The sequence below is a fragment of the Neoarius graeffei genome, chromosome 13 (assembly GCF_027579695.1).
Source record: "Neoarius graeffei isolate fNeoGra1 chromosome 13, fNeoGra1.pri, whole genome shotgun sequence".
Taxonomy (NCBI): domain Eukaryota; kingdom Metazoa; phylum Chordata; class Actinopteri; order Siluriformes; family Ariidae; genus Neoarius; species Neoarius graeffei.
Window position 1 is genome coordinate 10,145,737 of NC_083581.1, and position 288,358 is coordinate 10,434,094.

Genomic DNA, 288,358 nt, shown 5'->3' on the forward strand with positions numbered 1-288,358 from the left:
ATGAGCTACTGTCGCATTTATCTTCAAGTTCCGTGTGTGTGTTTGTGTTCGCTCCTATCTGCGTCACAGCTGAACCTTGTCGCTGGTCGGAGGGTGAAGAAGAGACGCGGTGTTTCTTGTGTTTGATCTTTTCCAGAGAAATCCTCTATCATGGTGAAAGTGACCTTTAACTCAGCTCTCGCCCAAAAGGAGGTGAAGAAGGACAGCGAGACTCTTATTCCTGATGACAAGGTAATGATTTGTTTCCACAACAAACCTTTTCATCAGCATACATCAGAGAGAGCCGGAGACTGAAGAAACACATGGTGTTTTCATCTATTTTCTGTGCCGCACTTTGATCGCTGGAGGAGGATGATGGAGAGGATCTACTTTACTTTTACGCTGTACTTTGATCCTGCCTCATGCCATGTCTCTGAGCTCACACGGCTCTCTGTAGGGTGCAAAATGTTTTCATTTCACAGCCCATGTAGTGCACTTGTGCAGGGAGTAGGGAGTGATTTGGGATGCTGCCTGTCAGGCTTCTCTTGGTCACTAATTGTAGGCTGAATTGTTGTACAGTTAAAATGGAAACGAGGAACACTGATGGAGGCCGGATTTTCTTCTCAAAGCACACTCACACACATACTCTGAGGAATAAAAGGTATTAAACGGAACCATTCTCCGTTGCTCAGGTGGGGCCTTCAAGTGTATATCTTTGCTGCCATATATTAGTGTTTGTTTGTTAGATAGATATATAGATGAATAGACAAACAGACAAAGGTTCCACCTAAACAAGAAGGAATGGTTCGTTCTAGTACGTTTTCTCCTTATAGTGTCCAGAAAAATCCAGAACTCTTTGTTTGTCCCTATGGGACATGTTTAAAAATGCTGTAGACGGTAAATATGTGAATATGAAACCCTTTCAGGCAGGTAGAACCCTTGGGCAATTCCATGTAAATGTCAACCTCACCATGCAAAAATAAAGCAACATGTAATACATCAAAACCACTCCCAGAGATATCACCTAGGCCTGTATTTTACAGATGTGAATAAGTTGAACCAATTTGTAACCAACCTAATATGTCACTGTCAGTCTTTCTTTCTTATAATGTAAAACCCAAGCTAAAATCAACTTTGATCATGTACAATTCTATATTATTGCCACAAGCCACAGAAATGTATGCTAAAATCCGCAAAACAATAGCCATCCTAAATATTATTTAAGAACTTTGATAGTTTTAGCTGATATTTAGAGAGTTTTTCAAAGGGTTATGGTGGTTAAATTGCTGATTTTCTAAACATATGCCATGTCTATTTCAGACGCGTCACATCCATAACGGAATTTCGTCACATCCATAACGCTGACTTTTCCTTCCGAAACTCTGCATGAAATACAAAATATTTTAAACAAAGATTTTTTTTAATATTCACCTTGGACCCCTCTATCAAATGGATATCTCCATTTCGACATTAGGTTTACAATTTCACAGAGTTTGATAAAAATGTACAGTCACCCAAGAAAAGTGATACTTTTTCTGTCACATCCATAACGCATCTTTTATTGGCATTTTCTGGCATGCCCTAGATGTACTATGGGAATTGTTCTTGTTCTATCACTTCTCCAATATGGTACAGCCTTAAAATATGCAACACCTGTTTAAATACTGGGAGACAATAAAACATGCACTGGGTCGTTTGTTGCCATTTTGAGTTCAAGTGTCACGTCCATAACGCTGGAATTGCTCCCTTCAGGAAGCTAAGAACCCTGAATTATCCAGAGAACCCTTGGGAACCATCTAAGAGTGAACATTAATGAAAGATTAATACAGAGCTAATCTTTTTTTACTGAACTCTTTGTGTGTACGCAGGGTGTGGGAGTCATTATAATGTAATTATATCATAAAAAATGAGATTCACAAGGGTTCTAGCTTTCTGAAGGTTACTTTACTGAAAACTCTGCTTTCTGGTTCTATGTAGAACCTTGACTTTTAAAGCTAATCTTAAATTTAAAGAGCCCTTAAATTTTACCTTTTAAAATAATGTTTTTAGACTTAAATATTTGAATGAGCTTTAAACATAGGTATGTATAGGTTTTCTAAAAGTGTGTGTGTGCGCTAGATTATGAGAAAAAAGGTTCTAGAACTAAGCAGAACCCATGTGGACATTAGTTTGACTAGACACGGTATAGCTGCTGTTATTGTATTGTTGCATTGTTTATATAGTAGATTGTTAATTAAGCAAAAAAAAAAATCGGAGGAGGTTGATCAGTCAGTCACTTGCTATGAGGTGAAAGAACACACCCATGCAGTTCTTGAGAAAGGTTGACTGTCTGATTTGACTTTCTCTTATCTGGGTGTTAATGTTTAACAAATTCCAGCAGGGAGTTTTTGGATTGAGTCCTTTTATAAATTAGGAACTTTTTTTCTTCCTCTTCCATCTTTTTTTAGTACTGTATGTATAAGAACATACAGTACAAGCAAAGTTTATATTTAGTTCTAATTGAACTCATGAAATGTTTGTTCGTGAAACCGCCATGTAGTGGTGTGTCTGTGAGAGCTGTTCACATACACAGCAGTTTCAGTTACTTGCAAAGTAGCTTTCCTGACACTATTGAAACGCAAAACCTGTTAGGGCATGTTTTTTCATGTCTCTCTCTCTCTCTCTCTCTCTCTCTCTCTCTCTCACTCACACACACACACACACACACACACACACACACGGTCTCTTAGACACGTAGTCGAAAATTATGATTTATCTTTGTGTGTGTGTGTATATAATATAAAAATTTGTTAAAGTGTAATTCATCATGTAAGTAAATACTCTGGTAAGAAGCTGAATAATGGCTTCAAATGCTTCAAGTATTAAAGTCTACAATTTGCTAAAAGTAGCCTCTGAAAATAAAATTATAAGAGAGATTCATGAAATAAAAAGCTGTCTCCTTTTCTTCCCTTACTGACTTTAGTAACCGATCTTTAATTACTTCTTTCTTCACCAGGGAACCAAGGAACATGGGAGAGCATTAACGAAGTAATAACTAACAACAGCTTTATTGCTCATCACTCAAGTGCTAGTTTGCATAATATCATAGTACCTTACAGAATAGTTCATGTCTCACTGCCTTGATAAATATGAAGTGTGTAGCAGCAGATAGATTGTGTTTGGTCGCATTCATGTTGTCACATCTGTTAAAGTTTAGATTTATGAGATGTTTATATCTACTTGAAGCCGCATAATGATTAAAAGGCACTTTAAATTTTTTATAAAGTCACTTCCACCTCTGGTGCACTGCAGATGACAGAAAAACACCATAGGTGTATAGTTCAGGTGATGAGAGCAGTGAATTATTATTCTACTGTGTTTTGTTACATTTTTCAGTGTTACACAAATGTGACTAAGCTGCTAACACTGATGTGGTGAGGAGGGTTTAATCTTTTACTACTGTTTTTAATGCTCAATCAAATCCAGTGTAGCTTATTTATAAATGGCTGTTAAGTAAGAAAAATATTAAACCAGTCTGGAAGAAGAAATCAGGAGTTGAAATACAGACCCTATAAATAAAGTAATAAATAAATATTAATATAATTAATAATACATTTGACTTGATATGTTTTTTTTGTCATGATGAAAAATGTACTTCCTTAAAATTCTCAAAACCCAAAGACTGAACCCAAGAGAATGGTTTAGAGCCAACCTTGTTTATTTATTTAAAATATAATTATTTAAAACAATATGAGGTTTTGAAATTTGCCTTTTCTATGATTGATATTGAATATGTAATTAATGTTAGATATGAAATACTTAGTTACAGTGTTATTGGGTTTAGATTGCTTTTGGATTATTTTATTGTCAAGTTTAACATTTTTAATGTTTATATAATGAATAAAACGGGTGGCACGGTGGTGTAGTGGTTAGCGCTGTCGCCTCACAGCAAGAAGGTCCGGGTTCGAGCCCCGTGGCCGGCGAGGGCCTTTCTGTGCGGAGTTTGCATGTTCTTCCCGTGTCCGCGTGGGTTTCCTCCGAGTGCTCCGGTTTCCCCCACAGTCCAAAGACATGCAGGTTAGGTTAACTGGTGACTCTAAATTGACCGTAGGTGTGAATGTGAGTATGAATGGTTGTCTGTGTTTGTGTCAGCCCTGTGATGACCTGGCGACTTGTCCAGGGTGTACCCCGCCTTTCGCCCGTAGTCAGCTGGGATAGGCTCCAGCTTGCCTGCGACCCTGTAGAACAGGATAAAGCGGCTAGAGATGATGAGATGAAATGAGATAATGAATAAAACACAAGTTGGCATACAGTTTAGAAAAGTAATCAAAAAGAAGAACAACAACTTTATTCATCACACATACACTTGTGAAATTCCTCTCTGCATTTAACCGATCTGAAGCAGTGAATACACACACATGAGAAATGAGCACACACACATACCCAGACCAGTGGGCAGCCATGCTAACAGTGCCCAGGGAGCAGTTGGGGGGTAAGTGCCTTGCTCAAGGGCACTTTAGCCTATGGCTGCCCCATGTTAACCTGACCACATGTCTTTGAACTGCGGGGGAAGTCAGAGCACCCAGAAGAAACCCGCACAGACACGGGGAGAACATGCAAACTCCACACAGAAAGGCCCCTGTCAGCTGCTGGGCTCAAACCCAGAACTTTCTTGCTGTGAGGCGACAGTGCTAACCACTACACCACTGTGCCACCCAGGTTAATCAACAAGGGGCTGTGTGAAGTGTTTTATTTTTCTTCTAGCACATTTGCCACTATTACAATTTTTAATTAAGTGCATTGCACTTTTAGCCATTTATAGTCGTTATGTAGAGAGAGCCCACACAGACACAGGGAGAATATGCAAACTCCATGCAAAAAAGCCCCCGCTGGCTGTAAGGTTCAAACCCTTCTCATTGTGAGGTGACACTAATAACCACCATGTCGACCAGACAATGACTGGATCATGAATTTAACCATTTTTTTTTATGTCAAAAAGAAGTACATAGATGTATCGTGATGCACACATGATTACCAAATATCAAGACATTTTTGAAAAAATGCATATAAGTTTAATAGTAAAGTGCTCACAGATACCTCAGGCAGTGGATGGAAATATATTTTTCTAAAGATATCTTAAAAACTCTCTGGGATTTAGATAGATGGGGGGGTGAGAGAGAGAGAGAATGAAAAACTGGAAGACTGGGTTGGGTTTTGTAAAGGCAGGGCTCAATCATCATTCCCATGTCCAGGCATGCTTTATGAACAGATTATTGCAGAATGATCAGGAACATGTACTTGAAGGCTTTAATGCAGATTCCACATGTTCACATAATTAGTCATTGTTTTTAATCGCATCCGTTTCCATATGGGCGTGTCACCCTGTTCTGCCAAACAAAGCTTCCATTTTTCAGCCTCCAGTCATGAACCAGGAGCAGACAGACACTCAGTCACTGTGTTTTATATAAGCGGTGGAATATTTATAATGTTCTGTTGGATGAATGGAACAATTTCACAACTTCACACTGATGTTTTGGGGTGAATGTGTCCCACAGAGTGAGACCTGATGTATAGGAACATGTGATGTTTTTGTCTCTAGGACCCTGAGGCATCACAAGTTGTAGGCCGGCCTTCAAGGGCTTGGTGCTGGTGCTTTTACCTGGGATTGGCCCTCATACTGTCGGGTGTGGTTGTGGGTGGAGCTTACCTGTACAGGTACTACGTGCTGGAGGTGAGGTCACTGCGTGAAACTTTTCTCCTGTGTTTGATATCCTCAGAGAAGAGAGTCTGATGATGATGATGATGATCTTGTTCGGTCACAAATTTGTAAATAAGTGAAAGGAAGGAAAGAAAGATCCTGGCTCAGATAAGCAGATGAGATCTCTACTGCACATGTGGTATTAAAGTGCTAGCTAGCATAAATTGCCTACTTATCTGTCTCTGCTACCAGAATTAAACATTTTAAACAGGATTGGCATCTTTGTATCAAATGAGCAACTGTGAATAAAAATATCACAAACACAATCCTTAACATGATGAAATGCTAGGCAGCTTTTTCTTATGTCCTGATTTAATCATGAAGAAGCTTTAGGTTGGTGTGGGAAAAGAAAAAAACAACAACACCACCTCAAAGCACACTCGAGCTTGAAAGTCAGCTGCTTTAGTCACTAATATGAAGCTCCACCACTCCTAATGCTCTTTATTTACAACCAAGACAAACTGTTTTTCTTTTAGCTATTAGAGGACATTGTTGTATAAAATTGAAATATGTTTAAATGTCCTGCTGACGCATTGTTTATTTTGCTTTGTATTAAGTTCACATGGGAGCCGCTCCTAACGCACTGGGTCAGGAATGTACAGTCTTAGGCACATGTAAAGAAATGCTGTCGACCAAAAATGGCTTAAAATAAATGTTTCAACAATAAAAAAAAAAAATACTATAAACAGAAGTAAGCCATAATAAATGAAACAAAGTCAATATTTGGTGTGAGATGACCCTTTGCTTAAAAAAAAAAATAGTAGTCTCAGGTACCGAGAGTGCAGTTTTATAAGGAAATGAGCTGTAGGTTTTACTGAGCATCTTGCAGAACCAGCCACAGTTCTTCTGGACACTTTGACTGTTACACTTGCTTCTCAGTTTTGCAGGAAAACCCAGTAGCCTTCATTATGTTTTCTTTTTTAATCTGAAACATGCTCTCTTATATGCTGCTCAGATACAATTTTTTTTCCTGTAACATTTAATTTTATACTGGAAAACGAACATCTGGATCTCTAAAATGTTTTTGTACTGACTTGATAATGTCGAAGTCATAAAATAAGTTGCATTAATATAGCGCCTTTCTCAAACTCAAGGTCGCTTCACATAGGTCAGAGAAAGCGCCACAAAAAAAGAGGAGTAAAATAGAAAATCTATAGCAAAGTTTGCATTAAAAAAAAATCAAAGTGCCTAAGACTTTTGCACAGTACTGTAGATGAAGTTAATTGTTGTTGACCTCAGCAGGTATTATATATTAAGTGATTTGTTACACATTATACCACAGTGTTGTTGAATTGTCGATCTGAAATATTGATGAATTTTCTATAACAGCAGCTCTGACTGTAGTTCAAGTTCATTTTATTGCCAGAATGTTTCCAGAATACAGAGTAAATGAGAAACAGTGAAATTCTTGTGCTATAGTGGCATCTGTATGGTTAACGTGACATGCATATAATAAACAAACAGAGACAGAATACAAGGGAGCGACATCGTGACACAGAACACACGTGAGTGTGCATGTGGAACGAATAGTGCAAGTTGAATAGAATGAAAAGAAAAGAAACATGTAGTGCAAGTAATGATGCAAAACAACACTGAAGTGTGCAGAAAAGATTCATAAAGAGAAGTGCACAATTCACACAAAAATATTAATGCACTCATTTGAATATCTTATTGTTTCTATTGTAATAACTTATACAGTCACCTTTATGGGAGATGTGGCACATTGTGTGTGTGTGTGTGTGTGTGTGTAGGAAGGGCAGGTGTTTGTGTGTGGTGTGAAGTACCGTGAGGAGAACTTCAGGATCCAGGAGGAGAATGATTACCTCATGGAGGAACCTGCAGTGGGCTTGCGTAGGATCGATGAGATTGTGCGAGTGCTGCAAGATGAGGAGGTTGAGCTTATCAATGTCCCAGTGCCCAACTTCAGTGACAGCGACCCTGCCATCATCGTGCATGACTTCAAACGGGTGAGGAACATCCACACGCATGTATATCACACACGCACACAAAACACAACATACTATTCAAATTGTTTAATTGCTTATTAATTATTATTATTATTATTATTATTATTATTATTATTGCATACCCTGTCTTTGGGTGCCATGAAAGGTGATTTACAAATAAAAGTTAAAATTCGTAGCATTCAATCAGACAATCCTTTTAAATAAATACAGATCTTTAAAATGAAAATTTAAAAAAGTACGTCACCTGTTCTGTAACACGAGAGAATTATAACGTAATGTAATAGAAAACAAATTTTGACATTAATTTGAGCTACCAGAGTTTTTTTTCTCTCTTGTTATTTGTTGCCCCTGTTATAATTTATTTCAAACATGTATTGTCAGGACTGATAGAGAAATGTAATATATTATAAAACATCAGCCTAATTAGCATACATATGACATAATACAGTACACACTAATATAATATGATAATTTCTGATAATAAATAGGTTGTGTGTGTGTGTGTGTGTGTGTGTGTGTGTGTGCATGCGGTGTGATCCTCAGAGGCTGACTGCGTATTTAGATCTGAGTCTGGATAAATGCTATGTGATTCCCCTGAACATGTCTGTGGTCATGCCTCCTCACGACTTAATGGATCTGCTGGCCAAGCTCAAGGTGAAAGAATAATTACTGTTTATTTACTTTCATTTTTTTGTTACTGGACTTGTAATAGCTCAATCACATCTGAGAAATAAGCTACTAAATATACTGTAGGTTCTGGTTTACTAAACAGGTGGATGTGTACCAGTGCAAAAGATTGACAGGATTCTGCTTGTGTATCATAATGGATATACAGCTTGGGGTGATTTCATCTAAAAGTGCAAATCACGTCAGGGCAAATTGATGGACTTGGGGACCTGCAGTGTGGGTTAATGCAGCAAGAATGTGATTTTAAGAATGAATATAGTGTGTGTAAATTAATATACCACCAGAGGGCAGGTACTAAATTTATATTCCATTATATTTACATCATAATTATAAAGTATGCAGTTGTGAATCTGGGCTTGAAAACTCTTGTGTGTGTGTTTTTCCAGGCTGGCACCTACCTGCCACAGACGTATCTGGTACATGAGGAGATGATTGTGACAGAGAAGCTGGATGACATCGAGCCCCTGGGTTCCTACATCTACAAAGTGTGCAGAAACAAGGACACATACAGACTGCATCGCCGAGACACCATACTGGGTAGGAACACACACACACCCCATGACTGGGCCATTCCAAATTGTTGGTCTTCTTCTGAAGCCATTCTTTTGTTGACGTTGATATTGTGCTTTGGGGTGTTATCATGTTAAAGTAAAATTAGCATGAAAGTAAAGGTTTTCTTTGTCTTCAGCTCTCTAACAGAGGCCTGCAGGTTTTATAGATTGATTTTTCAAACTAGCAGTAATTCCCTCTATCTTGACTGAGGCATAGTCCCAGCTAAAGTGAAGCAGCCCCATAGAATGATGCTGCAACCACCGTGCTTCACAATGGGTATGGTGTTCTTCAGGTGATAAGCTGTCTTGTTTTTGCACCAAACATGAACTGTAGAATTATTATAACTTAGAAAAATAATAATTTTATTTATATTTATAGAAAAAAAATTAGAATTTAGAAAGTTCTAAATAAAATTTTTACAAGATCTGTCTAGATCTTATTATTATAAACCATGTTATTAAGAGAGAATCATCTCATTGTCATTAGATAAATGTTATGAAAGCATGTTTGATGTCATTATTTACAGCGTAGTCCACACAGTTACCAGGGGGTTGGTTCTGATAAATGAAGCAGTTGACAGCATTAGTCAAATTTGACTTCATGCAAACAACCTGTGGATTCCTGCACTGTGTAACAGTCTTTAAACATCAAATAAATTGTAATTTGTAACCATGAGCTTTCTCTTGTCATTCAGGTTGATCAGCTAGAAATAATGCTGTGTTTCAGGGCTGGGTCTGATCCCAAATTTGGGATTAGACATTTCTTTATAATGTGTGCGCATTAATGATGACACCATCTAATTCTGTCAACTCTGCCATATGTCAGAATCTAATTGGTAATCATGTATTAAAAATTGGATCAGTTACAGTGGTGCTTGGGTGGCACAGTGGTGCTTGGGTGGCACGGTGGTGTAGTGGTTAGCGCTGTCGCCTCACAGCAAGAAGGTCCGGGTTCGAGCCCCGTGGCCGGGAAAGGGCCTTTCTGTGCGGAGTTTGCACGTTCTCCCCGTGTCCGCGTGGGTTTCCTCTGGGTGCTCCGGTTTCCCCCACAGTCCAAAAGCATGCAGGTTAGGTTAACTGGTGACTCTCTAAATTGACCGTAGGTGTGAATGTGAGTGTGAATGGTTGTCTGTGTCTATGTGTCAGCCCTGTGATGACCTGGCGACTTGTCCAGGGTGTACTCCGCCTTTCGCCTGCAGTCAGCTGGGATAGGCTCCAGCTCGCCTGCGACCCTGTAGAACAGGATAAAGCGGCTAGAGATAATGAGATGAGCTGAGTCAGTGGTGCTTGAAAGTTTGTGAACGCTTTAGAATTTTCTATATTTCTGCATAAATATGACCTAAAACATCAGATTTTCCCACAAGTCCTAAATGTAGATAAAGAGAACCCAGTTAAACAAATGAGACAAAAATATTATACTTGGTCATTTATTTATTGAGGAAAATGATCCAATATTACATTTCTGTGAGTGGCAAAAGTATGTGAACCTCTAGGATTAGCATTTAATTTGAAGGTGAAATTAGTCAGGTGTTTTCAATCAATGGGATGACAATCAGGTGTGAATGTAAACCCTGTTTTATTTAAAGAACAGGGATCTATCAAAGTCTGAACTTCATAACACATGTTTGTGGAAGTGTGTCATGGCACGAACAAAGGACATTTCTGAGGACCTCAGAAAAAGCGTTGTTGATTCTCATCAGGCTGGAAAAGGTTACAAAACCACATCTAAAGAGTTTGGACTCCACCAATCCAGTCAGACAGATTATGTACAAATAGAGGTAAATCAAGACCATTGTTACCCTCCCCAGGAGTGGTCGACCAACAAAGATCATGCCAAGAGCAAGGCGTGTCATAGTCAGCGAGGTCACAAATGACCCCAGGGTAACTTCTAAGCAACTGAAGGCCTCTTTCACATTGGCTAATGTTCATGAGTCCACCATCAGGAGAACACTGAACAACAAATGGTGTGCATGGCAGGGTTGCAAGGAGAAAGCCACTGCTCTCCAAAAAAAACATTGCTGCTTGTCTGCAGTTTGCTAAAGATCACGTGGACAAGCCAGAAGGCTATTGGAAAAATGTTTTGTGGAGGGATGAGACCAAAATAGAACTTTTTGGTTTAAATGAGAAGCGTTATATTTGGAGAAAGGAAAACACTGCATTCCAGCACAAGAACCTTATCCCATCTGTGAAACATGGTGGTGGTAGTATCATGGTTTGGGCCTGTTTTGCTGCATCTGGGCCAGGACGGCTTGCCATCATTGATGGAACAATGAATTCTGAATAGTACCAGCGAGTTCTAAAGGAAAATGTCAGGACATCTGTCCATGAACTGAATCTCAAGAGACGGTGGGTCATGCAGCAAGACAATGACCCTAAGCACACAAGTCGTTCTACCAAAGAATGGTAAAAGAAGAATAAAGTTGACGTTTTAGAATGGCCAAGTCCTGACCTTAATCCAATCGAAATGTTGTGGAAGGACCTGAAGCGAGCAGTTCATGTGAGGAAACCCACCAACATCCCAGAGTTGAGGCTGTTCTGTACGGAGGAATGGGCTAAAATTTCTCCAGGCCGGTGTGCAGGACTGATCAACAGTTAGCGAAAATGTTTAGTTGCAGTTATTGCTGCACAAGGGGGTCACACCAGATACTGAAAGCAAAGGTTTCATAGTTTTGCCACTCATAGATATATAATATTGGATCATTTTCCTCAAGAAATATATGAGCAAGTATAATATTTTTGTCTCATTTGTTTAACTGGGTTCTCTTTATCTACTTTTAGGACTTGTGTGAAAATCTGATGATGTTTTAGGTCATATTTATGCAGAAATGTAGAAAATTCTAAAGGGTTAACAAACTTTTTCAAGCACCACTGTATCGCATATTCACAAGATGTTTGTCTCATAATAGAGATAGTTTCTTTAATGACAGTAGTAATAAAGATGTTTTCTTGTAGTAATTATTTTTATAACAAGATTTTTTGCATTAGCAGTTTTTTTTTTTTGGTAACAAGATGGTTGTCTCATAGTAATGACGTTTCTTGTCTTGTTGGAGTAAGATGTTTTCTCATAATTACATGATATTTTTCTTGTACTAATGACGTTTTTTTTGTAACAGGATGTATTTCCATTGTGTTTTGCAGTCATGAGATGATTTTGTCTCATAGAAACGATGTTTGCTTGTAATAATGAGATTTCCTTTTCTTACATTGCATCTCTGTATTAATTCAAGTTTCTGTCTGTATCATGTGTTTTTTTCTTTTCAAGCAGTTCAAGCCTCTTCATTCATTCATTCATTCATTCATACGACATAGTTTATTTTCACATTTCCTTCCTAACAGTAATCATAATGACGTAAGTTGACCAGCCAAAACTCCACACTGTAAAGAATTTCTTATTTCAACCTTGGGCTCAAATTACAGAGAGAGGAGAATGTGAAACTACTCATAAAAGAAACTCACCTGGTTTTACTACACTGCATTTGTCAGCTGTAGTGAGCAAAACTTTGTGTTACTAAAACACCCCAGTGATATCAGTAGACAGTGAGCTGAATTTGTGTCTCTTGCTGTAAACACTGATTCATTCCTTGATAATATGATAGTCAAATAGTTATTTACATTTTTTTCTGGCAGAAAAAAACATATACATGATATCCTGTTTCTGATGAACAGGTATGCAGAAACGTGAAGCTCTGAACTGTCGCAAGATCCGGCATTTTGAGAACCTCTTCGTGATGGAGACCCTGATCTGTGAGCTGTGAAGCGAAACAGAAAGAAAAGAAGATAAATTGAAAAGAGAGAGAGAGAAAGTGTGAAAAAAAAAAGAGAAAGAAAGGGATTTTAGTTTCATTTTTAGTTTCGTCACTTTTCTGTTGCACATAAAATCATGTTGTGGGTCATTTAATGATTTGCTTTCATTTCCATTAGGCTTTAAACTTCTCTAATTCTTGTTCATGTGTAATGTGTTCTAAAATTTTGTGTGTGTGGAGAGAGTGCATGTTTCGTCAGGATCATATTCTTTTTTTTATTGATTTGTTCTCTTGGGATGATACTAAGTAACACATTTAATATTTTAGATATGAATTAGAAAAAAATAAACAATGTAGAAATCTATATTCAAATAAGTTCAATGTATATTTTCAAATTCACAGACATATTCTGGCATGAAGGTAAAAATAAAAGTAATTTTTATACCACTGAACCATGTGGTGCCTGTGGATTTAACAGCAGAAAATATTAAATTTGAAGTAAAATTGCTTCTATATTTCTTACATCCTACTAAAGCATTCATAACTAGAGAAAAGAAAAAAATGTGTGTAGAAGAAACACAGTAAGTGTAATTTATATAATGGCCTTTGTGTAAAAATAATAAAGTCTTAAACTGTCTTAATGGTTTGCTGTTCTTTTCTGATGCTCTCAACTGCTGATTTGGTGTGTGTGTGTGAGAGAGAGATAAAAGTGAGAGATGTCTTCCTTCTCTTTATCATACAGTGTGTACATGTTAACAAATGTACGCAGTAAAATCTTCAAAACACACACACAGTCATGTATGTCACGAGACTGGTGTGTATAGCCTATACTAGTGCATCTCAAAAAATTAGAATACCATGAAAAAGTTCCTTTTTTTCATAATTTAATTCAAAAAGGTAAACTTTCATATATTCTATATTCATTACATGTAAAGTGAAATATTTAAAGCCTTTTTTGTTTTAATTTTGATGATTATGGCTTACAGCTCATGAAAATCAGAAATCCAGTATCTCAAATTATTAGAATATTCCCTAAGATCAATCAAAAAAAGGATTTACAATACAGAAATGTCCAACTTTTGAAAAGTATATTCATTTATACACTCAATACTTGGTTGGGGCTCCTTTACCATGAATTACTGTATCAATGCGGTGTGGCATGGAGGTGATCAATCTGTGGCATTGCTGAGGTGTTATTGAAGCCCAGGTTGCTTTGATAGTGGCCTTCAGCATATCTGTATTTTTGGGTCGGGTGTTTCTCATCTTCCTCTTGACAATACCCCATAGATTCTCTATGGGGTTCAGGTCAGGCAAGTTGGCTGGCCAATCAAACACAGTAATATCATGGTCAGCAAACCATTTGGTAGTAGTTTTGGCACTGTGGGTAGGTGCTAAGTCCTGCTGGAAAAGGAAATCAACATCTCCAAAAAGCTCGTCAGCAGATGGAAGCATGAAGTGCTCTAAAATCTCCTGGTAGATGGCTGTGTTGACTTTGGACTTGATGAAATACAGTGGACCAACACCAGCAGATGACATGGCACCCCAAATCATCACAGACTGTGGAAACTTCATACTGGGCTTCAAACACCTTGGATTCTGTGCCTCTCCACTCTTCCTCCAGACTCTAGAACCGTGATTTCCAAATTAAATGCAAAATGTACTTTCATCGGAAAAGAGGACTTTGGACCACTGAGCAACAGTCCATTTCTTTCTCTCCTTAGCCCAGATAAGACACTTCTGACATTGTCTCTGGCTCAGGAGTAGCTTGATATTAGGAATGCGAAAGTTGTATCCCCTTTCTTGAAGATGTCTGTTCGTGATGGGTCTTGATACACTGACACCAGCCTCAGTCCACTCCTTGTGAAGCTCTCCCAAGTTCTTGAATCAACTTTTCTTGACAATCCTTTCAAGACTGCAGCCATCCCTGTTGCTTGTGCACCTTTTCCAGCCACCCTTTTCAGCAATGACCTTTTGTGGCTTACCTTCCTTATGGAGGGCATCAGTGATCATCTTCTGGACAGCAGTCAAGTCAGCAGGCTTCCCCATGATTGTGGTTGTGCGTACTGAACTAGACCGAGAGATACACTGTGTTCATACTGTTTTACTCAAACTCGAAATGAAATATTCTAATATTTTGATATTTTTTTTTATGTTTTTGTACTGTATGCCATACTGATTAAAATTAAAATAGAAAAATGCTTGAAACATTTTAGTTTATGTGTAATGAGTCTATAATATATAACATTTTCACTTTCTTAAATAACTGATGGAAAATATTGAACTTTTTCACAGTATTCTAATTTTTTGAGATGCACTAGTATACACACTCTCATTCATGCAGTTGTCCAACCAGCACAATATATAAACTCAGGCAGCTGCAGGTCAAGAGCTTCAGCTAATGTTCATATCCAACATCAGAATGGGGAAAATGTGATCATGGTGACTTTAAAACTGTGGCATGGCTGTTGAGTATTTTACAAACTACTGATCTGGAGTGTTCAACCCAATGCCTCGTTGAGGAGAGAGATCAGAGGAGAATGGCCATAGGAAGGACACTGTAACACCAATAATCCCTCTTTCCAACTGTGGTGAACAGAAAAGCATCTCAAAATACACAACAGGTCAAAACTTGAGGTGGATGAGTGACACCAGCAGAAGACCACATGGGGTTCCACTCCTGTCAGCCAAGAACAGGAAACTCACCATTTTTCTCACCATAAGCAAAAATGAATGTATGAAAACTGCAGGACTGTTTATTCTCAGCTTTGAGTTTCAAAATTAACAGATATTAACCACCACAAAGTGCAAGAAAGAAGTCCTACCTGAGATCATCCTACAACTTCATCGTATCATTAAAACTGCAGTTTCACCGTGTGTTCTGGTACTCAAACATTTTTGGCCACGCAAACCATCAACATGTTTGACAGCTAAATGCTACTGAGTTTAAGGAAAGGCACCTGATGTGTAAAATCAGTGTACAGTTGCTGGGTTTCAGTGACATGACTTTTCTTAGTGGTTTTACCAGAAGTGAAATAGCTGGTGGTCTAAACGGCTGCCATAGTGCAAACAACTAGCGAAAACTTATCAGAGTATGTTCGTAATCTAGAAGCCACTGCTCACTTTAGATATATTCAGAAAATTGCTATGTGCAATGGAATAGACCCCTACAGTCTGAGAAAGAAGGGTTTGTCATATGATCTCGAAAACTACCCTTCAGTCGAGTTCCCCGACATCTCGAACTATCTGGTGTTGCAGACGTCCTTCTACACCGCAAAACAGATGAAAGCGTGGAAGAGTATGGAGGCTTACAACTTTTTTGTACGTGGCTGGGTAAAGGATCTCGGTATCAAGTTGCTGCCAAATGAATCCTGTATTGTTTTTGCCTGTGTCAGTATGTTTTTTTTAAGCTTTTCATTCACGTCTTTACAACAAAGCGCTGCAAGTTGAAGTGTAAACAAGCAACATTTTGCTTGATTCTCACTTGTGTTGGCTCTTATCTCTCAGGTAAATCATTCACAAAGATCATCAGAAATCCCTTTAAAGACCTGGATCTTAGTTAAACAAAACGGAGAAGTGATCATGGCACATTCTAGTTGTATGGCTGGGTAAGAATTTTGTTACGACCTTCATGCATATGGACTTTGTGAGGAGTAAACAAAGAAACACCTGGGGACTTTAGCGCTTTGTGACTAAAAAAAGTACCATCAAATAACGACACATAGCAAGAAAAGTACTTGGAAAACACTAACATAGCTGAGAGGGATATACAAACCTTTCACGAAGTGATCACTGCAAACTCGAGCATGCTTCGACTCGGCTCCCTTCAATTTCAGTGAGGTTCAAAAGCCACCTTTCTCGACATCTTTTTGTGAAATCCTATGTTCGTTCACCCTTTTTTATTAGTTCACAGGGAACCCTGAAGAAACTTTTATCAGTTTCACGGTTTGATTGATTCAAACAACCTAAAACAATATAAGTGTAAGGAATTTTTCATGCGAGCAATGCACCTTCTCCATACAAGCGCTTTGCCAACTAAGCTTTGGTAGACCACCAGCTAAAGTTTTGAATAACTAATGAGGTGGATGTGACGTCACGTGAAAGGCAGCAATACGGAGGTGGACCAGTGATGCTTTGGGGATGTTTAGTGCCTCTTGTGAAGACTAATAGCATCATGAATTATTCTCAGCACCAGGATATTTCATACCAAAACCTGACTATGTCTACCAGGAGTTTAACACTTTACCACATGGTCATAAAAAATGAATACTTAATTTATTGTTTTGTTAAAAAGAGGAAAAAGACAACATAAGCTGAAAGAATAGGAAATTTATTAGCAGTATAGTTTATTCAGTGTTTCTCAACCACTGGGTCGCAGCCCATTAGTGGGCCTTGAAGCGCCGTCTAGTGGGCTGTGAACTTTTTTCAAGTTTGAAGCCAAATACTAAATAGTTCAGGATGTCGTTGTGTCCCAAATCCGGTAGCTGGTTTGCCAAACACTTTTCAAGTGGAATAAATAAATTTATGGGTAAATTAAGATGAACAAGCCTTTATTTTGTCATATTCCTCCTCTATGTTTAACCCACGCGCACTCTCTCTCTCGCGCGCGCGCGTACACACAGAGTGCACATGCTCATGTGTACACACACAGAAATAAATATGTTTGTGGGTAAATTCTATGGATCTGTGATTCCTGCTGGAAGAGAAGAGCAAGGAGGATTGAGAATTGAGTGGCTGTGGTTTGTTTACACCCGATACCAAAACTTGTAGCATCCTACCAACCATCGCAAAGACGTGGACAAAAAGCCCAGAAACTCCTATTTACCTGGGCAAAAATGATACAGGATTTATTTTGTAGTGTCCTGATCCCCAGATCTTTAACCCAGCCACATATAAAAGTTGTACGCCTCCATGCTCTTCCAGGTTTTCATCTGTGTGTCTGTGTAGAATGATGTCTGCAGCACCAGGTAGTTTGAGATGTTGGAGAATTCAACAGATGGATAATTTTCCAACTTGTAATGAATGAATGAATAACTTTATTTAAATATGATAAGTTGATCAGCAGAGCTAGTGGGGTTGTGCATGTACAGATACAAATAATTACAAATACAAAAGACTAAAAAGAAACACAAGCTTAAAAAAAACTTAAAATCTGTTGATTATCTGTTAATTATTTTCACATTAAGTTAATTAATAGTATGCATAACTATTGTCCTTGTATTTAGTTCCGGCTACAATATGATCAAATTTTATTCTACTAATGTCAAATTTAGCTAGTAAATGTTTCTTCCATAGGAAAAAAAACAACAACTTTGTTAGCATGTAAGGCTGCTGGGCCATAGAAGGTTCACGCTGCACGCTGCATGCTGCACGCTACACGCGTGTAAAGAAAAGTGGACAAACGTAGCATGACTTGCTCTGGGCCATAGAACGGCGTTCACGTTGCACGCTGCACACTTCACGCGTGAAGCGTGAAATGAACATGCACACTTTTTTCTAGGCGTGAAGACGGAAATTCCAGTCAATGCATGCGGTCACCGCCGCGCCAGCCAATCAGAACGGGTCTAGGGAGATAACTCTATGCTTTCAGGGGAAAACTTCAGAAAAAATATAATTGAATGGTATAATTGAAAAATAGTTCTTCATCGGGATTGTCAAGCAGATTATAGAATGTTCGGTGAAATTCACCACGGGTTTCTATCAGAAGGAAGTGTTCTCGGCTCCAAATTCTGTTCCTTTTTCTCTTCCTCTGTCTCAGTAAAAGCAGAATGAGGCAATCGTCGTCATCCGAAGAGTCCATATTGTTGGTTACTCGGTCAAAGTAGAACAGACGCAACACGTGAACATCCAAGCATGAAGTTTAATGGCCCAGGGTCCGGTTCTTCACGTGAACGTGTAGCGTGCAGCGTGCAGCATGCAGCGTGCAGCGTGAACCTTCTATGGCCCAGCAGCCTAAGGATCTATCCCATTGAGTGGTTTTTATATCCACTTCTTTTGAGTGAACCTCTTGGTTTTAATAACTTGCTTTTTTGCTGTAAACAAACATGGCAATAAGTTCTTTTGTTAATGGACCAGAATCCACTTTTGGATCATTAATCCCTTTTGACTGAGAATGCCCTGCATGCATGATTTGGCTTCTGGCACATCCATACACAATGCCTGCAATCTAAAAATTTGTTTTTATTGCATTTATTTAATTCCCATCTGTAACAGGGGGTGATATTGCATCCCATTAATACACTTTACAATAGATTATTAGATTCTAATCGAATAGATGAGCCAAAATAATTGGGGATCTTTTTTAATGGGCCCCGACTCGGTACAAGTATGAATAGGTGGGCCTCAAAGCAGGAAAGGTTGAGAACCCCTGGTTTATATGGTATGATAGATTCATGTTCAATACACACACCTCCAGCCAGTGTTACTATCTCAGATGTCCAGAAAATTGCTCAACGTAACTATTCGTGTTTGAAAAAATATTGTGTCAAGATGAAACTGAATATGTCTGAAACTCATCTCATTATCTCTAGCCGCTTTATCCTTCTACAGGGTTGCAGGCAAGCTGGAGCCTATCCCAGCTGACTACAGGCGAAAGGCGGGGTACACCCTGGACAAGTCGCCAGGTCATCACAGGGCTGACACATAGACACAGACAACCATTCACACTCACATTCACACCTACGGTCAATTTAGAGTCACCAGTTAACCTAACCTGCATGTCTTTGGACTGTGGGGGAAACCGGAGCACCCGGAGGAAACCCACGCGGACACGTGGAGAACATGCAAACTCCGCACAGAAAGGCCCTCGCCGGCCACGGGCTCGAACCCGGACCTTCTTGCTGTGAGGCGACAGCGCTAACCACTACACCACCGTGCTACCTGTCTGAAACTCATCTCATCTCTTCTCATTATCTCTAGCCGCTTTATCCTTCTACAGGGTCGCAGGCAAGCTGGAGCCTATCCCAGCTGACTACGGGCGAAAGGCGGGGTACACCCTGGACAAGTCGCCAGGTCATCACAGGGCTGACACATAGACACAGACAACCATTCACACTCACATTCACACCTACGGTCAATTTAGAGTCACCAGTCAACCTAACCTGCATGTCTTTGGACTGTGGGGGAAACCGGAGCACCCGGAGGAAACCCACGCGGACATGGGGAGAACATGCAAACTCCACACAGAAAGGCCCTCGCCGGCCCCGGGGCTCGAACCCAGGACCTTCTTGCTGTGAGGCGACAGCGCTAACCACTACACCACCGTGCTACCTGTCTGAAACTGTTTAAGCTTAAAATGTTTTTATCCACTGCATGTTTTATCCTGAAATCACTGTGTGTGCAGCCCTTATACACCAGAATGCTTCAGTTTAACGAGAAAACGCACGGACAAGTCAACAACAGTAGGCGTGGAACTGGAACTCATTAAAATGGAACCCATCAGTTCTGTAGACCAACCTTTATTTAGTTTATATAGGCCTATTATATTAAAAGTCTTAAAATAATTAATAATAATAATAATAATAACAACAACTGTAAACTTTACAAGGATAAAGCGGCTAGAGATGATGAGATGAGATATAAACTTTACAGATACACAATTCAGCACTTTGCGAGCTGTTTCCGGGTGAAACTGCAAGTCCCACAGAGCGGGTGAGTCACGTGGGCCTGTACGCCGTGTTCACGCGCTCGTATACGTCATCACGCAGCGAGCTACTGTGTGGGTGTCCTTATCCTGGCAAGTTTATGTCTCTAATTTGACATGAATTTCACGACATTTCTCGTATTTCACAGTGAAAATGGATCAGGAGTGTGATTTACCCGTCTGCTCGGTGAGTAACCGCGTGTATTCCGCTCAGTTAATCATTCAGCTTGTTCAATTTTGAGCTACATCAACGAAACTGTTGCCCCGTTGCTATGGTTACCTGCCTGCCACACTCCACTATTTTTCGTCTTTTTTTTCTTTTTTTGTTTGTTTTATAATTTCCTGCTTTTTTCCATAATTATTTGCAGCAAATACAACGAAGTAAATTATTATTATTATTTAGTTTTTTGCTGAAAGTGACAATGTTGTTCATTATCTCATTATCTGTAGCTGCTTTATCCTGTTCTACAGGGTCGCAGGCAAGCTGGAGCCTATCCCAGCTGACTATGGGCGAAAGGCGGGGTACACCCTGGACAAGTCGCCAGGTCATCACAGGGCTGACACATAGACACAGACAACCATTCACACTCACACCTACGGTCAATTTAGAGTCACCAGTTAACCTAACCTGCATGTCTCTGGACTGTGGGGGAAACCGGAGCACCCGGAGGAAACCCACGCGGACACGGGGAGAACATGCAAACTCCGCACAGAAAGGCCCTCGCCGGCCACGGGGCTCGAACCCGGACCTTCTTGCTGCGAGGCGACAGCGCTAAGCACTACACCACCGTGCCGCCGTTGTTCATTATATTATATTATATTTGATATCAAAATTAGTATTTTAAGATTCTTATGAGTATTTTTAATTATTGCTCTGTCTATTATTATTATTATTGTTGTTGTTGTTGTTGCTGTTGTTGTTGTCAGGGCGATGGAGGAGTACATGGTTTTGGGTCAGGTGGGAGAGGGTGCGTTTGGGAAAGCACTGCTGGTCAGAGAGAAGACGGGTTCAGGGCGCCAGTGTGTGGTGAAGCAGGTCAGCCTGGCCCGGGTGAGAACTTTTGTGTCACACTTCTCCATTTCTTCATTAACCTCATTAACTTTAAAAACTTCATTAACTTTAATAATTTAATTAACATTTACATTAGTTATAGTTTGTAATATTGATACACGTGTCTGTACATTTCTATTTTTGTTTTTTTGTTGCCGACCTAAATACACTGCTTTTTACTGTCTCTTATAGTCTACAGCCAAAGTGTTTTTTTTTTTTTTTTTACTTATTCGAGGTAATGTAAATATCCCTTCCGGTGGATGCACCTTGCCGTGGTGGAAGAGCTTGAGTGTTCCAATGATTCCGAGAGCGATGCCATCGGGAATTTCAAACTCCTGGTAGGATCACCCAAAGCGGTAAGGTCGAGGATGAGGTTCCAGACTAAAGGCATCCAACAGCAAGACTCCAACAGTGGACCAAGCAGAGCGCTTGTCTCCGGCGGAAGAGGGCAGCGCCCAGCAGGCAGGCACGACAAAGGCGGGCCTTGATGGATCAAGAACCTGGCAGTCTGACGCAACCAGCCTCGCCGAAACTGCATGTCTCAACCCTCTGAGCCGCAGTGGAAGCGTTGCTGGCCAAGTGTGTGCGCGTGGCCGTCATGCAGTCACGATCACCTAAAACAAGCTCTTCAGCGAATGGCATTAGTCACCTGTTTCTTCCGACCTCTATATCTCAAAGCCCAATGGCGATGGCACTGTGGGCGTTGGGGGCAGGCCTGGATAGCTGGAAGCCTCTAGTCCGTGACCACATGTTGGCAGTGAGTCTTTGATGGTCACTCTCCATTGACCTTGCCTTGACAATGGAGCTCGGCAGCTAGACTCGCAACTGGGCTGGCCTTTTTAGGATTCCCGCAGCCCACCCCGCATGGGGAGGTCCCTAGAAAAGGTGGGGTAAACATCGGACACGGCAGACTCATCTGGCCAGCATACCACGGCTGGCAGAATTCCCATTCAGCGGTCAGAACACGACAAATGTTATTGCTACCCAACCATTGACTACCCACTCTTCTGTCTCAAAACCCTTCATTCTTGGGGCTTGGAACATCCACACCCTCCAGGACAAGAGTGACATCGACCGTCCTGAACAATGTACATTTGCAAAGAGCTTGCCCACTTCAACATCAATGTGGCAGCCCTGAGTGAGAGCAGGCTTCCAGGTGAAGGCAACATCAGGGAAGCTGGTTCCAGATATACCATCTTCTGGAAGGGAAAGGACCCCGACGAACCACGCATCCATGGCATCAGCTTTGCTATCCGATCCCAGCTTGTGCACCAGCATAACCTTGTCCCAACTACCATCAGTAAGCGTGTGATGTCCGTCCAGATACCGCTCACTCGGGACAGATTCCTTACCGTAATTTCTGTGTACGCCTCTACTCTCACCTCTGAAGATGAAGTCAAAGCCTCCTTCTACAACCTGCTTGACCGTACCATTCAGGTAGTCCCTGTACATGACGAACTCATCATGCTGGGAGACTTTGACGCCAGAGTTGGCAGTGATTATCGCTCGTGGGAAAGCATCCTTGGTCACCACGGCATTGGGAATAGCAATGCTAACGGCCATCTTCTCTTGGGCCTCTATGCTGAGCATAACCTCGTCGTTACCAACACCCTATAAGGGCTCAACATTAACACTTGTCCGCTTGTCCGGGACAAGTGATACTTTATGTCGGACAAGTTCATCGTCTCAGTTACTTGTCCAATCGGACAAGTGCCAAAATATGCCGATATTCGGGTTACATATCAAATTTATCAGTTTATTCACATGATTTCCGAAGCATCTCACTTGACCTATTGTTTTGATGAATCGCTGGATGTTTCTATTCGGAAAGAGTGATGTGTGCATGCGCAATATTCAGACCCTCCAGGATTTTGCGATGTTGCGATTTGCAACATCAACGCAAATTCAACCAATCTCTGCGAATTCAGGGCGGTGTTGCAATTATATCCAATCACCGCAACTTTCCCGCAAATTTGACCAATCGTTGGCGTCGTCTTGAGGTGATGTCGACAAACTACCTTCCGCCTTACTTCCGTGTATACGTTCAAGAGAAGCAGCATGTGCGAATCAGTGTTTATATAAGCTTAAATTCTGTTACTGAAAGTGTGCTATGTTTACAGTGAAGGACTGTGTGCACTTTACATTATTTTTTACTTAATACAAGAAATTAATGGATGCCAACATTTTTGCCAAAATGGTATTTTATTTTCCATTGTTTAGGCAGCTTCATCATCATACTGTGAGATTCTGTTCAAATAGTTTTTTTTTTCTTCTATGAAGCCTGAGCCATTTATTTTATTAGTTTATAATTATTGTTTAATTTAGTCTTCCGGAGAGACTGCCTGCACACAGTACTAGTATTAATAGTTTTTTTTTCTTACATGAAAGCTTAAAATATTATATTTTAAGGTAACTTCATGTTGTGCTGTGAGGTTCTATGCACTTTAACTTTTGAACCAACAGGTGCATTTAGATAAGTAAAGCCTATTTTTCTGCATTTTTGTAGTCCTGGTAATCTTTTATATTGATAAAGTTGTTTATAGGACCATTTATCAGTGTCTTTTGTTTTTTTAATCAATAGTTTTTCAGTAATAACTTAATATTTAACATATCACTCAATTTTAATCACAAAAAGAGAAAATCGCAACAATTTTTTGCAACTTTCACTTCCTCCCGCAATGTAATCACAACAAAAACCTAAAAAACACCGCAACTTTCATCGCAATTTTTTGGAACCCCCCCCCCCCCGCAACATCAGACATTTTAGCCCGCAAACAATCACAAAAAAGGCCTGCGAAATCCTGGGGGTACTGAATATTCCACTTGCGAAACCGGCCAATACCGCTTCGTGTATTTGAGCTGAAAAGTAAACGGTCGTTTATGATTGGTTTTAATCATGTCATACACGTGGATTTGTTGACATTTCTGTTGGCGGGATCATTATTCAACTGTATATTTACGTTGAGTATGTGGTAATTTCTAGGGCTGGGTATCGATTCAAATTTCAAGAATCGATTTGATTCCGATTCTGAAGCTTCAGAATCGATTATCATGACTCTATACGATTTGATGCGATCCGATCCGATCTCGATTCGATTCGATCCAATATCGATTCGGGTTAGTGTTATTAGAACCATTTTTGACTGTGTAGTTAAGCAACATATTAATACTTGTATTATATTGACATTCAACAGCAAATTAATCAAGTATTGGTAGTTAATGATGGCTGTAAGACTGGTGAAAATGATAATGATCAAACCCCCTCACAGAAAGGTGAATCAAGACAGCAAACAGAGGACGCCAGAGGTCTCTGTACCTGCAACAATAGTGTTCAAATGGGACACTAACCTGGTGCATTATTAAGATTAAGAATTCACCCAAAAGCTGTTCTGTTGCACACAAATGCATTTTTATTTTATAATGTGAAAAAAGAGATTCTTAGCCAGTGTAAATGTAACCAGATTGCTGGTTACTGGCTTCAAAGTAACCTAACGGTCATTATACCGTTTGTAAATAAGAACCAAAGATACAGCACCTTAGGAAACATAAGTGTCTCACAGTTTTGTGTAAAATCTTCAAAATATAAAAAGTATAAAACATTCAATTGCCTTTAAAGTGCGAACATGTAAACAGGACATTTAAACTTAAACTTTAAATTTACCTTAAATTTTAAACTTACAGTGGTGCTTGAAAGTTTGTGAACCCTTTAGAATGTTCTATATTTCTGCATAAATATGACCTAAAACATCATCAGATTTTCACACAAGTCCTAAAAGTAGATAAAGAGGACCCAGTTAAACAAATGAGACAAAAATATTATACTTGGTCATTTATTTATTGAGGAAAATGATCCAATATTACATATCTGTTAGTGGCAAAAGTATGTGAACCTTTGCTTTCAGTATCTGGTGTGACCCCCTTATGCAGCAATAACTACAACTAAATGTTTCCGGTAACTGTTGATCAGTCCTGCACACCGGCTTGGAGGAATTTTAGCCCATTCCACCATACAGAACAGCTTCAACTCTGGGAACTGCTCGCTTCAGGTCCTTCCACAACATTTCGATTTGATTAAGGTCAGGACTTTAACTTGGCCATTCCAAAACATTAACTTTATTCTTCTTTAACCATTCTTTGGTAGAACAGCTTTTATGCTTAGGGTCATTGTCTTGCTGCATGACCCACCTTCTCGTGAGATTCAGTTCATGGACAAATGTCCTGACATTTTCCTTTAGAATTCACTGGTATAATTCAGAATTCATTGTTCCATCAATGATGGCAAGCCGTCCTGGCCCAGATGCAGCAAAACAGGCCCAAACCATGATACTACCACCACCATGTTTCACAGATGGGATAAGGTTCTTATGCTGGAATGCAGTGTTTTCCTTTCTCCAAACATAATGCTTCTCATTTAAACCAAGAAGTTCTATTTTGGTCTCATCCATCCACAAAAATTTTTCCAATAGCCTTCTGGCTTGTCCATGTGATCTTTAGCAAGCTGCAGATGAGCAGCAATGTTCTTTTTGGAGAGCAGTGGCTTTCTCCTTGCAACCCTGCCATGCACACCATTGTTGTTCAGTGCTCTCCTGATGGTGGACTCATGAACATTAACATTAGCCAATGTGAGAGAGGCCTTCAGTTGCTTAGGAGTTACCCTGGGGTCCTTTGTGATCTCGCCAACTATTACATGCCTTGCTCTTGGAGTGATCTTTGTTGGTCGACCACTCCTGGGGAGGGTAACAATGGTCTTGAATTTCTTCCATTTGTACACAATCTGTCTGACTGTGGATTGGTGGAGTCCAAACTCTTTAGAGATAGTTTTATAACCTTTTCCAGCCTGATGAGCATCAACAATGCTTTTTCTGAGGTCCTCAGAAATCTCCTTTGTTTGTGCCATGATACACTTCCACAAACATGGGTTGTGAAGATCAGACTTTGATAGATCCCTGTTCTTTAAATAAAACAGGGTGCCCACTCACACCTGATTGTCATCCCATTGATTGAAAACACCTGACTCGAATTTCACCTTCAAATTTACTGCTAATCCTAGAGGTTCACATACTTTTGTCACTCACAGACATGTAATATTGGATCATTTTCCTCAATAAATAAATGACCAAGTATAATATTTTTGTCTCATTTGTTTAACTGGATTCTTTTTATCTACTTTTAGGACTTGTGTGAAAATCTGATGATATTTTAGGTCATATTTATGCAGAAATATAGAAAATTCTAAAGGGTTCACAAACTTTCAAGCACCACTGTAAATAAATAATAAACCTTAAATTTCAACTTCAGACTGTAAATAAAAACGCTGTTTCCTGTTAAAGTGCACACAAAAATAAATTCTGACTGGACCTTAAACTTGACCTGAGACAGACTGGGTAAACTGTCCATCAACTGCCATCACTTGGGTACAAAAAGATTCTTCTGCAGAAAAAGGAGCTCATTTACATGCCCAGGAGTAAGGCAGCTTCTTGCAGAAATACAAACGCTGCGCCTTTTGGAGGATGCCGCCTTTTTCACGGCTGAATCGTGCAGATCTGATTTTTTTTTTTTGGGGGGGGGGCGTTGGAGTGTCTGATTATAATTTCATCAAAGTAAATTCTGTATTAAAATTACTAAATAAGCAAATGCCGTTACAGTCCATGAAACATAGGAAGTATAAGTATGAGAAGAAAACAGTAAATCAGAAAGCTGCTCACGTTTGCGCGAAAGCTGCGCAAACGTGCGCAGCTTTCTGATTTACTGTTTTCTTCTGACACTCCAACGCCCCCCCCCCCCCCCCCCCCAAAAAAAAAAATCGGATCTGCACGATTCAGCCGTGAAAAAGGCGGCATCCACCAAAAGGCGCACCGTTTGCATCCAGACCGCCTGCGCGAATTCAGTGACGCGATGAGTGGGGTTAAACTTCACCGGGAAAAATGTAATTAAAAAATCGATCTTTGGACGTAGGAATCCATCTTCAGGAAATAATATGCAAATCGATTCAGAATCGGAAAATCGATTTTTTCAACACAGCCCTGGTAATTTCCAAATCTTTGAATTGTTGTTGATGGTGTTCATTATAAAAATTTAGACATTTAGAAAATGTCCCTCCTGAAGTTTGGCTTCACAAAGAAGTCTAGTGAATCCGAGGCATCTGGTGCTGAAAAGAAGAGGAAACAATCACAGCAGAACTATGAAAGCAAGAGAGAGAGGAAATTTCTCAATTCTTGGAAGGATGAATTTGAATGGGTCCAAGACACCGGAGATGGAATGGAATGTTTTCTGTACATATCGCATCCTACTTATGCTGATGTCTCGAGCAGCATGTTTAAAGGTACAGCTTCATATAGGCGAGACATTCTAGTGTCTTATGGCAAGAGTACAAGCCACAAGCGGTGTGATGCAAATGCAAAAAATACAATAAAGGTTGTTGGGTTACAAATAGTTTATTTGTGGTTTTTTTTTTTTTTCTCAAATATTTCTTCGGACAAGTCAACTTCACATTCAGACAAGTACATTTCCTTTCAACTTGCCCGACAGGACAAGTGGTTTCAAAAGTTAATGTAGAGCCCTGCCTATTCAGACTCCCCAACCAACAGACGACGACCTGGAAACATCCTTGGTCCAAGCATTGGCACATACTTGACTATGTCCTGATTAGAGCTAGGGACAGAAAAGATGTCTGTATTACTTGCTCTATGCTCAGAGCGGATGACTGCTGGATGGATCACCGTCTCCTGATCTCTCGTCTTAACATCAAGATCCGCCGACTACCAAAGTGGGTCCCAGCAAACACACCCCGTCGCCGCTTTGACTGCACCAAGCTCCGCGACCCTCAGACATCTCAAGACTTCAGGGAAGCTGTTGAAAGAAACCTCATGGACATCCCAGAGCCAATCTCAATAGAGGACCGTTGGACCACCCTCCGCGATGCTATGACCAATGCCGCAGAGGAACCAATTGGTTATGTCTGGAAGAAGACCCAGGATTGGTTCGACGAGAACAATGAAGACATCACTCGTCTCATCGAAGCCAAACGGCGGACACGCCTCGCCCTCGAGAATCATCCTACTGTGGATAATAAGCGGAAACACCAACAAGCATTAGCAGAATGCCAAAGAGGGATCTGCGAAGCTCAGAACATCTGGTGGCAGAGGAAATCGGAGGAGATCCAAAACTATGCTGGCCAACGCTTTTACGCAGCAACCAAGGAGATCTTCGGCCCCACAAGGTCATCAGTGGGTGGCCTAAAAGTTATAGACGGCTCCACTGTCATCACCGATAGCAAGGAAATCCTTGATTGCTGGAAGTCTCATTTCGTGATCATGCAATGATCATTTGTGATCATTCAATCACTCAATGATCATTCGCGCACCCCGGACGATCTTCTCCATATGACCCCTCAGTACCCCATTCGCCACTGGATGTCCCTGCCACCCTCGATGCAAGATTTTAACAAGGCTATCAAGCACATGAAACCGGGCAAAGCTCCAGGGCCAGATAACGTCCTGCTTGAGTTTTTCACTCACGGTGGCCCGGAGCTGAATAATCACCTGATGCTCCTCATCCTCAAGATCTGGGAAACCAAAACTCTCCCAAGTAACTTCCGTGACGCAAATATCATTATTATCTTTAAGAAGGGGGACAGAGAGAACTGCAGCAATTACTGTGGTATCTCGCTATTAAGTATTGTGAGCAAGATCTTTGCCTGCATTCTTCTCGATTGCCTCCTTGTCCTCACAGAAGATGCTCTTCCGGAGTCCCAATGTGGCTTCAGACCTTCTTGAGGGACAATAGACACGATCTTTTGTGCCTGTCAACTCCAGGAGAAGAGTCAAGAACAACAACAGCCAGCTATGTTTATCTTCTGGGATCTCAAAAAGGCCTCCGATAAAGTCCCTCGCCTTGCAAAGTGGGCAGTCCTTGCCAGGTTCGGCTGTCCACCTGACTTCATCACCCTAGTCCGTTCCCTTCATGAAGGCATGGTTGGCAGAGTATGCCATCAAAACGTCCTCTCAGACCCATTTCCCATCACTGGAGGTCTTAAACAAGGGTGTGTTTTAGCACCGACTTGCTTTTCGCTGTACATTGCAGCTATGTTCAACGAAATTTCATCGGGGACCCCCTCTATTGATGTGCAGTACCACATGGATGACAGGTTCTTCAATCTAGCCCGTCTTCGCGCAAAGAGTAAGACATCTACCATCTCAGTCCACGAAATGCAGTATGCTGACGACAACGCCACCCCAAGTCGGACTGCTGATGGCCTTCAGAGGATTGCCAATCTTTACAACGCTGCCTACGAGCGTTTTGGGATGCAGGTAAACACTGACAAGACCAAGGCCCTCATCCAACCACCGCCAGGTCAAATGCTTCCAAATACTAATATCATTATTAACAGCCAGCCCCTGGAAGAAGTGGATCACTTCTCATATCTGGGAAGCATTCTCTCAAAGATCCCCACATGTGAAAAAGACGTGGAAAACCGGATCAAGGCAGCCCATTCCGCCTTCGGTCGCCTTAGCTGCTGCATATTTAACAACCATGCGCTGACCATCTGAACCAAGATCATGGTCTTCCAGGCTGTAGTCCTTTCTACCCTTCTATATGCCTGTGAGACTTGGACACTGTACTGCTGTGACATCAAATGCCTTGAGCAATTCCAACAGTACAAGCTGAGGCAGATTCTCAAAATTTGGTGGGAAGACCTCATTACCAACACTGAGGTCCTGAACCGAGCCTCGCTGCCCAGTGTTGAAGCCACCGTCATCCACCATCGTCTCCACTGGGCAGGCCATATCCTATGAATGAACCCCTCCCGACTCCCAAGGATCATGCTCTATGGGGAACTCGTCACTGGAACACGACCCCGAGGAGGACCAAAGCGCCGCTACGGTACACAGATCAGCTCAAGTGCACCCTGGCCCAAACCAACATTGAACCTTCCTCGTGGGAGCAAATTGCCAGGGACAGAAGTGCCTGGAGGTTAGCTGTTCATGATGGCACCTCGGCTTTCGAGGAGAACAGAAGACAGCGTGAGGAGGATAAACAAAGAAGAAGAAAGGAGCGACTGGAACAATCTTGTCCTCCCCCTGCCCTCCCATGCAACTTCTGCCCGCAGCTCTTCCACCACCAATTGGGTCTCGTAAGTCATATCCAGCATGAACATCAGCTAAGGAGACCAGATAATTAAATAATATATTATGCAAAAAAGGGAAGCCGGAAGGAGATGACGAAACCGATGCTTGGACACGAGCTGTAAATATGAACATATTCTACTATTGAATGAAATCTCTCTCTCTCTTTCTCTCCCTCCTGTAGATGTCCAGTCGAGAAAGGGAAGCAGCCAAAAAGGAGGTGACTTTACTGTCCAAAATGAATCATCCCAACATTGTGGCTTTCTTCCAGTCATTTCATGGTTAGTGCAGTGTCATGTCACTGACCTGTAATTAAACCCAGAGAGCTGTTTAACTTGCTGAAACAGGTGCACACCTTAATCTCTGTGTATTTATTTTGCCAAACGTGAATCATTTGTACAATCAGAAGAAGAATATGAATACTTTTGACTGATTTGACTCATTTGACTGAATCTTAGCAGAAAGTACAGAATTATACTACACACGTCAGAATTCATCCTGCTACTTCTGTCAGCAGTCACATCATCAGTAAATGCCAGTGACCCAGTTCCACTGGCAGCCGTACACGCCCATGTCCAACATGACTGACAGCAGAATTGGTTCATTTAACTGATTCATATCATTTGATCCATATTTGCACTGGAAATTGAGTGTGAATTTGTTTTTTAATTGTGTAGAATACCCTGTGTGCTAGGGTGGCACAGTGGTGTGGTGGTTAGCGCTGTCGCCTCACGGCAAGAAGGTCCGGGTTCGAGCCCCGTGGCCGGCGAGGGCCTTTCTGTGCGGAGTTTGCATGTTCTCCCCGTGTCCGTGTGGGTTTCCTCCAGGTGCTCCGGTTTCCCCCACAGTCCAAAGACATGCAGGTTAAGTTAACTGGTGACTCTAAATTGACTGTATGTGTGAATGGTTGTCTATGTGTTAGCCCTGTGATGACCTAGCGACTTGTCCAGGGTGTACCCTGCCTTTTGCCCGTAGTCAGCTGGGATAGGCTCCAGCTTGCCTGTGACCCTGTAGAACAGGATAAAGCGGCTAGAGATAATGAGATGAGACCCTGTGTGCTTTCTTTGACAGCATATTAGAGCCATTGTAGGGAAAAAAAAACAGTGCTGAGATCTTACATTTACGAGAAAAAACTCAGAAATTCTGAGATTAAAAAGTCACAAATTTATGAGAAAAAAAAATGCTAATGCTTCCCAGATTCCAGGCTGCAGTGCATTCTGGGCAATGCAGTTAAAAATCTCTTTGCACATTATTCTTTTATTGGACGATTGAGAAGATTGAGGACGATTGAGACTGTATTTCCTATAACTCTTGACTCAGGCGTTTCAGCATAACAGAGATTTGGGCAGAAGAGAAGAATCCATGAACTGAAAGTAACAGGAAACTGCTTTTGCACAATAATTACACATTTATAAACAGCTAAGACAAAAACGGACATAAATAAACATAGCTGTACGTTTTATACAAGCTTCTCACATTGCATCCAGCAAGCACAACAATCAATCACATGCTTCCTGCCTGCAGTGCATTCTGGGAAATGCAGTTAAAAATCTCTTAGCAATTTATTCTTTTATATTGTTTGATCAGGGAGGAAAGACTGGATTTCCTGTAAATGCAGTTCATTTTCTATTTTGTGTGTCTTTAAAGTGGAGTGATGTGGTTCCTTAACATCTACATCTGTTTTGAACAATAATAGTTTTGGTCTTGAAGTTGACTGTCAGGTCTCAGGTCTGACAGCACTGCAGCAGGTCCAAGTCCAGATCAGGGCCCCTGCTGGCTACTTGTCCCTCTAAATGTAACTGCTTTGTGGTGAAGAGTGTAGAGTGAGACCGTTTGCTGATTGAGCTAAAATGGAGGCCAGTTAGTTAATATGTACAGTACTGTGCAAAAGTCTTAGGCACCTTATTTTTTCATACAAGCTTTGTTATGGATTTCTATTTTATGACTTCTACATAAAATTATCAAGTCAGTACAAAAACGTTTTGGAGTTCCAAACGTTCATTTTCCAGCACAAAATTAAATGTTACAGAAAAAAAAAAGTTTGTATCTGAGCAGAATATTTCATAAGAAAGCACTTTTCAGATTAAAAAAGAAAACCTAATGAAGGCTACTGGGTTTTGCTGCAAAATTAAGAAGCAAGTGTGACAGTCAAAGTGTCCAGAAGAACTGTGGATGGTTCTGCAATATACTCAGTAAAACCTACAGCTCATTTCCTGAGTGTCAGTAAACCTGCTGAGAGTGAGCAAACTACAAACATGGACAACCCGGACTACAACTCCCAAAACACACAGCGCCTTCTATCTCCCGCCTACTGAATCACAGCTGGCTCGCATTTCCGCAATTACCTGTCCCTCCATATAAACCCCAGTCATACTCACACCATTGCGAAGTATCGTCCTGAGTTTACCAGTTCATACCAAGCATTGCATCTTTCTGATCGCTTTTCCGACTATTGACCCTCGCTAGTTCTTCCTCGTTTCCTTGCTCTTTGTCTTGTCCTTGTTACACTGTTTGCCGATCGCCTGACCCACGCTAGCCTACTGACTACGATTCCTGTGTCTTGTTTTGGCTTGGTTTACTCTTCAAAAGCTGTCTTCTGCCGCACATACATCTGTAAGTGCCTGCATCCTCACAGGATACTTTGCGAGCATAGATGTAGCAGAGGATTTAAAAACAGATGGCTCTTAATGCTCAGGGGCGTTTGCTAGGAGAACATGAACAGATGCTTGCCGATTTGAACACCAGAATGACACAGCTTGCAAATGTGAGGTCGCAGGCCCTCCAAGTGTGCCCCAAGCCTCCTCCTTGTCCAGCATTACAACTCCCCACTCCTGAGAAGTTCGCTGGAGACACCACCGCATGTGAAGGATTTTTACTGCAATGCTCTTTGTATTTCGCCACCATGCCAGATTTACCCGATGAGTAAAAAAATTGCTAAGTTTCTGTCTCTTCTCACGGGCAAAGCGCTCCACTGGGCTACAGCTGTCTGGAACAGGGGAGGAGAACAAATGAAATCCTACGAGCAGTTTCTCTGCCTATTTAAGAGTGTTTGATCATGAACCAGAAGGGTGAAAGCCTACTTGCCAGTTTGCAGGGCACTAGAAGTATCGCAGAGTATGCCCTGGACTTCAGGATGCTAGCAGCCGCCAGCAGGTGGAATGACCCTGCCCTGAAGGCGGTTTTTCGTCAAGGTCTACATCCCGAGATAATCAGTGAACTGGTGTGTAGGAATGAGAATCTCTCACTGGATGCCCTCATTGACCTGGCAATTCGATTAGACCAACTCTTAAAGCACCGGCCCTCTCTCCACGATGGCACCAAGGCTGCTTCACCACCAGAGGACAACTCACCTATAGAGGTTTCACGCACAAGGTTGACCCATGTGGAGCACGCCAGATGATGCAAGGAGGGACTGTGCTTCTACTGTGGGAGCTCAGATCACAGCATTCAGCATTGCCCAGTCCGACCTGCCTGGGGAGCCCCAATAGATAAACCTGTCCAAGCTACGAGTGCGGTGAGGGAGCGCAACTCAAAATCCCTTCAAATTTTAGTGTTACTAAAGATGGCATCCTCCACTCATGTCCTGTCCGCTTTCATTGATTCAGGAGCAGAGGGCAACTTTATCAATAAAACCCTCGTGCAAAAGCTCAGCCTGCCAATCACCCCTTTGCACAGCGCTCTTAGCATTAGGGCAATCAATGGAGGACCCATAGGTGACGGACTGGTCACATCACGAACTCAACCCATACAGATACAGGCGGGTGCATTGCATAAGGAGCTCATCTCACTCTACATCATGACAACTGTTCGTCATGACATCATCTTAGGATATCCCTGGCTACAACTCCATGATCCTCTCATCTCATGACAAAACAAGAAAATTCTCCAGTGGTCACCCATGTTTTCAGAGCTGCCTTTCTCATCCTCAATTCCTAGTGTCCTCCACTTCTGTAGAGAGTCCTCTACCAGACTTCATGGACAACGTTCCCAAGTGCTACTGGGATCTTTCTGAAGCCTTCAGTAAGGGGAAGGCCTGCAGGTTACCGCCACACCGGCTGTATGACTGTACCATAGATCTACTGCCAGGCATGACTCCGCTCCGAGGTCACATCTATCCCCTGTCCCAAAAGGAACATGCTGTCATGGAGGAATACATTCAGGAGGCTGTCAAGCAGGGTTACATCCCCCCGTCGAAATCTCCTGCGTCTGCTGGCTTCTTCTTTGTGGAGAAATGAGGGTGCGGACAGCGGCCCTGCATTGATTACAGAGGACTCAATGAAGTAACAGTCAAGTACCTGTATCCTCTCCCTCTGGTTCCGGCAGCTCTGGCACAACTCCATTCCGCCAAGGTTTTTTCCAAGCTTGATTTACGCAGCGTGTATAACCTGATCTAGATTAAATGGGGCAATGAATGGAAAGCCGCCTTCAGCACAGCCACAGGTCACTTCAAATACTGGGTCATGCTGTATGGCCTTTCTTCGGCACCCAGTGTGTTCCAAAGTTTCATGAATGACATGCTGTGGGACATGCTGGGCAAATATGTCATTGCCTACATTGATGACATTTTGGTATATTCTTCAGACTTCCACAATCACCAGAAGCACATCAGAGCTGTTCTCAAGTGTTTATTGGAAAACCACCTCTACATAAAGGCCAAGAAATGTGAGTTCCATTGAAACAAGATCTCCTTCCTGGGCTACATAATCAGTGCGGAAGGAATGAGTATGGACTCAACCAAAGTCTTTGCAGTGACCTCCTGGCCAACCCCCAAGTCAGTCATAGATCTCCAGAGATTTCTAGGCTTTGCAAACTTTTATTGCCGTTTCATTAGGAACTTCAGCACCTTGGCCGCTCCTTTAACCACGTTACTGAAGAAGGGTCTCAAGTGTCTTCGGTGGAATCTGATGGGAGAGGAGGTCTTCAACCAGCTAAAGTTAGCTTTCACTTCAGCACCGATACAAGTTCGATACATGTTCCAAGATGGAGCTGCGGACGGTTGCCTCGGTACTTCGCTCTCTCGTACTATCTACGTTTTTGTGTATTTGTTGTGTTTCTTGCGCTTCTTCTCTGGTCACATACTCCAGAGAAGAACTCAAACATTGGAATAACCACCAGTAAAGTTTTTTCATCGGTTTTCATCGATCCGGAAAGTTTTCCAGAGCTACTTGTTGGAGGAGCAGCAGCTCTCTATGGTCTCCACCGAGGACGCCGGAGACACTGGGGGAAGCAAGCTGGCTTGCTCATCAGGCTGAGGCAGCGGGGATTTCGCACTGTGCTCCCGTCTATTCACCTGGCTAACATCTGCTCTCTGGCCAACAAGATAGACAAACTGCTGCTCCTCAACACAATCAACACGGATTTTAACAGATCTGCTGCCTTGTGCTTCACCGAAACCTGGCTCAGTGAGCACATCCCGGACACTTCTCTCCACCTGCCTGGATTTCACCTGCACCGAGCGGACCGTGAAATGGAGCTCACAGGGAAAACGAGGGGAGGCGGAGTCTGCTTTTACATTAACAAAGGTTGGTGTACTGATGTCACGGTTCTAAACAAATCATGCAGTCCTCATCTGGAGACATTATTCATAAACTGCAAACCGTTTTATGCTCCGTGAGAGTTTTCCTCATTTATTCTGGTTGGAGTCTACATCCCTCCTCAGGCTTGTGTTACTGAGGCATTACAACACCTGGCTGACCAGATAAACAACATGGAGAAAAAAAACCCTGGACTCTTTGCTCATTGTTTTGGGGGACTTTAACAGAGCAAACCTCAGCCATGAACTGCCAAAATATAAACAGCACATTAAGTGTCCCACCAGGGACACTAACACTCTGGACCATTGTTACACTGTTTTAAAGGACTCATACCACTCTGTCCCCCGTGCAGCCTTGGGACTATCTGATCACTGCATTGTTCATCTTATCCCGACCTACAGGCAGAAGCTGAAATCTGCTAAGCCTGTAGTCAAGACCGTGAGGAGATGGTCCAATGAGGCCAAAGTGGAACCTAAGTGGAGCCTGCTTTGACTGCACTGATTGGAGTGTTTTTGAGGCTGGAGCTTCAGACCTGCATGAACTGACTGATACCGTGACATCTTACATCAGTTTTTGTGAGGATATGTGTGTGCTCACCAAGACCTTCCGCACATACAACAACAACAAACCCTGGTTCACTGCAAAACTCAGGCAGCTTCGCTAGGCCAAGGAGAAGGCCTACAGAAGTGGGGACAGAGTCCTGTACAAACAGGCCAGAAACACACTGACGAAAGAGGTGAAAGCAGCTAAGAGGAGCTACGCTGAAAGGATCAAAAACAGCCTTTCAGCCAATGATCCGGCATCAGTGTGGATAGGCCTGAAGAATATCACCAGCTACAGGAGACCATCCCCCAACACTGCAATGAACCATCAACTGGCTGACGAGTTGAATGTGTTCTACTGCAGATTTGACACATTCACACCTCTCCCCCCCTCAGACATTAAAGACCCATTTACACTGTAGGTACAGTCCCTTTAAGAAACTACATTTCCCATCAGCCAACTTCCGCGTTGACCTACGTCACGCCTGGGCGGGATCACCAACGTCACATCCTCCAGGAAGGCATAAGTAACGGAACAACGCTTCCGTCTCTCTCGTGGATGTCAAGCCATCTGGACACAAAGAGATACCCTGCACCAGAAAACCAGATAAAGACGTCTTTTCTTTTCCTCAAGAATCAGAGTTTCGCGCTTTTCTTTCACCTTTGGCCACGGTTGATTCTAGGATCGCGCGATTTTTAAACTCAGCTTGAGTTACAACCGGTTTTCGGTTATTCATTATACGTATGTACGGACTGCAGCCCAAGCAGTTAATTAATGTTAGAAGCGACCGACTCCTTCTAATAAAGCACTGTGCACATTATTTTAAAAAGAGATTTTCTTCCCACGAGCTACGAAGCGTCGGACCAAGAATTCTGTTTCCTACAGAAGTCTCCATGGGCTCCTGTGAAACTCAGCCTCTCCAAGAATTCTCTGCTTTCTACAAAAGGGCGAGATACTGAAGTAAGACTTGGCATTTTGGGCAGAAAAACTAGTCTTAGGAATTAGTTTTATGAAGCAGTGTGAATTTAAACTCAGGAACGGTTTAATTGTGTACACTGTAACACTTAGGATGTTGAATTGATTGTTCTATTTTGTTTTAATCTCTCAATTGTTTAATAGATAGGCTGTGCATGCTTCTCTTTATTCCTTACTAACATCCTCAATTTCCTTATTACACATTTTGACCTCATCAAGATTTCAGTGGATTTAGGCAAGGCAAGGCAAGGCAAGTTTATTTATATAGCACATTTCATACACAATGGCAGTTCAATGTGCTTTACAGAAGTAAAAACAAAAACAGTAAACAATAGAGAAATAAAATTACATAAAATAATTTTATCTTTATTCTAAAATAATTAATTAAAAGAAAATAATAAGAATTAAACAATAGTAGAAATAAAATATTAAAATGCCAAAAAGAAAAAGGAGAAAGAGAAAGAGAAAAAAAAAACCTAGCAAAATAAAATAGAATAAAGTTAAAATAAATTTAAAACATGCAGAGAAAAAGATTATAAAAAATGTAAAATATTAATTATTTAACAGAAAGCATCTGAAAACAGCTTGGTCTTTAACCTAGATTTGAAGCTGCCAACAGCAGGAGCATTTTTAATGTCCTCTGGCAGTTGGTTCCATAGCTGTACTGCATAGTAGCTAAAAGCTGCTTCACCACACTTTGTTTTAACAACTGGTTTTAATAGTAAATTTTTCTGTTGCGATCTGGTAGATCTGATTGGGTTAGGCCGCTGCAACATATCAGAGAGGTAATTGGGCCCTGTACCATTTAGAGATTTGTACACCAGCAGCAATGCTTTAAAGTCAATTCTGTAGCTTACTGGAAGCCAGTGAAGTGTTATGAGTGTTAGTAGTGTTATGAGCTAGTGGGTTAGCTACCGGCTAGTCTTTTGTTACTTAGAAACACGTGGCCACAGGCCTCGCAACACACCTTAGCTAAACACACAGCTAATTCCTTTGTCTTGTTAGCAAGCTAGGCTAACCTTTTGCTTAGGCCACAGGCCACACACAAACACACCTTAGCTAGCAATCCATGCTAACTTTTTGTTCAGGCCACACACAGGCTAACTCTTTGTCAGGCCACGTGGACATACACAAACACACCTTAGCTAGCATTCCTTTGTCTTAGCTAGTGACACAAGGCTAATCTGTGTCTCCACACGTGGCCAACACATCTTAATTAGCAACCAAAGCTAACTCTCTCGCTGTACTTAGAAACACGTGGTCATAAGGCCTCACACACACACACACACACACACACACACACACACACCATATCATATTTGTATATAATGATTCCAACTGCTATTATCCATTTTTATCTTTGTTATAATAAATTCATTAATTATTGAAACTGTGTGTGTTTATTTGTTGTTCCAATACTTTTGAAGTCACCCAAATCTCAAAAGAATTCCAAGGTGCATATGAGTTATGTAATACGGTAAGTGATCATAATAATTTGGAATATACTATAATTTAGCTGTTTGGTAATTTATTATTAAGCATCAAAATTAAAGGTATTGTTTAATGAGACTGATTTATTAATTAATGAGATTGATCACTCAATTACCAATTGCACCTACAACACCCCCTGCTATTATGTCTATTCTCGCCTCTGACCCCACACCAGCACTCAAGATCTGTGAAGAGGATGTTTGTCAGCTTTTTCGCAGACAGAAGATCAGGAAGGCACCTGGCCCAGACGGTGTGTCACCCTCCTGTCTGAAGGTCTGTGCTGATCAGCTGGCCCCCATCTTCACCCAGATCTTCAATAGATCCCTGGAGCTGTGTTGAAGTCCCCTCATGCTTCAAACACTCCACAATAATCCCGGTTCCCAAGAAAACCACCATCACAGGACTGAATGACTACAGGCCTGTAGCCCTCACATCTGTAGTCATGAAGTCCTTCGAGAGACTGGTGTTGTCACACCTGAAGGACATCACAGACCCCCTGCTGGACCAACTGCAGTTTGCCTACCAGGCAAACAGGTCAGCAGATGATGCAATCTATATGGGACTGCACTACATCCTGCAACACCTTGACTCTGCAGGGACGTATGCCAGGATCCTGTTCGTGGACTTCAGTTCGGCGTTCAACACCATCATTCCAGACATCCTCCACACCAAGCTCACCCAGCTCACTGTGCCCTCCTCCACCTGTCAGTGGATTATAAACTTCCTGACTGACAGGAAGCAGCAGGTGAGGCTGGGGAGCATCATATCCAGCACCCGGACTATCAGCACTGGCACCCCCCAGGGATGTATGCTCTCCCCACTGCTATTCTCCCTTTACACCAACGACTGCACCTCAAGAGACCCGTCTGTGAAACTCCTGAAACTTGCAGACGACACAGTGGTCATCGGCCTCATCCGAGATGGTGATGAGTCTGCATACAGATGGGAGATTGAACGGCTGGTCTGTTGGTGTGGTCAGAACAATCTGGAGCTGAACACGCTCAAAACTGTGGAGATGACAGTGGACTTTAGGAGGAACCCCCCTACCTTGCTGCCCATCACCAAGAACACTGTGACTGCTGTTGAAACCTTCAGGTTTCTGGGCTCCACAATCTCCCGGGACCTGAAGTGGGAGACCAACACAGTCACCATCATCAAAAAGGCCCAGCAGAGGTTGTACTTTCTGCGCCAGCTCAGGAAGCTCAACCTGTCTAAGTAGCTGCTGACACAATTCTACTTTGCCATCATTCAGTCTGTTCTCTGCTCTTCCATCACTGTTTGGTTTGGATCGGTCACCAAGCAGGACAAGAACAGACTGCAACGGACAATAAGGTCTGCAGAGAAAATTATTGGTGTCAGCCTGCCCTCCATTCAAGACCTGCACCTGTCCAGAGTCAGAAAATGGGCAGGTAACATCTCTGCAGATCCATCACACCCTGGGCACAAATTGTTTAAACTTCTCCCCTCGGGGAGACGCTACAGATCACTGTACGCAAAAACAACCAGACACAAGAACAGTTTTTTCCCTCAGGCTGTCTGTGATGAACAGCTAAAACTGGACTCAAATATCGTTAACATCAACTGTGAAATATCTGCACACTCATACTGTCATTCTGTGCACACTGTATATTTATATTTATTAAGTCATTCTTGCACTATGCACCATTTTGCACCAAAAGATATATATATATATATATATATATATATATATATATATATATATATATATATATATACACACACAGTGGTGCTTGAAAGTTTGTGAACCCTTTAGAATTTTCTATATTTCTGTGTAAATATGACCTAAAACATCAGATTTTCACACAAGTCCGAAAAGTAGATAAAGAGAACCCAGTTAAACAAATGAGACAAAAATATTATACTTGGTCATTTATTTATTGAGGAAAATGATCCAGTATTACATATCTGTGAGTGGCAAAAGTATGTGAACCTTTGCTTTCAGTATCTGGTGTGACCCCCTTGTGCAGCAATAACTGCAACTAAACGTTTCCGGTAACTGTTGATCAGTCCTGCATACCGGCTTGGAGGAGTTTTAGCCCATTCCTCCATACAGAACAGCTTCAACTCTGGGATGTTGGTGGGTTTCCTCACATGAACTGCTCGCTTCAGGTCCTTCCACAACATTTCCATTGGATTAAGGTCAGGACTTTGACTTGGCCATTCCAAAACATTCACTTTATTCTTCTGTAACCATTCTTTGGTAGAACGACTTGTGTGCTTAGGGTCGTTGTCTTGTTGCATGACCCACCTTCTTTTGAGATTCCGTTCAAGGACAGATGTCCTGACCTTTTCCTTTAGAATTCGTTGGTATAATTCAGAATTCATTGTTCCATCAATGATGGCAAGCTGTCCTGGCCCAGATGCAGCAAAACAGACCCAAACCATGATACTACCACCACCATGTTTCACAGATGGGATAAGGTTCTTATGCTGGAATGCAGTGTTTTCCTTTCTCCATACATAACGCTTCTCATTTAAACCAAAAAGTTCGATTTTGGTCTCATCCGTCCACAAAACATTTTTCCAATAGCCTTCTGGCTTGCCCATGTGATCTTTAGCAAACTGTAGATAAGCAGCAATGTTCTTTTTGGAGAGCAGTGGCTTTCTCCTTGCAACCCTGCCATGCACACCATTGTTGTTCAGTGTTCTCCTGATGGTGGACTCATGAACATTAACATTAGCCAATGTGAGAGAGGCCTTCGGTTGCTTAGAAGTTACCCTGGGGTCCTTTGTGACCTTGCTGACTATTACACGCTTTGCTCTTGGAGTGATCTTTGTTGGTCGAGCACTCCTGGGGAGGGTAACAATGGTCTTGAATTTCTTCCATTTGTACACAATCTGTCTGACTGTGGATTGGTGGAGTCCAAACTCTTTAGGGATGGTTTTGTAACCTTTTCCAGCCTGATGAGCATCAACAACACTTTTTCTGAGGTCCTCAGAAATCTCCTTTGTTCGTGCCATGATACACTTCCACAAACGTGTTGTGAAGATCAGACTTTGATAGATCCCTGTTCTTTAAATAAAACAGGGTGCCCACTCACACCTGATTGTCATCCCATTGATTGAAAACACGTGACTCTAATTTCACCTTCAAATTAACTGCTAATCCTAGAGGTTCACATACTTTTGCCACTCACAAATATGTAATATTGGATCATTTTCTTCAATAAATAAATGACCAAGTATAATATTTTTGTCTCATTTCTTTAACTGGGTTCTCTTTATCTACTTTTAGGACTTGTGTGAAAATCTGATGGTGTTTTAGGTCATATTTATGCAGAAATATAGAAAATTCTAAAGGGTTCACAAACTTTTTCAAGCACCACTGTAAAAAAGTAAAAAAAGTGGAAAAAAAGAGGTTTAGAGAGCTAAAAACTACAGAGCTACTGGAGAGGCAGCCGTCTCACACAGCGCCCATATATCATATTTATTATGGCTTACTGCTGTTTATAGTGTTTTTTTATGTTGAAATATTTAATTTCATTATTTTTAAGCCATTTTGTGCTACAGCATTTCTTTACATGTGCCTAAGACTTTTGCACAGTACTATTAATTAAATAGTGTTGGGCTCAGGCAGCAACCCTGTCTCACTCCATCCTACTGAGGGATGAAGTTAGGTCTTTTGTGCCAATTTTAATTCTGCACCTGCTGTTTGTGTACATGGATTTAGATCTTTGTGCCAAATAGAATCAAATGCTTTTTGGAAATCTATAAAACGTGCAAAGGTTTTTGTTTTGGTTAATGTGAAGATCAATTAGTGTGTGTTAGGTGTAAATATGATCACTGAGGCGGTGATTTGGTATGAATCCAACTTGACTTTTACTCAGGACATTGTGTTTCATAAGGAAGTCTGTAAGTCTCAAATTAATGATACTTACAAATAATATGGATAATGCAAAAAGAACTGTTAATGTACACTGCAGCCACTTTAATAGGATCTTGTTGTTGATTCTAAGATTCTTGTTCCTGGCTGCAGGAGTGGAACCTAATGTGATCTTTGGCTGCTGCATGTATGCATGGTTGCATGGTTGTAAAGAGTATGAGTTACTATATCCTTCCTGGAAGCTCGAACCAATCTGGCCATTTTTCTCTGACCTCTCTTATCAACAAGGCCTTTGTTTCCACCCACAGAACTGTTACTCACTCAATGTTTTTTTTGTTTTTCACACCATTCTGTGTAAACTCTAGCCCTTGTGTTGTACTCATATTCTGTATACACTCCTTGTCCTCCAGGTCAAAATGACCTGCCTTCACTAAACTCCCAAAATAAAGCAGCTTAATTGAATTGTAAACACCAAATAATTTTTGCCTGAAGAAAAATGTCATTCACCATAAATTGTGTGAATACCTGAGTTTTCCCTCTTCACATGGCAGAAAGATTTAATTTATTCAGGAGACACCACTCGTGACACTGTCAAATGTATTATTTTTTGCTGTATAGGTGGCAAGCAATATTTGTATAGTATTTCTGTAGCCTAAGAAAGTAGCAAACGTGTAAAAAGTTGCATTGAATGCATTTTATTCATCCCAATAAGTCAGTTGTTTTTTTTTTGCCAGTGAATAGTGTAATGAAATGTACAAAACAAAAATGTGAACATGTGAACTAAAACAACATAACTCAGTCAATTACAGTAGCACATGTAGGGCAGTATGCAAGTGCACAGCCATTGCAGATATTTCTTACACCTGCAGCACACAGTACAGTCCTTCTTTGGCAGGCAGAACTGACATCTCTTACTTGCCCCAGCTGGGGCAGTGGCTGGTGCAGCTGGATCCTCCGGTTGACCACAAGATCCAGCATCTGCTTTCACAACTGCTGCAGAGGCTTTAGCGCAGGAGAGATGCTCCCTTCTTTCGATGAATGGAGTTACAAGTGCCTTTCCCAGCTGCTCCAGGAACACCCTCATCTTCTTGTGCTTACGAGGCATCCAAGTATGATGCCTCAGTAAGCACAACGAGGCATTCAGATGAGCTACAGTGAATCAGATGATTGGCCAAGTGGAATTATATTCTATCTTGCTATTGCTCACAATTGTACACAATTTAAAAAAAAAAAAGTAGGGTTGATTTTCTCTCCATATCACAAAGGCATTGTAGGAGGAAACATCAATGATGTTGTGGAAGATGACCAGAGGCCAGCGGGCAGTCTTCCTGCTGCAGCTGTATGTTCCAATTACAGTGCTGCTTGAAAGTTTGTGAACCCTTTAGAATTTTTTATATTTCTGCATAAATATGACCTAAAACATCATCAGATTTTCACACAAGTCCTAAAAGTAGATAAAGAGAACCCAGTTAAACAAAATACAAAAATATTATACTTGGTCATTTATTTATTGCGGAAAATGATCCAATATTATGTATCTGTGAGTGGCAAAAGTATGTGAACCTCTAGGATTAGCAGTTAATTTGAAGGTGAAATTAGAGTCAGGTGTTTTCAATCAATGGGATGACAATCAGGTGTGAGTGGGCACCCTGTTTTATTTAAAGAACGGGATCTATCAAAGTCTGATCTTCACAACACGTTTGTGGAAGTGTATCATGGCACAAACAAAGGAGATTTCTGAGGACCTCAGAAAAAGCATTGTTGATGCTCATCAGGCTGGAAAAGGTTACAAAACCATCTCTAAAGAGTTTGGACTCCACCAATCCACAGTCAGACAGATTGTGTACAAATGGAGGAAATTCAAGATCATTGTTATCCTCCCCAGGAGTAGTTGACCAACAAAGATCACTCCAAGAGCAAGACGTGTAATAGTCGGCGAGGTCACAAAGGACCCCATGGTAACTTCTAAGCAACTGAAGGCCTCTCTCACATTGGCTAATGTTAATGTTCATGAGTCCACCTTCAGGAGAACACTGAACAACAATGGTGTGCATGGCAGGGTTGCAAGGAGAAAGCCACTGCTCTCCAAAAAGAACACTGCTGCTCATCTGCAGTTTGCTAAAGATCATGTTGACAAGCCAGAAGGCTATTGGAAAAATGTTTTGTGGACGGATGAGACCAAAATAGAACTTTTTAGTTTAAATGAGAAGCGTTATGTTTGGAGAAAGGAAAACACTGTATTCCAGCATAATAACCTTATCCCATCTGTGAAACATGGTGGTGGTAGTATCATGGTTTGGGCCTGTTTTGCTGCATCTGGGCCAAGACAGCTTGCCGTCATTGATGGAACAATGAATTCTGAATTATACTAGCGAGTTCTAAAGGAAAATGTCAGGACATCTGCCCACGAACTGAATCTTAAGAGAAGGTGGGTCATGGAGCAAGACAACGACCCTAAGCACACAAGTCGTTCTACCAAAGAATGGTTAAAGAAGAATAAAGTTAATGTTTTGTAATGGCCAAATCAAAGTCCTGACCTTAATCCGATTGAAATGTTGTGGAAGGACCTGAAGCGAGCAGTTTATGTGAGGAAACCCACCAACATCCCAGAGTTGAAGCTGTTCTGTATGGAGGAATGGGCTAAAATTCCTCCAAGTTGGTGTGCAGGACTGATCAACAGTTACCGGAAACATTTGGTTGCAGTTATTGCTGCACAAGGAAGTCACACCAGACACTGAAAGCAAAGGTTCACATACTTTTGCCACTCACAGATATGTAATATTGGATCATTTTTCTCAATAAATAAATGACCAAGTATATTTTTGTCTCATTTGTTCTCTTTATCTGAGTTCTCTTTATCTACTTATCTACTTTATCTACTGAGTTCTCTTTATCTACTTTTAGGACTTGTGTGAAAATCTGATGATGTTTTAGGTCATATTTATGCAGAAATATAGAAAATTCTAAAGGGTTCACAAACTTTCAAGCAGCACTGTACCTTATCTAGGTTGTCCACACCTCCTTTGTTGCAGCTGTAGTCTAGGATGATGGCTGGCTTCCTGTCCTCATCATCGCTAATGTCAGCCTTTGTGTGCAGTGTACTCAAAAGTACCACATTCTTATTTTACTTTGAGAGGTAGGAAACCAGATTGGTGGTGGGTGTGAAGGCAAACTTTGATGAGAATACCTCTCTCTCCTTTGATGCAAGCAGTGCAGGTGCTAGCTCAGGCTTGTTCTTTCGAACTGTGCCAACCATGGTGATCTTTCTCTTCAGGAGCTGCTGTCCCAGTTCATAAGAGGTGAAGAAATTGTCACATGTGACATTGTGACCCCTCAGTCCCTGTGTCACATCAAGCACAACCTGTATCCCCTGGTTCTTCTCTGGGCCTCCACTGGTTGGCTTCCCGGTGTAGACTGCATCTCCCAAGTGTAGCTGGATTTGGCGTTGCAGGCCACCCATATCTTGATCCCATATTTTGCTGGCTTGCTGCGCATATACTGCCGGAAAGCACAATGACCTTTGGACAGAAGAGATTAGCATCTGTAATTAGTTTCAATGTCACAGAAAACAGTCACAGTAATCAATAGGGAAAATCACTTTTATTACAGATATGAAAATAAACATTTACCTCTGAATGGAACCAGTTGCTCATCCACCATTATGTCAGGCCCAGGGTTGTAGAGGTATGGCAGCTGCTCCACCCACTTGTCTCAGACCTCTCTTATGGCTGCCAGTTTGTCTGTCACATGTCTTGCAGGCCTTGACTCATGGTTATCAAATCATAGCAGTCTTGAGTAAATGTGAAAAAGTTTGAGTGGCAATGTGGCATGGAAAATTGCCCTTCCACTCTCTGCATCCCATAGACTAGCTGCAGCCTCACCTTGGGACCTGTAAACACCTGGTAAGATTAGCAGCCCTGTATAGGTATGCAGGTCAGTCTCATCCATCCTTTTCCAGCTGTCTCCGTATTTTTGAAAACCCTCCAGATTTGCCATCTCCAGGATTATTTTTTCCATTGCTGGTGTGATGAACAGGAAAAATGTTGAGGTAATGTCATGGGCGTGGGAAATGGCATACCTTGTGGGTCCTGGGGTCATCTTCAAGACATTTTGTGCTGCCATCCTGCCCTGTTTGTCATATGCTGCTGAGGACCATGCTATTTTGCTGTTTTTTGACAGGAAAGTCTCTCAGCTTGAGGGATTTCTTCTTCTTCTTCTGAAGATGATGAATCGTGCTCTGGGTTGTATTCCTCCCCATCTTCTTCTTCTTATACCTCCTCCACTTCCTCTTCTGAATCAGAGTTGTCTTGCTGGACATCTGAAAAAATCAGTTCTTGAGCCTGTTCGGCAGTATAACAGGCACTCGTGGCTTCAGCACAGAGAGAATTTGTGGTACTGTCATCTGCAGCACCTTTATAGCCTCTGAGAGGCCACACAAACCATAATGAATCATGGTCATCAGTTCATCAGATTTTCACACAAGTCCTAAAAGTTGTAGGCAATATTGTTACCTTTTGATCATGAGAGCCTGTCTGTTCCTGCACCTGCTTTCCTACACTTTTTACCCTGTGTAGGGTTTGAAACTGCACACATACAGACAAGGTGTCAATATTGTTACATTTCAATCATGAGACTCTGTTTGTTCCCGCACGTCAAGACACTGATCTATAGTCCCACCCCCTTGGGTCAGATCTGGTCACAGGCAGTGCACTCTGCTGGAGAAGACTTTGGTCTTTGATCTTAGACAGAACTAAAGCATTCTCACATTTTTGGGGTGTGTACCTGACTCTGTGACTGTGATCAACTCAGTTTGACTGTCGGGTCATTTTGACCCGAAGACAATATTATTAACTTTTTTTGTACAGCTTACATGGAAATGTGAATAAAGGCAACATTTCACTTTTTCTAATGTTGGGATCAATCTAGGAAAAGTCATCAAATTTCAAGTTGAAAAAGTATTATTTAGGGGATTTTTTACTGCTGTTAAACACAGTAGCGGGTCATTTTGACCCAAGGACAACACAAGGGCTAGAGACTGTTGTGTGTGAAAACCCCAGGAGATCATCAGTTTCTGAAATACTCAAACCAGTCCATCTGGCACCAACACCCATGCCACAGTGAAAGTCACACTTTGAGATTGCAATTTTTCCCATTCTGATGTTTGTTTGTTATGCTCTAGATGCTTGCTGGTGTGTTTATATTCCCCATGTTCCTCTGTCAGAGGTTTAGCGCGGTATGTTATAAAGCTTTGCTGTGTGTCATCCTGATGTCATTCATGCACATTGTAAAGTTTGTGTGCTGTTTATTGAGTATGTTTTGCTTGTGTTTGGTGCACTGGTTGAACTGTGGTTTACAATGAGACTTTGAGCGCAGAGGCTAATGGTGCACGTTTGGCGAACTTGTAGAGGCTTGCACCCTTGATTGTGCGGCGCGAAGTGTGTAACCTTCAGAGCAGAGTCTGTAAACATTACGAAATTGTGTATTTGTTTACCACCATGTTACGTTAATTATTTTTGTTTGGTTTTTTTTAGCTTTCACAGTGCTTGGTGTATGGTGTATGGTGTTTGATGTCAAGTCAAGTTTATTTTTATAGCGCTTTTAACAATAGACATTGTTGCAAAGCAGCTTTACAGAATTTGGATGACTAAACATGAGCTAATTTTATCCCTAATCTATCCCCAATGAGCAAGCCTGTGGCGACGGTGGCAAGGAAAAACTCCCTCAGACAACATGAGGAAGAAACCTTGAGAGGAACCAGACTCAAAAGGGAACCTGTCCTCATTTGGGTGATAATAGACAACGTGATTATAACATTTTTAACAGTTTTAACATGAAGTCAATTTTGTTGATGTTATAACTCTTCATTGATGGAAACTTGAGTGCAAAACTGTTCATGACAACTGCAGTCCTAAAGTTAGCAAGTCAACTGTGGTCCTCAGCCATAAAAGCATGACTGTAAGTGTCTAGAGCATCTTCCAAGTGTGACTTTCAGCTGTCCATATGGGGCCGTCCTCCACAGGAGTGATGTGATGAGACTCCAACCAGACGTAGGGCATCAGAATGGATCAGGCAGGTCTGAGGAGCAGAAGAGGTCAGCATCTCGATCTAAGGATTGACATGTAACTCAGAGGAACAGACGGGGGGGGAGACACAGGTTGTTAGGTATGCCCAATGTCACCTGATAAGTAAGAACAGTATACATTTTGCACTGAGTGCAAGCAGGGACTCCAGCAAAACTATGACAGCATACCTTTTTTTTTTTTTTTGTTATTCACATATTTTTTTATTTTCAAACACAATGCAACATAACACACCACAGCATTTTACACACAAAATAAACAACAAAAATTCACAAAACAAAAACATAACATAACACAATTGCACAGCACTACAGATTACAGTCCCCCAGGGGTGGAGCGGCCCTTTGACATTCAGGCCCTCCCAATAAATGTGCCTTACGCGATTTCATTGGAAATTCCTTGAAACCTACAAGTTTTCACATGATTACAGACTAGTTGACCTATATATCTTTCATTTTTGCTACACATTCTTATCATGGTTAAAAAAAATAAAAAAAAAAAAAAACGTGAAATCCCTAAACAAACTTAAAATATAATAAATTGTAATGTTTTCAAGCTAAACTAAGCTGTTCCTTTTATATTTAATTGTTTTTCATTTGAGGAATTTGCAAAAAAACTGCAATGCATGATGGGTAGGATCTAAAGGCTGCCTAACGTCCTCATCCATCTGATGACATACAACAAGACTAGGAAGGTGCATGCCTGGTTGCGGTTGTTGGTTGTCTACTAGAAACGAATTCAGCATGTTTAAAAATAAAAGTGGGGCACAAAAGAGGAAGGAAAAGAAAAATAAAGAGGAAGCAAACTCTAAACTTTCAAAGTTGGATTCATTTTTTACTTTGCCTTCTCCTGTCCCTGAATTTGCTAGTAGTGAACATGCATTGCCCTGTGTTAGCACTAGCAGCAGTAGCGTGGTGGTGCTTAACAGTAGCTCCGGCCAAAGTCATATAGAGGAGGGTGGGGAACGTGGAGAGGGGTTAGCTGAGATGAGCAACCAGAATCAGGAGGGTAGGGAACATGGAGAGTTAGCTGAGTTAGCTGAAGTGAGCAGCATGATTCCCAGCATGGAATCATCAAACCCAGCTAATTTTCCAACAGACCATGGTAATTTCCCTGAAAATATTGCAGATGCTAATGTGAAGTATATCCTTCAAACTGGCCCATGTAAGCCAAATGGTCCCTTTCCCGTCACTGGCAACTGCAGTTTTTCAACCCATTACTACACGTCTGTCACTAAAGCTGGTATTAAACTTCCACGAAGCTGGTTATGCTACTCCCCCAAGCTTGACTGTGCATATTGCAAGCCTCACTGGCTTTTTGCCAATCGTCAAGCCCCTTCCTACAATAATGCCTGGGTAAACGGAGTTAGAGATTGGAAACATATCTCCTCCAAAATTGCAGTGCATGAATCTACCCAGATCCATCTTGGTGCGTGTGTAGTCTATGAGCAGTGGAAACTCCATGGTACAATAGATGCTGATATGGAAAGGGATGTTTGTAATGCGGCTGACTTTTGGAGGCAAGTGTTAGAGCGCATTGTGAATGTCACACTGACCTTAGCGTCATGTAACATGGCATTTAGGGGACACCGAGAGTCCATTGGGCAGGGGAACGCAGGAAACTTTTTGTCCATCATTGAACTGTTGGCCTGCTACGACCCTGTCCTGAAAGAACTGATCAGCCAGCCCGAGGGATCAGTTAAATATCTGAGCCATGCTATTCAGGATGAGATCATTTATATATTATCACGGAGACTCAAGAGCAACATAGTCCATTAAATAAATGCATCTCCATTTTATTCCATCATTATGGACACCACTCAAGACGTAGCAAAGCGCGATCATCTGAGCCAGGTCTTCAGGTATGTTTTAATTGATTAGGACGAAATGGGTGTTGCTACAGATATCAGGATAGTTGAGGCTTTTCTTGGATTCGAGATAACTGTGAATGCATCCGCTTCTGAACTGGAGGGCCGAATTATTAGCTGCATTGAAGGGAATGGCTTAGATCTCTCCAGATACCGTGGACAGGGTTATGACGGCGCAGCGAACATGAGCGGAATTTATTCTGGTGTTCAAGCGAGAATAGTGGAGCGGGAGCCCCTTGCTTTGTACGTGCACTGTGTGGCTCATTGTCTGAATTTGGTACTGAACGATTCTGTCAAAACTATCCCAGAGATTAGACAGTTTTATGATGTGGTTGAACAACTGTACAACTTTTTTGCCAACAGTGTTAAGAGATGGGCATTGGCGACTTATTGAGCCCAGAAAGCAGGGACATAACCTTGAAACGCCTCTGCCCAACCCGTTGGTCCTCCCGCTACGATGCGCTTGTTGCGTTAAAGTACAGATATGGAGACGTCATTAAAGCTCTCAACAAGCTCTCACTTACAAGTGAGAAAACGAATGAATGAGATGAGGCAGGGGGCGGCACGGTGGTGTAGTGGTTAGCGCTGTCGCCTCACAGCAAGAAGGTCCGGGTTCGAGCCCCGTGGCCGGCGAGGGCCTTTCTGTGCGGAGTTTGCATGTTCTCCCCGTGTCTGTGGGGGTTTCCTCCAGGTGCTCCGGTTTCCCCCACAGTCCAAAGACATGCAGGTTAGGTTAACTGGTGACTCTAAATTGACCGTAGGTGTGAATGGTTGTCTGTGTCTATGTGTCAGCCCTGCGATGACCTGGCGACTTGTCCAGGGTGTACCCTGCCTTTCGCCCATAGTCAGCTGGGATAGACTCCAGCTTGCCTGCGACCCTGTAGAACAGGATAAAGCAGCTACAGATAATGAGATGAGATGAGGCAGATGCACTTAAAAAGGCCATTACTAAATTTCAGTTCATATTTTTAATCAGCCTTCAGACAAAGATTTTGGAATGCACTAATGCCATCTCAAAGTTACTGTAGAAGAAGACCATTGATCTCAAAACGTCTGCATTATTGCAGAATGCTGTACGAACTCTACAGGAGTACAGGGAGCAGTCTGATGAGGCAAAGGCTTCCACTCTGGCACTGGCTGTGAAATGGGGCAGTCAAACGCAATTTGTAGCCATCAGGTTGAAAAAAGTGAAGCGCCACTTTGATCACCTTAGCAAAGACAGTCGACTTTCCGATGCAGAACATTATTCTCGCGTGAATGCGTTCTATGCATGCCTTGATGTAATCATTCAGCAGCTGTCACAAAGGTTTGTCAGTTTAAATCGGACTGCTCATTTGTTTGAGGCTATTCATCCAAATACGCTCCAGCATACCAAGGACGAGGAGCTGTACGAAGTGGCCCGTCGACTGTGTGATCACTATAGTCGGGATATTGACTCCAACTTTCCTGGTCAACTAGTGTCATTTAGGGCTTGTTTCAAGGAGCAGATAGTGAGACACACATCTGTGCTTAGCCTGGCCAGGTTGCTGGTAGTAGGTCATCCAGCAGTAACTTCTACATTTAGTGAGATGTGCATGGCCTTCTTGCTTTTTCTCACTCTCCCCGTCTCAGTTGCGACAGCAGAGTGCTCTTTCTCCAAATTAAAATTGATAAAAAATTATCTCAGGAGCACAATGGGTCAAGAGAGACTCTGTGGATTGGCCATTTTATCAATTGAGAATGAGCGAGCAAGAGCGCTTAACATCCCTCAAATAGTCGACGACTTTGCGGAGCGCAAGGCACGCCGAATGCCTTTTTAATGACGAACGCAGGTTTCCGTGTCGGCTTTGTAGTTGAAGACGTGCTTACACAATGAGGGTGTATCATTCATGATTGCTGGATTTTTTTGTTGTTGTTGTTTAGTGTCTATTTGGAACATAATAAAAAATGAATAGAAAATACAGGCTATGTAGGCCTATAAAAAAAATAAAAATAAAATAATAATCATAAAAAAACCCTTTGAGCAAGTTCTGTTCTAATATAGCCTCATCATATGCCGCAGGCCTTTTGTTTGTTTGCAATTTCGCCATGGCTAGGTCCAAAGGCTATGTTCTTAAAAACTGCTTTTTGTTAGATATAGCCTGAGTAGGCCTATATGTCGCAAGCCTTCTAATTTGTTTGTTTGCAATTTCGCCGTGTGTGTGTGGGGGGGGCGCTGATTGGTGTTTTGCGCCGGGGCCTTGTGTGCAGTTGTTCCGCCACTGAGTCCCCCCTCCCCCGACACACATCCTGATATGCCTTGAATCATTACCTTTATCACTGATCCCCACCTTCTATATATGTTAGGAAGCTTCCCCACATATCACTGAATTTTGACACCGAGTCTCTTACTTTGGCTAGCATTAATTCATAAGAGGCTGTACTTGTCATGAGTTCAATCTAGTCCTTGTGACAGGGCATAATTGTACTTTTCCACTGCCCTAGAATGATCTTGGCTGCATTAAGAAAGCCTGCCAAAACCAGCCCAAACTGCCCCTTCGTAAGTCCAACCATTAACACAGTTTTATCACCAAGTAGGCAAAAATGGGGTGAGCTTGGCAAAGGTTGCTCCAACCACTCCTCCATACGTAGTCGTAATTACTTGATCCTAAAAAGGGGAGACCAGTGGACATTCCCACATGAGATGTAGAAAATTACCCAAAGAACCCTTACATTTCCAGCACTCATCACTCTGAATTAAACCAAGCCTTTTAAGTCTAACAGGGGTCCAGTAATATCCATGAATTATTTTATAATGAATAAATTTGCTCTTGATATCCCTCACTGGCCAACCCATATTATTAACAATATTCTCCCAAACTTCTTGTCCCATATCAATACCCAGATCCCTTTGCCATAATATCCTCAGATTGTCACTTTTACCATATAAGGCATTAGCAGCCATTTTATAGAAAACGGAGAAAGTTTGTGCCATGCTGGGAAGCTTCAAATAGTTATGCAATACATTTTCTGCTTGTTCTGCATTGTGGCCAATAGACAATATACAACTGCGTAACTGAAGGTATTTCCAAAAGTCCCCCTTGTCATTTAGATTATATCTGTTCCTAAGTCCTTCAAATGAACAGAAGATCCCTTCCTCAAATAAATCCTTAATGGTAACAACTCCTTTGCTATACCATGTTTTCCAAAAGATAGTTTTCTTTCCTACCTTAAAGTCAGGATTTTCCCATAAAGATGAATAACTCTGTACTGAGACATGCCAAACAGTTTATGGACCTTGATCCAAACATCCCTTGAGTGTTGTAAAATAGGGTTACTGTAACTACCTGAGCATTAGCTAGTTTTTGAGACAGAGCATCCATTTATCCAAATGGAAAGGTCAGTGACCTCTCAATCAAAATCCATCCCAAATTTCCAAATTTGACTCCCTTTTTGACCAGTGTTTACACAGTCTGACCATTTCAAAGGCTATATTATACAGTTCTATATTTGGCAAAGCCAGCCCACCCCTTTCTCTGGTAGTAAACAGCTTATTCATACTGATCTGAGGCTTCTTCCCATTCCACAAATAGTCTCTGACTATAACATTATACTGCTTAATCAGTGCTCCAGGAATTGTCAAAGGGATCATCATTGAAATATAGTTAATCTTTGAAGAAACCATCATTTTAACTGTATTTATTTTCGCCCATAAAGATACAGTGGTGCTTGAAAGTTTGTGAACCCTTTAGAATTTTCTATATTTCTGCATAAATATGATCGAAAACATCATCAGATTTTCACACAAGTCCTAAAAGTAGATAAAGAGAACCCAGTTAAACAAATGAGACAAAAATATTATACTTGGTCATTTATTTATTGAGGAAAATGATCCAATATTACATATCTGTGAGTGGCAAAAGTATGTGAACCTTTGCTTTCAGTATCTGGTGTGACCCCCTTGTGCAGCAATAACTGCAACTAAACGTTTCCAGTAACTGTTGATCAGTTCTGCACACCAGCTTGGAGGAATTTTAGCCCATTCCTCCATACAGAACAGCTTCAACTCTGGGATGTTGGTGGGTTTCCTCATATGAACTGCTCGCTTCAGGTCCTTCTACAAGATTTCCAATGGATTAAGGTCAGGACTTTGACTTGGCCATTCCAAAACATTAACTTTATTCTTCTTTAACTATTCTTTGGTAGAACAACTTGTGTGTTTAGGGTCATTGTCTTGCTGCATGACCCACCTTCTCTTGAGATTCAGTTCATGGACAGATGTTCTGACATTTTCCTTTAGAATTTGCTGATATAATTCAGAATTAATTGTTCCATCAATGCTGGCAAGCCATCCTGGCCCAGATGCAGCAAAACAGGCCCAAACCATGATACTACCACCACCATGTTTTACAGATGGGATAAGGTTCTTATGCTGGAATGCAGTGTTTTCCTTTCTCCAAACATAACACTTCTCATTTAAACCAAAAAGTTCTATTTTGTTCTCATCCATCCACAAAACATTTTTCCAATAGCCTTCTGGCTTGTCCACGTGATCTTTAGCCAACTGCAGACGAGCAGCAATGTTCTTTTTGGAGAGCAGTGGCTTTCTCCTTGCAACCCTGCCATGCACACCATTTGTTGTTCAGTGTTCTCCTGATGGTGGACTCATGAATATTAATATTAGCCAATGTGAGAGAGGCCTTCAGTTGCTTAGAAGTTAACCTGGGGTCCTTTGTGACCTCGCCGACTATTACACGCCTCGCTCTTGGAGTGATCTTTGTTGGTCGACCACTCCTGTGGAGGGTAATAAGGGTAATAATGGTCTTGAATTTCCTCCATTTGTACACAATCTGTCTGACTATGGATTGGTGGAGTCCAAACTCTTTAGAGATGGTTTTGTAACCTTTTCCAGCCTGATGAGCATCAACAATGCTTTTTCTGAGGTCCTCAGAAATCTCCTTTGTTTGTGCCATGATACACTTCCACAAACATGTGTTGTGAAGTTCAGACTTTGATAGATCCCTATTCTTTAAATAAAACAGGGTGCCCACTCACACCTGATTGTCATCCCATTGATTGAAAACACTTGACTCTAATTTCACTTTCAAATTAACTGCTAATCTTAGAGGTTCGCATACTTTTGCCACTCACAGATATGTAATATTGGATCATTTTTGTCAATAAATAAATGACCAAGTGTAATATTTTTGTCTCATTTGTTTAACTGGGTTCTCTTTATCTACTTTTAGAACTTGTGTCAAAATCTGATGATGTTTTAGGTCATATTTATGGGCAATTCCATGTAAATGTCAACCTCACCATGCAAAAATAAAGCAACATGTAATACATCAAAACCACTCCCAGAGATATCACCTTGGCCTGTATTTTACAGATGTGAATAAGTTGAACCAGTTTGTAACCAACCTAATATGTCACTGTCAGTCTTTCTTTCTTATAATGTAAAACCCAAGCTAAAATCAACTTTGATCATGTACAATTCTATATTATTGCCACAAGCCACAGAAATGTATGCTAAAATCCACAAAACAGCAAAACAATAGCCATCCTAAATATTATTTAAGAACTTTTGATAGTTTTAGCTGATATTTAGAGAGTTTTTCAAAGGGTTATGGTGGTTAAATTGCTGATTTTTCTAAACATATGCCATGTCTATTTCAGACGCGTCACATCCATAACGGAATTTCGTCACATCCATAACGCTGACTTTTCCTTCCGAAACTCTGCATGAAATACAAAATATTTTAAACAAAGATTTTTTAATATTCACCTTGGACCCCTCTATCAAATGGATATCTCCATTTCGACATTAGGTTTACAATTTCACAGAGTTTGATAAAAATGTACAGTCACCTAAGAAAAGTGATACTTTTTCTGTCACATCCATAACGCATCTTTTATTGGCATTTTCTGGCATGCCCTAGATGTACTATGGGAATTGTTCTTGTTCTATCACTTCTCCAGTATGGTACAGCCTTAAAATGTGCAACACCTGTTTAAATATTGGGAGACAATAAAACATGCACTGGGTCATTTGTTGCCATTTTGAGTTCAAGTGTCACGTCCATAACGCTGGAATTGCTCGTATGCAGAAATATAGAAAATTCTAAAGGGTTCACAAATTTTCAAGCATCACTGTATAAAGATGCGACATACTGTTAGTGATATACATGTAAGTGCTACCCCAGTTTATATTGCAGCTTATATATAACTGGGTTCTCTTTATCTACTTTTAGGACTTATGTGAAAATCTGATGATGTTTTAGGTCATATTTATGCAGAAATATAGAAAATTCTAAAGAGTTCACAAACTTTCAAACACCACTGTAAATTGATCAGTTTCCACTTAGCAAAGTTGGTCTTAATAGATTGAAGAACTGGATTCATATAAATTTGGACAAGTTCCTTAAAGTCTGTGGTTAACCTTATGCCCAAATACTTCATTCCTGAAGGTATCCAGGTAAATGGGAATGTTCCAATATCTGCATGTGAACAACCAGCAGAAATGGGCGTTACTTCAGATTTCTGCCAATTAATTTTGTAACCTGATATTTCTGAGAAATTCTCAATAATATCCATGACCCCTGGAATGGAAGAGGCCAGATCTGACAATATCAGCAGTATGTCATCTGCATACAAAAATAATTTGTGTATCTGTCCTCCTGCCAGCACACCCTTGATTTTTGAATCGTCTCTTATAGAGACTACCAATGGCTCCACAAATGTAGTAAAAAGCAACGGAGACAAAGGGTCCCCCTGCCTAGTCCCTCGACCTAAATGAAAGAGCGGAGACACAATGCTGTTAGTGAGAACAGCTGCCCACGGTGCAGAATACAGAACCTTTACCCAATTTATAAATCCTTCACCAAATCCAAAGGCCTGTAAAGTACAACCCCGATTCCAAAAAAGTTGGGACAAAGTACAAATTGTAAATAAAAATGGAATGCAATGATGTGGAAGTTTCAAAATTCCATATTTTATTCAGAATAGAACATAGATGACATATCAAATGTTTAAACTGAGAAAATGTATCATTTAAAGAGAAAACTTAGGTGATTTTAAATTTCATGACAACACATCTCAAAAAAGTTGGGACAAGGCCATGTTTACCACTATGAGACATCCCCTTTTCTCTTTACAACAGTCTGTAAACATCTGGGGACTGAGGAGACAAGTTGCTCAAGTTTAGGGATAGGAATGTTAACCCATTCTTGTCTAATGTAGGATTCTAGTTGCTCAACTGTCTTAGGTCCTTTTTGTCATATCTTCCGTTTTATGATGCGCCAAATGTTTTCTGTGGGTGAAAGATCTGGACTGCAGGCTGGACAGTTCAGTACCCGGACCCTTCTTCTACGCAGCCATGATGCTGTAATTGATGCAGTATGTGGTTTGGCATTGTCATGTTGGAAAATGCAAGGTCTTCCCTGAAAAAGACGTCGTCTGGACGGGAGCATATGTTGCTCTAGAACCTGGATATACCTTTCAGCATTGATGGTGTCTTTCCAGATGTGTAAGCTGCCCATTCCACACGCACTAATGCAACCCCATACCATCAGAGATGCAGGCTTCTGAACTGAGCGCTGATAACAACTTGGGTCGTCCTTCTCCTCTTTAGTCTGAATGACACGGCATCCCTGATTTCTATAAAGAACTTCAAATTTTGATTCGTCTGACCACAGAACAGTTTTCCACTCTGCCACAGTCCATTTTAAATGAGCCTTGGCCCAGAGAAGACGTCTGCGCTTCTGGATCATGTTTAGATACGGCTTCTTCTTTGAGCTATAGAGTTTTAGCTGGCAACGGCGGATGGCACGGTGAATTGTGTTCACAGATAATGTTCTCTGGAAATATTCCTGAGCCCATTTTGTGATTTCCAATACAGAAGCATGCCTGTATGTGATGCAGTGCCGTCTAAGGGCCCGAAGATCACAGGCACCCAGTATGGTTTTCCAGCCTTGACCCTTACACACAGAGATTCTTCCAGATTCTCTGAATCTTTTGATGATATTAAGCACTGTAGATGATGATATGTTCAAACTCTTTGCAATTTTACACTGTCGAACTCCTTTCTGATATTGCTCCACTATTTGTCGGCGCAGAATTAGGGGGATTGGTGATCCTCTTCCCATCTTTACTTCTGAGAGCCACTGCCACTCCAAGATGCTTTTTTTATACCCAGTCATGTTAATGACCTATTGCCAATTGACCTAATGAGTTGCAATTTGGTCCTCCAGCTGTTCCTTTTTTGTACCTTTAACTTTTCCAGCCTCTTATTGCCCCTGTGCCAACTTTTTTGAGATGTGTTGCTGTCATGAAATTTCAAATGAGCTAATATTTGGCATGAAATTTCAAAATGTCTCACTTTCGACATTTGATATGTTGTATATTTTCTATTGTGAATACAATATCAGTTTTTGAGATTTGTAAATTATTGCATTCCGTTTTTATTTACAATTTGTACTTTGTCCCAACTTTTTTGAAATCGGGGTTGTATATATCAAATACCCCCACTCTACCCTATCAAATGCTTTTATAGCATCAAGGGAAAAGGCAGTTATGGGAGCATCTTCCTTACAGTTTAACCATATAAGATGTAAAAGGTGCCTAAGGTTATCAGCCGACGATCTACCTTTAATAAATCCAATCTGGTCCTCATTGATAATTTTTGGCAGAACTTTCTCCAATCTCATTGCTAATACCTTTGATAGTATCTTGCAATCCACATTTTCCAAACTAATCAGCCTGTAGCTACTTGGCTCATGTGGGTCTTTATCCTTTTTGGATAATACAGATATCACTGCATCATTAAAAGTAGGAGGCAGTTGCCCCACCTCCAGTGCTTCTGCATAAACCTTGGTCAAGGTAGGTGCTAGTAGGTCAATATTAGTCTTGTAATATTCAGCTGGAAAGCCATCTAAACCAGGCAATTTTCCAGCTTTCATTGACACAATAGCTGACCTAACCTCAGATTCATCTATGGGTGCATCGATATTCACTTGTGCTGAAGACACCCTGGGAATCTCTATTTTCAAAAAAAATCTTCATACTTAGCCTCATCTACAGATATTTCTGAACTATATACAGTGGGGCAAAAAAGTATTTAGTCAGTCACCAATTGTGCAAGTTCTCCCACTTAAAAAGATGAGAGAGGCCTGTAATTTTTATCATAGGTATACCTCAACTATGAGAGACAAAATGAGAAAAAAAAATCCAGAAAATCACATTGTCTGATTTTTAAAGAATTTATTTGCAAATTATGGTGGAAAATAAGTATTTGGTCAATAACAAAAGTTCATCTCAATACATTGTTATATACCCTTTGTTGGCAATGACAGAGATCAAACGTTTTCTGTAAGTCTTCACAAGGTTTTCACACACTGTTGCTGGTATTTTGGCCCATTCCTCCATGCAGATCTCCTCTAGAGCAGTGATGTTTTGGGGCTGTCGCTGGGCAACACAGACTTTCAACTCCCTCCAAAGATTTTCTATGGGGTTGAGATCTGGAGACTGGCTAGGCCACTCCAGGACCTTGAAATGCTTCTTACGAAGCCACTCCTTCGTTGCCTGGGCGGTGTGTTTGGGATCATTGTCATGCTGAAAGACCCAGCCACGTTTCATCTTCAATGCCCTTGCTGATGGAAGGAGGTTTTCACTCAAAATCTCACGATACATGGCCCCATTCATTCTTTCCTTTACACAGATCAGTCGTCCTGGTCCCTTTGCAGAAAAACAGCCCCAAAGCATGATTTTTCCACCCCCATGCTTCACAGTAGGTATGGTGTTCTTTGGATGCAACTCAGCATTCTTTCTCCTCCAAACATGACAAGTTGAGTTTTTACCAAAAAGTTCTATTTTGGTTTCATCTAACCATATGACATTCTCCCAATCCTCTTCTGGATCATCCAAATGCTCTCTAGCAAACTTCAGACGGGCCTGGACATGTACTGGCTTAAGCAGAGGGACACGTCTGGCACTGCAGGATTTGAGTCCCTGGCGGCGTAGTGTGTTACTGATGGTAGCCTTTGTTGCTTTGGTCCCAGCTCTCTGCAGGTCATTCACTAGGTCCCCCCGTGTGGTTCTGGGATTTTTGCTTACTGTTCTTGTGATCATTTTGACCCCACGGGGTGAGATCTTGCATGGAGCCCCAGATCGAGGGAGATTATCAGTGGTCTTGTAATGTCTTCCATTTTCTAATAATTGCTCCCACAGTTGATTTCTTCACACCAAGCTGCTTACCTATTGCAGATTCAGTCTTCCCAGCCTGGTGCAGGTCTACAATTTTGTTTCTGGTGTCCTTTGACAGCTCTTTGGTCTTGGCCATAGTGGAGTTTGGAGTGTGACTGTTTGAGGTTGTGGACAGGTGTCTTTTATACTGATAACGAGTTCAAACAGGTGCCATTAATACAGGTAATGAGTGGAGGACAGAGGACCCTCTTAAAGAAGAAGTTACAGGTCTGTGAGAGCCAGAAATCTTGCTTGTTTGTAGGTGACCAAATACTTATTTTACTGAGGAATTTACCAATTAATTCATTAAAAATCCTACAATGTGATTTCCTGGATTCTTTCGCCCCATTCTGTCTCTCATAGTTGAAGTGTACCTATAATGAAAATTACAGGCCTCTCTCATTTTTTTAAGTGGGAGAACTTGCACAATTGGTGGCTGACTAAATACTTTTTTGCCCCACTGTAAATTCTCATAGAAACTCTTGAATATACCATTAATTTCCCTTTTATCCGTTAATATCTCCCCCTCGTCATTACTGATAGCAGGAATTAAAAGGCTTGCATCTTTCCATTTCAACTGTGTGGCCAACAGCTTGCCCGCCTTCTCTCTACTTTCATAAAAAGTAGTCTTCATCCTAAAGATGGCATATTCCACCCTTTTATTATATATCTCATTGAGCTGATATTTCAAATTACAGATTTCTTTAAACTTGCGCTCACTATAACATTGTGATAATTCAGTTTCCTTATTCTTAATCTGAGATTCTCAATCGTTAATCTTCTTTTTGGAAATTTTTTTCAAATAACTTGACTGTGAAATAAGATGACCCCTTATATACGCCTTTGATGCTTCCCACACAGTTCTCAATCTCTCTGTTGAGCCCACATTCTGATAAAAAAAAAATCCTTAAGGACAGCATCCAAAGCTGTCTTGTGTGTGGGGTCCTGGAGCAATGAGACATTAATGCCGCTTTTCCACTACAAACGCGGCTGAGCCGTGCCGTGCTGAGTCGGGCTGAGCGGGGCTGTTGGAGTTGCATTTCGACTACAACCGCGCTGAACCGTGCTGGCTGGAAGTAGGTGGACACATTGGGTGGAGTTAGCGAAAGTGGGTGGACGTCAGGCGATGTCGTTAAGCAGCGCAAACAGTGACATCAGTGATCTTTTAAGCGGTAGTCTCACGACCCGGAGAGTAAACAATAAACATGGAGGACATGGAGTCGTTAGTGTGGCTGGTCTTGGTGCTGTGGCTTGTTGTCACCGACAACGTGGACAGATACTGGCAAGAGCGTATAGATGAGGCGAGGCGCATAAGGCTTCAGAAATTCTCGTAATTCGTAATTATTCTCCTTCCGGGTTTGCGGTGTTTACAGATCCCAGCGCGCTCGCGGGGCGTGTGTGGGCATGTGAGGACACTCCTCCTCACCAATCAGTGCACAGGGGAGTGTCTGCTCACGCCCCCAACCTCACTCGGCACGGCTTGGCTCGCTTCAGCCCCACTCCAAAACGGTGCGAGTTTTAGGGGCTAAGCAGGGCTGAAACGAGCTGAGTCGTGCTGGTTTTTGGTAGTCGAAACGCGAGCCGTGTCGGGCTGAAGTGAGCTGAAGCGAGCTGAAGTGAGCTGAAAAAGGGTAGTGGAAAAGGGCCATAAGTCTCCATCTATTCACACTTGAACTACTTGACCCCAACATCACTGTTAGCTCTACTGGTGCATGATCAGACAGAGCTATAACTCCAATACTACAATCAGCCACCATCTCAGTCAATTTACCGGAAACTAAAAAGTAATCAATCCTTGAGTATGATTTATGCACGTGTGAAAAAAAGCGTACTCTTTTTTTTTTTTTCTCTGAGATTGACCACCCTCCAAATGTCAATTAGCTCATGGTCTTTCATCATTAACTGTATAGCTAATCTATCTCTTGGCACTGCTTTATGGTATGTTGTACGGTCTAAAAGAGCATCTTGAACCTGGTTGAAGTCCCCTGCCATCACTGTCTGACCTTCCCAAGCTCACCCACCACCTTGTTAACTATGTGAAAAAATCACTATCTTTATTTGGAGCATACAGATTACATGTATTAAATTTTACCCCATCAATGGCAATGTGTATACAAATCAGTCTTCCCTCATCATCTTTTTTCTGGTTAAGCATTACTAAATTTAATCTCTTATGTACCAATATTGCCACTCTGTTCTTCTTACTACTGTATGAGTTGTGAAAAACCTGCCCTACCCAGGCTCGCTTAAGTTTGTCTGCTTCTTTACCCTCCATATGAGTCTTCTGTATTAAAGCAATATCAGTTTGATGAGACTTCAGATAACTTAACCATTTGTTCCTTTTAATAGGGTTCTGGGAACCATTGATATTCCATGTAATGACCTTTATGAATTTAGCCATTAGGCAATACCAAGTAGGCTATCATTCAGCTGTACGTGTAACAAGAGAAGAGGTAAACACTCATTTACCCAATCTGTCAGCTGTGCTGTGCATACTACATTAAACCTAATCCTAAACAAAACATAATATTCATGAACAATGAAAAAGAACCCCTTAAACCCTCCTCCCAAGCCCTCAAAATGTCTTTCTTCAGGGGAATATCCCAACCCACACATGGTCCGTGGGGCGCAACAGCCAAAAACCTCTGATCCCGCCACACTCTCCATGAAACTAAACTACGTCACTCCAGTGTTGCAAATTTGCGAGTGCAAAGCCTATACAACCTGCTGATATGTAAGTCCATATTTTCTAGATTGTTTTTTTCCAAATAAACATTAAGAGCAGAGAAATAAATGAAGACAAAATAGTAGCCTAATAGGCCTCAAAATACTCACATTGGATTGCTATCTATAGCCAGAGGCTACTGTCCTGTCTGCACATCTTGTGCGCTCACTTTTCAAAAAATAGATACAATCCAAGTCCGCGTTAGAATCAAAATCTTCCTTAGTTAGTAGGTCCATGTACCATGTAGCAAATCCAGCTCCAGAAAAACAAAATGAATAAATAAATAAGAAGAGAAACTAATCAGAAGGTAAAACATATCAAAAGCATTCAGTCCCGAGACCATTCCAACTTTAACTGGGGTCAGCCTTGGCTGATCCCGTTCCAGACAGCAGCTCCATTGCTCTTTGAGGATCCACAAAGCTCACCTTTTCCCCCTTCCATGTAAAACAAAGGACAGCAGGGTATGCCAAAGTGAAACGGACATTCAGCTTGTGCAATTTCTTCCTGACTTCGGTAAACTGCTTTCTTTTATCGACAACCTCCTTGGTCATATCAGGGAGCGCAGACATTTTGGAGTTGTTCCAATGAATCCCTTCACCAATGTGAACCTTAGCCCTCGTCGCTGCCAAGACACTTTCTTTTACCAAAAAACTCTGGAAGCGGACGATAACTGGATGAGGAGTCATATTTCCTGATGGCATTTCTTACAAAGCTCTGTGTATCATTTGCAAATCAGAGTCGGCTACATCCACTCCCAAGGCTTCAGAAAAAAAGTCCCTCATGTGCTCACGAAGTTTGATCTGGCTTTCTTTTTTTTTCTTTTAAACAAAAGATTCGCACATTGAGGCGCCTCTCCGTATTAGCCATGTCAATTGCTCCCCTATTGCTTCAGGACAAACTGAACAAGATGCAAGTGGACCCCTTCCTGGTCACCTGGATCTCCAGCTACCTCACTGACAGGCCGCAGTACGTCAGGCTGAAGGACATCACGTCTGACACTGTGATTAGTAGCACTGGAGCACCCCAGGGCACGGTGATGGCCCCTCTTCTCTTCACTCTGTACACCGCGGACTTCTGCTACAACTCGGAGCTGTGTCACATTCAGAAGTTTGCCGATGACACAGCCATTGTTGGGTGTATCAGTGACGACAGAGAGGAGGAGTATAGGAGCCTGGTGAGGGACTTTGCTGTGTGGTGCAACAGGAACCATCTGCAGCTCAACACCTCAAAGACCAAGGAGCTGGTCATTGACTTTGGGAGGTCCAGACCAAGGTCACAACCAGTTCTGATCAAGGGAGTCGAGGTGGAGGCTGTGGATTCCTACAAGTACCTCGGGCTGTGGCTGGACAGCAAGCTGGACTGGACTTGCAACACCAAACACTTATACAGGAAGGGACAGAGCAGGCTATACTTCCTTAGGAGGCTGCGGTCCTTTAACATCTGCAGGAAACTCCTGTGGATGTTCTGTCAGTCTGTGGTCGCCAGTGTCCTGTTTTACACTGTGGTGTGCTGGGGGGGGCAGCACATCCAAGAAGGACACATCCAGGCTGGACAAACTGATCAGGCAGGTCGGCTCTGTGGTCGGCATGAAGCTGAACTCTCTGGTGACAGTGGCAGAGAAGAGGTCTATGGACAAACTATTGAACATCATGGACGATGCCAGTCACCCTCTGCACACCATCATCAGCAACCAGAGGAGCCTGTTCAGTGACAGAATGCTCCTTCCCAAGTGCAGGATGAACAGACTCAAAAACTCCTTTGTCCCTCATGCCATCAGACTATACAACTCCTCTCGGGGGGGGGAAGAGGGGTAACAGGAGGACAGAGGATGGGAAGAAGCAGTAGCCTAGCCTAACAATAAGCAATACAGGACAATGTGCAATATAATGTGCAATATAAAGTGCAATATCTCTCCTGCGGCCCCCCTCCCCTTTTTTCCTTCTTCCCCCCTCTCTTCCCCCTTCCTCTCTTCCCCATATCTTATTCTTTTTATATTTGTATATGTAAATACTTAATTTATTTTAATTTATCTAGAAGTTTTCCTCTATTTCTTTTCTCTGTTTATCTGTAATGATGCTGCTAGAATCTTAATTTCCCTGAGGGAACCCTCCCAAAGGGATCAACAAAGTTTTATCTAATCTAATCTAATCTAATCTAATCTAATCTAATCTAATCTAATCTAATCTAATCTAATCTAATCTAATCTAATCTAATCTAATCTAATTACCTTCTCATGGAGCTCCGAATGCTCTTGAGCACTTGTTTGAACTAATTTCTTCAAGCGTTCGTTCTCATCTTCCAATTCAGATATCTGACCCTCGGCCTCATTCAGTCATTGAAAGATAGATACAACATACGTCTTCATTTTACCTTGAGTAGTTTTGACACTGGTCACATCTGCCTGCCAGTTTGACAAAGTTCCACTAAATCGGGACATCTCCTCCATCGCCCTCTGAAGAGCTGCCTGCAGTTCAGCAAACCCTGGCGGTGCCATAGCAGTTTCGGTTTGCGGCTCCTTCTTGGATGTTACACTTGCTACGTTAGCATAGCTAACACCTTGCTTAGCAGTCCTTGGTTTCAAACTTGAATGCGCCGTTGACATGCTTATAGTTCAGCAAACTACCACCTACTCACTTGTAACAATATTCCTGCACCTACAGATAACAAACAATATTAAGGAGTCATTGGACACATAATTATCGATTAATTTCGGGAAGTTGTGAAGAGCAACTTTCTCACGCGTCCATCCTGTATCACGGTCCCACGTGACTCTCTATCATAGCATAACTAAAAGGGGAGAGCCAGAAGGTAACACAGGCATGAGAGTGCCCCGGGACATAAAGCAGCAGCCACTACACCATCAACAAACTCGAGTGAGCAAGCGAGTGGGGGACTGACAGCATCCATACATCCCAGTTTACCAAAACACTCTATGTCTGAGGACCCTCCAGATCTACTCCTTTCTCTCATAAACATTATTAACAAAAGACTTGACTAAACAGACATGTTTTCAGCCTAGACTTAAATGCTGAAACTGTGTCTGAGTCCCAAACACTACTTGGAAGACTGTTTCATAACTGTGGGGCTTTGTAAGAAAAGGCTCTGCCCCCTGATGTATCCTTCACTATACGAGGTACCAGCAGATAGCCTGCAACTTTTGATCTAAGTAGGTGTGGTGGGTCATAAAGGACCAGAAGTTCACTCAGGTACTGTGGCCTGAGACCATTCAGTGCTTTAAAGGTCAATAGTAGTATTTTATAAACAATGCAAAATTTGATTGGGTGTCAATGCAGTGTGGATAAGACAGGGGTGATGCGGTCATATTTTCTAGTTCTAGTAAGGACTCTTGCTGAGCTAACTGGAGCTTATTTATGCACTTATTGGAATATCCAGACAGTAAGGCATTACAATAATCCAACCTGGAGGTAACAAAAGCATGAACTAGTTTTTATGTGTCGTGTAGTGACATTATATTTCTTCTCTTAGCAATATTTCTGAGGTGAAAGAAAGCTATCAGGGTAATGTTATCGATGTAAGTTTCAAATGAAAGTCTGGGGTCAATAATCACCCCTAGGTCTTTTACTGCTGCACATGAAGAAACAGAAAGGCCATCCAGAGTTACTATGTAATCAGAAAACTTACTTCTAGCTGCATGTGGTCCTAGTACAAGTACTTCAGTCTTCAGTACTGATGTCTGGTGTTCAATTCTATACTAATGTTCAAGAAGAAAAAATGAATCTGCACTGTTAATGCCAAGGACTACTACAGTGTAAGAAATAATCCCACATTATTTTTTTAAAAGCAAATTAAAAATAAGTGCTGGATAAAACCCCGTCTATGTTCTGTAAATAAAGATACAAATTTCACTGTCTGGTGGTCAAGAGTTTATGAAATACGTTGCAATTGGGTTGATGCATTACAATATTCTGTTAAATATGGAGCTCTGTTCTGCACACTTTGCATGCGGAAAGCTCCGCTATAACCTCTGTGTGTGTGTGTGTGTGTGTGTGTGTACGCGCGCGCATTTCAGAGAGAAATACTCTCTACATTGTGATGGAGTACTGTGATGGTGGGGATCTCATGAAGAAAATCACTTTGCAAAGAGGACAGCCATTCACAGAGGAACAGGTATATGTCCTACACACACACTTACATACTTAAGATACTTTTTTCAGCAACACACCTACAAAACACAATTAGCAAAATAATTAATTTTCTGCTCAAAACCACATTTGTTCATTAAATATCAACTCTACATTTCAAAGTGCTGTCTATCAAAGAGGATATAATTTCTATCCAAGAGGAACATATAGTCAATCACAGCACAATTACTTTTAAAATACTAACACCTGATAGTATTACATCTCATGTTTTAGTTCTACCTGCAGACAATAGACAATGTGAAATCAACTGTTTTTTATAATTCAGTTTCCTTTTACTGTAAACCACTCTACATTTTTTTTTGGCTGCTGCTTGCATATCGACACTGTGGTGCAATGGTTAGCACTGTTGTCTCACAGTGAGAAGGTTCTGGGTTCAAACCTCATGGTCGATGGGGCCTTTCTGTGTGGAGTTTGTATCTTCTCCCCATGTGGGTATGTGGGTTTCCTCTGGGTGCTCCAGTTTCCTACCACAGTTTGAAGACATGCAGATTAGGTAAAATACCCAGCTACTGGGGTTGCACAAGCCAGTACATACTTGGTGCCCAAGCCCAGATAGGCTGGGGACAGTTGTGTCAGGAAGGACATCCTGTGTAAAACCTATGCCAAATCAAGTATGTGGAACAGAGCTGCTGTGGTGACCCCTAATGGGAGCAGCTGGAATAATAATAATAATAAGACTACCTAAACGTGAACAAGTCTTGATCTTTACTTTATGGAATCTTCCAGCTGCTCCTGTTAGAAGTCACCACAGTGGATCTGTTCCACATATTTGATTTGCCATAGGTTTTATACCAGATGCCCTTCCTGAAGCAACCCTTCCCAATTTATCTAGGCTTGGGACCAGCACTCTTTTAGAAAAAATAGTAAGTGACAGAACTGCTGCACTACCAGCCTTTAGAGATATGAACTTGCAGCCAGTGATCAACAAATAATCAAATATACATGGCCTTTGGTTCCAAATGTGTAAAAATAAAATACAAAAATACAGTTAAAAAGGCAGAGAAGGGAAAAAACACAAAAATACACGTCCATCCATAGCCGCTTATCCTGTGCAGGGTTTCAGCCTATCCCAGCTGACTATGGGCAAGAGGCGGGGTACACCCTAGACAAGTCGCCAGGTCATCGCAGGGCTGACACGTAGATACAAACAACCATTCACACCTACAGTCAATTTAGAGCCACCAATTAGCCTAACCTGTATGTCTTTGGACTGTGGGGGAAACCGGAGCACCCAGAGGAAACCCACGCAGACATGGGGAGAACATGCAAACTCCACACAGAAAGGCCCCTGTCGACCACTGGGCTCAAACCCAGAACCTTCTTGCTGGGAGGTGACAGTGCTAACCACTGCACCACGGTGCCACCCCAAAAATGCACAGTCCTGTTCTAATCTGTATGATCTTCATCATTTGGCCACATGTTCTTGTTCACATCATATCATACAGTATGTTGTCTCTCACTGTGCCCCTTGGATATAAATGCTTGGCATGCTTTATCCCCCCTGACAGTCTTCAGCTGAGATGCCAGAATCCACTGCATCCAGGAGGGACATTTGGTCATGTGACCGATTATCATACACTTTCCACCTCCAGGCAGAAAAGGGGGCAGGGGAAGAAAGGGAAATCATTCTTGTATGAGGTGCAAACCAGTTTGTGATTGCATGTGAATGGTGGAATGCTGTATTGTCCCATTCAATCACAAATGTCCTTGTGTTTCCTCTTCCCTGTTCCCTTTCTGCCTGAGGTTATCTAAATACAAAAGAAGTGCCTCAGTGTTGTAGAGATCAAGCTGGCTCATTTGTAGGATCAAACCAGCACTCAAGATTACAGCACACATTGTGATATTTGCTCCTCTCTGACATGGGACAACAGTGGTCATTTTCCCAATGACATTTCTTCCCCATGATATGTTTTTGCCAGGTTAAACCATACCTCATCAAACCCTGACTCAATTTCATGTGGGGATTGATCAGACTCCAACTCCATGACTCAGAAAGAAGTCAAACACAGCATGTGTAAATGCTTTTCAGCATGTCTTACTGTATGTACTATGACCCATGTTTACATGTAGAGTAGCATAGTGTAAAACTCACTATGGAACATGACATATAGTGGTGCTTGGAAGTTTGTGAACCCTTTAGAATTTTCTATATTTCTGCATAAATATGACCTAAAACATCATCAGATTTTCACACAAGTCCTAAAAGTAGATAAAGAAAACCCAGTTAAACAAATGAGACAAAAATATTATACTTGGTCATTTATTTATTGAGGAAAATGATCCAATATTACATATCTGTGAGTGGCAAAAGTATGTGAACCTTTGCTTTCAGTATCTGTTGTGACTCCCTTGTACAGCAATAACTGCAACTAAATCTTTCCGGTAACTGTTGATCAGTTCTGCACACCAGTTTGGAGGAATTTTAGCCCATTCCTTTGTACAGAACAGCTTCAACTCTGGGATGTTGGTAGGTTTCCTCACATGAACTGCTTGCTTCAGGTCTTTCCACAACATTTCAATTGGATTAAGGTCAGGACTTTGACTTGGCCATTCCAAAACATTAACTTTATTCTTCTTTAACCATTGTTTGGTAGAACGACTTGTGTGCTTAGGGTCGTTGTCTTGCTGCATGACCCACCTTCTCTTGAGATTCAGTTCATGGACAAATGTCCTGACATTTTCCTTTAGAATTTGCTGGTATAATTCAGAATTCATTGTTCCATCAATGATGGCAAGTCGTCCTGGCCCAGATGCAGCAAAAAAACATGATACTATCACCACCATGTATCACAGATGGGATAAGGTTCTTATGCTGCAATGCAGTGTTTTCCTTTCTCCAAACACAACGCTTCTCATTTAAACCAAAAAGTTCTATTTTGGTCTCATCCATCCACAAAACATTTTTCCAATAGCCTTCTGGCTTGTCCACGTGATCTTTAGCAAACTGCAGAGGAGCAGCAATGTTCTTTTTGGAGATCAGTGGCTTTCTCCTTGCAACCCTGCCATGCACACCATTTGTTGTTCAGTGTTCTTCCGATGGTGGACTCATGAACATTAACATTAGCCAATGTGAGAGAGGCCTTTAGGCTACATCCACACGACAACGGCAACGAGATTTTATTAAAAAAATATCGCGTCCACATGGGCAACGGATCAGTAAAATATCATGTACATATGGCAACGCAACGCTTGCTGAAAACGATGCAATACACATGCCACACCTCTAGGGGTGCTGTAAGACGGTCCCATCTGAGACACCAGAACAATAGAAGTAGACGCATGCGCATAAACCCCTTCTTCTACCCGGTGTGAACACTGTCAGGAACAAACACACAACAAGAAGAAGATGGCTGCGACTACGCGAGGAAATCGTGCCTTTTGTGTGTACAAATTAGTTTTATTAGTGTGCATAGTTTTATATAACTTAATTTTCTTATTGTGTGTGAACATTTTGAAAAGCATTTTTATATAATTTATATAACATTTTATATTGTGTGTGAACATTTTGAAAAGCAGTCTTATCCAATAAAAAAAAGAAATTCAAGAAATGGTACAGTTACTTGTTTATTTAAAAGAAAAGCTGTATACAAAAGTGAATGCAATGCAGTGGTTCATACAAAACAGCGAGAGTGCTGCTTGTTCTAGTCATGTGGTTGTGACGTCATCGTAAACAAATCCGTTCTACTCATCCAGATGACTTCGCAACGGCGCCTTTGCCAGATTTTTCCACTCTGGAACCTGTTCTCAAAAAATATCGTTGTGGGGCACCCAAAACGCCGGTGCCATATGGACGCCAGGCCGAAACGATAAACAATTTTATCAGAGTCACCTGAATCCGTTGCCGTGTGGACAGGGCCTTAGTTGCTAAGAAGTTACCCTGGGGCCCTTTGTGACCTTGCCGACTATTACACGCCTTGCTCTTGGAGTGATCTTTGTTGGTCAACTACTCCTGGGGAGGGTAACAATGGTCTTGAATTTCCTCCATTTGTACACAATCTGTCTGATTGTGGATTGATGGAGTCCAAACTCTAGAGATGGTTTTGTAACCTTTTCCAGCCTGATGAGCATCAACAACGCTTTTTCTGAGGTCCTCAGAAATCTCTTTTATTCGTGCCATGATACACTTCCACAAACGTGTTGTGAAGATCAGACTTTGATAGAGCCCTGTTCTTTAAATAAAACAGGGTGCCCACTCCCACCTGATTGTCATCCCATTGATTGAAAACATCAGACTCTAATTTCACCTTCAAATTAACTGATAATCCTAGAGGTTCACATACTTTTGCCACTCACAGATATGTAATATTGGATCATTTTCCGCAATAAATAAATGACCAAGTATAGTATTTTTGTCTCATTTATTTAACTGGGTTCTCTTTATCTACTTTTAGGACTTGTATGAAAATCTGCTGATGTTTTAGGTCATATTTATGCAGAAATATAGAAAATTCTAAAGGGTTCACAAACTTTCAAGCGCCACTGTAGTGAAGCTTGAGGTATTTTACACAACTTAAATCAGCTATTTTTCAATGTTTCAGTGATCTGCTCATTCAAACATGTTGTTTCAGTATAGCTTTTAAGCTAATGTTGTTACAAAAATAGAGGCTTTACTCTATATTTAAGGGTTTTTTTACATTAATTTTTCATTTCTGGCATGCTGTGTGCCAACATTTGTAAATAAGGCAAGAAGAATCCATAATTTTGGCATTTTAGAAACATGTTAATTGACTGCATCTTCTGTTATGGTCCAAATTGTGATTACAGATTGGATAAAAGGATGTTAGCAATCTTCCAGAACTGTAATAATTATTTGTAATTAGCATGAATGAATTATTTTTAAATAATTAGACCTGTCTCCTCTGTACAGATAATAGACTGGTTTGTTCAGATCTGTTTGGGTCTGAAGCACATTCATGATAGAAAGGTTCTGCACAGAGACATCAAAGCTCAGGTACACACTTCTTACACTTCTCATTTAAAATGAGCAAAATATCACAATAATAAGGATCACAGTATATTTTATGATACATGGGATATGGTCTTCAAATAGGCAGCAAAACCATAGAGTGACATTTAAAACACATGGGGTTATGTAGTATTAGGACAGTAATCAGTGATGGGGTGTTATGATGGAGCCTGACACAAAGCAGAGTTACTGTTACCACCATGATGTTGATCATTTTCCTGTTACAGGATGTCCTGACGTGATTTATTTCATACAAAATAACTGTTGCAGTAATATAGAAATGATTGTTTATTAATATTTAGATTTTTTTTTCTTGTATCACTTTTATGAAACCTGCTAGAACATCTTCCTCACTCAAGGAGGGACAAAAATCAAACTCGGAGACTTTGGCATCGCAAGAATGTTAAACAAGTCAGTGGGTGTAGTATGTTGCTCTGTGTGTGTGTGTGTAATGGGTATTAGAGGCATGTTTTAATCTCATAATTGAAGCATGATGAATAAATGATAGGACTATAAACAGTGCTGCATTAATACTAATACTACTAGTAATAATAATAATAACAATAATAACAATAATAAACAATGCTGATAAATGTTATTCATTATGTTAGTATTGCACTATTAACCACTGTAACGAATCCTGATGTAGGTGGAGCACAGAAGCACGACAGGCGGGAGTTGGTGTTCACACAGATTCTTTATTTCACTTATTTTCTATAGCTTTTCAGCTTTTTCTCACTCACACAGTCACACACGCCACACACATGTGTTCTGGTTGGGAGAGACTCTTCTCTGCTCTCCCCCTCCTTTTATGCTCCATCCCTGCAACAAAACACACACACACACACACACACACACACACACACACACACACATTAATTGACACCAGGTGTAATGACTTAGCCACTTACCTTCCCTGACCCCGCCCTCCATTCACAAACTGCTGCTTGGCCACACCCCCACTGCCACAACCACATTGAAATGAATCCTATTTGAATTATGATTAAAGTTGTGGGCTTCCGTCTGTCAGGGTGCAGGCACATATGGATGTATGTGCAGGGGAGAGCGGGGAAAGCAAACTGGAAACAAAGCTAAAACATAAGACAAGAATCAAGGTCGTGGAACAGGTGAGGGTCAATCGATCGGTAGATGGGACAATGCGGACAGAGCTAGAAAATAATGAGAAAGATAGGAGAGCGAGGGTCGAGAACATAATAAAGCAGGCTGTAGAATAAAGGCTCGGTATGACAGGAATGAACACTGAATGATACTTCACATTGAGTGAGAGTGGGAGAGGTGTTTATATAGCAGGGGCTGATGAACCAGGAAACAAGTGACAGGTGTATTTAATAAACAGGTGATAGAGGGTGCTGTGGTTTGTGGGTGTTGTAGTTCTGAGCGGCTATGTTTGTAGTTTGGTTCAGACTGGCGCTCTCGACAGCATTACTGACAAACCACACACCCCCGAGGAGCTCCCTCCAGGAGATATACTCTTCCTAGGATGCCCTCTCCCTCTGGGTGCAGGCTTGTTGGGGTGTTGGCTGTGGAACTCCTGAGTCAGGAGAGGGTCCAGAATGTCCCTTGCTCCTACCCAGCTTTGCTCTTCAGGTCCATAGCCCTCCCAATCTACCAGGTACTCAAGCTGACCTCTTCTGTGCCTAGAGTCTAGGATTCTCTTTACCTGGTAGATGGGATCCACTTCTGGACAAGGTGACCAGTGGTCTGGGGTGAGCGTGTTTATGGACAGAGGACCTTAGATAGCAGGTTTTAGGCAGGAGACAGGATATATGGGTGACAAGTGACTGTGCGGTGGGAGCTCAAGCCTGTAGGAGACTTCATTGATGCGTCGGAGCACCTTGTAAGGTCCGATGTAGCGTGCCTGTAGCTTCCTACAAGTATTGGGTGCCTTGAGGTCCTTAGTTGATACCCATACCTGGTCACCTGGAGAAAACTCAGGGTTGCCACTCCTGTGCTTGTCAGCGTATTCCTTATACTTGGCAATTGACAGACTCGATGCATTGATGAACCTCCTCCCAAACTGATTGGCTGTGCAAGAACCACTCCTCCACTGCCTGTACCCGTGCCAGTGAGTCATCCCATGGGAACGGGGGGGTTGGTAGTCGAGCATGCACTGAAAGGATGTTAGTTGTGTAGCAGAGTGCTTCAGAGAGTTCTGTATATACTTGGCCCATGGGATGAAACAGGCCCAGTCCCCCTGGTTCTGCATGCAGAAGATTCTGAGGAAACATCCTGTCTCCTGGTTAGCCCTCTCTACCTGGGCGTTGGACTGGGGTGATATCCGGACGTGAAGCTCACCGAGACACCTAACTGCTCCATGAAACTGGCCCATAGACGTGAGATGAACTGAGGGCCACAGTCGCTGACAATGTCTTCTGGGATGCCAAAGTATCTGAATACATACTTGAATAACAGTTTGACGGTCTGGAAAGCTGTGGGAATGCCGGGTAATGGGACAAGTTTCAGTGCCTTAGAGAACCTGTTGATGATGACCAGGATGGTAGTTGATGATGACCCAATGTCATAGTTCCCCTCTGCTGAGGTGAGTTTCTTTGAGAAGAATGCGATTGGGTGGAGCTTGGGCTTCTCGCCGAAGCGCTGTGAGAGGACCCCTCCTACACCTGTCTTGGAGGTGTCCACCTCGACTGTGAAAGGTTGGGTAGGGTCAGGGTGTTGGAGGATCGGGGCTGTGGTGAAGGCGGTTTTGAGCTTGTTGAAGACCTTTTCGGCTGCAGGGGTCCAGTGGTGGTGCTTTGGTCCCTGCTTTAACAGGGAGATCAAGGGTGCCACATGAGTACTAAAATTTCTAATGAAATGGCAATAGAAATTTGCAAAACCTAGGAAGCATTAGAGCTCCTTGACTGAAGTGGGTACCAGCCAGGAAGTCACCACAGAGACCTTGGAGGGGTCCATACTGACCCCCTCTGCACTGATGATGTACCCCAGAAAGGAGATCTGATGCATGTGGAACTCGCACTTCTCAGCTTTGACATAAAGGTGGTTTTCTAACAGGTGGTTGAGCGCTGATTGGACATATTGGAGAGGGCTCTCTTCATCTGGGGAGTAGATCAGGATGTCATTGATGTACGCCACCACATATCTCCCTAACATGTCCCAAAGTACATCATTTATGCTTAGAAAACTTAGAAAACACCTTGGGGCTACAAAGCTGTTCTAAAGCTGAGGTCACCAAAGGAAGAAGATATGGGTACTTCACTGAGATCTGATTGAGTCCTCGAAAGTCTATACATGGGCGGTGGCCGCCCCCTCTCTTCTCCGTGAAGATGCAGGTGATGTAGATGGGCATATGTACCCCTGCTTGAGGGCCTCTTGTATGTACTCCTCCATCACTGCTTGTTCCGTCTGGGACAGAGGGTAGATGCGACTGTGTGGTGGATAAGTCCCCAGTAGGAGGTGAGTGGCACAGTCGTAGGGGTGGTGTGGTGGTAGGCCACACATTTTGCCCTTACTGAAGACCTCCCTTAGGTCCAGGTAACACTCTGGGACCCCTTCTAGGGAGTCAGGATGGGGACTCTCTACAGAGGTGGAGGAGAGACTTAACTGAGGATGCTGAAGACAGTTCTGGAAACAGGTAGGGGACCATTGGAGAATCTCCTTATTCTGCCAGGAGATGAGTGGGTTGTGAAGCTGCAGCCAAGGATAATCCAAAATGATGTCATGATGTACAGTAGTGGTAACTAGGAGTGAGATTAGCTCTGAATGGAGGGCTCCCACCTGAATGTGCACAGGAGTGGTCCGGGTGGTGATGAGGCCATCCCCTATCAGGCCTCCGTCAATTGTCCAGATGCTGATTGGGCTCTGCAGAGAGTTTGTCTGCAAACTGAACTTCTGGACGACTGAGCTGTTGATGAAGTTCCCCTCCACCCCTGAGTCAACAAATGCAGAAAGTATGTGGGTTGAGGAAGGCAATTTCAGCAGTACAGTCTTTCAGTAACCTTGAAAGATTGAGCTCTAAATGATCTCACTGGACTCACTGGGTCAGCCTTGGTCTCTGCAGAGCTGGTGCACAGTGGGTGGACTGGACACTGAATAATCTGATGGTTGGCACAACCACAGTAGAAACACAAGCTCTCTCTCCTTCTCTGATCTCGTTCGGAGCGTTTCAGATGAGTTTGTGAGACCTCCATGGGTGTGGAAGCATTGGTGGTAGAAGTAGGTGCAGCTTCCTTCTTGAGTGATGGGGGACTGGATAGTAGATGGTCCAGCCGAATTGTGAGATCAATCAGGGCGGCTAAGGTGAGATGTTCATCACGGCACTCCAGCTCACCCAATACAGCAGGGCAGAGCCCCTGGCAAAAAACAGCTTTTAGAGCCAGCTCGTTCCATCTGCTGGCTGTTGCAAGAATTCGGAAATCTAGGGTATAGTCAGCAACTCTCCTAAAGCCCTGTGTGACGGTCAATAGGCTCTCGCTGACCTCAATTCCCTCAGGTTCATGATCAAACACATGCTTGAATAGTGCAAGGAAATGATCATATGAGGTTGTGTGCTCACCTCCACTCCTCCACACCATGCTGGCCCACTGCATTGCCTTGCCGGTCAAGAACGAAAGAAACCTTGCGATCTTATGTTTATCAGAGATGTGTTGGATCATAGAGAAATACATGGAGTACTGAAGCAAAAATCCCTTACAGCTGCGCGCATCCGCGGCATATTTCTGCGGGCATGGAAGCAAACGCGCGGAACTTGGGGGGATTTTGGGGTGCGTTGGGAGGGCCTGTGACATCACGGCAGCTAGCTGAACCATCTTGTTGAGATGGTTGGTGTTGAGATCAGGGAGCATCTGCTGATGTTCCCCCAAGAGGCGCCCCTGAGTGCTCAGAGCAGTTTGCCTTGCCTTCTCTTCTGTATCCATTGTGTCAAAGTATTTCTGTCAGGGTGCAGGCACTTACGGATGTACAGTTGTGGTCAGAAGTTTACATACAGTGACATGAATGTCATCTTGGATATGAATGTCATGGCAATATTTGCGCTTTCAGTAATTTCTTTGAACTGTTCTTTTTCTGTGGCAGAATGATTGTACAGCATACATCTATAATTAAAAAAACACTAGAATTTGGTGCACAAGTTTTAATTTTCTTTGGGTTTTCTGAAATCAACACAGTGTCAAAATTATACATACAGGGTCAAAAATGTACATATGCTCACTTAGATTATTCATTCAGAGGTGCTGAAACTTCCAAAATGTCTCTTATCTTGCCAAGGCCAAGGTCTCTTAACTTCCCGTTAGTGATCATGATTGACTACAGCTGGTAGCTTCTCTGTGCCTTCATAAAAAGGGTTTGTTTACAGCACTCGTTGGATTGACCAACACACAGTAAAATGGGAAAGTCCAAGGCGCTCAGTGCAGATCTGAGAAAAAGGATTGCAGATATACACAACTCCGGAATGTCTCTTGGAGCCATTTCTAAACAACTGCAAATTCCAAGATCAGTTCAAACAGTTGTATCCAAGTTATTGTGAGATGTAGTCCCTTTGCCAAGCCACTTTGCTTCAAGAAAACCCAAAGTGTCAGCCTCAGCTGAAAGGAAGTTGGTTTGGATGGTCAGGAACAACCTGGGAACCACCATGGCATAGCCCTGCCATGAACTGGAAGCTGATGGATCACTGTCTACAGTTCAGATCACCATGGACTAAGAGGCTGCTATCCAAGAAATAACCCCCTGCTCTAAAATTGACATCTTCAAGCTTAACTAAAGTTTGAAGCTGACCACACGGACAAAGAAAAAGCTTTCTGGAGGATAGCTGTGTGGTCAGGTGAGACAAAGATTGAGTTGTTTGGCCAAAATGACCACCATGTACAGAAGGACACTGTACCAGCTGGTGGTGGTGGTAGGATCATCATGCTCTGGGGTTGTTTTGCTGCCAGTAGAACTGGTTCATTACACAAAGTGGATGGAATAATGAAGAAGGAGGACTACTTCAGGATTCTTCACCATAAACCATCAGAAACTTGAACATGACTTGGGACTTGGGAGTTACAACAGGAACCCAAACACACATCAGAGCTGGTTGTGGAGGATAAAGCCGGCTAATGTTAAGCTTAAAACAAATCCTGACTTCAGTCCTGTTGAAAATATATGGACCGTGCTTATAAGTCAAGTCCATGTCAAGAAAAAAAAAAACAAAAAAAACAAATTTAATTGAACTCTACCAATTCTACCATGAAGATTTGTGAAATATCCAACCAGAATTCTGCCAGAAGCTTGTTCATGGTAAACAAAAATGTTTGGTCAAAGTGAATCTTGCAAAGAGACATTTTACCCAAATATTAGGTGTGCTGTATGCATATTTTTGACCCTGTATGTATAATTTTGACCCTGTGTTGATTTCAGAAAACCCAAAGAAAATTTAAACTTGTGTACCAAATTCTAGTGGGTTTTATTTATTTATTTTTTTAAATAAAAATTAAAGATGTATGCTGTAGGTGGCATGGTGGTGTAGTGGTTAACACTGTCGCCTCACAGCAAGAAAGTCCTGGGTTTGAGCCCAGCGGCCGGTGAGGGCCTTTCTGTGTGGAGTTTGCATGTTCTCTCCATGTCTGTGTGGGTTTCCTCCGGGTGCTCTGGTTTCCCCCACAGTCCAAAGACATGCAGGTTAGGTTAATGGCCTCGGTGCATGCATCACTTCCTCGTTTGGTGTAAGGATGGTATGATATTTCCGGACGGTATGCGGAAGTGCTGATGTTATGGCTGAGTAGATGAAGTTCACAAGGTGCCTCTTGGAGTTACTGAAGTATACTGTTAACGATGTGTGTCGTATCATCAGAGTATCAAGTACAACACCGCAAAGTAAACTTGAAAAGGGTGCCAAGTCGTACGTTTTGATCTACCTCTGCAATTTTGAAGGTAAGTCCCTGACATTAACGTTAATTCTAGCTAGCCTGAGATGGCAGCCTAGTGATGTGACTGTTGTCTTTTGGTCACGAACCAAACCGTCCTGGTTCAGTTTAACCATGTTACTAGAAATGCCTATTTTTTAATGTGTTTGTATTTCTGATGGAAGTGTCAGGCACTAATGCACTGTCTCCTGCCACTGTCCCGTGCCACTCATACTGTCTCACTGTCCTGTGCTTCTCATCTACTGTATTGCACTACTTGATTACTGCCACTGGGCTGTACTGCACACCACTTGCATTGTCAGACAGATGACATGAGCTGCCTCAGCCTTTTCTAGCTTGCCTGGTTGAAATTACTGTCCCTTGCCAGTCATCACTCAGATCATCTCTGATAACCAAAACAAGCTTTACATAATTGTCAGCAATACTCAGCATTGAGTTGCAAATATGTAGTCCATTGATCTTAACTGTCATCTCTATAATACAACTCTGGGACATTTAAGAACTATGGTTAGTACCTGGACCACACACAAATACCACCCAGATAGTATTGTTATTTTTACTGCTTTTAATGTTATAGGCCTACTGCTCTATGGTTCTAACTCATACACAGTGGATATTTTTGTTTATCTGGTATAGAATCGTATGTCCTCATCAGAGGCAGAAAACTGCTCCAAACCGAACTTGCTGCTGACGGTTAACTCCTTGATTTGTTTTCGGAGCCTTGATATCTCCTTGATATCTCTTCAGGTGAGAATTGGACCTAGTTGATGCTGTGCAGAATGGCACACAGCAGTAGTGGTTAGACCTGCTGTTTGCACGTTGTTAAAAGGATAATTTTGTCCATTTACATGTCATGTTTAGTACACGTAGAGATGGGTCTGAAATACGGGAGAAACCTGGAAAAAAACGGGAGTGTTGGCAGCTATGGACAGCACAGTGTGCGCTTTCAATGGCTACTGGATGTTTACAACCATCCTGACTTTTAGCAGAAATTACGTCACGTTCCGGCGTGCACATAGGGTATAGGCGGCTCTAAATTGACAGTAGGTGTGAATGTGAATGGTTGTTTATCTCTGTGTCAGCCCTGTGATAACCTGGCGACTTGTCCAGGGTGTACCCTGTCTCTTGCACATAGCTGGGATAGGCTCCAGCTTGCCTGCGACCCTGTAGAACAGGATAAGTAGCTACAGATAATGGATGGATGCATGCTGTACATTCTGCAACAGAAAAAGAACAGTTCAAAGGAATTACTGAAAGCCCAAATATTGCCATGACATTCATATCCAAGATGACATTTATGTCACTGTATGTAAACTTCTGACCACACTATATGTGTAGGGGAGAGCGGGGAAAGCAAACTGGAGACAAAGCCAAAATGCTAGACAAGAATCAAGGTTGTGGGACAGGTGAGGGTTGATTGATCGGTAGACGGGGCAATGCGGACAGGGCTAGAGAATAAAAAGAAAGATATGAGAGCGAGGGTCGAGAACACAATAAAGCAGCCAGTAGAATAAAGGCTTGGTATGACAGGAATGAGCACTGAATGATACTTTGCATCGAGTGGGAGAGGTGTTTATATAGCAGGGGCTGATGAACCAGGAAACGAGTAACAGGTGTATTTAATAAATAGGTGATAGAGGGCGCCATGGTTCATGGGTGTTGTAGTTCTGAGCGGCCATGTTTGTAGTTGAGTTCAGACTGGTGCTCTCGACAGCTGACACCGTCATTAATTTCATATAATGGACTGTCATACTGGTGATCGTTCCTGAAGTCCGACTAAGGAACAGGCAACACATTCTGGTCATCACACAAACATTAAGAATGTTCAACATTACAATAAGGTTTTCGATGTCCCTCAGCCACAGTCTTATTGTAACACATTCCCATTATTTAGGACTATGAGGAAATATAGGGGTGTACTTTGGAGACACCTTATTGGCTACTTACAAATTCACTGTAATGGATTTATTATTAATTAATTTTCCTATTTTTCCTGCTTGACTCTGAGTACCATGTATTTCATTTGCGAAGCCCCCAGTGAGCTTCTACATTGTTCTGAACTTTTCTGACTAAATATTGTACATATGTAATTATTTCTATAAGTATTTATGGTGCCTCATGTCTTTTGTTGGTACAGCACAACAGAGCTGGCAAGAACATGCGTCGGTACACCACACTATATTTCTCCTGAGATCTGTGAGAACAGGCCTTATAACAACAAAACGTATGTACTGTGGCACATTGCATTGTGTGTGTGTGTGTGTGTGTGTGTGTGTGTGTGTCCATATCAGAGTAGATCTAAAATTATCCTTAAAAGAAATGTGCCTGATCCTTTATTTATTCCTTTACAGAACACTGTGCAATAAATAAGGAATAAAACACTCAGGGGCACATTGTTATAGGAAACTACGCAATGATGGATGAGTATGAAGTAGTTTGAATGTCCCAAAGTGTTTTATTCCTCTTTCACCACAGGAATTTTTCAACCATTATAATTGTTTATTTATTAAAGAGCAGCACATCTTGCTTTTTTATCTGTTTATGGTTATGTTTATTGTTGTAGTTATTGTTATATTGATATTGTCATGTCAACACCGGAATTGGCGCCGAAGTCGAACTCCCAGAGTACAGCATGGCCTACAAACACGGCTGCCATACACTATGCTTTACCATCATCAGATACTCTCACGTTCATGTTCACTCAACTTCATGCACACCTGGACTCAATCAGGAACCACACCTATCTCAGCACACTCCACACACGCACACACTGTGAAGCATATGCTCAGTGTTTCTTGCCTGTTGTTAGCCAGCCTTATAGTTCATTGACTGTTATTCTGATTTTGATCTAATTTTTGGTTTCCCTGTCTTGTCCTTGTCTGCCCTACTCTGTTGTTTGCTGATCACTTGACTCTTGCCTGCATCCTGACTTTGAATGTTGATTACGGCTTTGTCTTGTTTGCCAAGATCAATAAAGCTCTGTATACCTGCCCATGCATCTGTACCTGCCTGTCTGACAGTTATATTATTATACTGTTACATGTGTAATATTTACATTACAGTTGTTCTTGTGCTTGCCATTTTTTGGTCTTTTGATGTTAATAAGAAAATAATGATAAATTTAGATAAAAATATAATTAATTAGAAGGAGCACATTAATATAAACATTTTATATGAATCATATACTGCAAGAGCTGCTGTTATAGAAAATTAATCAACACCTTCTGACCAATCAGATTCAGTGTAGGACTTGATAAACAAACTGTAAAAGATTAAACATACACTGTTTGTGTCTGTACTGTTTCACTTACGAAGATGCCACGTGGCACTTAGGAAGGAAGTTGGCAAAGATGAAACCACAGACATTTGCAGCAGTTAAGATGAAAGACTAACTCTCTCTCTCTCTCTCTCTCTCTCCTCTGTATTTATATCTGTGTCTTTGCTCTGCAGAGATATCTGGTCTCTCGGCTGTGTCCTGTATGAGCTCTGTACACTCAGACATCCAGTGAGTACTATAGGACAAACCACTATTCACACCCAGAGTACAATAATTCAGAGTAATAAAAAAGAAATAACGTGAGCAATTCAAAACAGACTTTTAAAAAATTTTTATTTTTATCATTATTGGATCAGTGTGTTTACATTTACACATCTGTGATTCTGTGTCCATGTGCATTAACAGTTTGAAGGCAGCAGTTTGAGGCAGTTGATTGTGAGGATCTGTAGGGGGCACTACACTCCAATATCACAGAGTTACAGTGCTGAACTCAGGCTGCTGCTCTCACAGCTGTTTAAGGTCAGTCCACGAGACCGGCCCTCGGTCAACTCGCTGCTGAAACGGCCACTTCTGCACAAACACATCAGCAAGCACTTGGACCCACAGGTAACACACGCTAATAAACAGTGCTGTTGTGTTATATGAAGGGTTAATGTTCAATTACTGATGTTTTGGTGACCTATGGCCTGTTTCGGGATTCCTGTGGATTCTGCAAAAGTCTTAAAAGTTATTAAATTCACTGATCTAAAATTAAGGCCTTAATTGGTACACTGCAACCCCACTATAACGAACTCTTTTAATAAAACTTCACATATAATGAGCTAAGTTCATGTCTCCACCTTTAGTGATAATGAGTTGGAGTCTTCATTAAAAACATCACTGAGCCATGCATTCCTCTTCCCCCCCAGCGACAAACAACAAGACTGTCAGTGACGGTGTAGCTCACTCCAGCCCCGTCTAGTTCAGAAGGAATGATCTAAAGTGGGCCACCTTGTAAATGTTCCAAGCTATATACACTATCTCATCTCATCTCATTATCTCTAGCCGCTTTATCATGTACTACAGGGTCGCAGGCAAGCTGGAGCCTATCCCAGCTGACTACGGGTGAAAGGCGGGGTACACCCTGGACAAGTTGCCAGGTTATATACACTATATATAAGCTATATATAGAAGCTATATACACCTTAGCAATACACTGCAAAAAATGATATCTTAGCAAGTGAAAATATCTTGAAAATAGTTGAAACGATCTAGAATTTCCTATTAGAAGAATACAAGACACCAATTCTGAGATTATTAAACCTAGTTCTAGATTGCAACCAACTTATTCTAAGATGTCTTATCAAGTAAAAATATCTGTCCATGTAGCAAGATAATTTCACTTGTATTAAGTAATTTTCTCCTCAAATTTAGTTTTCAATTTTTTGCAGTGTACCTACCTACAGTGGCATGCAAAAGTTTGGGCACCTTTACTGAAAATAACTGTTACTGTGAATAGTTAAGTGAACAGAAGATGAACTGATCACCAAAAAGCATAAAGGTAAAGACGACACATTTCTTTTCAGCGTTTTCTGTAAGATTTGTGTATTATTTTTGTTTTGTACAACTGGAGAGTGAAAAAAGAAAAGGAACACCATGCGAAAGTTTGGGCACCCCAATACATTTGAGTCCCCAGGTAACTTTTACCAAGGTTCCAGACCTTAATAGCTTATTGAGCTGTGGCTTGTTCAAATTCTTCCTTAGGAAAGGTCAGATGATGCAGATTTCAAAGCTATATAAATTCTCTGACTCCTCAAACTTGTCCCTAAAATCAACAGCCATGGGCTCCTCTAAGCAACTCCCTTGCATTCTGAATAATAAAATAATTGATGCTCACAAAGCAGGAGAAGGCTACAAGAATGTTGCAAAGTGTTTTCATGTAGCTGTTTCGTCAGATTGTAATGTTATTAAGAAATGGCAGTTAACAGAAACAGTGGAGATCAAGGTGAGGTCTGGAAGATGAAGAAAACTTTCTGAAAGAACTGCTCGTTGGATTACTAGAAAGGCAAATAAAATCCCCTGTTTGACTGCAAAAGACCTTCAGAAAGATTTAGCAGACCCTGGAGTGGTGGTGCACCGTTCTACTATGCAGTGACACCTGAACAAATATGACCTTCATGGGAGAGTCGTCAGAAGAAAACCTTTCCTGCGTCCTAGCCACAAAATTCAGTGTCTGAAGTTTGCAAATGAACATCTAAATAAGCCTGATGCATTTTGGAAACAAGTCCTGTGGACTGATGAAATCAAAATAGAACTTTTTGGCCACAATGTGCAAAGGTATGTTTGGAGAAAAAAGGGTGCCAAATTCCAGGAAAAGAACACCTCTCCAACTCTGAAGCATGGATGTGGATTGATCATGCTTTGGGATTGTGTTGCAGCCAGTGGCACAGGGCACATTTCATTGGTCGAGGGAAACATGGATTCGAATAAATATCAGCAAATTCTGGAAGCAAACACCACACCATCTGTAAAAAAGTTGAAGTTAAAAAGAGGATGGGTCCTACAATAAGATGATGATCCAAAACACACCTCAAAATCTACAATGGAATACCCCAAGAGGCACAAGCTGAAGGTTTTGCCATGGCCCTCACAGTCCCCTGACCTAAACATCATTGAAAATCTGTGGATAGATCTCAAAAGAGCAGTGCATACAAGACAGCCCAAGAAACTTGTAGAACTGGAAGCCTTTTGCAAGGACAAGTGTGCGAAATCCCCCAGGTAAGAACTGAAAGATTATTAGCTGGCTACAAAAAGTGTTTACAACCTGTGATACTTGCCAAAGGGGGTGTTACTAGGTACTAACCATGCAGGGTACCCAAACGTTTGCTTCAGGACCTTTTCCTTTTTTGTCATTTTGAAAATGTAAAAGATGAAAATAAAAAATTGTTTTTGCTTAAAATATAAAGGGAGTGAGTCATCTTTAACTTTATGCCTTTTGGAGATCATTTAATCTTCAACTTGCTTAACTGTTCATAGTAACAGCAATTTTGACCAGGGGTGCTCAAACTTCTGCATACCACTGTATTTGCCAGAAGGAATCCAAAACAGCGAGGAATTGACCAAGAAGAAGCAATTTTTGTTGAACTGCTCAGTAAGGCTTAATTAGTCCATAACTTTATTAATAATTGTAATTAAGCAAATCTGGGTAGAAGTTATATGCACCCTAGGTACCCCTGCCTTCATGCCGGAAAGGATCAAAATCGGTGAAGAATTGAGGGAGAAGAAGCAATTTGTTTGGAAACTGCTTGTTAGGGCTTAATGACTCCATATCTTCATTATTAATTGCAATTATGCAAATTTGGGTAGAAGTTGTATGCACCCCAGGCAGACCCACCTTCCTGCCAAAAAGAATAAAAATTGGTGAAGAATTGAGAGAGAAAATACGATTTTCATGAAACGTGGATGACGCCGGACGGATGCTCGACAACAGAGGACGGACAATACATGATGGCATAAGCTCATTGCCTGTTGGCTGGATAAGCTAATAAGTAATCAAGTCTGCAGTCAAGTTAACAATATGTTTTAACACCATAAAACAAAGGCTTAACAAGCCTCACTTATGTGTCCATCACTAACAATTATTGAGAACGGTGATCATTGACTTCAAAAAAATCCCTAAAAAGATTTTATTTTATAAGCTAAAAGCATTTTTACTCAAGTCTTTACACTGTCAGCATTATTGTCAAGGCTACTTGTGAATGTAAGATACTCTCCATCTGTCAGAAAATGCAGGCCATAGATTCTTTCTGAGTGGCATTAAAAAGTCTTAGGAAGTCTTAAATCTAACCTCCCTTGTGTTAATTTAAAGCTGCAATTTTAATAAATAAAGTTGTTTGTATTCATTAAAATAGGTATAAATAACCTCAAAGACATGTAGGGCATGATAAAAAGCCTTAGCATAAGTGTATTAAGTTGCTGATAAATCCCATTTAGAAAACTGATTTCCAGTCTTCAAAGTTTGTGTTTGGATCCACTTTCTGTCAGTCATTTTATAGATACTCCACTCTATGGGCCACTGTAGATCCTGGGAATGGAGCTATATGAACATGGATGGCAATCATGTAAAGAGTAGCTAAATGGTGAAAACACAGAAATTGTCCACCATTAAAAACATGTCCCAACTCAAGAGAATGGCAAGACTTCACTAATATAAACTGAAGAGCAGGTGTTTCTATATTGCAACCCAGGACAGCTCATTATTGACCTCTGCTGGCAGGGAGAGACAATGTCCCAATGTCAGGGTGTGTGTGTGTGTGTGTGTGTGTGTGTGGTTGGGTTTCTGTCTCTGGTTGTGTTACAGTTCATGGAGGAGGAATTTAGTCACACAGTTCTGCACAGAGTCAAACCTGTAGCACGGCATGTGAACAAACACAGTGCAGGTATAAAACACTGTCCTATACACACACAGCACACATCCTCTACCCCAGTGGTGTCTAACCTACTCAATCCTTGTTCTAAATTAAAATCGGCTTCTGGACTGGAATTAATTTAAATCTAAAAATGAGCGAGTCTGTTACTCCATTAGGAGGGAAAATAGAGCAATGATCTCCGAGCCATAAACTTGGTTACTAACAAAGTTTGCTAATGATTGATACAGTAATTGTTTCTGGGCAAGTTTTTTTTTTTTTAAATTGCTTCTAAAGTGTAACCCTACAAAAGGTGTAAAAGCAGCTATATGTGGATATATAAAATATACTAGTGCATCTCAAACAATTAGAATATTGTGAAAAAGTTCAATATTTTCCATCAGTTATTTAAGAAAGTGAAAATATAATATATTCTAGACTCATTACACATGAGCTAAAATATTTCAAACATTTTTCTTTTTTAATTTTGATCATTATGACTTACAGCGCAAAAAAAAAATCTCAAAATATTAGAGCATTTCATTTCGAGTTTGAGTAAAGCAGTATAAATACTGCGTATCTCTTGGTCTAGTTCAGTACATGCACCCACAATCATGGAGAAGACTGCTGACTTGACAGTTGTCCAGAAGATGATCATCGACACCCTCCACAAGGAGGGTAAGCCAAAGAAGGTAATTGCTGAAAAGGCTGGCTGAAAAAGGTGCACAAGCAACAGGGATGACCGCAGCCTTGAGATGATTGTCAAGAAACATTGATTCAAGAAATTGGGAGAGCTTCACAAGGAGTAGACTGAGGCTGGTATCAGTGTATCAAGAGCCACCACGCACAGACGTCTCCAGGAAAGGGCCTATAGCTGTCGCATTCCTAATATCAAGCCAGTCCTGAACCAGAGAAAACATCAGAAGTGTCTTACCTGGGCTAAGGAGATAAAGAACTGGACTGTTGCTCAGTGGTCCAAAGTCCTCTTTTCAGATGAAAATAAATGTTGCATTTCATTTGGAAATCAAAGTCCTAGAGTCTGGAGGAAGAGTAGAGAGGCCCAGAATCCAGGGTGTTTGAAGTCCAGTGTGAGGTTTCTGCAGACTATGATGATTTGGGGTGCCGTGTCAACTGCTGGTGTTGGTCCACTGTGTTTTATCAAGTCCAAAGTCAACACAGCCATCTACCAGGAAATTTTAGAGCACTTCATGCTTCCATCTCTTGACAAGCTTTATGGACATGCTGATTTCCTTTTCCAGCAGGACTTAGCACCTGCTCACAGTGCCAACACTGTGAATGGTGTTTTCAGGGTGATGGGAAGTGTTGGGTTTGTGCCAAATGTTGGCGTTTCCTATGATGGCCAAAAAGTTCAATTCTGATCTCATCTGGACAGAGCATCTTCTTCCATGTGTTTGGGGAGTCTGTCACACACTGTTGGGCAAACTCCAAATGGTTTTCTTATTTTTTCTTTAAGCAGTGGCTTTTTTCTGGCTACTGTTCCTCTTTCTTGGAGTGTACACCTTACAGCGGTCCTATGGACAGATATTCCCATCTCCATTGTGGATCTTTACAGCTCTTTCGGTGCTATCTTTGGTGGCTTTGTTGCATCTCTGACTAATGCCCTCCTTGCCTAATCTGTGAATTTTGGTGGGTGGCCTTCTCTTGTAAGGTTTATAGTGGTGCCATTTTCTTTCCATTTTGCTGTTGGTGCTCTGTGGGATATTCATAGTTTGGGATATTTTTTTTATGACGCAACTCTGATCTATACTTCTCCACAACTTTGTCTCTGACCTGTTTGGAGTGCTTCTTGGTTTTTATGTTTCTTGCTTAGTAGTGTAGCAGAGTCAGGGTCCTTCCAGGACAGGTTGATTTATACAGACATCATGTGACAGGTCATGTGACACTTTGATTGCACACAGGTGGATTTTAATCAACTAATTAAGTGACTTATGAAGTGAATTGATTGGACCAGCTCTTATTTAGGGGTTTCATATGAAAGGCTGACTGGAAAAGGTGCACAAGCAACAGGGATGACCACAGTCTTGAGAGGATTATCAAGAAAAGTCAATTCAAGAACTTGGAAGAGCTTCACAAGGAGTGGACTGAGGCTGGTGTAAGTGCATCAAGAGCCACTATGCACAGACATCTTCAAGAAAGGGGCTACAACTGTCACATTCCTAATATCAAGCCACTCCTAAACCAGAGGCAATGTCAGAAGTGTCTTACCTGGGCTAAAGAGAAAAAGCACTGGACTGTTGCTCAGTGGTCCAAAATCCTCTTTTCAGATGAAAGTAAATTTTGCATTTCATTTGGAAATCAAGGTCCTAGAGTCTGGAGGAAGAGTGGAGAGGCACAGTTTTTGAAGTCCAGTGTGACGTTTCCACAGTCTGTGATGATTTGGGGTGCCATGCCATCTTCTGGTGTTGGTCCACTGTGTTTTATCAAGCCCAAAGTCAACTCAGCTATCTACCAGAAGATTTTAGAGCACTTCATACTTCCATCTGCTGACAGGCTTTATGGGGATGTCAGTTTCCTTTTCCAGCAGGATGTAGCACCTGCCCACAACACCAAAACTGTTACCAAATGGTTTACTGACCATGATATTACTGAGCTTGATTGGCCAGCCAACTCCTCTGACCTGAACCAGCCCTGAATCAGAGAATCTATGGGCTATTGTCAAGAGAAAAATAAAAAACACCCGACCCAAAAATACAGATGAGCTGAAGGCCACTATCAAAGCAACCTGGGCTTCCATAACACCTCTGCAGTGCCATATGCTGATTGCCTCCATGCCACGCCCCATTGATGCAGTAATTCATGGTAAAGGAGCCCCAACCAAGTACTGAGTGTATAAATGAACATACTTTTCAGAAGTTGGACATTTCTGTACTGTAAATACTTTTTTGATTGATCGTAGGAAAACTCTAATAATTTTGAGAGACTGGATTTCTGATTCTTATGGGTTACAAGCCATAATCATCAAAATTAAAACAAAAAAAGGCTTGAAATATTTCACTTTATATTTAATGAATAGGGCGGCACGGTGGTGTAGTGGTTAGCGCTGTCGCCTCACAGCAAGAAGGTCCTGGGTTCGAGCCCCGGGGCCGGCGAGGGCCTTTCTGTGTGGAGTTTGCATGTTCTCCGCGTGGGTTTCCTCCGGGTGCTCTGTTTTCCCCCACAGTCCAAAGACATGCAGGTTAGGTTAACTGGTGACTCTAAATTGACCGTAGGTGTGAGTGTGAATGGTTGTCTGTGTCTATGTGTCAGCCCTGTGATGACCTGGCGACTTGTCCAGGGTGTACCCCGCCTTTCGCCCGTAGTCAGCTGGGATAGGCTCCAGCTTGCCTGCGACCCTGTAGAAGGATAAAGCGGCTAGAGATGATGAGATTTAATGAATATAGAAGATATAAAAGTTTACCTTTTTAAATTAAATTACAAAAAAAGAGAACTTTTACACAATATTCTTATTGCTTGAGCTGCACTAGTATGGACCTAATCTGTTAAATGGATATTTGGTCCAACCTACTATACTTGGAAGTGTACTGTGGCCCAATAACTAAAATTAGTTTGACACCTCTATTCTACACTTCAAAACCAGTATTTTTGTTATAATCCAGGTTTATTTGTACTATTTCATGTCAGCACTCAGTTCCCCATGAGTACAGTGGTGCTTGAAAGTTTGTGAACCCTTTAGAATTTTCTATATTTCTGCATAAATATGACCTAAAACATCATCAGTTTTTCACACAAGTCCTAAAAGTAGATAAAGAGAACCCAGTTAAACAAATGAGACAAAAATATGATACTTGGTCATTTATTTATTGAGGAAAATGATCCAATATTACATGTCTGTGAGTGGCAAAAGTATGTGAACCGCTAGGATTATCAGTTAATTTGAAGATGAAATTAGAGTCAGGTGTTTTCAATCAATGGGATGACAATCAGGTGTGAATGGGCACCCTGTTTTATTTACAGAACATGGATCTATCAAAGTCTGATCTTCACAACATATGTTTGTGGAACAACAATGGTGTGCATGGCAGGGTTGCAAGGAGAAAGCCACTGCTCTACAAAAAGAACATTGCTGCTCGTCTGCAGTTTGCTAAAGATCATGTGGACAAGCCAGAAGGCTATTGGAAAAATGTTTTGTGGACGGATGAGACCAAAATAGAACTTTTTGGTTTAAATGAGAAGTGTTATGTTTGGAGAAAGGAAAACACTGCATTTCAGCATAAGAACCTTATCCCGTCTGTGAAACATGGTGGTGGTAGTATCATGGTTTGGGCCTGTTTTGCTGCATCTGGGCCAGGACGGCTTGCCATCATTGATGGAACAATGAATTCTGAATTATACCAGCGAATTCTAAAGGAAAATGTCAGGACATTTGTCCATGAACTGAATCTCAAGAGAAGGTGGGTCATGCATCAAGACAACAACCCTAAGCGCACAAGTCATTCTACCAAAGAATGGTTAAAGAAGAATAAAGTTAATGTTTTGGAATGGCCAAGTCAAAGTCCTGACCTTAATCCAATCAAAATGTTGTGGAAGGACCTGAAGCGAGCAGTTCATATGAGGAAACCCACCAACATCCCAGAGTTGAAGCTGTTGTGTATGGAGGAATGGGCTAAAATTCCTCCAAGCTGGTGTGCAAGACTGATGAACAGTTACCGAAAACGTTTAGTTGCAGTTATTGCTGTACAAGGGAGTCACACCAGATTCCGGTACTTAAAGCAAAGGTTCACATACTTATGCCACTCACAGATATGTAATATTGGATCATTGTCCTCAATAAATTGTACCGGCTTTCCTGTCAAAAGGATGACTTTAATGAAGTAAAATGTAAAGTGGAATAACTGTTATGAACACAAAGTTGATTTTCCAATAATTATATATCCTGGAATGTTTTATGTACCTTATATGGATTATAATTTTTAATTTAGCACAGAACATCCCTCCAACCTTTTTTGTTCATAGTTATATATAGTGTGGCTAAGTTAGTTCCTGTTCTTCCTGCCATTATAACAACTATAAACAGGCATTCCCTCACCATATCTCTCTCTCTGTCTGTCTGTCTGTCTGTCTCTCTCTCTCTCTGTCGGTGTCAAAAAGAAGTATCCAAAGTTACACCAAAGCCTGGTCCAGCAGTAAACCCTGAACATCCACTGAGCAAGTTACCTCCGAGACCAGAGCGCAGATGTACAGTAGTCAAGCCTTGGGGCACACGGAGTAAAGTATGGTTCTTCTTCTTCCTCCATGTTTTCACTTTGTGGTTAAAATCCAGTCTAATATCAGGGAATTGTGTGTGGATATGAGCAGTGTGTCAATTTTAACTTCACACTGTCCAGGATGTAGGCATTAAAAAATCCAAATAGTGTTCTGTATTATTCACAAAACCCCTCAAACTGAGTCAGGTTTTTTTTTTTTTGGTCATACATATTTAACTTATGTGTTTGAACACTTTGGCCAGGTCCCAGTTGACTTTAATGAGAGATTACTCTAGGGAGCAGGTAGACATCTTGTCTGGTGACCATATGCAGTATTTTCTGAACAATTTGTACAAACTAGACCAGTCTCTTGCATTTAGTATAATACTTTAGCAACATTGTTTATTATAGTGGTCATGTTCATATCCGAGTTTGGTCCAAATCTAACTTTTTGGGAATGGTGGAATCTCAGTGATGGACTTCTACTAGGGATGCCTCGATACCGAAAATTGTATTGGGTATTCATCCAATACTCCAATGCTTATTTACTCATACTCAGAAAAATGTTCTGATACCAACATACGATACCATGTGATACTATGCAACATAAGGTTAGTTCATGTTTTGGCAATAATGAGCACATGTCAGAAAATGACAGTGAGCTCGACGAATTCCATGATTAATGACATCATGGAAAAAGCTATCTCATACATCTCATTTGAACCATTTGTTTTCCTCCATCTAGTGTAGAAACACAATATCAGGCTTATTGACATGAAACAAAAGCAGATCCATCACAGTTTGTTTAATTTTATCTTCACATGTCTGTTTTCACACAGATATAATCTTTTTTGTCAATTATTTATGCCAGGTAGTTTTGTATTATTATCTCATCTCATCATCTCTAGCTGCTTTATCCTGTTCTACAGGGTCGCAGGCAAGCTGGAGCCTATACCAGATGACTACGGGCAAAAGGCGGGGTACACCCTGGACAAGTCTCCAGGTCATCACAGGGCTAGTTTTGTATTATTTAACAGTTCAATTGGGCATCTAATTATATATTTAATAGGGGCATTTTTGACACTGTCCAAATGAAATTCTACATTTTAATGTACTCTTTGCATTATTTGTAGTGATGAGGCATTCTGTTTCATCTGCACACATCATGCCTTTTCTTGCCATTATGAAACTTGAATAACAAATAACGAGCCAAGTAGAAGCAATCGCGTTATTGCTACCTGAATAAGAGTAGGAAGTAGGGATGAAACATAACACAAATATATTATTCAGTTTTTGGCCAGGCTCCCACCTGAACTGATAATCACATAATCAGTTTTTCTTTGGCTAATCAGACACAAGGTACACCACCCCTCTTGCCAGAGCAGTTGGGGGTTAGGTGCCTTGCTGAAGGGCACTTCAGCCAGTTCTGTTGGTCCAGGGAATCAAACCAGCAACCTTTTGGTTCCAATGCTGTTTCTCTAACCATTAGGCCATGTCTTTCCAACATTCAGACTGAACTGATAATGTGTTCTAAAAGGGTACAAATACAGCCATGCATATACAAAGACGTAAGTAGGAGCTGGACTATTAGGGTATTTTTCCAGTTTCACAGGGAATGTGGTTAGAACTTGAGGTGTGCATTGGGTCTGAGATCGTTTAGAGCACAATTTTTACTTTTGAAGAGTATGACGCACACGGTATTAAGACCTTGTTCTTTAAAGTGTTAGTCTGATGAAAATGACATTGTAAAATCTGAGCAGGAGGGTGGAGCACAGAAGCACGGCAGGCCAGAACTGAGTTTTTATAAGTCTTTATTTTCTCACTTTTCAACGTTCAACATTCACTCTCCCAGCTACACACACACGCACACCAGTGTTCGGGTTGGGGGAGAGCTCCCTTTCTCTGCTCTCCCTCTCCTCTTATAGGGCGTGGTCACTGGGGAAGACACACAAACACAGGTTAATTTCCATCAAGTGCAGTGATTCTACCACTTACCTTCCCTGACTCCGCCCTCCATTCACAGACCGACGCTTGACCACGCCCCCGCTGCCACAGACATAATCCCTGAAAATTATACCTTCTAAAACTAGACATGTTAAATAGTTTACTTTCTAAATTGTATTTTAATATGAGACCGGGATCATGTTCTATATAGCTGGTAAAGTTTGGCTCTTTGAGTCTGCCATTACACAAATGCATTCCTGGTAAGTTATTGTTGATTCAAAGGAAGTAATGGCATATGTGCAATGCTTAAAAGTTCACAGCATTTCTGACTTTGTCTGCTTTGCAAAGTGTAGCACATTTTTTTTTTTAATTTCAAAACAAAATTAAAACCAAAGCATGCCTCCTAAGAGGTGTGTTGTTCAAGGCTGTTCAAGTGTAGCTGATAAAAAAAAAAGAGGAATTTTGATCCATTAGCCCAAAGTCGGCAGGACACTTATGGAATGAATGGGTTTGATTTGTATGGACAGGACATTTTGGTGTCTGCGCCACACATTTTGAAAAAGATAAATTTGTGAGGCAGATTCACACAGAAGAATTTGAGCGACATCTGGTACACGAAGCAGTGCCTACGATCTGGAATCAAAAGTCAGAAGCGCCATCCCAAAGAGCTCACCGGACAGTAAGTGTCAAGCTTGTGTTAGGCACTTTCAGTGCTGGAGCCAGCAGAAGCGGGTGACGCGTTGCGCCATATGCAATGTGTGCAGCGAGCGCACAGCAGCTAGGAATTTGTTTGGGTTAACCTCTAAAACTAAGTTGCTCATAAATCTACAACCTTTTCTGGTTCTAACAGTACCAATTAGGACCATGTAGACCATTTCTATTTTGTGCTACATTAGGTAGGTGGGGGGGTCAGCATGCAGTTAGCGTTATTGATTTTTACTAAAATCACGTATCTCTGCAACCTTAAAAGATTTTTACAATGACACTCTCTCATTCAAGTACTTTTGCAACTGTCACTCCAGACTTTACTAGACAGCCATTGTCATCAAGTACACCTCTAATTTAGTCAGTGCGTTTACATGCACATACCTGTAGAGAGAATCGAATTTCTGCCGTTGCTCGACTGAAATCGAAGTTCAAAATGCCATGTTGACTGTCAGTGCGTTTACATGCACATCCAAATCGAGCTGCTGTTGGTAATCGAGCAAAGGGTCCCAGCAGGGGTGCCAGAGAAATCCAATCCTACATGCACACAAGGAAATCGAGCTATTGTGAGGTACATTGTGCACCCGAGCCACAGGTGGCGCTACATGCCCCATCGTGTTGGTACACTTCCGGTTGTCGTCATGAAGAAGAGCTATTCAAGAGTATAAACAAAGTTATCAGTTCCGTGTTCACAAGTTCCATGCTCAAGCTGTTAGGCTTGCTCTAACAGACTGTATGGCTACAAACTGTCCTGCGCAGACCACTGTTTTGTAAGACAACTTATTTTGCACAATTGTATATTTTTCTAAAGTCCATTTTTTGCTTAAAAAAAAAAATTTTTTTTTTTGCTTACAATTTAACTTATGTCTTAATAAACACAAAAAGTTCAATTGTTTTGTTTTTATTGACATTCTTCAGATGTTGGACATATATATATATATATATATATATATATATATATATATATATATATATATACACACACACACAAATACAATGACTTGTTTATGTACACAATTCACAGCTATGCAACAGCTGTACAGATGTATTTGATGATACAGTAAGTGAGCTAAATTTTAACAGTGCAAACAATGCCACAAAAAGAAAAGATTCATAATTCGTTGTCATGCCGACCAAGGCTGTTGTATTTCCCGCTTGTGGTCTCGTCACTCGTCACTTCCGGAAGGGGCAGTGCTGAATTAAGTAGCTCGAATACGTAGCTCAATAGGGTATACATGCACTAAGTAGCTCGGCAGAAATTGCATAATCTAGGTCGTGTAGCTCGATTCCGAGAAATCAAGTTCGGTTCAATTTCAGCCGAATTAAGGTGTATACATGGCATTTTGAACTTCGATTTCAGTCGAGCAACGGCAGAAATTCGATTCTCTCTATGTGCATGTAAACGCACTGTGTGATAACTGCCCAACTCTGAAATCAGACAAGAAAGTTCTGCGGTCCAAAATTAAAAGGCTTGAATGTAAAGTAAAAGAAAAGGAAACACAAATCTAAGTCAATCTAAGCAACTGGGTGAATACATTTAAAACTATGGCTGATTCTCCAATAACTGTTTTAGCAGGCACATATACAAGTTTTATTTCTTTATTTGTGCTATTTTTTATTTCGTTTATTTAATCTGACTTCAAATCCATTGCATTCCTAAGAATGGTGTGCCTAAGGGCCTGGTCCCACAACACCGATAACTATACTGATAACTATAAGTACAACTATAATGATAGTGTAGCAGCAGGGGCGTGGCCAAGTGTCAGTTTGTGAATGGAGGGCAGGGTAGGGGGAAGGTGAGTGGCAAAGTGAAGTCAGTATACCTGTTGTCGATTAATTTTGTGTTTGTGTGTTTTGCAGTGAAGACGGAAGGTAGAAAAGGAGAGAGAGAGTGATGAGAGGGGAGCTCTCCCAGTGAGAACACGTGTGTGTGTGTGTGTGTGTGTGTGTGTGTGTGCGCCAAGTAAAGCTGAAAAGCAAAATTAAAAAAATAAAGTTGTGTGTGAACATCATCTCCCGTCTGCCATGCTTCAGTATTCCACCCACGTCAGGGAAATACTACAGTGGTGCCGAAACCCTGCATACTGAAGAGAACCACCAATTGAGTCCTCCCCATTTAAGGACTTGATCCATGCCCTCGCTACCGTCCAACAGAACCAGCATCAAGCGCTGATCACCCTTCGGAAGGAGCAGGAACAATAGTTTGAAACCTTGACACTGGCTCAGCAGGAAGACTGCCAGGTGTTGCGGCACCTGCTTGTGTCGGCGGGGTCCTCGACTGCCACCACAATAGAACCCCCCCACGTCATCCTTACCAAGATGGGGCTGCATGACAATCCGGAAGACTTAATCACGCTTTTTGAGCAAGCGGCCGAAGTGTGGGGGTGGCCGGTTGAGCAGCGCGCGGCGCACCTACTACCACTACTGACTGTGGAGGCGCAGCTTGCCACGTGGCAGCTCCCCGCCGACAGCTGACTCATCTATGAGAACCTGAAGTGAGCCATCCTGCAGCATGTCAGCCACTCTCCAGAACAACACTGCCAGCGCTTCCGGACGCTCACTTTGGAGGAGGTTGGCCAGCCGTTTGCGTTCGGCCAACAGCTCCGGGATGCCTGCCGACGGTGGCTGAGGGTGGATGACCATGACGCCGAGGGGATCATTGACCTGGTGACAGTGGAGCAGTTCATCGAATGGCTTCCAGAAGGAACAGCGGAGTGGGTCCAGTGTCACTGCCCAGCATTGCTGGATCAAGCCATCGAGCTGGCGAAGGACCATCTGGTGGCTGTTCCGGTGGCAGGTGGACACATCACCTCTTCTTGTCCCCGTCCCGTTCCCCCACCGCAGAGGTGGGAGCCAGCTCCCCCCAGCCGGCCTGCTGCATCTGCGGTGTCCTCCCGTCTGTCCCTTCTGTGTCTGCCCTCCCCAGGTGAGTGACATCCATAACGCCGGTGCAGAGGTGAAGCCTGGGCTGGTGTGCTGGCGTTGCGTGGAACCTGGGCATCTCCAGGGTTAGTGTTCCGCGATGGAGGTGGGAGCTGTGGTCCGGATCCCCGACACACCAGAGACTGCCCCCGATTGGGCCAGAGCGTATCGTATACTGGTGAGTGTTCAAGGGGATACATATGACATGTTGCTGGATTCTGGCTGTAATCAGACCTCAATCCACCACAACCTGGTGCAAAGTGAGGCATTGGGGAGAGCACAAGTGGTGAAAGTTCTGTGTGTGCACGGGGATGTTCAAAATTATCCACTAGTGTTCCTCCAAATTCTATTTCGGGGAGAAAAACATAGAATAAAGATGGCAGTTAACCCGCATCTTATCCACCCGCTGATCCTGGGGACTGATTGGTTAGGGTTCAGGGAATTAATGGAGCATATAGTAGGGGGTGGGTCCTATGATAATACGTCACTGGTGGATCCTGGTGTGGCATTGACTGGGGAAATTGTCACAGAGCTGTCTATGTCAGCACAGCGTCAGTGCGATGTGAGGAGTGAGGAGCAGCTTACCCCTCCTCCCTCTCTCGGGGATTCCCTTGAGGATTTCCCATTAGAGCAGTCGCGAGATGAGACTCTGCATCATGCGTTTGATCAAGTGGGAGTAATCGTTGGTCAAACTCTCCAACCAGATGTGACACCCTCCTTCCCGTACTTTGCTATTATTAAGGATAGGCTGTATCAAGTGACGCAGGACACTCAAACTGGTGAACAGATAACCCAGTTGTTAATCCCAAACAGCCGTAGGGAACTCGTATTCCATGCAGCTGACTTTAATCCAATGGCTGGACACTTAGGACAAGATAAGACACTAGCCCGAATAATGGTCCGGTTCTGTTGGCCAGGGATTCATAGGGATGTTCGTTGGTGGTGTGTGGCATGCCGTGAATGCCAACTAGTAAATCCCGCAGCCACTCCAAAGGCATCTTTGCGCCCTCTCCCTCTAATTGAGACCCCCTTCAAGACAACTGGTATGGATCTCGTCGGGCCATTAGATCGGTCAGCACAAGGATATCGCTTTATTTTAGTTCTGGTGGACTATGCAACATGATACCCGGAAGTGGTGCCTCTCCGCAAAATATTTTGGCACGTAGTATTGCGGAGGCGCTCTTCTGCGTTATCTCCAGAGTCGGGATTCCGACTCAAAATAATTCGTTTTTTCTTTTGTTTCAGACATGTAAAAAATTTTACATTTTACAATTTTACATGTCTGAAACAAAAGAAAAAACTAATTATTTTGATTTAAGAAGAAGATATAATGAACGTAATATATTTATTAAACGGGATTCCGACTGTTACCAGCAACAAGTCCAGAAGCCAGGGTATGGGGTTGTGTCAGTGCCCTTGGCAAAAGTAACTTACACTTCTATGATGGAGCATTAATGCAGAAATTACACAGATTTTTGGAGCAACATATGCTGCCTTCAAGATGGCATCTTTTCCAGGGAGATTTCAACAAGATATAAAACCACATTCTGCACACATTACAAAGGTGTGGCTGTGGAAGAAGAGGGTGCCTGTCTCCTCTGTCCACAATAGAGAATGTGTGGAGAATTTAGAAATGAAAAATATGACAACGACAACCCCGTAATGTTGCACACCTTAAGACCTGTTTGCAGGAAGAATGGGACAAAATAACATGTGAATAACAGGCACCTCACCCCCAGCTGCTCTGGGTATGTGTGTGTGTTCACTGCTTCATATGGGTTGAATGCAGAGAGGAAAGTATATATGTGACAAATAAAGTTGTTCTTCTTCTTTACTACCTAGACAAGGCCATCCCACAAAATGAGACAGAGAATTAAAGATCTGCTGATATAATAATGACTTTTATATCTGGCCTGAAAGAGACAAATGTCTGGCCCGCACCGACCCACTGGCACTAACACACCTGTCATAACATGAGAAATAAAGTGCGCACTGCTTTACATTATTTTGACCTTACCCCGCACCGTACACTTGACCTTTGACCTACACTGGCATAGAGCGCATGTAGATATAAAAGACATAAATCAAGGCCTACTGCGTGCACACCACCTAAGCCGCCTGCCATCTAAGTGAAATATTGTAAGTAAGGCACATTTATAATAACGTTAATGGTCCTAAACAAAGAACGACATGGCCTGCACAAAAAAGCACAAAGTGGACCAGGAAAACCGTCAGTTCAAGTCTGACCGGAATGACCAATTTTGTTTAATTTTACCAGACTATGCCAATGCTAAACCAACATGCGTGATGTGCATGCAGGCCGTAGCTGTCTGCAAAGCAGAAAATCTAAAATGGCACTTTAACACTATGCATTCTGCCAGTTTCAATGCCAACTACCCTGCAAAATCAGATCAGTGCAAACAAAAAAATAGCAAACATGATAGCGTCATACAAGCACTCCATTTCTATTATGTGAAAATCAACATCGGCATGAGAGAGCACACCAGCTGCATCAGGCATGTTTCATGGAAGCAAGCTAAAGCTAAGAAACCATTCGCCGATGCTGAGTTGATTAAAAAATGTGCAATTGATATGGTTGAAGAAGTTTTAAGTCATAATGAGAAAAACAAGAAAATGGTTGTGGAACTACTAAAGCAGGTGCCATTGTTGGCTAACATGGTGACAAGAAGGGTAGAAGTTTTAGTGGAGGAGTGTTTTTCCAGTCTACTTACCGATTTGAAGAAAGCAGAAACCATATCACTAGCCATAGACTTGTCCTGTGACTGAACTGATATGGAACAATTATCTGTGTTTGGAAGATTTTTTTGATGAGCATGTTTTCTGGGTAGAGCTCCTTTTGTTTCCTTCTTCTGTCTGGGCACATAACTGGGAAAATCATCTTTAAAGAGTTGACACAGTTCTTCGAAAAGAATGGCAAAATCATGTCCGTTGTCACTGACAGGGCTCTGTCGATGATGGGACCACACAAGAGCTTGGTAAGCAAGCTTGCCACCATTAACCCAGCACTCTTGACATTTCACTGCATTATTCACAAATCAGTGTTGTGTGCTAAACTGTGTGGAGAAATGAAAAAGGCAATGGATACTGTGATGAGACTGGTTAATTTTTTTCAGGAGAGCTCAAGTCTACAACATCACCTATTCAGAACATTGCTGGAGGAAATGTCAGTGGAGCACAAGGATCTTTTGCTACATAATGATGTTTGCTGGATGAGTAAAGGCCATGTGTTGGAAAGGGTGTGCAACCTGCATGATGAGCTTGTATAATTTCTATTCAGCCTGCAGAGCCAAAAAGCCCATGAATTTCAGAGGTTTTTAAGTGACAACAAAGTGATGGCACATGTTCTCTTTTTGTGTGACATCATGTCTCATCTGAATCAGCTTAATCTGCAATTATAAGCCAGGAACCACACTATCTCAGACATGTAAGAAGTGTTTCAGTCAAAGTTGAAACTTCTGGAGAGAGACATTCAAGTGAGAAAGTTTCACTTTCCACATCTGCAAGAGCACTGTGAGAAGAAAAAAAATGCGGGAGGATCACGTAATGAAGGATTTAATGACCAGGCTGGCAAAAAAATTCAAAGAAAGATTTGAAAGCTCCCATAAACTCTCAGGCGACATCCTCCTCTTCCTGAGACAGCTGTTCTCCATTTCGGCTGACCACCAGTGGACTGCAGAGGCCAAAAGGCTGGTGCCTTCTATAGATGTGGCATCTCTTCAGATGGAGGTCTTGGAGATGGGAATATCTGACCTGCTCCAAGCACAACACAAGGACGTTGGAGTGAGTGACTTTTGGATCAGTGTGGTTACCCAGGCTTGATTCCGAAACATGAGCGCTATTGCAGTGCACCTACTCACAATGTTCCCCTCCACACACATTTGTGAGTCATCATTTTCTTCAATGAACTCTATCAAGAACCAGGACAGAAACAAACTCTCCAGTGCACATCTTGGCCAGTGCCTCAGGATTGCCACAACAGAATACAGAAGGATTGCCTCATTCCATCGCTCGCACTTCTCTCACTGACTGGTGAGTGAACAACATCCATTTATTTATTTATTTTTCAAAATAATAATAATAATAATAATGAGTTGTGTTTTTGTGATATACCTTTTATTTTAAAAGTGAGAAACTGACAGTCTCTCTCTCTCTCTCTGTGTCTGTCTCACACAGTCTCACTTGAGGTGAATGGTTTTAGAGATGCTGCTGAAAGCTGTTTTTGTGGAAAGCTGTTTGGACATATTGGAGATGGGTACATTAAAATGCTTTTGACTTGAGTCAGATACAAAATGTGTTTAAATGCCAGGGTGTTTATTGTTCAGTGTTGGTGGCTGTGGAAATGTATAAAAGGACATTTAAATAATTAAATGGTTGTCTTTGGACTTATTTTGTTTTCAAGAATGCTTTTTTTCTTATATTCTTGTCTGACCCTTTGAGAAGCCCAGGCCTAAATTATTACTTTTACAAACTACTACTACTACTAATAATAATAATAACAGGAGCAGCAACAACATCATCTGCACATAAAGCAACTTTTACTGTCACAATGGAAAAAAATCCCAAACATTTTGGCCCTTGGCTTGGCACACTTCACATACTTTTGTCCTTGGGGAAAACTAATTGGGGGACCCTGGTCTAAACCTTGAGTTTTGTACCTTAGACCACTTGGCCACCTGGAAACTTTAGAGTAGCTATTTTTTTTAATTTTTCACTTAATTTCAAACACAATAATCATATGGGCGGCACGGTGGTGTAGTGGTTAGCGCTGTCGCCTCACAGCAAGAAGGTCCTGGGTTCGAGCCCCGGGGCCGGCGAGGGCCTTTCTGTGTGGAGTTTGCATGTTCTCCCCGTGTCCGCGTGGGTTTCCTCCGGGTGCTCCGGTTTCCCCCACAGTCCAAAGACATGCAGGTTAGGTTAACTGGCGACTCTAAATTGACCGTAGGTGTGAATGTGAGTGTGAATGGTTGTCTGTGTCTATGTGTCAGCCCTGTGATGACCTGGCGACTTGTCCAGGGTGTACCCCGCCTTTCGCCCGTAGTCAGCTGGGATAGGCTCCAGCTTGCCTGCGACCCTGTAGAAGGATAAAGCGGCTAGAGATAATGAGATGAGATGAATAATCATATGCTCTGACATGAAACAGTCAAAAAAAGTCACAATTTGGATTTAAATAAGCAAATGCTTAAGAGCCTATGATTGTGTGTGTGTGTGTATATATATATATATATATATATATTTGTGTGTGTGTGTGTGTGTGTATGTGTGTGTTAGTAAAAAAATCCACAGTATTTTTTAAAAAGCAAATTAAAAAATAAGTGCTGGATAAAAACCCATCAATCTTATGTAAATAAAATACAAATTTCATTGTCCTGTGGTCAAGTGTTTATGAGATACATTGCCTTGCACTTATGATCAGAATGCCTGTGGAGGTACATGTTCGTCATTTGTACATACGGACATCATACGGTCGCAAAAGCCATCAAAAATCAGGTCGATGCATTACCATATTCTCTTAAGTATGGCGCTTCGCTCCGCATGCTTTGCATGCAAGGAGCTCCACTAAAACTGCTGTGATTAGTATGTTTCAGCTAGCAACAATTCTTATACAATTAACCATAACTGATGCAGTGAGTATGCATAAGTAGGGCATCAAGATGATCAGGCAGGTCTGGAGAGCAGGAATATCTCAGGCATGACATGTAGCTCGACAGAGAGAGAGAAAGAAGTGCTCTTGAGAACAGAGAGTTGGTCGACTCCTCATACATCAACAACTTCTTTCAAATGTATTGATTTACTTAAAGGTTCACACTATCAGTCCCAATCTAATTTTTTTGCAAATCTGATCTTCCTGCTTGCCTGTCCATATTATATATTGCAAGTGATCAGATTTGATCTGTGTCTATGTGGCAGTCCTCATTTTTCAGTCTTATTCACACTGGTTGCTATAGTAATGACATTTCCCCTGGCAGTTGTAATGACTTTGTATACAAAAGTAGAAGTTGACATGAACAAACCAAAATGGAGAGGAATAAAATGGACTTGCTTATTTACTGCTTGGCAATGTGGAGTTCATGTGATTTTTGTCTGTTCAGACTTGCGACAGTACATATCATCAGATTCCAATTGGATATGGATATAAATCACATTTTGACAGGCTTAAACCACACTCACAACCTGCCGTATGTGCTACTACGGGCAGTCTATGGTAAAAATTTGGCAAAACTGTGCTTGAGACCTGCGCAACACTTGCATGTGTTCAGCGCCGTGGAAGGTCGCAGACTGGCCGTGGAGACTTTTGGTCCTGCACATGCAAATTCTACGGGTCTTGTGAAAAATCAAGAACGCATACATTACGTACGGGACCCATACTTCTTTTGTATGCCTGAACCAAGCCAGCAGCATGGCTAATAGGGGCTTTTTGCAATGACAGTAAGACGCATGAGTGACACACAGTCATTGTACGAGTGATGTGCCTCAGAAATACTACACAAGTATTCCACACTTGCTATTTGTGCAGCCCCCAAGACAGAAGTATATCTCACTTTCTACCCCATGTGTGGCGTGCACGTAGCACACGCGACCCGCACGCGACACGAGGGGCAAGACTCTGGATATATATATATATTGGGAAAGGAACCGATTATGTAGTGTGTAGCATTGTAGAAGGGAAGAAGACCACCTCATTTGCTGTTTTTATTTGCGTATATGTTAATTTACCATGCAAACGTCAAATAATAAAACATAAGTATAAGGGAATAACACATTTTATTACATTGTAAAAAATCCCAACTAAAAAGCCCAACAGTTTGAGCACTGAAACACACTTTCAAATTTTTCCCACAAAATATCCAATGTTCTTCAGTCAAAAGACAGATGCAGAATGCTGCAGACATGCTTTTATACGCACTCCTGGCTTGCGTTACGTGCAAGTCTTGAGTGATTGTCACGTGCTAATCACGTGCGTCACACATGCTTCACAAGTGTGGCCCGGACTCCTAGCGCAAGAAACTGGTAAAATGCAAGTCACACGCACTGAATACATGCGTCAGACATATGCTTTCCATGGGCTAACAGCCAGTGGCGGAACAACTGCACACAAGGCCCCGGGGCAACGGTTGGACTTACGAAGGGGCAGTTTGGGCTGGTTTTGGCAGGCTTTCTTAATGCAGCCAGGATCATTCTAAGGCAGTGGAAAAGTACAATTATGCCCTGTCACAAGGACTGGATTGAACTCATGACAAGTACAGCCTCTTATGAATTAATGCTAGCCAAAGTAAGAGACTCGGTGTCAAAATTCAGTGATATGTGGGGAAGCTTCCTAACATATATAGAAGGTGGGGATCAGTGATAAAGGTAATGATTCAAGGCATATCAGGATGTGTGTCAGGGGCAGGGGGGACTCAGTGGCAGAACAACTGCACACAAGGCCCCGGGGCAAAACACCAATCAGCCCCCCCCACATGGCGAAATTGCAAACAAACAAATTAGAAGGCTTGCGGCATATAGGCCTACTCAGGCAACAAAAAGCAGTTTTTAAGAACGTAGCCTTTGGACCTCCTAGCCATGGCGAAATTGCAAACAAACAGAAGGCCTGCGGCATATAATCAGGCTATATTAGAACAGAACTTGCTCAAAGTCATCTCATCTCATTATCTCTAGCCGCTTTATCCTGTTCTACAGGGTCGCAGGCAAGCTGGAGCTTATCCCAGCTGACTATGGGCGAAAGGCAGGGTACACCCTGGACAAGTCGCCAGGTCATCACAGAGCTGACACATAGACACAGACAACCATTCACACTCACACCTACAGTCAATTTAGAGTCACCAGTTAACCTAACCTGCATGTCTTTGGACTGTGGGGGAAACCGGAGCACCCGGAGGAAACCCACGCGGACAACATGCAAACTCCGCACAGAAAGGCCCTTGCCGGCCACGGGGCTCGAATCCGGACCTTCTTGCTGTGAGGCGACAGCGCTAACCACTACACCACCGTGCCGCCAACTTGCTCAAAGTTTTTTTTATTATTATTATTTTATTTATCATTTTTTATAGGCCTACATAGCCTGTATTTTCCATTCATTTTTTATTATGTTCCAAATAGACACTAAACAACAACAAAAAAAAATCCAGCAATCATGAATGATACACCCTCATTGTGTAAGCACATCTTCAACTACAAAGCCGACACGGAAACCTGCGTTCGTCATTAAAAAGGCATTCGACGCGCCTTGCGCTCCGCAAAGTCGTTGACTATTTGAGGGATGTTAAGCGCTCTTGCTCGCTCATTCTCAATTGATAAAATGGCCAATCCACAGAGTCTCTCTTGACCCATTGTGCTCCTGAGATAATTTTTTATCAATTTTAATTTGGAGAAAGAGCGCTCTGCTGTCGCAACTGAGACGGAGAGAGTGAGAAAAAGCAAGAAGGCCATGCACACCTCACTAAATGTAGAAGTTACTGCTGGATGATCTACTACCAGCAACCTGGCCAGGCTAAGCACAGATGTGTGTCTCGCTATCTGCTCCTTGAAACAAGCCCTAAATGACATTAGTTGACCAGGAAAGCTGGAGTCAATATCCCGACTATAGTGATCACACAGTCGACGGGCCACTTCGTACAGCTCCTCGTCCTTGGTATGCTGGAGCGTATTTGGATGAATAGCCTCAAACAAATGAGCAGTCTAATTTAAACTGACAAACCTTTGTGACAGCTGCTGAATGATTACATCAAGGCATGCATAGAATGCATTCACCCAAAAATAATGTTCTGCATCGGAAAGCCGACTGTCTTCGCTAAGGTGATCAAAGTGGCGCTTCACTTTTTTCAACCTGATGGCTACGAATTGTGTTTGACTGCCCCATTTCACAGCCAATGCCAGAGTGGAAGCCTTTGCCTCATCAAACTGCTCCCTGTACTCCTGTAGAGTTTGTACAGCATTCTGTAATAATGCAGACGTTTTGAGGAGATCAATGGTCTTCTCCGACAGTAACTTTGAGATGGCATTAGTGCACTCCAAAATCTTTGTATGAAGGCTGATTAAAAATATGAACTGAAATTTAGTAATGGCCTGTTAGGGTTTTGCTGGGATGATAATCCAGCAACCCCCCACTAGGCCACCAGGGGGATGACGCAAATGTAGAGGCGTGAGGCAGAAGTAGAAAAGTATCAAAAAGTTTATTTACAATATATACAGTCCAAAAAGAAATAATCCAAAACACTCAGAAGGTGAAGGGAAAAATAAAAAAAATATCCAAAAGTTCAAAGTCAAAACAAAAGCCAAAAAACCAGAAAAGAAAAGGCAAAAATACCAACGCTCAGAAGATCCAAAAAACAGTAAATGCTAAGTCCAAAAAGTCCAAAAAGCAAAGCAAAGTGCAAAACCAAAAAGACAAAGGCAAGGAACACGGTACAGAGGTAACTGGAGCTAAACATAACAGCACAAAGACTCCGTGGCAAGAGGACTGAACTCAGGGGTATAAATACACAAACTAATTAAGGACAGGGCAGGGCAGGAAACAGGCAATAAGACAAACACAGAACACAGTGGCGACCTCTAGAGGCCAAAACAAACATGACCAAACAAAGGAAATAACAGCGGCCTCTAGAGGCCAAAACAGTCCCAGTCCTAACATGGCCTTTTTAAGTGCATCTGCCTCATCTCGTTCATTCGTTTTCTCGCTTGTAAGTGAGAGCTTGTCGAGAGCTTTAATGACATCTCCATATCTGTACTTTAATGCAACAAGCGCATTGTAGTGGGAGGACCAGCGGGTTGGGCAGAGGCATTTCAAGGTTATGTCCCTGCTCTCTGGGCTCAGTTAGTCACCAATGCCCATCTCTTAACACTGTTGGCAAAAAAGTTTTACAGTTGTTCAACCACATCATAAAACTGTCTAATCTCTGGGATAGTTTTGACAGAATCGTTCAGTACCAAATTCAGACAATGAGCCGCACAGTGCACATACAAAGCAAGGGGCTCCCGCTCCGCTATTCTCGCTTGAACACCAGAATAAATTCCGCTCATGTTCACTGCGCCGTCATAACCCTGTCCACGGCATCTGGAGAGATCTAAGCCATTCCCTTCAATGCAGCTAATAATTCGGCCCTCCAGTTCAGAAGCGGATGCGCTCACAGTTATCTTGAATCCAAGACTATCCTGATATCTGTAGCAACACCCATTTCGTCTCAATCAATTAAAACATACCTGAAGACCTGGCTCAGATGATCGCGCTTTGCTACGTCTTGAGTGGTGTCCATAATGATGGAATAAAATGGAGATGCATTTATTTCATGGACTATGTTGCTCTTTTTTTTGTCATTAAAATTTTTATTTTGTTTTTTATAATTCAATTACAAAAAAGAACAAACACACATTTAAGAACAAAAACACACACATCGGCAGCAACACAGAACATGACAACTCTCCTCAATAACCTATTCACAGACATATTAATGCACATACAGTGGGGCAAAAAAGTATTTAGTCAGTCACCAATTGTGCAAGTTCTCCCACTTAAAAAGATGAGAGAGGCCTGTAATTTTCATCATAGGTATACCTCAACTATGAGAGACAAAATGAGAAAAAAAAATCCAGAAAAATCACAGTCTGATTTTTAAAGAATTTATTTGCAAATTATGGTGGAAAATAAGTATTTGGTCAATAACAAAAGTTCATCTCAATACTTTGTTATATACCCTTTGTTGGCAATGACAGAGGTCAAACGTTTTCTGTAAGTCTTCACGAGGTTTTCACACACTGTTGCTGGTATTTTGGCCCATTCCTCCATGCAGATCTCCTCCAGAGCAGTGATGTTTTGGGGCTGTCGCTGGGCAACATGGACTTTCAACTCCCTCCAAAGATTTTCTATGGGGTTGAGATCTGGAGACTGGCTAGGCCACTCCAGGACCTTGAAATGCTTCTTACGAAGCCACTCCTTCGTTGCCTGGGCAGTGTGTTTGGGATCATTGTCATGCTGAAAGACCCAGCCACGTTTCATCTTCAATGCCCTTGCTGATGGAAGGAGGTTTTCACTCAAAATCTCACGATACATGGCCCCATTCATTCTTTCCTTTACACGGATCAGTCATCCTGGTCCCTTTGCAGAAAAACAGCCCCAAAGCATGATGTTTCCACCCCCATGCTTCACAGTAGGTATGGTGTTCTTTGGATGCAACTCAGCATTCTTTCTCCTCCAAACACGACAAGTTGAGTTTTTACCAAAAAGTTCTATTTTGGTTTCATCTAACCATATGACATTCTCCCAATCCTCTTCTGGATCATCCAAATGCTCTCTAGCAAACTTCAGACGGGCCTGGACATGTACTGGCTTAAGCAGGGGGACACGTCTGGCACTGCAGGATTTGAGTCCCTGGCGGCGTAGTGTGTTACTGATGGTAGCCTTTGTTACTTTGGTCCCAGCTCTCTGCAGGTCATTCACTAGGTCCCCCCGTGTGGTTCTGGGATTTTTGCTCACCGTTCTTGTGATCATCTTGACCCCACGAGGTGAGATCTTGCGTGGAGCCCCAGATCGAGGGAGATTATCAGTGGTCTTGTATGTCTTCCATTTTCTAATAATTGCTCCCACAGTTGATTTCTTCACACCAAGCTGCTTACCTATTGCAGATTCAGTCTTCCCAGCCTGGTGCAGGTCTACAATTTTGTTTCTGGTGTCCTTTGACAGCTCTTTGGTCTTGGCCATAGCGGAGTTTGGAGTGTGACTGTTTGAAGTTGTGGACAGGTGTCTTTTATACTGATAACGAGTTCAAACAGGTCCCATTAATACAGGTAACGAGTGGAGGACAGAGGAGCCTCTTAAAGAAGTAGTTACAGGTTTGTGAGAGCCAGAAATCTTGTTTGTTTGTAGGTGACCAAATACTTATTTTACAGAGAATTTACCAATTAATTCATTAAAAATCCTACAATGTGATTTCCTGGATTCTTTCCCCCCATTCTGTCTCTCATAGTTGAAGTGTACCTATGATGAAAATTCTTAAATGGAAGAATAATTATTCCAATAATTCTAGCTGCTACCAGAAAACCTGTCATCATTAGTCTACCTTCAGCTTTTGAAAGACCCTCTGGCATAAATGACTTATCTCCTAACAGGCAAAATTGTGCAGACTCTGGTGGTAAAGGTTGACTAAGCCAGTCCTCAAATTTTTCAAAACTGCCTTCCAAAAGGGCATTATCAAGGGGCAGTTCCATAGTGCATGAAGAAGTGTGCCCACCTCTTTATTACACTTCCAACATTTATTATCCTTCATTAAACCCATTCAAAATAGCTTACTTGGTGTAAAATAATACCTATGCACAATTTTGTAGTGAATAAATTTATTTCTAGCATCCCTTGTAGCCCTTCCCACATTTGAAATAATATTTTCCCACGTAACCTCATCAGTGTCCGTATCAAGATCTTTCTGCCACATAATCCTTAAGTTTTCACACAGTTTTGTTTGGATTTTTGACATTTTGTTATAAAATACAGAGGCAGAGTGTGCATGTGAGATACTGTAGGTGGAGCGTTAAAAAACTCCTGCACCACATTGTCTTCTTTATTCTCTCTTTTCAAACCAAGAACAGACCCCACAGAACTTCTCAACTGTAGATACCTCCAAAAATCCCCTTTGTCAGTTAAGTTATACTTTTGTTTAAGATCCTCAAAAGACATAAATGTCTGATCTCTATACAGATCTTGAACAATACGTATGCCCTTCCCCATCCAAGTTGGCCATAAGAATACCTTTTTACCTATGCAAATGAAAGGGTTATTCCATATAGAAGAGTAGCTTTGCTTATATTGTGAAATCCCCAACATTTTATGCACCCTTGCCCATGCCCATCGTGAATGATTCAGAATTAAATTAGCCTCTCCTGCCTGAGTTTTCTGTGACATAAATTCTACCACACCAGATAGGCACACAAGCCCTTCTTCAATTTTGACCCACCCAGGCTTGGAATCACCTATACCCCAATGCCTTGCCAACTTATTCATCTCAAAGGCAATATTATATAATTCCACGTTTGGAAGGGCCAATCCACCAATATCCCGTGAGACAAATATTTTTTGAAGCTTAATTCTGGGCTTTTTCCCATTCCACAAAAACTCAGTGATTAATTTGTTATATTGCTTGAAAATGGCATTAGAAATCTGTACTGGTATCATCATAGAGATGTAATTAAATTGTGTGGACACTATCATTTTAATTACATTAATTTTCCTCCATAATGTGAGGTTAATCATCCTCCACTTTTCCAAATTCAACTTAATCATCTTAAGTAGAGGGGACATATTCATGTCAATTATACTTGCCAAATCTGGGCACAGTCTAACACCTAAATATTTCATTCCAGTTTGGACCCACTTAAACTTGAATGTTGTCATTATGATTTGACTGCATCCTTTAGATATATCGGCATACACTCAGACTTTTCCCAATTTATTTTGTAGCCTGATAATGCTGAGAAAGACTCTATTGTGGACAAAACATTAGGAACTGACAACAAAGGGTCCTCCAGAAGTAACAAAATATTATCTGCATAAAGAAACATTTTATGCTCTTCTCCGCCATGCATAATCCCTACTACTCTCACTCCTTATTGCAGTAGTCAAAGGTTCCAAAAATAGTGTGAAGAGCAGGGGACTGAGGGGATCTCCTTGCTTTGTTCCCCGTGATAAATTGAAGAAAGATGATATTATTCCATTTGTTATCACTGCAGCTCTTGGATCTGAATAAATAATATTTACCCATTTGATAAAGCCCTCTCCACACCCAAATTTTCTAAGAGTGTAATGTAGAAAGCCCCATTCCACCCTATCGAATGCCTTCTGGGCATCTAACGATATAGTGGCTATTGCATTGCTATTGTTATGATTAAGTTGCATCAGGTGCAATAGGCGTCTAACATTATCAGAGGATGCTCTCCCTTTAATAAAGCCTACCTGATCAAAATGTATTAAATGTGGCAAAAGATTCTCTAATCTGGTTGCCAGTACTTTTGTCAAGATTTTACAATCCACATTAATAAGACTGACTGGTCTATAACTAGCTGGATCAGCAGGGTCTTTATCTTTTTTAACAATTAAGGAGATTAAAGCTTCATTAAATGTATTTGGTAATTTGCCCACTAAAAAAGACTCTTCATAGGCCTCTGTCAGAATAGGCGCAAGAATGCCACTAAATCTCTTATAATACTCAGAAGGAAAACCATCCAAACCAGGTGATTTTCCAGCCCTCATTGATTTAATTGCATTTTTAACTTCCTCCACTGATATAGGACAGTCTAGTAATTCCTTTTCATCATCCAATATTTGTGGTAGATTAATCCTAGAGAAAAAGGCATCATATTTCTTTAATTCAGGGTTAATCTCCGATGTATATAACTGGCTATAGAAACTCGCAAAAACTTTATTGATATCACTTGTATTAGTCATCAATTCCCCTTTCTTGTTTTTAACCGCTGATATAGCATAACTTGCTTCTTTTTGCCGCAGCTGTCTAGCTAACAACTTGCCAGCTTTTTCTCCACTTTCATAGTAAGTAGTTTTAAGCTTGAATAGAGCATATTCTACCTTTCTATTGTAAATATCATTTATTTGAAATTTGAGGTCACAGATTTCCTTTAGCAGTACATCATTATATTTCTCAGCCAGTTTCTTCTCTAAATCTTTAAGTTGAGTTTCTAAGTCCTGAAGTCTTCTTATTTGCTCTCTTTTCTTCGCACTACACTGAGCTATAATCTTTCCCCTAATATAAGCTTTAGAAGCTTCCCACACTGTACCTATTCTATCTGTTGAGCCTATATTTTCCAAGAAAAAAAAATACTAATATCCTTTTCAAGCTGGCTACAGAACACTGGGTCCTGAAACACAGAAACATTCAATCTCCACCTACCTCCTCTATTGCTCTCTAATCCAATCAATACTCCCAAATGTACTGCTGCATGGTCAGTCAGTGCTATTGGACCTATTGAGCAATCTGTGACATTATTCACAAGTTCTTTGCTAATTAAAAAATAATCTATCCTGGACTGTGATTTATGTTTATGGGAATAAAATGTATATTCTTTATCCCTGGGATTAACAAGCCTCCATATATCTGTCAGACCCATATCCTCCATCAGCAGACCAATAGCCATTCTGTCTTTTGGAACAATATTAGAGAAGGTAGTTTTGTCCAAAACCCCATCCAAAACCTGGTTGAAATCCCCACCTACTATCATAGGCCCCCCCACCATCATTACCCATTAATTTATTAATTTTATGAAAGAAACCTGGATTTTCTTCATTTGGAGCATATATATTGCATAGAGTAACCTGTACCCCATTGATTTTAGCTTGTAAGTATATAACCCTCTCCTCATCATCCTTTTGCTGTTTTATAACAATAAAATTTAGATTTCAGTGTTTCCCCTAGAAAATGTTTGAAGGTACGGTGGCAAGACCTGCGCTCAGACGTCCCACCCCAGTATGAGGATACGGGAGTATTCTGAGAAATTTTTTGACAAAACACACTCTAAAATGGTGACCCTTTGTAAGGGAATAAATGAATAAACCTAGTCTTGAAAGAACAAGCATAACCTGCAGAGCAAGGCAGTTTAGAAAACAGTCAGGGAGACTAAATTCCCCCCACACCTAACCCCAGAGCGACCCCTTACCCCCACCCCCTGAACATAAATCTCACAACACATGATTACTACAAGTACACATTTATTGGAAATCACACATAAACATGTCAGTGGCAAAGTTTGCAGGCTGGCTCAGAGCACTTAATTTTTCTGTTTTTTTTTTTAAAATAGCTCTAAGGCTTGCTCATAGGGGAACTTGCTGACTGGAGGTCCATTGATGCTGCGGCGCATGCATGCAGCCAGATGGTCCCCCTGCAGTCTGTTTCTGATGTCTGTTTTCACCTGGCATCAAACAGAACAGACTATATGAGTGAAATGAGGAATATTTATTGTGTGCCCATATTGTTTTTATATAGCAAAGTGTTATACTTACCCTGTTCATTGTGGAGAAATCTCTCACAATTCACGCTTGACACTGGCACGGTCAGGGCTATTGCTGCCAGCTTGCTTAAGGATGGGTACAGTTGGCACCACTCATCATGCTGACATGCCAGTGTTTTCAAAATGTTAAGCTAATCCATTTTCTGAATTAGATCCACAAAGAGACAGACGGATGCAGAGTGAGAGAGTGAGTCATTACTCAATCCTTAAATTGTAAGAAGAATTTTGTCAAGTAGGGCAATTTGACATCTTTCTTCTCCTCAACCTACCTTAAAAGCTCCAAGGTTTGTATCCAAGGACGGCTCGCAAACCGCAAGATCTATAGTAAAACTAAAATATCTAAAAATAATTGATTACAAAGATGTGTTTTTATTATGAAAATAAATCGAAGAGGGTCTGAAATATTGATCTTAAGAGTATTTAGGCTTATCTGTAAATGGGATGATGGCGTCGTCAGTTCACCTATATAGCCTATTAAAACACTGACGCCGGCCGCTATGGGATGCAATACGGCCGACACCGGCCGCCATGGAATCTAATGGGATAAATTATAGCAATAATTATGATTACTTTAATATAAAGATGTTAATTATTATTCGATTATTCATCGTTAATTCTCCCGACAATCGGCGAAGAAAACGTAATCGAATGCCCATCCCTAGCTCGAATTACTTTTATTTTGCACGAATGAATCTTACCTGCCCAATTTCTTCATCTGTCGCCTTTCTTTTTTTGGCGAAATACTTCAACAAGCTCATCTGCAATTGAAAGATATCGCGTTGACGTTATCAGTCGACTTAATTAAGCTCAAATAAAAACTAGCGCTCTGGCGATAGGCTGTAATGAAATCGAAAAAACTGCCCTTACATTTCTCACGAACTATATATGGAAAATGCCAAACGATAATCTATCTAGAAGATCTATGTAGTTGTTTACATGTGGATATTCATCCCCTCAGTTTGTGAACGGACTAATCTACCACAGAAGACCGGGAGGCCAAACAAGACATCTCAGTAGTAGTCAGTACTCAGTATGTAACATAACGTGGCTTAACATAGTTTTACATAACGTAATTATGTGACATAACGAAACATAATGTCAAGTAACACTGGAAATATAAGGTAACATAACATCTGCTGTCTACTTTTCAAGAATTGTTGCCAACACTTACCTTTCCCAATTTGACAGCTGAAGTGACAGCCGCGTAGCAGTTAGTTTACCTCAGGTTGGCTTGGCTACGCTGCTCCAGGCGGAACGTTGTCCAATCAGAGCCCACGCCGACCCGTGGAAACCAATCAAGTAACTGCTAGCTCATCCAGTGGAACTGCGCTTCGCCCCAAATGCAAAGACTGGGCAAGCAACGGATAATGTAGTCGAATACATATAGCTCCTAGGGGTATTCCTGAAGGTGCGGCAGCAAAAATCAAGGTGCGGCAGCCCGCCGCAGCCAATTGTACATAGCGGAAACACAGGATTTTTATGTATCAAAATGGCAACTCCATGTTTTTTACTACTATATGAGCTATGGAATATTTGGCCCACCCAATCTCTCTTCAATTTAACCGCCTCTGACTCAATCATATGTGTTTCCTGAATAAAGGCTATGTGAGCTTGCTGTGACTTCAGGTATGATAAACACCTCTTTCTTTTTATAGGGCTATGTAACCCGTTCACATTCCAAGATACTATCCTAACACAGTTATTCATTAGTATTCTTATTTAACAAATAAACTTGCCACAATAGGCTTTGTTGAGGTGCATGCAAGCTGCATGTGCCATAAGAAGTAATACAAACCAAAAAATGGGGAAAAAAAGGGGGAGCGCTGCCCAGCTGCCGATCCACACAAACAAACAAACATTCTTTCAAAAACCCTTCAAAACAGGGAACATAAAATATAAACCCCAGACCACCCTTTCCTTTCCCTTTCTCTATCTTGAGATACCCCCCACAAAACAGGCCCATGAGGCACACTAAGATGGTCATCATTAATCCCCTCCCCTCCCATCACCCTCCAAAACCATCATTTATAACATTGTTAACACTCTAAATATATCCCTTGGTGGCAGTCTTCTTGGATGTGGAGAAGGCGTATGATATGCTGTGGGTTGATGGCCTTTTAATTAAAATGCACTTACTTGGGATTGGCGGGAACATGTTTAACTGGGTGTTAGATTTTTTGAATAACAGAAGCATTCAGGTTAAGATAGGGAATGATGTATCAAGAAAATGCTTGGTTGAAAATGGAACTCCTCAAGGAAGTGTGATAAGCCCACTTTTGTTCAATATTATGATTAATGATGTCTTTAATAATGTTCAGCCAGGAATTGGAAAGTCGCTGTTTGCAGATGATGGTAGTCTGTGGAAGAGGGGAAAAAATGTAAAGTATGCTCTGAAGAAGGTCCAGGAATCTCTCAGTACAATGGAGGACTGGGGTAGGAAATGGGGGTTTAGATTTTCAGTGGAAAAGACTAAAGTGGTGTTTTTTACAAAAAAGAAAATTGATGAGTGTTTGCGATTGCATTTGTATGGAAGTCCCCTAGAAAGGCAGAAAAGTTTTAAATTCCTTGGTGTTGTCTTTGATGAAAGGCTGACATGGAGGGAACATATATCAAAAGTCATAGATAAAAGTAAAAAGGTCCTCAACTTAATGAGATGTCTTTCTGGATTGGAATGGGGGGCTGATGTAGCCTCTCTGAAGCAAATTTATAGTTACTTAATCAGGGCAAGGATTGAGTATGGATGCATAGTCTATGGGTCTGCAGCCAAATCAGTGTTAGCTGGATTGGATGTTATCCAAGCTAAGGCTTTGAGGATTTGTACAGGAGCGGTGCGATCATCCCCAGTCTGTTCCTTGCAAGTGGAGACAGGTGAAATGCCATTTGAGTTGAGAAGGAAGCAGCTTCAAGCAAACTATTGGGTGAATTTGATGGGTCAGAGACCTGACCACCCAGTAAAAAGTGTAATTCAGCCAAGCTGGGAGAGAGAGGGGGCAAGATTATTAAGCTTTGGGTGGACTGGGGAAGCTGTAGCACAGGAGTTGAAGGTCCTTGATAAGTCTTTTAGTTTAGGAGTAGTGTGGCCTTCTATACCTTTGTGGCAATTGGAGGCTCCAGAGACTGATCTAGGATTGCTTAGAATCAAGTGTGATAATCCTGAAGTGGATTTAGTACATGAGTTTCATTGTCATGTGGGTGAAAGATATAGGGATCATATTTTAGTATTCACTGATGGATCAAGACCAAGACACAGGTGTTACAGGTGCAGCTTTCATTGTTCAAAGGTTTAATATTCATGCTTGTAAGCGAACCTCAGACTTTTTAAGTGTTTTTACAGTAGAATTATATGCCATCCTGATGGCTGTGCAGTGGGCCAAACAACTCCAGAATAAGAAAGTGCTGATTTGTAGTGATAGTGTGTCAGCTATCAGTAGTCTTGGTAAGGGGTTGTCAAAGAGCCGGCAAGATTTGATCTATGAAGTCCTGATGGAAATTAGGGATGCCAAGAGGAGGGGCGTGGAGGTGTCATTTTTATGGGTCCCGGCACATGTGGGCATTTCATTAAATGAAAAGGCTGATAAGTTGGCCAAGAAGGCAGCCAAAAAAGACACAATTGATGTCCACATGCACCTATCTAAGTCAGAGGGTAAAAGCATTGTATGGCAAGAGATAATTTTGAGTTGGCAGTCACGTTGGGAGCAAGAACAGAAGGGCAGACACCTTTTTTCACTTGCTAGTAGAGTAACAGACTCAGTTCAGGTTTACAAAAGAGGAGGAGGCAAATGGAAGGAGAATGTTATTATTTCTAGATTGAGAATTGGACACACATTTCTGAACAGTACCTTATTTATTTTGGGAAAACATCAGACTGGATTATGCACCAATTGTTCCTGCCAGGAAATAGAGACTGTACGTCATGTGTTACTCTCTTGTGGGAAATACGATTGCCAAAGGCAAGAACTGGTCAGACAGCTGATGGAGATTGGTCTGGAAGAGGTTTCTCTGAAAAGTGTGTTGGACATGGGGTCAAGTGGGAAGGGAAGAATATCTTTTTTCCAGTTTTTAATGGACACTGGCCTATATGGTAGAATTTAGTGCGCTGCGTTTTTAGTTCAGTAGGTGGCAGCAATGCAACTTTTTAGGATGCCGGCTGCCTTAAAACCCCAAAGAAGAAGCAGAAGAAGAAATATATCCCTTTGATGTTGACCTTGTCACCGGTAATTTGCCTACTGAGAACACGTTTTCAGACCAATATAATGATATACGATAGAAATAGGCATCTCAATTGTCCAGTATCGGGTACTACTCACACTCGACAGTCTTTTATGCCTTTAAATGCCCAGCGGCGAGAGCACAAAAAGTATAGAACACTATCCTTACGGTGTTGTCGGAATTTCAAAGTTATTCATCTGCTGACTCACGAACATGAGACCCCTCCTCTGCACTCTGTTATTCCGTCTGGCTGTCGAGAAAGTCCATCGCCTTTTTGTCGTCCGTGAACTTCATTCTTTTCCCTCGCCAAGTAAAGCGCAGCTCCGCTGGAAAGCCCAGTGTAAACCGCACGTCCATTGTGTGTAGCCGACTTTTAACATCCTTAAACTTTCTCCTCTTTACCACCGTTTCCTTTGTCATGTCAGGGAAAAAAGACAACTTGCAGCCTTTCCAGGTTACGCCCTCCTTATTTTTATATTTCTGTTTTGCAGCCATCAACACTCTCTCCCTCTCCAAGTAACTCAAAAAGTGAATGATTATTGGTCTTGGTGGGAGATCTTCGGCGTCCTCGGGCAACGTATTCGGGGCTCGATGCACTCGTTGCAGCTGGGATCTGTCCAATTCAATCCCCAGAGCCTCGGAGATAATAGTTCTCACGCATTCGGACGGCCTGTTACCTTCCAGCTTTTCTTTCAAACCAATAAGTCGTAGATTTTGGCGTCTGTCTCGATTGGCTGCATCTTCCACAGCATAACGCAATTCCTCGCACTTTTTAGAGTTCTTACTTGCTTCTTGGCGTAACTGAACATTCTCATCCTCAAGTTGAGAGATACGGCTCTCTGCTTCGTTCAGTCGCTGCATAACACTGTCCATATCTGTATGAAGCCCGACGTTGGTTTCTTTTATATCCGATATTTCAGCTTGAAGGGTCGTCAGAAGTTTCCCAACTCTTCCCATTTCTTTCATAGCTTTCTCCAGTGACTGCTGCATGGAAGCTAACACACTTTCACCATCTCCCTTACTAGTTCCAGACATTGCTGTTAGCTTACTAGCCGCCGGTGTAGTAGGATTTTGTTTGGCTGTTCTCGTCGTCATTATACACTAAATCCCGAATTTAAACAGTCTATAACTGGTCAGAGTTACTTTATCAGTAACTGTACAACGATGAAGCGCACTAAAATAGCGAATTTAAGGGTAACTTTGGTGGTTTGGTGGGTCTATGGGAGAGCTCCTACTATGCGACCATCTTGCTCAGTGATCCCACGTGACTCCAGACTATGTTGCTCTTGACTCTCTGTGATAATATATAAATGATCTCATCCTGAATAGCATGGCTCAGATATTTAACTGATCCCTCGGGCTGGCTGATCATTTCTTTCAGGACAGGGCCGTAGCAGGCCAACAGTTCAATGATGGACAAAAAGTTTCCTGCATTCCCCTGCCCAATGGACTCTCGTTGTCCCCTAAATGCCATGTTACATGACGCTAAGGTCAGTGTGACATTCACAATGCGCTCTAACACTTGCCTCCAAAAGTTAGCCTCATTATGAATATCCCTCTCCATATCAGCATCTATTGTACCATGGAGTTTCCACTGCTCATAGACTACACATGCACCGAGATGGATCTGGGTAGATTCATGCACTGCGATTTTGGAGGAGATATGTTTCCAATCTCTAACTCCGTTTACCCAGGCATTATTGTAGGAAGGGGCTTGACGATTGGCAAAAAGCCAGTGAGGCTCGCAATATGCACAGTCAAGCTTGGGGGAGTAGCATAACCAGCTTCGTGAAAGTTTAATACCAGCTTTAGTGATAGATGTGTAGTAATGGGTTGAAAAACTGGGATTGCCAGTGACGGGAAAGGGACCATTTGGCTTACATGGGCCAGTTTGAAGGATATACCTCTTCACATTAGCATCTGCAATGTTTTCAGGGAAATTACCACGGTCTGTTGGAAAATTAGCTGGGTTTGATGATTCCATGCTGGGAATCATGCTGCTCACTTCAGCTAACTCTCCACGTTCCCTACCCTCCTGATTCTGGTTGCTCATCTCAGCTAACCCCTCTCCACGTTCCCCACCCTCCTCTATATGACTTTGGCCGGAGCTACTGCTAAGCACCACCACACTACTGCTGCTAGTGCTAACACAGGGCAATGCATGTTCATTACTAGCAAATTCAGGGACAGGAGAAGGCAAAGTAAAAAATGAATCCAACTTTGGAAGTTTAGAGTTTGCCTCCTCTTTATTTTTCTTTTCCTTCCTCTTTTGTGCCCTACTTTTACTTTTAAACATGCTGAATTCGTTTCTAGTAGACAACCAACAACCACATCCAGGCATGCACCTTCCTAGTCTTGTTGTATGTTGTCAGACGGATGAGGATGTTAGGCAGCCTTTAGATCCTACCCATCATGCATTGCAGTTTTTTTTGCAAATTCCTCAAATGAAAAACAATTAAATACAAAAGGAACAGCTTAGTTTAGCTTGAAAACATTACAATTTATTATATTTTAAGTTTGTTTAGGGATTTCACAGGTTTTTTTTTATTTTTTAACCATGATAAGAATGTGTAGCAAAAATGAGAGATATATAGGTCAACTAGTCTGTAATCATGTGAAAACTTATAGGTTTCAAGGAATTTTTAATGAAATTGCATAAGGCACATTTATTGGGAGGGCCTGAATGTCAAAGGGTGGGGCCCTGTACGGCTAGGGGGAGGGCCCAAGGCCCAGGGACAATGGCCCTGCCCACCCCCCCTTTAGCTCCGCCCCTGCTAACAGCACAGTTTTTACCATGCCTCGAAGAAGTCAGGCATGCGACCTGTACTTGATAAGTACTTTGCCCGTACTCCTCCCCCAAACTTTCCCCTGGGTTCACTGCGACCTTGTGACATGGCTGCAAGCTACCAAACCCTGCGACCATACTCACATGCACTTATGGTGGGTTGTGAGTATGGCATTAGACTACTTAGCAATTCTGATACTGCAGAGGAATGTAATAGTGCTGGGATTTGAACTCGCAACCTTCCAATCATATGATACAAATATGAATATCAGGAGCACTAAACAGATCCAGATATTCTGTAGATAGTGGCAGTCAAGAGGTAGATACATCACAATTTACAATACTCTGACCTCTAGAGAAAATGATTTAACCCCAGTTTACTCTGCCAGTTCTTTAATGACCATAATGTCAGCTTTTTAGTGCATTTTCACAGTTGGTTGAAAAACCCAAGGCCGATATTGGGCTTGTTTGGAGGAGGGGTTATAGCACTGACAGTGTAAAGAGGGGCTTAGTCAGAGTAGGAAAAAAAAAAGAAAAAAGTTATATGACATTAAATCCCAAATTTAGTCTATTTCCACTTTGCACTATTACAAAAATGCGGAATGTTCAAGGGTTGTGAAACACTATAAACACTTCAACTTTTAGCTAAACCAGTTTCCTCAAACTCAGTAATCTCAGTAAAACATAATAAACTAACAAATTACTGGCCTAGCCTTGACATTCCCACAATATGAGTGTACATACCCTTCAAACTGAATGTGAAGACCTGCAATTTAATCTTACATTTGAACTCTCACTGTCCAGTAATATACAAACCACTGGGTATGTATGATTTCAAAACACAGTGGAAAATGTGTGTGTGTGTGTGTGATATGAACAGAATATGTTTTATGTAAAACTCATAAAGTAACATGAAATTCAAAACCCTATTTTGTCTCATTCCAAGAAACTGACAGGCCAAGCAGCAGTGGTTGAAGTGAGAAAGGCAGGAGCAGGAACGCCCACTCAATTTGAGACCAAGCCAAATGTACATCTGCAGCACGACAGGCAGCAGCGTGACCATTGGGTCCAACTGCAGCACCAACCACTTCATCAACCTCCTCTTCCACCTCTTCTTGCAGCTCAAAAACCCATAGAGCTGGAGAGGCTGGCCAACAGACCAAATGCTTTGGAGCCATACCAACTGTGTGTGAGAGAGTGTGTGTGTGTGTGTGTGAGTGAGTGAGAGAGAGAGCTAAAAATTAGGCATTTTATTATTTTATTGAACAGCAGATGCATTTGGATGGAGATGGGAGTATTAGAGACAAAGTCTGTCTCTAGGTTAAGGTAGAAGATGAATGATAATGGATGGACAGATGGATGGAGAGATAGCAGTTGGTTTTCTTTTTCTTGATGTCTCCTTTTCCTAGTGTGGCAGCAGCAAGGGTGGAATATCTGCAGAGAAGACAAGAAGCCAACCAGTACAAACTCAGAGCGGAAAAACAGCTGGTGAGGTGCACACACACACTCTCACTCTCTCTCCTTAAACACCTTCCTTAGCCTTATTTTGTATGCAGGGTCTGAGGCCAAGTACAGCAGATGCTGAACGGTACAGATGCCTTGATGAGAGAGCCATTCCACCTCAGCAAGCAGCACAAGACAAAATACAGGGACAGCAGGTCTCAAGGAATACCATTTGATTGTCATTTGTAATTAGAGAGTAGTGAATAAAAAACAGGGTTGGTTCATGCAAACATGAGTATATTTATATGCAGGGTGCGATTTGTCAAAAAACCAGAAGGGGGGATGTTTTTTTTTTAATCATGAAACGTCACAAAATTAAGGTAACAATAGGCTAACAGCTCAATAACATCCGATGATATCAAATGAATAACACTAAATGAAAACGAACACTAAACCAGAGATAGTAAATTCATCATCCTATCTCTCTGACTAAGTACACGAACACTAACACAACAAAGTTCGCATTGCTTGTCGCGTTGCTGTGATGTTTCTCCCCCTCCGGATTAAATGAACAGTGACTCAAAAATCACTGAAATACATGAATACTAAATGAACAGTTTGCTCTGATGGCGCAGTTCATGTGGCCTTTTCTGCTTTCCCGTCGATGCGCTATCCGCTGCGTTTCGCCCTTCTTTAATCCACATTTCTGCGAATTTCTCAGCAGGGAAGGAACGCACGTCTGGCCCATTGACAGCGAGGAAAAGAAGGCTGTTCAGTGTGGATACATTCATTCTGTTGCGCTCATCAGTAAGGATGTGATTCATGGCGCTAAATCCACGTTCACACTCTGATTATCTACAATGTATCTATTTGCTGGGGATGTTCGTAGGGTTGCCAACTTTCTCATATCCAAATGAGGGACACTTTGTTCCGGGTGCGGACAAGTATCGGTACAGGCCCTGTACACGCACCCCCGCGCCCCAAAATAGTTACAGTACCGAATCGCCTTTAGGTGAGTGTTTCAAATGTAGGCCACTACAAATTCATTTCTAAAATAGAGCTTTTAAAAATTAATAGACCAATTAATGGATATTTTTAAGTAACTTAATGCAAAATAACAAACAATTCTAATATTATTGTCTCATTTTTCTCTTTTAAACTTTGGCCAAATAATTCAATCAGGCCATATTTATGAAGGCAATGTCATAAACTGAAAAATGATTTGCTGTAGCTGTAAAACCCTGATATTTGCTTAATTGTCCATTTGAAAACCCTAAGAACCTTCTGCAATGCTTCATAGAAGAAGAAGAGAGAAAGACATCACAAAGGCAGGAGTGAGGCAGAAAAGCTCCCCTACTATAGGCTGAGGTCTATCCTGTTTCGGAAGGTTTTTTTAAGCTATCTGCTATCCTTATCGAACAGTTAGGCTGTATCCACTGGCTGCACCATCTGCTCTAGTTTAATTTGATGCCTATTTTGTCAGTATAGCTTAAAAATTCAGGATATGGCAACAGTGAATGGTTTTAAATCGCAGATGACCGCGACTCGCGGTAATAGCGCTTCTCACGGCAATTACGCGATTTACACCACAGCATTGGAGTGAGGGGCAGGATCTGTCCCTGACGGGACAAATTAAAATTACCCAAAAAACGGGATGTCCCGCCCAATACGGGACGGTTGGCAACGCTAGACGTTCGTGAACATCAAAGCTGCCACTTCGGGTCATTTTGAAAGTGAGTGCAATGTAGACCATAGAAAACTGTGTCAGAACATGCCTGTCATGTCAACTTTTTTTTTGGTTTGTTTGTTTTATTGACGGGGTTGTCCCCGAGGATTTTTTTTCAGCAGAGATAAAAACCAGAGGGGGGGATGATCCCCACCATCCCCCCCAGCAAATCGCACCCAGTTTATATGTATATAATGGCACTTAACATTAAAAGTGATCTTTTAATTTGTTTCATTGGTGTGAATATGGATATCCTCATGTCTGCATGAGCCAACCCTGTTTTTTATTCATATATTTTCTCTCTCTCTCTCTCTCTCTCTCTGTCTAGGAATATCTCAGGCAGTTGCAGCAAATCAGGCAACGTTATCAGGATGAGATCAGGGAGATGAGGCAGAGAGCCAATGCTGAGGTGACACATACTTAGACACATTACAGAGCATGAAGGCCACAAGAAAGGGTTGGAAGCCCATGCCAATAGAAAACATACTAGAAAGTAGTGCTATCTTCTACCTAAGAAAAAAAAGATACATTTTAAATATTTATATTTTAATTAAATACTAAATATTAAAGGGGGAGTCACTGATTCTGAAGAAGGATTATTGATATTCAAACTCAACAGCTAAACAAAGCCACACCTCCCTTCAGTGCTCCTTCAGAAGCCCCCCCCCCATTAATTGCTGTGCATTGTCAAGGCAATGACAACAACTACCCTCATACCCTCACTGACCAAAAGAGAAATGTTTCTTTCTCACAGCTGAAACAAAACAATGATTATAATCTAAAACATCAAATGAATGACATGCAAGCACACAAACACATTATCCAAACCACAAGGAATTAAAAACTAGTGAGAGTTAGACCCCGTCCACACGTAGCCGGGTATCTGCTAAATCGAAGATATTTTTCTACGTTTTGGCCTGTCATCCACATGAAAACACATCAAAAACGAATATTTAAAAAAACTCCGGGCAAAGTGAAGATTTTTGAAAACTCCGTGTATGCCTTTTCGTGTAGACAGAGATAACCGGAGGTTTGCGTTTTAGAATGTCACAATCTGCGCCAAAAAAATGACAACAAATCTGCCCTGACGTCAAACGTGCGACCTTTGTTTACTGCAGAAGCCAGATTAAGCATGGACTTAAGCTAGCCGCACACTACGGCGATCCACGCGGTACCGAACCGACCCATTTCAGAGCCGACTCCCGACAGGGCACGCACATATCCCCCGACTGTTGACGAGTGCAGTCGCGATTGAAGCGACACGTGACAACTTAATAGCTTTGTGATTGGCTATTGGATATAGTTACTGTTAAATCCAACACTTGAAGATGCTACAGGCTGAATTACAAATGACACAACATGGAATATGTAGCGCACTATCTAGGCTGCATGAGCTATTATTCCCAACCTTAAATAGTGCACTTATATAGGGGAGTTAAAGCGATTTGGAATTCAGCCACACAACTTGAGCAGAGTGGCTTTCCAGCCCACTGTGTCTATGGATAAAGCTTCAGTCTATGGAATTACAGTATATACCTGCATTAGGTGCTACCAACACGTATTTCTCGCGCTAGAAATTGTGTTTAATGATGTCACGTGTTATATGCGAAAGATATGATTGGCTATTGCTAGCGACTCTCGCCGATCAGTCTGGCTCCCGATTAGTTTTTCGAATCGGCTGTGAGATGAGTCGGTACCATCGAAAACTAGTCTTTACGCCTGACTCGCGACTTCAGTTGGCTCGGTATGCTGAAAATCGGCGTAATGTGCGGCTAGCTAAAGAGTAATGGATCGGAGTAGTGCCTTGAAAGCGTTAATTATTGTGCAGGTGCTATTTACATGTTTAATTTTAGAAGCCCAACTACTGCTCCAAAAGCACAGGCGATGTGATTAGGGGGTAGGATTTGGGGAAATAACCATCTACAGGTTTGGAATGCTTATGAATGTGATTGAAAACGCAGATGTTCGGTTATGTGTGGAAGGGATTTTTTTCGAAGACGAGGTGGTGTGGATAAAACATTTTTATAAACGGAGGGGGGGAAAATGTTCGGTTTTAAAAATACCCGGCTACGTGTGTACAAGACGTTAGTTATTGAAAGTCACACCTGGAGGATGCTCTGGACTCTTACAGTAATGCTTTTATGGCTGAGGACTACAGTTGACTTGCTAACTTTAGGACTGCAGTTGTCATGAACAGTTTTGCACTCAAGTTTCCATCAATGAAGAGTTATAACATCAACGAAACTGTCTTCATGTTAAAACTGTTAATGTTATAGTCATGCTGTCTGTTGTTGCCCAAATGAGGATGGATTCCCTTTTGAGTCTGGTTCCTCTCGAGGTTTCTTCCTCATGTCGTCTGAGGGAGTTTTTCCTTGCCACCGTCGCCACAGGCTTGCTCATTGGGGATAGATTAGGGACAAAATTAGCTCATGTTTTAAGTCGTTCAAATTCTGTAAAGCTGCTTTGCGACAATGTTTATTGTTAAAAGCGCTATACAAATAAACTTGACTTATTTACATTGTTTTTACACTCTCAGAAATAGGGCTACAGTAGGAGTCCGTTTCTGTCCCCCAAGGTACAAGCTACACTAATGTACCCCCCTAAGGCTCATTATTGGACCTCAAGGGAACTAGGTGTACCTTTTTAGCGCCAAAAAGGTCCATACATGTTACTAAGCAGTATATAAAGTGTACAAATGAGTACCTTCGAGGGTACTGCTCCAGTGACAAGCCGTTGTACCGCTAAAGGTACTTTGCTGTACTTTATTTTCTGAGAGTGTACAAAACTGCAGTGACTGAAGACACAACTGTAGGTTTGTAGGTAAGTGAGCAAGGAAAATAATATTACGTAGTATAGCATTTCAAATTATGCATTTATATACAGCTGGTATCGTACACATGAAATGAAACAACATTCCTCCAGAACCATAGTGTAACATAAAACAACACACAACTACAGTGGTGCTTGAAAGTTTGTGAACCCTTTAGAATTTTCTATATTTCTGCATAAATATGACCTAAAACATCATCAGATTTTCACACAAGTCCTAAAAGTAGGTAAAGAGAACCCAGTTAAACAAATGAGACAAAAATATTGTACAACCCCGATTCCAAAAAAGTTGGGACAAAGTACAAATTGTAAATAAAAATGGAATGCAATGATGTGGAAGTTTCAAAATTCCATATTTTATTCAAAATAGAACATAGATGACATATCAAATGTTTAAACTGAAAAAATGTATCATTTAAAGAGAAAAATTAGGTCATTTTAAATTTCATGACAACACCACATCTCAAAAAAGTTAGGACAAGGCCATGTTTACCACTGTGAGACATCCCCTTTTCTCTTTACAACAGTCTGTAAACGTCTGGGGACTGAGGACACAAGTTGCTCAAGTTTAGGGATAGGAATGTTAACCCATTCTTGTCTAATGTAAGATTCTAGTTGCTCAGCTGTCTTGGGTCTTTTTTGTCATATCTTCCGTTTTATGATGCACCAAATGTTTTCTATGGGTGAAAGATCTGGACTGCAGGCTGGCCAGTTCAGTACCTGGACCCTTCTTCTACGCAGCCATGATGCTGTAATTGATGCAGTATGTGGTTTGGCATTGTCATGTTGGAAAATGCAAGGTCTTCCCTGAAAGAGACGTTGTCTGGATGGGAGCATATGTTGCTCTAGAACCTGGATATACCTTTCAGCATTGATGGTGTCTTTCCAGATGTGCAAGCTGCCCATGCCACACGCACTAATGCAACCCCATACCATCAGAGATGCAGGCTTCTGAACTGAGCGCTGATAACAACTTGGGTCGTCCTTCTCCTCTTTAGTCCGAATGACACGGCGTCCCTGATTTCCATAAAGAACTTCAAATTTTGATTCGTCTGACCACAGAACAGTTTTCCACTTTGCCACAGTCCATTTTAAATGAGCCTTGGCCCAGAGAAGACGTCTGCGCTTCTGGATCATGTTTAGATACGGCTTCTTCTTTGAACTATAGTGTTTTAGCTGGCAACGGCGGCTGGCACGGTGAATTGTGTTCACAGATAATGTTCTCTGGAAATATTCCTGAGCCCATTTTGTGATTTCCAATACATAAGCATGCCTGTATGTGATGCAGTGCCGTCTAAGGGCCCGAAGCTCACGGGCACCCAGTATGGTTTTCCGGCCTTGACCCTTATGCACAGAGATTCTTCCAGATTCTCTGAATCTTTTGATGATATTATGCACTGTAGATGATATGTTCCAACTCTTTGCAATTTAACACTGTCGAACTCCTTTCTGATATTGCTCCACTATTTGTCGGCGCAGAATTAGGGGGATTGGTGATCCTCTTCCCAGCTTTACTTCTGAGAGCCACTGCCACTCCAAGATGCTCTTTTTATACCCAGTCATGTTAATGACCTATTGCCAATTGACCTAATGAGTTGCAATTTGGTCCTCCAGCTGTTCCTTTTTTGTACCTGTAACTTTTCCAGCCTCTTATTGCCCCTGTCCCAACTTTTTTGAGATGTGTTGCTGTCATGAAATTTCAAATGAGCCAATATTTGGCATGAAATTTCAAAATGTCTCACTTTCGACATTTGATATGTTGTCTATGTTCTATTGTGAATACAATATTTTTTGAGATTTGTAAATTATTGCATTCCGTTTTTATTTACAATTTGTACTTTGTCCCAACTTTTTTGGAATCGGGGTTGTACTTGGTCATTTATTTATTGAGGAAAATGATCCAATATTACATATCTGTGAGTGGCAAAAGTATGTGAACCTTTGCTTTCAGTATCTGGTGTGACCCCCTTATGCAGCAATAACTGCAACTAAGCATTTCTGGTAACTGTTGATCAGTCCTGCACACCGGCTTGGAGGAATTTTAGCCCATTCCTCCATACAGAACAGCTTCGACTCTGGGATGTTGGTGGGTTTCCTCACATGATCTGCTCGCTTCAGGTCCTTCCACAACATTTCAATTGGATTAAGGTCAGGACTTTGACTTGGCCATTCCAAAACATTACCGTTATTCTTTTTTAATCATTCTTTGGTAGAACGACTTGTGTGTCAGAGTTGTTGTCTTGCTGCATGACCCACCTTCTCTTGAGATTCAGTTCATGGACAGATGTCCTGACATTTTCCTTTAGAATTTGCTGGTATAATTCAGAATTCATTGTTCCATCAATGATGGTAAGCCATCCTAGCCCAGATGCACCAAAACAGGCCCAATCCATGATACTACCACAACCATGTTTCACAGATGGTCTAAGGTTCTTATGCTGCAATGCAATGTTTTCCTTTCTCCGAACATAACTGTGGCAGTGGGGGCGTGGTCAAGCGCCAGTCTGTGACTGGAGGGCGGAGTCAGGGAAGGTAAGTGGCAGAATCACTACACCTGATGTCAATTAACCTGTGTTTGTGTGTCTTCCCAGTGACTGTGCCCTATATAAAGAGAGAGAGAGAGCAGAGGAAGAGAGCTCTCTCCTGAACCAGACGACTTGTGTGTGTGTGTGCGTGCGCATGGAAGAGAGTGAATTTTGCATCTGAAAAGAACAAAATAAAAGAATTATTGAACTTTATTCTGGCCTGCCGTCTTTCTGTGCTCCTCCCCCTCCTACGAACTGCTACAGTGGTGCTGAAACCCGGGACCGAGAACAGGAAAAGAACAGCCCCATGGAGTCCTCCCTCTTTGCAGACCTGGTCCATGCCCTCGCCACGGCCCAGCAGAGCCAGCACCAGGCACTAGTCACCCTCCGGAAGGAGCAAGAGCACCGGTTCGAGGCCCTGGTGCTGGCGCAGCAGGATGATCGACAGGCGTTCCGGCACCTCCTCGTGTCGGCAGGGTCCACCATCTCCACCGCCGCGGGCCCTTCTTCCCTCACCCTAACTAAGATGGGCCCACATGACGACCCCGAGGCCTTCCTCACGCTCTTCAAGCAGGCAGCAGAGGCCTCGGGCTGGCCGGTGGAACAGCGCACGGCGCGCCTCCTCCCCCTGCTAACGGGCGAGGTGCAGCTGGCCGCGCTACAGCTCCCTGCCGACCGCCGGCTGGCCTACAAGGACCTTTGCTGGGCCGTCCTCCAGCGGGTGGGGCGCACCCCCGAACAGCAGCAACAGCGCTTCTGCGCTCTGCGTCTGGAGGAAGTTGGCCGGCCGTTCACGTTTGGCCAGCAGCTCCGCGATGCCTGCTGGCGGTAGTTGAGGGCCGACAACCGCGACGCTGAAGGAATCATTGATCAGATGGTGCTGGAGCAGTTCATCGCCCGCCTACCAGAGGGAACCACGGAGTGGGTCCAGTGCCACCACCCGGCGTTGCTGGATCAGGCCATCGAGTTGGCGGAGGACCATTTGGCGGCTGTTCCGACGGCAGGACAGCAGACATCCTCTTCTTTCCTCTCCTCTCTCTCTCTCCCCCTCTCTCCTCCTGTGTCTTGTCCTCGCCCTGTTCCCCCACCCCAGCCGGCCCATCACACCCGCGGTGCCCTCCTGTTTTTCCCTTCTGTGTCTGTCTCTTCCCCCCCAGGTGAGTGAGCCCCAGAGCGCTGGTGCAGAGAGGAAGCCCGGGCCGGTTTGCTGGTGCTGCGGGGGCCGGGCCACCTCCAACAGCAGTGCTCGGCCATGGAAGTGTGCACGATGGTTCGGATCCCCGATGCGCCAGGAGCCGCCCTTGATCGGGCCAGAGCGTATCGCATACCGGTGAGTATCCAAAGGGATACATATCAGGCGTTGGTGGACTCTGGCTGTAATCAGACCTCAATTCACCAAAGCCTGGTGCAAGACGAGGCATTGGGGGGAGCACAGGGGGTGAAGGTGTTGTGTGTGTGTGCACGGGGATGTTCACAGCTTCCCTTTAGTGTCGGTCCACATTTTTTTCCAAGGGGAAAAATTTAGAGTAAAGGTGGCGGTTAATCCTCACCTCACTCACTCGATAATTTTGGGGACTGATTGGCCAGGATTCGGGGAGTTAATGAGTCATTTAGTGAAGAGTGGGTCCTGCCGTAGTTCAGCAGGGGGAGGTCCCGGTGTCACATTGGCGGGAGCAGCTGTCACAGAGCCATCTACGTCATCTCTGCATCAGAGTGAGGAGCCGCAGGCTCCTCCTCCCTCTCTCGGGGCATCCCTTGCAGATTTTCCGTTAGAGCAATCGCGAGACGAGACTCTGCGACATGCGTTTGACCAAGTGAGAGTAATCGATGGTCAAACGCTCCAGCCAAACGCCACCCCGTCCTTCCCCTATTTTTCTATTATGTAGGATAGATTATACCGAGTGACGCAGGACACTCAGACTAAAGAGCAAGTCACACAGCTTTGATTCCAAAGAGCCGCCGGGAATTGGTATTCCAGGCGGCTCACTTTAATCCCATGGCTGGACACTTAGGGCAGGATAAAACACTAGCCCGACTAATGGCCCGGTTCTATTGGCCAGGGATTCGTGGCGATGTCCGTAGGTGGTGTACGGCGTGCCGCGAATGCCAGTTAATAAATCCAGCGGCCATTCCAAAAGCGCCTTTGCGCCCTCTCCCATTCATCGAAACCCCGTTCGAAAGAATTGGGATGGATCTCGTCGGGCCATTAGATCGGTCAACACGAGCATATCGCTTTATTTTAGTTCTGGTGGACTATGCAATGCGATACCCGGAAGCAGTGCCTCTTCGCAATATCTCAGCACGCAGTATTGTGGAAGCGCTCTTCCGCATCATCTCCCGAGTTGGAATCCTGAAAGAGATTCTGACTGACCAAGGCACCTCGTTTATGTCACGTACACTGAACGAACTGTATGGGTTATTAGGTATTAAGCCGATCCCCACCAGCGTGTATCATCCACAAATGGATGGTTTAGTTGAACGGTTCAATCACACCCTCAAGAATATAATTAAAAAATTCGTAAGTGAGGACGCACGTAATTGGAATAAATGGCTCGAACCCATGTTATTTGCAGTGTGAGAGGTCCCCCAAGCCTCCACGGGGTTCTCCTCGTTCGAATTGTTATATGGGTGTAAGCCGCGCGGCATTCTAGATGTGCTGCGAGAAAATTGGGAGGAGGGACCTTCACCAAGTAAAAACGAAATTCAATATGTTATTGACCTGCGCGCAAAACTCCACACACTCACACACCTAACCCAGGAGAATTTGCGGCAGGCCCAAGAACGGCAAACCCGCCTGTACGACCGGGGTACGCGCCTTAGGGGGTTCACACCGGGAGATAAAGTACTCGTACTGTTGCCCACATTGAGCTCCAAATTGATCGCCAAGTGGCAAGGACCCTTTGAGGTCACATGGCGAGTCGGGGACGTCGACTACGAGGTGAGGCGGACAGACAGGGGTGGGGCGCTACAGATTTACCACCTCAATCTACTCAAACTCTGGAAAGAGGAGGTCCCCGTGGCGTTGGTGTCAGTGGTTCCGGAGAAGGCGGAGCTGGGGCTGGAGGTTCAAAAGGGAGCATTGGCATCGCGTACCTCTCTGGTCCCCTGTGGAGACCACCTCTCCCCGACCCAACTCGCGGAGGTTGCCCAGTTGCAGACTGAGTTTTCGGACGTGTTCTCGCCCCTGCCCGGCCGCACCGACCTCATAGAGCACCACATTGAGATGCCCCCGGGGGTGGTAGTGCGTAGCCGCCCTTACAGGCTACCCGAACACAAGAAAAAAGTGGTGCGGGAAGAACTCGAGGCCATGCTCGAAATGGGCATCGTCGAGGAGTCCCACAGTGACTGGAGCAGCCCGGTGGTCTTGGTACCCAAGGCCGACGGGTCAGTCCGGTTCTGTGTAGACTATAGAAAAGTCAATGCGGTGTCTAAATTCGACACGTACCCACGGTCTCGTATTGATGAGTTGCTCGATCGACTAGGCACGGCTCGCTTTTACTCGACACTGGATTTGACAAAGGGTGATCCCCTTGACTCCATTGTCCCGAGAAAAAATGGCTTTTTCCACACCGTTCGGCTTACACCAGTTTGTCACACTTCCTTTTGGGCTGTTTGGGGCGCCCACTACGTTCCAGCGGCTGATGGATAGGGTCCTCCGCCCCCACGCCTCCTATGCGGCCATGTACCTCGACGACATCATTATTTATAGTAATGACTGGCCATGGCACCTACAACACCTGAGGGCCGTCCTCAGGTCGCTGAGGCGAGCGGGTCTCACAGCCAACCCGAAGAAGTGTGCGATTGGGTGGGTGGAAGTACGGTATCTGGGCTTCCACTTGGGCAACAGGCAGGTGCGTCCCCAAATTAACAAGACAGCAGCAATTGCGGCCTGCCCGAGGCCCAAGACCAAAAAGGGGGTGAGACAGTTCCTAGGGCTGGCTGGCTACTATCGTAGGTTTATACCTAATTATTCGGACGTCACCAGCCCACTGACTGATCTCATTAAAAAGGGGGTACCAGATCCGGTCCAGTGGACGGAGCCATGCCAGCGGGCTTTCTCTGAGGTGAAGGCTGCACTGTGCGGGGGGCCACTGTTACACTCCCCTGACTTTTCTCTCCCTTTTATGTTCCAGATGGATGCATCGGACAGAGGGCTGGGGGCCGTTTTGTCCCAGGAGGTGGAGGGGGATGACCGTCCAGTGCTGTACATCAGCAGAAAGCTGTCGGTACGCGAGGGGTGCTACAGCACCATCGAAAAGGAGTGCCTCGTGATCAAGTGGGCGGTCCTCGCCCTCCACTACTACCTGATGGGATGCCCTTTCACCCTCTGTTCAGACCACGCACCCCTCCAGTGGCTCCACCGCATGAAGGATGCCAACGCGCGGATCACCCGTTGGTATCTGGCACTCCAACCCTTTAACTTCAAGGTGATCCACAAGTCAGGGGCGCAGATGGTTGTGGTGGACTTTTTCTCCCGTCAAGGGAGGGGGGAGTCGGCTGCAGGCCGGACGGCTGCCTGGCCTGAGTTGGGCGGTGGGGGTATGTGGCAGCAGGGGCATGGTCAAGCGCCGGTCTGTGACGGGAGGGCGGAGTCAGGGAAGGTAAGTGGCAGAGTCACTACACCTGATGTCAATTAACCTGTGTTTGTGTGTCTTCCCATTGACCGCACCCTATATAAAGAGAGAGCGAGCAGAGGAAGAGAGCTCTCTCCTGAACCAGACGACTTGTGTGTGTGTGCGTGCGCATGGAAGAGAGTGAATTTTGCATCTGAAAAGAGCAAAATAAACGAATTATTGAACTTTATTCTGGCCTGCGGTCTTTCTGTGCTCCTCCCCCTCCTACGAACTGCTACAATAACACTTCTCATTTAAACCAAAAAGTTCTATTTTGGTCTCATCTGTCCACAAAACATTTTTCCAATAGCCTTCTAGCTTGTCCACATGATCTTTAGCAAACTGCAGAGGAGCAGCAATGTTCTTTTTGGAGAGCAGTGGCTTTCTCCTTGCAACCTTGCCATGCACACCATTGTTGTTCAGTGTTCTTCTGATGGTGGACTCATGCACATTAACATTGGCTAATGTGAGAGAGGCCTTCAGTTGCTTAGAAGATACCCTAGGGTCCTTTGTGACCTTGCTGACTATTACGTGCCTTGCTCTTGGAGTGATCTTTGTTGGTCGACCACTCCTGGGGAGGGTAACAATGGTCTTGATTTTCCTCCATTTGTACACAATCTGTCTGACTGTGGATTGGTGGAGTCCAAACTCTTTAGAGATGGTTTTGTAACCTTTTCCAGCCTGATGAGCATCAACAATGCTTTTTCTGAGGTCCTCAGAAATGTCCTTTGTTCATGCCATGATACACTTCCACAAACGTGTTGTGAAGATCAGACTTTAATAGATCCATCCATTATCTGTAACCGCTTATCCTGTGCAGGGTCGCAGGCAAGCTGGAGCCTATCCCAACTAACCATGAGCGAGAGGCGGGGTACACCCTGGACAAGTCGCCAGGTCATCGCAGGGCTGACACAGAGAGACAAACAGCCATTCACACTCACACCTATGGTCAATTTAGAGCCACCAATTAATCTAACCTGCATGTCTTTGGACTGTGGGGGAGACTGGAGCACTCGGAGGAAACCCATGCAGACACAGGGAGAACATGCAAACTCCACACAGAAAGGCCCTCGCCGGCTGCTGGGCTCGAACCCAGGACCTCCTTGCTGTGAGGTGACAGTGCTAGTCACTACACCACCATGCCACCCCCTTTGATAGATCCCTGTTCTTTAAATAAAACAGGATACACACACCTGATTGTCATTCCATTGATTGAAAACCTCGGACTCTAATTTCACCTTCAAATTAACTGCTAATCCTAGAGGTTCACATACTTTTCCCACTCACAGATATGTAATATTGGGTCATTTTACTCAATAAATAAATGACCAAATATAATATTTTTGTCTCATTTGTTTAACTGGGTTCTCTTTATCTACTTTTAGGACTTGTGTGAAAATCTGATGATGTTTTCGGTCATATTTATACAGAAATATAGAAAATTCAAAAGGATTCACAAACTTTCAAGCACCACTGTAATTGTGTGTTGTTTTATGTTGCACCATGGTCCTGGAGGAATGTTGTTTCATTTCATGTGTACTATACCAGCTGTATATAAATGCATAATTTGAAATGCTATACTAGGTAATATTATTTTCCTTGCTTACTTACCTACAAACCTACAGTTGCCTCTTCACTCACATGGGTGGCACAGTGGTGTAGTGGTTAGCACGGTTACCTCACAGCAAGAAGGTTCTGGGTTCAAACCCAGCGGCCGGCAAGGGCCTTTCTGTATGGAGTTTGCATGTTCTCCCCGTGTCTGTGTGGGTTTCCTCTGGGTGCTCCAGTTTCCCCCACAATCCAAAGACATGCAGGTTAGGTTAATATGAGACGGCCTTGTGCTGAGGTGCCCTTGAGTGAGGCACCTAACTCTCAACTGCTCCCCAGGCACTGTGAGCATGCCTGCCCACTGCTCTGGGTCTATATGTATGTGTGCTCATTGCTTGTGTGCATGTTTGTGTTCACTGCTTCAGATGGGTTAAATGCAGAGAGGAAATTTCACAAGTGTGTGATGAATAAAGTTTTGCTTTCTTTCTTTCTGTTTTAGGTCATATTTATGTAGAAATATAGACAATTCTAAAGGGTTCACAAACTTTCAAGCACCACTGTACATGAGACTACACAGGACTACATAAAGTACACATATGTAGACATTGCAATACTAAAATGACAATAGTAAAAGAGAAAAAAAAAACCCAGAGCCATCTCGCTATCTCTGGCTAAAGATTTTTTTTTTGCACTTCCTCACACATCCACCATTTACCATGCTCCCTCTCCTGGCCACTGGCCCTCTTTTCTTTCTTCATCTTTGAGGATTATTGCCTGTTGCCAAAGAACAAATTGGTGCTCCTAACTGCTCTGGAATGTGGATCACCTCCCTCTCGCTCCCAGCACCCCCTTTCCCCTATCTCCCCACCTCTCCTTTCCCCTGTCCTGTGCATGAGCATGAACACCCCGGCTCTGTTGCTGATTGGCTGGAGTAGTGTTGTGTGGCTCATACCAAGCAACTTTGTTTGTTTCCCATTTAAAGAGACAGCGTTGTGTGTGAACACACCTGATTTTTTTCAGCGCGCACACAGAACAAACAGCTGGCAGATTGTTACAAGATATTCACTGAATCTGACAGTGTATTGGATTATAATCAATGATGACACCTTTAAGTAGCAATCATAAGTTTCCGACTCAACCTGAACAAAGTTCCTGGTCTCTTTGTACATCTCTTCAAATTTAGCCAAATGAAGCAGGTGCAAAACTGATGGAGCATCCTACAGAAAAACACACATATCCACCCAATGAACATCAAAAGGTAAGCGTGCGCGCACACACACACACACACACTTTATGGAATGAAGCTTACTGTTGTCTATAGCCTACAGATATGGAAAAAGCTCTGAAGCAGATTTTTGAGCAGAACCAGAAAGAGAGGAGAGAGCTGCAGAAAAAATATACTGTCAAGGTAGCTACATTTTTCAACCTGTAGATGTACACATAGGAACCTTCACTGTTCATCAGCACTGAAAGTTCCCATTTTGTTACACAGAAAGGAGTCATGTTTGAAATCAAGCTGGAAGATGACAGAATACAGGGTGAAGGAGACAAAGAACCACAGGAAATGGATGAAAAGAATGAGGTAAAATACCACTGTCAATATAAAAAAAAAGAATGGGTCAAACAAAAACTCTGTAATGTAATGTATTCCAGTATTGTGTGTGTGTGTGTGTGTACACACACACACACACACACACACACACACACACGTGCGCGCATATACACATATACATATATATGTCAAATTAAAAAGTTTGGGAACCCCTTGGACCAATTCCCATATAAAACATGGTCATATCTTCATGCAAGTCACAATAATGAACAAAGACAGTCTCCTATAACTAAAGATACACATATTTTCAAAGAATGTTTGACCATATTGAATAAACCATTCAAACTGTGAAACTGAAGGTTGGAAAAAGTAAGTGAACCCTAAGCTAATGATTTTTTAAAAAGCTCATTGCAGTCAGAATTTAGCACACCTGGGTTCCATTTAATGAAATAAGTTCAAAGGTGTGGCCTAGAATTACTTTGATTGATAAAAACCCCTGAAATGTTTGCGTTTGAACTTTTGACAAGAAGTATATCCAGATAGGAATCATGCCTCGCACAAAAGAGCTATCTGAAGACCTAAGATCAAGAATTGTTAACTTACATAAGGCTGGAAAGGGTTACAAAGTAATCTCAAAGATTTTAGGTATTCATCAGTCTACTGTCAGGCAAGTTGTCTATAAATGGAGACGATTAGGTATTGTGGCTACTCTGCCTAAAAGTGGGCTCCCCACCAAGATAACCCCAAGAGCACAACGCAAAATCATTAATGAGGTAAAGAAGAACCTTAGAGTGACAGCGAAAGACTTGAAGATGTCATTAGAACTGGCTAACATCTCTGTTCATGATTCAACAATACGCAAAACATTGAACAAGTAAGGAGTCCATGGCAGGACACCAACAAGGAAGCCACTGCTGTCAAAAAAAGAACATTGCTGCATGCCTGAATTTTGCAAAAGAGCACTTGGACACTCCACAATGGTACTGGGAAAATGTTTTGTGGAGTGATGAAATCAAAAGTGAATTATTTGGGAGGAACAAGCAGAACTCCATTTGGTGCATATCAACATCAAAACATCATCCCTACAGTAAAGTATGGTGGAGGGAACATCATGATTTGGGCCCACTTTGCTGCGTCAGGGCCTGGACAGCTTGCCGTCACTGAGGGGAAAATGAATTCCCAAATTTATCAACAAATTCTCCAGGATAATGTGAGGGTGTCTGTCTGTCAACTGAAGCTCAGAAGAGGCTGGGTGATGCAACAGGACAATGACCCAAAACATCGCAGCAAATCCACAGCACAATGATTTTAGAAGAACAAAATCCACCTTTTGGAGTGGCCTAGTCAGAGCCCAGATCTTAATCCTGTTGAGATGCTGTGGAATGACTTGAAGACAGCCATACACAGAAGACAACCCAAGAATATGGAAGAGATAAGGCAGTTCTGCAGGGAAGAATGGGCTAAAATTCCCCCTACACGATGTGCAGGTCTGATCTGCAGTTACAGGAAGCACCTGGTTGAGGTCATTGCTGCCAAAGGAGGGTCAACCAGTTATTAAATCCAATGTTCACTTACTTTTTCCACCACTACTGTGAATGTTGAATGCATTTGTATAATAAAGTCATGAAAAAGTAGAATGTGTGTGTGTTATTGACTTAAGCTCATTGTGTATATCAGTACCTGTAACTTGGATGAAGATCAGGTCACTTTTTATTACCAATTCATGCAGAAAACCAGATAATTCCACTTTTTACTTTGACACACACACACACATATTAGTTTGGTAGGAACAAAACATCAGCTACTGATAGACAGTGCAGTAGCTCAAGACTGCAGAGCCAGACATACAGTGGCATGCAAAGGTTTGGGCACCCTTACTGAAAATGTCTGTTACTGTGAATAGTTAAGTGAGCAGAAGATGAACTGATCACCAAAAGGCATAAAGGTAAGGATGATACATTTGTTTTCAGTGTTTTCTACAAGATTTGTGTATTATTTTTGTTTTGTACAATTGGAGAGTGAAAAAAAGAAAAGGAACAAAAATTTACGACACCCTAATGCATTTGAGTTCTCATGTAACTTTTACCAAGGTTTCAGACCTTAATTAGCTTATTGAACTGTGGCTTGTTCAAATTGCAGATAATGCAGATTTCAAAGCTGTATAAATTCTCTGACTCCTCAAACTTGTCCCTAAAATCAACAGCCGTGGGCTCCTCTAAGCAACTCACTCACATTCTGAATAATCAAATAATTGATGCTCACAAAACAGGAGAAGGATAGAAGAACGTAGCAAAGTGTTTTCAGGTAGTTGTTTCATCAGATTGTAATGTTATTAAGAAATGGCAGTTAACAGAAACAGTGGAGATCAAGGTGAGGTCTGGAAGATGAAGAAAACTTTCTGAAAGAACTGCTTGTTGGATTGCTAGAAAGGCAAATAAAAACCCATTTGACTGCAAAAGACCTTCAGAAAGATTTAGCAGACCCTGGAGTGGTGGTGCACTGTTCTACTATGCAGCAACACCTGAACAAATATGACCTTCATGGGAGAGTCATCAGAAGAAAACCTTTCCTGCATCCTAGCCACAAAATTCAGTGTCTGAAGTTTGCAAATGAACATCTTAATAAGCCTGATGCATTTTGGAAACAAGTCCTGTGGACTGATGAAATCAAAATAGAACTTTTTGGCCACAGTGTGCAATGGTATGTTTGGAGAAAAAAGGGTGCCAAATTCCAGGAAAAGAATACCTTTCCAGCTCTGAAGCATGGGTGTGGATCGATCATGCTTTGGGATTGTGTTGCAGCCAGTGGCACAGGGCATATTTTATTGGTTGAGGGAAGCATGAATTCGAATAAATACCAGCAAATTCTGGAAGCAAACATCACACCATCTGTAAAAAAGTTGAAGTTAAAAAGAGGATGGGTCCTACAATCAGACGATGATCCAAAACACACCTCAAAATCTACAATGGAATACCTCAAGAGCCACAAGCTGAAGGTTTTGCCATGGCCCTCACAGTCCCCTGACCTAAACATCATTGAAAATCTGTGGATAGATCTCAAAAGAGCAGTGCATGCAAGACAGCCCAAGAAACTTGTAGAACTGGAAGGCTTTTGCAAGGACGAATGTGTGAAAATCCCCCAGGTAAGAACAGAAAGATTATTAGCTGGCTACAAAAAGTTTTTATAAGCTGTGATACTTACCAAAGGGGGTGTTACTAGATACTAACCATGCAGGGTGCTCAAACTTTTGCTTCGGGACCTTTTCCTTTTTTGTCATTTAGAAAATGTAAAAGATGAAAATAAAAAATTGTTTTTGCTTAAAATATAAAGGGAATGAGTCATCTTTAACTTTATGCCTTTTAGAGATCATTTCATCTTCAACTTGCTTAACTGTTCACAGTAACGGCAATTTTGACCAGGGGTGCCCAAACTTTTGCATACCACTGTACCAATCTGTGCACCACCTGGATTGACTACAAGAAAGCCTCTGACTCGATGCCCCACACATGGATCCTGGAATGCTTGAAACTGTACAACATCAACAAGACTCTCAGAACCTTCATCAAGAACTCAATGAGGCTGTGGAAGACAACCCTAGAGGCCAACTTCAAACCAATAACACAGGTCACTATCAAGTGCAGCATATACCAAGGAGATGCCCTGAACCTGCTGCTGGTCTGCATAGGTCTGAACCCCCTCAGCCTGCTCATCACAAAGAGTGGCAATGGATACAGACTGTGAAATGGAGCAATGATCAGCCACCTCCTCTACATGGCATTAAGCTGTATGCAGGTCTGAGCGAGACATTAACTCACTGATCATCGACTCACTCCACTAGGATCTACAGCATCGACACGGACTAGATAAGTGTGCCCGGATAATAACAAGGAGAGGGAAGACTGTCAGAATTGAACCAGATGGCATAATAGGAGATGTGAAAGACAAATACAAGTACCTTGGCATCCCACAGGCAAATGGCAACCATGAAGAGGCTGCTAGGAAAGCAGCAACAGCCAAATACCTACAAAGGTGGTTGAGAATGACCAAGCTAAAATCCAGTGGGACTTCTAAATACAGAAGGACAAACTGGTAATGGCTAACCAGCCAGACATGGTAGTGGTGGACAAACGGGAGAACAAGGCTGTGGTGATAGATGTAGCAATACCAAATGATAATAACATCAGGAAAAAGGAACTTGAGAAGTTTGAGAAGTATCAAGGGATGAAAGAAGAGCTAAAAAAGATGTGGAAGATGAAGACAACATTGGTGCCCATGGTGATAGGAGCCTTTGGTGCAGTGACCCCCAAACTGGGACAGTGGCTCCAACAGATCCCAGGAACATCTGAGATCTCTGTTCAGAAAAGTGCAGTCCGAGGAACAGCTAAGATACTGCACAAGACCCTCAAACTCCCAGGCCTCTGGTAGGACCCAAGCTTGAGGGGAAAAAAAGACCGCCTGAAGCAAGGGGCGAGTGGGGAATTTATTATTATTTTTTTTTATACACACACACACACACACACACACACACACACACACACGTGCATATCAAACAATTAGAATATCGTGAAAAGGTTAATTTTTTTCATAATTATTTCAAAAAGGTAAACTTTCATATATTATGTATTCATTACACCTAAAGTAAAATATTTATATCCTTTTTTTGTTTTTAATTTTGATGATTATGGCATACAGCTCATAAAAATTAGAAATCCAGAAACCTCAAATTATTAGAATATTTCCTAAAATCAATCAAAAAAGGATTTACAATATAGAAATGTCCAACTTCTGAAAATAAGGTTAATTTACACACTCAATACTTGGTTGGAGCACCTTTACCATGAATTACTGCATCAATGCAGTGTGGCATGGAGGCGATCAGCCTTTGGCATAGCTGAGGTGTTATTCAAGCCCAGGTTGCTTGCATAGTGGCCTTCAGCTCATCTGTATTTTTGGGTCAGGTGTTTCTCATCTTCCTCTTGACAATACCTCATAGATTCTCTGTGGGATTCTGGTCAGGCAAGTTGGCTGGTCAATCAAGCACAGCAATGTCATGGTCAGCAAACCATTTGGTAACAGTTTTGGCACTGTGGACAGGTGCTACATCCTGCTGGAAAAGGAAATTGACATCTCCATGAAGCCTGTCAGCAGATGGAAGCATGAAGTGCTCTAAAATCTTCTGGTAGATAGCTGAGTTGACTTTGGGCTTGATAAAACACAGTGAACCAACACCAGCAGATGACATGGCACCCCAAATCATCACAGACTGTGAAAACATCACACTGGACTTCAAAAACTGTGCCTCTTCACTCTTCCTCCAGACTCTAGGACCTGATTTCCAAATGAAATACAAAATTTACTTTCATCTGAAAGAGGACTATGGACCACTGAGCAACAGTCCAGTGCTTTTTCTCTTTAGCCCAGGTCCACTTCTGACATTGCCTCTGGTTTAGGAGTGGCTTGATATTAGGAATGTGACAGCTGTAGCCCCTTTCCTGAAGATGTCTGTGCATGGTGGCTCTTGATGCACTTACACCAGCCTCAGTCCACTCCTTGTGAAGCTCTTCCAAGTTCTTGAATCAACTTTTCTTGATAATCCTCTCAAGACTGTGGTCATCCCTGTTGCTTGTGCACCTTTTCCAGTCAGCCTTCTTCTTCTTCTTCTTTCGGTTAATGGCGGGTTACACCTTCAGGCGCATACTGCCACCTACAGTTCCCTACATTTAAATGCATTTAAATTCTCACGTATAGCCCTGCACTCTTAAGGAACCTGATCAGTTCCCCTGGCCTTATTCCATATCCCAGAATTGAAGTTAGACTAAAGTCTGAGCATCCAGCTCTTTGCAATTTATCTTTCCATTTCTCCCTGTGCCACTGGTACCTAGGGCATAAAAACAATACATGTTGCACCGTCTCCTCTTGATCTGGGCACCACATGCAATTTCTTGTCTCTGCCCTACCAACCCTGCACTGGGTGCTGTTCAGCAGTGTATGACCAATTCTAAGCCTGGCAATGACGACTTCATCCCTCCTGCATCCTCCTACTATGGCTTCTCTCCCAACCTCTCTGTGGATATTATACAGGTGCCTGCCTTTGGAACTTGTGTTCCACTGGGTCTGCCATTGCCTTGTCAGGGCCTTCCTAATAAAAACTTTTACCTCCCCCCTCCCAAGCTTAATATCGACCTGTGGATCTGGTCTCTCTAGGGCTTTTTTTTTTTGCAAGGCCATCTGCTTTTTCATTGCCCCATATCCCCACATGAGCTGGGATCCATAAGAAACATACAGAGGCACCTCTCTGCTCCAGCCTATACAGGCATAAATACACTTCATATAGTAAATCCAATCTACAGGATCTATGTGACTGTATGCTACCCAACACTGCTGCAGAGTCAGAGCATATTAACACCTTCATTTGCCCAGTCTCTTCAACCCACTCTAGTGCTTTAAAGGATATGGGACATGAAACATAAAAGCACGCTATATCAGTTTCTTTCCATTAAAATATGAATTAATTGCATCAACAAATACAAAATCATCTATTAAATTCAGCAAAATTGTTATATTCGTGATGATTATATGGCATTTCTGCTCGACTTCCGATATGCATTTTTTGCAACCGGAAGAGCCGCTGTCACGGGATCATACATAACAAAAACTTTCGGGCGCAGCACAAGCGGGTAGATGAATGGAGAAGTGGATGACAAGAAAATTGTTTTATAGTCTTTAAAGTACATTGGACATCATACATTGGAGATCATGGTGTATTGTGCTGCTTATGGTTGCAATAATTCCAATGGGAAATGCCCTGGAGTAAGTTTTTTTGCATTCCCCAAGGACCCGAAGCTGAGGAAAGTGTGGGCTCACCTGCGCATGCGCAGTAGGCTTGGTAGGACAAATCCAAGAGGTAGGATAACTTTACAGAACACCTGTTGAAAAAACTTTGCACCTACTGTTTCCCACAAACTGTGTTCGGACCATTTCACTGAGGATTCTTTCAACATTAATACTCAGGTACTGAGTGATATTAATTCATGAAACATGAAACAGGAAGTATAAGGATGAGAAAAAAAAAACAGTTTAAATCGGGAAGCTGCGCACATTTGCGCCAGGCTGCACAAATGTGCGCAGCTTCCCGATTTAAACTGTTTTTTTCCTCATCCTTATACTTCATGTTTCATGAATTAATATCGCTATTTTTTTTTTTTTAAATCGGATCTGCGCGATTCAGCCGTGAAAAAGGCGGCATCCGCCGAAAGGCGTGCTGTTTGCATCCCTGCACGGAGGCCAGGGGACAGGGCAGGAATATTTTTGTTGATATGAGTGATCCGGTGCGATTTCGCGACCCCCCCTGTTGAAGACCTCTGCGCTAAGCGACTGAAAGCCGAGGTAAGGATTAGTATTATAATTTTGGGTGTATCAATTATTGATTATCATAATTCTGACTCGTTTCGCCATTTTTAATGTTTTAATCTCGGACTCTGGAAGCATTGTATCTCAATCAATCTCGAAAAATATCAGCAAAAAAAAAAACTAGCTTGCAACGGACTTTAGCTAGATCTATGATGAACTTTCAATGTATGATACAAAAATAATACTTCTTTCAACAGATCATTAGCCTTTGAGCAGAATTGTTTTTAACTTACCAGGAAGTGTTATCGAGCCGACCACTTTCAGTTTCATGAGGGCTGAATGAACTCTCACTCTCAGAATCATCTGAACCGTCAGAGTAAAGACAAGATCTATGTTCATGTGAATTTCCAGCTATCGGTTCGAATTGATAGGGTCTAACTTCACATCTCTGTGAAACATCGGGAATATCACTGTCGATGGTGTCCATTTCGGTAACCTGTTTACATTAGATTCCCAAGCGCTGGCTCCTTGGAAAGTTTTTGTTGCGTCACGGGTCACGTGACCACCTAGCTCATTAATGAATCCTTGTTTTACGCTGATGTATAAAAAAACTTGAATAATGTGATGATTTTCACATTTTTGACGCCCTGCAGTGATTTAGATGGCATTTCTTATGTCCTTTATACATAATTATACCCAGCTAAAAATCCATGTCCCATATCCTTTAATGATGGCAATGATCTCAGTGGTGTACACAGACACCTCATCTGTCAGCCTCCAGGAGGCACTAACACCCATCCCCTTCACAACCATGGCAGCTGCAGTTTTCCCAGATGCAGGATCCTTCAATCCATCTGTATAAACCTGGACATGACTTGCATATGCACCCAAAATATGGTCTAATACAAAACCAGCCACATATTGCTTCTCTTGTTCTTCCTTTGCATACTCCAATATATTCATGTCCACTAAAGGTAGGGAGAATAACCAAGGTGGCACTGGTGATATAGCTATTGTCGGGCTAACCATTCCCTCTTTCAATCCCGCTTCCTGTACCCATTCCCTCACCCTCCACCCAAATCCCTTGCCCTTTCTGGCCTCATACTCCCAGCATGGCTCTATCACTTTTTTAGCAGGATTCCCTTGGTTGTGGCCTTCCAGGTTTGACCAGTAAGCTAAGGACAACTTCTTCCTCCTTAATGCTAAAGGCATCTCTCCCAGCTCCACATGTGTAGACTCCCTATTGGGGAAGACTTAAGCGCTCCACAACAAAGCCTCAGTGCTCGTGACTGTATTCTCTCCAGCTTCATGAGTTGAGAATCAGATGCAGATCCATAGATAAAGCTACCATAATCCATTGCTGAACGCAAGAGAGCATAATATAGTGTCATTAATGAGGATCGGCTTGCCCCCCATTCCATCTCTGCCAGACATCTCATCACATTTAATACTCTCTTGCACTTTGTCTCCAATTTATCAATATGAACTTTCCATGTGAGCCTTCTGTCAAACCAAAGCCCTAGATACCTGCCAACCTCCACCCTTTCCAATGGTTCCCCATACAGGTATAATTTAACATTATCAGCGACTGTCCTATTTGTAAAAAATTCACAATAGGTTTTTGCTACTGAGAATCTAAATCCCCAGTCACCAGCCCATCCTACAACTGCCTCAATCGCTTGCTGGATCTTACTGACCACAAAGTTAATGTTCCTTCCCCTCCTCCACAAGGCCCCATCATCTGCATATAATGAAACCTCTATGTCTGGGCTTACACTCCTATATACATCATTTATCATGACGTTAAATAACACAGGGCTGATAACGCTGCCCTGGGGTGTGCCATTTTCCACCTCGATCACAGTAGATATATCTGCCCCCACCCTCACCTGGATTGTACACCCAAATAGGAAGCTCAATATCCAGTTAAAAAGCTTCCCTCCCACCCCAAGCTTTTTCAGCTGCATCATGAGGCCCTCCATGTCATACAGCATGTCATAAGCCTTCTCTATGTTAAAGAAGACAGCCACAAGAACCTCTTTCATGGCTAAGGCTTTCCTAATGTCAGTCTCAAGTCTGATCATGGCATCCAGAGTAGACCTTCCCTTCCTAAACCCACTCTGGTATCCTGCAAACAGCCCCTTGCTTTCCATAAAATATTATGTTAACCTGTTAACCAGAATTCTCTCCATCAGTTTACACAAATTAGACGTAAGTGCAACAGGCCTGTAGCTAGTTACCTTTGAAGGGTCTTTCCCTGGCTTGGCTATTGGAATGACTAGGGAATGCTTCCACATAGCTGGCACCTTTCCTTCTGACCATATTCTATTGAATGCTTCCACTACCTTATTAAGCACTACATTTGATACATGCTTCAACATTATGTAGTACACTTCATCCTGACCTGGTGCAGTATTGGAGGTGTTAATGAGGGCACTTTTAAGCTCAAATAGCGTAATATCACTATCCATAGCACTGCTGCAGTCTGCTGTTTTTCACACACATTGCCCCACTCTCTCAGGGTTGTTTGTCTCCGCTCCACCCACTGTTCACCCAAATTACTTGAGCTATGAGCTTTGGCAAATGTAGTTCTCAACAGCTCTGCTTTATCCTTTGCTGAGCTTGCCTCACTATTTCCCTCAACCAAAACAGGAATATTGCTTCCTCTAAATACCCCCATCATCTTCTTGACCATACCCCACACCTGTTCTATCTGGACATATGTTCCAAGTTGACTACAATACTCCCTCCAACATTTCTTTTTTGCATCTTTAATAACCTTTCTTGCCTTTGCCCTTGCACTCTGATATTGCACCACTTTGTCAGGGGTGAGTGTCATTCGCAGCACCCTAAATGCCTTATTACGTGCTTGGATTGCCTCAGTGTACTCCTTAGTCCACCATGGCACTATCTTTCTCCTCCCTCTCCCTTGGGATCTGGGGACTGCAGCTGCAGTTGCAGCTAGAAACATATCAGCCAGGCTCCTTACCATATCATTGATCTCTCCTGTGATCTGTACCTGGTTTACTCTGGTTTCACAAACTTCATTAAACAACTCCCAGTTTGCTTCTTTCCAATGCCACCTCCCCGGAGACCAATCCACCTCTCTGCTTACATCTATAGCTATTTTGCAGATTAAAGGGAAATGATCACTTCCTATAGTGGAATGCTCCCATATATCCCACTCACTTAACCCTGCTAATGTACTGGATACACATATAAGATCAAGTGCTGATAGTGCTCCAGTTCTAACATTCACTCTGGTGCCTCGCCCATCATTTAAGCATATAAGTGATTCAATATCCATGAACTCCTCCTCTACAACTTCCCTATTCCTATTAGTGGTATCACTACCCCACAGAGAATTATGTGTGTTAAAATCCCCACACCACACCACCCTTTTACCCTCTCTCTGTATCACTCTTTTCAAATACTCCACTGTTAAATAATCACAGGGATTATAAAAATGAACTATTATGATGCTATCCCCTCTTGTCCACCACATTTCCACAGCCACACACTCACTATCCTCACTCACTGTTAATTCCCTGTATGATAAACCATCTTTCACAAAAGTGCAACATCCACCCCCTTGCCCTTCCCTCCTATCTTTTCATACTGAAGTGTACCCAGGAACTAACTACAAACTGCAAGTGAGGAACTAATCATGTCTCCTGTATACATAAAATGTCAGGTAAAATTGGGAGCTCATACACAAATTTCTTAAATTCCTGCCCATTCGCCACTAGGCTTCTAGCATTCCACTGCAATATGATTAATGGGATTCCTGTCATCCTTCAAACTGTGATGGTTCACCCTGTCCTTCTGATAGCTTTTTTATCACCTCTTCCACAGGCACACTAGCCATGTCCAAATGTTCCTTTGCAGCTTGCAGTATTATCTTAATGCGATCTGTATGCGTAGTTGCTTGAGCAGAGCAGTTAATAACCTTAATTATAAAAGCTAGAAAATCTATCTTATTCACCTTCATTGTAAACCTATCCCCTCTCACTATGGAATCATCCCTGCCTTGTCCATCACCCTGCATTGATGCCTCGTTCTGATTTACCCTCTGATTAGTTGCAGGCCCTCTTGCTTTGACCTGTTTAACAGCCTCTGCATATGACACCAGGTTAACTGCTCTATATCTTTGCACCTCCTTTTCCTCCTGCTGTTTTACACAACCTTGATATGTGCCCCACCACAATTGCAACATCTGAGCTGCACTCCCTCCTCACACTGCCCATAGTCATGATCTCCTCCACATCTACAACATCTCCTTGCCTCTTTACAGACTGCCGCAACATGCCCCAACCTCTGGCACTTAAAGCACCTCAAAGGTGCTGGCACATATGGCCTGACTGGATAGCAAACATATCCAATCATTACTCGTTTAGGAAGCTGCAGTTCACTGAGATGCAGCAAGATGGTCATGCTTGGAACCTTTCCCCCCCTTGTTAGTGTAGAACCAAGTAGCCTTCACTAGTGTCCCTCCCTCCATACAGGTTTTCAATACCTCTTCTGAAATATTCTTGGGGACACCAGTAATGACTCCTCTTACTCCATCTCTCACCCCTACCTCCATACATTCCACATCCTCTTTCCCCAGCTTACGCAATCGTAAAGCCTTCTGTTTTTGCTTGCTAGACTTACAAAACACTATAACCTTGTTGCTAATATACCTCGCTGATGCCACCTCTCCAAGAGTTTCTTTAATCAACTTAGTTAGCCGCACTGGGTTGGAAATGTCATGTTTTAAAGATATCCACATTAAATTTCATCAAAACTTTTAATTCTCCTTCCTCAATTCTTCTACCTTTATTAACTGGGCTTTCGCCACCACCACCGCTTCCCCTTCTCTTTCTTCCCCCTACACATCCACCTCCTGGACCCTGAGATTCCTCCTCCATTTCACTCTCACTATCTCCTACCAAGTTTGGCATATTGCAGACCATCCCTCTCCCGAGTCCCAACTGCTGCCTCTACAGTCCAGTGTTCGCTGAGCAGAGGTGGAAAAACTGGATTGACAAAGTAAAAGTCCTGCTTAGGTTTTCCTTCTGCCTGTGCTCTCAACACAGGTGATTTCACCAATTAGCTCATCAACCTGGCTTAGGGGATGTGGTAATTAGGATCAGTTGGTTCATTGAATTGGCTGATCCTAATTACCACATCCCCTAAGCCAGGTTAATGAGCTAATTTTGCACCCGGGTTTTTCCACCTCTGTCGCTGAGAGAGCTCTCCAGTCAGCCTTTCATATGAATCCCCTAAATAAGATATGATCCAACCAATTCACTTCATAAGTCACTTAATTAGTTGATTAAGATCCACCTGTGTGCAATCAAAGTGTCACATGACCTGTCACACGATGTCTGTATAAATAAATCAACCTGTCCTGGAAGGACCCTGACTCTGCTACACTACTAAGCAAGAAACATGAAAACCAAGGAGCACTCCAAACAGGTCAGAGACAAAGCTGTGGAGAAGTATAGATCAGAGTTGCATCATAAAAAATATCCCAAACTTTGAATATCCCACAGAGCACCATTAAATCCATTATAGCAAAATGGAAAGAAAATGGCACCACTACAAACCTGACAAGAGAAGGCCACCCACCAAAATTCACAGATTAGGCAAGGAGGGCATTAGTCTTAGGCTACATTCACACTGCAGGCTGAAGTGACTCAAATCCGATCTTTTCGCCCATATGTGACCTGTATCCAATCTTTTATTGACAATATGAACGACACAGATCCGATTTTTTCAAATCCGACCCAGGCCGTTTGGATATGTGGTCCTAATTCCGATCCCTATCCGCTCTTTTCATATGCGACTTCAGTCTGAACCGCCAGGTCGCATTCATCCGACTTACACGTCATCAACAAGCCACAAACGTCACTATTCTGCGCTGAAGTAGGCGGCGGGTCTCTCAAAAAAAGTTACAACAACATGGCGCATAATCACGGGCGCAGATAGAGGGGGGAACTCGTCCCACCCAGATTTAAATTCACCTCGTTCGGTCCCCCCCACTTATAGGGAGGAAAAAACGTCTATGCTGTCTTTCTTTGTATAAGGCAAACCTCACGGAAAAATCAAAAGACTAATTACCATTCAGTTTATTGAGGTGCACAGCAGTGTATACATAGTTGCAACAACTCACATAAAACAAAGACTGATATTCGGTTGGTTGAGCTGCGCAGACTGCACAGGTTGCGAACTCGAGCTTGGTTGCTATGGTTACTAACAACAAGTTTGACAGGCATATCGGGGTTGGGGTTGGTTTGCTGGCAGCTTTGTCACCCCCAGTTTTTTGTCCCTCCCAGTTCAAAAAATGTATCTGCGCCCCGCGCATGACATCAATGCGAGGGACGCTTCGGGCTGTGAAGGTTCAGAATCTTCTCAATGGAAGGACGCAGAGGTTAGGGAGCTGATTTCCATTTGGGGGGATGCAGCTATTCAAGCTAGATTGGATGGGTCATACCGCAACCGGGCGGTTTTACTTCCGTAAACACTGGCCATGCTCACTGCGTGTGACGTTGTCATATCCTGCAATGCGCATGCGGAACACTTTTAGGTCGCTTTTCGTTCATACTGAGGATCACATACAAGTCGCATATATTTGTTAATGTGAACGACCTCACAAAAAAATCGGATTTCACAAAAAAATCGGAATTGAGCATTAAGCCTTGCAGTGTGAACGTAGCGTTAGATGCAACAGAGACACCAAAGATAACACTGAAGGAGCTGCAAAGATCCACAATGGAGATGGGAGTATTTGTCCATAGGACCACTGTAAGCTGTACACTCCACAGAGTGAGGCTTAATGGAAGAGTAGCCAGAAAAAAGCCATTGCTTAAAGAAAAAAATAAGAAAACACATTTGGAGTTTGCCCAGCAGCATGTGGCAGACTCCCCAAACACATGGAAGAAGATTCTCTGTCCAGATGAGACCAGAATTGAACTTTTTGGCCTTCATGGGAAATGCCAATGTTTGACGCAAACCCAACACTTCCCCTCACCCTGAAAACACCATTCTTACAGTGAAGCATGGTCATGGCAGCCTCATGCTGTGGGGATGTTTTTCATCTGCAGGGACAGGAAAGCTGGTCAGTATTGAAGGAAAGATGGATGGCACTAAATACAGGGCAATTCTGGAGGAAAACCTGTTTGAGTTGGTCAGAGGTTTGAGACTGGGATTGAAGATTCACATTCCAGCAGGACAATGACCCTAAACATACTGCTAAATGTACACTGGAGTGGTTTAAAGGGAAACATTTAAAAGTCTTGGAATGGCCTAGTCAAAGCCCAGACCTCCATCCAATTAAGTATCTGTTGTATAACTTGAACATTGCTGTATACCAACGCAACCCATCTACAGTAACTGAAAGGAGTTGAAGCAGTTTTGCCTTGAGTAATGGGCAAAAATCCCAGTGGCTAGATATGCTAATGGAGACATACCCCAATGTATACCTAAAACATACATGTGCTAATGGAGACATACCCCAATGTATACCTAAAACAAAAAAGATGCAGTGATGGGAAAAGCTGAAAATTGGACTCATCAGAGAAGATGACCTTACTCCAGTCCTTACGGTCTAATCCTTATGATCTTTAGCAAACCTCAACCTGGCTCTTCATTGCTTCTCATTGATGAAGGGCTTTTTTCTAGCTTTGCATGATTTCAACCCCACCTGGAGGAGCCTGTTTTGAACCGTCTGTGCCGTGCACTGAATCCCAGCTTCCATTTGCCATTGTTTTTGTAGGTCACGATGTCATCCTATTGTTGTTGAGTGACATTCGAAACAGTTAACAATCATCACAGTCAGGTCAGAGTCATTTTCACCCTCTTGCAGTCTGTAACTTTGTTGTCCCCAATGTCTGCTGCTTGACCTTGTTCTTATGAACTGCTGTCTTTGAAGTTTTGAGGACGGAAGCAACCTGATGCTCACTGTATCCCTCTGTCAGTCAAGCCAGAATTGAACCCTTCTTTTTCTCACTCAACCCTTTTCTTTTGAACTCTTTTGGCATGATGAATATATATTTTTGTATTTCAATTATATTTAAGGTATTGTTAGCACTGTTTTTGCCATCCAAACTGGTCCTATTGCAAGAGGATAATAATGGGGGAAGCCATTGCCTCATGGTTAGGGAAGCAGCTTTGGGACCAGAATGTCATTCTTTTGATTCCCTGGACCAGTAGGAATGGCTGTAGTGCCCTTGAGCAAAGCAGCTAACTCCCAACTGCTCGCCAGGCTGCTCTGGGTATGTTGTACATCGCTCTGGATAAAAGCATCTGCTAAATGCCATTAATGTAATGTAATGACCACTATCTACATCACTATCACCCCTTCCATAGCCTCTGTTCAGCTGCTAAGGACTTGCATCACTGACCTTAAGCAATGGCTGCATAAGAACTGCCTTACACTTAATGCTAGCAAAACAGAGGTTCTATTAGTAGGTACCAAAAGACAGGTTCTGAACTTCTCCAGTTTTACTATTGATGTTGATGGTGTGTCTATTAGTCCTTCCCAAGTTATAAAAAACCTTGGAGTTCTCTTTGACTCCACCCTTACGTTTGAACCCCATCTTAAACTAATTACTAAGAATGGTTTCTTTCACCTCCACAATCTTGCACGTCTCCGCCCTTTTCTCTTGGAAACTGATGCCAAAATGTTGGTCAATGCGTTTATTTTTTTCTCGTCTTGACTACTGCAATTCTCTCTTTTATGGTCTCCCTGCCACATTGCTCAATCGCCTGCAGTACATCCAAAACTCAGCAGCAAGAGTCCTCACACCAAGCTCACTGCTCACATCACTCCTGTTTTACAGCAACTGCATTGGTTGCCAATTATTTCTCAGATCAAATACAAAATCTTGCTTTTAACCTATAAAGCTCTTCATGGTTTCGCCCCTTCCTATCTCTGTGAGCTAATTCATTTGTACTGTCTCTTCCGCTCCCTCAGATCTTCTGTCTGTGGACTTCTGACTGTTCCACATTTTAAACTGGCATCTATGGGTGGCAGATCATTCAGTGTTGCTGCTCCTAAACTTTGGAACTCGTTACCACAATCGCTTTGTGACTGTTCCACTCTCTCTTCCTTCAAAGCTAACTTGAAAACTTTTCTCTTTACCTCACACTACTCTTCCTAGTGTGGCTTTTTTTTTTTTGGGTAACTCCTGTGTAAAGCGTCCTTGGGTTTGTGAAAGGCGCTATATAAATTGAACTTATTATTACAAGAACAAGGGCAGCAAAGCTGACTGTGGGAACCACAGGGGCATTTCCTTGCTGTCTATTGCTGGCAAGAGCTTTGCCCACATCATCCTGAACAGACTTGTTACAGTGTCTGAGGCCAACTTGCCAGAAGCTCAGTGTGCCTAGAGCAGAACCTTGACCTCTATGCCTTGTTTATCGATACTGACTAAGGCCTTCGATACTGGCAGCAGAGAGGCCCTCTGGTCAGTCCTGGCAAAGTATGGCTGTCCACCCAAGTTCGTTTCAATCTTCAGGCTTTTCCAAGATGGCATGAAAGGACAAGTACTCTTCAATGGCGATCAGTCTGATCCTTTTGAAATCTCAAACAGAGTGAAACAGCGCTGCATCCTGACACCACTCTTGTTCAGTCTATTCTTCACTTGTGTCTTCAAAGAAGCCATGCTAGATCTGGATGTGAGTGTGTATATCTGTGACCACCTTGATGGTTCCAGCTTTGACCTGCGACAGCTCACAGCAAAGACAAAGACACCTACAAATCTCATATGGGAAGTGCTCTTTGAAGACAACTGCACCATGATGAGCCACAAGCCCAGTGACCTACAGATCATGCTTGATAAATTTGCTGAGGCCTCAAAGCAATTTGGACTCATCAGCCTGAACAAAACAAAGATTCTCTATCAGCCAGCTCCAAACTTCACAGCCACGCAGCCAACCAATCAATGGCACAGAACTGAAGATTGTCAACAGCTTCAGTTACCTTGGTAGTGTGATCTCCAGTGATGGATCTCTTGATAAAGGGATATCCTCCAGGATCAGCAAAGCCAGCCAAGCCCTCAGAAGACTCTGCAACAGGGTGCTCAACCACCACAACGTCACCATGTCTACCAAACTGAAAGTTTACAATGCTGTGGTCATACCTTCACTTCTGTATGGGTGCTAGACATGGACTGTACTCTGGTGCCATCTGAAACATCTGGAGAAGTTCCACATGTGGGCCCTCTGCTCTATTCTCGTCATCCGCTGGAAAGACAGGGTCACTAACATCGAAGTACTGGACAAAGCCAAGACAGTGTCCTTTGAAGCAATGCTGCTGAAGTCTCTACTACAGTTGTCTGGCCATGTCATATGGATGGCAAATGAATACCAAAGCAGCTGCTAATTGGAGCGCTAGCGCTGGGACAGAGGAAACAGCATTGGCCATGCAAGCACTACAAGGACAATCTGAAGAACAGTCTCAAGTGGTGCGTCATCAAACCAACTGATTTTGCTGAAATTGCACAAGATAGACCTTGCTGGCACGCTTTGACAAGGAGACTGCCAGCTTTCCTGGAGGAAGAGCGCAGAAGACAATCAGAAGCTGCTTGTGAAAGCTGCCACAGAGCAGCATTTGTCTTTGCTGTGACTACTGAGTTCTAGTGCCCCGTCTGCTCCTGACTCTGCAAGTCCAGACTGGGACTGCAGAGCCACGTCTGAGTTCACCGATAGCTACACAGCCATGTCTTTGTTGAATCCAAGGTACAAATAAGACAGTGAACAATCACTGTGATCACATCAGTTACCACCCCATCACAGTGAACCACCCTGTCACAACAGTCACCACCCCATCACAGTGAATCACCCCATCAAATCAGTTACCACACTGTCACATTAGTCTTCACCCCACCACATTAGTCACTACCCTGTCCCAGTGACCCACCCCATGACATCATTCACTACCCTGTCCCAGTGATCCACCCCATCACATCAGTTACCACCCCTTCACAGTGAACCACCCCATCACATCAGTTACCACCCCATCACAGTGAACCACCCCATCACATCAGTTACCACCCCATCACAGTGGACCACTCTGTCATATCAGTGACCACCCCATCACAGTGAACCACCCCTTCACAGTGAACCACCCCATCACATCAGTTACCACCCTGTCACATCAGGTACCACCCCATCACATCAGTTACCACCCCATCACATTAGTCACCACCCTGTCCCAGTGACCCACCCCATCACATCAGTTACCACCCCTTCATAGTGAACCACCCTGTCATATCAATTACCACCTCATCACAGTGACCCATCCCAACACATCAGTTACCACCCTGTCACAACAGTCACCACCCCATCACAGTGAACCACCCCATCAAATCAGTTACCACCCCATCAGAGTGTATCACTCCATCACATCAGTTACCATCCTGTCACATTAGTCACCACCCTGTCTCACTAGTCACCACCCTGTCCCAGTGACCCACCCCATCACATCAGTTACCACCCCATCACAGTGAACCACCCTGTCAAATCAGTTACCACCCCGTCACAGTGAACCACCCCATCACATCAGTTATCACCCCATCACAGTGAACCACCCCATGACAGTGAATCACCCTGTCATATCAGTTACCACCCTGTCACATTAATCACCACCCCATCCCAGTGACCCACCCCGTCACATCAGTTACCATCCCACAGTGAACCATGGCCTAACTGGGAAGTCATGGCCTTATGGTTAGAGAAACAGCTTTGAGACCAAGAGGTTTGATTTCCTGGACTGGCAGGAATGACTGAAGTGCCCTAGAGCAAGGCCCCTAACCCAACTGCTCCCCAGGCTGCTCTGGGTATGTTGTACATCGCTCTGGATGAAAGCATCTGCTAAATGCCTGTAATGTAATGTAATTATAAATGTCCCTGAGAGAGGGTGGAACACTGAAGCACAAGCAGGCAGGTAGTGGTGGTAAATTCAGCTTGTTTATTCTTTAAACAGTTTTCCAGCGATGACTATTGTGTGTTACACTACACACACACACACACACACACACACACAAAGCATCAATTAAATACAGGTGTGATCGTTTTGCCACTCACCTTCTCTGTCGTTGCCCTCCATTCACAAACCGGCGTTTGACCACGTCTCTGCTGCCACAGTAATGTAATGTGACTACCCCATCACAATGAACAACCCTGTCACATCAGTGAACCACCTCATCACAGTGGAACACACCATCACATCAATGACCACAGTAATCAACCCTGTCGCATCAGTTACCACCCCGTCACAGTGAACAACCCCATCATATTGAACAACCCTGTCATGTCAGTTACCACCCTATCACATTGAACCACCCTGCCACATCAGTTACCACCCCATCACAGTAACCCACCCTGTCACATCAGCTACCACCCTATCACAATGGACCATTCTGTCATACTAGTGACCACCCCATCACAGTGAACCACCCCTTCACAGTGAACCACCCCATCACATCAGTTACCATGCCCTCACAAGGTCATTTTGTTAAAGAAGGATGGAAATGCAGTGAAGTGCTCCATAAATTAATGCTGAATAACATTCTTGTTTTGTGGACTAATGATATCACTGTAACTTTTATTTGAAAATTTGAAGTGAATCAGTACTCTTTGTGTCTGTGTCTACAGTGCCTTGAAAAAGTATTCATACCCCTTGAACTTTTTCACATTTTTCCACCTTATAACCACAAACTTAAAAATTTTTTATTGAGATTTTATGTGATAGACCAACACAGAGTAGCACATAATTGTGAAGTGAAACGAAAATGATAAATGGTCTTCAAAATTTTAAACAAATAAAAATCTGAAAAATGTGGTGTGCATTAGTATTCAGCCCCCTGTACTCTGATACCACTAAATACAATCCAGTGAAATCAATTGCCTTCAGAAGTCATCTAATTAGTTAATAGAGTCCTACTGTGTGTAATTTACTCTCAGCATAAATACACTTGTTCTGTGAAGGCCTCAGTGGTTTGTTAGAGAACACTGAAGAACAAACAGCATCATGAAGACCAAAGAACTCACCAGACAGGTCAGGGATAAAGTTCTGGAGAAGTTTAAAGCAGGGTTAGGTTATAAAAAATATCCCAAGCTCTGAACATCTCAGGAAGCACTGTTCAATCCATCATTCAAAAATGGAAAAAGTATGGCACAACTGCAAACCTACCAAGACATGGCTGTCCACCTAAACTGACAGAGCGAGCAAGGAGAGCACTGGTCAGAGAAGCAGACAAGAGGCCCATGATCACTCGGGAGGAGCTGCAGAAATCCACAGCTCAGGTGGGAGAATCTGTGCACAGGACAACTATTAAGTTGTACACTCCACAAATCTGGCCTTTTTGGAAGAGTGGCAAGAAGAAAGCCATTGTTGAAAGACAGGCATAAGAAGTCCCGCTTGCAGTTTGCCAGAAGCCATGTAGGGGACACAGCAAACATGTGGAAGAAGGTGCTTTGGTCAGATGAGACCAAAGTTGAACTTTTTGGCCTAAATGCAAAGCGCTATGTGTGGCGGAAAACTAACACTGCTCATCACCCTCCACACACCATCCCCACTGTGAAACATGGTGGTGGCAGCATCATGCTATGGGGATGCTTTTCTTCAGCAGGGACAGGGAAGCTGGTCAGAGTTGATGGGAAGATGGATGGAGCTAAATACAGGGCAATCCTGGAAGAAAACCTGTTGGAGGCTGCAAAAGACTTGAGACTGGGAAGGAGATTCACCTTCCAGCAATACAGTGACCCTAAACATACAGCCAGAGCTACAATGGAATGGTTTAGATCAAAGAATATTCATGCGTTAGAATGGCCCAGTCAAAGTCCAGACCTAAATCCCATTGAGCAACTGTGGCAAGACTTGAAAATTGCTGTTCACAGACGCTCTCCATCCAATCTGGCTGAGCTTGAGCTATTTTGCAAAGAAGAATGGGCAAAAATTTCAGTGTCTAGATGTGCAAAGCTGGTACAGACATACCACAAAAGACTTGCAGCTGTAATTGCAGCAAAAGGTGGCTCTACAAAGTATTGACGCAGGGGGGCTGAATACTAATGCACATCACATTTTTCAGATTTTTATTTGTTTAAAATTTTGAAGACCATTTATCATTTTCATTTCACTTCACAATTATGTGCTACTCTGTGTTGGTGTCTATCATAAAATCTCAATAAATTTTTTTAAGTTCATGGTTGTAAGGTGGAAAAATGTGAAAAGGTTCAAGGGGTATGAATACTTTTTCAAGGCACTGTATGTCCGAATAATTAAGAATAATATTATTAAGGATTTCATACTTGAGGTGGGAACATGTGTTTTTTGGAGGAGTAACATATCTTTAATGTTGTGGATCCCCCCAAAAAGTTTGCTCTTAATGAAAATTTTGAAATTTACAAAGTTTCATAGAATGACTTGAATGATTGCAAAATATATGTATTTTTCAAAAAACAATAAGATTTCTCAGTTTCAACATTTGATTTGTTGTATTTTGACTATTTTCAATGAAATATAGTGTTTCCCTGAATTGCAAATCATCATATTCTCTTTTTATTTACACTGCAAAAACCTGAAAACTGAATTTGAGGAGAAAATTCCTTAATATTAGTGAAATTATCTTGCTGCATGGACAGATAATTTTACTTGTCAAAACTTCTTGGAATAAGTTGGTTACAATCTAGAACTAGTTAAACTAGTTCTAGATTGTACCCAACTTATTCCAAGATGTCTTGCCAAGTAAAATTATCTGTCCATGCAGCAAGATAATTTCACTAGTATTAAGGAATTTTCTCCTCAAATTCAGTTGTCAGTTTTTTGCAGTGTACATGCTGCACAGCATTCCAACTATTTTGGAAATGGAGTTGTACAATCCTCTGTCTTGTGAGCCAATAGAAAACAACTAGGAGAGCCTGTGGTCTCTGTAAATGGGGAAGGGGGGGGAGGAGCCACTAATGCCGCTTTTCCACTACAAACGCGGCTGAGCCGTGCCGTGCCGAGTCGAGCTGAGTCGAGCTGAGCGGGGCTGTTGGAGTTGCATTTCGACTACAACCGCGCTGAACCGTGCTGGCTGGAAGTGGGTGGACACATTGGGTGGAGTTAGCGAAAGTGGGTGGACGTCATGTGATGTCGTTAAGCAGCGCAAACAGTGACATCAGTGACAGTGGCGGAACAAGTCAGAGCCGGGCCGGGGTCGGGGCAAATGACCGGGCCCTTTATTAAAGCTTATCATAACATCATTTTAGGCTACAAAATGTCCGCAACTGCGGTGTTTACCAATTTCAACACTACCGGGTGCAACTATGTTATTTAGTACATCAAGTCCTTCAAACGAACATGTAACTCAGAAACAAAAAACATTAGGATACTGTACATGGCTCATAATAAAACATCAATAGCCTATACTGCGCACATTATTTGAAGGGCATACGAATGAGCGCTCAGAGGTTGCAACGGTGACAGGAAGAGTCAGAAATAAAAGGAGGGCGGTGCAAACCTCACTGAATGCACTGTGTTTACCAATTTCAACACTCCGGGGTGCAACTGTGTTATTTTGTACATTAAGTCCTTCAAACGAACATGTAACTCAGAAACAAAAAACATTAGGCGACATACTGTACATGACTCATAATAAAACATCAATAGCCTACTGCGCGCATTATTTGAAGGGCATACGACGAGCCTTGCGCTCCGCGAACTCGTCCACGATGCTCTGTATGTCACTGATTCAGTGAGCTTTTAAGCGGTAGTCTCACGACCCGAATAGTAAACAATAAACATGGAGGACATGGAGTCGTTAGTGTTGCTGGTCTTGGTGCTGTGGCTTGTTGTCACCGACAACGCCAACAGATACTGGCAAGAGCGTATAGATGAGGCGAGGCGCATAAGGCTTCAGAAATTCTCGTAATTCGTAATTATTCTTCTTCCGGGTTTACGGTGTTTACAGATCCCAGCGCGCTCGCGGGGCGTGTGTGGGCATGTGAGGACACTCCTCCTCACCAATCAGTGCACAGGGGAGTGTCTGCTCACGCCCCCAACCTCACTCGGCACGGTTTGGCTTGCTTCAGCCCCACTCCAAAACGGTGCGAGTTTTAGGGGCTAAGCAGGGCTGAAACGAGCTGAGTCGTGCTGGTTTTTGGTAGTCGAAACGCGAGCCGTTTCGGGCTGAAGTGAGCTGAAGCGAGCTGAAGCGAGCTGAAGCGAGCTGAAAAAGGGTAGTGGAAAAGGGCCATAAAGTAATGGTCAAAGTTGACTTGGTGAAAAAAAAATTTACATACACTAAGGTTTTGTGATAAAATGCTGTTTATTTTTTTTCTCAAGGCTGCTGAGATATATTGTTAACAGTGTTGGCACTTCTGAAATTATTAATAGCCCTTAAGGATATTTAAAATAAATTTAAACTAGTTTTCCCTCAGCCTTCATTTTTGGCTTTGACGAGTTCCTGTTTACCTGGCAGAAAGCACCTGATACCCCACTATAAAATAGTTGGTGAACAGCAATTTTCAGGTCTTGCTACAGATTTGGATTGAGGTTCAGGCTTTGAGCATTGGACGATGAGCCTCCGTCCCAGTCTCAAGTCTGCTGGTGACTGGAAAATGTTTTTCTTCTGCATTTTGTTCCTTTCATCTTATCCACAATCCTGACCATTTTCCTAGTACACCCTGATGAACAGCATCTTCAGTGATACTGGCAGCAACATGCTTCAAGTCTATAGGGAAACTTTAAGCAGTCTTTTACTGAACTTATTAATAAACTGTTTCCTTTTGTTTACAAAGGTTGATTTAGATGTGTTAAACCATTTTTGATATAATATAATACTTCACTTAGAAATGTGTGTATGTGGCTGCTTGTCAGGAGGATCCTCTGAATCAAACACTGAAATTCGATGCAGAGCTCAAATTCTGGAGAGCTGCAGATGCGATTGAAATCAAACCTGAAGAAAGAGTTGAGAAAGAAAGGAGTGAAAAAGGAGAGGAGCATGTGAAAAGAGCGATTTGGCGACATGAAGCACCTCAAACTCTTCTGAATGCTCTGGCAAACATGGAGGTCTCATCCACCTGCTCTATATATTCATCTACACAGGGTACGTGGGAAATGAATAACATGCACACAGAAAACTGAATAAACAGTGAGTATGTAAAATCATAGAGCAGTTGGATGCATTTTTGGGAGAGGATTAACCACACTTGTTTGAAAACATGCACTTACAGAAATCCTTGACTGGTTCATGTTGCTGAAATATAGTCATATATATTTTATATATATATATATAATATATATATATATTTTTTTTTTTTTTTTTTTTTTACTGTAGCCAGAGGTACCGATCAGGAAGAGAAAAAGCAAAGTCCAGAAGAGCGGAGAAAATGGACAGACTGCCCTCCTAATACACTCCTTAATGCTCTGGCTAAGGCACAACTCACCTACTCTACATTGGGTAACATGGGCAAGTATACAGTTCAATTTGATGAATGTAAACATTTTTCTTTGTGACAGTACTATACAAGTTTATTCTAGATTCTATATATACATATTCTATACTGTTATAGGAAATTTGTCAACAATGGGTTGATGTGATGTGGGCTGACAGGAAGTTGAGTTACTGTTACCATCATGAAGTTGATTATTTTCCTCTGACAAGGATGCCTGAATTGTTTTATTCCTTTTATACCACAGCAATTTGTCAGTGATTACAAATTTTATTTATTAAAAGATAATACACTCATATCCATTTATATCATTTTTTTATCCATTTATAGTTACATTTAATGTTGTGGAATGTCAGTGAAGCAAGTTAGTTCTTTTTATCACTTAAGTTGTTTGCAATAAATTTTAATGCCATTTTCTTGTGTTAATAAGAAAATTGTTGCATTATCTCAGCAAAGCTAGGTTTCTCCTGATGATGAGTTAATTTTTCTCATTATCCCAAGATAACAAAGCTTGTTATCTTATGACAATAAGACCCTTTATGGGTTGTCACAGTGGATCATGTGAAATATGCCAGAGGCCTGGGAGCATGATCTACATATTTAATTAAGCATAGGTTTTTACACTGGATGCCCTTCCTTACGCAACCCTCCCCAATCTATCCAGGCATGGGACAAACACAAAGTACCATATGCGCTGGCTTGTGCAACCCCAGTGGCTGGGTATTTTACCTAATCTGCATGTCTTTAAACTGTGGGAGGAACCCCATGCAGACACGTGGAGAATATGCAAACTTCACACAGAAAGGCCCCTGTCAGCAGTGAGGTTTGAACCCAGAATCTTCTTGCTGTGAAGCGACAGTAATAACCACGGCACCACCTCATTTTGAATTAATTTTTAATCATTCTTTAAATAATAAGTCATTTTTACTTGTAGATATTTATGTAATTTTATTGCTATTTTTTAATTTTTCATTCATTCAGTATTGACAAACCAAATGAATGTGAAATTATGTGTGATGCCTGTAGATGTCCGAGGCAGCACACACGCCACAATGGTCGGAGAGGCACGGATAACCTGCTGAACCCCATTCATGGTTGGGGATTACAATTATAACCCATGAATGAGGAATTCCCAGGAAGCACAGGTCATAAGTTTGTGTTGATTAAGTTCCTGCCCTTTGTACACTCTGCCAGGTGCTACTACGTTTATTAAATAAATAAATAAATAAATGAATGAATGAATGAATGAAAATACATCAATAACTAGGCTATATACTAGTGCATCTAAAAAAATTAGAATACCATGAAAAAGTTCCTTTTTTTTCATAATTTAATTCAGAAAGGTAAACTTTCATATATTCTATATTCATTACATGTAAAGTGAAATATTTAAAGCCTTTTTTGTTTTAATTTTGATGATTATGGCTATAGCTCATGAATCCAGTATCTCAAATTATTAGAATATTCCCTAAGATCAATCAAAAAAAAGATTTACAATACAGAAATGTCCAACTTCTGAAAAGTATATTCATTTATACACTCTACTTGGTTGGGGCTCCATTACCATGAATTACTGTATCAATGCGGTGTGGCATGGAGGTGATCAGTCTGTGGCACTGCTGAGGTGTTATTGAAGCCCAAGTTGCTTTGATAGTGGCCTTCAGTGTATCTGTATTTTTGGGTCGGGTGTTTCTCATCTTCCTCTTGACAATACCCCATAGATTCTCTATGGGGTTCAGGTCAGGCAAGTTGGCTGGCCAATCAAACACAGTAATATCATGGTCAGCAAACCATTTGGTAGTAGTTTTGGCACTGTGGGTAGGTGCTAAGTCCTGCTGGAAAAGGAAATCAGCATCTCCAAAAAGCTCGTCAGCAGATGGAAGCATGAAGTGCTCTAAAATCTCCTGGTAGATGGCTGTGTTGACTTTGGACTTGATAAAATACAATGGACCAACACCAGCAGATGACATGGCACCCCAAATCATCACAGACTGTGGAAACTTCACACTGGGCTTCAAACACCTTGGATTCTGTGCCTCTCCACTCTTCCTCCAGACTCTAGAACCGTGATTTCCAAATTAAATGCAAAATGTACTTTCATCTGAAAAGAGGACTTTGGACCACTGAGCAACAGTCCATTTCTTTCTCTCCTTAGCCCAGATAAGACACTTCTGACATTGTCTCTGGCTCAGGAGTAGCTTGATATTAGGAATGCGAAAGTTGTATCCCCTTTCTTGAAGATGTCTATTTGTGATGGGTCTTGATACACTGACACCAGCCTCAGTCCACTCCTTGTGAAGCTCTCCCAAGTTCTTGAATCAACTTTTCTTGACAATCCTCTCAAGACAGCGGCCATCCCTGTTGCTTGTGCACCTTTTCCAGCCACCCTTTTCAGCAATGACCTTTTGTGGCTTACCCTCCTTGTGGAGGGCATCAGTGATCATCTTCTGGACAACAGTCAAGTCAGCAGTCTTCCCCATGATTGTGGTTGTGTGTACTGAACTAGAATGAGAGATACACTGTGTTCATACTGTTTTACTCAAACTCGAAATGAAATATTCTAATATTTTGAGATGGGTTTTTTTTATGTTTTTGTACTGTATGCCATACTGATTAAAATTAAAATAGAAAAATGCTTGAAACATTTTAGTTTATGTGTAATGAGTCTATAATATATAACATTTTCACTTTCTTAAATAACTGATGGAAAATATTGAACTTTTTCACAATATTCTAATTTTTTGAGATGCGACAGACAGACAGACAGACAGACAGACAGACAGACAGACAGATAGATAGATAGATAGATAGATAGATAGATAGATAGATAGATAGATAGATAGATAGATAGATTGATTGATTGATTGATTGATATTTCCCACTCACTCCTTCCTTCAGGTGGTCCTTTTTCCCCCTTCAAGTTCAGGTCTGCTACCAGAGGCCTGTGCAGTATCTTAGCTGTTCCTAGAACTGCACTTTTCTGGATATACACACACACAGTATTGTGCAAAATTAGGAAGCAAGTTTGACAGTAGGCAGCATAAGGGTGTAGTGGTTAGCACTGTCGTTTCCTCTGAGTGCTCTGGTTTCCCCCACAGTCCAAAGACATGCAGGTTAGGTTAATTGCTGGCTGTGAATTGTTGTTTAAATTTTTGTTCATCTGTGATGATTTGGCGACTTGTCTAGGGTGTCCCCCCTTTCGCCCATAGTCAGCTGGGATAGGCTCCAGCTTGCCAATGACCCTGCACAGGATAAGCAGTTATGGATAATGGATGGATGGAAGTTTGACAAAGTGTCCAGAAGAACTTTGGCTGGTTGTGCAGGATGCTCAGTAAAACCTAGAGCTCATTTCCTGATAAAACTACATTCATTGTACCTGAGACTGCTATTTTTTTTTTATGTCAAAACATTTCATTTTTTTTAAAGCCATTTTTGGTCAACAGCATTTCTTGAGATGTGCCTAAGACTTTTGTATAGTACTGTGTGTGTGTGTATATATATATATATATATATATATATATATATATATATATATATATATATATACACATCCACCATCCATTACGGTATCTGTAGCCACTTATTCTGTTCTACAGGGTCACAGGCAAGCTGGAGCCTATCCCAGCTGACTATGGGCAAGAGGCAGGGTACACCCTGGACAAGTCGCCAGGTCATTGCAGGGCTGACACAGAGACAAACAACCATTCACACTCTCATTCACACCTACAGTCAATTTTGAGCCACCAATTAACCTAACCTACATATTAAAAAAATGCAGACATAAAAGGATAGGTGGATGTGCTGCATAGACTTGGGCAATAATAATCTCACAGTTGTGGGGTTAATGACCTTAGAAATAGGAAAGGGACCAACAAACCTGGGAGCCAGCTTATGGGAGGGGACCTTGAAGGGGAGATTGGCCTTGGGCAACATGATTCTTTGTCCTGGGTGGTAAACAGGAGCCAGCCTGTGATGTTGATCTGCCATCCTCTTGTATGCATGATTGGAATGTAACAGGTGACCTCTGGCACATGCACAAACTCTGCGACAGCATCAGATAAAGGCTTGGACCAAACGGACCAATGCCTCCTCCTCCTCCTGTCAGAGAAAAAGAGGGGGCTGGTAACTGAGGCAACACTGGAAAGGGGTCAGCCTAGTGGATGATGAGGGAAGGCTGTTGTGGGTATATTCCATCCAAGGAAGCGCCTGGCTCCAGGAGGAAGACTCACTGGATGTTAGGCATAGTAGGGCAACCTCTACAACTCGAAGGCAGTGGACTTGAGTGGTAGGTGATAGCGGTTCTTAACAGTAATAGCATTTAGTCCCTGATAGTCAGTGCAGGGCCTGTGGGATTTACCTTTCTTTTCTACAAAAAAGAACCCCGTTCCTGCCAGGGAGGAGTCTGAGCAGAAGATAGCCAGGAAGCAAGGCAACAGCTCCTCTAAGAGATGATGGTCCCTTTCCTCCAGTTAATGTGGGGGTTGTGGAGGTGTAACCAGGTACGGTAAGGCCAAGCACAATAAGCTCAAGGGAGTCATCCATGGCATAGAACAAAATCCTTTTGACATAATTACCTGAAACTGGGTATGGGAAATGGGACTGAGTTCAGACCCGTTCAGAGCTTTGGTCACAAGGGGACAATCTAACTCCCACAAGGGTATGCCCAGTTCCTCGGCTCAGGAAGTCATGATAAAGCTCTGATCAGCACCAGAGTCAGTGAGGGCTTGGACAGATTGGATTTTATTCTGAAATGTAATCTCGACAGTCAACGCTGATCTAGCAGCAGGGGAAGTATTGTAGAGACACCCACCCATATCCCTGCATTTACTGGTGGGAAGACCCTTTTACCGGGCAGTGGGAGATGAAATGTCCAGACTATCCACAGTAAAAACAGGAACTATTTTCTTAAAGGTGTATTCTTTCCTCTGGGGTTACCCAGGTCCTGCCTAATTGCATGGGCTCCAATTCATTGGGGGTGGCAGCCTCCGATGGAGGGCTGATGGTCCTGGGTTCGACCCTTTGACTCCATCTCTGATCCCTTCTCTGATTACGCAGCTGTAAGAAAGCGCCCACCCAACCAGCCACCCAGGCTATCAGGAAGGTCATGAGGTGCAATCTCATCCAAGATGGCATAGTTTAGGCTATGAAAGAAGGCATCATGTAAGGCACTCATGTTCCAGTTGACTGCTGTGGCAAGGGTCCAGAATTCGATGGCGTAATCGTTAACTGAATGAGCACCTTGCTTCAGCCCCATCAGCTGTCTCTCTGCCTCCCTGCCCTTGGGAGAATGGTCAAAAATCTTTTGCATCTCCTCCGTGAACTCCCTGATACTCGAACAGCAGGGCGCTCTGGCATACCAAACAGCTGTTCCATGCTCTCGCGCCTTTTTTGTTAAAAGTGTGATGACATAAGCTTCAAGATTCAAAGATTTTTGTCAATTCACTATACAGTGCCTTGAAAAAGTATTCATACCCCTTGAACTTTTTCACATTTTTCCACCTTACAACCACAAACTTAAAAGTTTTTTATTGAGATTTTATGTGATAGACCAACACAGAGTAGCACATAATTGTGAAGTGAAACGAAAATGATAAATGGTCTTCAAAATTTTAAACAAATAAAAATCTTAAAAATGTGATATGCATTAGTATTCAGCCCCCTGCATCAATACTTTGTAGAGCCACCTTTTGCTGCAATTACAGCTGCAAGTCTTTTGTGGTATGTCTGTACCAGCTTTGCACATCTAGACACTGAAATTTTTGCCCATTCTTCTTTGCAAAATAGCTCAAGCTCAGCCAGATTGGATGGAGAGCGTCTGTGAACAGCAATTTTCAAGTCTTGCCACAGTTGCTCAATGGGATTTAGGTCTGGACTTTGACTGGGCCATTCTAACGCATGAATATTCTTTGATCTAAACCATTCCATTGTAGCTCTGGCTGTATGTTTAGGGTCATTGTATTGCTGGAAGGTGAATCTCCTTCCCAGTCTCAAGTCTTTTGCAGCCTCCAACAGGTTTTCTTCCAGGATTGCCCTGTATTTAGCTCCATCCATCTTCCCATCAACTCTGACCAGCTTCCCTGTCCCTGCTGAAGAAAAGCATCCCCATAGCATGATGCTGCCACCACCATGTTTCACAGTGGGGATGGTGTGTGCAGGGTGATGAGCAATGTTAGTTTTCTGCCACACAGCGCTTTGCATTTAGGCCAAAAAGTTCAACTTTGGTCTCATCTGACCAAAGCACCTTCTTCCATATGTTTGCTGTGTCCCCTACATGGCTTCTGGCAAACTGCAAACGGGACTTCTTTTGCCTGTCTTTCAACAATGGCTTTTTTCTTGCCACTCTTCCAAAAAGGCCAGATTTGTGGAGTGTACAACTTAATAGTTGTCCTGTGCACAGATTCTCCCACCTGAGCTGTGGATTTCTGCAGCTCCTCCCGAGTGATCATGGGCCTCTTGTCTGCTTCTCTGACCAGTGCTCTCCTTGCTCACTCTGTCAGTTTAGGTGGACAGCCATGTCTTGGTAGGTTTGCAGTTGTGCCATACTTTTTCCATTTTTGAATGATGGATTGAACAGTGCTTCTTGAGATGTTCAGAGCTTGGGATAATTTTTTATAACCTAACCCTGCTTTAAACTTCTCCAGAACTTTATTCCTGACCTGTCTGGTGAGTTCTTTGATCTTCATGATGCTGTTTGTTCTTCAGTGTTCTCTAACAAACCACTGAGGCCTTCACAGAACAAGTGTATTTATGCTGAGAGTAAAATACACACTAGGACTCTATTAACTAATTAGATGACTTGTGAAGGCAATTGATTGCACTGGATTGTATTTAGAGGTATCAGAGTACAGGGGGCTGAATACTAATGCACACCACATTTTTCAGATTTTTATTTGTTTAAAATTTTGAAGACCATTTATCATTTTCGTTTCACTTCACAATTATGTGCTACTCTGTGTTGGTCTATTACATAAAATCTCAATAAAAAACTTTTAAGTTCATGGTTGTAAGGTGGAAAAATGTGAAAAAGTTCAAGGGGTATGAATACTTTTTCAAGGCACTGTATATCCAGGACATATAGGAGAAACGAAATGCCGTTTCTCTCTCACTTTACTTGTAAAATAAGATTTAAAAAAAAAAAAAAAAAAAATATATATATATATATATATATATATATATATATATATATATATATACCCCACACAGCAGTAATGCAGATACAGTACAATAACCGTAATGGAGAAGATGCTTAGAAGAGTAGCTTATGAGGTGTACATGAACAGTAGTGCAAATGACCAATAGCAGCAGATACAACAGTAATGCAAATGATTGTGGTGTGATGTGCAAATGGATGAGATAGAGTTCTTGTGTAAATGAATGTGTTACAGACCAGGGGCAGGGAGTAGGTAGTGGACAGAGTTCAGCATCCTGACAGCCTGGTGGATGAAGCTGTTCAGCAGTCTTGTGGAGCAGACCTGGAGGCTCCGGTATCTTTTCCCTGAGGGCAGGAGGCTGAAGAGTGAGTGTGAAGGGTGGGAGGCGTCACCAGTGACGCTTATGGCTCTGCAGGTGACATGGGAGTGATAGATGTCCATAAGGGAGGTCTGAGGGGTACCAATGATCTTGCTGGCCATGTTCACTATCCATTGCAGAGTCTTCCGGCAGGAGGCATTGCAGCCTCTGTACCACACAGTGATGCAGCCAGTGAGGACACTCTCAATAGTGCCCCTGTAGAATGAGTACTTGATGGGGGGTGGGACTCATGCACTCCTCAGTTTGAGGAGGAAGTAGAGGCGAGTTTGAGCCTTCTTGGCCAGCAATGTGGTGTTGTTGGACCAGGAGAGGTCCTCAGCGATGTGCACCCCTAGGAATTTGATGCTGCTCACCCTCTCCACTGCAGCACCGTCGATCGTCAGAGGGGGATGCTGTGACTGACCTCTTCTGAAGTTGACCACAATCTTTTTGGTCTTCCTCATGTTCAGGATGAGATTGTTGTCTTTGCTCCACTGGACCAGTTGGCTCACCTCATTCCTGTAGTTGGCTTCATTGTTGTTAGTGATGAGGCCCACCATAGTCATGTTGTCCGCAAACTTGATGATGTGGTTTGTGCTGTAGATTGGTACACAGTCATGGGTCAGCAGGGTGAAGAGCAGCAGGCTGAGCACACACGCTTGTAGGGTCCCTGTGCTCAGCATGATGGTCCTGGAGGTGTTACTGCCGACCCGCACATTCTGTGGCCTCCCTGTAAGAAAGTCCAGCACCCAGTTACAAAGAGAGGTGTTGAGCCCCAAATGTCTGAGTTTTTGTATTAGCTGCTGGGGAATGATTGTGTTGAATACTGAACTGTAATCCAAGAACAGCATTCACACATAGGTGTTCTTTGAGTCCAGGTGAGTGAGGGCCGGGTGTAGAGCAGCGGAGATAGTATCCTCTGTGGACCTGTTTGACCTATATGCAAACTGGAACGAGTCATGAGAGGGAGGGAGGATGGACTTGATGTTCTGCATGACCAGCTGCTCAAAGCACTTCATGATGATAGAAGTCAGTGCTATGGGCCAATAGTCATTATAGCTGGATGGGAGGGGCTTCCTTGGCACTGGTATTATGGTTGTGGCTTTGAAACATGTGGGGACAACAGCTTGGTTCAAGGGAGATGTTAAAAATGTCAGTGAGGACATCCTTAAGCTCCATGGCACAGTCCTTCAAAACATGACCAGGTATGTTGTCTGGTCCAGCTGCCTTATGTGGGTTGATCCTGGAGAGGGTCCTCTCCACACTGGCTGGAGCCAGACATACAGTCTGCTCGTCCAGAGGAGGAGTAGTCTTCTGTACTGGTGTGTTGTTTTGTGTTTCAAAGTTTCCAAAGAAGTCATTGAGGCAGTTTAGCAATGTGATGTCACTCTCACAGGTCCATGGTGGGGGGTTGTAGTTTGTGAGGGCTTGAATGCCATACCAGAGAGACTGTGCACTCTGGTGTTGCTGAAGTGTCTAGATATTTTCCTGTTGTACTGACATTTTGCCTCCCTGATGCCACGGGACAGGTGGGCTCTGGCTGTTGCTAGTCCTGCAGTGTCACCAGCCCTAAAGGCTGTGTCCCAAGCCCGCAGGAGCCTGTGAACCTCTCCTGTCAGCCAAGGCTTCTGGTTAGCAGGAACAGTGATGGTTTTGCAGTGAGTGACATCATGATTGCATTTTGTGATATATGCTATGACGACCTTGGTGTATTCCTCTACGTCTATGTGGTCATGGTAAGTGGTTGCTTCTTTGAAAATGTCTCAGTGTGTAGTGCTAAAACAGTCCTTCAAAGCATAGGAGGCCCCCTCTGGCCACACATGTACCCGCTTTTGTGTTGGTCTGATGGCCCTCACTCTGGGTCTGTATGCAGGTCTCAGCATGATGGTGATGTGATCAGAGAGACCCAGGTGGGGGAAGGGGGAGGCCTTGTAAGCTCCTTTGTGGGTTGTGTACACCAAGTCCAGTAAGTTGTCACCTCTTGTTGGAAAATCCACACGTTGATGTAGTTTGGGCAGTAAAATCTTTAAATCTGCATAACTGAAGTCTCCTGCTGTGATGAGGAATCTGTCTGGGTGCGCTGTCTGTTGTTCACTGATGGCCTGGTAAAGTTCATTGGGTGCCTCACTTCTAGTGTTGGTATTAGCTGTGGGAGGGATGTAAACAGCAACAAGCAGAATCAGTGTAAACTCCCTTGGTAGGTAGAAGGGTCTGCACTTGATGATGATAAACTCTGCCAGCAGAGAACATTTGTGCACAACAGTAGCATTCCGGCACCAAGCGTCACTGATGTAAACGCACACTCCCCTGCCACGAGTCTTGCCTCCTTCTGTAAAGGCTCGGTCGGCGCGGTAGCATGTTAGCCCAGCTAGCTGGATAGCAGAGTCTGGGATGTTGTCGTTAAGCCAGGATTCTGTAAAAATGAAACAACAGTCCCCCACATCACATAGCACAGATCTCATGAGTTCTATGTTATCTATTTTGTTGTCTAGTGAGCATACATTGGCCAGAATGAGGGATAGTATCGCGGGTCTGTGTGGGCTAGCAGCTAGCCTAGCCCGGATGCCGCCGCGCTTGCCATGCTTCTGTTTCCTCTCACACTGCTTCTGGTGCCTCCTCTCTGGGTGAGACACAGCAGTTGTGTCAGGTGATGTAGTAGTCCAGTGGAGAAGACCTAGGCCTCGAAGTTCCTCTACGACTTCCTGGTCCAAGACGAGATGTTTGGTCATGTTTCCTCTAGCCAGAAGGCAGTGGTAATGATATCTTGTGATATCATCTAGAACACACACTTTTAGACACTAAAAGTGGAGAGAGAGGGGCCACTATGTCTGCTCACACCGCCATCTTGAAGATACAGTGGTAGGCAAAAGTTTGGGCACCCCTGGTCAAAATTGCTGTTACTGTGAACAGCTAAGCAAGTTGAAGATGAAATGATCTCCAAAAGGCATAAAGTTAAAGATGACTCATTCCCTTAATGTTTTAAGCAAAAACAATTTTTTTATTTTCATCTTTTACATTTTCTAAATGACAAATAAGGAAAAGGTCCCGAAGCAAAAGTTTGGGCACCCTGCATGGTTAGTACCTAGTAACACCCCCTTTGGCAAGTATCACAGCTTGTAAACACTTTTTGTAGCCAGCTAATCTTTCAGTTCTTTCCTGGGGGATTTTTGCGCATTCGTCCTTGCAAAAGGTTTCCAGTTCTACAAGTTTCTTGGGCTGTCTTGCATGCACTACTCTTTTGAGATTTATCCACAGATTTTCAATGATGTTTAGGTCAGGGGACTGTGAGGGCCATGGCAAAACCTTCAGCTTGTGGCTCTTGAGGTATTCCATTATAGATTTTGAGGTGTGTTTTGGATCATCATCTTATTGTAGGACCCATCCTCTTTTTAACTTCAACTTTTTTACAGATGGTGTGATGTTTGCTTCCAGAATTTGCTGGTATTTATTCAAATCCATGCTTCCCTCGACCAATGAAATGTGCCCTGTGCCACTGGCTGCAACACAACCCCAAAGCATGATCAATCCAAACCCATGCTTCAGAGTTGGAAAGGTGTTCTTTTCCTGGAATTTGGCACCCTTTTTTCTCCAAACATACCTTTGCACATTGTGGCCAAAAAGTTCTATTTTGATTTCATTAGTCCACAGGACTTGTTTCCAAAATGCATCAGGCTTATTTAGATGTTCATTTGCAAACTTCAGACACTGAATTTTGTGGCTAGGATGCAGGAAAGGTTTTCTTCTGATGACTCTCCCATGAAGGTCATCTTTGTTCAGGTGTCGCTGCATAGAACAGTGCACTACTACTCCAGGGTCTGCTAAATCTTTCTGAAGGTCTTTTACAGTCAAACAGGGGTTTTTATTTGCCTTTCTAGCAATCCAGTGGGCAGTTCTTTCAGAAAGTTTTCTTCATCTTCCAGATCTCACCTTGATCTCCACTGTTTCTGTTAACTGCCATTTTTTTAATAACATTACAATCTGAGGAAACAGCTACATGAAAACACTTTGCTATGTTCTTGTAGCCTTCTCCTGCTTTGTAAGCATCAATTATTTTATTATTCAGAATATGAGGGAGTTGCTTAGAGGAGCCCATGGCTGTTGATTTTAGGGACAAGTTTGAGGAGTCAGAGAATTTATACAGCTTTGAAATCTGCATCATCTGACCTTTCCTAATGAAGAATTTGAACAAGCCATAGTTCAATAAGCTATTAAGGTCTGGAACCTTGGTAAAAGTTACCTGAGAACTCAAATGTATTGGGGTGCCCAAACTTTCGCATGGTGTTCCTTTTCTTTTTTCACTTTCCAATTGTACAAAACAAAAATAATATGCAAATCTTGCAGAAAACGCTGAAAAGAAATGTGTCATCTTTACCTTTATGCCTTTTGGTGATCAGTTCATCTGCTGCTCACTTAAGTATTCACAGTAACAGACATTTTTAGTAAGGGTGCCAAAACTTTTGCATGCCACTGTATAAGCTACACACAAGATCTCAGAAGGGAAGGCAGATGCCTGAAGTTCTGGGGGAAGCCATGGCCTAATGATAAGAGAAGCAGTTTTGGGACCAAAAAGTCACTGGTTTGATTCCCTGGACCAGCAGGAATGGTTGAAGTGCCCTTGAGCAAGGCACTTAACCCCCAGCTGCTCTCCAGGTTGCTCTGGGTCTATTGTATGTTGCTCTGGATAAGAGTGTCTGCTAAATGCCATTAATGTTCCCTAGCTAAGGAGCACTGTGAGAGGAATGAACGGGGTGCACTATGATATGGCTGTGGAGCAGGGAGATGAGGCTCACGGGGGGTTAGGCCAGAGCAGCCGGTTGACTTGTTGGTGCCATTGCTGGTCAGCCTGTGATCAAAGCCTGAAGGCTCTCCATCTGTGAGGAGAGTCATTGTAGGGTGTCGGTGATAGAGGACATGCTCTGGCGAAAAGCTATGATCTCTTGCTGATGAGATTGGAGAACTGAGCCCTGTTTTGCTGTTGCAGTTTTGAGATCGTCATAGTCTACTGGGTCCACAGTGTGGCAGAAAAATTCTGTCATGACCGGGAGGTCACAGGTGCAGATCGGACCCAAAGAGCAACTACAAAAGTCACAGATTAGACCTGATGAGTTGAATGGTGAAGAGCAGAGGCGGGAAGCAGGCACATCAGCACAGTCAAAAGTATCCTGGGTACATCCAAGGACAGCAGAGCGGACACAGTGTAAACAGTCACAGTAATCACAGGAGAAATCCAAGCATAGCTGGCAAAACAATGCCAAAAAAAAGTCCTGAGTCAAAGGAACAGTCAAAAATCCCAAAATTGGCAGGTAAAACTCATAATCCTCAACATAATCCAAGTCAGGAAACCAGAGAAATGCAGCAGAGAAAAAGCAAATATGAGCGTGAACTAGACTTAATGTAATGGCAAGTATTTTTCTGTGTCTTATAATTCTCCTCGTAGTGTTTATATAGAGTGGCTAAAAGCAAATGCATAGCAGGTGTGCTGGCGCAGCATGGGGAGAACGGGGAAAAGGTGGAGTGGAGCGCAAAGGCGCAGGTCAGGATTTGGAAGTTCCAGGCTGGATTGTGACAGGGCAGCTCTCACGGTGATGAAAACCCACTTGGAACAAGTCTGACTTACTGCCAGCCATGTGACCTAAGCTCTCACTCCGGTTATACAGGACCAAAATGGCCCGTAACAATACTCCCAAACACCCTCACAGGACATGGTCATATGCCTTTTCTAAGTCCACAAAACACATGAAGACTGTTTGTGCAAACTCCCATGCACCCTCCAATACTCTTGTGAGGGTAAAGAACTGGTCCAGTGTTTCACAACCAGGATGAAAACTGCATTATTCCTCCTGAATCTGCGGTTTGATGAACAGATGGCCTCTCCTCTCCACCACCCTGCCATAGACCTTCCAGAGAGGCTGAGAAGTGTGATCTCCCTAATCTTGGAAGACACCTTCAGGTCCCCCTTTTTACCACCACCCCAGTCTGCCAATCCAGAGGCATTGTCCCCAGCCTTCATGCAATGTTGAAGAGGTGATTCAAACAAGACAGCCCAACAACATTAATAAACGTAAGGAACTCAAGGTGAATCTCAAGCATGCCTAGGGCCTTGCCACTGAAGTGTTTTTAACCTCAGTGACCTTTTCTCTAGTGATGGGAGAATCCCACTTTGAGTCCTTATACTCTGTTTCCTCTATGGAAAATGTATTGGTAGGATTCAGGAGATCATCAAAGTCTTCCTTCCACTGCCTGATTATTTCCTCAGTTGAGATCAGCATCCCCAGTATATACAGTAGGGGCAAAGCTTTGGTATCTTGAGATAATGCAATAATTCATGCAATAGTTCTCATAAATCTCATTTTCATGAGAAAACAGCATGAAAAAATTATTCCAAGCATAGTCATTCTTGGCTTCCTTAATAAACAGTTATTTCCTCTCTCACTTTAAGTTAATGAGATAACACACACACACACACACACACACACACACACACACACACACACACACACACACACCTTGTAATATTACAGAGCAACCAAACATCTCAAGTCAATGTAATTCAATTTTATTTGTATAGCATTTTTAATCATGGACATTGCCACAAAGCAAATTTACAGAAATATATACATTCTGGACATAAATTTAAAATCTTTAAATTTATCCCTAGAGTTCTTGTACTATAAAGTCCTCAGTTCTGAAGACTTTCTTGTGGTCTAAAATGTAATGTTAAATAACTCTGAGTTGTACCTGCAGAAGCAACAGCACATTAGAGCAAGCACTTTAACGTGAAGAAATCAGGAAAAGTACTTATTTACAGCACTGTTCAGTTAGCAAATGGTTTTACCATCTGTTTTAGTGTTAAGTGAAGCAAAATCCTCTCCAGTCTTGGAGTACAGCAGTAAAAGGTTAATAACCATGCTTCAGGGCCCAACATTGACTCTTTACCAGAATCCATTATCATTACTGGTTGCTCAGAACCACTGAGGTAGCTTTGTAACATGTTCACACATGTTCACTAAACTTACTGATCGTTATAAAGTGCTGACACTGGAGACTCCTTCCATAACTGTTAAATAATCATCTCCTCCGTGAAAACTTCACTATATCAATGATTATCTGTTTTTCACTGTTAAAAAACTGCACAATCTGTTTATTATTATGCTTCAATGATGTTAAGAATCCACTATATACACTACAGTACTAAGTCCCTGTGAATGAACTGTTGCTATTGAAACAATAACGTGATATAATCTAAAAAAAAATTTAAGTCTTCTGAAACTATACGTTTACTCAGCTTTTCTTTGCCTGGTGTTAGGTTTTGTCTAAATATATAAAACATTTGTAACAAACTCTTAATAATAGAAGAAATCAGAAAAAGGGTAAATAGGTTTTTTGTTTTGTTTTTTTACATTACTATAATTCATTTTACGAATGCACTCCAAGCCTAGAACTGAGCATAGTACCTAGTTTAAGGATCCAACGTTGGTCCTTTGTAGGACTTACATTTTTTTTCTTTGTTTGTCAGAAACAGCCACACCATTTAATGAAAACAACGCAATGGAGGAGGTGAGGGGAAAGACGGTTGGAGATAAAAAAATAGACAATGCTGATGATGAAGGAGAGAACAACTCTGATGTGGAGGTGGATGAGGAGCGTCTGGAGCCCAGATCAGATGATGATGACACGTGAGCCTTGTCAAAATAAACAAAACATGCAAGCAAAGACTTATCAAACTTTCCATTCTGGTCAAAATCATGCAAAATCATGCTTGCTTATTTACTTCAGGAATGTAAGCATGGCTAATTAACAACAAAACTAGGTTATAGCAGTATGGCAGCAGGGACATGGTTGAGTGTTGGCTGTGAATGGCAAGGAGGCAGGTTGAACCTGCACATAACGTGACGAGGTGCATCTGTGTTGAATTACTGGTTTCCAGTTCCTCTGTTCCCACAAGTTAGAGAGGTGTAACACTAGTGCCAAAACCTGGGACTGAGGAAGGAACAGTGCCATGGATTCCGAACCAGTCAGAGAGCTCCTCCAAACACTCTCCAATGATGTCCAGTGCCAGCAGTACACCCTTGTCTTGCTGGCAGTAGACCAGGGCTGGCACTTCCAGGCTCTGCTCGAAGCCCAAACAGAAGACCGGCAGGTGATTTGGAGCTGAATTCAGTCCATGGGTGCACCAGCCATTGTCCCTGCGGCCAGCATGCCCATCCACCTGGTCAAGGTGGGGCCGCAGGATGACCCCGACACCTTCCTCGAACTGTTTGAGCATGTTGCAGAGGTGAGCTCATGGCCAACCTTACAGTGGGTGGCTCGTCTATTATCGCTCCTGTTGGGGGAAGCCCAGCTTGTGGCTCGACAGTTCTAGGCCACCAACATGCTGGACTACCCCCACCTGAAGCAAACCATCCTACAGTGGGTCGGCCATGGCCCAGAAAAGCAGCACCAGCGCTTCCACTCTCTGGCATACAGCGAAGTGGGCTGGCTGTTTGTGTTTGTCCAACAGCTCCAGGACGCCTGCTGATAGTGGCTGCTGGCCGGCAAGTGCAACGTCAAGTCCATCCTCAAGTGAGTGACACTGGAGCAGTTCATCACCCAGCTGCTGAGTGAGACATCAGCATGCATCTGGTGTCACCGAACAACGTCGCCGGAGGAGGCGGTCCAGCTGGCTGAGGATCACCTGATAGTGTTTCTGGAAGCAGGCGCTGCTACAACTTCTCCACCCTCTCTCTCATTTTCATTTTCTCCTTCGTCCCCCCTCTGCTCACCCCTCCCCTACCCCATCCCTGCAGAAATGGGGGCCAATTCCCCCAAAACCTGTTCCCTGCACTCATGTCTGTCCTCGTGTTTCTACTCTCCCTTCTCTTTCTGTGTCTGTGCCATCATTAACCCCCTTTCTCTTTCCACAGGTGAACTCATCCATGCCCACCAGAACCGAGAGTGAGCCTGGGCAGGTCTGTAGGCACGGCGGGAAAGCAGGGAATCAGTGTTTCCACAAGGAGGCAGGGCTACTGATTTGCATCTCTGATGCACCACAAGCTTCCCCTGATTGAATGGGGGCATACATGATAGTTGTAATTATTCAAAGGAGTACAGATCAAGCTTTGGTGGATTCAAAGCCTGATTCAATGCAGGGTACTGTGAAATGCACATTTGGTGAAGGTTAGGTGTGTGCACGATGATATACACCAGGGGTTTTCAAAGTGTGGAAGAGTCAGCCCCCCCCTCGGAGAGCAAATAAACAACCGCGCCCCCCCTTACAATTTTTGTTGTTGCTATACTTAATGTTCCATTCGTATTTTAAAAAAATGGTTGTTGTACACATTTTTTTCTTTTTCACATTTTAAACATCTGTGCTTTTTAAAACATCTTGTTTTACACATTTTAAACATCTCATAGCATTGTTAGCTAGCACCTCTTGGCAGACAACACACTGTGGCAGTGGAGCATCTTCAGATCCAGTCCATGAAAATCCAAACTTTACCGTAAATAATCGTGGTCATACTTCCTTCTTTTTCCAGTCCCCCAGGATTTCGTGGGCCTTTTTTGTGATTGTTGCGGCTAAAATGTCTGATGTTGCGGGGGTTTTCCAAAAAAAATTGCGATGAAAGTTGCGGTGTTTTTTAGGTTTTTGTTGTGATTACATTGCAGGAGGAAGTGAAAGTTGCAAGAAATTGTTGCGATTTTCTCTTTTTGTGATTAAAATTGAGTGATATGTTAAATATTAAGTTATTACTGAAAAACTATTGATTAAAAAAACAAAGACACTGATAAATGGTCCTATAAACAACTTTACCAATATAAAAGATTACCAGGACTACAAAAATGCAGAAAAATAGGCCAAATGCACCTGTTGGTTCTAAAGTTAAAGTGCAGAGAACCTCACAGCACAACATGAAGTTACCTTCAAATATAATATAAATGCCTCAGCTTTCATATAAGAAAAAAACTATTAATACTAGTACTGTGTACAGTCAGTCTCTCCTGAAGACTAAATTAAACAATAATTATAAACTAATTAAATAAATGGCTCAGGCTTCATAGAAGAAAAAAAAACAATTTGAACAGAATCTCACAGTATGATGTTGAAGCTGCCTAAACAATGGAAAATAAAATACCATTTTGGCAAAAATGTTGGCATCCATTAATTTCTTGTATTAAGTAAAAAAAATAAAGTGCACACAGTCCTTCACTGTAAACATAACACACTGCTTCTCTTGAACACACGGAAGTAAGGCGGAAGGTAGTTTGTCGACGTCACCTCAAGACGACGCCAATGATTGGTCAAATTTGCGGGAACGTTGCGGTGATTGGATATAATTGCAACACCGCCCTGAATTCGCGGGGATTGGTTGAATTTGCGCTGAAGTTGCAAATCGCACCATCCTGGAGGCTCCGTTTTTTTTGCTTGGCCCAGACTTTGTCTCCTCACTCACTGTAGCTTTAGGTACTAAAAATCGATCCATTTTGACTCTCACGTTGCGCCCCCCCGAAGAACTCTGGCGCCCCCCACACTTTGAAAAGCCCTGATATACACAAATATCTGCTAATGCCCATCAGTATTCACTTCCGGGGAGAAAAACATAGAGTGGAGGTGGCAGTTAGTCCAAGCCTCACCCACCCTCTGATCCTGGGACCTGATTGGCTGGGGTTTAAAACATTAATGAAACAGATAGCAGGGGGTGGGTCCTGCAGTAGTACGTCATGGGGGAATCCTGCTGCAACGTTAGCTGGGGAGGCGGTCCCAGGGCTGTCCACATCAGCACCGCATCATGATGACACAGAGAGTGGGGAGAGCCCCCCTCCCTCTCAGGGGAATCCCTTAGGGAACCGTGACTAGGTTGCAGGAGGAATTTTACGATGTGTTCTCTCCCTCCCTGGTTGCATTAACCTCATAGAACACTACATTGAGACTCCCCCAGGGGTGGTGGTGCGCAGCCGCCTGTATTGGCTCCCTGGACACAAGAAAAATGTGGTTCGGGACGAACTCCAGGCTGTGCTTTAGATGAGAGTAATTGAGGAGTTGCACAGCGACTGGAGCGGCCCGGTGGTCTTGGTTCCCAAGACTGACAGGTCGGTCTGGTTCTATGTGGACTATAGAAAAGTCAACGTGGTGTCTAAATTTGATGCATATCCAATGCCTCGTGTTGATGAACTGCTCAATTGGTTAGTCACAGCTCACTTTTACTCAACACTGGATTTAGCAATAGGATATTGGCAAATCCCCTTGACTCCATTATCTCGTGACAAAACGGCCTTTTCCACTCCATTTGGCTTACGCCAATTTGTCACCCTTCCTTTCGGGTTGTTTGGGGCTCCAGCAACATTTCAGCATCTTATGGACCGAATTCTCCATCCCCACAATGCGTATGTGGTGGCCTACTTAGACGAAATAACCATTTATAGTCATGATTGGGAGCGGCATTTACAGCATCTTAGGGCAGTTCTGAGGTCGTTGAGCTGTGCTGGGCTCACAGCAAACCTGAAGAAGTGTGTAATTGGATGGGTGGAAGTACGGTATCTGGGCTTCCATTTTGGTCATGGGCAGGTGCGTCCCCAAATTGATAAGACTGCAATGATTGCGGCCTGCCCGAGACCTAAGACCAAAAAGGGGGTGAGGCAGTTCCTGGGGCTGGCTGGCTATTATAGGCGGTTCATACCTAACTTTTCAGACATCACCAGCCCACTAACTGACCTCACTAAAAAGGGGGTGCCAGATCCAGTCTAGTGGACAGAGCCGTGCGAATGGGCTTTTGCTCAGGTAAAGGCGGTTTTGTGTGAGGGCCTGCTGATGCATTCTCCTGACTTTTCTCTCCCTTTTGTTTTACAGACCAATGCATCAGATAGAGGGCTGGGGGCTGTTTTGTCCCAGGTGAAGAAGAAGAAACCTTTATTTGTCACATGCACATTTCAAGCATAGTGAAATTCATCCTCTGCATTTAACCCATCTGAAGCAGTGAACACACACCCAGAGCAGTGGGCAGCCACACTAGAGCACCCAGGGAGCAGTCAGGGGTTAGGTACCTTGCTCAAGGGCACTTCAGCCCAAGGCCGGCTCACATCAACCTAACTGCATGTCTTTGGACTGTGGGGGAAACCAGAGCACCTGGAGGAAACCCATGCAGACACAAGGAGAACATGCAAACTCCACACAGAAAGGCCAGCCGCTGGGTTTGAACCTGGAACCTTCTTGCTGTGAGGCAACTGTGCTAACCACTACACCACCATGCTGCCTGGTGGTGGAGGGAGAGGAGCGTCTGGTGCTGTGCATCAGCCGCAAGCACTCCATGTGAGAGTCAAAGTACAGCACAATAGAAAAGGAGTGTTTGGCCATCAAGTGGGCAGTCCTCACTCTCCAGTACTACCTGCTAGGATGCCTATTCACTCTCTGTTCCGACCATGCCCCGCTCCAGTGGCTCCACCGCATGAAGGATGCCTTCAGCCCTTTAAATTTGAGGTGGTCCACAGGCCGGGGGTACAGATGGTGGTGGCGGATTACCTCTCCTGCCAGGGGGGAGACTCAGCTGCAGGCCAGATGGCTCCCTGGCCTGAGTCGGGCGATGGGGGGATGTGGCAGTAGGGGTGTGGTCAAGTGTCAGCTGTAAACAGCGAGGTGGCAGGTTAAACCAGCAGGCAAGATGTGATGAGGTGCACCTATGTCGAATTACTGGCTGTCTATTAACCTGTGTCTATGTGTGTCTTTCAGACAGCCAGGAACAAGAGAAAGAGTGGTGTCACCCCACGTGTGTGTGTGTGTGTATATGTTTGCGTGTTGTCACTGAAAAGTGAAAAATGAAAAGAGCACACCTGTTCTGAAGCCTGCTTCCAGTTCCTCTGTTCCCACAAGTTAGAGAGATGTTACAAGCAACTATTTGTGAACACTGGTAACTTGGCTAGCAATTAGTTAGCTAGCTAGCTCTCTACCGGTATGTTTTGCCTGGTATCCTAAAATCTCTTGCAAATGTTGCTTGAATGTTGCTCAGTACACTCTAAACAATGTTGTCCAAGTCCTGCCTCATTCTAAGATTAGGTTGGATTACTGTAATGCTTTACTGCCTGAATGTTGAAAGTTGATCAACAAGCTCCAGTTAGTCCAAAATGCAGCAGCAAGAGTCCTTACTAGAACCAGAAGATATGACCACATCACTCCTATTTTATCCACATTGCATTGGCTCCCAAACAAATGTGGCAGATCACAGAATCCAGGGACACATGTCGGCCCAGGGGCATTTTGAGTTATTGACAGAATCAGAAAGTACAGTTTCTAAGCTTTCCAATGATGCCTTCCATGTGGAGATCTGACAATATTTGAAGAATGTGTGGCCTTTTGAAAGTGTATACTTCTTAAAACAGAAAAGGGAGAAAATCGCCCTCAAAGTTTTCCATCTCAGCTACTCTGGGTGTAGGGCGGGCACATAATGGTGCTCATTTGCATGACATTAAGGAAAGCCCTACCCCCTATGAGCTAGCATGATACTACTTTCATGTAGACAAAGATCTCCACGTCAATTTTCCTTCCATGCAAAGTATGCCCAACACAATTATGAAGTACAAAAATAAGTCCTAAAGTATACTTTAACGTTTTGTGGTTGAAAAATTACTCACACCGTAAGAAAGAAAGATAGCACGATGATGACACAACTAACACAACACTAGTTTCATGTAAAGCCTCGGTCACAACCGGCCGTACAGTACGTGCTCCTACAGCCGGTCTACACGCAAAAAACGCAAGAAATACATGGAGAGCGCACATGAAACGCACGAGAGTGCGCGTGAAAAGCACGAGAGCGCACGTGTGAAAAGCACGAGAGCGCGTGTGTGAAAAGCACGAGAGCGCGCGTGTGATGTGCTGATTTTCGAGCCGCAGACCGGCCGCAGAGGTTCTTTGTCATGTCAAACAAACTCTACAGGCGCTGACGTTTTTTTCAGGTTGCAAGACAAACTTACGGCCAACGCGCGTCTTTCTCTGTGAACAAAAAAAAAACGCAGCGATTTGGGAAACGCCAAAAATCACACGGCCAAAAAATCGTACGTCCGGTTGTGACCTAGGCTTAACCAAACCACAACACTCTCCGTTACATGCAAAAATAACCACATAGCCTTAGATTAATAAACTTACCCCATCAGAAAGAGAAACGGCGCCTTGCACACACCACTGCCTCCGATGGAATGTAATCCTAGAACGGTCCGTGTATCATCCGATCATTCAAGTATTCCATTCAATCTGGAAAACGAGGTTGCGTTTTTTTTTGCTAGAAATGGTTATCTCCGATGTAAATACCGAGTGCCTGTTTGCTTCGCGGTGTTTGCTCCTCTGCGCTCTGTTTAGTAACTCATTCCATAGTGAAATTACACGCCTGTATGCAGGTTAAGTAGCCATGCGCTCAGCCCGCATCATACAGCTGATTCGCGGAAAAAAAAATGACTTAAATCTTCATGTGAATGGCCCATATGGTAATTTACCCACACCCCCCAGCAGGCTACAGCCCTGACAAAAACGAGACAATTTGCAACAAAAAATGTATGCTTTTCCAACAAAACAATCTATTATCTGAAATACTGATTGCATTCTTCAAGATCTCAACTTGCACATCATGGAAAAAAACAAAAATCACAAATTTCGAAAAAAATGCTTCTTTTGCGATTATCTCGGATTCGTTTCGGCCGACATGTGTCCCTGGATTCGGTGAGCGGTCACAAATTTCGCATTGATTATAAAATACTACTACTGACCTCTAAAGCACTGAATGGTCTCGTACCACAGTACCTGAGCAAAATTCTGATCTTTTATGACCCACCACACCTCCTTAGGTCAAAAGGTGCAGGCTATTTGTTGGTACCTCAAATAGTGAAGGCTACATCAGGGGGCAGAACCTTCTCTGACAAAACCCTATAGTTGGAATAGCCTTCCAAGTAGTGTTCAGGACTCAGACACAGTCTCAGTGTTTAAGTCAAGGCTGAAAACATATTTGTTTAATCAAGCCTTTTGTTAATAGCTTTTTATGAGGTAAATGTCTATTGTTAAAAGTGCTATAGAAATAAATTGACTTGACTTCCTAATGGCATACATTTATACCATGATTCTTGAGTAGGAAAAAGCTTGAGATCATTACTTTGAATTCTGATGATGACATCTGTAGATGAGAGGACCATAATTACACAACACTAGCCAGTTAAGGGTCTCTGTAAGCTTGTGTTTTCAAACAAGTGCAGTTAATCCTCTCCTGAAAGTGCATGCAACTGCTCTATGACTATACATACACAGTGCTTATTTGGTTTTCTTTGTCTTCCAGGTTAAAGTGAATATTAAAGTTTCCAACAATTAATGGTTTGTCTAAAGAAACAACCAGGTTCTGGATTAAATCCGCCTAGACTTGTTTTTTGTGGCTACATATATGGTTATAGGAGCCATTTTTGGAGTTTAAAAGTAATTGAATTAATTGTGTGCTAGAGCAGTGGTTCTTAACCTTTTTTCCCCAAAGCACCCCTTGGCTGTGCCTAAGAAAAGCCGCGCACCCCCCCCCCCCAAAAAAAAAAAAAAAAAATCCTACCAACGTACGTCCTTATATAATTAAGACATGACCTACAAACTGTTATTTGCAAAAACTTTCTTTATTGAGGTGTAGGCCTATTCAGTTTTTTAAATGCCATTTTGTGACTTTGTTAAACTAACACTGAGACGGTAACAAAAAGGAGCTGTATGCATTGTAGGCCTAATGATGACATGTTGCAAGAAATTATAACTATAAGAACAGTGCTGTTTTTCATTAAAATGTTAACAAGAATCTGCTGATCATGCTGATTGAAATAATAATAGAATGCTGCTGATATATTGGAATGATTAAAAAACACTGATAGAGGCCTATTGACAATAAACAAATTAGTAGGCCTATAAAAAAATTATTAGTCTCTTCAGGTCATTCAGTGATGAGCTAATGGCCACCTTGGGCTTGCATACTTTTGGCCAGGGACTCGATATCTGGTGTAATGCTTGTGACAGCCAGCCTGAAGTCCTGATGAACATCAAGCCTATTTCTGGCTTTTGTTTTTATTGCCACAAGGGCACTGAATGCCGTCTCAGATAGGTATGTAGTGCTAAATGGGAGAATAACCCTTCTTAGTGCATGTTTTGCCAATCTGGGAGCAACAGACTGTCCTTTGACAATCCAAAACCTTTTGTACCCCATCTCTTGTAGATATTTTTTGGCCAAAGAATCAGCTTGAAGGTCACACAGCTCATCTTCAGAGCCGAGGTATTCCACGTCCCTGAGGCTCGAATTGTAAGGGTCTAGCACCCATGATTCCTTGGTTAGGTACTCACTGACGTCCGCGAATCGGCTGTTTATCTCCTCTCGAAGCATGTTCATGTGCCTCGTGAACTCGGTGCGTAAAGACGCACGCACAGTCCCAGCGGACTGCTTCTGCAACAGTGGGAAGTGCTGCAATTCACCAGATGACATTTTTTCCACTCTGTAATTCAGTTTGCGCACATAAGCGTCCAGGGCGTCTTTGCAATGCACTATGTTTGATTCCGGTCCTTGCATTCGCTTGTTCGTCTCGTTGTAAAGCGAGAACATGTCCGCCAGGTATGCCGTTTTGATCCAAAACTCTTCAGTCAACTGTTCACACAGTCGACGATTGTGATCTTTCAGGAACTCCTTTATTTTTTCTTGTAGCTCCATAAAACGCACAAGCACCTTTCCTCGCGATAGCCACCGCACCTCTGTGTGTAGCATCAGTGTTTGATGCGCTTCATCCTCGCACAGCTGGGCGAAGAGTCGCTTGTTGCCTGGACGAGTTTTAATGAAGTTGACAACTTTAACAACAGTTGACAGGGTCTCGCTGAGGTCTTCTGACAGTTTTTTACTCGCCAGTGCTTGCCTATGTAGCATGCAATGGAAAATCAAACAATGGGGTGCTTTTTCCTTCAGACGGCTGTTAAATCCTTTGTTTTTGCCCATCATAGCCACGGCCCCGTCAGAGCAACAAGCCACCAGGTTTTCATAGGACAGATTGTTGGATGATAGGTATGAGTCCACAGCCATGAAGACATCCTTGCCAGTTGTTGTTGTCTCGAGATTTTTAGACATAAGAATGTCTTGTTTCAAGTCCTCACCATCAACATATTGCACATACACAATGAGGACGGACTCGCCTGCGACTGTTGTGGTCTCATCCAGCTGTATTGCGAAATCAACATTTCTCAGTTTATCAAGCAGCTGGTTTTGGCAATCACCAGCCATTTTGTCAATCCTGTCTTTGACTGTGCTGTCCGAGAGGGGTAGAGTTTTCACTTTGTCAACAGCATGAGCTCCAAACAACCTCTGCACAATTTTCAGACACGAAGGTTTGATTAGCTGCTCTCCGATATTGTGCGGCTTTTTGGTCTGTGCTATTAACAGCGAACAGTCAAATGACGCTTCAGTGACTGCGAGTAAATCACTACCTACTCTTCCAAATGCTTTCCTGATATCCTGAGATCGTTTTGAGATTGCCACCTGTTTCTTTTTCTCGAAATATTCTCGACTTTGACCAATGCTATGGCTGTGCCTGGTCTCCTGGTGCCTCTTTAGCCTGCTCGGCTTCATGCTATTGTTGGCAAGTTTCTCTCCACAAAATACACATTCTGGCCGAGTACGATCCTGGCCTTCAATGAAACCATATTCAAGGTAACCATCGTGGTATTGTCATGTTTTCTTCTTTGATTCAGACGAATCATCGGCAGAACTTTTACACTTCTTGGACATTTTTTTTATTATTACAAAACAAGTGAAAACAGCTGCGCGTGTGGGTACTGAGTCAATAATTGTCATGGCAACAATACACGCATGCCTACAACTGGCTCGTGCTCGAAACAAAGGGCTACTTTCAGAAATGACATGTTGGGGACACAACTTGTTTTAAATAATATTTGCAATGTTTTGTGGACCAGGATGTGTTGTTAGGATTCTGTAATCATTGACTTAAACTAAATATAATTTTGGTAACGTGACGTCACAACCTCGCCGCAAACAAAATTCTGTGCACCCCCTGCGATCTCCAGCGCACCCCTAGGGGGTGCGCGCACCCCAGGTTAAGAACCATTGTGCTAGAGAAACACTGTGATGTACAGTGTCTTGCAAAATAATTCATGCCCCTTGGTGTTTGTCCTGTTTTGTTGCATTACAAGATGGAATTAAAATGGATTTTTGGAGGGTTAGCACCATTTGCTTTACACAACATGCTTACCATTTTAAAGTTGCAAATTGTTGTTTTACTGTGACACAAACAATAATTAAGATGGAAAAAAAAATCTGGAGTGTGCATAGGTGTTCACCCCTTTAGTATGAAACCCTGAAATAAGAGCTGGTCCAACCAATTCACTTCATAAGTCACTTAATTAGTTGGTTAAGATCCACCTGTGTGCAATCAAAGTGTCACATGATCTGTCACATGATGTCTGTATAAATCAATCTGTTCTGGAAGGACCCTGACTCTGCAACACTACTAAGCAAGCAACATGAAAACCAAGGAGCTTTCCAAATATATCAGAGACAAAGTTATGAAGTATAGATCAGTGTTGGGTTATAAAAATATCCTAAACATTGAATATCCCAGGGAGCACCATTAAATCCAGTATAGCAAAATGAAAAGAATATATCAGAGAAGGCTGCCCACCAAAACTCACAGACCGGGCAAGGAGGACATTAATCAGAGATACAAAAAAAGACACCAAAGATAACACTGAAGGAGCTGCAAAGATCCACAGTGGAGATGGGATTATCTGTCCATAGGACCACTTTAAGCCCTACACTCCACAGAGTGGGGCTGTATGGAAGAAGGGACAGAAAAAAGTCATTGCTTAAGAAAACACATTTGGAGTTTGCCCAACAGCATGTGGCAGACTCACCAAACACATGAAAAAGGATTCTCTGGTCAAATGAGACTAAAATTGATCTTTTTGGCCATCATGGGAAATGCCATGTTTGGCGCAAACCCAACATCCTGAGAACACCATTCCTAAAGTGAAGCATGGTGGTAGCAGCATCATGCTGTGGGGACATTTTTCATCTGCAGGGACAGGAAAGCTGGTCAGGACTGAATGAAAGACAGATGGCACTAAATATAGGGCAATTCTGGAGGAAAACCTGTTTGAATCAGCTAGAGGTTTGAGACTGGGATGAAGGTTCACATTCCAGCAGGACAATGACCCTATACATACTGCTAAAGCTACACTGTTGTGGTTTAAAGGGAAATATTTAAATGTCTTGGAATGGCCTAGTCAAAACCCAGACCTCAGTCCAATTGAAAATCTGTGGCATAACTTGAAGATTGCTGTACAGCAATGCAACCCATCTAACTTGAAGGAGTTGCAGCAGTTTTGCCTTGAGGAATGGGCAAAAATCACAGTGGTTAGGTGTGCTTAGCTAATAGAGACATACTCCAAGAGACTTGCACCTGTAATTGCAGCAAAAGGTGGCTCTACAAAGTATTGACCTCGGGGGTTGAATACCTACCGGTATGTACACTCCATATTTCTGTTTTTTCATCTTAATTATTGTTTGTTTCACAATTAAACAACAATTTTCACCTTTAAAGTTGTAGGCATGTTGTGTAAAGCAGATGGTGCTAACCCCCCCAAAAAATCCATTTTAATTCCAGCTTGTAATGCAACAAAACAAGACAAACACCAAGGAGGATAAATACTTTTGCAAGACACTGTACACTGCATCCCTACTTTAACAAATTCCTTCGGGGACATCCAAATAATTCTTTATACCGAAAAGTTTGTAATACTGAAATGGTCCCACTTGTCACACCAAACACTCATGTTATATATGAAATTTTAGGCACATTCTCCTGATCACAAATTTCTCCTTCTGAGTCACTATCGCAGTTCATTGACTGAGTTAAAGGATCACAAATGGAGGTGATGATTTCTTTGTCTGTTATGGAAATGACAGAGGTTACTGGTGTATCATTGTCAATGTCCACCCACTGACTCATTATGTTTTCTAAATCTTATTATTCAGTTCATTCATGTGTTGCAAATCACCGATGATGCCATTTTGTCATGCTGCAGGGCTGGGTGGGGCAGGGGGTATAAAAACGTTGGCAGTGCACTTTAACTAGGTGTTAAGTTTAGTGGTATCAGTAGTCATTTTGTCCTTTTATTGATCCTTTGATCACTGTTCTTGATAATTGCTAGTGATCGACACCTACCGGTAAGCGAAGCTCGTTAAACCTTTGTTTTATGGCATTGTAAAGGTTTCCCTGACGTGGGTGGAGTACAGAAGTACGGCAGATGGGAGATAACGTTCACACACGTTTATTTAAGCTTTTCAGCTTCACTTTGCTTAACTCTAGGACACACGCACGTACACACACACACACAGTCATGTTCTGGTCCTGGGCTCTCTTCTCTGCTCTCCTACTCCTTTTATGCTCCACCATCACTGCAACACACACACACACACACACACACACACACACACAGAGAGATTAATTGACAACAGGTGTAACGACTTGGCCACTCACCCTCCCCAACCCTGACCTCCATTCACAAACTGACACTTGGCCATACCCCCACTACCACATATCCCCACCGCCTGACTCAGGCCAGGGAGTCGTCTGGCCTGCAGTGGACTACCCCCCGATGGGACAGGAAGTCCGCCACCACCATCTGCACCCCCATCTTGTGGACCACCTTGAATTTAAATGGCTGGAGGGTGAGATACCAATGGATGATCTGTGCATTGACATCCTTCATGTGGTGGAGCCACTGGAGGGGCACGTGGTCCAAACAGAGGGTGAAAGGGCACCCCAAGAAATAGTATCAGAGGGTGAGGACCACCCACTTGATGGCCAGGCACTCCTTTTCAATAGTGCTGTACTTGCTTTCACGCATTGAGAGCTCTTGGCTGATGTACAGCACAGGACACTCCTCACCCTCTATCTTGTGGGACAGAATGGCCCCCAGCCCCCTGTCCAATGCATCCATCTGTAAAACAAAGGTGAGAGAGAAGTCAGGGGAGTGTAAAAGTGGCCCCCCACACAGTGCAGCTTTTACCTTGGTGAAAGCCTGTTGGCATTGCTCCATCCATTGAACCGGATCTAGTGCTCCCTTTTTAGTGAGGTCAGTTAGCGGGTTGGTGATGTCCGAATAATTAGGTATGAACCTACGATAGTAGCCAGCCAGCCCTAGGAACTGTCTCATGCCCTTTTTGGTCTTGGACCTTGGGCAAGCTGCAATCGCTGCAGTCTTGTTAATTTGGGGACGCACCTGCCCATGACCCAAGTGGAAACCCAGATACTGTACTTCCACTTGCCCAATTGCACACTTTTTCATGTTAGCTGTGAGATCTGCATGCCTCAGTGACTTTAGGATGGCCCTAAGGTGTTCCAGGTGCCGCAGCCAATCATTGCGATAAATAATGATGTCGTCAAGGTACACTGCCACGTAGGCGGCATGAGGACGGAGGATCTTGTTCATGAGCCACTGGAATGTAGTGGGAGCCCCAAATAACTCAAAAGGAAATGTGACAAATTGGTGTAACCCAAACCATGTGGAAAAGGCTGTTTTCTCTCAGGATAGAGGAGTCAAGGGGATCTGCCAATATCCCTTCGTTAGATCCAGTGTCGAATAAAAGCGAGCAGCGTCTAACTGATCGATCAACTCATCAATGTGAGGCATTGGGTATGCATCAAATTTAGACACTGCATTGATCTTTCTATAATCCACACAGAACCAGACCGACCCATCGGTCTTGGGAACCAGGACCACCAGGCTGCTCCAGTCACTGTGGGACTCCTCGATTATGCCCATTTTGAGCATGGCCTTGAGTTCATCCTGAACCAACTTTTTTTTGTGTTTAGGCAAGTGGTAAGGGTGGCTACAACCCCCCTCCCCTGGGGGGGGGGCGTCTCAATGTGGTGTTCTATGAGGTGGGTGCAGCCAGGAAGGGGTGAGAACGTGTTGGAAAATTCCTTCTGTAGCTTGGCCACCTCCGTGAGTTGGGCTGGTGAGAGGTGGTCTCCACAAGGGACCAGAGTGGTTTGAGATGTTGTTGTTTTTTTTTCTCTGGCCCCAGCTCCGCCTTCTCTGGAACTACCCATGCCAATGCCACAGGGACCCCTTCATTCCAACATTTTAACAGGTTGAGCTGGTAAATTTGCAATGCCCCACCCCTATCCGTTCACCTCACCTCATAGTCGATGTCCCCGACTCACCGTGTGACCTCGAAGGGCCCTTGCCACTTGGTGATTAATTTGAAGCTTGACATGGGGAATAATACGAGCACTTTGTCTCCTGGTGTGAACTCTCTAAGGTGCATGCCCCTGTCGTACAGCTGGACTTGACGTTCTTGTGCCTGCCATAAATTCTCCTGGGTTAAGTGCGTAAGGGTGTGGAGTTTTGCACACAGGTTGAGAACATACTGAATTTTGTTCTTGCTAGGTGAAGGTCCCTCCTCCCTATTTTCTTGTAGCACATCCAAAATGCCATGCAGCTTATGCCCATATGATAACTCAAATGGTGAAAAACCTGTGGAGGCTTGTGGGACCTCTCGTGTTGTAAATAAAAGGGGTTCGAGCCATTTATCCCAATTATGTGCATCCTCACTTACAAATTTCTGAATTAAGTTTTTGAGTGTCTGATTAAACCGTTCCACTAAGCCATCTGTTTGTGGGTGACAGACACTGGTGCAGATAGACTTAATTCCCAATAACCCATACAGTTCGTGCAGGGTGTGTAACATAAATGTAGTACCTTGGTCTGTCAGGATTTCTTTTGGAATCTCAACCTGGGAGATAATACAGAAAAGCACTTCCACAATACTGCATGCTGAGATATTGCGGCGAGGCACCGCTTTCGAATATCGTGTTGCATAGTCCACCAGAACTAAAATAAAGCGATATTCCCATGCTGACTGATCTAATGACCTGACGAGATCCATACCAATTTTCTCAAAAGGGGTCTCGGTTAGAGGGAGAGGGCACAAAGGTGCTTTTGGAGTGGCTGTGGGATTTACTAGTTGGCATTCACGGCACGCCGCACACCACTGACGGATGTCCCCACAAATCCCTGGCCAATAGAACTGGGCCATTATTCGGGCTAGTGTTTTATGCTGCCCTAAGTGTCCGGCCACGGGATTAAAGTGAGCCGCATGGAATACGAGTTCCCTCCAGCTCTTTGGGATTAACAACTGGGTTATTTGCTCACCAGTATGAGTGTTTTGCGTCACTCGGTACAACCTGTCCTTAATAATAGCCAAATATGGGAAGGCCAGTGTTGTGTTTGGCTGGAGAGTTTGACCATCGATTATTCTCACTTGGTCAAATGCATGACACAGAGTCTTGTCTCATGACTGCTCTAACAGGAAATCCTCAAGGGAATCCCTGAGAGGGGGAGGAGGGGCGAGCTGCTCCTCACTCCTTGTATCACCCCGATGCTGTGCTGATATAGACGGCTCTGTGACAGCTTCCCCAGTCAATGCCACACCGGGATCTTCCTGTGATATACTAATGTAGGACCCACCTCTGTGTTCCATCTGATGTGTTCCATCAGTTCTTTGAACCCTGGCCAATCAGTCCCCAAAATCAGCAAGTAGGGGAGACGAGGATGAACCGCCGCCTTTATTCTATGCTTTTCTCCCCGAAATAGAATGTGGACGGACATTAATGGGTAGTTGTGAGCATCCCCGTGCACACACGGCACCTTCACCACTCGTGCTCTCCCCAATGCCTCACCTTGCACCAGGCTTTGGTGGATTGAGGTCTGATTACAGCCGGAATCCACCAATGCGTGATACAGTATGTATCCCCTTGCACACTTACCGGTATATGTGTCACATAACGAAATCCAGGGACACATGTCAGCCCGGGGGCATTTTTAGTTATTGACAGATTCAGAAAGTACAGTTTCTAAGCTTTCCAATGATGCCTTCCATGTGGAGATCTGACAGTATTTGAAGAATGTGTGGCCTTTTGAAACTGCATACCTCTTAAAACAGGAAAGGGAGAAAATCGCCCTCAAAGTTTTCCATCTCAGCTACTCTGGGTGCAGGGCGGGCACATAATGGTGCTCATTTGCATGACATTAAGGAAAGCCCTACCCCCTACTAGCCTAGCACGATGCTACTTTCATGTAAACAAAGATCACCACGTCAATTTTCCTTCCATGCAAAGTATGCCCAAAACAATTATGAAGTACACCTAAAGTATACTTTAATGTTTTGTGGTTGAAAAATTACTCACACCGTAAGAAAGAAAGATAGCTCGATGATAACAACTAACACAATGCTAGTTTCATGTAACCAAACCACAACACTCTCCGTTACATGCAAAAATAACAAAATACTCACACCATAAGAAAGATAGCATGATGATAACACAACTAACACAATGCTAGTTTCATGTAACCAAACCACAACACTCTCCGTTACATGCAAAAATAACCACACAGCCTTAGATTAATAAACTTACCCCATCAGAAAGAGAAACGTCACCTTGCACACATCAATGCCTCCGATGGAATAATGTAGTCCTAGAACACTTCCTTTTGGTTGCGGTTTTATTGCTAGAAATGGTTATCTCCGATATACCTGTAACTACGTGTCTGTTTGCTTCGCGATGTTTCAGCTCCTCTGTGCTCTGTTTAGCTTGCTCATTCCATAGTGAAATTACACGCCTGTATGCAGCTTAAGTAGCCACAAGCTCAGCTCGTATCATACAGCTGATTGGCGAAAAAAAACAAAACAAAAGACTTAAATCATCATGTGAATGGCCCATATGGTAATTTACCCACACCCCCCAGCAGGCTACAGTCCTGACAAAAATGAGACAATTTGCAACAAAAAATGTATGCTTTTCCAACAAAACAATCTATTATCTGAAATACTGATTGCATTCTTCAAGATCTCAACTTGCACATTATGGAAAAAAACGAAAATCACAAATTTCGAAAAAAAAATGCTTCTTTTGCAATTATCTCGGATTTGTTTTGGCCGACATGTGTCCCTGGATTTGATGAGGTGACACATATGATACACTCTGGCCCAATCGAGGGCAGTCTCTGGTGTGTCGGGAATCTGGACCATCACTCCCACCTCCATCGTGGAGCACTGACTCTGAAGATGTCCTGGCTCCTTGCAGTGCCAGCACGTTGGCCCAGGCTTCCCCTCTGCACCAGTGTTATGGGTGTCACTCACCTGGGGGGAGAAGAGAAACACAGAAGGATAAAACAGGAGGACACCACGGGTGTGTTGGGCTGGCTGGGGGGGGGGAGCCGGCCCATGCCTCCATGGTGACGGAACAGGGTGGGGAAGAGAAGAAGAGAGGGAAGTGGAAGGAGAGAAAAAAGGAGAAGAGGTGACATGTCCTCCTGCCTTCGGAACCGCTCCCAGGTGGTCCTCTGCCAGGTCGATGGCTTGTTCCAGCGACGCCAGGCGATGACACTGGACCCACTCCGCTGTTCCTCCTGGAAGTCACATGATGAACTGCTCCAGTATCAACAGGTCGATGAGTCCCTCGGCGTTGTGGTCGTCCACCTTCAGCCACCGCCAGCAGGCATCCCGGAACTGTTGGCCAAATGCGAATGACTGGCCGACCTCCTCCAACTTCAGCGTCCGGAAGTGCTGACACTGTTGTTCCGGGGAGCAGCCGACACACTGTAGGATGGTTCACTTCAAATTGGCCTATATGAGCCAGCTGTCAGCAGGGAGCTGCAGCATGGCGAGCTGCACCTTGCCAGTCAACAGCGGAAGTAGGCGTGCTGCACGCTGCTCGACTGGCCACCCCCATGCTTCGTCTGCTTGTTTAAAGAGCTCTAGGAAGGCTTCCCGATCATCATGCGGGCCAATCTTTGTAAGGGTGACGTGGAGAGGGTCCGCTGCGGTGGCGGTCGAGGACCCTGCTGGCACGAGCAGGTGCCGGAATGCCTGGCGATCTTCCTCCTGGGCCAGCACCAAGGCTTTGAAGCATTGTTCCTGCTCCTTCCTGAGGGCAGTCAGCATTTGATGGTTCTGCTGAGCGGTAGCAAGGACATGGATAAGGTCCTTGAACAACAAGGGCTCCATAGGGCTTGCTCCCTTCGGTACTCCCAGGTTTCGGCACCACTGTACCCGTTTCCCTGATGTGGGTGGAGTACAGAAGTACGGCAGGCAGGAGATAACATTCACATACACATTTATTTAAGCTTTTCAGCTTCACTTTGCTTAACTCTAGGATGCACACGCGCGCGCGCGCACACACACACACACACACACACACACACACACACACAGAGTCATGTTCTGGCCCCAGGCTCTCTTCTCTGCTCTCCTACTCCTTTTATGCTCTACCATCACTGCAACACACACACACACACACACACACACATTAATTGACAACAGGTGTAATGACTTGGCCACTCACCTTCCTTGACCCTGCCCTCCATTCACAAACTGACGCTTGGCCACACCCCCACTGCCACAGGCACATGTATATTTAACTAGATTGCAGACGATTACTTACTGTTTGTCTCTAGTGGGAAGAGGAACACATGGCTCAGTGTGTCATGTAAGCAGGCAAATGACAGATATAATTGTAGGAAGAGTGTTTATTTACAAACAGGCAGGCAAACAATTAAAAAATGTAAGACAAAGGCCATGCACACACGTAGCCGGGTATTTATAAAACCGAACATTTTCCCCCCCTCCGTTTATAAAAATGTTTTATCCACACCACCTTGTCTTCGAAAAAAATTCCTTCCACACATAACCGAACATCTGCGTTTTCAATCACATTCATAAGCATTCCAAACCTGTAGATGGCATTATTTCCCCAAATCCTACCCCCTAATCACATCAGAATAGCCCTCTGTTGGCGTCACTTCCGCCTAAACATAAAACATGGCGCCAAGCTCGTTCATCTGGACAGACTTGGAGACAGAATTGCTTCTAAACACAATTTTGGAGTATAAACTTCAAAAGACGCAAGAAAACGATGATTGGGAATCTTATCAGTAGTTGGGCTTCTAAAATTAAACATGTAAATAGCACCTGCACAATAATTAACGCTTTCAAGGCACTACTCCGATCCATTACTCTTTGTCCATGCTTAATCTGGCTTCTGCAGTAAACAAAGGTCGCACGTTTGACGTCAGGGCAGATTTGTTGTCATTTTTTTGGCGCAGATTGTGACGTTCTAAAACGCAAAACTCCAGTTATCTCTGTCTACACGAAAAGGCATACACGGAGTTTTCAAAAATCTTCACTTTGCCCGGAGTTTTTTTAAATATTCGTTTTTGATGTGTTTTCATGTGGATGACAGGCCAAAACGTAGAAAAATATCTTCGATTTAGCAGATACCCGGCTACGTGTGGACGGGGTCAAAGGCAGGGTCATGAAATGGGCAGTGGTCTTGTGAGGCACAAACAGAATGCTGAAGGCAAAGATGAAAGGCAGAGTCCAAATACACAAAACAAAGTCAGTACAACATGTATACTTCGCCAAGTCTGTGTGTTTAGAGAGTTCTTATTCAGGAACAGGTGCATAATGATGCTGTGCACATGCATGCTGCCCACTCCAAGTGCCAATGTGTGTGGATGTGACACTGTGGTGATTTTTTTTTTTGAAGACTCCGACTAATTGTCATTAAAGTTGGGGGACATGAACTTAGTTTGTTATATGAGAAAGTTCATAGTAAATGAGTTCATTATAGAGTGGTTGCAGTGGATTATTTGTTACCTTTAAAGCCTTTTATTTTGTATTAGTACTCTTAGTTTGATAGGATGTGAGAAAGCAGTGAACTTAAGATGGCTGCCTCTCGCCTTTGACCCTGAAACAAAGAAATCACGAAGGTGTTCAAGACATAGTTCTTTATGGCTATTTAGGTTATTTTTTTGGATATTTTGCACCTTTTCTAACTGTTTTCATACAACTCCCCACTAACCATTTTGTCTGATACAATTACTTTAGATTATTGCAGTCCATTGGAGTTATATCTTTTTGTTTGCCTTGCAACCCATTTATTTGCCTGCCTGTTTACCTCCTTGCTTGACTTCTAACCATCCTTTCGTTGCTTTGGATCAGCTTGATAAAGATACAGTTTAAGTTTGTTATTATCTCTATTTTGTAAGAGCATTGAGATTTGCATGGAATGCACTCAAGAAATAAATTATTAAAATTATTATTTGTGCTGGGCGGCACGGTGGTGTAGTGGTTAGCGCTGCTGCCTCACAGCAAGAAGGTCCGGGTTCGAGCCCCGTGGCCGACGAGGGCCTTTCTGTGCGGAGTTTGCATGTTCTCCCCGTGTCTGTGTGGGTTTCCTCCGGGTGCTCCGGTTTCCCCCACAGTCCAAAGACATGCAGGTTAGGTTAACTGGTGACTCTAAATTGACCGTAGGTGTGAATGTGAGTGTGAAATGGTTGTCTGTGTCTATTGGCCCTTTTCCACTACCCTTTTTCAGCTCACTTCAGCCCGACACGGCTCGCGTTTCGACTATCTCAAAACAGCACGACTCAGCTCGCTTCAGTCCTGCTTAGCACCCAAAACTCGCACGGTTTTGGAGTAGGGCTGAAGCGAGCCAAACCGAGCTGAGTGGGGCTAGGGGCGTGAGGAGACACTCCCCTGTGCACTGATTGGTGAGGAGGAGTGTCCTCACATGCCCACACGCCCCGCGAGCATGCTGGGATCTGTAAACACCACAAACCCGGAAGAAGAAGAATTACGAATTACGAGAATTATGAAGCCTTATGCGCCTCGCCTCATCTATACGCTCTTGCCAGTATCTGTTGGCGTTGTCGGTGACAACAAGCCACAGCACCAAGACCAGCAACACTAACGACTCCATGTTTATTGTTTACTATCCGGGTCGTGAGACTACCGCTTAAAAGATCACTGATGTCACTGTTTGCGCCGCTTAACGACATCACGTGACATCCACCCACTTTCGCTAACTCCACCCAATGTGTCCACCCACTTCCAGCCAGCACGGTTCAGCGCGGTTGTAGTCAAAATGCAACTTCAATAGCCCCGCTCAGCTTGACTCAGCCCAACTCAGCACGGCACGGCTCAGCCCGACTCAGCCGCGTTTGTAGTGGAAAAGCGGCATATGTGTCAGCCCTGTGATGACCTGGTGACTTGTCCAGGGTGTACCCCGCCTTTCGCCCGTAGTCAGCTGGGATAGGCTCCAGTTTGCCTGCGACCCTGTAGAAGGATAAAGCGGCTAGAGATAATGAGATGAGATTATTTGTGCTTTCTTGGAGAACCAGTTAACGAAGCCAGTCAGTGATTTATGTCTTAATTGAGAGCGGCCTTTAAAAAAACAACTTTGAAACATGCCACTATAGTGGTGTTAGTATGCAGTCAATATGATTTAATTTTATGTTAATTATGTTACTAAAACAAACTTTTTTCTCTTCAGAGTAATGAGTCTGTGCAGCTAGCAGATAGTCAGTTTCACCTGTTTGTCTGTGCCCTGGTCTTGGCTCTGGATTGTCACAGATTAACTAGGCCTGTTCTGAAACAATGAGCTATGCTGCAAGAAATGAGATCACCACCTTCCTTAATCCCAACCTTGCCCTCAAAACTACTCCAATTATCTATAAAGCCCAGATTGTTTTTGGAGCTCCACCTGGACATCCAGCAGTTTAGCAACCATAACCTTGCTGTAAACTACATCGCCATGCCACACTGGGATGGGGCCAGAGCATACAGACATTGCCTCCACTAATTTACATACACTGTTTACTCTTAGTAACTTAGTATCATTAGCTCCTACATGAATAACTATCTTTGAAAACCAATGCTTGCTGAAGACCCTAAAATTCCCTGCTATGTCCAGTACCCTGGATCCTGGTGTACACCTAACTAAAGCTGCTCGTGCTCCTAAAGGCCAAGCTAATTTCATGTGCCATAAGATAGGCTCCTATAACCAGAGCTCCTTCAGGTTTCTCAGCGGATGCTTCACAGAGGAGCACAAACCTGTTAGACTCATGAAGCAGAGAGGAAAGGACTGGCGTTCCTGTGGGGGTCCTTAGTGTTAGCTTTGGCTTTGTGATTATCCCACCAAGTTGTCACCCATTCCCCCCACTGTGAGAGCTCTAATGTCAGATTTGGGGGATTGCTAACTCTACCTAGGGCATCCAGACTTTCCTCTACAGAAACTACACTGTTTTTAAGTCAAGCCAAGTTTATTTGTAGAACACTTTTAACAACAGACATTGTTACAAAACAGCTTTACAGGAAATGAAAGACTTTAAACATGAGCTAATTTTATCCCTAATTTATCCCCAATGAGCAAGCCTAAAGCAAGGGAAAAACTCCCTCAGATGACATGAGGAAGAAACCTCGAGAGGAACCAAACTCAAAAGGGTTCCATCCTCATTTGGGTGATAACAGATAGCGTGATTATAAAATAACTCACTTCTATAACTGTGTCCTATATAGTCACAAAGTATAACTGTGTAACCAGGAAAATCATTATAGTTTTAACATGAAGTCTGTTTTGTTAAAGTTATAAACAGTTCATTGATTGAAACTTCCCTGCAATACTGTTCATGACAGCTGCAGTCTTAAAGTTAGCAAGTCAACTGTAGTCCTCAGCCATAGATGAATTATTGTCAGTGTCCAGAGCCATCTTCCAAGTGCGACTTTTGATTATCCATATGGGGCCATCCACCACAGGAGCAATGTGATGAGACTCCAGCCAGATGTAGGGCATCAGAATGGATCAGGCAGGACCGGAGAGCAGAAGAGGTCAGCACCACTGGTGTCTCAGGATCAACATGTAACTCAACAGAGAGGGACAGACAGAGGGAAGAGATGGGGGGGACAGGTTGTTAGGTATGCTCAGTGTCACCTAATGAGTAAGAACAGTATACATTTTGCACTGAGTGTAAGCAGGGACTCTGGCAAGACTAACTATGATAGGATAACTTAAAGGGGAGAGCCAGAAGGTAACACAGAAATGAGGGAGCCCTAGGACATAAAGCAGCCAGCCACTACACCATAAGCAAATCCAAGTGAGAGTGGGGGGGCTGGTGACAGCATCCATACATCTTAGTTTGCCAGAAACCTCTATGTCTGAGGACTCTCCAGAGCTACTCCTTTACCTAATAAAAACTATTAACAAAAGGCTTGACTAAACAGATATGTTTTCAGCCTAGACTTAAATGCTGAGACTATGTCTGAGTCCCGAACACAACTTGGAAGGCTGTTCCATAACTGTGGGGCTTTGTATGAAAAGGCTCTGCCCCCTGATGTAACCTTCATGATATGAGGTACCAGCAGATAGCCTGTACCTTTTGATCTAAGTATGCATGACGGGTCATAAAGGGCCAGAAGTTTGCTCAGGTACTGTGGTACAAGACCATTCTCTGCTTTAAAGGTCAATAGTAATATTTTATAATCAATACGAAATTTAATTGGGAGCCAATAAAATGTGGATTAGATGGGGTGATGTGGTCATATTTTCTAGTTCTATTTAGGACTCTTGCTGCTGCATTTTGAACTAACTGGAGCTTGTTTGTGCACTTATTGGAACATCCAGACAATAAGGCATTACAGTAATCCAACCTAGAGGTAACAAAAGCATGAACTAGTTTTTCTGGGGCCAGGGCATACTACAGCATTGCACATTGCCTTCACTAATTTAAACACCTCTACAAAGTTACTCATATGCCGCTTTTCCACTACAAACGCGGCTGAGCCGTGCCGTGCCGAGTCGAGCTGAGTCGAGCTGAGCGGGGCTGTTGGAGTTGCATTTCGACTACAACCGCGCTGAACCGTGCTGGCTGGAAGTGGGTGGACACATTGGGTGGAGTTAGCGAAAGTGGGTGGACGTCACGTGATGTCGTTAAGCAGCGCAAACAGTGACATCAGTGACAGTGGCGGAACAAGTCAGAGCCGGGCCGGGGGCGGGGCAAATGACCGGGCCCTTTATTAAAGCTTATCATAACATCGTTTTAGGCTACAAAATGTCCGCAACTGCGGTGTTTACCAATTTCAACACTACCGGGTGCAACTATGTTATTTAGTACATCAAGTCCTTCAAACGAACATGCAACTCAGAAACAAAAAACATTAGGATACTGTACATGGCTCATAATAAAACATCAATAGCCTATACTGCGCACATTATTTGAAGGGCATACGAATGAGCGCTCAGAGGTTGCAACGGTGACAGGAAGAGTCAGAAATAAAAGGAGGGCGGTGCAAACCTCACTGAATGCACTGTTTACCAATTTCAACACTACGGGGTGCAACTATGTTATTTTGTACATTAAGTCCTTCAAACGAACATGTAACTCAGAAACAAAAAAACATTAGGTGACATACTGTACATGGCTTATAATAAAACATCAATAGCCTACTGCGCGCATTATTTGAAGGGCATACGGCGAGCCTTGCACTCCGCGAACTCGTCCACGATGCTCTGTATGTCACTGATTCAGTGAGCTTTTAAGCGGTAGTCTCACGACCCGGATAGTAAACAATAAACATGGATGACATGGAGTCGTTAGTGTTGCTGGTCTTGGTGCTGTGGCTTGTTGTCACCGACAACGCCAACAGATACTGGCAAGAGCGTATAGATGAGGCGAGGCGCATAAGGCTTCAGAAATTCTCGTAATTCGTAATTATTCTCCTTCCGGGTTTGCGGTGTTTACAGATCCCAGCGTGCTCACGGGGCGTGTGTGGGCGTGTGAGGACACTCCTCCTCACCAATCAGTGCACAGGGGAGTGTCTGCTCACGCCCCAAACCTCAGTCAGCACGGTTTGGCTCGCTTCAGCCCCACTCCAAAACGGTGCGAGTTTTAGGGGCTAAGCAGGGCTGAAACGAGCTGAGTCGTGCCGGTTTTTGGTAGTCGAAACGCGAGCCGTGTCGGGCTGAAGTGAGCTGAAGCGAGCTGAAGTGAGCTGAAAAAGGGTAGTGGAAAAGGGCCATTAGTAACCTCAGACTGACAAAGGTGTACATTGTTAGCACCTATGTGAATAACTAGCTTTTATTCTAAATGACCCACTCCACAGTCTGGATGTGCAACTCTAATGCTGCAATCTTCTCTGTGAGAGAGCTAACTAATCTACACTTATCACAAATAAAGCTGTTACTAATGACGGAGGAAGAATGTCTAAACATCCTGCATTCAATACACTAAACAAGCTGAATGTTTACCATGTGTGTTGGGAGGCAGCAGGGTGTTGCTTAATGAGCTCACTAATAATTGATGTGATGGGAAAACTACACCCCACATTGTTTCTTTAGTGCACTAGCTCCTCCTTGTGAAGAATATTTAGCAGTATGGTCTGGATGCTATTGAAAAACCTCTGACATGTCTCTTACGGAAACTGCAAATTTTCCATTTCCGGCTGAGAGTACGTCGTGCGCATTCTGGCTGCTGCTTTTTCACCGGAACTCATCTCATCTCATCTCATTATCTGTAGCCGCTTTTATCCTGTTCTACAGGGTCGCAGGCAAGCTGGAGCCTATCCCAGCTGACTTCGGGCGAAAGGCGGGGTACACCCTGGACAAGTCGCCAGGTCATCACAGGGCTGACACTTAGACACAGACAACCATTCACACTCACATTCACACCTACGGTCAATTTAGAGTCACCAGTTAACCTAACCTGCATGTCTTTGGACTGTGGGGGAAACCGGAGCACCCGGAGGAAACCCACGCGGACACGGGGAGAACATGCAAACTCCGCACAGAAAGGCCCTCACCGGCCACGGGGCTCGAACCCAGACCTTCTTGCTGTGAGGCGACAGCGCTAACCACTACACCACCGTGCCGCCCTTCACCAGAACTTTTTTTTTTAAATTATTATTATTTTGTGTTTGTGTAGTTTGAGGTTTGTTTTTGTTTGAGTGTTTTGTCCGCTGGTTGTGGTGTAACTCCGGACCCAGTTTTGGGTGTCGGTTCCCTCCAGGCCTTGGTTCACCATGGGTGATGCCTGTGCTCCTCGCTATGGACTGCAGTGAGCCCATTGCTCATTTTAACATTGTGGTTGTCCAGTGCTCTGTGCAGCAGTCCTTTAGTGCTTCGTGTGATGTTCCGAGCGATGTTGCTTGGTGGCGTCACAGCAGCTGTGTAGGCGGTTTGGGACATACCAGCGCTCTGCGTGGCAGTGCGTCTGTGCTTGCTTTGTGGATTCATGGCATGGTCTTCTGAGTGATGTTGCCTGGCGGCATTGCGGTGGCTGTGCTGGCAGTGTGGGACTTGTTTTTGTGTGCCTTTTGGTGGGACTGTGGCTGCTATACCATTGGAATGACATCCTGACCTCTATTTGGTGGGCTTTTTTTTTCCTCCTGTAATTGTAAAGCGACCTTGGGTTTTGAGAAAGGCGCTATATAAATTTAATTTATTATTATTATTATTATTATTATTACATATCTACTGAATAAAAATCTGGCAACTTTAGAGGCACAAAATACACTTAGGTCATTTGCATAATTTGTATGATACAGAAACTTTCCTTAAGCACGCGGTCATGTTGGTGCCAGATTCAAAGTCCCAGAATGTCTTGCAGCCTATAAACATGGCCACCACTGACTAAGATTCCTGGTATTTACTATACACACCAGGGCTGCATTCCGATAGTCTATTTTTTTCCCCTTAAGAAAGTTCCTAGCTGAGTGAAATTACCCAGACATATCTAAGTTGCAGCCATGAGCCAAAGAACTGTTCGAATTCTCTAAATGCTAAGGAAAGATGCTCCAATGCTTCCTTTCCTATCTCCATCAGCATAAGGTACACTGGACCATCCTTTGTGAAAGGAAAGGAGATAATGCTGTCCCACAGTTCCTTGTGGCAGCAGTGTTTTAAGCGATGCACCATCATCACACCATTCTCACAAACAATTGTATAAATAATTAAATAATCATCTAGTAATTGGGATTTATGTCAGTGAATATGAATGGACAGTAAGGTGAGTGTGAACAACCATTCTCAATGTGATCATTTCATTTTCGTTCTGTGACTGGTTACCTATATTCTTTTTTTATTTTATTTTGGTAATGAAGTAATATCTTTCACTGTGTTGTCCGCATTTATATAGATTACATTAAACAACACACTAAGAACATACAGGGTGAAGATGCACTTTTTGTAGTCCATCTTTGGAACATTGTAGTTTCACACAGCAGATCCACATTGATAACAGCACCGTCACATAATTGAGTAACCTAATGTAAGTGAAGTCGGATTCTCTTAGCACTGTAGTTGTCTTTTTCCTATGTCATTATGAATTCTCCTTCACATCTTTCTTGACCGCATGACATTTCGATTGAGGTTAAGGAAAACTGGTTAGGAAAGGACATGGGAAGGACTATTGGAACGTATCCCTGGACTTGATCACCACCAATACTGTATAAGCACAGAAAAAACTCCACACCACTGTAAAGTAATGCAGTCTAGTCTTGCCTAACTTATGAACCCTTGGTTGTGTGTCTTGCTCTTCTGGTCTTTGCTTTGTTACCTGGTTTCACAGTTTCTGGAGTTTGCCTGTTTTATGTGATTTGTTTATTGCCTGAATCTTTGTCTGTTTCTGACCTTGACTTTGCTTCATGTTTTAGATTGTTTGTCAGAGTTTTAATAAATATCACCTGCAACTGCGACCATCTCTGCTACCTAATACACGTGCATAATGCTTCTCTGAATATGTGTAACTTTCTCCATTTAAATATTGACCTAACTTTTTGGACTTAAGTTACACTGAATACAACCCTAATTATGCTGTAACTGTGACAAGCCACAGGTTCAGAAGTCACTTCACATCTAAAAATACCATTTAAGTCATTGTCACATAGCTTCTATCTATTATTTACCATTCCACCACTGAAAAGTAGGATTGAAACAGTCTAATACCTCATTCTCCCATGCCTTTTCAGGAACTTTGAGGAGTCGGAGGATGAGCTGAGGGAGGAGGTGAAGGATTCCATAAGAAACCTCTATCATGGCAGAGGATGCCAAGATAGTGTGGAGGATATCAAGGAGGGTGGGAATCCAGAGCCTTACACACCAGCGGCCCTGGGACAAAGCAAAAAGCCCCTAAACCCAGACGAGGGTCAGCATTTGGAAACATCACCATAATGAGTTACAGTCTCCTGTTTTATTGTTGCAAATGCATGATATCAATTAATAATAGGGAATTTGTACTGAAAAGATGTTTACTAGTGAAACAAACATTACAGACACTGTGACAAAGTATTAGCACGAAAAGTATTTTAATGCAAGTTTAAGAGAGTGCTGGAGTGTATCTACAGGTTTCTGTGTAATAGAAATTATCAGTAATGATGTAGAAGCTGGTGTGTGAGGGTGTGGAAGAACACTCAGAAGGCAGGTGGAATTTTAGCTGGGCTCATGTTTATTCAAGCCACACTTTTTAGCACACTTCCAACAACTCAGCAGAAAGGGGGCCATCTCAGACTCACAGCTTTCACTCTGTCAAGTTCGAGAGTGTGTGTGTGTGTGTGTGTGTGTGTGTGTGTGTGAGAGAGACAAGCTCCGCCAGCTATACCACACACCATACACTCAGTGCGTTTACATGCACATCCAAATCGAGCTACTGTTGGTAATCGAGCTAAGGGTCCCAGCAGGGGTGCCAGAGCAATCCAATCCTACATGCACACAAGGAAATTGAGCTATTGTGTGAGGTACATTGTGCACCCGAGCCACAGGTGGCGCTACATGCCCCATCGTGTTGGTACACTTCCGGTTGTCGTCATGAAAAAGAGCTATTCAAGAGTATACTGTAAACAAAGTTATCAGTTCCGTGTTCGTTCGTTCTCCTTGTTCCTCCTGACCTCTTCTGCTGCTCACTACTACTACTATTGTCATGCCGACCGAGGCTGTTGTGTTTCCCGCTTGTGGTCTCATCACTCGTCACTTCTGGAAGGGGCAGTGCTGAAGTAAGTAGCTCGACTACGTAGCTCGATAGGGTTTACATGCACTAAGTAGCTCGGCTACAATCGCATAATCTAGGTCGCATAGCTCGATTACGAGAAATCCAGTTCGGTTCGATTTCAGCCGAGCTAAGGTGTTTCCATGGCATTTAGAACTTCGATTTCAGTCGAGCTACGGCAGAAATTCTATTTTCTCTATGTGCATGTAAACGCACTGACTCTCTTTGTCCCTGGGTACGGGAGTCAGTGCGTTTACATGCACATCCAAATCGAGCTACTGTCGGTAATCGAGCTAAGGGTCCCAGCAGGGGTGCCAGAGAAATCCAATCCTACATGCACACAAGGAAATCGAGCTATTGTGTGAGGTACATTGTGCACCTGAGCCACAGGTGGCGCTACACGCCCCATCGTGTTGGTACACTTCCAGTTGTCATCATGAAGAAGAGCTATTCAAGAGTATAAACAAAGTTATCAGTTCCGTGTTCGTTCGTTCTCCTTGTTCCTTCTGACCTCTTCTGCTGCTTGCTACTACTACTGTTGTCATGCCGACCGAGGCTGTTGTGTTTCCCGCTTGTGGTCTCGTCACTTGTCACTTCCGGACAGAGGCGATTCTAGGGTCTGGTGGGGCCCCAAGCAGAAATCCCCCCCCCATCCCACCCCACACAACAGAAATTCACTAGGACAAACTCTTTATTTTAATAAAACATCAACAAATTCTAAGCAATATAGTTTTTTTATTTCACAAGTTACAAATTGTGGAGTTACGAACACATGCAGTTCAATAAATCAACAACAAATTGTGAACAGTAATGTTTTTTTATTTCACATGCTACAAAAAGTGAAGTTACAAAAAGTTACAAATAGATGTCAGCATTTTCATAAATATTTCATAAAAACAACAATTTGTGAGCAGCGTTTTCTATATTTCTTAAGTTACTGTAAGTTTCTGTTCATTTTAACAGACAGTGCAAGGTAATTGCCATGTAGTACAGTCATTAAAATCAACAAAAGAAAAGTATGGCCATGCTAATGTGAGTGAAACTAGACTAGCACCATTATATAGCACTACATCATTCATTATTATTTCGACTGACTTACCACTGTCTTGCTTTCTTCTCTCCTCTTCCTCTTTTTTCTTTTTACATTCCCGGGTGGATAGCTCCTCTTCATTTTCTTCTTGACGTCGTAATTAGAAGAATAGCTGGTTTATGTACGACAGGCACAATTTTCTATTTGCAGGTTAATACGCGCAATGACTTTTCAAAACGCAAGTGTCAAATCTCGACTCTCTTTCGCCACCTAGTGGATCAGGGGCCCCAAGCAGCTGCCTGCCTTGACTGGTGACAAGATGCGCCTCTGCTTCCGGAAGGGGCAGTGCTGAAGTAAGTAGCTCGACTACGTAGCTCGATAGGGTTTACATGCACTAAGTAACTCGGCTACAATTGCATAATCTAGGTCGCGTAGCTCGATTACGAGAAATCCAGTTCAGTTCGATTTCAGCTGAGCTAAGGTGTTTCCATGGCATTTAGAACTTCGATTTCAGTCGAGCTACGGCAGAAATTCGATTTTCTCAATGTTCATGTAAACGCACTGACTGAAAGCACAAAGGGACACAAAAAGTAGACCAGTGATAATAAGAGACAGGCGAGAATCATCACTCCCGCTGCCACAAATGGGTATATACTAATATTTTTAAATATTATTTTTATTTAGTAATATTACTAATAGTTTTAAAATAAATATGATTCCTCCTTACTTTGTAGCTTGGACTCTTGTGACTTGACTTTGTCATAAGTTGTCTGAGCAGCAGGCTAATTCTCATAAATCCTGTAGTGAACATATCAATATTTAATTTTAAAATCAGAAATTGCAGATAATAGCAACTACATTTGGCCCATTAAAGCATTTCATTTTTCTTCATTGTTACAATGTCTTCATGATGATTAAACACAACAATGTCAGCAGTGTGACACTCAGAGAGACAGCAGAGCATGCATCCTTTTTTAAAAACAAGTAACTTTCCAGCTCACTTGTGAATTTCTGCTTAGCTCAGCTCATAGCAACACATACTCAGCTCACTACTCGGAGAGAGAGAGAAAGAAAGAAAGAAAGAAAGAAAGAAAGAAAATGGGTTTACATAAATATGCACTATATAACTGAAATAATGTGATTCTTCCCCAAAGTGTCGCCACAATACTGGAAATAAACTTATCTCGAATGTCTCTGTAGGCTCTAGCTTTAAGATTTCCTTTCAAAAGATCTAGCCCAAACCTGTTCCAGCATGACAATGGCTCTGTACACAAAGTGAGCTCCATAAAAGACATAGTTTGCCAGGGTTGGAGTGGAAGAACATAGACTAGAAATGTTGGGCTTCCAACAATTTATCTAAAATTAAGCATTGCATAAGACCTTATCAGTGGTGCAACCCAGATCCCAAAAACATTCTGACGCTGTGAAAAATGTAAAAAAAAAAAAAAAAGCAGTATGTTATGATTTGCAAATCCTTTTCAACCTCTATTCAGTTGAATACAATACAAAGACAATATATTTAATATTCAACCTGATAAGCTTTTTTTTTTTTAAAGTATACACTCATTCTGAATTTGATGCCTGAAACATCTCCTTATATTGAGGTATTTCACTCACGTGACCAAGTCATGTGACGCTGCCATTTTGGACGGCACGGCTCGAATCAGTTTGAATGCGAGGAAGGCGACAAACAAAAAACAAAAGAAAAAGGAGCGAGATGCAGAAAACACCTTCACTATCCAGCGACGTAGGGCATTTACAGGGCGAGCAGAGGGAGAGGTATTTGCAAAAATTGAGGTTAGCAGGCTTAGAGAACGACGTTTACCTGCTTCCACCAGGATTGCTCACTGACAGCTAAGATTTGTTCACATTTTTCATTTACTTTCGGTCCTCAGGATAAACAAAATGTTATTAAATGTCATTGAAATAACTTCTTAGTCTGTTGAGACATGGCCCGTTATAAGTTTTTCCTTTACTGTATTTACTAGTTTACTGAGCGCGCTCCGGGGCGGGCTGGCTGGCTGGCTAGCTAGCGCTCCGTGGCCGGCTGGCTGGCTAGCTAGCGCTCCGGGGCTGGCTGGCTAGCTAGCGCTCCGGAGCCGGCTGGCTGGCTAGCTAGCGCTCCGGAGCCGGCTGGCTGGCTAGCTAGCGCTCCGGAGCCGGCTGGCTAGCTAGCGCTCCGGAGCCGGCTGGCTAGCGCTCCGGGACCGGCTGGCTAGCGCTCCGGGGCCGGCTGGCTAGCGCTCCGGGGCCGGCTGGCTAGCGCTCCGGGGCCGGCTGGCTGGCTGGCTAGCTGGCTAGCGCTCCGGGGCTGGCTGGCTGGCTGGCTAGCTGGCTAGCGCTCCAGGGCTGGCTGGCTGGCTGGCTAGCTGGCTAGCGCTCCGGGGCCGGCTGGCTGGCTGGCTGGCTAGCGCTCCGGGGCCGGCTGGCTGGCTGGCTAGCCAGTGCTCCGGGGCTAGCTAGCGCTCCGGGGCTAGCTAGCGCTCTGGGGCCGGCTGGCTAGCGCTCCGGAGCCGGCTGGCTAGCTAGCGCTCCGGGACCGGCTGGCTGGCTAGCGCTCCGGGACCGGCTGGCTGGCCGGCTGGCTAGCTAGCGCTCCGGGGCCGGCTGGCTGGCTAGCTAGCGCTCCGGGGCCGGCTGGCTGGCTAGCGCTCCGGGGCCGGCTGGCTGGCTAGTGCTCCGGGGCCGGCTGGCTGGCTAGCGCTCCGGGGCCGGCTGGCTGGCTAGCGCTCCGGGGCCGGCTGGCTCAGTAAACTAGTAAATCCAGTAAAGGAAAAACTTGAGACTGAAAGGTTTTAACAGTCATCCAAATGACTGAACGTAAACATTGCTACAGTAACATACCAGCTACTGTTGTTGACATTAGCTAGCTTGCCATCCAAAATGGCGGACACCGGGGCGTCACGTGACCCTGTGACGTCAGGTGAAATACCTCAATAGGGCGCGGTCACTGGGGAAGACACACAAACACAGGTTAACTGACATCAGGTGCAGTGATTCTGCCACTTACCTTCCCTGACTCCGCACTCCAGTCACAAACCGACGCTTGACCACGCCCCCACAGCCACAGTGTTGTTTTGCTGGAATAAACAGGCTCATCCCTGAAAAAGATGTCACCTGGCTGGCAGCATATGTTGCTCCAAAACCTGTATGTACCTTTCAGCATTAATTAAGCCTTCACAGATGTGCAGGCTTGCCATGGGCACTAACACACCCTCATACCATCACAGATGCTGGCTTTTGAACTTTGTGCTGGTAACAATCTGGATGGTCCTTTTCCTCTTTAGTCCAGAAGACACAACATCCATAATTTACAAGAACAATTTGAAATGTGGATTCATCAGACCACAGCAGACTTTTACACTTTGCATCAATCCATCGCAAATGAGCTCAGGCCCAGAGAATTGGGTGGCATTTCTGGATGATATTATTTTGCTTTCGCTTTACATTGTAGATACAGCAATGAACTGTGTTTACTTGTCTTGTCTTCTTCCACTTATCCGGGGCCGGGTCGCGGAGGCAGCAGTCTGAGCATGGAAGCCCAAACTTCCCTTTCCCCAGACACCTCGGCCAGCTCCTCGGGAAGAACACCAAGGCGCTCCCAGGCCAGCCGAGAGACATAGTCCCTCCAGCGTGTCCTGGGTCTTCCCCGGGGCCTCCTCCCAGGGGGACATGCCTGGAACACCTCCCCAGGGAGGCGTCCAGGAGGCATCCGAAAGAGATCCCTGAGCCACCTCAGCTGATTCCTCTTGATGTGGAGGAGCAGCGGCTCTACTCCGAGCTCCTCCCGAGTGACTGTGCTTCTCACCCTATCTCTAAGGGAGCGCCCAGCCACCCTGTGAAGGAAACTGATTTCGGCCGCTTGTATCCGCAATCTTGTTCTTTCAGTCATTACCCAAAGCTCATGACCATAGGTGAGAGTCGGAACATAGGTCGACCGGTAAATCGAGAGCTTCGCCTTTTGGCTCAGCTCCTTCTTCACCACGACAGACCGGTAAAGCGACCGCATCACTGAGGAGGCCGCACCGATCCACCTGTTGATCTCACACTCTATCCTTCCCTCACTCGTGAACAACATCCTGAGATACTTAAACTCCTCCACTTGAGGCAGGACTTCTCCACCAACCTGGAGAGGGCAAGCCACCCTTTTCCGGTCGAGAACCATGGCCTCTGACTTGGAGGTGCTGATTCTCATCCCAGCCACTTCACACTCGACTGCAAACTGCCCCAGTGCATGCTGAAGGTCCTGGTTTGAAGAAGCTAACAGGACAACATCATCTGCAAAAAGCAGAGATGAAATCCTGTGGTTCCCAAACAGGATTCCTTCCGGCCCCTGGCTGCGCCTAGAAATTCTGTCCATAAAGATTATGAACAGAACCAGTGACAAAGGGCAGCCCTGCCAGAGTCCAGCATGCACTGGGAACAGGTCTGACTTACTGCCGGCAATGCGAACCAGACTCCTGCTCTGTTCGTACATGGACCGGACAGCCCTTAGCAAAGAGCCCCGAACCCCATACTCCCGAAGCACCCCCCACAGAATACCATGAGGGACACGGTCGAATGCCTTCTCCAAATCCACAAAGCACATGTGGACTGGTTGGGCAAACTCCCATGAACCCTCGAGCACCCTATGAAGGGTATAGAGCTGGTTCAGTGTTCCGCAACCAGGACGAAAACCACATTGTTCCTCCTGGATCCGAGGTTCGACTATTGGCCGAATTCTCCTCTCCAGTACCCTGGAGTAAACCTTCCCTGGGAGGCTGAGAAGTGTGATTCCCCTATAATTGGAGCACACTCTCTGGTCCCCTTTCTTAAAAAGAGGGACCACTACCCCAGTCTGCCACTCCAGAGGCACTGTCCCCAACTGCCACGTGATGCTGCAGAAGCGTGTCAGCCAAGACAGCCCCACAACATCCAGAGACTTGAGATACTCGGGGTGGATCTCATCCACCCCCGGTGCCTTGCCACCGAGGAGCTTGCTAACCACCTCAGTGACTTTGGCTTAGGTAATGGACGAGTCCACCTCTGAGTCATCAGCCTCCGCTTCCTCAGTGGAAGACGTGACAGTGGGATTGAGGAGATCCTCGAAGTATTCCTTCCATCGCCCGACAATGTCCCCAGTCGAGGTCAACAGCTCCCCACCTGCACTGTAAACAGTGTTGGCAGAGTACTGCTTCCCCCTCCTGAGGCGCCGGACGGTTTGCCAGAATTTCTTTGAGGCCGACCGATAGTCCTCCTCCATGGCCTCACCGAACTCCTCCCAGTTCCGAGTTTTTGCTTCTGCAACTGCCCAAGCTGCGGCACTGTGTTTACTGACAAGGGTTTTCTGACGTGTTCCTGAGCCAATGTAGTTATGTCCTTTATACAATCATGTAGGTTTTTAATGCAGTACCACCTGAGTGATTGAAGGTCATGGGCGTTCAGTGTTGGCTTGTGCCCTTGTCCCTTATGTACAATTGTTCTTAAACTATTATTTGCCCATGCAATTTTTCACAAACTGGTGAACCTCACCCCATCCCTACTTGTGGATGACTGAGCCTTTCCATTTAACCTGTTTACCTGTAAAATGTTCGAAACATTTTTTTTTTAGCATTCAACAACTTTCCCAGTTTTTATTACCTCTGTCCCAACTTTTTTTGGATCGTGTATACAGGATCAGTTGTATACAGTGTATTTTTTTTAAATCAAGTTTATCACTTTGAACATGAAATATCTTATCTTTGTATTATATAAAAATCATTGCATTCTGATTTTAATTAACTTTTTGTAAAGCATCCCAACTTTTGTGGTATTGCAGTTTTTGTTTTATACACATATATATATATATATATATATATATATATATATATATATATATATATATATATATATGCACGCACACACAATAATTCCCACCAATTCAGAAATTTTGCCTGGTGTATGTGACAAATGATAAAATATAGCCTTTGGCCCGCGCGAGCAGAGCTCCAAACTTAAGAAAATATGGTAACCCATCGAGTTGATTTTTCATGGACACACAGGGATCCCAGCCATGTCCGTCCATGCCCCTCGTGATTCTGATTGGCTGTTTGATTTTGGCAGGAACTAGAAGCGCGAGCGCGCCTACATAACTTATTTTTGTCTACAGATAATTTCATATTTATCAGGTTTTCCCACCGAGAACAACTCAAACAGCGCAACAAAATAATAATCATTTTTACAAGCTGTGGCAGTGGGGGCGTGGCCAAGCATTGGTCTATGAATGGAGGGTGGAGTCAGGGAAGGTAAGTGGTGGAATCATTGCACCTGATGGGAATTAACCTGTGTTTATTTGTCTTCCCCAGTGACCGCGCCCTTTAAAAGGAGAGCAGAGAAAGGGAGCTCCCTCCCCAACCAGAACACTTGTGTGTGGGGGGGGGGGAGGGGGCTGGGAATTTGAGAAAGGCTGAAAAGCAAAAAAATAAAGAGCTTGTTGAGAACTCAGTTCTGGCCTGCCGTGCTTCTGTGCTCCACCCACCTGGTTGAATACCACAGTGGTGCCGAAACCTGGGAAAGTGCAGAAGGGAACGGCCACATGGGGTCCTCCCCCTTCAAGGACCTGGTCCATGCCCTTTCCATGGCCCAACAGAGCCAGCACCAGGCGCTGATCGCCCTCCGGAAGGAGCAAGAACAATGCTTCCAAGCCCTGGTGCTGGCACAACAGGAAGATCGCCAGGCGTTCCGGCACCTGCTTGCATTGGCGGGGGCCCCGATCACCACCACCACCGCGGACCCTCCCCACCTCACCCTAAAGAAGATGGGTCCGCAGGACAACCCCGAAGCCTTCCTCGCTCTTTTCGAGCAGGCAGCCAAGGCGTGGGGTTGGCCGGTAGAACAGCACGCGGCACGCTTCCTCCCCCTGCTAACGGGCAAGGCACAGCTGTCCGTGCTACAGCTCCCTGCCGACAGCCGGCTGGTCTATGTGGACCTCTGCAGGGCCGTCCTCCAGCACGTGGGTCGCACCCCGGAGCAGCAGCGGCAGTGCTTCCGCGCGCTGTGCCTGGAGGAGGTTGGCCAGCCGTTCGCGTTTAGCCAGCAACTCCGGGATGCCTGCCGGCGGTGGCTGAGGGCCGACAACCACGATGCCAAGGGAATCATCAATCTGGTGGCACTGGAGCAATTCATCGCCCGACTTCCGGAAGGAACCGCGGAGTGGGTCCAGTGCCATCGCCCGGCGTCGCTGGATCAGGCCATCGAGCTGGTGGAGAACCATATGGCGGCCGTTCCAACAGCAGGACAGCGTGTCTCCCCTTCTCCCCTCTCTTCTCTCTCTCTCCCCCCTTCTTTTCCTCGTCCTCGCCCCATTCCCCCACCGTGGAGGCGGGGGCCGGCTCCACCCCAGCCGGCCTGCCACACCTGCGGTGTCCTACCATTTCCTTCTTCTGTGTCTGTGTCCCCCCCTCAGGTGAGTGATCTCCGGAACACTGGTGCAGAGAGAGAGCCTGGGCCGGTATGCTGGCGCTGCGGGGAACCGGGGCACCTCCAGCATCAGTGCTCGGCGATGGAGATGGGCGCGGTGGTCCGGATCCCCGACACGCCGGAGACCGCCCTCGATCGGGCCAGAGCGTATTGCATACCGGTGAGTATCCAAGGGAATACGTATCAGGCTTTGGTGGACTTCGGCTGTAATCAGACCTCAATCCACCAAAGCCTGGTGCAAGATGAGGCATTGGGAAGAGCACAGCTGGTGAAGGTGTTGTGTGTGCACGGGGATGTTCACAACTACCCTTTAGTGTCGGTCCACGTTCTATTTTGAGGGGAGAAATTTAGAGTAAAGGTGGCGGTTAATCCTCGCCTTACCCACTCGATAATTTTGGGGACTGATTGGCCGGGATTTTGGGAATTAATGATGTATTTAGTGAAGAGTGGGGCCTGCCATAGTTCAGCGGGGGGAGGTCCCAGAGTGGCATTGGCGGGAGCAGCTGTCACAGAGCCGTCTACGTCATCACCCAGAGTGAGGAGCAGCAGGCTCCTCCTCCCTCTCTCAGGGATTCCCTCGCGGATTTCCCATTAGAGCAGTCACGAGACGAGACTCTGCGGCACGCGTTTGACCAAGTGAGAGTAATCAATTGTCAAACGCTCCAGCCAAACGCCACCCCATCCTTCCCCTATTTTTCCATTATTAAGGATAGATTATACCGAGTGACGCAGGACACTCAGACTAAGGAACAAATAACCCAGCTTTTAATCCCAAAGAGTTCCCGGCGGCTCACTTTAATCCCATGGCTGGACATTTGGGGCAGGACTAGCCTGAATAATGGCCCGGTTCTATTGGCCAGTGATTCGCGGCGATGTCCATAGGTGGTGTACGGCGTGCCGCGAATGCCAGTTAATAAATCCAGCGGCCATTCCAAAAGCGCCTTTGCGCCCTCTCCCATTAATCAAAACCCCGTTTGAAAGAATTGGGATGGATCTCGTCGGGCCATTAGATCAGTCAACACGAGGATATCGCTTTATTTTAGTTCTGGTGGACTATGCAATGCGATATCTGGAAGCAGTGCCTCTTCGCAATATCTCAGCACGTAGTATTGCAGAAGCACTCTTTCGCATCATCTCCCGGGTCGGAATCCTCAAAGAGATTCTGACTGATCAAGGCACGACGTTTATGTCATGTACACTGCGCAAACTGTATGGGTTACTGGGAATTAAGCCAATCCTCACCAGTGTTTATCACCCACAAATGGATGGCTTAGTCGAACGGTTTAATCGCACCCTCAAAAACATAATTAGAAAATTCATAAGCGAGGACGCACGCAACTGGGATAAATGGCTTGAGCCCCTGTTATTTGCAATGCGAGAGGTCCCGCAAGCCTCCATGGGGTTCTCCCCGTTCGAATTACTATACAGGCGTAAGCCGCGTGGCATTCTGGATGTGCTACGGGAAAATTGGGAGGAGGGACCTTCAACCAGTAAAAACAAAATTCAATACGTTATTGACCTGCACGCCAAACTCCACACACTCACGCACCTAACCCTGGAGAATTTGCGGCAGGCCCAAGAACGTCAAGTCCGTCTGTATGACAGGGGCACGCGGCTTAGGGAATTCACACCGGGAGATAAAGTACTCGTGTTGTTGTCCACGTTGAGCTGTAAATTGATCGCCAGGTGGCAAGGACCCTTTGAGGTCACATGGTGAGTCGGGGACGTTGACTATGAGGTGACACAGGTGTTGGCATCCTTCATGCAGGTGCGCCCCCTGCAGTGGCTCCACCGCATGAAGAATGCCAACACGTGGATCACCCGTTGGTATCTGGCACTCCAGCCGTTTAAGTTCAAGGTGGTCCACAGGCTGGGGGCACAGATGGTCGTGGCGGATTTCCTCTCCCGTCGGGGGGAGTCGGCTACAGGCCGGACGGCTCCCTGGCCTGAGTTGGGCGGTGGGGGTATGTGGCAGCGGGGGCGTGGCCAAGCGTTGGTCTGTGAATGGAGGGCGGAGTCAGGGAAGGTAAGTGGTTGAATCATTGCACCTGATGGGAATTAACCTGTGTTTGTGTGTCTTCCCCAGTGACCGCGCCCTTTAAAAGGAGAGCAGAGAAAGGGAACTCTCTCCCCAACCAGAACACTTGTGTGTGCGTGTGTGGCTAGGAATTTGAGAAAGGCTGAAAAGCAAAAAAATAAAGAGTTTGTTGAGAACTCAGTTCTGGCCTGCCGTGCTTCTGTGCTCCACCCACCTGGTTGAATACCACACAAGCTTTCATACAAACTTTACAAAGATGTCAGAACAAGTTAACCAAGGAGAGAAAGATGAAGTCAAAACCGGGAAGAGAGAGTTTAGACAGAGGAAGAAAAGGAAAGAAGACATGAAAGAGCTAGAGAAAGGTGAAGAAATCTTTCACAAGAAAAGTGACAGCTGAAAGAGAAAGAAAACATGTAAAAAATGAATTAATAGAAATGATGAGTTGTAGGAATTTAATTCTAAATAGTGATGTTTTAGGGCGGCACGGTGGTGTAGTGGTTAGCGCTGTCGCCTCACAGCAAGAAGGTCCTGGGTTCGAGCCCCGGGGCCGGCGAGGGCCTTTCTGTGTGGAGTTTGCATGTTCTCCCCGTGTCCGCGTGGGTTTCCTCCGGGTGCTCCGGTTTCCCCCACAGTCCAAAGACATGCAGGTTAGGTTAACTGGTGACTCTAAATTGACCGTAGGTGTGAATGTGAGTGTGAATGGTTGTCTGTGTCTATGTGTCAGCCCTGTGATGACCTGGCGACTTGTCCAGGGTGTACCCCGCCTTTCGCCCGTAGTCAGCTGGGATAGGCTCCAGCTTGCCTGCGACCCTGTAGAAGGATAAAGCGGCTAGAGATAATGAGATGAGATAGTGATGTTTTGAAATCACTGCAAAATCCTTCAAGATCTGACAAGTTGACCTGAATCCAGTCAGTGTTTTCATGAATCATGTATCTTTTGTTTTCAAAACATTTTGCTATAAATCCCTAAAGCACACTGTAGTTTATAGTAATAAAAAGAATAATATATACATGTGAGTTTGGAGAAATTTATCTTCTCGTGATAAAATTGAAATTGAAACACATCAAAGTACATAATCTGTTGCATGTTTGTTTTCATTTGGAGTCCAAGGTCTTTGGACTAAGATGGTGCCTGTGTGTTTGGCTGGCCGTCTTCCTCTGTTGAGTGTGTTGTTGTTTTTCTTGAGTTTGTTGTTTGTTATACGGAGTGTGTCACCACTGCAGGTGTATAATCGCCTGACACTTCTTAATATTTGTGAGTCTTTGGAAAAACTGCTGATCTGTGGCTCTGATGGACATTCAAAGATGCCTCCGCCTTTTCTGGCGTTTATACCGCTCCATCTACGGCGTCTTTCCTGCTGGCTACCTCACAGCAGTCACCACAGAAGACGTGGAAAGTGAGGAGGAGTTCTCGTTAAATTTAAATCTTACCTAACTTCTTCTCGTTATGATCCCTGTCGTTTATTAGCCGGATTTTCCATGGGCTATAGGGGCTATGATCTGCGGAGTTCCATGGAGTACAGGTATTGGTGGCTTCGACCGGTTCTCCATGACACCGGGGTGTTGTTCCCATGTTGTCGGCTAGTGCGGACCTGTCAGCGGGGCTGTGTGCTGGGGAATCTTCGCTCGCTCACCCGCTCCTCTCATCAGTCTGGCCATTGCTCAGCTCATATTGCGCTGATTTAACACCAGATCCCTCACAAATAAGACATTTATTCTGAATGACTTTTTTACAACACATGATCTGGATTTACTTCTGCTGACAGAGACCTGGTTGAAACCAGGTGAGAACAGTGCCTTCTCGGAGCTCCTCCCTCCCGGCTGTTCTTTTTTCAGCACCCCGCGAGCTGCTGGTCGTGGTGGCGGTCTGGCTGCTGTATTTAAGGAGAGTTTTAGATGCCGAATGTTAACCACTAATAATTATTCCAGCTTTGAACTGCAGTTATTTGTGATCAACCTCGCCTGCCCCGTGTTGTGTGCCACAGTCTATCGTCCTCCCAAATTCAATAAGGACTTTATTCAAGAGTTCTCTGAGTTTTTGTCTGATTTTATTGCAAAGTTTGATAAATTATTGATTTGTGGAGACTTTAATATTCATGTTTGTTGTGCAGCAAATCAACTGGCTAATGAGTTTAGAAGCCTTTTGGATTCCTTTGGTCTCATCCAGTCTGTTAATGCATCAACACATGAGCATGGGCACACACTCGATCTTCTTATTTCTCACGGGCGTTCAGTTTCCCTCAGAGAAATAGTGGACACTGCCATTTCGGATCACTTCCCCATTGTTTTCGATTTTGCTGCTCCCCCACCTGACAATAAGCCTGTTTCCTTAGCTCACAGACACCGCATTTTTACTTCATCAATGACTGGAGAGTTTGCTGTTGCCTTTAGGGACTCTCAGCTGCATGCTGACAGTGGGCTGGTTTCTTCCCTTTGCCCAGAGAGTCTACTTTCCACTTTCCATTCTACCTGTTCTGCAATTATGGATTCTGTTGCCCCTTTTCGGCAAAAAAGCATTAAGACCAAGACGGATCCCTGGTTGAATGACCACACCCGTCTGCTTAGGCAACAATGTAGACAGGCTGAACAGCGGTGGAAAAAGGACAAATTGCATGTATCCCTGGGCTGGTTAAGGGACAGTTTAGCTGCTTACCAGAGATCTCTGAAGGAGGCCAAGTCCAAATATCTGTCTTCCATTATAGCCAACAGCTCTCATCATCATAGATTGTTATTTAATACTATTGACTCTGTTATTAATCCACGCCCCACTGTTCTGTCTGATGCCTCCGCCACAACCTGTGAAGAGTTTGTCTGTTTCTTTACTGACAAAGTGGCATCAGTCAGACAGAATATCAGTAACATTGATACGTTCCTTGATGATGTGGATGCTCCTCCTACACAGTCTGCTGTTTTCGACCGGTTTGAGACTATTTCTCTGTCGTTTTTTACGAAAGTGGTTAGTGGCATGAAACCCACTAACTGTCCCTTAGATGTCATTCAAGAGGTTTTTAATTCTGTTGGGTCAAGTTTGCTTGTTTTTATAAATACTTGTCTTAATTCTGGGTCTGTCCCAGCTGCCTTTAAACATGCTGTAGTTAGGCCCCTCCTTAAAAAAACACATTTTGACCCTTCTGTTCTGTCCAATTTTAGGCCTGTCTCCCATTTGCCTTTTCTTTCTAAGGTTTTAGAAAAAGTTGTTTTTATTCAATTACAGTCATTTTTAGAGAGAAATTCTGTTCTTGATCAATTCCAGTCTGGTTTCAGATCCCAACATAGCACTGAGTCAGCACTGTTAAAGGTGCACAATGATATCGCTCTGTCTGTGGATGCCGGGAATCCTGCCATGCTGGTGTTGCTTGACCTTACAGCAGCCTTTGATACAGTTGACCATGTAGTCCTTGTATCCTACGCCTAGAGCAGTATGTTGGCATTCGTGGCACTGCTCTCCAATGGTTTAGGTCATACTTGGCAAATAGGAGCTTCGCTGTGATGATTGGCGACCTCTGTTCTTCATATGCATCCCTCTCTTGTGGGGTGCCACAGGGCTCTATTCTCGGCCCTATTCTGTTTTCTTTGTACATGTTACCTCTGGGATCAATTATAAAAAAAAAACACAATCTGTCTTTTCATTTTTATGCTGATGATTTGCAGATATATTTGCCCATGAGACCCAATGAAAATACGGCGCTTACTAAGTTACTGGATTGTATTACTGATGTAAAGCAGTGGCTGGCACGGAACTTTTTGCATTTGAACGACAGCAAAACAGAATGTATTTTATTTGGCACGTCACCCACGTCAAATGTTTTTACAACAAATTTTGGTACTCTGGCCCCCTTTTTTAAACCATTTGTACAAAATCTTGGGGTAACGTTTGACAGTGGGCTTAAATTTGATAAACAGATTAGTTCTGTTGTTAGAACAAGCTTTTTTCAACTTCGTCTCTTGGCCAAAGCGAAGCCGTTTCTCAGTCGGCAGGATCTAGAGAAGGCAATTCATGCATTTATCAGTTTGAGACTGGACTATTGTAATGCCCTGTATGTTGGCCTCAGCCAGTCTTCAATTTTACGTCTTCAACTTGTACAGAACACTGTGGCCCAATTTTTAACAAGTACGTCTAGATGTGAACACATTACTCCTGTGTTGTCGTCACTCCATTGGCTTCCAGTCTGTTTTAGAATTGATTTTAAACTTCTGTTGTTTGTTTTTAATGCCATCAATGGCCTGGCTCCCTCTTACTTGTCTGAGATTTTAACTATTCGTGATCATGGTAGGGCCCTGCGTTCTTCGGGTCAGCTTCTGTTAGAAGTTCCAAGGTCGAGATATAAACAGTGGGGTGATCGTTCTTTTGCTGTCACTGCTCCCAGACTGTGGAACAATCTGCCCCCCGACATTTGCACCACTATTGATCCCGGCCTTTTTAAATCAAAGTTAAAGACCTACTTTTTTAGATTGGCATACAATCCTGACTAGGGGAGTCTTGTTTTTGAGGGGTACTTCGTTTCGTCTGTTTTATTTCATGTACTTCTGAAAGGCTTTTGGTAATCTGCAGCACGGTGGCACCTTCCGCAGTTAAAACCTGTGTTTTTATGTGTTTTGGTGTTCTGTTTTATGGCTTTGATGTAAAGCACTTTGGGTACCTTTTGGTTATTGTAAAGGGCTATATAAATAAAATTTGATTGATTGATTGATTGATTGATTGTTTGATTGATTTGAATGGAAGCTCCGCTATTAGGTAGTACCTAATTTTATATTAATTACTCTTGGGATCCCAGGTTTATGCAAAACTGTGCCTCAAATACATCCAGTTGGAGAATATCAGCACTGCCACCTCACAGCAAGAAGGTTCTGAGTTCGAACCTTGCGGCCGACTGGGTTCTTTCTCTGTGGAGTTTGCATGTTCTCCCCATGTGTGGGTGTGCTCTGCGTTTTTCCCACAGTCGAAAGATATGCAAATTAGGTCAAATTGTCCATAGCTGTGAGTGTAAATGCCTGTCTGTCTCTCTGTATTAGCCCTGCAATAGATTGGCGACCCTGCCTCTTGCCTGAAGTTACTTGGGATTGGCTTCAGCTTCTCCTGTGACCCTCCCGGATAAGCCATAGAGATAATGAATGCATGGATAATGGGAAGAAGGGAGAAAGGAGCCAAAAGGCTCTATATGACCACTCTAGCTGCACAAAAATCTTTTGCTCGAGCTGAGATTGCTGCTCCTGTAGTGACTGAAATATTTGTTTGGCATGCTTGGAACTGGTACAGGCGGTTCTGATTGCTACTTATTTTTGTTAGTTAAATCCTTGAGATTTATCTTCACTTGGACATTTTGCTCTCTGCTTATTGAAGGTTATTTTGACCAGTAATGTCTTTCTTCTTTTCATAAGACTATGATCCTGATGGGTGATGTAATGGCACATAATGTCTCTCTTCTTTCAGACAGTAGTATAGTCTAAATCAGTGATATAATGCTTCATCACCCATTTACATTATACATTGATAACTTAGCTTTGTCAATTAAATCATCATCCAATCACATAGCTACAACACACTCTTGAATGTGAATATATACTCATGTTTGTCCTACAATAAACTGAGAAACATCTCTGAGCAGCTGTGTCTGTGTCAGTGACTGTTTGCTCCCGGGTCGATCTGTGAGGCAGAATCTCTTGGGCAGCAGAGGCCTACATTCATAGATCATATCTTGTCAATTCAACTTCCTTCAGTACAGACAGATCAAAGCCTAACATGTAGTTTGGTCAAATCAAATCAAGTTTATTTGTACAGCGCTTTTAACAATAAACATTGTCGCAAAGCAGCTTTACAGAATTTGAACGACTTAAAACATGAGCTAATTTTATCCCTAATCAATCCCCAATGAGCAAGCCTGTGGCGACGGTGGCAAGGAAAAACTCCCTCAGACGACATGAGGAAGAAACCTCGAGAGGAACCAGACTCAAAAGGGAACCCATCCTCATTTGGGCAACAACAGACAGCCTGACTATAATATTAACAGTTTTAACAGGTATAACCCTCAACTGTCCTCATGGGGCCATCCTTCACAGGAGTGGGGCGATAAAACTCCGACCAGACACAGGGCACCAGGATGGATCAAGCAGGTCCGAGGGGCAGAAGAGGCCAGCATCTCAATCCCAGGATCAACATGTAACTCAGAGGGACAGATGGGGGGGGAAGAGAGAGAGAAAGAAAACACGTTGTTAGGTATGCCCTAAAAATGACAAGTATTAAATCTGTGTGGTAGGCTCACAGAGACGAGAGTCTTTACATCAGGCATAACACACAATGGCATGTTAATATGGTAAAATATATCATGACCTGCTCTGGCTGGATGCTTGATTGGGTGATGGGAGCACACTCCTCAGCAATGATGAGATGCAGATGGGACCCTTAGGGCTGGCCAAGACAATTCAGTTACATTTCACCGGGTCTGGGACATGTGACAGAATGTCTGACGGCCGATTCCCTGCAGGCTACGATAGCCAGTTGAGGTCTCCACCGTCTCCACCAAAAGATTTCCTGTTGACTCCATGTAACTCAGAGGGACAGATTTGGGGTGGGGGGGAGGGAAAGAAAACGCAGGTTGTTAGGTATGCCCAATGTCACCTGAATAAGTAGGAACAGTATACATATTGCACTGAGTACAAGCAGGGACTCCGGCAACTAACTATGACAGCATAACTAAAAGGAGAGAGCTAGAAGGTAACACAGGCATGAGGGAGCCCTGGGACATAAAGCAGCCAGCCACTACACCATCAACAAACTCGAGTGAGCAAGCGAGTGGGGACTGACAGCATCCATACATCCCAGTTTACCAAAACACTCTATGTCTGAGGACCCTCCAGATCTACTCCTTTACCTCATAAACACCATTAACAAAAGGCTTGACTAAACAGATATGTTTTCAGCCTAGACTTAAATGCTGAGACTGTGTCTGATTCCCGAACATTACTTGGAAGGCTGTTCCATAACAGTGGGGCTTTGTAAGAAAAGGCTCTGCCCCATGATGTAGCCTTCACTATACGAGGTACCAGCAGATAGGTGTAAACAACTTGGGCACAGGGACTCTCTGCAGCTCCTGGGTTTTGGCACCAGTGTAACATGCTAGTTATTACACCACTAGCTCATCTATAAGCACCTCTTTCCCAGTACAGACCCATGCTAAACCAGACCCCCATCTACTACAATATGTTCCCCAAGAATTCTCCTTACAATATAGGGAAATTTGCCTCAAAAGGTTAAATTTAATAATAACATAATTATTCCACAAACTCATCTCATCTCATTATCTCTAGCCGCTTTATCCTGTTCTACAGTGTCGCAAGCAAGTTGGAGCCTATCCCAGCTGACTACGGGCAAAAGGCAGGGTACACCCTGGACAAGTCACCAGGTCATCACAGGGCTGACACATAGACACAGACAACCATTCACACTCACGGTCCATTTAGAGTCACCAGTTAACCTAACCTGCATGTCTTTAGACCGTGGGGGAAACCGGAGCACACCCACGCGGACACGGGGAGAACATGCAAACTCCACACAGAAAGGCCCTCGTTGGCCACAGGGCTCGAACCCGGACTTTCTTGCTGTGAGGCGACAGCGCTAACCACTACACCGCCCATTCTACAAACTAAACTGACTATATGTGAATTCTTTGGAGAATTCATTATTAATGATCACCAGAGTAGTGTTTTTTTTTTTTTCAAACACTGGCACGATTTATTGTAGTATGTGAGCTCATTGCCAACTGGCTAGAACCATAACAGGAGCCAGTGGAATGGTGCAATACAGTTTAGCGTCAACATCATTATCGCACTGTTCCATTGGCTCTTGGCTTCACTTTATAAGATTACTTGATGCTATATACTTGCATCCCCATGTCGAAAACAGCTGAAGTGAGATCAACAGAGTGAATCCAACAGTGTTTGCTGATTATTTTGTAAGGCACTAGTTTTTAGAACTAAAATTGGTCGGAGGTATTCACCTGTTAAAGGTGGTAGACTACCGCATGAATCGGTAGGGTTGGTAAGTATGGGAGTGTAAAATATGTTTGTAAATAATCCCACATTATTTTAAAAGCAGATTAAAAATAAGTGCTGGATAATAACCCAACTATCTTATGGAAATAAAGATACAAATTTCATTGACCAGTGGTCAAGTGTTTGAGATATATTGTCTTGCACTAATGATTGGGTTTCCTGTGGTCGCAAAAGCCATCAAAATTCAGGTTGATTCTTCATCATATTCTCTTAAAGACAAACAAACCTCCAAAATAAACTCTGTTATACTGACAGATAATATCCACACAAGACATGTTCAATTGTTCACTTGTTCATATGTGTACCTGTATACTGTGTACAGATCTCATCTCATCTCATTATCTCTAGCCGCTTTATCCTGTTCTACAGGGTCGTAGGCAAGCTGGAGCTTATCCCAGCTGACTACGGGCAAACTGTGTACAGATTTTATTTTAAAAGAAAAACAATGTCCCTGGGTGCCGCCATCTCACTCTCCCCAAGGTTCAAATATTGCGCTCTGAGTACAAATCGTGATGTCACCCACCACGTGACCTAAATTGCAGTAAACAACCCTAAAGGTGCCGAGTGTCAAGCATTTGGGTGTAAAAATAAGCCCGATCATTGATCGTTTTATGTGACATGCTTTTGTTTGTTTTTATTCACTGAGAAAAGCAATCTTTTTAGATGGTAAAAATCATGTTGCTATGACAACAGGATTGTTTACTAGTATGTGTCAGTACTGTGCATGCATTATGTAGCCGAGTGAGATTTAAACTTTATAAAAGTCTGTTGATTCATGTATTCTGTTGCCAGTAAAAATCACAGTTACAGGAAAATTTCTGATTAGATTTTTAGAATTGGAAGCCTGTATTTGTCACATATACATTGCAGCATGGTGGTGTAGTGGTTAGCACTGTCACCTCACAGCGAGAAGGTACTGGGTTTGAGCCCAGTGGCCAACACAGGATTTTCTGTGTGGAGTTTGCATGTTCTCCCCGTGTCTGCATGGGTTTCCTCCAGGTGCTTCAGTTTCCCCCACAGTCCAAAGACATGCAGGTTAGGTAAATTGGTGGCTCTAAATTGACCGTAGGTGTGAGTGTGAATGGTTGTTTGTCTCTATGTGTCAGCCCTGCGATAATCTGGGGACTTGTCCAGGGTGTACCCCACCTCTTGCCCATTGTCAGCTGGGATAGGTTCCAGCTTGCCTGCAACCCTGCACAGGATAAGCAGTTACAGATGATGGATGGACGGACGGACATTACAGCATGGTGAAATTCTTTCTCTGGATTTAACCCTGCTGAAGCAGTGAAAACACGCACGTGCTTGCACACTGTGTGTGTGTGTGAGAGAGAGAGTGTGTTTTCACTGCTTCAGCAGGGTTAAATACAAAGAAAGAACTTCACTGTGCTGTAATGTATATTTGACAAATAAACGTTTCTAATTCTAAAAATATAATCAAAACTTTTTCTGTAACCATATGATTTTTACTGGCAACAAAATACACGAACCAACAGACTTCACTTCACAGACCTATCAAAGACATGCAGTTTGGTTAACATAGGGCGGCCTTGGGCTGAAGTGCCCTTGAGCAAGGCACATAACCCCCAACTGCTCCCCAGGCGCTGGAGCATAGCTGCCCACTGCTCTGGGTGTGTGTGTGTTCACTGCTTCAGATGGGTTAAATGCAGAGGACAAATTTCACTGTGCTTGAGTGTGCATGTGACAAATAAATGCTTCTTCTTCTATCACGGAAGACCATCATCCACCCCAAGATGACAGCCATGAATTCAAAGTCCAGTCTTCTTTCAGGGACTGCACCTGTTTGTGCCTCAAATAAGGCCAAACATGGCATAATAATAATAATAATAATAATAATAATAATAATAATAATAATCCTTCGAAAAACAATAGGGTTTCGCACTGAACGGTGCTCGGGCCCTAATAATTAAAGCTGCTAGCGGCCTTGACGGGCCCTCGCACTTGTGGTTCCACAACCCAGGACATCCCGCCACCCAACAAAACAGTCACATGTCATATAGTCATTAAATGTTCAAAGGTGATGTGCATGTTGCAAATGCCATGACTGCTTGACAGATGAGAGATAGACAAAGACTGTGTGTGTGTGTGTGTGTGTGTGTGTGTGTGTGTGTGTGTGTGTGTGTGTGTGTGGTCTGAAAATGTACATTTATATATGTACACATACTATACATGTGTCTCCTCCTTATCTCTATCTCATGCTGTAATCTTAAGTCATCTTAGCTTTCCTGTGTCTGCAGTGTGTGTGTGTGTGTGTGTGTGTGTGTGTACATGCAGAGTTTTCATATGTCTGCAACAAAATGCACAATGATGGCAGGTCACTAATATATATATTTAGGCACTGCCTAAAAGCGGAGCACCCATCTGTTTCTGAGTTGTAGAATTTTCTTATATCCTAGCCAGTCTCTATTGTTTTATTTCTTTACTGGCTAGCACTGGCCACTAGGCGGTGTGTATGACTGGTAATTACTAACACGGGCCACTAGGCGGTGTGTATGACTGGTGGTACACGTACACGGACAAACCATAAAAAAATCAACTCGATGGGTTTACCATTTTTTCTTAGGTATGGTGGTCCGCTGGAGCTCCACTATTATTGTGTGTGTGTGTGTGTGTGTGTGTGTGTGTGTGTGTGTGTGTGTCTGTTTGTCAGAGGGAGAGTGTGTGAAAGAGAGTGTGCTCATAGATGTTGCGTGTGCATGTGAGTGCATACTTGTGTGTATGCATAAATATGCATATGACTGTGTGTGTATGAGTGTGCACAGAATTGTATATGTTATATCATCAGACTCATGATATCCAATATTTTGTAAAGTTTCAGGTCAATCCATCAATGAATTGAACATTTTTTCCCCATTTCCTGCTTGGCCAGATGGTGGCACTGTGCTAGGCATCTGAATTACACATGTGAATATCATCACAATCATAATACACAATATTTTGTAAAGTGTCAGATCAATCAGTTAAGGCATTGCCAATTTCTGGCACATTTCCTGCTTGGCCAGGTGGTGGTGCTATAACAGGCAGGCTCATTGGTCATCAGGTTATCATAATAATCATATTATCTATTGAAGTCAGAAGTGTCTGACCATACAGTCAATGCACTATGGCTTTCTGACACGTCTCCTGTTTATGTGGCAAGATATTAAAATCATAAGGCCATTTCAACATATTACAAGATATCAAAAATCCCTTCGCAATTTAACATCAGCGACATCTTGGCATCACGTATAGTAAGTTTCACATGAATCTCATGAACCGTCTAGGAGGAGCATGTTAAAATTCTTCATGTGTCAAAACACACATATTCAAAACCCTGTTCTTTCCTTGGCCAGTTGGTGGCGCTGTACCAGACAGGCCCATAATGGCTAAAGAGTATCAGAATCATATTACAAGATATCAAGTTCAACATTCAGCAATATCTTGGCATCTTGGCAATATATGCTATAATATTACAACATATTACAACATATCCAAAATCCCTTAGCAATTCAACTTCAGCAATATCTTGGCATCGTGTTTGCCAAGTTTGACATGAATTTGATGAACCGTCTAGGAGGAGTACGTTAAAAATGACCATGTGTAATTTCACTCCAAATGGCCTTATGACATCATCATTCCAAAGTTCTACCCATTCATTTCAATGGGAAATGGAAAAAGGGGCGCTATGAAGTCCCTGGGCCATGCCTGGGGCCAAAAGTCTGTGGCTGAGTAGCGATGACAATGACTGATGTGTGTATCAAATTTCATGAGTTTTCGTGCATGAGAAATGCCTCAAATAAGGCCAAACGCGGCAGAATAATAATAATAATAATAATAATCCTTCGAAAAACAATAGGGTCTCGCACCGAATGGTGCTCAAAATGCGATCCAGCTGGTGAAACAGTAGACAAAAGTCAAGTTCCTGAGCTAAATTTCACTAAAATGGCTAAGTGAGAAAGCCAGACTTCTTCACCAACTAAAACCTAAAACAGCTCTTTTTACTTTAGGCCTTGTTCCATATTTGAAGGGGTTCTGGGTTGTACTTGGTGCAGAAATCTGGCTTTCTGAGTTAGCCAGCTTTGTGAGACAAGGCTCTGGTGGTGAATTCTATAAACATAAACCTGTTGATACATATAAATAACCACCAGAGGGGGATGTCCTTGAAGGGACATGACACGAAACAATCAATTGTAATGATACATCAAAGTATAAATTTTAAGTGTAGACACAGGTGTTTAGTTTAGTAACCAAACTTGATTTACAAACAAAATTAATGACTCAACTTCAAAATATATGTACCATTTTATCATCGCCCCACAAAATACAGAAGTGCAAAATTAGAAGGTTATACTTGCTCCTATTTTGTAATTAACAGAAGTATCTACCACTCAGTTCTCTGTTCACCATCTGTCTTGGTGTAAAGGTAGAGGTCAGTGGTGGTGTATGCAGCCACAGGAACATAGAGATTGTTTTGTGCCATTAAGTATGTGCACAGAGTAAACACATTCTCATCAGAAGTTACATCACTGCAGTGGATACAGTAAACGTCACAGCTGGTACAGTCTTCCTCTGTAACATGACACCAATAGTCCTCCAAGTAAAACAATTCTGGAATGGTAAACATGATATCAGCCTGACCAGAGGAAACATACAGTGTCTTGCAAAAGTATTCATCCCCCTTGGTGTTTGTTATGTTTTGTCGCATTACAAGCTGGAATTAAAATGGCTGGGGTGGGGTGGGGGGTTTGAGCACCATTTGATTCACACAACATGCCTACCGCTTTAAAGGTGCATTTTTTTATTTTTTAATTGTGACTCAATAATTAAGATGAAAAAAGAAATCTGGAGTGTGCATAGGTATTCACTGCCCAAAGTCAATACTTTGTAGAGCCACTTTTTGCTGTAATTACAGCTGCAAGTCTCTTTGGGTATGTCTCTATTAGCTTAGCACATCTAGTCACTGGGTTTTTTGCCCGTTCCTTAAGGCAAAACTGCTCCAACTCCTTCAAGTTAGATGGGTTGTGTTGGTGTACAGCAATCTTCAAGTTAAGCCACAGATTTTCAATTGGATTGAGGTCTGGGCTTTGACTAGGCCATTCCAAGACATTTAAATGTTTCCCTTTAAACCACTTCAGTGCAGTTTTAGCAGTATGTTTAGGGTCATTGTCCTGCTGGAATGTGAACCTTTATTCCAGTCTCAAACCTCTGGCCGACTCAAAAAGGTTTGCCTCCAGAATTGCCCTGTATTTAGTGCCATCCATCTTTCCTTCAATCCTGACCAGCTTTCTTGTCCCTGCAGATGAAACACATCTCCACAGCATGATGCTGCCACCATCATGCTTCAGTGTAGGAATGGTGTTTTCAGGGTGATGGGAAGTGTTGGGGTTGCACCACACATGGTGTTTCCCATGTTGGCCCAAAAGTTAACTTTTAGTTTCATCTGACCAGAGAATCATCTTTCATGTGTTTGGGGAGTCTGCCACATGCTGTTGGACAAACTCCAAATGTTTTTTCTTATTTTTTTTTCTTTAAGCAATGGCTTTTTTTCTGGCCAGTCTTCCATAAATCCCTGCTCTGTGAAGTGTACGGCTTAAAGTGGTCCTCTGGACAGATACTCCCATCTCTGCTGTGGATCTTTGCAACTCCTTCAGTGTTATCTTTGGTGCCTTTGTTGCATCTCCAATTAATGCCCTCCTTGCCCGGTCTGTGAGTTTTTGTGGGCAGCTTTCTCTTGTCAAGTTTGTAGTGGTGCCATATTCTTTCCATTTTGCTTATAATGGATTTAATCGTGCTCTGTGGGATATTCAAAGTTTGAGATTTTTTTTTTAACCCAAGCTGATCTATACTTCTCCACAACTTTGTCTCTGACCTGTTTGGAGTGCTGCTTGGATTTCATGTTGCTTGCTTAGTAGTGTTGCAGAGTCCTTCCAGAACAGGTTGATTTATACAGACATCATGTGACAGATCATGTGAAACTTTGATTGCACACAGGTGGCTCTTAATCAATTAATTATGTGACTTATGAAGTTAATTGGTTGGACCAACTCTTATTTAGGGGTTTCATACAAAAGGGGGTGAATACCTATGCACACTCCAGATTTCTGTTTTTTCATCTTAATTTTTGTTTGTCATAAAAAAATTGTACCTTTTTAAAGTGGTAGGCCAGTTGTGTAAATCAAATGGTGCTAACCCAAAGAGACTTGCAGCTGTAATTACAGCAAAAAGTGGCTCTACAAAGTATTGACTTTGGGCAGTGAATACCTATGCACACTCCAGATTTCTTTTTTCATCTTAATTATTGAGTCACAATTAAAAAATTTAAAAAATGCACCTTTAAAGTGGTAGGCATGTTGTGTGAATCAAATGGTGCTCAAACCCCCCATCCATTTCAATTCCAACTTGTAATGCGACAAAACAGGACAAACACCAAGGGGGATGAATACTTTTACAAGACACAGTATATGCAGCTTTCTTTACACTTACTGTACATCCACCTGTAGCTATGCAAAGCCCCTGAAGCTTGGAATTAATTCCTCATGAACTTAATTGTTTGTGCTAAACTGTCAAAGTTTTTCCAACTAGATAGTCCATTTTTCTTCAGGTTTTTTTTAAGGGTTGTAATACTAATAACAATCCCATATTTTAAATTCAAAACATGGAGAATGTCCTTGTACTTGAGACACAAGTGAATGATGGCTGATGAGAAGGCAGAGAGTAGGAGGGGAAAATACATATCAATGATACATTCCCTTGAGATAAACACAAGAGACAGAAAAAGACTATTGTTCGAGGATGTTCAATTGTAACACACACACACACACACACACACACACACACACACACACACACACACACAGGTGAAAATGTGGATTACCATTCCCATTCAGCAATATGCATGGCTGTTCTCTTGTGTTGATGGGGAATTTATATGATATGGAAATCAGATATATTGTAACCTATTAATATCATGCTACATATTCCTGTACCACATTATCATTATTACAGTGCCTTGCAAAAGTATTCATACCCCTTGAACTTTTTCACATTTTTCCACCTTACAACCACAAACTTAAAAGTTTTTTATTGAGATTTTATGTGATAGACCAACACAGAGTAAAACATAATTGTGAAGTGAAATGAAAATGATAAATGGTTTTCAAAATTTTAAACAAATAAAAATCTGAAAAATGTGGTGTGCATTAGTATTCAGCCCCCCTGCGTCAATACTTTGTAGAGCCACCTTTTGCTGCAATTACAGCTGCAAGTCTTTTGTGGTATGTCTCTACCAGCTTTGCACATCTAGACACTGAAATTTTTGCCCATTCTTCTTTGCAAAATAGCTCAAGCTCAGCCAGATTGGATGGAGAGCATCTGTGAACAGCAATTTTCAAGTCTTGCCACAGATGCTCAATGGGATTTAGGTCTGGACTTTGACTGGGCCATTCTAACACATGAATATTCTTTGATCTAAACCATTCCATTGTAGCTCTGGCTGTATGTTTAGGGTCATTGTCTTGCTGGAAGGTGAATCTCCTTCCCAGTCTCAAGTCTTTTGCAGCCTCCAACAGGTTTTCTTCCAGGATTGCCCTGTATTTAGCTCCATCCATCTTCCCACCAACTCTGACCAGCTTCCCTGTCCCTGCTGAAGGAAAGCATCCCCATAGCATGATGCTGCCACCACCATGTTTCACAGTGGGGATGGTGTGTGGAGGATGATGAGCAGTGTTAGTTTTCCGCCACACATAGTGCTTTGCATTTAGGCCAAAAAGTTCAACTTTGGTCTCATCTGACCAAAGCACCTTCTTCCACATGTTTGCTGTGTCCCCTACATGGCTTCTTATGCCTGTCTTTCAACAATGGCTTTCTTCTTGCCACTCTTCCAAAAAGACCAGATTTATGGAGTGTACAACTTATAGTTGTCCTGTGCACAGATTCTCCCACCTGAGCTGTGGATTTCTGCAGCTCCTCCAGAGTGATCATGGGCCTCTTGTCTGCTTCTCTGACCAGTGCTCTCCTTGCTCACTCTGTCAGTTTAGGTGGACGGCCATGTCTTGGTAGGTTTGCAGTTGTGCCATACTTTTTCCATTTTTGAATGATGGATTGAACAGTGCTTCTTGAGATGTTCAGAGCTTGGGATATTTTTTATAACCTAACCCTGCTTTAAACTTCTCCAGAACTTTATCCCTGACCTGTCTGGTGAATTCTTTGGTCTTCATGATGCTGTTTGTTCTTCAGTGTTCTCTAACAAACCACTGAGGCCTTGACAGAACAAGTGTATTTATGCTGAGAGTAAATTACACACAGTAGGACTCTATTAACTAATTAGATGACTTCTGAAGGCAATTGATTGCACTGGATTGTATTTAGAGGTATCAGAGTACAGGGGGCTGAATACTAATGCACACCACATTTTTCAGATTTTTATTTGTTTAAAATTTTGAAGACCATTTATCATTTTCGTTTCACTTCACAATTATGTGCTACTCTGTGTTGGTCTATCACATAAAATCTCAATAAAAAAACTTTTAAGTTCGTGGTTGTAAGGTGGAAAAATGTGAAAAAGTTTAAGGGGTATGAATACTTTTGCAAGGCACTGTATTTTATAATTCTGGTTTGTGCATTTATTATTTCAAGTACTGATAATGCTATTCATTTTTATCTGGAAGGTGTGATACTGGACATCACTTCATCCAGTCCTCCTGGGGGCGATTTCAGTGCAAAAAAATATACTGTTCTAGTAGTCTGCAATATATGCTGGGTTTTTATGTGCAAATTCCAGTAAGGTTTTCTTCCCATTCTCTTCAGTGATGAGATATTTCACAGCACATGCCTGTAAGAAGTCCAACCTCTCTTCTGCTTCAGAAATGGATCATTTTTTGAGAGGTGAGTGGGCACAGTGGCTGAAGTGAGCCATAAGTATATCTTAAAAGAAAATAGATATTTGGGCTCTATTTCTGATCAGTTCCTTCTTGACCATTAGCAGCACGCTGTAGGCTATTTCTTCATCTAAGAAACATACTACTGAGAGATGGGCTACTCTGTTATTATTTTAACAATACCCTGTGGAGAATAAACTTTGCTCTAAATGATGAAATTATGACATTCTTAATATAGCAGATTTGAAAGTGTATGAAAGTGTATGGGCAGAGCCACCTCATGTAACCACAATACTGATAAGAAAATAAATCATTGTAGCACTGGTGGATCTAAATGCTTCCACAAACATGCACAGGAATCATGAATGGGAATGTATTTAATGTTTCACCTGCTCATGTGCAAATGGGCACAATCGCGATCTGGTTAAACTTATTGTAACAAGACATGACTATGACATTTAGGCTGGTGATATTTCATTATCGTAATTATAAGGGTCAGTTTTTAAAAAATAACTGAATTAACTATCTCAGACTAAATGTCCCCAAATGGCCCCTTCTCTAGATGTCTATCTGAGTAGTGATTTTTAGCAGCATAGTTACCTTGTTCAAAGGTTGGTTGGAAAAGTACAATCAAAGCCAATTTAAACAAAATTCAATCAATAATTGAAAGCAATTAAATATGTAGTACAGGGTAGCACGGTGGTGTAGTGGTTAGCACTGTCACCTTACAGCAAGAAGGGCTCAAGCCCAGTGACTGACGGGGGCCTATCTGTGTGGAGTTTGCATGTTCTCCCTGTGTCTGTGTGGGTTTCCTCTGGGTGCTCTGGTTTCCCCCACAGTCCAAAGACATGCAGGTTAGGCTAATTGGTGACTCTAAATTGACTGTGAATGAGAACATGAATGGTTGTTTTGTCTCTGTGTCGGCCCTGCAATGACCTGGCGACTTGTCCAGGGTGTACCCCACCTCTCGCCCATAGTCAGCTGGGATAGGCTCCAGCTTGCTTGTGACCCTGCACAGGATAAGCAGTTACAGATAATGGATGGAATATGCAGTACAATACAATAGCATACAATTTAGCTTTTCATATATGTATGTATGTGTGTGTGTATATATATATATATATATATATATATATATATATATATATATATATATATATATGTGTGTGTGTGTGTGTGTGTGTGTGTGTGTCATGATTTAACCCATAGTTGGGGCCCTTACAGGTGCCAGAGTGGACCCGGGAGTAGTGGTGATTAAGGGGTAACTCCACATTCCCCACAACTCTGGAACTCCCAGACCAGAGTCTCAGCACCGTTTGCAGTTTAGTGTCATGACCAGGACCCCTAGTTCTCATCAGAACATTCTTCTAGGAGAGGGAAACTCATAGATAAAACCTGAGGTTCAGTTGGTTGCTGGTTGTCTCAATCTCTGTTGCACACTGGTGCCAAACTGACTGTACTAAGAAGTGGGTTTAGTGATGTACAGTACTTTATCCACTCAAAACAAACTCACATTCAGGAATTTCTTGGACTCTTGGAACATTATATGGACTCATGTTTAAGCCCTGCAGCAATAGGAGTGCAGTGAAGCATACAGGCCTAACAAGCTGGGAGTATGTAATTGTTAACCTATACGTAGGTGGCTTGGGATATTGGTTGCTTTGTTGCCAACCCATGGCAATGGCATGATTTGGGCAGCACCTCAAACGACTGAGCAGCCCTCTTTAGGGATAGCCTGCTCACCTGCTGGTCAGGAGGGGACCTAGAAAAGGTGGTCCTAAAAAAGCTTGCCTAATTTTAAACCAGTCAGCAACCCGCGGCTGGCAGTTGTTCATTGTGCGGGCGAAATACAAGAAATGAACAAACCACTGAGTTAAATCATGGACAACTACAAAAACGGAATCGATCAAATCTACGGATAACATGTTGGAATGTACGTACCCTGTTGAACTTACTGGGATCTTATCATCCTGAGCGTGCACTGCACTTATATGTAGGGAATTGTCTTGATATGATTTAGACATAGTTGCACTCTCAGAAACAAGATTCTCTGATGATGACCAAATAGTTGAACCAGAGTCAGGCTATACCATATTCTACAAAGGCCAGCTGGTTAATTCACACTGGGAATCCGGTGTGGGGTTTGCTGTAAGGACACATCTAGTGGCAAATCTTGCGGACTTTCCATATGGTTTCTCCGACCACATAATGATTCTGAGGTTGCAAGTTAAGTCAAAACAATTCATGACAGTAGTCAGTGTATACGCACTGACTCTAGTTAGTCCCCAGGATGAAATAAACACCTTTTACGATTATCTGAGAACAGTTCTGAGAAATGTTGATAAGAATGACAAACTTGTACTTCTGGGGGACTTTAATGCCAGTGTTGGATGTGACCATGAACTTTGGAGTAGCATACAGTAGGTAGACATGGAATGGGAACGTATAATGCAATTTTGGCCTACTCTTGTTGCAGCTTTGCCAGGAGTTCGATCTAGTGATAACCAATACTTGGTTCAGGCAGAAAGACATAAAGCTACTTGGAAACATCCTCGTTCAGGTCATTGGCACATTCTCGACTACATAATTGTTCGCAGAAAAGACATACGTGATGTAACATCTACTCGATGCATGCAAGGGGCTGAATGCTGGACAGACCACAGACTCTTGCGTGCCTGTATGGCTATCATAGTCCATAAGATCCAAAGGTGTCGTTGTGCAAAGTCATTTAAGTGCATCAACATATCCAAACTAAAGATCCCTGGGAAGCTCATAGAATACCAAGAAGCAGTGCGATCAATTAATCTAAACAAGGATGACATATGTGCGAGTTTTAGCAAACAGCTCTATGATGCCGGTTCTCCGGTGTTAGGATTTGTTAAAAGGAAACAAGCGGACTGGTTCCAAGAAAACACTGGGTTAGCATCAAGGTTACTTGAAGAAAAGAAAGTGGCGTATGACAAGCTTTTGTCTTCTCATGCACCAGGGCATGAACAGGATAAGCTTGAGAAGGATTTTAAGGAATGAAAGGGCAAGGTCCAACGAGAGCTGAGAACAGCGAAGGACACGTGGTGGTGGGATAAAGCTCGCGAAATACAGGCATCTGCTGACAAACAGGACTCGAAGTCTTTGTACCATCAACTGCGTGCAGTCTATGGCCCACCATCATCAGTGTTTGTACCGCTTCATGCGAAGACTGGAAATGTGCTGCTGCGTAAGCCAGACGAAATCAAGGCGAGATGGAGACAGCACTTCAGTGATGTCTTAAATCACGAGTCTGTAGTCAATCCTGCTGTCATTGAGAAACTTGCACAAGCACCTATCATCCACCAGCTTGATGATCCACCCACGAATGATGAAATAATGGCCGCTGTAAAGTTGATGAATTCCAGAAAAGCACTTGGGAATGATGGAATACCTGCTGAACTACTTCAACGAGGTGACATAACCTCTAGTCATTTGTATACAATATTTCACGATGTGTGGGCGAGAGGTGCAACTCCACAGCTATGGAGAGACACCATTCTCATTTCACTTTATAAGAAGGGACCCAAAGATGTATGTGACAACTATCGTGGGATCTCTCTACTGTCAGTTGTTGGAAAAGTGTTTGCCAGGGTACTGCTGCATCGGTTGCTGGATCATGTTGCGCCAAACATTCTGCCTGAGTTGCAATGTGGTTTCAGGCTGAATCAAGGAACAACTGACATGATCACAGCTGACAGGTTCAAGAGAAGTGTAGAGAGCAACAACTGGATTTGTATCAGTGTTTCATTGACCTCACGAAGGCTTTTGACACTGTGCATAGGCCAACTTTTTGGGGTATTCTTCTTAAGCTTGGGTGTCCAGAGAAGTTCACGGGGCTCATTCAATCTCTTCATGACAATATGAAAGCATGGGTCTGTTGTCAATGGTGAGCTCTTAGAACCTATCCCAGTCGAATCTGGAGTGAAACAAGGTGATATTCTGGCACCTACGCTATTTGCTATCTTTTTTGCCATTGTGATTATGCAGGCTTTTTCACAAAGCGATGCTGGCATATACATTCGATATCACACAACAGGAAGGCTTTTCAACATCCGTCGATTTGCTACTGTAACTAAGACGTCAGTGGCTCTGATTCATGATCTCCTTTATGCTGATGACTGTGACCTTGTTACCCACAGTGAGAGAGATTTGCAGCTCCTTATGGACTGCTTTTCAACCACCTGTGATGAATTCGGACTTACTATCAGTCTCAACAAAACAGTCGTCATGCTGCAACCAGCACCAGGCAAGCCATACATCCCACCATCAATATTCATCAAGGGTAAATGACTAGAAGTCATAGACACATTTGTGTACCTCGGTAGCACATTATCTAGATCCAATACACTTGGCAAAGAGATCTCATATAGACTCTCTAAGGCATGCGGTGCATTTGGTAAACTGGAATCAAGGTTCTAGTCACAATCAGACATCAAAGCAGCAACAAAAGTCGATGTTTATCATGCATGTATGTTAACAACCATGCTGTATGGCTGTGAGACATGGACAACTTGCCGCAGGCATATACGTCTTGAACGTTTTCATCAGCGTTGTCTGCGTAATATTCTAAAGGTCTCATGGCGATTTCATATGCCTGATACAAGAGTGCTGCAGTTGGCAAATACAAGTATTGAGTCCATGGTTATGAAACATCAACTTAGATGGTTTGGTCACCTTGTCTGCCTAGAAGACACTCGCATGCCTAAGCAGGTTATGTTTGGTGAGTTAGCACAAGGAAAACAACCGCAGTGCAAGCCCCACAAGCGCTTTAAAGACAATCTCAAAGACACACTCAAAGAGACACACATCGATGTAGACACTTGGGAAGACCTTGCATCAGATTGGCAGGTGTGGAGAAATCTGATTGCTACTGGTGTCAAAGATTTCGAGAACAACAGAGTAGAGTATGCACAACAAAAACGTGCAGGCAGATATATGAGAGATGTCACCCCTCTCCCAGACCGAGGCTCAAAGGAGTCTCTTATGTGTGATCAATGTGGCTGCATCTGCTTCTCAAAAGCAGGTCTTCTCAGCCACAAACAGAGCCATCAGGAGGTCAATTACCAGTATAACATCCCCAATGATCATACGTGCACGATCTGCCATAAAGTGTGTCAATCAGCCAGCGGACTCAAGTGCCATCATCAAAGTCAACATCCGGAAAGGCAAGTTGCTGCAGGAAGATTGACATGTCAGCAGTGTGGAAAGAACTGCAAGACTCTTGCAGGTCTCAAAAGCCATGGGAGGTATCATCAGTGACAAGAAAATAATCTTTAAGATGCTCCAAAAGTTTATGAGTACAAGAAATGGTCTTACTCGGTCATGAGTTGACTTTATATATATATATACACTTAGCAGAAAAGCTTTTGTTGGTAATGACAGCTTCAAGACACCTCCTGTATGGAGCATGCATTGCTCAGGTGTGATTTTGGCCCATTCTTCCACACAAACTGTCTTCAAATCTTGAAGGTTCTGGGGCTTCTTCTATGAACTCTGATCTTCAGTTCTTTCCATAGATTTTCAATTGGATTCAAGTCGGGTGATTGACTGGGCCATTCTAGCAGCTTTATTTTCTTTCTCTGAAACCAACTGAGAGTTTCCTTGTCTGTGTGTTTGGGATCATTGTCTTGCTGAAATGTCCACCCTTGTTTCATCTTCAGCATCTTAGTAGATGGTAGCAGATTCTTATCAAGAATGTCTCTGTACATTTCTCCATTCATCTTTCCTTCAATTATATGAAGTCTGCCAGTACCATATGCTGAAAAACAGCTCCACACCATGATGTTCCCACCTCCAAACTTCACTGTTGGTATGGTGTTTTTGGACTGATGTGCAGTGCCATTTCTCCTCCAAACATGGTGTGTGCTATGACATCCAAAGAGTTCAATTTTGGTCTCATCTGACCAGACTATATTCTCCCAGTATTTCATAGGCTTGTCCAAATGTTGTGCCGCAAACTTTAAACAAGCTTCAGCATGCTTTTTCTTCAGTGATGGAGTCTTGCACAGTGAGCGTGCATAGAGGGCATGGCAGTTGAGTGCATTACTTATTGTGTTCTTTGAAACAACCATACCTGCTAATTCCAGGTCTTTCTGAAGCTCTCTGTGAGTGGTCCTTGGCTCTTGGACAACTCTTCTGATTATTCTTTTGACTCCTCTGTCAGAAATTTTGCAAGGAGCACCTTGTCATGGCCGGTTTATGTTGAAATGATGTTCTTTCCACTTTCGGATAATGGCCCCAACGGTGCTCACTGGAACATTCAGAAGTTTAGAAATATGTCTATAACCAATGCCATCAGTACATTGTGCAACAATAAGATTGCAAAGGTCTTGAGAGAGCTCTTTGCTTTTACCCATCATGAGATGCTTCTTGTGTGACACCTTGGTAATGAGAAACCTTTTTATAGGCCATCAATTACGACTAAACCAGCTGATATTAATTTGCACTGATAGGGGACAGGATTGCTTTCTAAATACTGACAGATTTCAGCTGGTTTCTTGGCTTTCTATGCCTTTTTGCACCTCTTTTTCTTCATGTGTTCAATACTTATTCCCTGTGTCATTCCAGTTTATTACACTTAATTTATGGACAGATATGTTTTGATTTCTTTGTATGTGTGAATTAATTGGGTTGGTACCAACATCTAGTGAAAATTTCATGTCAATAGCCCCATCAGAAATATATTTACTGAGGAAAAATCTTGATGTGTTCATTACTTATTTTCCCCGCTCTGCGTGTGATATATATATATATATATATATATATATATATATATATATATATATATATATATATATATACGGTATGTGATGTGCAGTGCCATTTCTCCTCCAAACATGGTGTGTGCTATGACATCCAAAGAGTTCAATTTTGGTCTCATCTGACCAGATGAGTGGTGTTTGAAAGTGGTGTTTGAAAGTTTGTGAACCCTTTAGAATTTTCTACATTTCTGCATAAATATGACCTAAAACATCATCAGATTTTCACACAAGTCAGAAAAATAGATAAAGATAACTCAGTTAAACAAATGAGACAAAAATATTATACTTGGTCATTTATTTATTGAGGAAAATGATCCAATATTACATATCTGTGAGTGGCAAAAGTATGTGAACCTCTAGGATTAGCAGTTAATTTGAAGGTGAAATTAGAGTCAGGTGTTTTCAATCAGTGGGATGATAATCAGGTGTGAGTGGGCACCCTGTTTTATTTGAAGAACAGGGATCTTTCAAAGTCTGATCTTCACAACACATGTTTGTGGAAGTGTATCATGGCATGGACAAAGGAGATTTCTGAGGACCTCAGAAAAAGCATTGTTGATGCTCATCAGGCTGGAAAAGGTTACAAAACCATCTCTAAAGAGTTTGGACTCCACCAATCCACAGTCAGACAGATTGTGTACAAATGGAGGAAATTCAAGACCATTGTTACTCTCCCCAGGAGTGGTCAACCAACAAAGCTCACTCCAAGAGCAAGGTGTGTAATAGTTGGCAAGGTCACAAAGGACCCTAGGGTAACTTCTAAGCAACTGAAGGCCTCTCTCACATTGGCCAATATTAATGTTCATGAGTCCAGCATCAGGAGAACACTGAACAACAATGGTGTGCATGGCAGGGTTGCAAGGAGAAAGCCACTGCTCTCCAAAAAGAACATTGCTGCTCATCTGCAGTTTGCTAAAGATCATGTGGACAAGCCAGAAGGCTATTGGAAAAATGTTTTGTGGATGGATGAGACCAAAATAGAACATTTGGTTTAAATGAGAAGCATTATTTTTGGAGAAAGGAAAATACTGCATTCCATCCCTTCTGTGTAACATGGTGGTGGTAGTATCATGGTTTGGGCCCATTTTGCTGCATTTGGGCCAGGATGGCTTACCATCATTGATGGAACAATGAATTCTGAATTATACCAGCGAATTCTAAAGGAAAATGTCAGGACATCTGTCCATGAACTGAATCTCAAGAGAAGGTGGGTCATGCAGCAAGACAACAACCCTAAGCACACAAGTCGTTCTACCAAAGAATGATTAAAGAAGGATAAATTTAATATTTTGGAATGGCCAAGTCAAAGTCCTGACCTTAATCCAATCGAAATGTTGTGGAAGGACCTGAAGCGAGCAGTTCATGTGAGGAAACCCACCAACATCCCAGAGTTGAAGCTGTTCTGTATGGAGGAATGGGCTAAAATTCCTCCAAGCTAGTGTGCAGGACTGATCAACAGTTACCGGAAATGTTTAGTTGCAGTTATTGCTGCACAAGGGGGTCACACCAGATACTAAAAGCAAAGGTTCACATACTTTTGCCACTCACAGATATGTAATATTGGATCATTTTCCTCAATAAATAAATGACCAAGTATAATATTTTTGTCTCATTTGTTTAACTGGGTTCTCTTTATCTACTTTTAGGACTTCTGTGAAAATCTGATGATGTTTTAGGTCATATTTATGCAGAAATATAGAAAATTCTAAAGGGTTCACAAACTTTCAAGCACCACTGTATATAAGTTTACTCCAATCATACCTGATCTTCTTAGTGGTAGATGATTCGCTTTGCCTCAAACTCAGTCTCAGTTTTGCTATTACAATTCAGTGGTCCGATCCAACTGTGCAGAAAGAGTTGTATGCTTCGCAGTTCAGAGCACTATTTTTACATTTTTCGTTTATCAGGATGTAGTCGATCTGCGATTTTATTCCACATGGTAGAACATGTCTCCACAGCTTTCCCTTGCGTTTCTTGTAAGTGGTGTTGAGAGCTTTTAGACCGAGTTCTTGCATATAATCTAGTAGACATTGCCCATTTTCATTGGTAACCTCATTGTACACAGAACCCATAGCATTCCGTTTACCAATCTTGGCATTCATGTCTCCACCAATTAGAATTATGTTGTGCTTTGGTATGGATCTTGTTAGCTTAGTCAGCTCCATGTAGAATTGATCTTTCTCTGCCTCATTTGAGTCATTTGTAGGACTGTAACAGGAAATTATGGAGACTGTAGGATTCCCATTAAACGTTGCTACCATTATTCTGGGACTGATGTTTTCTACTGAGTTCAATGCTTTGCAGGCTCTTGGGCTGAGTAGCATTCCTACACCTCTTATGGTTGAATTCTTTAGGGTTTTTTCTGCAGAGCTAGTAAGCAACACTCACTTGTTCTTCAAGTCATGATGTCTTCATGAATTATACGATGTTCTTGAATGCAGACAATATCGATGTTGTGTTCTTGTGCTGAAGCTGCTAGTTCGCCCACGTTCTTTTCAGATAAAAGGGTTCTGCAGTTGAATGCAATGATTAGACTTTCTTACATTTCAACAGTCTGTTGCTTGACAGCTCTTTAACAGTAGCATTCTTCTCAACGCCAGCCTGGCATCCCACCGGGGGACGTGCTCCTTGTTGACCCATGCGACGAGTGATGTGGTATATAATATGCAGTAACTAGTCATGATATCTTTCAGTTGCTCCCATACTATTGCTAGTATGGTTTCAGTACTAGTGGTCGCAACTCTTACTAGCAACCGCAGTATTCATCTATTTGGACTAAATTGGATAACCTATGGAAATCAAACTTACATAGGTTGTTAAAGATACAGTTCTTTAGATCAACAGTTGAGACTGTGCTGTTATATGATGCAGAGAGCTGGACACTTACCAATGCCATGAACAACAGACTAAGTGGAACACATGCATGCTGACAGCAGTACTTGATATTACTTGGAAGGACCACAAAAGCAACAAAGAGCTGTATGGTAAACTTCGCAACATAACAGCTGTCCTACAGGAAAGGTGGCTGAAGTTTATAGGGCACTTGTGGAGGAGGAGGAATGAGGAAATAGTAAATCAAGTGGTTCTTTGGGAGCTAAAGCAAGGAGCAAGAAAGAGGGGAAGACCAGCGCTTACATATGTGGACCAGCTACGGAAAGACTCTGGACTGTCCACTGAGGAATTGAAAACCATCATGGATGACCGTGAAGAATGGGGGAAACTAGTTTGTGGTGTCCGAGCGTGCTTGAACTAAACTAATATATATATATATATATATATATATATATATATATATATATATACAACCCCGATTCCAAAAAAGTTGGGACAAAGTACAAATTGTAAATAAAAACGGAATGCAATGATGTGGAAGTTTCAAAATTCCATATTTTATTCAGAATAGAACATAGATGACATATCAAATGTTTAAACTGAGAAAATGTATCATTTAAAGAGAAAAATTAGGTGATTTTACATTTCATGACAACAACACATTTCAAAATTTGGGACAAGGCCATGTGAGACATCCCCTTTTCTCTTTACAACAGTCTGTAAACGTCTGGGGACTGAGGAGACAAGTTGCTCAAGTTTAGGGATAGGAATGTTAACCCATTCTTGTCTAATGTAGGATTCTAGTTGCTCAACTGTCTTAGGTCTTTTTTGTCATATTTTCCGTTTTATGAAGCACCAAATGTTTTCTATGGGTAAAAGATCTGGACTGCAGGCTGGCCAGTTCAGTACCAGGACCCTTCTTCTACGCAGCCATGATGCTGTAATTGATGCAGTATGTGGTTTGGCATTGTCATGTTGGAAAATGCAAGGTCTTCCCTGAAAGAGACATCGTCTGGATGGGAGCATATGTTGCTCTAGAACCTGGATATACCTTTCAGCATTGATGGTGTCTTTCCAGATGTGTAAGCTGCCTATGCCACATGCACTAATGCAACCCCATACCATCAGAGATGCAGGCTTCTGAACTGAGCGCTGATAACAACTTGGGTCGTCCTTCTCCTCTTTAGCCCGAATGACACGGCGTCCCTGATTTCCATAAAGAACTTCAGATTTTGATTCGTCTGACCACAGAACAGTTTTCCACTTTGTCACAGTCCATTTTAAATGAGCCTTGGCCCAGAGAAGACGTCTGTGCTTCTGGATCATGTTTAGATATGGCTTCTTCTTTGAACTATAGAGTTCTAGCTGGCAACGGCGGATGGCACGGTGAATTGTGTTCGCAGATAATGTTCTCTGAAAATATTCCTGAGCCCATTTTGTGATTTCCAATACAGAAGCATGCCTGTATGTGATGCAGTGCCGTCTAAGGGCCCGAAGATCACGGGCACCCGGTATGGTTTTCCGGCCTTGATCCTTACGCACAGAGATTCTTCCAGATTCTCTGAATCTTTTGATGATATTATGCACTGTAGATGATGATATGTTCAAACTCTTTGCAATTTAACACTGTCGAACTCCTTTCTGATATTGCTCCACTATTTGTCGGCGCAGAATTAGGGGGATTGGTGATCCTCTTCCCATCTTTACTTCTGAGAGCCGCTGCCACTCCAAGATGCTCTTTTTATACCCAGTCATGTTAATGACCTATTGCCAATTGACCTAATGAGTTGCAATTTGGTCCCCCAGCTGTTCCTTTTTTGTACCTTTAACTTTTCCAGCCTCTTATTGCCCCTGTCCCAACTTTTTTGAGATGTGTTGCTGTCATGAAATTTCAAATGAGCCAATATCTCATTTCATCTCATTATCTCTAGCCGCTTTATCCTTCTACAGGGTCGCAGGCAAGCTGGAGCCTATCCCAGCTGACTACGGGCGAAAGGCGGGGTACACCCTGGACAAGTCGCCAGGATGAGCCAATATTTGGCATGAAATTTCAAAATGTCTCACTTTTGACATTTGATATGTTGTCTATGTTCTATTGTGAATGCAATATCAATTTGTGAGATTTGTAAATTATTGCATTCCGTTTTTATTTACAATTTGTACTTTGTCCCAACTTTTTTGGAATCGGGGTTGTATATATATATATATATATATATATATATATATATATATATATATATATAAGCTAAATTGTATTTCATGTGAAAAATATGAGTTTTTTCAACATGAAAAGATAAACTTCATATCTTCAAGCCAACATCTGATTTTTTTTAATTATATAGACACATTCACAAACAAAAACCCTAATGTATCAAAACAGTTCACTGATTTCCTCATGAGTGAAGATATTGGAAAATATGCCACGGTTCTAGTTCTGGTTGGTGTCCCTGCAGGCAGAAGTATACAGGAAGTGTAGGTCTCATCTCATCTCATTATCTCTAGCCGCTTTATCCTTCTACAGGGTCGCAGGCAAGCTGGAGCCTATCCCAGCTGACTACGGGCGAAAGGCGGGGTACACCCTGGACAAATCGCCAGGTCATCACAGGGCTGACACATAGACACAGACAACCATTCACACTCACATTCACACCTACGGTCAATTTAGAGTCACCAGTTAACCTAACCTGCATGTCTTTGGACTGTGGGGGAAACCGGAGCACCCGGAGGAAACCCACGCGGACACAGGGAGAACATGCAAACTCCGCACAGAAAGGCCCTCGCCGGCCCCGGGGCTCGAACCCAGGACCTTCTTGCTGTGAGGTGACAGCGCTAACCACTACACCACCGTGCCGCCCCGAATACCTACCTATTTACCAGAAATAATCCAAAATGGTGAGGAATTGACCGAGAAGAAGCGATTTTTGTTGAACTGCTCATTAAGACTTAGTTAGTCCAAAACTTCATTAATAATTGTAATTAAGCAAATCTGGGTAGAAGTTATATGCACCCTAGGTACATCTAACTTCATGCCAGAAAGAATCAAAATCAGTGAAGAATTGAGGGAGAACAAGTCAAGTTTATTTGCATAGCACTTTTAACAATAGACATTGTCACAAAGCAGCTTTACAGAAAATTAAAGGCTTTAAACATGAGCTGATTTTATCCCTAATTTATCCCCAATGAGCAAGCCTGTGGCGACAGTGGCAAGGAAAATCTCCTTCAGACAACATGCAGAAGAAACCTCGAGAGGAACCAGACTCAAAAGGGGGCCCATCCTCATTTGTTGTCATGTGTTTATTTCGAACATGTAAAAAGAAAACAAAACAAAAAAGCAATCTGACATTCAACCACAGACAGACATAAAAAGCACATAAAACAGGACAGCAAGACACATAATGCTTTTATTTTACATATTCGAAAAGGAGTGGGAAGAAGTATAAACTCATTTAATCCCACCCCTATCCATAAATCAATATTAGTTATGTATTATATATTTAGCTTCCTGATTATTAGTTAACTAATAGACTTGTTTATACTGTTTAACTACTTCTAGAACAAGATATATCATTTTTTTACATAAACAATTTGCTAATTCAAAATGTGAAATCTAATATAAGTATAAATTTTATACAAACACACATACATACAAACAAATATATATCAGAAGGCAAACATAAAAATCAGTAACAATAACATAAACAAACAGTGAACGCCTGTGATACTTAAAACCCTCTTCAGTCTTATACCTCATAAAAACCATTTCTTTGTATTTCTTCTTAAATCGTTTCATGTTTGGACATTCTTTTAGCTCCACATTCAGACTGTTCCAAAGTTTTACTCCATATATGGAAACACAAAAATTTCTTTTTGCGCACACTCAAGGTTTTAAAGTTAAACTTCCCTCTGAAATTATAACCCCCTTCCCTTTCAGTGAATAATTTCTGAATATTGCCTGGTAACAAATGATGTCTTGCTTTAAATATTATCTGTGCAGTTTGCAATGCCACCAGGTCTGTGAATTTTAGTAGTTTTGACTGTAAAAATAGTGAATTAGAATGATCCCCATATCCAGCCTTATGAATGTATCATATTGCTCTCTTTTGATGTATTTTATTATTATTATAACCTTTATTTAACCAGGTTTGTCCCGTTGAGATCGAAGATCTCTTTTACAAGAGAGACCTGGGCAAGTATGGCAGCAAAAAACAACAGTTTCAACACACTGTCACATTAGACATAGACATAAAAATACAAATAAACAATCTCATCTCATTATCTCTAGCAGCTTTATCCTGTTCTACAGGGTCGCAGGAGCCTATCCCAGCTGACTACGGGCGAAAGGCGGGGTACACCCTGAACAGCAGGTCATCACAGGGCTGACACATAGACACAGACAACCATTCACACTCAGGGTCAATTTAGAGTCGCCAGTTAACCTAACCTGCATGTCTTTGGACTGTGGGAGAAACCGGAGCACCTGGAGGAAACCCACGCGGACACGGGGAGAACATGCAAACTCCACACAGAAAGGCCCTCGCCGGCCACAGGGCTCGAACCCAGACCTTCTTGCTGTGAGGCGACAGCGCTAACCACTACACCACCGTGCCGCCCCAAATAAACAATTGAATTTACAAAATCAGGTCAAGATCAAATAAGACATTTCCATTCAAATAAAACATTTGCACTCATGAAGCCTCGAAGCAATGGGATTTATCATGGACTTAAATACATTCAGAGATACCAGATTATGGAGTTTGAGCTCTGACTGCAAATTATTCCATGTAGTTGGAGCAGTGAGTGTAACCTATTTTTGTAGTTATTGCCTCAAACCTCCGCACAGTAAGTGAGATATGGAAGAACTAGTGAACAGTAAAGAATATGGAGTGCTTTACGATCCAAAACCTGTTTTGATTTGTTTAATACTGCAATGTTCCTTGAGACATTTTTTTGTATGTTTAAAATTGTGAATTCCAGCTAATTTGATCATCTATTATCACCCCAAGAAAACTGGTTTCATTTACTTTTTCAATATCAATGCCACCCAGTGAAACTTTTATCTGTATATTACTTCTCTAGTTTCAAAAATGCATTATTTTTGTTTTAGTTTAATTTAAGGATAATTTGTTTGCATCAAGCCATAATTTTAATTTATTCAATTGTCATGATGTCTTGTATTTGTTTTTGTAAATCAGTACCAGAGAAAAACAGATGTGTGTCATCAGCAAATAAAATGTTTTTTAATACTTTTGATACTTAGCATAAATCATTAATATAAAAAATAAACAATTTAGGTCCCAGCACTGACCCCTGGGGGACACCACAAGTAATGTTCAAACATTCTGAACAATAACCCCCCAGGTGCACAAATTGTTTTCTGTCTGTTAGATAAATCAAGTAAAGTCAAGTTTATTTGTATTGTGCTTTTAACAATAAACATTGTCGCAAAGCAGCTCTACAGAATTTGAACAACTTAAAACATGAGCTAATTTTATCCCTAATCTATCCCCAATGAGCAAGCCTGTGGCGACTGCGGCAAGGAAAAACTCCCTCAGATGACATGAGGAAGAAACCTCGAGAGGAACCAGACTCAAAAGGGAACCCATCCTCATTTGGGCAACAACAGACAGCATGACTATAATATTAACAGTTTTAACATGAAGTCAGTTTCGTTGAAGTTATAAACTCTTCACTGATGGAAACTTGAGTGCAAAACTGTTCATGACAACTGCAGTCCTAAAGTTAGCAAGTCAACTGTAGTCCTCAGCCATAAAAGCATTACTGTAAGAGTCCACAGCATCCTCCAGGTGTGACTTTCAACTGTCCATATGGGGCCATCCTCCACAGGAGCGATGAGACTCCAACCAGACACAGGGCACCAGGATGGATCAAGCAGGTCCGAGGAGCAGAAGAGGTCAGCATCTCGATCCCAGGACCAACATGTAACTCAGAAGGACAGATTTGGGGGGAGGAGGTAGGAGAGAGAGGGAGAGAAAACACAGGTTGTTAGGTATGCCCAATGTCACCTGAATAAGTAGGAACAGTATACATATTGCACTGAGTACAAGCAGGGACTCCGGCAACTAACTATGACAGCATAACTAAAAGGGGAGAGCCAGAAGGTAACACAGGCATGAGGGAGCCCCAGGACATAAAGCAGCCAGCCACTACACCATCAACAAACTCGAGTGAGCAAGCGAGTGGGGACTGACAGCATCCATACATCCCAGTTTACCAAAACACTCTGTCTGAGGACCCTCCAGATCTACACCTTTACCTCATAAACACCATTAACAAAAGGCTTGACTAAACAGATATGTTTTCAGCCTAGACTTAAACACTGAGACTGTGTCTGATTACTGAACACTAACATGGAAGGCTGTTCCATAACTGTGGGGCTTTGTAAGAAAAGGCTCTGCCCCCGATGTAGCCTTCACTATACGAGGTACCAGCAAGTTATGGGGCCTGCACCTTTTGATCTAAGTAGGTGTGGCGGGTCATAGAGGAGCAGTTCACTCAGGTACTGTGGTGCGAGACCATTCAGTGCTTTAAAGATCAATAGTAGTACTTAATAATGATGGTGATGATGATGATGAATGAACCCTTTATTGTCACTTTGTCACAAGTACCAGTGAAATTAGCCGTCAACCCGTCCGTACATATACACATACATACAATTGACACAGGGGGAGTAGACAGGACAGGAAGACAGGGATGAAAAACACAGAGTAACATGAGGGGAGGGGAGGAGAAAAAAAGCAACCCCCACACTATGCTCCTGTGGGGAGTACAGTGTGGGAACACTAAAAAAACACCTCAGCACATACCGTAAGCACAAAAATAACACGGTACACTTTACAACATGAAAACTCGGGACTCGAGGGGGAAGGGGGTGAGGGAGGGGGCAATCATGGGAGGGGGTGGGGGGAGGGGCAGAGGCATAGGTAACCCAGCGCAAACAAGCAGTCCGGTCCTGCAGCCAAAGACGGCGCTTACCCACTTGTCACACTAGGGGTAAAAGCGGTGACCGTGGGAAGTGGGGGAAGGAACACGAGAGAGTCTCACAGCAGTGATCTTCAGGGGGGAGCTGTTGTCCCAGCAACGGCCTTGGCCAAGGCCAGTGCTGTCTGAGGGAGCTGAAAGCAGATAAGATTGGGATTGTTTGGTCTTGGGGCGAGTAGACGCATTCCTTTACATGACTACTCTGTTTGTCCATTCTGGTCTCTGAATAGATTCATTTTCCTTTGCAAAGCCAAAAGCTTCTCCATGATGTTATCCATGTTGTGGTTCAAGTTCTGAATAGCCACAGTCTGAGTGCCGACAGCTCTGCCCACCGCTTCAATCATGTCGGGCAGCTTTATGGGGCTTTGGACAGCTATCACCGTTTTCTGATTTCCTCGATAAACCAGGGCAATGCCTAATCCAATCAGCAAAAGTCCTGTAATCATGGTTCCGAATTGGTAGATGTCTTCAATGTCCTCCACAGAAAGAACCGCTAGGCACACGACCCGCCACCTCTCCCATGCGTCCATCATGTAGCTGGCTGCGAACGTTCCAGCAGGACAGGCTGTTTCCCCTGAACCCAGGCTTCTTGTCGAGAAGATTGTGTCAATTGCGTGAAGAGACCAGTTTATCAATTCCATGATTTTTAGTTTGGAGAGCAGTGCAGAGAGAGTCTCTCAAAAGTATAGACAATAGACAGACGAGACAGCAGAAGCAGGAAAGATAAGGGAAGGGAGAGGCAGAGAAATTACAAATTTTGTAATCAATACAAAATTTGATTGGGAGCCGATGCAGTGTGGATAAGACAGGGGTGATGTGGTCATATTTTCTAGTTCTAGTAAAGACTCTTGCTGCTGCATTTTGAACTAACTGGAGCTTGTTTATGCACTTATTGGAACATCCAGACAGTAAGGCATTACAATAATCCAACCTGGAGGTAACAAAAGCATGAAATAGTTTTTCTGTGTCACGTCGTGACATTAAATTTCTTATCTTAGCAATATTTCTGAGATGAAAGAAAGCTATCCGGGTAATGTTATCAATATGAGTTTCACATGAAAGACTGGAGTCAATGATCACACCGAGGTCTTTTACTGCTGCACATGAAAAAACAGAAAGGCCATCCAGAGTTACTGTGTAATCAGAAAACTTACTTCTAGCTGCATGTGGTCCTAGTACAAGTACTTCAGTCTTGTCAGAGTTAAGCAGAAGGAAATTAATAAGCATCCAGTGTCTAATGTCCTTTACACATTCCTCAATTCTATTAAGCTGGTGTCTCTTATCAGGTTTTGCAGAAACATACAACTGTGTGTCATCAGCATAACAGTGGAAACTAATACAATGTTTACGAATAATATCACCCAGAGGTAACATATATAAAGAAAAAAGCAGTGGACCCAAGACAGAACCTTGTGGAACACCAAACTTTACCTCAGTATGTCTAGAAATATCATCATTTATATCAACATACTGATAGTGATCAGTTAAATAAGAGCTGAGCCAGGAGAGGGTCGTTCCCTTAATTCCCACAACATTTTCTAGTCTATCCAGAAGAATGGAATGATCAATAGTATCAAATGCTGCACTAAGGTCAAGCAACACAAGCAGCGAGACACAGCCCTGATCAGACGCCAACAGTAGGTCGTTTACTACTTTAACCAAAGCTGTCTCTGTGCTATGATTAGGTCTAAATCCTGACTGATACATTTTATGGATGTTATTCCTATGTAAATATGAGCATAACTGCTGTGCCACAGCTTTTTCAAGGATCTTGGAGATAAAGGGGAGGTTTGATATTGGCTGATAATTGGAGAGCTGACAGGGATCAAGGTCAAGTTTTTTAATCAGGGGTTTGATAACTGCTAGTTTAAAGGATTTGGGTACATAGCCAATAATAAGAGAAGAATTTATTATTTTTAGAAGCAGTTCAATTACTTCAGGTATTATCTGTTTGAATAGACGTGTAGGTAAGGGATCTAGTATGCAAGTTGAGGCTTTTGATGCGGAGATTAATGAAAGTAATTCAGTTTCTTTTGGGGGAGTAAAACATTCTAATTGATTATCTGATACAGTTATATTGTTAACTACAGAGTCACTTACATTGTCTGACCTTAAATTAGTCATTTGAATTTTTTGTCGGATATTCTCAATTTTGTCATTAAAAAAATTCATGAAATCATTGCTACTACAGGTATGCATGTGTCTATAGTGGACTTATTCCTGGTTAATTTTGCTACAGTATTAAATAGGAATCTAGGATTATTTTTGTTATCTTCTATTAGGGAGGAGAGATATGTTGATCTCGCAGCACTAAGAGCTTTTCTATACTTCAGGAAGCTCTCCTTCCACGCTAATTTGAACACTTCCAATTTTGTTTAATGCCATTTACATTCCAATTTTCGAGTGGTCTGTTGAAGAACTTCAAATGTATTAAATTTATAACCAGGTTTTTGTGTTACACCTAGATAATCATTATAAATGATTATCTAGGTGTAATCATTGAGGCTGGTGTATATAACTGTATCCAGGAGGACTTGCTTCATTTAATGCTATATTTTCATTTGGCTTAATCAATGTTTCAGTTAAACAAAGTACATTAAACTCCTGATCAGTATTGCGTTCATTAACCATTAGCGCTTTAGATGTAAGAGATCTAATATTTAATAGCCCCACCTTTAGATCAAAGGTGCTGGCAGCAGCTGTACAGTCAGTATGATCTAATTTTATATTGATTAGGTTACTGGAACAAACTCTCTGAATATTTCTACCTTTTTGTTGAGCTCAGGGAACAGACACAGTCTCGATGTAGTGGAACCTGAGTGACGACTCTGTGCAGCTAGCAGACAGTCGGTTTAGCCTGTTCGTCTGCTCCCTGGCCTTGGCTCTGGATTGTCAGAAATTAACTAGGCCTGTTCTGAGACTATGACCTATGCTGCAGGAAATGAGAGCAGCACCTTCCCAAGTGGGATGGATACCGTCCCGTCCTAACAGGCCAGCAGTGCCCTCAAAATTAACCCAATTATCTATAAAGCCAGGGCGGCACGGTGGTATAGTGGTTAGCGCTGTCGCCTCACAGCAAGAAGGTCCGTGGCCGGCGAGGGCCTTTCTGTGCGGAGTTTGCATGTTCTCCCCGTGTCCGTGTGGGTTTCCTCCGGGTGCTATTGACATTATTATCATTATATTGTCAGGATGCAGGCACTTACAGATGTATGTGCGGGGAGAGTGGGGAACACAGACTGGCAAACAAATCCAAAACACGAGACAAAAATGAAATCAAGGGACAGGCAGGGGTCAATCGATCGGCAGACAGAGTAATAAGGGCTCGACTAAAGAGTAACAAGATTGAGACAATAACGAGGGTCGAGAACACGATAAGGCGGGCAGAATAACAAGGCTTGGTATGACACGTAAGACACTGAATGATACTTCACATCGAGTGAGTGTGGGAGAGGTTTTTATATAGCATGGGCTGATTAACCAGGAAATAAGTGACAGGTGTAATTAATAGACAGGTGATAGAAGGTGCTGTGGTTCTTGGGTGTTGTAGTTCAGATTGGCCATGTTTGTAGTCTGACTGGAAGTGGCACACTCTATCATGTTACTGACAGAACCCACCCCCCAGGAGCTCCCTCCAGGAGCTACATTCTTCCTAGGACACTCCCTCCTTCTGGGTGCAGGCTTGTCAGGGTGTTGGTTGTGAAATTCTTGAGTAAGAAGAGGGTCTAGGATGTCCTTAGCTCCCACCCAGCTTCATTCCTCTGGTCCATAGCCCTCCCAATATAACAGGTACTCTAGCTGACCTCTTCTACGTCTAGAGTCTAAGATCTGATTTACCTGGTAGATGGGTTCTCCTTCTGAGCCAAGAGATGGGTGGTCAGGGGTGGGCATGTTCTCAGACGGGGACCTTGGATGGAGGGTTTGAGGCAGGAGATGTGGAAGGTGGGTGACAGATGACTGTGAGGTGGGAGCTCAAGTCTATAGGAAACTTCATTGATGCACCGGCGCACCTTGTTTGGTCCGATGTAGTGTGTCTGTAATTTTCGACATGTGTTGGGTTCCCTGAGGTCCCTGGTGGACACCCATACCCGATCACCAGGAGAGTACTCGAGGTTGTTGCTCCAGTGCTTATTGGTGTATTCCTTGTACTTGGCATTAACTGACATGATGCATTGGTGAACTTCCTCCCAAATTGATTGGCTATGGGTGAACCACTCCTCCATGGCCTGTACCCATGCTGGAGTGTTGTCCCAAGGAAACAGGGGAGGTTGGTAGCTGAGCATACATTGGAAGGGTGTAAGTTGTGTGGCTGAGTGCTTGAGAGAGTTTTGTGTGAAACGAATTATCTCAGTCAGCATGTTTTTGCAGCAGTTGGTGGGTACGATGGCTACTGGGATGACCAGTGGCAGAAGTGTGTGCCTATGTAATGAGTCTGCTCCTGAGATGATTAGGGACATACAGGTGGCCTGGTGGGCAGTTGACTAGAGGATTCTGTGGTTGTCAAGGTCCCAAGTGATTGCCTGGATGAAGCATTCAGGTGTCAGGATAGGGTGACGGTCCTGGTCATGAAGAGATGGGCAGAAGATGCATGACAGGGCATCAGCCTTGGTGTTTTTGGTGCCAGGATGATAGGATTTTGTGAAGTTGAAGTGGATGAAGAACAGTGCCCATTGGGCTTGGTATGGGTTCAGTCGCTTTGCCTTATTGAGATACTCAAGGTTTTTATGATCAGTGAAAATGACAAAGGGGTGTGTGGCCCCCTCCAACCAGTGCCTCCAGTCCTCTAAGGCGAGTTTGATGGCCAGTAGCTCTCAGTTCCCGATGTCATAATTTCTCTCTGCTGGAGTGAGCTTTTTGGAGAAGAATGCTACTAGGTGGAGCGTGGGCCTTTCACTGAAGCACTGGGAGAGAACCCCTGCTACACCAATCTTGGAGGCATCCACTTTGACCATGAAAGGTCGGGTTGGGTCTGGATGCTGAAGGATAGGGGCTGTGGTAAAAGCTTTTTTTGAGCTTGTCAAAGGCCTCTTTGGCTGTGGGGTTCCAGGGGAGGCATTTGGGTCCCTTCTTCAAGAGGGAGGTCAGGGGTGCTGAACCCTCTAATTAAACAATGATAAAAGCTTGCAAAGCCTAGAAAATGTTGGAGTTCCTTCACTGAGGTGGGTACAGGCCAGGATGTGACTGCAGTTACCTTGGAGGGGTCCATGCTGACCCCCTCAGCACTGATGATGTACCCCAGGAAGGAGATCTTATACATGTGAAATTCACACTTCTCAGCCTTGGCATAGAGATGGTTCTTAGACAGGCACTTGAATACTGATCAAACATGGTTACGATTACTCTCTTCGTCAGGGGAGTAGATCAGGATGTCATCGATGTAAGCTTTGACATACCTCCCCAACATGTCTTGCAAGCATGTCATTAATGAGGCACTGGAACATGCATGGCGCCAAAGAGGGGCCATAAGGCATGACCCAGTACTCAAAATAGCTGGCGCTGGTACTGAAGGCGGTCTTCCACTTGTTGCCCTCGCGGATGCAGACCAGGTTGTAGGCACTACGTAGGTCAAGCTTGGAGAAGATCGTGGCACTGCAGAGCTGTTCCAATGTGGAGGGCACAAGTGGAAGTGGATACGTGTATTTCACTGATATCTGATTGAGTCCTCGAAAGTCTATACACGAATGAAGTCCACCCCCTCTCTTGTCCATAAAAAAGAATCCCGCTGACACTGGTGAAGTGGACGGGCATATGTACCCCTGCTTGAGGGCCTCCTGTATGTACTCTTCCATAGAAGCTTGTTCATTCTGGGACAGAGGGCAAATGCAGCTGCATTGGGGAGAAGTACCAGGCAGGAGGTCAATGGCACAATCATATGGACGATGTGGGGGTAGACCGCATGCTTTGCCCTTGCTGAAGACCTCCCCTAGATCCAGGTAACATGCAGGGATCCCTTCCAGGGAGTCAGGCTGAAGACTCAATATGGAGGTGGAGGAAAGATTTAATTGAGGACATTGGAGGATGGTGGAGGCAGTTCTGGAAACATGTTGGGGAACACTAGATAATTTCCTTGTTCTGCCAGGAGATGAGTGGGTCATGGAGCTGTAGCCACGGATAGCCCAGGATGATGTCATGATGCTTGGTAGCTGTGACGAGGAGTGAGATTTGTTCAGAGTAAAGAGCTCCCACCTGAATATGCATGGGAGCGGTCCAGGAGGTGATGAGGCCCTCCCCTATGGGGCCTCCATCGATGGACCGGATGCTGAGTGGGCTCTGCAGTGAGTTTGTGGGCAAATTGAACCTCTGAATGACTGAGCTGGTGATTAAGTTTCCCTCTGCCCTTGAGTCAATAAATGCAGACAGCATGTGGGTAGAGGAAGACAGTTTCAGTAATACTGGAAGTTTGAAAGATTGAACTCCTAGTGATCTCATGGGACTCACTGAATCAGCTTTGGTCTCCTCAGAGCTGGTGCATGGCAGGTGGACTGGACACTGGATGATAGGGTGACTGGAGCTCCTGCAGTAGAAGCACAAGCCCTCCTTCTTTTTCCGATCTCATTTGGAGTGTTTCAGACAAGCATAAGAAAGTTCCATGGGAGAGGGAGAATCAGAGGTCATGGCAGTCTTAGCTTCCTCCTAGAGGGATGGACGGCTGAATAGCAGATGGTTTAGCCAAATGGCGAGATCAATGAGAGCATCCAGGGTGAGATGTGCATTGTGGCATGCTAGTTCACTCAATACTGAGGGGTGAAGTCCTTGGCAAAACACCATTTTTAACGCCGGCTCATTCCATCCACTGGTGGCTGCAAGAGTCCATAAATCTACGGCATAATCGGTGACTCTCCTTGAATCCTGGGTGATGGTGAGTAGGCTCTTGTCGACTTCAATTCCCTCCAGTTTGTGATCAAACACACGCTTGAATAACTCCAGAAAGCTTTTGTAGGAGGTGGTGTGTTCGCTTCCGCTCCTCCACACTGCGCTGGACCATTGTAGCACTTTGCCGGTTAAAAGCGAAAGAAATCCAGTGATCTTGCATTCATACAAGATGTGTGGGAGTGAGAAGAAGTACATGGAGCACTGAAGCAGAAACCCCTCGCAGCTGAGCACATCCCCAGTGTACTTCTCGTGGTGTGGAAGTGGGAGCGCGGGACTCTGAGGAGCTTCGGGGTGCGTTAGGAGGGCCTGTGGCATCATAGCAATGAGCTGACCCATCTTGGTGTTGAGATCGGCGAGCATCTGCTGATGTTCTCCTAAGAGGCGCCCTTGAACGATCAAAGCAGCCTGCCATGCCTACTCTACTGCATCCATATGTATCAGAATGCAGGCACTTACGTATGTATGTGCAGGGGAGAGCAGGGAACACAGACTGGCAAACAAATCCAAAATGCTAGACAAAAACGAAGTCGAGGGACAGGCAGGGGTCGATTGATCAGCAGACAAAGTAATAAGGGCTAGACTAAAGAGTAACGAGAATGAGACAATAATGAGGGTCGAGAACATGATAAGGCAGACAGAATAACAATGCTTGGTATGACAGGTAAGACACTGAATGATACTTTGCATCGAGAGAGTGTGGGAGAGGTGTTTATTTAGCATGGGCTGATTAACCAGGAAATGAGTGACCAGTGTAATTAACAGACAGGCAATAAAGGGCACTGTGGTTCTTGGATGTTGTAATTAAATCGGCCATGTTTGTAGTCTGACTGGAAGTGGTGCTCTCTATTGCGTTACTGACACATATCCCAGTTTTGCACCAATAAGTTATTTCTAAATGCACTTATTGATTCTTCTGATTTCACTCTTATGTACTCTCTTTTTATTTTTTCTGGTTGATGACTTTTGTAGTTAGAATCATATATAACAAAGACTGGCAGATGGTCACTGATCTCATTATCTCTAGCCACTTTATCCTGTTCTACAGGGTCGCAGGCAAGCTGGAGCCTATCCCAGCTGACTACAGGCGAAAGGCAGGGTACACCCTGGACAAGTCACCAGGTCATCACAGGGCTGACACATAGACACAGACAACCATTCACACCTACGGTCAATTTAGAGTCACCAGTTAACCTAACCTGCATGTCTTTGGACTGTGGGGGAAACCAGAGCACCCGGAGGAAACCCACGCGGAGAACATGCAAACTCCACACAGAAAGGCCCTCGTCGGCCACGGGGCTCGAACTCGGACCTTCTTGCTGTGAGGCGACAGCGCTAACCACTACACCACCCATGGTCACTGATATTACTGAGTAATATTCCGCTTACTGTCTTGTTTAAAATGTCGTTTGTGAAAATGTTGCTAATAAAAGTGGCACAGTGGGAAGTTATTCTGGTGGGTCTGGTGATTGTCAGATGCAAGTTCATACTGTATTGATAAAATCATTCATCATTTTGTGCTTATTTGAGTTAAGCAGATCAATATTAAAGTCTCCACATATGAAAATTGTTTTATGACTTTTCTTTGTAAACATTTCCTCCATCCAGTCCTTAAATAGTTTGATACTGGACCCTGGTGTCCTGTATATACACCTAATAACTGCAGTTTTATTTTAATCCTTATTCATTTCTATTGTTATGCACTCCAGTACATTGTTAACAGTAGTTGACATATTTTCTAACACCCTGAATTTCAAATTTTTGTCCACATAAAGAGCTACTCCTCCCCCACCTTTGTTTTTCCGATCTATGTGGATAAGTTCATATCCCTCCAGTTCAAAGTCCACCCCTTTCTCTGTGTTGATCCATGTTTCAGATATTGCAATAATGTTAAATGGTTGTGTAAATTGACTTAGGTATTCCTTAATGTGTACAAAATTTGCATACAAACTTCTACCATTGATGTGTATCATTGAAAACTTTCCTTGTTGATGTGGCCATACTGTTGTTCTGCATAATAGCAGCAGTTGTTATTGATGGAGTTGAAGAAGTTATTGTCCGGGTCTATGTCATGTTCCATATCCTGTACATTGTGATCAGTGTATTGGAATGTTTGCAGTTCTTAATTTTCATATTCACTAATCCACTCTGTTATATCACTATTGTCTTCAGATGTAGATGAATGAGTTCTTTCGGCATATTTCATGGTTGTGTGTTCAGGTGCTCGTTACTTTAAAGCCCGGTTCATACTGATTATTGATATTTCTCCTAATCCTCCATGCTTCTCACCATCAGTACTTTAGCTTCTTCCTGTGTTCTGTTTAGTTTGATGAATATTTTGCAGTTTGTAGTCCAGGTATTCTGAATTTTTTTCCATTTTTTTCCAGGTAACGTGCTTTTCTGGTGATGTCAGCATTTATCTTCATTAGGTGCTCATCTCGTCTCATCTCATTATCTCTAGCCGCTTTATCCTGTTCTACAGGGTTGCAGGCAAGCTGGAGCCTATCCCAGCTGACTACGGGCGAAAGGCAGGGTACACCCTGGACAAGTCGCCAGGCCATCACAGGGCTGACACATACCGGTAGACACAGACAACCATTCACACCTACGGTCAATTTAGAGTCACCAGTTAACCTAACCTGCATGTCTTTGGACTGTGGGGGAAATCGGAGCTCCTGGAGGAAACCCACGCGGACACGGGGAGAACATGCAAACTCCGCACAGAAAGGCCCTCGCCGGCTACAGGACTTGAACCCAGACCTTCTTGCTGTGAGGCGACAGCGCTAACCACTACACCACTGTGCCGCCCATTAGGTGCTCATTGATGAAAAAAATTGTCCCTTTAAGTTTCTTTCCTTGTTTTAGGAGTGTAATTTTGTGTTTTCTGTTCACAAATCTCATGGTTACAGCTGGTTTGTCGCTGGCATTTCTCCTGGGTAGAGGGTGGCAAGCTTCAATATTGTTACAGTTCAGTTTGATCCCTTTAGACTGTAAGAAGGCCGCCACCTGTTGCTCAGTGGAGCTCACATCCAGCTTGCCGGACTACCCCTCGCTGTTCATGGTCACCACCCTCACATATGACCAGGGTTTAACCTGGATCCCAGTGATGACAACATCATTCATCCTGGTTCCAGGTCTGTGACCCGACTGTCCAGGAAGGTGATTCGCTTTTCCTTCTCAGCATTCTGGATATGCAGAGCTTTCACTTCCTCAACCAGCACCAGGATATTTTTCTGCTGTAGCCTCACAGCAGAAACTTCTTCTGCGACAAAGTCAAGCGATTTTTTTTTATATCGTTAACTTCCTCTGCAGATGTTTTTTTTGGACCCATACTGTCCAGTATCATTTTCCTTTTTGTTTGTTTTGTTTATTGGCATCAGCTGATAACACAGTCAGTTGTGCGGCCGGTCAGCTGTTAGCTTGCGGCTAGTTAGCTAACCAGTATGCAACCAGCTCCACTCCCATTCTTTCTGTCCATATTCAAAAACGAGATTTTTACCAGGCAGGGGTCAAACCAAAGGTATCAGCACTTAGTCCAGAGTCCAAAATCCAAAATTGATGGCCGAAAGTCCAAAAAAGTAGTCAGAAAGCCAGCACTAAAACAGAGAACATATAACAAACTGCCTGCACACACAACTCCTTCACACTCACTTCAGTAAACAGGAAGTCCTCAAACAGGAAGTCCTCCTCATTTCAGTGATAACAGCATGATTATAGGACACAGTTACAGAAGCGAATTATTTATAGAGTCTCAAAGTATAACTGTAAAAACAGGAAAATCATTACAGTTTTAACATGAAGTCTGTTTTGTTGAAGTTATAAACTCTTCATTGATGGAAACTTGAGTGCAAAACTGTTCATGACAACTGCAGTCCTAAAGTTAGCAAGTCAACTGTAGTCCTCAGACATAAATGTATTACTGTAAGTGTCCAGAGCCATCTTCCAAGTGCAACTTTCGACTGTCCATATGGGGCAGTCCTCCCCAAGAGCAATGTGATGAGACTCCAGCCAGATGTAGGCGAGGGCCTTTCTCCAAGGAGCAGAAGAGGTCAGCATCTTATTGGTGTCTCAGGATCAACATGTAACTCAGAGGGACAGACAGTGGGAAGGGGGGGAGAGAAAGAGAGAGAGAGAACACAGTATTGTTACAGGTAGGTATGCCCAGTGTCACCTAATGAGTAAGAACAGTATACATTTTGCATTGAGTGCAAGCAGGGATTCTGGCAAAACTACCTGTAACAGCATAACTAAAAGGGGAGAGACAGAAGGTAACACAGATATGAGGGCACCCTGGAACATAAAGCATCCAGCCACTACACTCTCAACAAACCCGAGTGAGTGAGTGAGTGAGTGAGTGAGTGGGTGGGTGGGTGGGTGGGTGGGTGGGGGACTGACAGCATCCATACATTCCAGTTTACCAAAACACTCTATGCCTGAGGACCCTCCAGATCTCCTCCTTTACCTAATAAAAAGTATAAACAAAAGACTTGACTAAACAGATGTTTTCAGCCTAGACTTATACACTGAGACTGTGTCTAAGTCCCGAACACTACTTGGAAGGCTATTCCATAACTGTGGGGCTTTTTAAGAAAAGGCTCTGCACCCTAATGTAGCCTTGACTATATGAGATACCAGCAAATAGCCTGCACCTTTTGATCTAAGTAGGCGTGGTGGGTCATAAAGGACTAGAAGTTCACTAAGATACTGTGGTGCAAGACCATTCAGTGCTTTAAAGATCAATAGTAGTATTTTATAATCAATACGATATTTGATTGGGAGCCAATGCAGTGTGGATAAGACAGGGGTGATGTGGTCATATCTTCTAGTTCTAGTAAGGACTCTTGCTGCTGCATTTTGAACTAACTGGAGCTTGTTTATGCACTTATTGGAACATCCAGACAGTAAGGCATTACAATAATCCCACCTAGGGGTAACAAAAGCATGAACTAGTTTTTCTGCATCATGTAGTGACATTATATTTCTTACCTTAGCAATATTTCTGAGATGAAAGAAAGCTATCCGGGTAATGTTATCAATATGAGTTTCACATGAAAGACTGGAGTCAATGATCACACCGAGGTCTTTTACTGCTGCATGTGAAGAAACAGAAAGGCCATCCAGAGTTACTTTGTAATCAGAAAACCTACATCTAGCTGCATGTGGTCTTAGTACAAGTACTTCTGTCTTGTCAGAGTTAAGCAGAAGGAAATTAATAAGCATCTAATGTCCTTTACACATTTGTCAGTTGTATTCAGCTGGTATCGCTCATCTGGCTTTGCAGAAACATACAACTGTGTGTCATCAGCATAACAGTGGAAACTAATACCATGCTTACGAATAATTTCACCCAGAGGTAACCTATATAAAGAAGAAAAAAAAAGCAGTAGGCCTAAGATAACCTTAAGGACCACCAAATTTTACCTCAGTATGTCTAGAAAAATCACCATTTATATCAACAAACTGATAATGATCAATTAAATAAGGCCTGAGCCAGGAGAGGGCCATTCCCTTAACTCCCACAACATTTTCTAGTCTATCCAGGAGAATGGAATGATCAATGGTGTCAAAGGCTGCACTAAGGTCAAGCAATACAAGCAGGGAGACAGCCCTGATCAGATGCCAACAGTAGGTCATTTCCTACTTTAACCAGTGCTGTCTCTGTGATATGATGAGATCTAAATCCTGGCCAATACATTTCATGGATGATTTTCCTATGTAGATATGAGCATACTGTAACTGCTGTGCTACAGCTTTTTCTAAGATCTTGGAGATAAAGGGGAGGTTTGATATTGGCCTATAAATAAGATATATAAGAAGCTATATAAGAAGAGATTTGTGTGGAAACTGCTTGTTAGGGCTTAGTTATTCCATATCTTCATGATTAATTGCAATTAGGCAAATTTGGGTAGAAGCTATATGCACCCCAGGCAAACCTACCTTACTGCCAGAAAGAATAAACTTGGTGAAGGATTGAGAGAGAAGAAGCAATTTGTGTGGAAACTGCTTGTTAGGGCTTAATTACTCTATATCTTCATTATTAATTGCAATTATGCAAATTTGGGTAGAAACTATATGCACCCCAGGCAGACCTACCTTCCTGCCAAAAAGAATAAAAATCAGTGAAGAATTGTGAGAGAAGAAGCAATTGTCGTGAAATGTGGACGATGCCAGATAGACGACGGATGGATGATAGACAACACATGATGGCATAAGCTCATCATCTGTTGGCCAGATGAGCTAATAATTGTAATGAAGCAAATCTGGGTAGAAGTAATATGCACCCTAGATACCCCTACCTTCATGCTAGAAAGAATCAAAATCAGTGAAAAATTGAGGGAGAAGAAGCAATTTGTATGGAAACTGCTCCATCCATCCATTATCCATAACCACTTATCTTGTGCAGAGTCACGGACAAGCTGGAGCCTATCCCAGCTGACTATGGGTGAGAGGTGGGGTGCAGCCTGGACAAGTCGCCAGATCATTGCAGGGCTAATGCATAGAGACAAACAACAATTCACACTCACATTCACACCTACAGTCAATTTAGAGCCACCAATTAGCCTAGCCTTATGTCTTTGGACTGTGGGGGAAACCGGAGCACCCCGAGGAAACCCACATAGACACAGGGAGAACATGCAAACTCCACACAGAAAGGCCCCCATTGGCCAGTGGGCTCAAACCCAGGACCTTCTTGCTGTGAGGTGACAGTGCTAACCACTACACCACCATGCCACCTGGAAACTGATCCTTAGGGCTTAATTACTCCATATCTTCCTTATTAATTGCAGTTATGCAAATTTGGGTAGAAGCTATGTGTACCCCAGGCAGACCTACCTTCCTGCCAAAAAGAATAAAAATCAGTGAAGAATTGAGAGACAAGAAGCAATTTTCATGAAATGTGGATAACACCGGATGGACAGCAGGTGATGGGCGGATGACGGACAACACATGATGGCATAAGCGCATCACCTGTTGGCCAGATGAGCTAATAACTAATGTAATCCTTGATGTGATCAATTACAAATCATATAATTTGCATGGATTACTGCAGTTTTATATATGGAATATATTGATGAGGTTAAATTGGTTATCATGTTTACAGCATTTAGCAGATGCCTTTATCCAGAGTATCCTACAGAAGTGCTTTGGAGTCTCTATTAAAAACACATCTTCCTGCTAGTGCATTTGGTCAGGACACTGTTGATCACTCCATTCTCCTGTCATCCTTATCAGCTTTAGGGATCTGCAGGACAGACCTAGACTGGCTCAAGTCCTGCCTCTCTGGTCACTCCTTCCAGTTTACCTGGTCTGGTACTGTATCAGCACTATGCCCAGTTACCACTGGTGTCCCTCAAGGTTCAGTCCTTGGTCTGTTTCTCTTCTCCATCTACACCCAGTCTCTTGGCCCAATTATCTCTGCTCATGGTCTATCCTACCACTGCTATGCTGATGACACCCAACTGCTTCTCTCTTTTCCTCCTTCTGACACACAGATCTCTGCTTGTCTGCATGACATCCAGAGCTGGATGGATAAACATGACATGAAGCTCAACCCAGGCAAGATGGAGGCAATCTACATTCCTGCTTCATCCTTTCCACCCCTGGGCATTGTCATCTTCCTGGGGGATATTTCGAGGTCTTCTTCCCCCAGTTCAAAGAACTTAGGGTTTGTGTTTGATGACAAACTCACCTCCTCAGTGAACATCGCTGCAGTGACCTGGACGTGTAGATTCCTCCTCTACAACATCTGAAGGATCCGCCCTTTTCTTATCAGCTACTCTACTCCACTCCTGGTCCAAGCACTGATCCTGTCCCACTTGGACTACTGCAACTCTCTCCTTGCTGGCCTTCCAGCTTCTGCTATCAGACCCCTGCAGCTCATCAAGAACGCTGCAGCTTGCCTGGTGTACAACCTCCCTCATTCTTCCCATGTCGCCCCTCTGCTTGCCGACCTGCACTGGCTACCTATTGCAGCTCGCATCAAATTTAAGACATTGCTGCTAGGTTACCAGGCTCTCAAGGGGTTAGGACCAGCATACCTCAAGAGTCTGATCCACCCCTATATGCCAGCCAGATTCCTACACTCTGCTACTACTGGCCACCTGGCCCCTCCTCCTCTCCACTCCTGCCCAGCCCACTTAAGACTACAGTCCTAGTTCCCCATTGGTGGAATGACATTGAAGTCAGAACTGCTGAATCCCTGACCACCTTCAAGCGCAGACTGAAGACTCACCTCTTTAGGCTGCACCTCTCCCCTTCATCCCTGTCCACTGTGTAACCGCTTTTCAGTCTAGACCAACCCAGGCTGTGTATGGTCTAGCCTGGGGTTAGCTGTTTTGAGTTCTCCATTTAGTTGTACTTTATATGGTTGGTTTGTTTCCTTGGCTGTTTAAGTATTGGTATTTCAACAGCATATTACATTAGGTATTTCTGTCACTTGTTCAGTTGACACTAGAACTTTCTTGTCTAGAAGTTCAGCACTTCGTGTACCTGACTTTTGCACTCGTCATATGTCGCTCTCGATAACAGTTTCTGCTAAATGCCATGTAATGTAATTAAGGGCCAAAGGAAACTTTCGTGGATGCAGCTTTGTGACCTACCAGGAGTGGGAAAGAAAGTGATCTGAAAGTAAGAAATTCTCCCAAAGAAGAAGATAAAATCAAGAGCACAAAGGTATGTGTGGCAGTTTGCAACATGGTAGCCTTGAGAGAAGAGGAGCACCTTTAATGTTTAATGCTGACATGGAATAAGAAGTATGAGAAAAGAGGAAGAAAAACATTCCAAAATGTTTTAAAACGTTCTTCTTTGTGATGAAATTTGTGGCATGTGCACCATGTCCATACATGCATACTTTGACCTTCAGAGTACCATCAAAAACATTTTGTGAAAAACAGTCATTTTTATTATTGCCATTAATTAAACAAGATGAAAAATAAAGAAGGCGAGCTAACACAAACCCTTAAATTAAGACAAATAATACTAATAATTAAATTATGAAAAAAAGAAATACTACTGCATAAACGGAGGATGGGATGATTTGTCTGCGGAGAGCAGTAAACTGTAAACAAATGCCTCTGCTGACTGAAGATTTTGAGCTCATTTAATATTATTATTATATACGCACTCATAATCCAGCCACTGGGGGTGCATAAACATACTCTTGGTGCTGGTCCCAAGCCCAGATAAATTGGAGAGGGTTGAGTCAGGAGGGGCATCCGGTGTAAAACTGTGCCAAATCTAACATGCGGATTGAAAAGACAAATACCATACCAGATTGGTCGGGGCCTGGGTTAACAATGGCCGCCTCTGGTACTGTTGGTCAACAGGGTGCTGGTGGAAAGCATGCTACTGTTGCGCCAAAATGGAGAAGGAAAAAGAGAGGGGGGAGGCGTATTAGGAGAGAGCATGGAAGGGAAGGAGCTTAGACTTGAGGGTAGGAACACTGAATGTGGGAACATTGACTGGCAGAGCGAGAGAGTTAGCAGGTATGATGGAAAGAAGAAAGTTGGACATTTTGTGTGTGCAGGAGATGAAGTGGAAAGGAAGCAAGGCCAAGAACATTGGAGGTGGATGCAAGTTGTTTTATTATGGAGTTGATGGAAAGAGAAATGGTGTTGGTATTGTTTTGAGGGGAGAGTTGGTCAATAGTGTGATTGATGTGAAGAGGGTGTCAGATAGAGTGGTAGGCATGAAGTTGGAGATTCAAGGAGTGGTAATCAATGTTGTGTGTGCATACGCCCCACAGGTTGGATGTGAGAATGAAGAGAAAGAGTCTTTCTGGGAAAAGATGGATGAAGTGGTAGAAAGTATACCGAGGAAGGAGCACGTGCTGATAGGAGCAGATTTCAATGGATATGTTGGCAAGGGAAACAGAGGAGATGAGGACGTGATGGGCAGATATGGTGTAAGAGAGAGAAATGTGGAAGGGCAAATGGTGGTTGATTTTTCAAAGAGGATGAATTTGGCAATAGTCAATACATACTTTGAGAAGAAAGAGCAGCACAGGGTGACGTTTAAGAGTGGAGGAAGATCTACACAGGTGGACTACATACTCTGCAGAAGGGGTAACCTGAAGGAGATTGGAGACTATAAAGTAATGGCAGGGGAGAGTGTAGCTAGACAACATCGAGTAGTCATGTGCAGGATGAGCTTGAAAGTGAAAAACAGGAAGCGTGAAATAATGGAGCCAAAGATTAAATGGTGGAAACCAAAAGAGGTTGAACATCAGAAGGAGTTTAGGGAAGAAATGAGACAAGCATTGAGTGTTAATGGAAGTCTGTCAGAAGATTGGGATACTACTGCTATACTAGTAAGAGAGGCAGCAAGGAAGGTGCTAGGGCGATCATCGGGAAGGAGGAAGGAAGACAAGGAGACATGGTGGTGGAACAAAGAAGTGCAGGAAATTATAAAAGAGAAGAGGCTAGCAAAGAAGAATTGGGATGATCAGAGAGATGAGGAAAGCAGGCGGTTATACAGAGAGATGAGACAGAAGGCAAATAGAGCAGTAGCGAAGGCGAAAGCAGATGCATACCAGGAGTTGTACGAAAGACTGGAGACCAAAGAAGGAGAGAAAGACCTGTACAGACTAGCTAGGCAGAGAAACAGGGAAGCGAGGGATGTACAGCAGGTAAGAGTGATGAAAGATGTAAATGGAAATGTGCTGACAAACAAAGAGAGTGTATTAAGAAGGTGGAAAGAGTACTTTGAGGATTTATTAAATGAGGAGAATCCAAGAGAGAAAAGGTCAGATTCGTTGGAGACAGCAAATCAGGAAGCAGAGTTGGTTAGTAAGGATGAGATGAGGGCAGCCATGAAAAGAATGAAGACTGGGAAAGCAGCTGGACCAGATGGTATCCCAATTGAGGCTTGGAGATGTTTGGGTGAGACAGCTGTGGAGTTCCTAACGAGAATTTTTAATAAGATCCTAGAGAATGAGAAAATGCCAAATGAATGGAGAGTGTACTAGTCCCAATATACAAGAATAAGGGAGATGTACAGAGCTGCAGTAATTACAGAGGGATAAAATTGATGAGCCACACCATGAAGTTATGGGAAAGGGTATTGGAGGCGAGACTGAGGAGAGAGGTAGCAATCTGTGAACAGCAGTACGGGTTTATGCCAAGGAAGAGCATGTCAGATGCAATTTTTGCTTGAAGAATGTTAATGGAGAAGTACAGGGAAGGCCAGAGAAAGCTGCATTGTGTGTTTGTAGACCTGGAGAAGGTACAGTGGTGCTTGAAAGTTTGTGAACCCTTTAGAATTTTCTATATTTCTGCATAAATATGACCTAAAACATCATCAGATTTTCACATAAGTCCTAAAAGTAGATAAAGAGAACCCAGTTAAACAAATGAGACAAAAATATTATACTTGGTCATTTATTTATTGAGGAAAATGACCCAATATTACATATCTGTGAGTGGCAAAAGTATGTGAACCTCTAGGATTAGCAGTTAATTTGAAGGTGAAATTAGAGTCAGGTGTTTTCAATCAATGGGATGACAATCAGGTGTGAATGGGCACCCTGTTTTATTTAAAGAACAGGGATCTATCAAAGTCTGATCTTCACAACACATGTTTGTGGAAGTGTATCATGGCACGAACAAAGGAGATTTCTGAGGACCTCAGAAAAAGCATTGTTGATGCTCATCAGGCTGGAAAAGGTTACAAAACCATCTCTAAAGAGTTTGGACTCCACCAATCCACAGTCAGACAGATTGTGGACAAATGGAGGAAATTCAAGACCATTGTTACCCTCCCCAGGAGTGGTAGACCAACAAAGATCACTTCAAGAGCAAGGCGTGTAATAGTCGGCGAGGTCACAAAGGACCCCAGGGTAACTTCTAAGAAACTGAAGGCCTCTCTCACATTGGCTAATGTTAATGTTCATGAGTCCACCATCAGGAGAACACTGAACAACAATGGAGTGCATGGCAGGGTTGCAAGGAGAAAGCCACTGCTCTCCAAAAAGAACATTGCTGCTCGTCTGCAGTTTGCTAAAGATCACGTGGACAAGCCAGAAGGCTATTGGAAAAATGTTTTGTGGACGGATGAGACCAAAATAGAACTTTTTGGTTTAAATGAGAAGCATTATGTTTGGAGAAAGGAAAACACTGCATTCCAGCATAAGAACCTTATCCCATCTGTGAAACATGGTGGTAGTAGGATCATGGTTTGGGTCTGTTTTGCTGCATCTGGGCCAGGACGGCTTGCCATCATTGATGGAACAATGAATTCTGAATTATACCAGCGAATTCTAAATGTCAAGACATCTGTCCATGAACTGAATCTCAAGAGAAGGTGGGTCATGCAGCAAGACAACGACCCGAAGCACACAAGTCGTTCTACCAAAGAATGGTAAAAGAAGAATAAAGTGAATGTTTTGTAATGGCCAAGTCAAAGTCCTGACCTTAATCCAATGGAAATGTTGTGGAAGGACCTGAAGCGAGCAGTTCATGTGAGGAAACCCACCAACATCCCAGAGTTGAAGCTGTTCTGTAAGGAGGAATGGGCTAAAATTCCTCCAAGCCAGTGTGCAGGACTGATCAACAGTTACCAGAAATGTTTAGTTGCAGTTATTGCTGCACAAGGGGGTCACACCAGATACTGAAAGCAAAGGTTCACATACTTTTGCCACTCACAGATATGTAATATTGGATCATTTTCCTCAATAAATAAATGACCAAGTACAATCTTTTTGTCTCATTTGTTTAACTGGGTTCTCTTTATCTACTTTTAGGACTTGTGTAAAAATCTGATGATGTTTTAGGTCATATTTATGCAGAAATATAGAAAATTCTAAAGGGTTCACAAACTTTCAAGCACCACTGTATATGATATATTGCCGAGAGATGAGTTGTGGTATTGTATGAGAAAGTGTGGAGTGAATGAGAAGTAAATTAGAGTGGTGCAAGACATGTATGAGAACAGTGAAACAGCAGTGAGGTGTGCAGTTGGAACGACTGAATGGTTCAATGTGAAGGTGGGACTTCATCAAGGATCTGCTTTGAGTCCTTTTTTGTTTGCCATAGTGATGAATAGCTTGATGGACGAAGTGAGGCAAGGGTCACCATGGAACGTGATGTTTGTGGATGATATTGTGATATGTGGTGAAAGTAGAAATGGGGTTGAGTTGGGTTTTGAGAAATGGAGGTATGCATTGGAACGAAGAGGAATGAAGGTGAGCAGTAGCAAAACAGAATACATGTGCATCAGTGAGAATGGGGATGAGAGTGTAGTGAAGATGCAAGGAATAGACATAAAAAAAAGTTGGTGAATTCAAGTACCTGGGGTCAACTGTGCAGGAAAATTGGGGCTGCGAAAATTAAAGAGTGGGTAAGGCGAGGATTAACCGCCGCCTTCACTATAAATTTTTCCCCTCTGAAAAAAATGTGGACCGACACCAAAGGGTAGCTGTGAACATCCCCATGCACACACAACACCTTCACCCCCTGTGCTCCCCCCAATGCCTCATTTTGCACCAGGCTTTGGTGAATTGAGGTCTGGTTACAACCAGAATCCACCAACGCCTGATATGTAGCCCCTTGGATACTCACCGGTATGCGATACGCTCCGGCCCGATCGAGGGCGGCCTCTGGCGCGTCGGGGATCCAAACTTCCATCGCCGTGCACTGCTGTTGAAGGTGGCCCGGCTCCCCGCAGCGCCAGCAAACCGGCCCGGGCTTTCCCTCTGCACCGGTGATCTGGGGCTCACTCACCTGAGGTGGGGGAGAGACAGACACAGAAGGGAGAAACGGGAGGGCACCACGGGTGCGGCGGGCCGGCTGGGGTGGTGCCGGCCCCCGCCTCCGCGGTGGGGGAATGGGGCAAGGACGGGACACAGGAGGATGGGGAGAGAGAGAGAGAGAAGAGAGAAGAGAAGATGCCATCTGCTGTCCTGCTGCCGGGACAGCCACCAAATGGTCCTCCGCCAGCTCAACTGCCTGATCCAGCGACGCCGGGCGATGGCACTGGACCCACTCCACAGTTCCTGTTGGCAAGCGAGCGATGAACTGTTCCAGCACCACCTGGTCGATGATTCCCTCGGCGTTGCGGTTGTCAGCCCTCAACCCCCGCCAGCAGGCGTTCCGGAGCTGCTGGCCAAACACGAATGGCCGGCCGACTTCCTCCAAGCGCAATGCACGGAAGCGCTGGCGCTGCTGCTCTGGGGTGCGCCCCACGCACTGGAGGACGGCCCGGCGGAGGTCCGCATAGGCCAGCCGGTGGTTGGCGGGGAGCTGTAGCGCGGCCAGCTGTGCCTCTCCCGTTAGCAGGGGGAGGAGGCGCGCTGCTCCATCGGCCACCCCGAGGCTTCGGCGACTTGCTTGAAGAGCATGATGAATGCCTCGGGGTCGTCCTGCGGGCCCATCTTGGTGACGGTGAGGGGAGACGGGCCCGCGGTAGGAGCGCTGGTGGACCCCGCCAACATGAGGAGGTGCCGGAACGCCTCCCGATCTTCTTGTTGGGCCAGCACCAGGGCCTCGAAGTGTCGCTCTTGCTCCTTCCGGAGGGTGACGAGCGCCTGGTGCTGGCTTTGCTGGGCCGTGGTGAGGGCGTGGACCAGGTCGGTGAACGGGGAGGACTCCATGGGGCTGCTCGGCTGGTGCTCCACTTTCCCGGGTTTTGGCACCACTGTAGCAGTTTGTATGGGTGGGTGGAGCACAGATGGACAGCAGGCCAGAACTGAGTTCACAAAACTCTTTTATTTTCACTTTTCAGTGGAAATTTCACTCTCTCAGCCACACACGCACGCTCAGGTCGTCTGGTTGGGGAGAGAGCTCCCTCTGCTCTCTCTCTCCTTAAATAGGGCGCGGTCATTGGGAAGACACACACAAACAGGTTAATTCATGTCAGGTGTAGTGATTCTGCCACTTACCTTCCCTGACTCCACCCTCCTGTCACAGACCGGCGCTTGACCACGTCCCTGCTGCCACAGTCTATTTTTGCATTAAAAATCATTGGGGGGGTGGGGGTCTAGTCGGTTTTAATCGCCTTGCACGAGACCGGCGGCTCAATACAGCCGGACTCGTGGAGTTTTATGCCAGCTGAGCGTGGAACACGTCTTGACTGCGACTCAGGAGTGCATGACAGAGCTAAAAATAGCTATTGCATGACCTGGCACCGTGTATGTGAATTTTACCGACGAACGACATTACAATACTTCCTATTTTTACGACATTGCAACGACTGCTTTGCGGTATTCGCGCCAACTTCTGTCTTTCCTGTCTTGGAAATTTGCTTTCTAACACGTGTTGATGAGTAAAATTTACCACCGGTAATCAAGGTTTACTACCAGAATATGATAGAATGTCTGTTGCAAGGAGGGATATCGTGCAATGGGAAGACGGTGAGAAAGACAATGTGAAAAAAATTGACAAGGAAAACGGCATCAAAAACCCATGGAATTGGAATTGGCTTGAACATAAAGTCGGGAACGAGTACCTCCATGAACACATACGTAAAATCAAGGAACCGGGCAAGGCTTATTATGTGCTATGCCACCAAGATATCAAGTATGGATCAGGCGGGAGGACGCGTTTGGTCGACCACGTACAAGGAAAAAAACATGCCGAACTGGTGAAGTTGAAGTTGTCGAATTACAGATTGCCAGGTAGATCTAGATCTAATCATTTATAAAATAAATCTAATAATTTTGTTTGGATTCTGATTAAACTGTAAGACGTTAGATCTAGTCTGTTAGTTTATATATATATAACTGTTTTAGATGGTGATGGGCAATTAGTATTGAGATATTTAGATGTAATTCAATATTAACTAGTACAACTCTTAGATAACATGATAGTTACAGATGTTAGTGTATTGTATTAGTTTAAGCTTGCTTATTTTTTAGAATAATGTATCAAATTACTTTTAGTGTGTTGATATGATGTGGGTGATAAGGATATGGCTATACTTGAAAGTTGTTATTGTATGATATATATATATATATATATATATATATATATATATATATATATATATACACACATATGCACACCCCTGTTATAATGTAAGTATGTTTTTTCAGAAGTGCCAAAACCATCCGCAGCTTATAGATGTCCACAGATGTGGCTCAAAGAGTCAGGGTCTGAACCAGTCATCCCAACACCAAAGACATGTACACCCCTTAGTGATAGAGTGAGGAATCTTGAGGCCATGGTATTAGGATTCATCGCTGAACACTCGCTTTCTCTTTCTATGGTGCCGAGGATCCTTGAACTGATGAAAGCTGCTGCTGTTGATAAGAAAGCATTAAACACAGTGTCTATGGACAGAACCTCTGCAGCTTATAAACTGAGGTTTGGTTTGGCGAAGACCATTGATGATGCTCTAGTAAGTGATCTGAAAACCTGTCATTTTTCCTTCAACATAGATGAGGCAACATCACACAACAACAAAAGAGTTCTGGCTGTACTAGTGAGCTACTTTTCTCCCAGCGCAAAGCAAGTAGTTGTCAGTTATCTCTCATCATTCAGTGTAATTCGGGTCGACAGCAACACCATGCACACAGAATTGGTTGGTCTGATGGAGAAAAAGAATCTACCATGGCAGAATCTGGTCTCCATTTTGATGGACTCTTGTGCGGTCATGAGAGGGAGCAAGTCGGGCCTTGAGACGAGAATCAGACAGGAAAATGCACCTCATCTCCTTGATATTGACGGGGACACGTGTCATCACGCCCATAACAGTGCAAAGAAGTTTTGTGCTGTATTTCAACAGCAAGTGGAGAGGTTGTTCTGTGATGTCTTTGCAGACTTCAAGTGGTCTGCAGATCTCAGGCAGTATTTTGAAGAAGTATGCAAATTGATTGGTGTAAAGTACACAGTGCCGCAGCGTTACATCAGTCACAGGTGGTTGTCCGTCTATGATGTGGCTTTGGATCATGTGCGCCTATCAGATGCTCTGATCTTATTTTATTATTCCTTTCTGTCAAAGGAAGACTGAGCCCTTTATCATTCACTGGTTGTAGGAGTGTACTAGAAGAGGAAGGTCACACATGAAGACAGGAGCTCCATCCGCACCATCCACACTGCTCTGGGAAAGAAGAACATGACGCAAGATGGGAAAGAGAGGAAACATCGTATCATTGAGCGCTTGTTTCACCAGAGAACCTCTACGAGGCTTATTCTCCATTTCTACATTTCTGTCCTGCCTTTGTTAAAGAAGTATGTGTTGCTCTTCGAAATGAAGCAGCCTATGATCCACAAGCTTCATGATAAGCAAGTTGATCTCCTTACAGATTTTCTGTCTTGCTTTGTCAAACCAGAGTGTCTGCAGAGTCCGGATCCAAGGAATATCCAGAAGCTGAACCTTAGCAGTGCAGATAACATCTTAAAAGGTAAAGATATGTTCATAGGAACAGCTGCAAGAAAGATCATTGAAGGTTGCAAAAGGAATGACTCCACTGTCCTGAACTTCATCCAGAAGGCAAAGTTAGTGTATGTTGAGTGTGGACAGTACTTGCAAAAAACCATGCCGTTGAAGAGTGAAGTACTGCAAGCATTCTCAGCTATGGATCCGGGTGTCCGTGGCCACACAGTTGCTCTGCAGTGTCTTCAACGTCTGCCAAAACTTGTCCGCAATGTTTTGTCTGGTGAAGAAGTCGACAGCTATGACATGGAGGTCAGAGCCTACCTCAAAGATAGTCATCTGCCTGAATATGATGAGTCTGAGAGAGTTGACGATTGGTGGGCAGCTGTTGATGCCAAGGGAAAGTATCCCCACCTTCTCAAGATGGTGAAGGCTGTGCTGAGCTGCTTCCATGGTCCCAGAGTTGAAGCTGCTTTCAGTTTGATGGCTGATATATTGGACTCCAGGTCACCAAGTATGAATGTCAGCACACTGAGTGCTCTGCAGACAGTGAAATATAATATCCTGCAGCAACAGAAGACAGCAGCTGAATTATTCAAGAAGAAGGACTTTCTTCATGATGCAGTTGACAGTAAATTATGCCAAAATCTTAGGACATCTTACAAGGCCTACAATGATGAGAAAGCAGAGAAGGCAAGACTTAAGCAGCAGAGGGCACAGGGGCAGGGTGTAAGATCAGACATAGTTAAGATGCCATCAAAAAGGAAAGCTAAGGAGGTGTTTGAGATAGATGCAAGAGGGCTAGAAAAGAACACACAGACAGACTGAAGGAAAAGATGAAAAAGAACAAGTTTGCTAAACTGAAAGAGATGGTGTTAAAGAAAAGAAAATTAAAAGACTTTCATTAGATGCTGTTTGACAGACTATGAACATTTTGTAAATAGCTTTAATAGAGGAATGCAAATACTATAGAACTAATAACTAATAGTCTTACTGAAAGATGAATTGAAAGAAATAGCTGGGAGTGATGCAAAGAGGAATAGAAGGAGCCAGAAGTAAAAGAAAAGATGTAAATAATACGTATATTAGATAAGAAACATTAGTTTTTTTTAATTTTTGCTCTGTAGACAAGAGACATTGTGACAGATTCTTGGAAAAAGCCAGGACATAATACAAGATGAGATAATACAAGAATTAAGTGTAATTTGGAAGACAACAGGTATCTCTCACTTAAATATTGAGCATGATTTTTCACAAAGTCATTTTGAAGGGCCTATCAAAGTTTTCTTTTATTAACATTTCTTTAAATTGTTATTTACACATTTTTTTTTACTTTTATTTTGATTAAGAGATAAAATACATAGGCACTTATTAGATATTTCAAGGTATTTTACATGGATCTTTCATTTTAAAAGAGAAAACTGTTGATAGGTATTTTATATGGCAAAATGAAGACCAAGACTAGTCAAATATTTACTTGTTGAGATCAATTTTTTACTTGCAGGAAATGCTCAGAATACACCATATAACACCTAAAATGGCTTGGTGTCTGGGGCCCTGTGGGCTCCGGACCCCCGGCTTATGCTGGGGGGCTGTGCCCCCCCAGACCCCCCCTTTTCCTCGGATTTCTTACTTACAATTTCACAGCCCTGCATGTGGTTGTGACATCATCGTAAACAAATCCGTTCTACTCATCCAGACAACTTCGCAACAGCGCCGTTGCCAGATTTTTCCACTCTGGAACTCGTTCTCGTTTTGGGGCACCCAAAACGCCGGTGCCATGTGGACGCCAGGCCGAAACGATAAACAATTTTATCAGATTCACCTGAATCCGTTGCCGTGTGGACAGCCTCTTAGAAAATAGAAGAAAACACAGTGAAAGAGAAGCCAATCGAAACTGAAAGAGTGAAAGTGATTATCATGCCATTACCATGGAAATAGTCTTTTATGAATGTGTAAGTGGGCACTCAGCGCTCCGACTCCAGTGTGACTGAGCAAGGTGACAAGTTTTATGTTTCATCTAATTTAGGTAACTTTAAAATATAATATTATCTGGCAGTGGGAACATAGGAAAGTGTAAAGTATAATGTTTCTGTCAATGTGTTTATTATGCTTGTATGGTAAAAACTTGCGAAGATATTTACAACCCCGATTCCAAAAAAGTTGGGACAAAGTACAAATTGTAAATAAAAATGGAATGCAATGATGTGGAAGTTTCAAAATTCCATATTTTATTCAGAATAGAACATAGATACATATCAAATGTTTAAACTGAGAAAATGTATCATTTAAAGAGAAAAATTAGGTGATTTTAAATTTCATGACAACAACATATCTCAAAAAAGTTGGGACAAGGCCATATTTACCACTGTGAGACATCCCCTTTTCTCTTTACAACAGTCTGTAAACGTCTGGGGACTGAGGAGACAAGTTGCTCAAGTTTAGGGATAGGAATGTTAACCCATTCTTGTCTAATGTAGGATTCTAGTTGCTCAACTGTCTTAGGTCTTTTTTGTCGTATCTTCCATTTTATGATGCGCCAAATGTTTTCTATGGGTGAAAGATCTGGACTGCAGGCTGGCCAGTTCAGTGCCCGGACCCTTCTTCTACGCAGCCATGATGCTGTAATTGATGCAGTATGTGGTTTGGCATTGTCATGTTGGAAAATGCAAGGTCTTCCCTGAAAGAGACGTCGTCTGGATGGGAGCATATGTTGCTCTAGAACCTGGATATACCTTTCAGCATTGATGGTGTCTTTCCAGATGTGTAAGCTGCCCATGCCACATGCACTAATGCAACCCCATACCATCAGAGATGCAGGCTTCTGAACTGAGCGCTGATAACAACTTGGGTCGTCCTTCTCCTCTTTAGTCCGAATGACATGGCGTCCCTGATTTCCATAAAGAACTTCACATTTTGATTCGTCTGGCCACAGAACAGTTTTCCACTTTGCCACAGTCCATTTTAAATGAGCCTTGGCCCAGAGAAGACGTCTGCGCTTCTGGATCATGTTTAGATACGGCTTCTTCTTTGAACTATAGAGTTTTAGCTGGCAACGGCGGATGGCATGGTGAATTGTGTTCACAGATAATGTTCTCTGGAAATATTCCTGAGCCCATTTTGTGATTTCCAATACAGAAGCATGCCTGTATGTGATGCAGTGCCATCTAAGGGCCCGAAGATCACGGGCACCCAGTATGGTTTTCCGGCCTTGACCCTTACGCACAGAGATTCTTCCAGATTCTCTGAATCTTTTGATGATATTATGCACTGTAGATGATGATATATTCAAACTCTTTGCAATTTTACACTGTCGAACTCCTTTCTGATATTGCTCCACTATTTGTCGGCGCAGAATTAGGGGGATTGGTGATCCTCTTCCCATCTTTACTTCTGAGAGCCGCTGCCACTCCAAGATGCTCTTTTTATACTCAGTCATGTTAATGACCTATTGCCAATTGACCTAATGAGTTGCAATTTGGTCCTCCAGCTGTTCCTTTTTTGTACCTTTAACTTTTCCAGCCTCTTATTGCCCCTGTCCCAACTTTTTTGAGATGTGTTGCTGTTATGAAATTTCAAATGAGCCAATATTTGGCATGAAATTTCAAAATGTCTCACTTTCGACATTTGATATGTTGTCTATGTTCTATTGTGAATACAATATCAGTTTTTGAGATTTGTAAATTATTGCATTCCGTTTTTATTTACAATTTGTACTTTGTCCCAACTTTTTTGGAATCGGGGTTGTATCTAAATCCATGACCTACTCATTCTAAACCTGCCAAGCTTCATCGGAGAAGCTCTTGACCCCAGAAGGTTAAAATACGATGGAAAAAAACACTTTGTCAGGGTCTAAATCTGTCGTAGTCTAATTTCTTTTAACATTAGTGATATACCTACCCAGCTGATAATGTCGCATGGTGTCATGCCAGAATACACTCATACTCACTGATGAGAGGTGACTTGTCATTGATCGAGAGCATCCGCGATCGGCTAATCACAGTCTGTGTTACAACATCATGTATTCATCCAGTATAACATTTGGAAGAACATTACATGTAGATTAGACCCATGTCTTTACAATTTCTCATTGGCCACCCGGTCCAATGCTTTTGAAATACAGATGAACAAATGCAAAAATTACCAGTCAATGTCTGCAGGTCAGACCTTATTTCCCACACTGTTATTATGTCAATGCACGAAGTTCCTGGGCCCTGTTAAAATCCAATAGGACTCACCCAGCTTGCTTTTCTCTGCATTTGTGTCATGAGTGGAAAAAAAACAAAGCTAGGACTTACTATTAAATATAAATTTATACCATAAACTCTTCAGCTCAATCCCACATAATGATTTATTTTGTTTATTTATTTTTTAAACCTTATAAATAAAATAAAAAGCGGTGGGCTTGTACAGGTTGTATGGCTGTGTTTCTGTGCTTGGTGTGGTGTTCTGAGCGATGGTGCCCGGTGGTGTCGCGTTGGCTGTGCAGATGGCTTGGGACATACTGGCACTCTGTGTAGTGGTACTTCTGTGCTTGCTTTGTGGATCCATGGCATGGTGTTCTGAGCGATGTTGCTCAGTGGCATCGTGCCGGCTGTGTGCGATTTATCTTCGTACGCCTGGTGGGACTGTGGTACAGTAGCTACGCTATTGGAATTACATCCTGACCCTCTTGGTGGGCTCTCTCTCTCTCTCTCTCTCTCTCTCTCTCTCTTTTAAATGTATTATTATTTTAAAAATTTTTTCCCCTAATTGTAAAGCAATCTTGGGTGTGAGAAAGGTGCTATATAAGTTGAACTGATTATTATTTATTATTATTAAAGACAGTGGCTGTGCTGTGAATTTGGCAATATCTACATGCAAAATGATCACTCAGAAAGAAAGTTAGAAGGGACAGGATATCGTCCTTGTTTTTTCTCTCACACAGTCATACCCTGTGTCCGAAACCATTCACTCGTTCACTACTCCCTACTCACTATATAGGGGATTACTCTATAGAGGACTATATAGTGAGCTCACTGGTAAAATGGAAAAATACTTTCAGACACTACTCCACCACACCATTATTTATGTCATTACTGTCACGCAATTAAAACGTGCTAGATCAGTCGGCTGGTGGGTTTTCAAAATAATAAATACATGCATGTATTTTTGTGATAAATACATATTATACTGAGCATATTTCCCACATTAATAAACACAAAGTACAACATGTCTGCTGCATCTTTCAGTTGATTTAAATCAAGGCTGAATACTTTCTTCTTTGCTGCTGCCTTTTATCAAATCAAATCAGCCACATCACCAGATGATGACACGTGTAAGAAAATAAGTATCTTTAAGACCTTGATTCGGGATTATTTTTCTTCATGTACATCTTCAGGTGGTATACTGCAACTGTGTAAAGTTTTATCAAAATCCATCAAACTGTTTAGGAGGAGTTGTGCTTATGAGCCTGTCATCATATATTGCCATATGTAAAGGAAAAAGTTGAATTATCTCCCCTTTGAAACATCAGACCAGGATTATTTTCTTACATGCACATCTTCAGGTGGTATACTGCAACTGTGCAAAGTTTCATCAAAATCCATCAAACCGTTTAGGAGCTGTTGTGCTTACAAGACACATGGACAGATGGATGGACGGAAGGACAGACAGATGGACGGACAAAGTGATTCCTATATAGCCCCCCAAACTTTCTTTGTGGGGGGGTATAATAATAATTCTCACTATACATTCACACAGCACTACAAAATGGCAAACTCACCATATAGTCCACTATATAGTGAGTAGTAAGTGATTTCCGACACAGTGACAGTCTGTGTGTCTGGGTAACAAACCATAAGTAGGATGTTCTGTTTACAGTCAGGGATGATTAGATCTAATCTGCCCCCTAGTAGATAAACCTTTTAATCCTCCAGATACAAAATATGGTGAGTACAGGTATGGAAAGTAGCTAAGGGTTGTCCAAAAAGTCACTAGATTTATTCTAGTCATTTTTTTTTTTGGGGGGGGGGGGGGGGGGGGGGAGTTATTTATTCATGCTCCTACAGCTTGTTTCTTTTCTAAGGAGGACTTGGACAGATAGTGTTCGCTATGATTATTACTAAAGAAGTTAATAAAACTTGTTACCACATTTTCTCCCTCTTAACATATATGTTCAAATCAAAATAAACACAAAATTAGAAAGGATTAATAAAATCACAGATAATAAAGAAAATGAAGAACAAAAGTTGAAGATTATGTACACAGTCTTCTCTCATTCAATATTTCCAGGGGGACTTTAATCTCCTGGATAAAGGAAAAGATCAGGGTTATCAATATTGTCAAAATTCTTTTCCTGAATTAGCTTAACATATTGAGTGTGTAGATGCAAAAGTATGTTAAATCAAAGAATAAGTACATGATGATACAAGGACCAAAACAGACAATCATGATGAAAATGTATTTTGTGAATACATTATGTATTTATCAATTTATTTTAAATTGTTCAAATTCCATTTAATAGCAAAAAACCCCAAAAACCCACACTTCACAGGCAGTGGCTTACCTCTGGTTCTAAAGCAAGAGCTGAGAAAGATTTTGCCCATATTTCATATTTTTAATTAACTCATAAGATTTTTAGCATGTTTAAAGTGTCCATATTCAAAGACATGCAGATTAGGTAAAATACCCAGCCACTGGGGTTGTACAAGACAGTGTATACTTTGAGCAGGTCCCAAGCCTAGATAGATTGGGGAGGGATGCGTCAGGAAGGGCATCTGGTGTAAAACCTACACCAAGTAAAATATGCGGAACAGATCCACTGTGGGGGTGGCACGGTGGTGTAGTGGTTAGCGCTGTCACCTCACAGCAAGAAGGTCCGGGTTCGAACCCTGTGGCCGGCGAGGGCCTTTCTGTGTGGAGTTTGCATGTTCTCCCCGTGTCCGCGTGGGTTTCCTTCGGGTGCTCCGGTTTCCCCCACAGTCCAAAGACATGCAGGTTAGGCTAACTGGTGACTCTAAATTGACCGTAGGTGTGAATGGTTGTCTGTGTCTATGTGTCAGCCCTGTGATGACCTGGCGACTTGTCCAGGGTGTACCCCGCCTTTCGCCCGTAGTCAGCTGGGATAGGCTCCAGCTTGCCTGCGACCCTGTAGAAAAGGATAAAGCGGCTAGAGATAATGAGATGAGATCCACTGTGGTGACCCCTAACGGGAGCAGCCAAAAGAACAAGAAGAAAAGGAAGAGGAAGAAAGTGTCCACATTTTACCGAATGTTGCTCAGACTTGCTCATTTAGGAATAAATTTATTAGTTCATGTGTTTAAAATCTTTATTTTTCTGTAAAGCTGCTTTGTGACAATGTCTATTGTTAAAAGTGCAAGACAAATAAACTTAATGTTCAATTATATTTTTAATGTGTGGTTTTATGTAATTATGCAGTTTTGGGTACATATTTTTTACATGACCATTTTCCAATCTCTCAATCAACAGGTTTTTTTCTAATGTGCCTTTTTGTCCTGTACTGTGCAAGACTGATATGTTAAATGAATTCTATTATGATCAGCTGCTCTATATTGTGCTTCATTAAAACACTAGGATGAAACAGTCCTTTTCAATTCAATGTAAATGGGTGTTTCTTAATTGCTATGGACTAAATGGTGGTGAAATAGGAATAACTGCATGGCAGGTTTTGCAGCATAGTTTCCATATATGGACTATATCAATTGGTGATGAACAAAACCTTGACAATTTTTTCCCTCATAAATTTGGTTTTCAGGACCTAGGAACTTGAACCTACACTTATTACACATTTATTATTTATTTCATGTTCTGACGTATGCTATCAAATATAATCTTCAGGTGGCACTTCATTTTTAAGACCAAGGACAATTAATGATGATGTAAATGAGCTAAATTTACACAATTGCATATTTTTATGTAACCATATGATACTGTACAAAGTCCTAATTTTGGTTTTGAATAAAATTTTGTCCTATATGTTTATTTTATGGTCTCTGCATTATGAGCTATTATAGAAATGTTAAAGAGTCCCAAAGATTACTTTTCAAACAAAAAATTAAAATGTTACAGAAAAAAAATGTCTGTGAAGACAGGGGTATGGGTGAGCGCTGGTTTGTGAATAGAGGGTGGAGTTGGGAGAGAGAGTGGTAAGGACCTGCACCTGTGGGGGTGTTTCTGAATGAAGGCCTTTTTTTCAGTGAGCGGTGGTGAGCAAAAAAGCATGAGAGCCATGAGAGTGTGAGTGAGAGAGAGAGTGTTTGTCTGAGCCTCAGTGCAAAAATGGTGATAACATCACTGAAAAGTGGAAGAAAATTAAAGAAGAAAATAATGAGATGAAAGACAGGCTCTTTATCCATCAAACACAAGAGAGTGTCACAATGTCATTAAACAAAGAAAGTAACATATTGTACAGTGGTGCTTGAAAGTTTGTGAACCATTTAGAATTTTCTATATTTCTGCATAAATATGACCTAAAACATCATCAGATTTTCACACAAGTCCTAAAAGTAGATAAAGAGAATCCAGTTAAACAAATAAGACAAAAATATTATACTTGGTCATTTATTTATTGAGGAAAATGATCCAATATTACATATCTGTGAGTGGCAAAAGTATGTGAACCTCTAGGATTAGCAGTTAATTTGAAGGTGAAATTAGAGTCAGGTGTTTTCAATCAATGGGATGACAATCGGGTGTGAGTGGGCACCCTGTTTTATTTAAAGAACAGGGATCTATCAAAGTCTGATCTTCACAACACGTTTGTGGAAGTGTCACGAACAAAGGAGAACTGAACTTTGTACAGTTCATGGACAGATGTCCTGAAATTTTCCTTTAGAATTTGCTGGTATAATTCAGAATTCATTGTTCCATCAATGATGGCAAGCCGTCCTGGCCCAGATGCAGCAAAACAGGCCCTGTCACGAACAAAGGAGATTTCTGAGGACCTCAGAAAAAGCATTGTTGATGCTCATCAGGCTGGAAAAGGTTACAAAACCATCTCTAAAGAGTTTGGACTCCACCAATCCACAGTTAGACAGACTGTATACAAATAGAGGAAATTCAAGACCACTGTTACCTTCCCCAGGAGTGGTCGACCAACAAAGATCACTCCAAGAGCAAGGCGTGTCATAGTTGGCGAGGTCACAAAGGACCCCAGGGTAACTTCTAAACAACTGAAGGCCTCTCTCACATTGGCTAATGTTTATGTTCATGAGTCCACCATCAGGAGAACACTGAACAACAATGGTATGCATGGCAAGGTTGCAAGGAGAAAGGCACTGCTGTCCAAAAAGAACATTGCTGCTCATCTGCAGTTTGCTAAAGATCACGTGGACAAGCCAGAAGGCTATTGGAAAAATGTTTTGTGGATGGATGAGACCAAAATAGAACTTTTTGGTTTAAATGAGAAGCGTTATGTTTGGAGAAAGGAAAACACTGCATTCCAGCATAAGAACCTTATCCCATCTGTGAAACATGGTGGTGGTAGTATCATGGTTTGGGCCTGTTTTGCTGTATCTGGGCCAGGACGGCTTGCCATCATTGATGGAACAATGAATTCTGAATTATACCAGCAAATTCTAAAGGAAAATGTCAGGACATCTGTCCATGAACTGAATCTCAAGAGAAGGTGGGTCATGCAGCAAGACAACGACCCTACGCACACAAGTCGTTCTACCAAAGAATGGTTAAAGAAGAATAAAGTTAATGTTTTGGAATGGCCAAGTCAAAGTCCTGACCTTAATCCAATCGAAATGTTGTGGAAGGACCTGAAGCGAGCAGTTCATGTGAGGAAACCCACCAACATCCCAGAGTTGAAGCTGTTCTGTATGGAGGAATGGGCTAAAATTCCTCCAAGCCGGTTTGCAGAACTGATCAACAGTTACCGGAAACATTTAGTTGCAGTTATTGCTGCACAAGGGGGTCACACCAGATACTGAAAGCAAAGGTTCACATACTTTTGCCACTCACAGATATATAATATTGGATAATTTTCCTCAACAAATAAATGACCAAGTATAATATTTTTGTCTCATTTGTTTAACTGGGTTCTCTTTATCTACTTTTAGGACTTGTGTGAAAATCTGATGATGTTTTAGGTCATATTTATGCAGAAATATAGAAAATTCTAAGGGGTTCACAAACTTTCAGGCACCACTGTAGAAGCCTCCCCCTACTTGTTTTCACAGACCATACTATGGGAAAGCTGGCCCAAGAGAAGTGGGCCCAGAGAGAAAATGCCCTTTTGACTGGAGAAGGCCAGCATTCCTACTATGCTCTGCCCCCAGCATCTGCCATGGAGTACCCATGGCTAAAGTAAGAAACCCTGGCCTGGCGTGGTCTTTCTTCATGTTAGGTAGTGGCAGAATTTCACTGGTGAACCTATTGCCCAGACCCCATGCCCTGCTGCCAAATGGACACCCTGCTTTGTTTCTCCAAGTGCTGGATCCAACCTGAAGAGTACACAGCTAACCAAGTCATAGAGAAGGTTGCCTCAGACCAGTTCCTATGCTTGCTGTTTCTGGCCATGTCCCTGGTGGTGGGGTTGAAGGCTCCACAGACCCCTGCCCAGCTCACAGAAGCACTGGAGCGTGCTTTAACCATGCTTGAGATTGCCAAGTCAGAGCCTCCAAAAGGGTTTCTTGAGGCACATCAGCTGCCAAGGCCCTGCCTTGGGGCAAAGCTGCCCGGCAGAGATGACCTATCAGGAGCTCCCATGAGCCCTCACCATAAGACAAACCCATGCCCACTCAATCAGCAGCCCTTGGCCCAGGCCCCAGACTATGGCTAACAGACTGCATCATCCCTGTCAACCCGAATACCATCATACAGGTCCTGCTAGCGGGCTGACCAGTAAAAGCCCTCCCAGACTCAAGGAGCATAATCACCCTAGCCCAACCATCGGTTTTCCCCCACACAGTTGAGGTAGGCGACACAGTCTGGGTCACCTTTGTGCATGGGGATGCACAAGAGGTGGCCACTGCCAAGGTCCGGGTAGGGAGCAACAAAGGTGAGTGGATCCTACTTGTGGGAATTATGCCTGATCTAACTGTGCCTCTTCTGGTTGAGACTGGCCTGGATTCCCAGGAGAGCTGCCATCCAGCCACAGAGAGGAGCACACCAGGCCACCACGAAGGAGCCAATGCCACCCAGTGTCCCCTTGCACACTCTGCATAGCCCAGTGAGTGTGTAGCCCTAAACTGAAGGTGAGCCCAGCATCTCTATTTATCCACTCTTATTTATGAGCAGGCCACCCAGAAGAGGTACTGCACCCAGGAACAAAAGCAGGATGACAGGCTAGGTGGGGTGACTGGTAGAGGGTGAGGATCAGCAACCAGGGCAGGCCCTCCCTGTCACATACTACCTAATCCTGCATGGCCTCCTGTACTATTATGCCCAACCCTGCAATCTGCTGGTAGATCCCCATTCAAAGACAGATGTAACCATTCACTTCACTTATAACTATCTCCTGGGATGCCACATAGCAGCCCAGAACACCATCGAAAAGCTCCATGATCACTTTCACTGGCCTGGAATGGAGGCAAAGGTAGCCATTGCCCTTCTCCACATGGAGAGGACCTCACCCCAGCATGTCTTCTCTGCAGAACCAGGGTGGATCCACCTGATCTAACACAACATAATAACCCCTCATTGTCATCCCCCAAACCTGCCTCCAGGTCGTCATCAGACAGCACCCCTACTATGTCCCAGAGGCCCACTGTAAGGCTTATGGGAAGGAGATCTCACAAATGCTACAAAATTGGATAAATGAAGAATCCTCCCTTCCCTGGTGCAGCCCCATAGTTGCAGTGCTTAAGACCCATGGCTCCCTCTGGATCTGTAGTGACTTCCACAGCCTCAAGCAAGTAATTGAGCTCGAGTGCTACCCCCTCCCCAAAGTGAATGACCTAATTGACCAACTCAGGAGGGCTTGTTTCATCACCAGGCTGGACCTGAAAAAGGGTATTGGCAGGTGGCCCTAATCCCTGAAGTCAGACCAAAAATGGTATCCAGCAGAGCATCAGGCCACTGGCAATACAGAGTCTTCCCCTTCGACCTCCATGGAGCTCCAGCAAGGTTCCAGAGACTGATTGATATTTTCCTGCACCCACACCACACCTTTGTGGCTGATTATCTGGATGATGTCATGATTCATCTATCCACCTGGGCTGGCTGACTGTTCCATTTGAGAGCAGTATTGGAAGACCTCAGAAAGATTGGGCTCACCATCAACCCCCATAACTGCCACCTGGAGCTGACTGAGGCACAGTACCTGGGTTATTGCATCAGGGGTCACTGAAGCCCCAAGAGAAGAAGGTGGAATCCAGTTCAAATGCCAGGTACATGCCATTTTGGGGCTGGCCGGATATCACTGGCATTTTATACATAACTTTTCCTCTCTCCCTTCTCAGACCTGACCAAGAAAGGACAGCCAGAGGAGATCAAGTGGTCCAGCAAGGCAGAGCAGGTGTTCCAGGCCCTAAAGGTGGTCCTCACCAGTGCCCCAGTCCTCCAAAACCCCAATTTCAACCTGCCCTTCATTGCAGGATTTCTCTTTGCAGACCCAAGGGGCACAGCATGGGAATTCTGACAGCTCTTGAGAAGATACAGCCTCTGGGAAAAGCCTGGATACAGGACCTGGTCAGAGCTTTTTTTTTTTTTTTTTTGGGGGGGGGCAATGTCACGGTAATGCATTACACAGCTAGAACATTACTACTTGTGCCATTGCATCACGGGTACAGTTCAGGTTTTGCATCCATATTTTGGACAGCAGAACCACACATGGCTATGAGACAACAACAACAATAATAATAATAATAATAATAATAATAACAACTTTATTTGCCAGGTATGTGAACACACACGAGGAATTTGACTCCGGTTTCACTTAGCTCTCTTAGTACAAACAGATAAAAAAGTGTAGACAAAAACAAAAAGCTATGTACATGTAGAAGGGTAAATATATGTATAGACAGCATAGTGCAAGGATGAATTAGTAAATATAAATATAAATATACAGTGTGCACAGAATGATGGTATGAGTATGCAGATATTTCACAGTTGATGTTACTGATATTTGAGTCCGGTTTTAGCTGTTCATCACAGAGACAGCCTGAGGGAAAACACTGTTCTTGTGTCTGGTTGTTTTTGCGTACAGTGTTCTGTAGCGTCTCCCAGAGGGGAGAAGTTTAAATAATTTGTGACCAGGGTGTGATGGGTCTGCAGAGATGTTACCTGCCCATTTCCTGACTGTGGAAAGGTACAGGTCTTGGATGGAGGGCAGGCTGATACCAATAATTTTCTCTGCAGCCCTTATTGTCCGTTGCAGTCTGTTCTTGTCCTGTTTGGTGACCGATCCAAACCAAACAGTGATGGAAGAGCAAAGAACAGACTGAATGATGGCAAAGTAGAATTGTGTCAGCAGCTCCTTAGACAGGTTGAGCTTCCTTTCAGTGCGGCATGGCAATGTAGTGGTTAGCACTCTCACCTCACAGCAAGAAGGTTCTGGGTTTGAGCCCAGCAGCCAATGGGGGCCTTTCTGTGTGGAGTTTGCATATTCTCCCCA

General features: G+C 43.0%; 2 protein-coding genes and 1 pseudogene across 3 annotated transcripts; all 3 read left to right on the forward strand.

Moving 5' to 3' along the window:
- The first annotated feature begins 27 nt into the window (after positions 1-27).
- Positions 28-13,301, forward strand: LOC132896422 (integral membrane protein 2B-like). Its single transcript, XM_060937238.1, has 6 exons — positions 28-231; positions 5,558-5,689; positions 7,468-7,683; positions 8,227-8,337; positions 8,757-8,907; positions 12,588-13,301. Exons 1-6 carry the CDS (start codon positions 151-153, stop codon positions 12,674-12,676), a joined length of 780 nt encoding a protein of 259 aa, XP_060793221.1. The 5' UTR covers positions 28-150; the 3' UTR covers positions 12,677-13,301.
- A 7,077-nt stretch (positions 13,302-20,378) lies between these two features.
- LOC132896423 (serine/threonine-protein kinase Nek5) lies at positions 20,379-206,713 on the forward strand. Of its 2 annotated transcripts, none has more exons than XM_060937239.1 (22): positions 20,379-20,490; positions 21,231-21,354; positions 30,664-30,760; positions 67,769-67,866; positions 72,769-72,852; positions 73,208-73,278; positions 81,883-81,969; positions 83,196-83,250; positions 83,428-83,628; positions 87,362-87,440; positions 92,517-92,638; positions 122,143-122,381; positions 122,606-122,684; positions 122,753-122,854; positions 124,694-124,774; positions 137,064-137,138; positions 137,202-137,288; positions 137,373-137,462; positions 161,632-161,860; positions 162,092-162,223; positions 177,232-177,391; positions 205,559-206,713. In XM_060937239.1, the coding sequence occupies exons 2-22, from the start codon at positions 21,235-21,237 to the stop codon at positions 205,758-205,760; spliced, it is 2,490 nt and encodes an 829-aa protein (XP_060793222.1). In that variant the 5' UTR covers positions 20,379-20,490; positions 21,231-21,234; the 3' UTR covers positions 205,761-206,713. The 2 variants fall into 2 exon arrangements, with proteins under 2 accessions (XP_060793222.1, XP_060793223.1); XM_060937240.1 differs by having other exon boundaries at positions 92,520-92,638.
- A 58,270-nt stretch (positions 206,714-264,983) lies between these two features.
- Positions 264,984-265,762, forward strand: LOC132897224 (uncharacterized; annotated as a pseudogene).
- Positions 265,763-288,358: the final 22,596 nt, after the last annotated feature.

Excerpts from the sequence above, each read along its gene's own strand:
- LOC132896422 (XM_060937238.1), top strand. The coding sequence starts at position 151 with ATGGTGAAAGTGACCTTTAACTCAGCTCTCGCCCAAAAGGAGGTGAAG. Across the intron at positions 232-5,557 it reads CTCTTATTCCTGATGACAAG|GACCCTGAGGCATCACAAGT; the intron begins GTAATGATTTGT and ends TTTTGTCTCTAG. Across the intron at positions 8,338-8,756 it reads ATCTGCTGGCCAAGCTCAAG|GCTGGCACCTACCTGCCACA; the intron begins GTGAAAGAATAA and ends GTGTTTTTCCAG.
- LOC132896423 (XM_060937239.1), top strand. The coding sequence starts at position 21,235 with ATGGAGGAGTACATGGTTTTGGGTCAGGTGGGAGAGGGTGCGTTTGGG. Across the intron at positions 137,139-137,201 it reads CACCCAATGAACATCAAAAG|CCTACAGATATGGAAAAAGC; the intron begins GTAAGCGTGCGC and ends TGTTGTCTATAG. Across the intron at positions 161,861-162,091 it reads TATATATTCATCTACACAGG|CCAGAGGTACCGATCAGGAA; the intron begins GTACGTGGGAAA and ends TTTTTACTGTAG.